This window comes from Acanthochromis polyacanthus, chromosome 20, assembly GCF_021347895.1.
Source record: "Acanthochromis polyacanthus isolate Apoly-LR-REF ecotype Palm Island chromosome 20, KAUST_Apoly_ChrSc, whole genome shotgun sequence".
Classification (NCBI taxonomy): Eukaryota; Metazoa; Chordata; class Actinopteri; family Pomacentridae; genus Acanthochromis; species Acanthochromis polyacanthus.
Window position 1 is genome coordinate 27,857,150 of NC_067132.1, and position 288,358 is coordinate 28,145,507.

General features: G+C 39.9%; 1 protein-coding gene across 1 annotated transcript; it reads left to right on the forward strand.

Moving 5' to 3' along the window:
* The first annotated feature begins 95,696 nt into the window (after nt 1-95,696).
* On the forward strand, nt 95,697-216,010 carry LOC110952682 (cadherin-12-like). The gene is made up of 12 exons (XM_022196341.2): nt 95,697-96,172; nt 139,752-140,184; nt 166,305-166,599; nt 171,820-171,939; nt 175,265-175,432; nt 177,798-177,985; nt 193,226-193,479; nt 198,870-199,006; nt 202,414-202,535; nt 209,235-209,352; nt 211,576-211,827; nt 214,700-216,010. The coding sequence occupies exons 2-12, from the start codon at nt 139,939-139,941 to the stop codon at nt 215,209-215,211; spliced, it is 2,412 nt and encodes an 803-aa protein (XP_022052033.2). The 5' UTR covers nt 95,697-96,172; nt 139,752-139,938; the 3' UTR covers nt 215,212-216,010.
* The last annotated feature ends 72,348 nt before the right edge of the window (nt 216,011-288,358 follow it).

Genomic DNA, 288,358 nt, shown 5'->3' on the forward strand with positions numbered 1-288,358 from the left:
TGTAAATGTTGTTTTTATTCTTCTGTTTTAGCACATGAATAAAAGTGGAATCTTCATGGAGAACATGAAATTGCCTGGGTGACGCCAAACTTTAACAATAGTGTATAAAACCACCGTGTGTCAGTTTTTTGTGATCCTTGTGCCTTACTTGACCTTAGTTATTTTGAGTTTGAACCCTTTGTAGTTACTTCTTAAAGTTTCCTGTTATACTTGGATTCATTTGAAACTTTTCATTATTCACATTTTTTTTTTATTCAATTAAAATCAGAATTTTCCTTTTTACACTTCTTCGCCCTTGGAGCTTTTTCTTGGCTCCCTGACACTCATCATCAAGGCTGCCTTTGGGTAATGAGTCACCTGCATGAGGTCCAAGCAGAGAACTGAACATATCGTCAGCGCAGACATGATTAGATGTCAGTTCTTTCTCGTGGATTTTTAGAATTCTGTGTTTCCCATGGGTTTCTGGCGTAGCAGTGTGCTTTTCCTCTGTAGCGGCATGCTCTTCTGGACTGGCCTCCGCTGTTTGACCTTCTTCTCTCAGCCATTCTTCGGTCTTGGTCAATGCAGCTTCAGAGGAGAATCGATGATTTATAGAAGGAGGATGTTTCTTCAAGTTTTTACTAATGTTTGATCAGGCCCTCCCTCATGATTTGTCTCCTGACCTTGCGTTGAGGACCCGTCATCTTGAAGCAGCATCTTTAGCGCCGTCAGACAGGGAATAATGCTTTCACTGATGAATTATAATGGCTCGCTTCTACTGTTTCTCTCACTGTCGGGATGAGAGTTTCGATTGCACACAATCATAGCCGCTGGGAAAAGTTGTTCTTCACCTGAATAGATGCTTCTGCTCCAACATCCTTTGCAAAATGTGTAGCATTGATTTCCACCTCACGGAACAACCTGGATTAGCTTGTGTTCTGGCAGTGCAAGCACCTTCCGAATGTCCATCTGTGTGGCCGGATCAGACATGTGGAAGTGGGTAGAACACTTCGTTAGCATTGCTATGATGTCCATGACTGCTCTTTGATTTGACAGACCACAGCTCACCGCCAGACACGAGCGAGCCGTGCAGCCGAGGGTTGGCATTTCAGAGCGCTTCACTCCTTTCAGCATATTTACTCCACGGTCTTGATGCACAAGTTGATCTGACAGTCCTCAAGAATGAAAGGTTCTTCAGCATATTACCCATTGTGGGATCCATAGACAACCCATTTAAAACCACCTGCTTTCTGATCAATTCACTGTCAAGAACGTAGCATCTTAGGATCATAATCAACTCTATTGTGCCAAAACAGATCCCTGATTGGATCGAGACTTTCATCTCATCCACGACACTATTTAGAAAAATTTTCAGCATTTCTGTGTGGTAGTTTATTCACTTTCAGGAAGCGTCTTGGGTAGGCTGCTTTAGAAACCACTGTGAAAGGTTGGCTGTCAGCAACCATCATCTCTGTGATTAATCTGTCAAAAGGTTTTGATTTTTCACTTGGATTTGGCCACTTTCCACGTCTCTGTAATACTTCTTATACTTGTTCTGTGGGCTGCATTTTCATTATTCATTCTCATTATGCAGCATGATTGCTTCAATAATCCTTGACATTATCAAAACCTCATTGGATTAATGACTAATCAACTATTGCTTGGTAATGGGGCTATTTAAAGTTCGCATGCCTACTTGAAAAATGTCAATAATTAGTACCAAACAATATACAATTAAGACCAAAGTCATTCAAATCCATGCTAAATTTTGATGTACAGTGAATTATCATTTGACCAATAGGTTTCTTATACATGAAAAAATATATATATTTTTAATGGCATAAAAGACATTGGATTGAAGATATTTATGATAGATTTGATCAAATTGTGTGTCTTGTTTTTCACTTCCTTCCAAAATGCACCATGTCTAGAATTATCCATATCCCCAGAAAGTGTAGTTTCTTTCTACCATTAGTCCTGGCAATTTTTATCATGTTGTACAGCATTTAAATACACTATACACTAGGAACAGCAGGTGTTGAGGTTAAAGCCAAATAATTTAGTGAGCTTGCTATGAAGATCCATCACTGACACAAAGTTGCACGTTGGGGCTCCTCGCAAGACAAGAGAAAGCAACACAGCCACATCCAAGTGTTTTCAAGTGTCAGTGGCCACAGTGCAAAGAATATTAAAAAGTCCATGGAGTTCATGCTGTGAAAAGTCGAAAAAAGGGAAGCAAAATACCCCCCAAAAAAGACCCCTTTACTGTTGAGAATGTTATTGCAGGAGGCAATGAAGAATCCAAGGATCACCACCAAGGCCCTCCTCATGATTCGGAGCAATTCAGGTACCAACATCTCACTTCAGTAAACACTGAAAAAAGCCGGTCTTCATGGATGCCAACCAAGAGAGTGATTGGTCATTACTTGTGTGGTTGAATGAGATCAAAATGGAGATGTCTGGACACAGGGATGTGGCTTTTGTTTGGAAAAGAAAGGAGAAGCGTTCATCCTCAAGAACACTGATTAAAAAGTAACAATCCAGGGGTATTTTTTTCAGCCAATTAGCCATGCTGCTTTATTGAAGTGAATGGCATATTGATAAGAGAGGACTACTTTAAGATTCTGGAGGAAAAGTTCAAGAAGTCTGCGGAAAAACTTAGACTTTCCAACAAGACATTGATCTGAAACATACAGCCAAAGTAGTGGAGAAATTGATAACACAAAACTAAATCAAGACTTTGGAGGCTAGACCTGAATACTGTTGACAATCTGTGGAGGGAACTGAAGACTGGAGTGATTAATGTGAGGACATTTCCAGTCCCAGAGACCTGGAGATCATCCTTAAAGAGTCCAAAATTACAGTGGAGACATGCAAAAAGCTTGGTAGCAAGTATAAAAAACAACTGATTGTAATGGTGGCCAAAGAAGGTGATGTCAGTTATTATAGACTAATTATGGACATGGCAAGAAATCATCATAGCATCTCAATGTCTTTCCACCTTTTGTTAGATGTCTGTGTCATCTCTAGCCAGAATAAATCTCATTTCAATACTAGAAATCTAAATTTTGTCACAGTAATGAATCATTTTTGGGCATATACGAATGTTTTTTTTGAGAAGCCACTTGCAGCTTCGTTGACAGCACACTTTCCACTCTCCAATGAAGTCCTTTTCCACGAAAACACAGCAGACTGTTTAACACATTGATTTATCACACTGGAGCTCCAGTCGACGGTGCACTTTTCAAAGACAACCACATTACGGTGGGTCAGTTCATCCCATCCGTATAATCATTCACGCCATAGCATTCCAGCAGACAGCGAGTATTCCTGGAAGCACTGAGACGCCTCCCCTCCACATTGTAGGTTAAGTTACCGAGCCGGGGGTGGAGGGGGGGATAATTGCATCAAGAATGAAGGTGTTTCACAGAGCTACGATGTCACCTGTCTCGAATACAGGCAGCTCAGCAGCTGGAGGAACAGAAGGCCTTGATATGAAGAGAAAGTAGATGCTCTTCGGTTGGCTGACCCCAAAGCTTGAGCCAAATTATTTACAATAAAAGCTCCATGTCATATCTGTTTAACATTCAAGGTAGGAGTTATAGGCCGCAATGGTGCTGAATGTCAATTGGAAAGACATTCTGCTCCGAGCGTGAGAGCAACGGGGAAAAAGCTGGCAAAACTCGTGACAAATATGAAACCTAATAGAAGGCAGCAGATGTAGTACTTTCACAGGGCATTAAGGTGCCAAAATGAAACGTCTTGACTTTTGTTGTCAAGATGCACCAAATGTTATTCCATCGAATCATCTGGCAATGATATTTCACGAGAGCCGGTCAACCTTGAGGAGGCGTCTTTATCGATCATACATTTCAGCGCATAATCAAGCACACGAGGAGGAAACATGGTGGAGAAAACATCCTTTGGCAGCATGTTATTTGCTTCATTCACTAAACCATCACATCCATGATTCATGCATATATTCATATGTGCTTAATATACTGTGGAAAGGGGGAAACTAGCCAAAGGAAGAGGGAAAAGAAGGAATGAAAGATGGAAAAAGAGATTACGCTCCCCTAAACCGAGCGAGTCATGGAGGCGAGTCTAATGATAACACCGAGAGGGCTTTAAGTGACTGGTCCATGCTCCCAAATGTGGGAATAAATGTCTAAATAATTTAATTTTATAACAACTATTTTACATTTTGAACTAAGATATGGATTTCTGTAACTAATGAGGTCTGAGCTATTACTCGAATGATCAGTAATTTGATTCTAAAAACTGCTTAACTGGTCATTTGGTGGCACTTAAGGGAACATTTGTATACATGAGTGCACGCTTTAAACGTTTTCATGAAAGTACTTAATACTTGCTGACAGTGGAAATGTTGGAAACGCTCTTCTTTGTGGCTGCTGAAACTCTCCTAGATTAATATTTATTCCTGGTCTACCTCTTCCAGACTGTTACAACGGTGAAACATGCTTTCGGGATAATTACAAAAGGTGTTGCCGAACAGGTACTCAGATCGTCGTTTTTCTCGCCACCACCCACACTCTTATCTAATGTCATTTTCTTTAAAACATCTCCCTCCTGCTGTTATCAAAGACACGTCTGATCTGGAACCAAAGCGCCCTCGTTTCACTCTCGCATGCCACAAGCATGCAATGTGAATTTCCACCACCTCCAAACCTTTGAATTCTTCTCTTGCACCCATAAGACTTCTGACATGAGATTAGCAGCCTCTGTTGTCGCTGCACTTGTTAAGCTCCAGACAGCACCGTCTAATGAAGCGCACACACCGCCGACATCACAAAATAGATTCCATTCATGAGGTACGGAATCATTTGGAAGTATCGATGCAGACGTGAGGCCGGTGGATGGTGGGTTGAAGAGATGAAGACAAGAAATGTGCAAATGTAGACAGACGGGGAGCAGAAAGGTGGAAAGAGAAGCACGATAGCAAAAACACTGGATCGAAAAGATAACCACAGAGGAGGATCAAACCAATGAAGCCACTGAAACATACAAAGATGCATGTTCTAAAATGTTCAGAAATGGCTTTGCAGATGTTTGCTTGAGTAGGAATTCCACTCACTTTCGACCTGTATGAGAAACTCGATATCAGGGCAAAAAACAAGCAGTTTCATTGCCCTCTTTTGCTGCAAGTTTCCACTCCCTTTTATCTCTCAAGTGATGGTTTATTGACCACACGCTGGAGTACGCTTACACATCTCTGCAGCAAACTGACAAGTTAAACCAGCGATGGGAGACACAAACGAGATTGGAGTTACGTTACTATTTAATGACACATGTAATGCATTTATGGGAGAAATAGGTAAAACCCCAAATCTAAGCAGAATCCCACTGCGCGGTGGTCCACAGGGACAAAGCACGAATGGGTAAAATTCTGACTGGGGAAAATGGATTTTGTTGGTTTGCTGCCTTTATCTTTTAGAAAATCATTATTTATTTCCAGAACATCTGATTGATTCGAGGACCACTTCAATTGATTAGCAGAACAAGGGGTCAGAATCAACAAAACCTAACCCCAATTGCTATGAGGTGGTGCCATTATATTTACATAAATACTGTCAATTTTGAAAATGATTACCTATGATAAAATGGTAATGAGTGCATTGAAGCATTAAATAAATTGTCAAGAGGCTTGCAGTTTCCAAGAAAATAAACCCTTGCATCAGCATTTATAAACCCTTGTGATGAACTTCGAGGCTGATCCATCGTGTTGGTTTGCTGCAGTGGGATAACACTTCTGGAGTTCTCCATTAGCCTATGCAAAATTTAGCCATTAGCACTAACCACAATTCATTCTGCGGAACATATGAAAGGGGCTGTTGCAGTTCATTAGCATAATATGGACACTCATCATGCATCAGTCTGCACCCATTAAACCCTCGCCACCACCGCCTCCCCTCAGCTACTCACCCCTCCCACCTCGCAGCAGTAAAGTGACCAATGGCGAGGACAAATACGACCGCTCTGCTCATCCAGTTCAAAACTGGGATGTGATGGCAGATGGCGGAGAAGGGGAGAAGGTGCATGACCCGGCATACTGATTAAAAATAAACAGGATAAAAGCGGCAGAGAGCGAGATGTTGGCAGAGGAACAGAGTTAAAGGTGAGAACAACATTGAAATCGGGGCTCTGGCCAGCAGCAATCTGCATCAAGGCATATAGCTTAACAGCGCGGGCTTTATTTTACATTATTCGATTATCTAGATTAAATTTGTTAATCTCTGTCTGCAGTCTCACATCGTATCAGTTACACTTCTATCACATCTGGCCGTTCACTGGCATCAGGGCCTTGTGAGAAACATCATTGCACAGATGAAATTCAATAATGCAGTTTTAGGGCTTGAGTAGGATCTAATTTCATGCTAGGCCACTCATACAATTGTTGTATAAGCTATTGTAATTTCAAAAGTACCATTATCCTTTTTTTTTACATAGCTTGCAGAAACGTTCTCTGTGAATGGCCTGTAAAATGTTCGACAACTCTAGTGCAGTCTTTACTGTCAAAAAAACAAATAAAATGAATATACTGAACATGTTTTTTTTTCTTGCATTCATGAATGTATCATTGTTTTTTTTTTCTCCAAAATTCTTCTTTAAAAAATGTGTTATGTTAACCATAGTTCTACAAGCAGAGATGGAACATAAAACAACAGCAGCTGAATGTGTCAACTATATGTCTGAATGGGCAGCAAGTCTCAACAACAATCGTACTATATGGGCTACAGACCCGTCTTATTGTGTTGAAATTGATATGATAGAGTGGTTGTCAAGCAGCAAACATGTTTGCTAATATTGATTTTCAGTTATCCATGCATATTATCACCGTTTATCTTGTCAAGTCAATCTTGAACCTTCATGCACTGTCCAATTATACTTGCACTGCATCTCTATCCATCACTGTCCTGGGTACTGGGGTGCTTCAAAAAGTTCTCGTCCTCACCTAGGAACAAGGGGAAAAAGTCCAATTATGGGGTTGTAAATGTATACTATAAAGCCTTACATCACTGTCCACAAAAACTCAAGTCCCAGAAACCAAAAAATGGACTGGAAGGAAACCAGATCTGGACACTGACGTCCTGAGAAACCATTTCTTAAATGGGTGAATTCCAAGGGGAGTATTCATCAAGTGTGTTGACAAAGTCTGGGTGGATTTCCTTGGGGTAGCTCTGGCTTCCTTCTTAGACGAATCCAGAAAAGCATACTTTGTGATGACTCCTCTTGCTATTTAACCATAAAGCGATGGGTACATGATTTCAAGTGGAAAAAATGGACATCAGTCTCCAATTCAGTTTTCTTTCTTGCCTATTTTGTGTTTTCCCTCTCACATATTGATTTTTAAAGGGTGTCATCAGCAAAGAAGTGACAATAAACATTTGGGTTTTTGTGGACAGTGAGATAAGGCTTTATACTTTACGGTTATGTTCTAAAATGGGAGTTACATTTCTTGTTTCCAGGTGAGGCTAAGAACTTTTTGAAGCTCCCATGACAGTGATGAAAAGAGATGAGCATGATTCAAGGTGGACTAATAAGCAGACGGCTTATCAAACTGTCAAAATATCTGTGGAAAACTTCAAATCAAAATTAGCAAATCAGTTTACTGCTTGACAAATACGCTATGTCGTCAATTTTAATGCAATCACTCTGCCACAAAGACAAAGGAACAATGAGTTTGTGCCAAACCTAGTATGATTCACCTTTTTATGCAGACACACGATCACAGTTCTGACTTCTTCCCTGTCCATTTTTTGGTTTCCTTCTCCCCTAGTGACTAACAAAGGGCATCATTATCATCGACAAATTGTTGGGTTTTTGTGTACAGCAACATAAGTTTTTATAGTATACATCTATGCCTCTAAATAAGACTTACACCCCAGTGAGTTACATTCCAAAAAATGAGCCAGTACCATCGTGTTAACAGACTGATGAAGCCAGCAATGCTATGTACTTCTTGTTTGAAAAGGGATTAGTTTTTTTTTTCTTTTTTGTGAGTCCTTGTTGATGTGCTGCTGATGTGAAAGCAGCAGCCTGCCGGCGGCACAAAGAGCATCAGCAGCCGTCTGTCAGTGTCCACGCCGGATCAATCACACTGGATGAGCTCGGCCACTGTTCTGATGCGCACTCAGAAGTGTTCTGACAGGGCTTACAGCCCACCACACAATCGTGTAGTGAATTTCTTTTAATTTAAAGAACCTGGTCCTTGTCCGTTATATCAAAAGAGACCTCACTATCCTCGGGCCCCGCTTTCACCGAGACAGAAATTCTGAGTCAAATCATTATTTTTTACTATATCTCTGTCTGGTCTGGCAAAAAAATGTAAGCGCTGCGTTTCAGATCTTCACCTTGTGTGGGAAGAAGACGACCTTGGAAGGCTGTAACACTTTCCTAATTTGACAGGCACAAAAGATGACAACCCATTGTTCTGCATTAAATATCTGAGACGGATTAAAGCATAAATTATACATATGTAAGCCCATGCACTCACTGGATGTCTACTTGCTGAATATGCTGTTAAGTACAGAGTATGATGACTTCTTTTTAGCAGGAATCCTCTCTGAAACACTTTAGAACATTAACAAACTAATTGAATTGTCTCGTCGGTATTAAAGAGATCAGCTTGCAGGTTTGCTGAAGCATATTCCAAACATGTTGGGCATGCTAACAAAAAGCAAATCTACCAAACTCTGTACAAATTCCTGGCACATGCAATGCTAGTCCTGTCTGTGAGGGAGTACAATGGCTCACACCATTCCAAGTGAACAGAGCTGAGAGATAAGGGAAGGGAAGGGGGGGGCTTTTGTAAAATAGCTTTATAAATAAAACCCCAAGAAAGCACATTCGGGAAGGTTGTTGCACTGATTAAAGCTGAAACGTAGCCATTCAATCAGATACTGCAGCAGATACTTTCTTGTAATCAACCTGTGGGTGACCAGAATAGCTTAGCACTTTGGTATTTCTGCTGCCTCCTCACAGTTCTAACTTTGCTCTCACTGCATTTCTAAAAGGGCACTGGCACTTAGTGTAGCAGTATGCTCACACACGTTTAATTGCTGTTAATAATTTAACTGCTATCATCTTTTTATCCATTAAGGAAGACGATAAGGGTCATGCATGGAAGAAAATATATTGTATATTTGCTGTAGTACCTGGTTGTACCACCAGGAGGAGCCTATTACGGTTTAATGAGATGGAGTTACAGGTGTGTTTGCTGACCGCCTGCAAGAATAGCATAAAATATGCGGATATCTGCTGTCTAAAACCTAACTGTGGCAGTTGTGTTTGCTACTCTGCCAAGGAATGCAGCGAGTTATGTGGCGATCGGTTGTCTGTCTGTCCGTCTGTCTGTGTGCAACATTACTCAAAAATGAACAAACAGATTTGGATGAAATTTTCAGGGAAGGTCACAAATGACACAAGGACCAACTGACTACATTTTGGCAGTGCTGCGGCTTATAGTCTGGATCCATGGATTTGTTAAAGATTTCTATACCATTGCTAGACAGTGGCATCGCGTCACTGTAACTATGACAACAAGTGAGCACTACGGCAGCTGCCTGCTGACCATCACGATTGTGATCCTACTACAAATCAAGCGCTGAGGACGTATCAGGACTTATCCATCAGAAATAATACAAGGAACTGTTGTTTAAATTGCGGGGGTGTTTCCGAGTCCCATCAATTCCCGCTACATATTGAGATCAGATGTTTCGGTATTCGTACATAAAGAATACATGCATAACATGCCTGTACTCAGCGCAAGCAAATTTTTTATTAAAGATTTCATCCGTTGGAATGATACAATGACTGAGCAACCTTGGTGGAGTACTGAACTCTGAGTACTTTTCTTTTTAACTCTGCAGGAGAAAGTTGCCAAAAATAAACTCTTGCAATAATTACCTGAGGCTCATGCTAATGCAAAGCTAAGTTTATTAAAAGCTAACACAGGCTGGGAGTTAACCATCTGTCAGCAGAAACTAGCTGTAGCTGCTAACTTTGGCAACTTTCAGGAGCAGTAGGACTCTGATTACATGCAACAGCATTAAAACTAACATGATGGAGTGTGTCGGCAACACTCTGAGAATAAATCCATTTTATAGGTGGCAATAAATACTGACGGATTTCCTGTCCTTGTAAAGTTGCCGCGACAGTATTTGCGGACATCTGGTTCAGCTCAGCAGCTGTTTCCAGCAGCTGGATTAACCACAGCGAACAAGTCATTCCACCATTTAGATCAGTTTTGAGGATTATTTTGACACCAAACCGCGGCAAACAGATTAATAACGTTGCAGTTTATTTAGTGACTGCAGCTGGTCTGCCGTGTTTAAAAATTATAAATATTGTCGGATCAGCTGTTGCACAGAAAAGTAACAGTAATTTGTTATTTCTTGCTGTTTAATCAATACTTCAGTAAGTTGGTGTTTACTTTAGTGAGTTGATTTTGTTACAATTAAATCAACATTTCATTCATTTCAGTGATTAATCGATTACTGTTTATAAATAGGACTGACTGTTTTTTTCATTTGCAACCCTATTTAAGACGAAAACATCCAGCTTCTTGTTCTTTCTGTTAAAAATATGTTTCATGTGTATAACAACCTACCAACACACTCTGCAGAGGCTTTTTTCCCTTAAATATTAAAGCAAAGAATAAAACAGTGCTTACATCACATTAAAATGACCTTGTGTGTGTGTAAACAGCAACCTGACCTCAGAGACAGGAAGTGGCGCACATTACCGCGCCCTATGGTTTTTGAGTTGTGAGCAATGTGACAACTTAGCGTGTGACAACATGCCCCGCTGTCCCCGCTGCCACTTCAACTCTTCCAACAGCAGAAAGCCTAATATCCAAGCTAACAGCTCTAATTAAGCAAACAGCTTTATCCATTTAGAAAGGGGGGAAAATGGGAAACGATTTAATTGACGCTCGCATAAACAACACGGGAAACTGCAGAGTTCTTTGGAGTTTTTTTTTTCCCCTCTTTCTTTTTGGGGACGGCTGCATTCTGATCAAAGCTGTTTAGAAAACATTTCGAGACAGCACTTTGTCATGAATCACTGCAATGAGCAAAGCGTCCGTCTACATCAGTGAGTCATGATGAAGCATCCTTAAGCAAGAAAGCGAGCCGGTTTTCTGCTCACTCATCTTCGACACCCTGGATGAGGACGTCAACTTAATGCCAGGAAATGAAAATGTGTCCGACGTAGAAACGTACAATTGCGGAATTAGGACAAGTAAGACAACTCGATACCCTTAATTTAAACACAAAGCTTGGATATTGAACACATTTTGAAAGGTTATTAAGAGATACAAAACAAGATATTTATTCAAAGAGCTAGTTTTCTCTGTAAACCATATTTCTGCATATGTTTATGCACTCAACACTTGGAATTAAGACGGGCTCAAATCTACATTAATTACGAAAGTGCAGCCAATCAAGCAACACTCCAACTCTGCTGGAGTAAGCAGTTCCTCCGTTTCACAATCAGAATGTATTTAAGCCTCAGCAAAAGAGAAAAAAAAAAGAAAAAAGTATGAAAGCATACTCCACATAACATTACTATGCTGTATTTATTGATTTCCTATTTTTTATATTAAGTACTTGAACAGGTGTTATCTACTTCTCAAAACCCTGCCACAAGGCAAAACATCACTGGAGGCCACAAGACGCTGCTTACTCAATAGAATCCAACACCGCCCACCAGATTAAAGCCTGGCTGTGGAATACTAATGGTAACCATAATTAGGAAATTGGAACTCATGATAAGTTGGCTGTTAAGTGAAGGGACTGGCTATCGGTGAGTCACTTATTGGTTCGTTAGCGCGACCTTGGGTTGGCAGAATAATGAGGTGCCCCTAAAAATAACTGGCGAGATAAATCCTGGAAGATTAATTATCAAAACAACAAAAAAAAACACCTAGTGTTTTACACACATTAGACAGATCGCGCCTCCGCGGTCCATCCGTCCAATTAATTTACTGTAAGATGCTGTATCATCTCTGAGGACAGCAATCTGCACACAGAAATGCAATAACAGTGTTTTGTATGGAAACATAATTGCTCTATAGATAGCCCAGAACAGAGGAGAATGTAATTAAACCCTAAAGAGCTGCGTCCACGTTGCCGCCGACATATGCCCGCTGAATGAGGAGGTCTGGCACATCTGGGCAGCAGCGTTTTCAGTGGGAGAGATTATTCCACCCATGATGCCTTTGCAAGGCCAGCGTTTACGAGGTGGCCGGGGTGAGGCCTTTTCCGAGCCGCTGTTGAGTATCAGCCTCTGAGGCGTGCAGCTGGAGGATATCTGTCTCAGATCTGTCCTATCAGCACATTGCAAACAGCCAGTAACACCAGCGTGTGACAATCACAGCTGGAAAATGAAAAGTGCTGTGAGGCAAACAAACTCCATTAATACATAGAGGAGGCATGAAGTACTCGATGGACACAGATGTCAGAAAACATTGATTCAGATAGCCATTTAAAAAAAAACAAAAAAAAAAAACGCCATGGCTCGAGGACTTGAATTCCTTTAATAGAAGAAAAAAAATGTCTGTCCCTGGGCTAACACGGTATGAAATATAATGGCTTTACTAAATTGAATCATTTTGTTGATTATTGACTACTGACCACAGTAATGAAACTTTCTCCACGCTGTCTCAAAGAAGATCAAGAGAAAACCTAACTAACTTCACTTCTTAGCTGTGTCCGTCGTGATGCTACTTAAATTAAATCATCACCCAGATTATTGCTTGCTTCATTTGGCAAACAGTTCCGCTTCAAGGCTATGCTAATTTTTCATGCTTTATCCGAAACCCAGCACTAAACATACTGCGCAACGTAAGTAAGTCACTGTACAAACAAAACCAAGAACAGGGTCACATGTTGAATTAACATCTCTTTGACGAATTTTAATTACTTTCCCCCATTTATTTTCGCATTAATTTACTTACTGCCTTATTTGTTGTTTTGTTTTTTTTGTTTTAAAACTGCAGCGAATTGGAAGATGAAATGATGTGTTGTCTTTAATTAGCGAAAAGTTTTATCCCAAAAATAATGTCGCCGAGTTCCTGTCAGACTTTGTAAATGCGTACCAAAGGACACATCTGAAAATCAAGTCACAATAAACTCAAGAGATAAAATTAACACATTTTGCATGGGAGGGGTAGTTTTCTCAGTTACTGCCGTGGTTTTTGTTGCCAGGGAATAAATATGACATACAGTGTCCTTCTGCTCCAGCTGGCTGGCTGCCCAGAGGGCCACTGTGTCTTCTGTAATTAGTCAAAAGTGAGAAATGCAATTAAAATGGCAGGTAGCTGCTTCTTCTTGTTACGACGACTGAAAAGAGATGTGCGGTGTCACCGGCTCAGGAGCATCCAGCGCTGCAGAGCTTCAGTCTCCCAGGAGGACGAGCAGTACTTCTGGAGGACTTAACTGTGTTTATCCCCAATTGGGGTTGTGGTTTCCTTGTCATTTGATCTGCAAGTCAACTGGAAAGTTTAAACTTAGAAACGCTGAGGTTTTCTAAAGTTCACAGAATGTAAATGCAAGATGGCACAGTTAAGAGCCTGGAGAAGTTGCTTGGCATTGGGAATGTCTTCGCCGGCAGTTTTATCCCAGTTTCTCAACTCAAGTGGCATTTGGGAAGAACATTAGCATCTTACAATGATCACATCAGTATTATGGACTTTTTGTGACAAAAGGATTAAATTCTTTAAATTAATCCTGGTTTCAGACTTTTAAAAAGGCCACATTTCAAGTAAATATGTCATTTAAAGGAAAATTGTCCAAATTTTGATGAGTATTGCTCTCAAATCTGTAACTAGAGTTCAACAGATATCCTTATCGCCATATAGATTTTTTTCTTTCTACCACAATGCAGACAAAGATGCTCATGGTAATTACTTAGTTTGTACAGCAGAGTGCGCTCTAATACAGCATTGCACTGGTCTGCAGCACATGTAGCAGAGCCACAGCTGAGCATACAGCGGTGTTGAGTCTAAGGGTGTCTTCACAGGAAAATACTAAGAAGTTTGTGAAATACAATGCTATTTTGTTTTTATCCAGAAATGAGGAGGCAGGATACATGTATGTCAGAAAATGTATCACAGATTTGGTGTAGTACTTGGTTGCTCCACCTGGTGAAGCCACTTAATATGGAATAATATGGAGCTACAGGTGAGTTTGAATCCAATAAGGATTGAAAACTCTTTCTTACTGCTAACTACACAGCAGAAACTTTTATGAAAGGTGTCTGGTAATTGCAGGGCAGCTACCTGTGGCTCATGCTAATGCTAAGCTTGGCGATATGTGCTAATTCTGCTAACTTTCAGATTACTGACTGCATCAGCCAGTTCTAATAATTCTTCTATTTATTAATGGAAGGTTAATAGGCAGTGACCCCGTCAATTGTTATCACACATTTTAACTCAAAGATATATAGAGAGAATATTGACCATCTAAAAATCACATTGGCACCAAATATCCAGTATCAGTCGGTAATATGTTGCCAGCTAGCTTAAAACCCTTACAGACATGGGATATCTAACATTGTTGGCTTTATCAGTCCACTACAAACCCCCCCCCCCCCCAAAAAAACAAAAAAAACAAACAAAACAAACAAAACTAAAAAAAAATAATAATAAAACAGTATATTAGTCATTTAGAGATGGGCCACTTTTCCATTAAGGGTCCTCATGACTATCCAGGCCTTCCACTCTGTATGATCCGTCTACGTTCATTTCTAACAATTTAATTAAGTTAGCGGCACTGTGTCTCTTTGGAGATGCACATAGGGATCCTACTGCTGTCTGCTGCTGCAGGTATTAAACACTCAGAGGGAAGAATTCTAAACAAGAAACATCAGCTCCCATCAACATCTCGTGGGGAAGAAAAAACTGCATTTATCCATGAGTATTGTTTATGTTTAAGCTTTTAATATCTCTTATCTCAGTGAATGATTAATATTATGGACATTTACTTTTGTTGCCTAATAGATTTGAAATTGTAGGAGTACGTGAGAGAAAAAACATTGTAATTTTGGCACTCAGACTTTGTATTAGGCCTCCCTGTGGTGTTTTTGTATAGATATTGGTGCTGAAATGTGGAAAAAAACTCCCATAAATCACTTCACACAGGTCACAGCACTGCGACTTGTGCATGTCTATTCATTAATGCGATGGTTCTGTTCAGACTTCCGCCGGGTTGAAAGTGATATGGTTATGCTACTAGATCTACACTAACAAGATTGCCAACAACACCATTACAGAAACGTGACTAAGGTGGGCATGGTCAAGATACATGCAAAACTGCCGTAAAATTAACGGAATAAAGTATATGTCTGAAAAGGGCTTTGATTACCATTGACACCCGAGGTGAACACCAAATCTGGCTTTGTTAAGAAGGAACAAAATCTAACTTTTCAGCACATTTTTAGCTAATTGAGCACTGATTTCCATTTTATGTCCCACAGTTCCCCTTAAAATGCCATTTTTCTCATGTCCCACCCACTGATGACCCAACTGAATCTCAGATAAAACAGTTAAAATTAAACCTAAACCTCCTTTTTTGGTGTTATTTTTTCATTGATGTCTCTTGTGACTGTGGGAACATTTTTTTAATCAACATAATATTTTAAGTATTATACATGGAACGAGTGCACCACAACAACCCTGCTAGCATGGTAGAAGAAGAAGAAAACAGCGAATCACGTGATACACTGGAATTAAGTTAAATTTGTCCTCTTGGTCAGCAGTAACAGCTAGCTAAATATCTAGCTTCTACTCCTGAGAAAAAGCTAACATTAGCATGGATTAGCAACCCTGTTACTGTGATTAGAGTATGGATTATCAAACAACAAATAAAACATGGAATAAAAATTGTACCATTGATGTGTCAGTTGAGCCAATCAAGCCTTTGATGATTAATTATCTATTATTGATGAATATGTAGCAGGAAAACTGTAAAAGAGAAGGTTTATTTCAAATGTCCTCCAATTCTGGAATGACCTAAAGCTATATCCCCAAATCGCTAACTGATTCCTTTACAGTTTAATGTTTGCACAACCTTTAGAATCCATTAGGAGCCGCTAGAACCACTACCAACATGAACCCATCAACATCTCATCCATGCCATGCTAATTTGACAAGACGGCAGCATCAGTCATCCTAACTTCCCATCAAATCTCCATTGACAAGGCGGTGAAGCTGGCCCGTGTTGTTTGAATGCATTGCCAATGGCGAGCGGAATCGATGCAGGCGCTCTTCAGGCAGGGAAAATGACGTTCTGGTTGACAGAGCTGCACTCGGGGGTCTAATATTTATAAGCAGGTGAGACTGTCATATCTTATCGGGATGCTATTGTCATCTATTAAATCTCTCAACCTTTTTCCCCCCCTCAGTGTGTGCTTTCAGAGCAATTCTGCGAAAAACATCTCTGTAGCTTGTTGTCTCTGCTTTGATCATCTGGTCATGCTGAAAGTCTTGTGCATCCTCCTGCCTTAATAAAGGATGTAGACATTGTGATTTTATTGTAAACATAACGGACGGACAATTGTTAGAGACAGAAAACGTTCATCATTTTACATTAACCTTTATTACTTTTCCATTTCCGTTCATTTTTGCTCTTTTTATGTGTTCTCAGATGCAATCCACTATTCTTGGCTGCTGCGATGACCTATTTTTTTCCTCAAAGATCAATACTTCATCTTATCTGTCCTTATCTAAAGTAGTTAAACCACTGCAAACAACAATAGGCTCACCATGTCATCCGTTAACTACAATACATTTCCAAGACGCTTTTTATTTTCTGAGCAAAATGCCAAACAGTAAAGGACAGAAATTGCTTCGGAGCTCATTGCTTTTTGTAACCTTTCAACAATTGGTCTCATACTGTGATTTTGGAATGCAACATTAATTGTAATTTGACAGAATCACAAAAGAAACAGTGTTTTTCTTAATCGGAAAATAAAACCAAGAAAATGAAACACAAACAAGAACGTTCTGATCGTATTTGTGCCACTAAATGCTGATTATGTCCTTTAGACGAGGAAGTTTAAAGTACACAGTGTACATCATATTGTATACACGGCCCCATATAAAAGACTTCCTTGCAACCCTAAATTCCTCCAAAACTGAAAGAACAGAAAAACCTCATCTTCTTCTGCTACTTCCAGAATTCAAGGATTTTCTTTACTTTTTTTTGCCACCAATGAAATTTAAAATATCAAGAAACTCGACTGTAGACAGGTGGTTTAGAATATATTTTCTTGGGGCTTGTGAGCAATATTTGGCGGTCCCCAAAGAGGTTGGAGTAAGCACCATTGGAAAATCACCAACTGTAATGATAATAATTAAGAACAAGACGACATGGTCATCAATATCCCCCGCCACATGTGATGTCTATGAGTCTATAGCCAAAATAGTGATCAAGGGCCATAACTCTGTTAAATATTGTCGCACAGGTGTCATTTTTAACTTGATCAAGGTGTCCATGGTGTGAAGCTACACACTAAATTTCGTAATCCTAGCTGTAATAGTTTCCGAGAAAAGCTGTCCCCTTCATCTCGGACAGACGGACGGACGGACGGACGGACGCCAAACCTATATCCCCCTTTTCCACTTCATAGACGCGGGGGATAATAAAAGCAATTCAGATCCTCTCCTGACTTCTCTAATGGCACTTTATGAAATAATTGCTGAACAAGCAGAACAAAGACTTGAAAAACCAAGTTTACCTTTCCATTTATATCAGTCAACTCCTGATTCACTCAAAGCCACCATATTTCGTACACCATATAATCCGTAAACTCTACTCTAACAAGCTGTCCAGTACGACGCTAAAATTCGACTGATCGCATTTACACATTGTTTTACATGTTTTGCCACAACTTATTTACAGCTTCTAGTGCATGGTAAAGAAACAACCCACGCAGCATTGTTCTATTGATAAACTGACACTAAAATTAACTGTCGACAGAGGCAACGTATGCCCACATCAGCAAAAGCGGCTCCACAGGACGGGACATGTGTCTGTTGCAACGCCGTAAAGGATTCAGTTCTGGAGGAATAAATGGGACTGCTGTGATCTCTTTAGTGTTTATCTCGATGCAATATGAATAACTTATTCTTTATCCACCCACCAACCACCCAATTTAAACCTAAGATCTCTTTCAAAGGAGCTTATGTGACACTTTTTTTGAACTTTGTTCCTGTTTTTTTTTAATCGTTCAGAAACACATATTAGCAAAAAATAAAAAAATAAAAAACTGTGTTCAATTTGTTGTTCTTCTTTAATTCAGCCCATCTCCTGTGGCTGGATTTATATTGGTGGAGTCTTCACTGTACTATCTTGGTATTGTCATGTGACCCAACTGTAATTTCACTTCGAAATTTAATTAGCATTTCAAACGCATAACAATCCCCTCTGCCAATCCATGTCTCATTAGTGGTCTCCGCTGAAAAAACTCTGAAGTTGCTTCATTAACATAGGTACGTTCCCTGCGAGTTCTGATGGCTCTTGTTGATGCTGCTTCTCTTCTGCTGTTAAACAGAATTAGAATAACATTAGTTGCAGGATAAGGCTGGGAGAGGAAATGCTGTGGATTTCTTTTAATCGTCGTTTCCCAGAGGGACACTACGGCAGTAGGAGCAATTGTTGCCTGTGACTGTTTAAAACACTCTGCCCCGGCCTCAGATATCAACTAAACCTTCAGTCTCTTGACACTTTAGTGTTTCATAGTTATATTTAAGAAATGATGGGATAATTGGAAGCAGACACTTTTCTTTTTAGTCTGCATCAACATTTAATTGACTGAAAAAAAGGGAAAAATCATCATCTAGCTTGCAAACAGGTCCTGAAAGTGCACAGAATGCAACAGAAGCAATCGTCCTTTATTGGGATAATTGCTCAAAACTACCGTTATTTGTTAGGTGGGATTGAAAATTATCCTTCCTGAAAAACACAAACATGTAGACGTGGCAAGGCTCATTTTGTCTACTCCCCAACACAAAATAAACCTCTGAAAAGGTGATGATACATCACTAAAACAGTGACTATAGCAAGGACTAAAAGGAGGCGGATGGCAAAGACTTTAGCAAAAGAGTAAAAAAAAAAAAAACAAGTAGGGATTAAGGGAAACATCTGTTTATAGAAAGAGACAGATGCCCTCAGAAAGTTTAATACTCATGAAAGTATCTCTCATCTGCTGATTTAGTAAGAGATTATATTGTCGCTTTGAGGAGCGATGCTGGATGTTACACACGGATGCGTTTTAAAGCGATGGCGCTGATGCCGCTGATAGAGGGATGCATGTGTGCATGACATCTTCCTTTACGCTTGATTAAAAGGTATTTAAGATCAAAGGATAAATGGTGGTTGTGTACGGAGGACAGATGTTCAGCGAGTGGAAAAAATACTCCTATTATTACAAAAAAAAAAAGCTAAATATCTAAGCACGTATCTGTGGAATCAAACGCGTCAAATCCTTGACAAATCATGAGCCACTCGATGGACTATAAACACGGGTATCTGTATCACATGATGCATCTAATCTGACACATTTTATATACAAATATAGAAACAACTAATAAGATGAGCTAAATTATGCCGTTTTTTGTAGTGAAAAGTTTGCCTTTACACTGAGTGCAATAGCCTTAAATTGGATCCAAAAATATACATTTAAAGCTTCAGTTCAGGAACTGGTGCACATATGTGCATGATCTTTTTCTGTAGATTTGATTAAAACCAAAATTTATAAAGATAAATGGTGATTGTGTATGGAATAAGATGCTCAGTGAGGGGAGAAATACTCCTGTTATTACAAAAAAAATTAATATCTCAGTACAAACTCTGTAAAATCACAAACCTAGCATAAATCCTGCATCATAGTTTGTAAATGTAAGATACTTAATGGACTAAGAATGCTAGTAAAATTAAATTAATTGTGTTTTGACCTTGGTGTCACATTTAATCCCTCTAATGTGACACATTTTTCGTACAAATACTGAAATAACTAAATAAAAAGCAATTTTTTTAAATGAAAAAATTGAAAAGTGAGTGCAATATACTTCAGTTGGTTCCAAAAATATACATTTAAAACTTCAGTTCAGCAACTGTGGATGACATTTTTCTGTCAGGATATTTAACAGCAGAGGTGAAATGGTGATTTTGTCTCAAGGAAAGATGTTAAGTGAGTGGAAACAATACTCCTATTATTGCAAAAAAAAAACTAAATATTTACGTACATAGTCTGTAAAATCAAACATTGGCTTGTTGGTGAAATTTGACTTCAGAATCAAATATGATGCCTCTAATCTGACACACTTTGTCCAGAAAAACTGAAATTATTACTGAAGTAAGTTAAAATATGTTGTTTTTTGGTCAAGTAAAAGTTTGCCTATACATTCAATGCAATATACCAAAGTTGGAGCCAAAGTGAAGCGTTTCAATGGTGTACCACGCTGCACAGTGGAACCGTAATTTTGGATTTAAAATGTCAGTTGGTTTAACAGAAGAGAAGTGTGATAAATTGCTAATGTTCCATTTAAATGTCTTTCTGCTTCCACGCTTGTATCTTCTTCAAGTGTGGGTAAAGTTCTGACATAAAAGAGATGAGGATTTAAGAAGTTGTATCCCTGGAGTTCCTCAGCTTCCTCCAGCACTGTCACTCTAGTACTGTCTGGCTCGTTGCTCTTAAACCTAAGCTCATTATCCCAAAGACTTAAACTGAAATGTAATATTACCACAGGACCTTCTTCTTTCTACAGGCAGATTTATAATTCGCTCATCGCATTTCCTCCAGAGGAACCAGTGCCCATGCTGGACCTGCAGGAGAAGGTAATTCAATTAAAACCAGCGCGCTTAATGGTGTGACTGAACGGTACCCTTAATAAAAGTTGTCCAGCTAATGACATAGAAGTCACTGGATCCAGGGACAGGCAGAAATGAACCGCTACGTGGATGGTGTGTTGAAAAAACAGTGATAAAGAACTAAAATGCATCCTCAGTTATGTTTTCAGAGCAACATATTTTCTCCTAGACAGGTAAAAAGACGATGTAGGAAATGGATCTGCTTCCAAAACGTCGCAAAGTAAAAGGATAGAGAGGTGAAGTTTCTTTTTTATTTGCTGTCTGTTCAGGTTAAGGCATCAGAATTACTTGAATATCTTAGCAAAACTTCACAATTTGGCACACAATAATCACATTAAATAGCTAATACACATCATTCCTATACATACACTCCAGTAGAAACCTCCTCCAGCATCTAGCAGGATCATTGAAGGTAGAGATTGACCGTTTTCATCAAGGCCAATGTTAATTTAGATTATTGGTAAGTAAGAAAGGCTGACTACTGACATTTGGAACAGTTTTGCATTAAATTTGATAGTATAATAGCATATGATGTAACAGGAACCTGTCATTTATAACAAGATTACTTTCACGGGGCTGCCTGCTACCTTACCCACTAGCTGTTAGCATAGCCTTAGCCACGATGAATGTAGCTAATGTCCTAATTTTGGAGATAGTCGAGGGTAATTGTTCAGTTTTTGCAGGTTGTGTTTCTGCTAAAGAGGCATGCCTGTCATTTCGAAATGATTGCTTAAGTTAATTTTACTTTAGAAAGATGCTACAGTACTCCCGATAACATTAGCCACATGTTTAAGAGGCACAGCAAGCCTTAGCCCTGCACTGTCAGCAAAACAAGTTCAGTTCAATTTAACAGGAAAACGAGGCACACTTGTGGAAGGCTGTGGTGTTTATTACAACTTCAGAAGTGTTTGCTAATTTATCTTACAAACACACCTCTGTTCATCCACCGCTCTACTCTCCAAATGTGCTCATCTGTCTCTCTGTGTAAACAATAGCTTTAGGTGATTGGCTGTTACTCCTGACTTACCAATCAGATGGCGCTGTGGGAGGGATGTTGCTTAAGAACACAGAATGACTGCATTGAGAGAGAAAGGTCAGCATCAGAGCCAAAACAGTGCATTTCATTTACAGTATTCAGAGATAATCAGTCAACATTATACCAATAATCAGAAAAAATGACACGTATTATGCTCAATATTCACCCAGGTCAATAATCGGTTGATCCCGAGCAGTACACCAAGAGAAAATGCAAATAGACAATTAAAACAAGACTCAAGTGAAAAGATAAACCTAGAATTATGATTTAAGACGGGATTCGAAGTCAAGTTTACCGGCTAAAATATGCTGACTAACACCACCACCAACCAGTCCAACCTCCAAATGCACACTTTTGATAAATCGTAGTCTACCAGCATTAAATGAGGTGTTAATGGCCTACCGAGGCTACGAGAAGGTGGAGGACGTCCCTACTGGCCCATATGTATGAGAATGAGCCACGGTAACAGCCATTTAATGGGCTGATAACATCTGAAACGGGTGATTAAAACATTTAACAACATGTTCGAAGCTTCTTGTTCATTTTCTGGGTTACGAGTCCCACCTGTCTAATATAGGATTGGCTGAAAAAGGAAAGACATTTGGAAAGCAATACAATGCTCGAAATATATTTATAATAGAGATAAACAAACATAGGCTGTAAGAATATAAGTGTAACTTAAATTGCAGTGTAGTCGTATGGGAACATAACCCTTAAAACTTGAATTTGTCTCCTCATAAAAATGGCCTGCTAAGTTGGTAAATCCAGCAACAGTGTTCAAGGTATCTTCTATAAAATTCGTCCATGAAGTTTTTTTTTCATGCTAAAAATAATCCTAAAACATGATGTTATGAGAAGCAATTCCTTCTGTCATCTAAGAGAGGTAGGGGAAAAATGACAAGACATTTGTCTCTGTTTGACATTTATTAAATAAAGGACAAATCAAGGCAAATGGATGCCCCACTTACTGCAATCAGTAGTCCTTTATTGACTTTTTATCCCAGTTGAATTAGAGACAAAGAAAATAAATAATTCATTATTGATTTTGAGTGCACTGTGTTGTGGCGCTACATAGAGGAAAATCATGGTGGAGCATTTAGCCAACATGAAGCCACACAAATGAGAAGACTGTCACTGTTACCTGCAGGTAAGATTAAACTAACCCTAACCCTAAACTCAGACACAGTGAATATAGAGTATGAAACCATGATTGCATAGATTGGCAGCAATGTTGTCCAAAATGAGAGACTATCAAAATAGCTCCATGGGCGAAAGTGCCTTTTAGTGTCAAGAGCAGACTGCAACATTTGATGGCAGTAAATGCTCATCACAGCAATCTATTCCCCATTTGGCTCGGAAATCACATTAGGTTCATGTTTTTTGGCAAATCAGTATGCCGTCACTGTAAATGAAAGTAATTATTTCCCATGTGTCTTTATCTCAAGACGATTGAGCTGCCTATTTTTTAATATTCTTAGTTCTAGTTTGAGCCCGAATAAAGACGCTCTGATCTGGTAGGGGAAGACTCACATGTTCATGTTTAACTGCAGAAAATGAATAATTCTGCCTCCCAGGCAGAGCAGTGTGCCAGGCCTGTTAGCATTTTGACAGTTTCATGTATTAGACCACATGCTCTTGCCAACATTTCTCTGTGTTCTCGAACAGCGGGGTTGCCTTAGATTGAGAGCAAGTCACAAGCCACAACTAACACCCCCATGTTCCCTGCTGGCTACTAATACATTATGGTGCAAGTAGCCTTGGACACTGGTATGCTGTCAGTGGCAGTTGCAAATGACTTCATATCACACAGTGCAGCGTGTTCGTTACCATTCGGGTCTGTGCTTGTCGTTTTATTGCCCGGATTAAGCTGGTTGAACACGGAAGCATTGCGCAGAGATGATAAAGCCATAAGTCAATGTGTCAACGCATGCAGGTGAGATGATATTAAACACAAGGAGATCTGTATCTGTATTTACTCCAGAGGTAATATACAATCAGCCACATTAAACTCACTGACAGGTGAAGAGTGTAACATTGATCATCATCTTACAATGCAATGCTCTGCTGGGAGAGTCAAGGTCCTAATATTCATGAGGATACGGATGTGCCAGACAGCTGATCAGAACAGAACAGTGCACTCTGCCACCCCAATAACGGCTCATGAATGGCTTAGGAAACACAGCAAAGAGCCAAAGGCTTTGACCCGGCCTGCAAACTCCCCAGACTGCAAGCTGATCAAGCACCCAGGGCACAAAAGTAGGGATGCAATTTCCTCAACCAATAGTCGGCCATGTTGACAATCAAAACGAATGAAATACAGCAGATGCTTTATGTATACTGATAGAAAAAGGTTTTTAGCCACTGACAGGTAATGCTGTGTCCACTGCATTAGGAATTTTAAGAACAAATTAAATAAACTGTAAAACACAGAGCTTTCTTTGAAATTCCAATGAGTCCGCCCTTTTTTCAACCTATTACAGGTGCTTAAGTCCACAGCCCGGAATCACTCATTACATACTAGCATGTGATTATGCGATGTATTAAAATGACAGCCTGAGGTTGTGGTATTACCCACCTTTAGCATGTAATTATTTCTCTTTTTCCGAATGCAACCCACCCATCACAGAAGGGGGTATCCTAATTGGATTCAGAAAAATAATGTAGACCTATAAATGAATATGCAATAGCTTTGGGGGGTTATTGGTACTTTTAGCATTGACTCATTAATAGACCACTGTGAAATCCACTATAATTAATCATGAATGGCTTAAGGTACACAGCAAAGAGCTAAAGGCAATGACCTGGCCTCCAAACTCCCTAGACTGCAAGCTGATCAAGCACCCAGGGCACCAACTTATGGATGCAAATTTAAACAATTTCCCCAACCAATAGTCAACCATGTTGACAATCAAAATGAATGAAATACGCCAGCCGCTTTCCATACGCTGATAGAAAAAGGTAAAGTTGCATCCGTTACATTAGGAATTTTAGGAGCAAATTAAATATATTGTCAAAACTCAGTAACTTTTTTCGAAATTACAACGATTAGCTTGACAGAATCGAAAGCGGCGGTCTCCAACGTCTTTTGCACCATGGACTAGTTTCAAGCAAGAAAATTTTCAACAGATCGATCACTGCGCATTTAACAAAGAATAATGGCTTTTTTATTTCAAAAATGTGTCTTAAATGAATGACAGAAGTTTTTACTGCTGATAATGTATTTACTTTTACTTCTGTTTTAGCATTGAGTTTCTCCAGAGATGTTTGTTTTTTTTATTATTTGTGGCCGGGGTTTGAGGCTTTATTTAATGACGAGGCATGAAAAATGACAGTCTAGTGTGGGGAAACAAGCACAGACGGAGTTGATGGGAAGACGATTCAGTCACTTTTCAAAATAAAACATCCTGCAGACTCTGTCGTGACCAGTCCACGGCCTGATGGTTGAGGATGCTGATCTGAAGTATTAAACACAGGAAACGAACCGCAATCCTCTACAGTAAATAAGCTGTAATGTTATTAATCTCCATGGCAACTTGATAGCAAAATAATCCTCATATCTGATCTATATGATGTAGCGACTTGTTCAGTGTATTAAACAGTCCTGGTGCTCAGCTGGAACAGATGTGCACAAATACTGTTGCAGCAGCTTGAACAATCCATCAGTATTTACGGTCTCCTCTAAAATCTACTTTATCTGAGATCAGAAGACTTTATGATTTTAGTCTGGATATTGTTGGAAGCTTGTAATCAGGCTCCTGCTGTTCCTAAATGTTAGCATCAATAGCTGGTGTTGACTGGTACTCGGCCTGTGTTAGCATTTAGCGTTAGCCTCAGCTAAACCAGAGAGCAGCCAGACACATTTTCTGGCATGCGTGTCTTCTGCACCGTCTAGCGGTTAATTTATTTTGAATTATTAAGGGTAGTGCCAGAGGCCACAGGACACTCCCTGATGGGGGAAGCTACACAATATTAAGATGGTGGTGTTAATGTTGTGCAGATAGAACAGCAAAACCTATTAAGTGGTGCTGCCGTCAGAGTTACCAATAATAATGTGAAAATAAGAAGGACTAGTAACACTCAAAATTCAGATAAGGATGGAAGTCCGTGCTCCATTTATATGTATTAAAATTCAGACTACAGTATGTACTATAATGACAACTCAACCCACTTCAGTTGGAACACAATATTTAATTGGCATGTTTACTGGCACAATCATAAGAATTTGCAATTTGATGACTTTTATTTCAAATAGGGAAGGGAATCCTTTAATGCCGGTTGCTATCTGTACAGTCCCAATTTATTTGCTCAGCTTGTTAACATTTAATCTGTGCGTATCATACATGGCAAGGGGTTTGCTGATTTGTCTCTTGCACAACTTTACACATTAAAATGCACGGGCTTTCCTTGAAATTCCAATGAGTCCGCCCTTTTTTCAACCTATTGCAGGTGCTTAAGTCCATAGCCCGAAATCACTCATTACATACTGGCATGTGATTATGCAAGGTTTTAAAATGACAGCCTGAGGTTGTGGTATTACCCACCTTTGGCATGTAATTATTTCTCTTTTTCCGAATGCAACCCACCCAACACAGAAGGGGGTATCCTAATTGGATTCAGAAAAATAATGTAGACATATAAATGAATATGCAATAGCTTTGGGGGGTTATTGGTACTTTTACCATTGACTCATTAATAGACCACTGTGAAATTAGCTATAATTACGCATTCTATAATACCATGAAAATGACTGGCTGTGATCAGCTTTGCTGCTTTTATTTGGTTTTGGATTTGGTTCTGGTTTGTTTGCGTGACTGTGTGAACAAATATCACCTTTGAGACGTGCACATAGAGAGGAAATAACATGATTATTTGTCATATTTGGTGCAAACCGGAGTAGAAACAAGATCACATTCAACGTCTAATGACAGATGTAACACTTTATTTAGCTCGTTAACCTCAGACTCGTTCATATTTGGATTCAAACTTGCCATTACACCAAATGTGATCTGAACTGGAATGGCCAAAAGCTCTATTTTTGTGTCATTGGATGTTTGAATCAACTTCTACCTTTTTTCAGCAGCTATAAATGTTGTTTTGAAATCCACAGTCCAAATGTCCTTCCTCGGAACAATAAACGCTTCGCCTAAAATGCCCTGTCACACCTTATATCCACACAAATGACACCCCTTCAATCGATGCTATTTCTAAGACATAAGTGGCTGCATTTTACATTTTATATTTCCAAGTGTCCAACTGGGTCAACACAGTTCAGGTCAGAGCTCAAGTAGTTCTGCTAAGACATTTCATTTTCACAATTTTCTACCTGAACAGGCAGAATGCTTTACCATTCACCTCTCATTCACACACACACACATCCAAATCAATGGGGCAGTTTCGAGCAGAAGGCACTAATAACACAGCCATTAAGCCACACGGATTTGCCACAGTGGAAACGGACAGGACACATGACCCCGTGGTGTCCTTCTGGCTGGGATTATTTTATAACATATGTGACAGAAAAATCTGGACTGGAAGCATTTGTGTACAAAAGAGGTTGTCAGCCGTGGCAGGGACGGCAGCACAAGGGGAAAACGGCCATGAGTTCTGTCAAGGCAAAACAAAAAAAAACAAACAAAAAAAAAAGGTCGTTATTTGTCCAAATGTACTGACCACTCAGCGCGCCAAGCCAGGCCGAACCGTTTACCTTCACAGTGGCAAACGGGGAGAAATAACAGAATCACTGCTGACAAATGCCAGGTCTTGAAACCCCCCATTTTTTGGCGCGACGTGTCATTGAATGATGTGCTCCACTCCCCTTAAATATTGCCGGGCACTTCATATTTAAAAAGCCTCTCTCAACAATTCATTTGGTGACAGCTTTAGTGCGCACGCCCTGGGAGCACCATCTGAAAACTGTGACATGTCTGTGGCGAGGCGAAGGCTTTGACTGACAGAATAATTCTCCATTAATAGAGCGGGTCACTCAAAAGATCCTTTATTTCTCCGGGCTTCACATGACAGTCACTGCCGACTGTAGATATTAAACAGCAGCAACTTGCAGCGCGAAGGGAAATAAATGTGGAAAAAGATCGAGAGATGCGAGGGGGGAAAGGGTTGATTTATTTAGGGCCTGTTTTACTACTTAAGAAGGGGGAAAAAGGTGGTGATTCAGCTTTTTTTTAAATTCAAATAAAGAATGCACCGGCTTTTGTGTTTCCACCTTGAGAAGTAGATCAATATTCTTTTTTCTATACATTACTCATGAGGACTAAAGATAGCAAAGACTTTCCATGTGCCATAATAATGGACAAAAATATGCAAACTGCAGGTGTGTAGAACTGTGTTCAATTAAACACCTGTTCAATTTCTTCTTAACACAAATAGATAATCACATGGCAGCAACTCGTGGTCAAGACAACTTGCTGAAGTTCAAACTGAGCATCAGAATGAGGAAGAAATGGGATTTAGGTGACTTTGAACGTGGCATGGTTGTTGGTCTGAGTATTTCAGAAACTGCTGATCGACTGGAATTTTCATGCACAGCCATCTCTAGGGTTTACAGATAATGGTCCAAAAAAAGAGGAAATATCCAGTGAGTTGAGTGGACCAAAACGCTCTGTTGGCATGAGAGGTCAGAAGAGAATGGACAGACTGGGTTGGAGAAGACAGAAAGTCAACATTAACTCAAAAACACCATCTCTGAACGCACAACAGCCTTGAAGAAGATGGACTACAACAGCAGAAAACCACATCGAGTGCCACTCTTGTCAGCTAAGAACAGAAAAATGAGGCTACAATTCACACAGCATCACCAAAAGCGTAAACAACACGAAAGCATGGATCCTTAAATAAGAAAAGTTAGACAGAAAAACAAAAAGTGATTGAAAATGACAAAAAATGAGACAAAAATCAACAAAAAGAGAGTCAACATGACAAAAAAAACCAACAGAGATCAAACATGACAAAAAATGAGACAAAAAACAACAAAAAGAGATTGAAAATGACAAAGAATTCGACAAAAACATCAAAAAGTGATTGAAGTGTCCAAAAAAATTAGAGAAAAACAACATGAAAGCATGGATCCATCCTGCCTCGTACCAACGGTTCAGGCTGCTCGTGGTGGTGTAATGGTGTGGGGGATATTTTCTCGGCACACTTTGGGCCCCTTAGTGCCAACTAAGCATCATTTAAACTCCACAGCCTTCCTGAGTATTGTTGCTAGCCATGCCCATATTCTGATGCTACTTCCAGCAAGATAACGCTCCATGTCACCAAGCTCAGATCATCTCAAACTGGTTTCATGAACATGACAATGACTTCACTGTACTGCAACAGCCTCCACAGGCACCAGATCTCAATCCAATACTTTTGGGATGTGGATGAACAGGAGATTTACATCAACAAATGTGCATCAACTGTGTGATGCTATCATGTCAATATGGACCAAAATTTCTGAGGAATGATTCCAACACCTTGTTGAAAGTATGCCACAAAGAACTACAGGAGTTCTGAGGGAAAAAAAGGGTCCAACCTTTACTTGCAATGTGTACCTAATTAAGTGACCAGTGAGTGTATATGAATACACGCCAAATCAGCACATGTTGTACAGACTTTAGTGATTCTTAACTTGAAAAAAAAGCACTAAAACAAGCTTTAACTACCGTGCTATCAAGAGGGCAAACAACATTAAGAGAAACAAGTTTAATTTCCATGAAATATGATGCATTCTTCTCTGTAATTATAATATTCTAGTGACGCCCTGACCTTTTCCTGTTTCATTTTCACTTGTTGAAAACCTCAATTTGCGAGACATTTCATCAGTTATCTCAGATATCGACTGTATGAAACCATCGGCGTAAACTCAAGCTTCCTCAGGCAATAAAAAAGGAAAGTCTTTTGATTTTAATCATTAAAAAAAAACTCTTGGATTAGTTGTTCAGACTTCTAAAAACATTTGCTTCAGAAACTGTTGTTCAAAAGCCAAAACTAACATCCTAAGTAGGTATGAAGCTTTAGTTTCACTGTCAACAACACGAGGTCTGTTGGTGGACTTTTCCAAACTGTGTCATGCCTCTAGATCCACTCGTTAGGGTGGGCGGGGAAATATGGAAATCTTATGGATGCTAGCTGTCAACCAGTATATGCGGAGACTGCTGCTCAGGAAAAAAAAAAAAAGTAAACAAAGGGAAAATTAAATGGGATTCTGAATTCTAATTGCGAAAGATTTCCTTTTGATGTAACTTGGGAGATCTGAGAAGTGCTTTTTTTGAGCTAATTACGGAGCCGTGGCAGAGATCTAATTAGAGTGATGCTAATGAGCCTTGTTTATCCTTATCTGATGTCAAAATGAAATTGGTTGAAATCCAAATAAAGGTGCCAGCTTTAGCGTCTCGCCAAGTGGGATAAGGAATGTCAGCAATTGTATTGTTTTCAAGTGATGGAATTGTTTTGTCATTGTGTTTCGCTCTATATAATCTTGAATGGATTATTTAAAATCCACGAGAGGTTCTTCAGGGAAATACAGATGTGTGCAGATGGATGATAGGGTGCTTTTTTCTCAGCAGAAACCTATTATTTGTAATTAATATTGTAATCAATGCAGTAAAGACAAAAATCCTGCTGTCAAAATGAAATGCTAAACTCAGTTAAAATCAGTTTATTTGTATTTTACATGAAAAAAAGGGGAATTTTCAGCATTTATCCTTCAGTGCTGATTGGCTATTACTCGTGATGTGAACCAATCACGGAGCACAGCGGGCAGGACATGGCATCACAGCTAAAGTATCACATTTTTTATCCATTTTACTTAGAAATCAGTTTAAAAAAATCAACAAGAAAATATCAGAATATTCGACCCAATAATCGATCAACTCCGACATTTAAGATGTTACTTTCCTCACCTAAACTGTCACCTTGTTCATTTTATAGAGCTAATCTTCCTCAAATAGCACTGCGCTGTATCACATTTGTCCAGAACTGCTTGTAACATACTCTGGTCAAACCACAAAGTAAAGCAGCAAGTCGCTTCTGCTAATCTTCACTCTCTACCCCCACTCTATCCCTGGATATACGGCCGTGTGAGTGTATGTGTGTGTTTCCATGCATGTATGTGATTGCAGTTTAGTTTTGGAGGGGGTTTTGATTAAAATGCCCTCAGCAATCTGGAAGATGACTGCTGCTGGTTCTCAAGGGGTCCGCAGATCAGGCAGAGCACCAAGCGCCTGCTCCGGCCCCAGTCAATTTGAACACGACTTCAAAAGGAAAGTTTATATTCTCGATGACCTTGAGCGAACACGTGCGCACGTCCTGTATAATGAAGGGCCAGAATTTGATTAAGGAAGGGGGGAAAAAAAAAAAAAATCAGAGATTTAATGCATTCAACTTTGAAGAGAGGCTTTGTAGCTGAAGAGAGCGCTTTATTTCACGTTTGATTTAGAGTATTCCGAGTTGAAAGTGAATCAAAGCATCTGTAACATGCACTACCCATGTAAAAAAAAAAAAAAAAAAGGAAAAAGTCACACACTCTAATATTTCATTGGACCGCCTTTAGCTTTGAGAACGACACACGTTCACCGTGGCGTTGTTTTGATAGGCTTCTGCAATGTCACAGCTTTTCTTTCTGTGTCTGTGAAGATGATTTTCTGTATTCTGCTCTTTGGTGAGATCATTCAGAGATAATTCTTGGGAACTGATGCTCCATTTTTCAATCCTTTATGTACACATTGTTTTTCAAATCATGCAGATAACTGTAAAATAATACATTTTGCTGAATTAAATGCAGCAGAAACAGTTTCATTGTACAACCAGACACTGTAAAGGAACAAATGACCGTTTCCAAAAGAAAGATTTTTGATGTGGATGTTATTTACAGGTTTGCATTATTTTTTATGGCAAACCTGGAAATGAATTTTTTTTTTAAAAATGATCGAATAATATATTGAATGTAATTCAACAAAACAGGTCAAATTTGTTAAACTGTAAATTGATTTTCCATATTATCATTGTTCATATACAAGTTGTTTTTCTTCAAATAAACAAAAAAGTATCTGTAAAAAATATATATATTGATGATAGAAATACAGTTAAAATTGTGCAATATTACATTGAGACTTTGTAAAAGAACAAATTACCATTTGTAAAAATACAGATTTTTAATGTGGACATTACTTACAGTCTTTGCTTGTGTTTTCTTTTATGTAAATTAACAGTTTAAAAAAAAAATCTGTAATTTACTAAAACCGGTGAAATCTCTAAAATACAGATAGGTTACAATTTTTTAAAAATTCAATCCTTATATCAAATTTTTCCTTGAACAGTAAAACATTTTTTCCTGAAATAGAGGGAAAATAGTGTAATTTACTTCAAAAAGAGTAAAAGAACAACCATGTTTCCTAAAGCTACAATTTTAATGTGGACATTACAGTTTTGGCCATTTTTTTTAAATTATGGTTAACATGTAAATTTATATTTTTTTTTTCCTTTACCATATTTTTTTTTTATAAATCTACAGTTACTAAAATTGGAAAATGATTGCAAAATAACATCAAATTGTTTAAAATATTCAGTTTAAATATTGTTTAAAAATTATTTTTTTACAGTGTAGTGGGTACATCTATATTAAATGGATGCATTCTTGCATCCATATGTTGATTTCTGCCAAAAAAAATTTTTCAAGATTTTCAAGACAGAGCAGCCTCGGTGGAGTACTGCGCTCCGAGTGCTTTTGTTTTGTTAAACTTACAAAAGAGTATTCCACTGTGCTTTGTCAGAAATGTCAAAAACCTCACGATAAATCAAACACTCCCCGGGTTCAGGCACCACTGAAAACATGACAAATAAATCACTGATTTATCTGGATGGAGGATTAGGAGCAATACGGTGTCATTTAAAGTAGCACAAGCTGCATCATCCCAAACAAATACAGTCGTGCCGCAGGGAAGTGGTGTTTATGAGGTGTTAAATGTTTAAGATCAGTGAGCGGCCCTCACTGTCGCAGCAGAGGATGTTACTCCTGAACACTGTGCTGCAGCTGTTTACGGTGTTGCAGTCACTTCATCATGTACTGATCCAGAAAAAAAAAAGACTTTAGACTGTTTCTGCTCAAGGCAAAGTAAAGTACAATACGAAAAAGGCTTTTTTTTTCTTTACTTTTAGCAGCAGAATAAAAAAAATGAGAGAATACATTCTTCACTGTGAATATTCTGATATAGCTGTCTTAAGAGTTTCTCTGCGAAGATAACAATTCAGCCCGGGCTGTATCGAGAGAGGCACAGTGATTTACGGTTTGCATAGAGCTGAGAAGCTGAAAAATTCTTGCAACTGTATGTTGGAAGTAAGATGTGAACTGCAGTGATTTATACAGCGGTGCTTTGCGGGTCTCAATAAATCAGGACATCTAATTTGTAAAGGGGTGAAAAATGTACAGTACACTCAGCCATTTCCTGTAACAGAGTCATGTGGCTACTATGGCCATAAAGAGATTACAGTGACATCCTTTACTCTTTGATGACAGCTCACCCGGACACAGCCTTGATGCTCCTCTAAGAAGAAGGTGTCAATGTCGACATAAGAAATACTTTATGAAGGTGAAAACATTACTTGACAGCTATTCGAAGGAAGAAAAAAAAAAAAGAGAAAAGAGGACAGCGTGATCTCGGCAGCCTCCTGAACGGTGGTTTGCATACAAGGTTTTCGGGGGAAACCGAGGAAACGGCAGCTCCATATATCACAGTCAGGGATTACTGGCAATAAACATTCATCTTCTTACCTTCTTAAAGCGATATTTTAAAGTCAATGGATTAGGGCAGAGCATGCTTGTAATCACGAGTAGGAGATAAAAAGAGTCACATCTTCAAATGCCTCCAATTAGAGGAGATATACTACCTGTCAGGCATTTAGTTGCACTTATCATATCATTTATATTCAAGACTTAGGAAGTCCAAATGATGGGGTCATTTCATTAAAGTATATGGAGGAACTTTAAGAAAAATAAAACCCCACATCATCCTTGAACAGGTCTAGCTGGAATGAATTTCAAACGGGGTCGGCGCGTAATGTAAGGAATTAATCCAGAATCTTTTTCAGCGATCCATCAGGGCATAATTATCCAAAACATAGTTTATTCAGTGACAAAGAAAAACAAGCAACGTTGCATAATAAATATATGTGGGTTTATCGTGTCTGAGCAGCTGATGATTATCACACTGTTATCCATCTCGCCGTTATCAGGTGAAACCCCTGCTGTGCTGCGCTGCTCACTTAAGGCACAGCATTTCTTCTTACTCCTGCAAATCTTTAAAGATAACCAGCAAGGTCTGCAGCACACATTATTAACGCAGTTTGATGTATAAAACGCATCCTTGATAAAGTGTAAAGCTGTGAATTAGCATTTAATATATATATGGTATGCTAACTTGGAATATAATCCTTTAAAGTCGGCTGCACAAAATATATCATTTAGATTTCAATTTAACTTTTTTAGACTTTCTTGGCTGCATGCAACACATAGGAGATGTTTTATGCAAATGATCTACCTAGTTGTGAGTGAATATGACTGACTACTGCATTAGATTCAGGCCTTTAACCCCAAGAACACCAAAGCTTCCGTCAAGCATGGTGGTGGCAGTATCATACTCTGGGGCTGTTTTGCTGCCAGTGGACCGGATCCTTTACACAAAGTAAATGGAATAATGAAGGAGAATTACCTCTGCATTCTTCAGGAAAACCTAAAATAATCTGCCAGAAGGTTGGGTCTTGGATGGCATTGGGTAGTCCAACAAGACAATGACTCAAAACACACTTTAAAAACAGTGTGAAGAAATTTGTAAATCAAGCTAAAATTAAGGTGTTAGATGGGCCTGCCTGAAGTTCTGACTTAAATCTAATTGACAACCTGTGAAATGTGCTGAAGAAACAGGTCTATGTCAAAAAGCCAACAGATTTACTTGACTTGCACCAGTTCTGTCAAGAGGAACTAGAAGCTTCAAAGATAACCAGCAAGGCCTGTAGCATATATATTCATTATCCTCTGAGATTATTAACAGAGTTTGTTTGTAATAAACAGTTCGTTGCGAAGGGTGTTAAGGATCCTCGAGGATCAAGAAGGATCCTCAATACCCTCACAACAAGCTGTTGGAGTGGCTGCGCTCTGGCCAACGCCTTGGCCTCATCAAGGCAAAAACAGAAGACCCAGGAGGAGCTTTTTCCCTCAAGCTGTCAGGACTGTCAACTCTGGCCTCCAATCAGCCTCACAAACAAGGACAGTAAACACATCACTGTAAATAATGCAACACTGAACATGTACATCACACAGACTGCACATCCTCACTGTTGCACATCTGCAACATTTTGCCCTGTCGATAGTCCATAAATATGTTAATTTTACCTGTTTGTATTTCTTTTTTTTTTTGTATTTTTCTTTTGTATTTCATTCATTTGAACATTTTGTATTTATAAAGTCTGGTGGACAGCCACTGCACTTCACTGCATACTGTATGTGACGAATAAAAAATGGAATCTAATAAAATTCATCCCTGATAAACTGTACGGCTGTGAATTATCATTTTATGGTATGTTCTCTTGGAATACAATCCTAAAAAGTTGGCTGCTCAAAATACTTCCAGCGGAAAAGCTGCTGTGAAATTTAGATTTCAGGTTTTTAGACTTTCTGAGCTGCATGCAACACATGAGAGAAGTGTTCAGCACATTATCTAATGGCTTGTGACTGAATAGGATTGACTACAGCATTAGATTCAGGCCTTTAACCACAAAACCATAAAAGCTTTCATCAAGCATGGTGGCGGCAGTATTACACCCTGGGGCTGTTTTGCTGCCAGTGGAACTGGTGCTTTGCACAAAGTAAATAGAATATTGAAGAGGGAGGATTACCTTCAAATGCCTCGGGAAAACCTAAAATCATCGACCAGAAGGTTGGGACTTGGATGCAGTTGGGTAGTCCAACATGACAACAATCCCGGAAAGTGGGAAAGAAATGATTAAATCAGGCCAGATCTAAGGTTTTAGACTGATCTTCCCAAAGTCCTGACTTAAATCCCATTGACAACCTGTGAACTAACAAGTCTTTGTCAGAAAGATAGCAAATTTAGGGGAATAACACCAAGTCTGTCAAGAGGAGTGGTCAAATATCCAACCAGAAGCTTGTGATGACACTACACTCAGGCCTTAAATCCCCAAAACACCAAACCTTCTGTCAAGCATGGTGGTGGCAGTATTATTCCTGAAAGGCTTTAAAGAACATCAACAAAGTCCGCACTCCACATTTTTAGTTTCCCTTTGAGGTTATTAATGCAGCTTCATGTGTGGAATGCATCTTTGCTAAACTGTAAAGCTGTGAATCATCATTTCATATATATGGTATATGCTCTTGGAAAATAATCCTTCAAAATTGGCTGCACAAAATCCTTACAGTGGAAGTTTGCAAACCAGGGTCAATTTACCTTTTGTTTAATTCTTATTTTTTTGTTAGATTGTTTCATTACAATCGTCATAGTTCTTATTTGCTGCGTGAAAGACTCACTGTAGTGTGTTTGCATTAATTAGACTAACCCTGGGTAGAGCACGGTGGTGTACACGCAAAAATCACATTACAGATAGACTCTGCCACTTTCACTTTGGATCTGTGCTGCGCATACAAAACTCAAACTGCCTCACGATATCTGAAGGGAGACATTTCCCGACGATTCTTTTTCGAAACAGGTGGAGGAGCTAGTCCAGCAATAATGCCTGCATCTGGCATCTGTATGTTCAGCAAACTGCCAGAGTTACCGTACAGATGGAAGCAATGAGGTGTGAGGAGTATTTCTGCTGACAGCACAATTGTTTTCTGAGGGCAATCGTTGTCTCATGCTGCATGCAACACATAAAATAAACACCAACACTGCTGCTGTGCTCTATAAAAGACTAATGATTTTTTTCTATGTCTGTAATTTTGGGGATGCTCGAATTTAAATGTCAACATCAAAACCCACCACGTGGTCATAATACAAATGCCAACATTACAGCAAGAGAAGAGAGTTTATCTCAATGACGGAAAATCAGCATAAAAATAGGACACATTTGGGGCTATAAGTGTGGCAAAAACAGAATCCCAAGTGTTTTCATCATATGAGCAACAAGTTCTCTATTTGCTTATGTTTCCATTAGTATTCATGCATTTTCACATATGCAAAAAAAGAGCCAACTATTTCACTAGACTTTAGCAGACATTTCTTTAAAACTACTGATAGAAAATGTGCCAATTTCAGAATATTATCACCTGAAATTCCAGATGACATTTAGCCTTTTATTACACTGTGGCAGCAAACAGGCAGCAGTTCCAGCTGTACAATCATCTCTGCTGTGTGTCCCACCCACTCACAACTACAAAGCTCGTTTCTAGGTTTGTATACATCCTCGATTCCTTTCCTCAGCTCATCTCCTTGCGTCTTAGTCCCTCCCACAAGAGGTGAAAGCGGCATTGAGGCGGCTGGCGTTTAACAGCATGAGACGCCCTCGCCTCAGAGCTGTTGTTTGAAAGCAATTAGATATGACGAGTGGCACAGCTGCATCACCTGTCCGTTGTTTTGTTCCAGCCCACAGCTGTAATTTATCATCTCAGATGAACATTACTGTGCACATGACAACCTACAGTATCTACAAGTCAGATCACAGCATGGCATAATGTGACAGCACAGTACAGACGTTATGCTTATTTTTCCTTTATTGAACATGCAAGAATGCCGAGGAGTATAAGAGTTGTTTCGCATATACAAGTAATATGCAAAAATAAAGTGACATATGATATGATGGACTGACACATATTACAATCATGAACAAAAGTTCATATAGACTTGTAAAGGCTGTGTATATCATGTCAGTCTCAAGTTTCCAATGACTGTAAGTCTTATTTTTTTTTAAGATGGAATCACTGAAACACATTAAAAACAATTATGGCATTTTGATTATTTCACAGATTTATTATAGTTCTTCTGAAATATTACAATAATATTTCCGGGTTAAAACAAAGCAACCCGTTTTGGTGATGTACAAAGTTGTGTTCAGATTTTCTTAGTGGCATGACCTGCTATCTTCGTTTGAGTATTTGTGTTTGAAAATAGCTGCTGACTCCTCTGAGCCAGTTTAAATAAGGCTCACCAACCTACCGTCAAGCACGGCAGTGGCAGTAGTATGCTCTGGGTCTGTTTTGCTTGCAGTGGAAGTGTGCTTTACATAAAATAATGCATAATGAAAGAGGAAAGATTGCTTCCAAATTCTTCAGGAAAACCTGAAATCATCAGCCCGAAGGTTCGATGTAGCTGGGTGTTCCAACAAGACAACAACCCTCAAAAGCGGTAAAGAATGGTTAAAATCTGGCTGATCTTACCAAAGGAACAAGTCTTTGTCAGAAAGATACCAAATTTAGGGGAATTACACCAATACTTTCAAGAGATACAACCAGAAGCTTGTGGACGGAAACCAAAAGGGGAAATATTAGCTTTGCTGTATGTGTATTCTGACCCAACAGACTTGTCATTTTTCCAAAGACCTACGATAAATCTATGAATGAACGCCATAGCATGATTTTTCCTTTTTCCATCTGTCTTTTGGCCATGTTTCCAAGAATACACCTAGAGAATTAGGAAGCTATAAAGAGTTCATTAGAAAAATCGCCACGACTAAATTATCTTAACAAGCGCGGAACGCGGACGACGTCCGTCTGTGTTCCGCGCTCCGGTCGGAAGGTGATTTCTGTTGCATTGCACACTCACTTCCGCTTTTGATGACGTATCGTGCTCAGCGACTCATCAACGCATCGTTAGTTGCAGCCCTAATCTCCAGTGTTCTCAACTCCTATAAGTGTATTGGAACAAAAGCTTTCATAAACTTGTAAAGATAATTTATATCGTGGCGAGTTTCTAATGACTCTTATAGCTCCTAATTCTCTATGGTGTATTCTTGGAAACATGGCCAAAAGACAGATAGAAAAAGGAAAATCATGTATGGCGTTTCATTTCATAGATTTATCGTAGGTCTTTGGAAAATGACAATCTGTTGGGTCAGAAATACACATACAGCAAAGCTAATATTTTCCCCTTTTTGGTTTCCGTCCACAAGCTCTGGTTGTATCTCTTGGATAGTATTGGTGTAGTTCCCCTAATTTGGTATCTTTCTGACAAAGACTTGTTCCTTTGGTAAGATCAGTCTAAAACCTTAGTTCCAGCCAGATTTAACCATTTCTTTACCGCTTTTGAGGGTTGTTGTCTTGTTGGAATACCCAGCTACATCGTCGTCGTGTCGTTAGGTGCAGCCCTATTTGAGCTTGATTTCCAGGTCACAGCCAAGAGGATGGAGGGCAAAGGAAATGTGGACGCTCAAGATCATGAAAAGAGATGAATCTTCAATCCAGCCAACATTAGCTTGTTGCTAAGATTTAGTGAAAAGCACTAATTTCTGCCCTGATATTTGGTCATTGTCACTGAAATTTTTGCAAGATATATATAACCAAGTGTCCAATAAATGGCTGCTTTCATGATCAATAAATAATCTGTATTGTAACAAAATTTCCCAGGAACAACAGTAACGTCTTCAAGGTTTTCATTTCCTCCACCCAACAAAGCAAAGCTTCAAATTTTAGAACCTGACGCCAGAACGTGCTTGACATTCTTCTTGAATAAAATAATTGAAACGATTTATCAATTGTGAAAACAGTTGCAGCATAATTTTCTGCAAATCAACTCTTTTTTATATCTATAATGAATCGCTGAAGATATTTTTCTTGCACCCATTTTCCTCCATGCCGCCATACCATACATTACGATGATGAATAGCACCCATCGGTTACATTATCCACGCGCGGCAATGCGGCTGAAGTATTAATAGTTTGAGCCACTGTTTAGTGTGGGACGCTCCATCACTGGCTCGAAAGGGCTTGAATTAATCGTGACGCAAGAGATCGGTGCCAAATCGAGCTAGAAAACATCCCAACAAGCTGCTTTTGTTTGCATCGAGTCTGCTAATTGTTCATTGTGATGCTCAAGCGAGTTAGCATTCTCCACGCTGAACGCCGGAGGCTTAAAAGTGCATTTAAACACATACATTAAATACATTAGAGCTCTTAAATATAAGCCGAGATTGATACAGGCCGCAACATCATCATAATCTCCTCAATGTCCAATCATTATCCGGTGTAAGAAAACAAATCCTCGGGCAGTCCACCGTCTTAATGTGCTCTCTTATGAACAAACACATTAGTCCGGCAGTCGACAGCCCATTTATATTTGATGTGCTGTCACCAGCTTGGCCCTTTTTGGAGAACATTTACACACATTTCTGTCTTATTACTGTGGCTGCGCTTCTCCCCTGGGAGAAGGTTTTAAAGGAGGGGTACTGTGATGGCGAGGTGGCCATTAGAGGAGCAGCGAGGGGTCTGGAGGTTGGCCAGAAGCAGCCTTGCTCAACACTCTCAGCTGTTTCTGCAGGCTCCTTCCACAGCGGGGGGCCTCAAGTGGCTCTAATATAATTGTAGTAAACCTCGGAGGCTAATGGACTTCAGATATCATTGTGATTGTGGAAGAAAGCTGTGTGGAGATGAACACTTTAGAGCAGGGGTTTCAAACATGCGGTCCGTGGGCAAAAACCGGCCCGCCAGAGACTCCAGTTCGGCCCACGGGACACTTTGTAAAGTGTAACTGCCAATTGTACATTTGTAAAACTATAAATTAGAAAAAAAATTTCCAGGAAATGACAAGTTGTTTTGATCATAAAGCAAAATACTAGCTTGTCCATTGTTCTTTTGCCAGATGGGTCTCATTTCTGTAATATTTTTGTCTTGCTTTTGCTGTTTTTTGTCTTTTTTGTCTGACTTTTGTCATTTGCCATGTTTTTGTCATTTCGTTTCTCATTTTTGTCATTTTGTGTTTTGCTTTATTTGTTGTTTTTTGTCTCGTTTGTGTTGCTTGTCTGCTTTTTGGTCGATTTGTGTCTCTTTTTAAATGCTTTGTCTTGTTTTTGTTGTTTTGTGTCTTTTTTGTTTGACTTTTATCATTTTGTGGATCACTTTTGTAAGATTTTGCAAGTTGGAATGTGTAAATGATCAACTGAGGCTTAATGTTGAAATTCAATACAGTTTTCTTAAGAAATTTCAGGTTGCTCATAATGTTTTGTAAAAAGATAATTCCTTAAATGTGAACATTTTTGCACTAAAACAAAGGAAAAAGTTGGAGGAGTTATTTATCGTTTTTTATGCTGTGATTTTACTGCTTCGCCCCACTTGAGATCAAATTGGGCTGAATGTGGCCCCTGAACTAAGATGAGTTTCACACCCCTGCTTTAGCGGTTTCCCTGTGTAGGAATCACACTTAGACAAAGAGAAAGTGAACTATCAGGTCAAAAATGAAGCCGTTACAGTAATAGCACTGTTTTATATGACGCTTCACAGTGCATGCTCTGAGTTACGAGAATCTGTTTTGATAACTAAGCATGATACAATGCAGAATTATGACGCATAAACTTTATTAAATCCATGTTTAATTACTGCAATCTGTCAGAATATACAAGAGCAGATATCAGACAATATGAATGCTTCAAATCTAATTGAACTAATCTGAGAATTTTAATGTAAATCACGGCAGGATGTTACCAGCAAGTTCTTTCACCCCAGCCGTGAGCGCTTCAGGATTTTGATGGTGAAGGTTTATTTAGATCCAGGTTAGAGTTGGGTTTGACAAAAAGGCAACACACGAGGAGGCACTCATTCATCACCGAAATGTCCTTCGGCACTTTCCTATTAGAACCTGTCAGGTGGGCTGGGCTCATTATTACATCATCATAATGGTGTCATCCTTGAACTTCATCAGCTGTAATTGCCGCAATTTGTCACATTGAGAAAGATGTGCCTGTGGACAAGTCGCCGAGAAAGTGCAACAAAGCGGCCAAGAAAACACAAAGAAGTCTTACTTTGTTGCACAACGCGACCTCTTTTCAGAATTCATTTGTAAAAAAAACACAAACGTGAATATAAATCTGTGTCAGTTAATTATTAGAGTTTAATTATTTCATTGTTTTTGGCAATTTGTTTGGTCAAAACACAACACTAGAAGCTGTTTCGGTGAACAAATCAACCAATAAACTGCCTTTTTTACAAACTCTGCAGACACACTAACTCAGAGTCTGGGTTTCTGGCTCCCCGGTGAATGCAACTCAGACATAAACTTCTTTTATTTCTGTTTTGCTCACCAACTACTCAGGTATTTTTTGATATTTAGCTGCTAAATGCTCCACAATACTCACCATCTAACTCTGTCTGTCTGCTTGCATTAAGGTGGCATACAAAGCCTTGTTATTTCTACTTTTCTTTACTACAAACAGCTGCCACGTAACACTTTTCCAACTTGGTTTCCTGTTATTTAGCACAGCATTAATGTCCCTTTCGAGAAGCAGTAAGAAATACGGGCACTAATTAGCTTTTTATTGATGCAATTTCTAATTATTTACCTTCAAAGATGCATCAGAAAGATGATTCATGTGCAAATTAAGCTTTTCGGCAAGTCTGGTTGATTAAAAAATGCATTTTTTTACTACACAAAATAACAAAAGTTAAGTTTTTGTGTCATTTATATGTTAATTTCAACACATTCTCTTGAGAAAATGAGGTAATATGTTGAGTACAAATTTGCCAAGTGTTCATGTTGAACCCTGACTACGAGATAGATATGGAAGCATGGAGAAGCAAATTAAAGCACTCTATGTCCATCATTTTAGCAATACTATTTCCTTATGCTGAACAGTTACATGCTTTTGAAGAGATAGATGGAAGCTCTCATTACAGTCACTTGCCGAGGCTGAAATAGCACCGCGGTCCGTAATTCTAACAGAGCAGCAAACACTGACTAGAGGAAGCAATAATTGTCACAAAGGGGACAAACGGGTGCCTCCTTAAACAAATCTGCAGTGACAGGGTGCCGTGAAGTGTGCGAAGGGAAGACGGGGTTCTGCTGCACTCAGAGAAGCCATTTAGATATTGCCCCGAGTCACCAAAACACTTTTGTGCTCTCAAAGAAGAATAAATAATGAATGCGATTGGACGCAGACAGACGCTAACCCCCCGTTTTTCCCCCTAAAAGGCCACGCAGAATTAAATGCACTAATACGGCTAATGCACTTCAGCCCTCCGACTCCAACCATTTGATTTTTAAACAAAAATGGGAAACGTGAAGCAGAGGGTAAAACTAATAACATTATGTTGGGGGAAGGCAACAATTCTAAAGTGCACCGATACACTGCAGACATAAGGGCTGCAGTTGTTTTTTTAAATCTATTTCCCAACATTGTATGTGAAAAATTTACAGTGCAAGACATGTCAAACAAAAAGCAAATCAATGTAGACTGAAAATATTGCTATGGTATTAGTATAGTACATTTAATGCGTAAACGCCATACATTATGGTGTTAAGGTGATTCAGACTAGATGTATAATGTAACTACATGTAATTTGCATTCACAACATCTGAGATTTCAGTCTTTTGTTCCCAGAGTTTTGGTGCAGAGTCAAATGACTCCATCACATCTAGCTACCTTCCTGAGGGTTGAAGAAAGTTTAACAAAACTATTGCATTTCACATTTTACACTCTGCTCTGCAACTGTTTTGCAGATGAACTCCGTCTATTTTCGGCAGCAAATACTTATTACGCAAGATTTCTCCTCCCAGACGGCTGCAGCTTCTCCTCCCGTCTCCTACGTTCACCTTTTTTCTTTGAGGTGCAGCAAAAATTCAAATTAGAAATGACTCAAGGTATTGTTCGCATTTGAAGCAGTTTCACATCCAATCCCGATGAAAAAATGCTCACGAATAAATCAGAAAACACACACAGGCAATTTAGTAATATCCCCGGAGTTTAGTTTTGACAGGTTATGAAACAAACTCCCGCCCACCACAAGTCCCTCTTTGTGTGCCGAGTAAAAAAATGCAGCGGATCCCGAGACGAGACCTTCACAAAGCGGTCTCGAGACCGAAAATCGATCCGGAGCACTACGACGCTATCTCAACCCATAATGGCAGATTAGAAAAATGGGGTCTGAGCTTTAAATGACCTGTTAGGACGGGCTGCTTTGTGGTCTCTGAATTTCAAATGCCGTGTACTTGAAAGCAGAGAGGACACAAACAAATTGTTATTCCTGCAATGGAAGGTGTAGCTTACGCGACGAGGCGCAAATGTTCTCTAGATAGGAAAGTTCTCTCCATGCTTGGACGGGTTGACGTAAGCTAATCTGACAGTGGGGACAAGCCAAACTGGAGGCGTGCGTTTAAAGTCGACGCTGAGGGGAGCGTTTTAAGGGTGTTAGGGTGTCTGTTCTGTAAAGCCAAAGCCCAAAACCGGAGCCAAAATGGCCAAGAGTGGGGGAATTTGGACAATTAAAAAGTCAACTTATCGCAGATCGAGCCACGAAGGAAATGATCGGCGCTTTTATCGCGGGCGTCAAACTCTCTTCCATCAACCCCCAAAGTGAGAGTGAAAAACCGAGCGAGACAAAAGTTTAAATTGCTTCTCACACTAAATCTCGGAGACATGTAGGTGAGGAGACAGGCGGCGAAAAGCAGGCGATTGGCTTGGCTCGCTCAGGCAGCCCATATTGTAAGCACGCCAGCACATTTACAGCATTAGTCACATCACTGCTCTTGTGTCTGCCTGACCGAGAACCTGCAGAGAAGAATGCAGTCGACCCATTTCTTTTCTTCTACCTTCCTGCAGCTCTCTCTTCTCCTCGCTAGGACTCTCACCCTTTATAATAAGGTCAGCTGGGAAGCAATCATACCAGGGAAAAAAACAAAAACAACAGGCAAGTACCTCCAGATTCCTTCGAGCTGCACGTCTTCCACTAAAATCTCTTAGTGAGCATCTAAAGCTGAATTTCCAGGCAATATATGTTAATTACTTCCTGTTTCTGGTTCGCATTACCCCGTGTGCGCTCTGTGCATTCATCTTTCTTGACAAACCTATTACCACTTGGCTGTCAGTCATACATTTTCAGATGTTTGTTGCATGCAGAAATATTCTTAATAATTAATTCCGCTTGTATTGCGTTGGAAGACGTAGGAAGCTGTACCCAAGTCGACGATTTTGCAGCTGAATACCCATAATAGCACGGTGAGCGCCCCTCCAAATGATAGTGGTAAAGGACTTGCGGACACAGTACAAACTGTGATGAATAGCAAATGAAGAACGTCCTCAAAAGGAAGGGTTCACTTTCACACACAAACTTTCAAGCCTCTCAGTGTTCCCAAAAAAACGTAGCAAGACAAGAGTGGAGTTTACTCATGTCACGCACAAAGTCAAACGCACATAATTCTCCGGGATAAAACCCTCATTAAACACTTCCGACACCCAGAGCCAGGAGAGCAGCACACAATAGAGAGACAATGAGTGTTGGAGTTGACTGGAATAAACGGTTCAAACGCAGTGGTTATGTTTGATTGTGCTCCGTCGATGAACAGAAGATTCGGGAAAACAAACCGAGCGCATTTAATTAAATCTTTGCTCTGGGAATTATCTCATGAACGTGCCCGCTTTGAAGCATTTAGACTTTTAACAGTAAAGAAATTGGCAGAAGGAGAGAGGGGAAAAAAAAGGAAGCTGCTGGCTCAGCAAACGCCTCAAGCAGAAGAGCAGGAGAGTCGAGGTAGGAGAGGACCCGAACCAGCAAAGTGGGCGCCTGATTTACTGCAACGTTCACACTGCAGCTCGCAGTTTCACCCCTGGAACATGAACTCAATCTGTTTTCTGGTCGACTGGAACAGAAGACAAAACCCAAGATACGCGAGTCTTATAAAATATTAAATTCCAAATATGAAATAAGACTGTTTCTTTTTTTAAGATGGTATCTTTTACAGCAGCGGGTTCCAGTCAATATTACGTGTGCAGCTCTCAGAGGTTCTGAGCAATGAGTTTGGAGGGAATCCAGCAGATTGCAAAAGTAGAAATAACGATGGTTAGAAATTTATATCCACATTTTTTCGTGGTTTAGTGGTAAAACATGTATAAATGGTTACACAATTGCTATACACACATGGACAAAATTGTTGGTACCCCTCAGTTAAAGAAGGAAAAACCCACAATTCTCACTGAAATCACTTGAAACTCACAAAAGTAACAATAAATAAAAAATTATTGAAAATTAAATAATCAAAATCAGCCATCACTCTTGAATTGTTGATTAACATAATTATTTAAAAAAACAAACTAATGAAATAGGGCTGGACAAAAATGATGGTACCCATAACTTAATATTTTGTTGCACAACCTTTTGAGGCAATCACTGCAATTAAACGATTTCTGTATTTGTCAATGAGCGTTCTGCAGCTGTCAACAGGTATTTTGGCCCACTCCTCATGAGCAAACAGCTCCAGTTGTCTCAGGTTTGATGGGTGTCTTCTCCAAATGGCATGTTTCAGCTCCTTCCACATATGTTCAATGGGATTCAGATCTGGGCTCATAGAAGGCCACTTTAGAATAGTCCAACGCTTTTCTCTCAGCCATTCTTGGGTGTTTTTGGCTGTGTGTTTTGGATCGTTGTCCTGTTGGAAGACCCATGACCTGCGACTGAGACCAAGCTTTCTGACACTAGGCAGCACATTTCTCTCCAGAATGCCTTGATAGTCTTCAGATTTCATCGTACCTTGCACACTTTCAAGACACCCTGTGCCAGATGCAGCAAAGCAGCCCCAAAACATTACTGAGCCTCCTCCATGTTTCACCGTAGGGACAGTGTTCTTTTCTTCGTGTGCTTGGTTTTTGAGTCTATGAACATAGAGTTGATGTGCCTTACCAAAAAGCTCCAGTTTGGTCTCATCTGTCCAAAGGACATTCTCCCAGAAGCTTTGTGGCTTGTCAACATGCATTTTTGCAAATTCCACTCTCGCTTTTTATGAGTTTTTTCAGCAGTGGTGTCCTCCTTGGTCGTCTCCCATGAAGTCCACTTTGGCTCAAACAACGACGAATGGTGCGATCTGACACTGATGTACCTTGGCCTTGGAGTTCACCTTTAATTTCTTTGGAGGTTGCTCTGGGCTCTTTGGATACAATTCCAACGATCCGTCTCTTCAATTTGTCATCAATTTTCCTCTTGCGGCCACGTCCAGGGAGGTTGGCTACTGTCCCGTGGGTCTTGAACTTCTGAATAATATGAGCCACTGTTGTCACAGGAACTTCAAGCTGTTTAGAGATGGTCTTATAGCCTTTACCTTTAAGATGTTTGTCTATCATTTTTTTTCGGATGTCCTGGGACAATTCTCTCCTTCGCTTTCTGTTGTCCATGTTCAGTGTGGTACACACCTTTTCACCAAACAGCAGGGTGACTACTTGTCTCCCTTTAAATAGGCAGACTGACTGATTATGAGTTTGGAAACACCTGTGATGTCAATTAAATGACACACCTGAGTTAATCATGTCACTCTGGTCAAATAGTTTTCAATCTTTTATAGAGGTACCATCATTTTTGTCCAGGCCTGTTTCATAGTTTGTTTTTTTAAATAATTATGTTAATCAACAATTCAAAAGTAATGGCTGTTTTTGATTATTTAATTTTCAATAAATTTTTATTTATTGTTACTTTTGTGAGTTTCAAGTGATTTCAGTGAGAATTGTGGGTTTTTCCTTCTTTAACTGAGGGGTACCAACAATTTTGTCCACGTGTGTAAGTCTCTTATCCAGGCTGTTTTCTCCTGACTAGATCCTTGCCTGTGTTGTATCTACTCTCAGATGTACTTCACTTTAGACAAAAGCATCTGCTAAATGAAATTGGAGAAATTGGAGCAAAGGCCTTCCACCAACCTGTGTCAGATGTAACGCATGCAGAACTCCTTTTTGTTCATATATATTCCCATTGAAAAGCTTGAGGTCACTTAGAAATGTCCATATTTTTGAAAGAAAAACTGGTCTCGTTTTCAATGAAGATAACATTAAATAAATCAGAGACGCAGTCTAGACATTGTTAATGTGGGAAATGACCATTTGCTGTTTGAGTCGTGTAGTAAGCCCGACCATGTAGTAGCCCTTTAAGCTGCAGTCAATTCCAGCCATTTTCAGTACACAAAAAAAAAAAAAAAAAAAATCACTAATATTCTATTTGTAAATAAAAATATGACGAGAAATACAGGAAATATTGGACGCGCATCGCTAGGTGCATTTCCTTGAAAACGACCGATTCGTGGATTTTATACCGACTTCAAGACATGTTTTGGACAAAATATGTTACTGGCTTGTTTTGTCTGGATGTAAAAGGTTGGATTATGGCCGTTTTTTGTGGAATATTTTCATCTGTGTGTAATAATGAACCCAGAAATGTGAGTCGCGCTGTGTACGTTGAAGCCGTGTACAGAGAAAGGATGGATGGATATTCCTTGTTTGTAGGACAAATGTGTTTATATTTCCCGCTGTTGTAATCACATCTGAAAGTGGTTTATACCACCGGATTCATGAGAATCTAAGCTTTCCATCGGCGTATAGTGTTTGTATAATCGCGTTTGCAGTTTCAGACATTTAGCAAATTGCTTATGCAGATCTCAAAGTGTACCGCGGGCGGAACACTGAAGCACAACGGGTTAAAGGCTCTTCATTTGGATCATGGACATGGAGTAAAGACTCAGGTAAGCACAAATACATCAACATTACATGATGTCTTGTCCTTTTTTCCATGTAAAAAAACCTTGAAAATATACATCCTTTTTATCCAATGCAAAACAATTCAATTTATGCAACAATACCGAGTTTAAAATAGACTCAATCTTAAATTCTTAAGCAATTATTAACTTTATGTCAGCTTATCAAAAAAATAGTGATTGCAACATAGAAAGTTGATCTAAATCGGCAAATCTGATTTTTCCTCATGCAACTATGTATCGAGTTAAATGTTGAGAACAGATCCATCGAAATAGCAAAGAAAATCAGCTAAAATAAACAGAAAAGATATCATTTCATACTTGACTCTAATGCCAACTGCATGAACAAAGAAACCATTTCAGATTTTTTTTTTTCTTTCTAAATGGAAAAACACCTTCTCTGCCTGTCCGCCTTCAGTCCCCATGGTGATGTGCAAGAGCACTTAACCTGCCAGCAGGGTGCTCGGCGGGGTTTCCACCCAAACACTGGGCCTGTCACGAGACGGAGGTCCAGAGGGACTCAAAACAAAAGGCCATGTGCACGCAAGGCCAGGCCCAATCTGTCTACGTCTGCACTTACACAAGTAGACAACAGTGACAAGCGAAGAAAGTTCATGCTCTCCAAGAGTGCTGAGCTGCGCAAGAGATACGCCGGTGGCACTCCGAACATCTGACCACCGCTCTGGCTGGTTTCCTCAACATCTCGGCACACAAACACACCCTAGAGATGCGTGGGCGGTGAGTGATGAAAGAAGGGCTAAACGCCAGACAAGAATATTCTGTCCTTCGCAAGTGGGAATATTCAGCGAGGAATTGTGAGCCAAAAACAGAATGTAGAAATTCTTTTTAAAGATATAAAACACAAAGGGGGAAAAGCATGTTCGCCTGAGGTGATGATACCAGCAGTGAGGCTGTCCTAGAAAGACTCTAATCTCAACGTGAATGACTAATTTAATGGAAAGCAGCATCTTTTTATTGCGAGTTTTAGTAAACGCGGTGCGACTCAAACTCAGATTGCGAGCGAATAAAACAACAGAGGTTTCTGTGGAAGTGGAAGATCACATCAGGTGAAACAGCAGGAGCGCAATGTTCTAACAGCCAGCTTGGCCCCAGAAAACCCGACACACAAAAGAAAAGAATCAACTACTGGGAAATGCACAGCAAAACAGCTGAAAGGGCCAGTATTTCCCAGGGCAACGCCAACTGCTTCCCCTCCTGCGAGGCTGCAGCAGAGCAGGAAGGACTCCTGGGGGAGGCTGGATGAGGCCGTTCAATCGCCGAGGCCAACGGCCGACAACGATGATCATGTCCCAGAGGATAGAAATAGAAATTAGAACAAAGGAAATGAAGGCAGAGAGCGCAGCGGGCCGTCTCAGGTCCCCACATAAAGCCGGCACTGTTCTGATGGCACGCTGCCTCGGAAATACAACCTTGTGATTCATTTACAGTCGGGGGTATTGACACCGTGACAACATTAGGCAGACAGACTCTACATGCTGGATATACGCAGGAGCTGCCATTGAAGCTTTGTGTGATTATTATGATTCATATTGACGCATGCATGCTGCAGCCTTGCCATTAGCGCTGGCAAATGAGCTCAAATCATGTAGATTTTGAATTCAGGTTTTCTTTTATTTCAGAGTATGTCGAGGTCAACGGGTCAAGATGTGTTGGAATAACATTAGCAGACCCTCTACGGCTGTGATAGCTTGACATGAAACACATTATTTTTCCATTAAATGAAAGAGCTAATTAGGCATGAAACCCGACAAAAAAGTGTTACAACTGAGTGTGACATGACGCAAAGTGCTGTAACAGTAATTCTGCTTGGTGGAGAGCCTTGAAGGGCTCGAAAACTTTGCTGTATAAGCCTTTTTGTAAACACCAGTTGCGTGCATTTACAAAAAAAAAAAGGCAGAAAAATGCAAAAGCAAGGCAGAAGAAAGGAGAACATACCAACAAAATTAAAAAACTGGATGAATCTGGATCTTATTTTTATACATCCTCTGAATTTATTTGCTACATAGGCACTGGTTTAACCCTCGTGCTGTCCTGTGGGTCAAATTGAGCCGTTTTAAAGTTTGAAAAATGTGAAAAAGAAAACATATTTTCACAGTGAAAACTTCACATTTTCAACATTTTTGGGAGATTTTTGAACATCTTTTTGGTGGAAAAAAAGAAATGTTAAAAATGTTTCTTTAAGAACATTCACAAAAAATCTCCCTAAATCCAGCAAATTTTGCTGCATTTTGGTTGATTTTTTTCTGAATGTTCCTAAAGAAAAAATATTAGAAGTTTTATGATATATATGTAACCCACTTCAGATATTTTCAGAATTTTTTTGGAATATTTTTGCTCATTTTTTGAAATGTTTACAAGAATTTTGTTCCCCAATTTGGCTGATTTTTTTCCTAATACTTTTAAGGAATTTTTGGAAATTCCTTCCTGAAGGTTTTGCAATTTTCAGAAATTTGCGGATTTTTTGGCTGAATTTTTCAGACAATTGAACAATATTTTTTTGGTGCCCATAAATGAAGACAACGGCAGAGTTAAATCCAGTTTCCCACCATGAAGAAGACCAATAACAAGCCATCGGATGGTGAAATCACATCAGATAAAGGATGATCAGTTTTGTTTAAAGAAAAAAAATTGAGTGTTGGCTTTCAAAATAAAAGCTCACTTGCTAGAATAAAATACAGTTAGGCTGACAGGAAAATAAATTCATTGCTGTAGTGCAGTTCTCAGTGCATCTTCTGTCACAATTCCAAGACAAATGATACATATTTGATATTAAATCCAAATAGAACAAATAAAAACATGCTTTCAAACTTGATCAAATTCGAGTTTCAAACTGATTTATGCGGATATACATAACCTCTGTCGAATTCTGCTTGACGTGTGCACCTTTCCATTACCCTGACGGATCCACATTCCATTTGTAAAGTCATTTCAAACAAAGTTTTTTTTTTTTAAAAATAAGAGATTATTTTCTTAGCCATATTGCCCTGGTCCATCACATAAACTGTGCTCTACTGAGCCGGAAAAGAGCCCCGGTCTTAAATATGCACGCAGGCATTGTGTGCCTGGACAGGTTTCTTGATTGCTCTTATACCTTCCAGGAACAGTATAGTCTCCAAGTCCAGAAAGCCTCACAGAATTCCCCGACACCCACAGCCTGCCATTGTTTCTTGTGATGCAAATGCAATCAATGCGATGAATTTGGAGCAGAAATATCTGCTTTTCACATATGACCATGAGATATATTCCAACATTCATTTGCAGCTTTTCTGTGCTCACGATTCGGTGTGCTAAAAATAGATGATATGCTACTAAAACTACTTGTCCAGACTGCGATTGGAGATCATTTTTTAAAGGACAAAGTAATTTGGTTTTATGTCGAGTGTTAGAGCAAGCAGTCGGTGACAGATATAATTGATAGTCGGTGACAGATATAATTGATAATAGCAATAATTGTTAGCAGCAGCCCTCGTTTTTTATCGCGGAACAAAACCAATCCAGTCGACACGGTGGCGTAAGTGCAACAAAGCACCGAGCGTGGCTTTGAGTGCAATCTCCACCAGCTTGCAGAGTCACGTTTCAGCCATTACGAACAAATTGTAGTCGGCTTCAAAGGCGCCGTGGAAACGCGATGTGATTTCCGTCCTTTGTGATCCCTCCATGCACATGTTGAAGGGTAGCATATTGGAGGGCACTGTGCCCTAATAGATGGATGAGGCACACAAATCTTGGCCGAGCAACAGACAAAGGGGAGAGAGGGCTAGAGGGTTCGTAAGTGTGCAGCCAAGTCTGATTCATCAACTTTTACAGTTCAAATAAAAGTGAGTGCGGCTTGCCAGCTTGATTATCAGATGGCTCCTGCTGCATTAGGGAAGATGACATGCTACATTTTCTCTGATGTCTCTGCACTGCCTGGGAACCGCCGGTCTGTTTGAAGATGGGGAGCAACCAGGATTATAGTGCACTCTCTGTCATGGTTTGCAAATATGTATTTATGGCCAACCTGACAGTGAAGTGCAATTTCTCATAGGATCCTGATTAGACGTGAAGTGCTTTGGGTACTTTATTTTAAGACTTTTGTTTGAAACTGTAACATGAATCTTTAATCTAGACCAGGTGTGCTCAATGTGGAGAAAATGGAAGTCTGATTTCCTAGTAATTGTATTATTGTGTCACAGGTAAGGCATCCAATACTCGAAATATCATGTTTGAAAATGTAACTCTGTATTCTATGTGTGATGAACTCTTTATTGAGCAAGCAAGTTTATTTTTAAAGCACTTTATCATCCACAGAAATTATTAAAACTGCTTTACAGGAAAATATGTTTTAATAAAATAAAATTTAAAAAATCTAATCAATCAAAAACGGTACAGAAACATCGTATAAAGTGGTCACAGATTTATAGAATAATTAAAACAGCAAAAAAAGACGAGATGAGAAAAATTAAACCATGTCAGACAAAATACACAATAAAAAGAAAATGAGTTAAAAATAATTGAGTTAACTTAAAAACAGAAAGCGAAAAGAAGTCTTGAGCTTAACCTCAAAAATGTCGATGATTGGGGCAAATCAAAGTTCCAAGTCTATTTCAAATTTCCAAAATCTAACTTTTGGTGTCAAAGGGTAAAGAAAATCACCAATATTCAAAACCGACAGGCTGACACTAGAAATGTTTTGACATTTTGGATGAAAAACGCTTTAAAGGATTGTTCAAACTTCAAAATAATTGCTACTTAATCTTGTGTGGACCGAAATATTGATCTACTGTGAGGCTTTGGCTGCTATGTGACGAGATGAATGCACACACACAAAGAACCAGAGACAGAGATGTTTCTGTTTGACTGTCTACACGCTGATGTGAATCTCTGCAAGCTTTTACCTACTTAGAAATAACATATTCCAACCACAAGGCTCAGATGAATGCAGCTTTCAGGACATGAGGTAAACACAAGGCTTTTTTAGAATCACATCTTCTGACAGCTTTGCTGCAGCAGCGAACCTGCCTTGTTGCAGTGACGGCACTTACCCAGATATAAAAACACTAACCTGACACGAGACCATTACGAGCTTCTTAAGCACATCACTGGGTGTGGATCACTGCCATATACTGGCTATTGTGACTTAACACTAACTGAGCGTATTGACTTGGTAAACGACTGTTTATGCAGGAGTAAAAAGGCCCGAGGGGCATTTAGGGCAATAAACCAGACCAAAGGCATGAAGACAAATAATGCACTCACTCACAAACGCACAAGTCTGTTGTTTTAGTTAAGTGGGTCCACGTCTCTTGTTTCCAACAGATTCCTTTGTTTCACAAGCAGAGAAACTTAAAGATTGTTCAAGTGCCTCTGGAAGGCTGAAGGTTGAATAGAAGAGGATTCTCAGCACCCGCTCAGGATGCCATATTAAAGCTGTGCACTGCGGCTTGTATTAGCGTCTCCACAGGCATCCACACCAAACACAGTGGGGACCTGAAAATCACAGGCCTGAAACCAATGCTTGTCCAGTGAAGGTCATGGAGCGCAGAGTAGATCTGCACCAAAGGCAGGATTACATGAATAGATGAATCACAAGTGGACGGACCAAAGTTGTTGTTCTTTTCCCATCTTTTTGCTTCCAATGTGGAACTTTTGGCATATAAAGCAAACTGTCACAGATGACATTAGAAGTGAGAACAACAACAAAGAAAAGTTCAGCTGAAAACTACTTTTTCAGTCACCTGTACATGTCCTTACTGTAAACAACAAAAAAAGCATCAGTGTGAGAGAAAAGTCCCTTCCTCTGTGTGCAAAGCTGCACCTCTGCCATGCTGCAGGTTCTCTAAATAAATCCCTGGCAGCCCAAGAGCTCCTCCAGGTATTTATTACATTCACCAAAATAACACAGATTGCATAAAATGTGACGTTTGTTTTTTTTTTTTTATGTGTTGCTGTCGTTTTGGTTTTGATTTAACCAAAAAGAATCACTTTAAAGCAAACTGACACATTGGCTGAAAGGTGAAATTGTCAAACACGTGTCAGGAGTCAGACTTTGAGTAGAAACCATTTAAGGGGTGAAACACAACAGCAGCTTTTTGTAGATGCTGTCAGGAGACTTGGTTACCTTTTCGTGTGTTGGACTGCACCACAGATGACAGCATCCATTTATTTGAATGCTCCACTAGATTCAGAAACGCTCGCTGGTTGAGCAAATAATCATTGGAATAGCTATAGTACAGGACTATACAAGACACTTTGCATCTGTTGAAGTGCAGGTTATATCATATTCAAGGCAGATACATTTACATATTTGCGATGGCAGATGTTTTCTTTTAACCCTTCACCATTTCTGCCCTGCCTGAGTTCACATCTATTTGTTAAGACAAGCATCAATTCAAAGAGAAAGCATCTTATAGCAGCTTTTCAGCAAAAATCCGAATGTAAAACGATATCATGAACTCCATTCAAAGCATCCTGCATGCTTTATTGGTTTCACTGGTTAATACTAATTCTACAGCGCCAATGAACTGTTTAATGTTTATTGATTATTTGGTGTTTATTTATGGTATCCATTTACAATACACCACAGTGATGTATTACATGTAAAATCACATCCATTTCATGGTAAGAAAAAGAATAATAAGAAGGAGAGAGATTAACCAAGATGCTGTAGGCTAAAAGGTAGAAGATGAGGAAGTTGAAGATGAAGAAGAAAATAAAGATGGAGGAGAGAAAGTGGAAGATCTGAGCAGAGCCAAGAGGCTCCAGGTCAAGCAGTAGAAGAAGAAAAGGAGGAAGATGAAGAAGAAGGAAGAAAAAGCAGAAGATCTGAGCAGAGCCAAGAGGCTCCAGGTTAAGAAGTAGAAGAAGAAGAACTGGAAGAAGAGTTAGAGGAAGAAGACGACAAACTGAGAAAAGCCAAGAGGCTGCAGGTGAAGAAGAAAAGAAGAACTAGAAGAAGAACCAGGACAAGAAGAGGAAGAACTAAGATGCCAAGATGCTACAGGTTTAAAAGTAGAAGAAGAAGAATAAGAAAGAAGATCAAAGAAAAAACAGAAGATCTGAGCAGGGCTAAGAGGCTCCAGGTCAAGAAGTAGAAGAAGAAAAAGAAGAAGAGGAGGAGGAGCTAGAACAAGAACTGAGAAAAGCCAAGATGCTGCAGGTGAAGAAGAAAAAAGAACCAGAAGAACTAGCACAAGAGGAAGAAGAACTGAGATGCGTCAAGATGCTGCAGGTTAAAAGGTAGAAGAAGAAGAGTGGAGCCAACAGGGAGCAGCTGAAGACAAAGAAATCAGGGAAGTGGTAAGTGTATTTATGCAATGCTGCTCAACATGTTGGTACAGAAAGACAAGGTCTAACAACATGCTATTTCCTGTTTTGCTGATATTCCTGAGAGTTATGCCACTTTTTAATCCAAGAGTTTGCTTTGTAGACCCAAAAAACATATCGCTGAAGCAAACTGACACATGAGCTGAAAGGTCAAACTGACGAACACACATCAGAGTCATACATCCAGCACAAGGCATTTAAGGGGTGAACACAGCAGCAACCTTTCACTGATGCTGCCGGGAAAGTTGGTTACTTTCAGAGGTAAAACTTGAAGAAGTAGCCTTTTCTTTTTGCACGACGGACAACGACATCCATTTAGTTTAATGCTCTCTAAGAGTCAGACATACTGACTGGTTGAATGAAGTAAAAGATGTACACTTTATTCTGAACCTGACCTCTGAGAAAGCGCTCGTCATATCACATTCAAGAACTATGCATTTACATGTGTCAATACCAGATGTTTTCTTTTAGTGTTCCAGTATTTATACTGCCTGATTTAACCCCTAAAAGCATCCGCATTTGCACTTAAAGTGACATTATTGGGTAGGTCAAATGGTCTCCTGATCTCAAAAAAATGCAAGTTTTTTACACCCAAGACTGACTTAAATCTGATTTTGTCATCAACCAATAGTGGCGGTTTGTCTGCTTAGACATTCATAACATGTTAAACAGTCCAGAAATGATTTCACATCATCTTTGCAGCAAAAATATAATGTATTTACATCACTGTGAACTGTGTTTTGTTGAAAGTGGAAGCCGATTTTGTTGGTCAGTACCAATTTACCAATTGGATTTTTAATGTTTGTGAAAAAAAAAAAAAATCACTTTTATGGTCAATGTACCTCATCTGTCTATCTTTTTTTTCCAGTGTTTATTTTCAAGAGGTGTCTGAAAAGGTGTTACAGAGGCAAATGAAACCTCAATTAGCGACAATGCATTGACAATGAATGACTTCCCACATGCTAACTGAAGCTTATATAACAAAAGCTCCCTTTCTGTTTCGTCTGTGTGGGGCCAGATAATCTCGTTACAGTGGTGTTAATCATTAAAGTCATTTGACAACTGGGCAAATAAACATCGCTGTACGGTGGCTCCAAGTCCAAGCAGCTCCATGAGGCATACCAATCATACAAAAAACAACAACAACAGCATGGGCGCGCTCGCTCAGACAGCACAGACGTACACGAGCTGCTGTGTTGTCACCTTAATAATTGCAGGACAAACGCAACTGGAACCAACACGCCAGCGGTCCCCAATCTCAGCAGCACGTTATTAGAAAGGAGCCCAGTGGAGCTCGTTAGAGGACGACGGAAGACGCGGTAAATAAGGTTAATTGGCCGATCTGTCAGACCCAGGAAGATGCTCACGCTGACACGAAACAACCGGAACATGATTTCACCCTTTGCGCCCGCCGCCCGCCCCCCTCCTGTTTGTGTTCATTAGCATTTTGAAGGGTGGGGGGGTGGTGTTGACGCGGTAGGTAGCGCTTGGAGATTGTAGCCAAGGTGTGCTGTGTTGGAACCGCAGGTGATCATCCGGAGAGTTTCAACCTTTCTGGTGAAATAGCAGTCACATCACATAAAACACACCTTGGCTCCAGAATCATTAGCATTAGCGGCGGAGTGGTATTTACTGCACTCACCGACTGTGTTTACTGAACAAACTACATTAGCATCTGGCAGGTTAACGCTAATACTGTTGCATTAAATTGATGATGTTTTTGCTTGCACTCAGCGCGACCCATTACATCAGGGAAAAAGGGGAGTTTTCATGAAGATTTTCGAATATATACGTATTCTACATTCATCTATGTCGATATAAAACCCCATTTACCTGCTTTCGAGCTGTGGCAGAACTCCTGAACAGTCGAGAGGGCAACAGCACTTGAAAGAAGTAGCCTCTGTGTTAATGAGACCGATATGACAATTATTTCCAAGGGTAACTCATTAGTTCTGAGTGGAGGGGGAAGGGAAAAAAAAAAAAAAGGAGAACAAGATAGTGCTCGGCTGAATGGTTCAATATGCATGACATCAGCATGCTCTGCTCTCTTTCTCCTCCGTGTTCTCATTTGTTTTTACATTCACTATTGTATGGGCATGGTATTGTAAAAGCTAATGGAGGCCACAGATTTGGACGCCCTCATCAGCCATCACGATTTTTGGTTGCCCCTGTTAATGACAATAGACAGTTAATTAAAGGTCTTGTCTTGGGGGAAATGTATCCCTCATCACGTTTAGAGAGCCAATCACAGGCCTGCAAGGGGAAAAGGAAATTTCCCAAAAAAAAAAGGAAGCTGCAGCTCATATGTCTTGATTAGCTCAATATTGCTGCAGCATGCTGGTAATTTCGACAGGAAAACTTGAGGAGAAAATCCTCCATCATGGATTGGTGCTACTAGTGAAATGAAACGCAAAAACCACTTGAGATGATCTCCTCTGATACTGAACGTAAAAAAAATTAAAGTATGGCATTTTCTTTTGATACAGTAACAGACAATCTATCGCCCCACAGAAACCTAAAAATCCAGAACTTCAACACTGATTTACAACCGTTTGCTCGATAGAAATTCATCCATGTGCTCTAAAATCCACTGCAGCTACACTTGAAGCTGCTTAGCTTTCATTTGCCGAAGAATAAATAGCAAAAAAGATTAGGTAGGGGGAAAAAAATGTTGGAGAAAAATCGTGAGAATCAAAATCCCCACTGAAGATATTCCGCGTCCTTGTGCGGCACTTTGTGTTCTTGCCAACTCGCACTCAAAGCCAGAAGAAGAAGAAAAGCGTGTGGTTTGGTTTTCCACCAAAACGACTTAAAGGAAACAGCTGCAGGTGCAAGCAGACCAAAACCTGCAAACTGAAAACCTGGATGGGAACAATTTAAAAGGGGAGTTTGGATTTGGATCACAAAAGCATCTTCCCATTTCTACAAAAAGGTAATTTGTTGTTGTTTACTTTGAATTTAAAGCTCATTTGTTGTTTACTCTCCCATTAAAGCTCATTGGTTTACTTGAGATACAATCAGCCACAGAAAGATGAAAAACAACCACAAACAAACACAAAATAACCACAGAGAGATGCAAAACAACCACAGAGACATAAAATGACCACAAAGAGACACAAAACAAATAGAAAAATATGCAAAACAACTTCAAAGACAGACAAAAAACCCACAGGGAGAGAAAAAAATGATAAAAACATATCAAATGACAACAAAGAGAATCAAAATAACCACAAAGACACAAATCAGCCACAGAGATGCAAAACGACTATAGACATAAAACACGTACAGAGACAAAAAAAAAACCACAAATAGATGCAAAAGAACCACAAAGAGTCAGAAAACAATCAGAAAGAGACACAAAATGATCAGAAGAAGAAGCAAAACAACCACAAAGAGACAAAAATGACCACAAAGAGATATACAACAACTACAAAGAGACACAAAGAGACACAAAGAGATCCCAAACAACCACAAAGAGACATACAACAACCACAAAGACACAAAGAGATCCCAAACAACCACAAAGAGATGATAAACAATTACAAAGATTTGTAACATCCATTGTGAGATGTGAAACAACCACGAGACGCCAAACAGCCACAAAGACACAAATTTACAGCAAAATCACACAAAACAAGGACAAGATATACATTTTGTTATATAGCTCATTGCCATAGATTCTCAAATCGGGACAATAAAAACAATAAAAACAGTCAATGCATATTTGAAAACGGTTTACAAACTAAAAGCTACATCTTTTTACATAATATTTACATATAAACCCAAATCCTGAGCTTTGTTTCATGCAGACACGATTAAAAATGCAGTTAAAGCTAAATAATGCAGAAGAACAGACACGTTAGATTTGCTGAACTCCAACATTAGCTTCAAGCCACGCAGTCGATTCTTGTGGAATAATTAAACCAGGTAAGGTTGTGCTGGAGTTTTTACTATCCATTGGTATGGGGCTAGTAGACCTTTCCACATTAGCTGATCTGCCTTTGATGTTAATTTATACTGCAGGATCCCCCTGTCTCCACTGAGCCAAAGTAATGGATTTTGAACCGGCGATCAAAGCACCCTCAAGAATTCCTTCTTTTTTCCCCTTCTCCTTGCCTTCCAGCGTGTAATCCTTCTGCATTTAAGCAGCCCATGTTCAACAAACCACCAGGTCGAATTATAAACTCTGCACTTTAGCTACGACCTCCGGTAAAACTTGAAACAAATATCGCTCTCGGCCGGAGCGTCGGCCCGCTGATAAAACGGACTTCTCTTGATTTACTGTCAAAAAAGATGTGGCGGCCCTCGGAGAAGGATGCATGTCGGAGAAAATGGAAGATGGCGTGTCGATATGGAACACAAAAACGTTCTCTCCACTTCAGCGGACATCTAATATGCATCCAGAAGCAGACTTTGACGTGCCGTGTTCATACAACGGAGGGGAATAAAAGAGCTAATTAACAAAAACACGAGGTTAATCTACGTCACCCCTGCAAGTCCTAACAAATGCTCTCACCTTCTCCAGGACTTTGATGTTTTAATACTTCCCATTATGTTGTATTTCAATAATGAACCACTGCTGAAGGTCCCTCATCTCTAATCTAAATCATTTTTTAATCAAGTGAGTGCGCCCCCTCCAATAAACACTGAAGTGGGACGTGGTGGGCGACCTTGGCCGCTGATGTATCCCACAATGCTTCTTTATTTATGCGCCGATCTTATGATCGCACGCCGATAAATCCCCGGGTTAAATTTTAGAGGCACTTATGTTGGAAAGACTGAGCCATCGCCTGACAAGGAGCGGGACGACTTTACGAGGAACAAAACCGACATTAAAATAGCCGCTTGTAGTGGAACAGAGCTGGGCGCATCGATCGGGATATTATGGCTGCCCTAATGTAGAAGCTGCAAGACTGGAAATAAATCAATGCTTTGATACAAATCAGCTACTGCTTAAGGATGTCAGAACTGGGCACATAATTAGGTCTTAAAAAGAAAGAAAAACAAGTGGATTAGTAGAGCAATACAATGGGTGTATACAAATTGAAGAATTTTTGGAACACAAACTAGAATTTTTGTGCTTTAGGCAACTCTAAAAGCTGAAAATCTCACTGACAAACACACTTAGACATTAGATATTGATGCTAAAGCAACTAACATGTTTGCATTAAAATCTTCCAATGTTAAATGGGTTATAATCCAAAATTTGCTGCTAAAAATCAGAATTTTTGGTGTATTTTGAGCATCAGTTTTTACTACTGATGGAGCTGCAAGACTTAAAATAAATCAACACTTTGATAGAAATCACAAACTCTCTTTATGTGTCAGAACTGTGCACATAATTAGGTGTTTAAAAAACTAAGATAAACAAGCTTATGTGAGCAACGTAGTGAAAGGATACAAATTGTAGCGGAATTTTTGGAACAAAAACTATATTTTCAGGTTTTAAGTCAAGTCCAAGAGCTTAAAAACTCATGAAACAATACAATTAGACATTAGATACGGATGCTAAAACAACTTAAAGATGGTTGCATTAAAACATTCCAGGGTTGAAAGAGTTATAATCCAAAATTTCCTGCTAAAACATGACTTTTTTTTGTATTTTCAGTATCAACTTTTACTATTAATGTAGAAGACTGAAATTAAATCAATGCTTTGATACAAATCAGCTACAGTCTCAGTATGTCAGAATTGCACGCAAAATTAAGTATTAAAAAAGAAAGAAAAACAAGATATGATGGGATTATGAGAGCAAAATAGTGGGTATTTACTTTGAGTTTCTCAGAAGCATGAACTTGTTTTAAGGCGACTCTAAAAGCTTTAAATCTCATCGAAAAGCAACTTTAAGGTGATTGCAATAAAATTATCCAGGGTTGAAGGGGTTAGTATCCATAATTTACTGCTAAAATATGACTTTTTGGTGTATTTTCAGCTCCAACTTCACAAAAAAACTTGAGTTTGGTGTCAGTTTTTTCTTCTTGTGGACACAAAGATTAATGAAATGGGTTCGGCTCCGTTATCGTGGCGGCGATCTCAAAAAGAACACTTGAGTGATAATCCGTCACAATGCTGCCCGACAGTTTTGGCACGGCTTCACGTTTCAAAGGTCACAGTCAAAAGGTGTAAAAGGTCCCGGCTCATTTAAATGACTGGAAGACAGTCAGGGCGAGACGTGGAAGATTCTGGCACTTAATGGATTTCACTCCGGCCTTCTTTTAGCCACGTGAAATCCGACTGACATTCTCGCCTGGAGTAGTTTGATTGCACATTATTGGATTTAGGTGTGAGGGTTCCCATTTGGAAGCAAATTTGTGAAGATATGGTTCAGACCGATGAGTGGCAGGCGAGCAAAGAGAAACTATTGAAGATCCAAATCATGTGAAGACAGAACTTCATACGAATTTCTTTCAAAATACCTAAAATATCTAAAATTAAATCCTAAAAACTAATGGAGTTTTGGGATTTGGGAAATCCACTCAGCATTACAAAATATTGCAAGCATGTAGTATATTTAGGCTTTATACTACGTCTCAAGCTACGACTGGGAAAAATAGCTTCATGTTTTTAAAAATAATTCTTCATTTCAGTTAATATAGATAATTACTATTAACTTTTAAGGACCTCTTTTTTTTCCTTTTTTTTTTTTTTAAGAAAAGGACCAGTAGAATAAAAGGTTTATTTTGAATTTAATCATCTGTCTCTGTAATGTACACAAATAAAGACATTCACACATTTAACACATACAAATACACATTCGACGGAATCCTACTATTACAGACTATATCTATGTCTTTTTGTGACTTACAATCCCTTGATTATTTGGCTTGCAACATTTTTTTTAACCAATACGTCACTTATTCGCTAAAACACCAAGTCAAACTCCTTGTATGTGCAAACCTACTTGGCAACAAAATTATGGTGCTAAAACAGGTACAGTATAGGTTACCATTGGGAAAAGAAAGAATTTATCGCTGAAAACAAAATATGCCACTGGGAAAAAAACATTTGTCATTCAAAATGACATTAAAATAAACAATAATATAATATAAAAGACAGACAGAAAGTTGTATTCGAAAACAGAACTATGAAGCATTGTGAAAAAAACCTTTGCCAACATAACTGCACAAGGGTTTTCTAATCCGCTTTTCAACACCATTAGCTAACACAATGTAGCATTAGAACACAGGAGTGATGGTTGCTGGAAATGTTCCTCTGTACCCCTATGGAGATATTCCATTAAAAATCAGCTGTTTCCAGCTAGAATAGTCATTTACCACATTAACAATGTCTAGACCGGTATTTTGATTAATTTAATTGGGAAAAAATGCTGTTCTTTAAAATATAAGGACATTTCTAAGTGACCCCAAACTTTTGAACAGTAGTGTATGAAAAAGTGATTCAGTAACTATTGTGCACTGCACTGTAAATGTTACAAAGCCATCAAACTCCTTGTCGTGCACTAACTGTTGCACTGAGGACTGAAAGCACCGGCTCACTGCGGATCCTGCACTGTTTTCCAGTCAGCCTAAAATGGAACACCCTCGTGCTATTCATCATGTGCTACTCAATTATGAATGTCTGAAAACTTGAACGTGCTGCAGTAATATATTTGCAGGGGATAGGAGGAGGCCTGTGCTGGGAAAAAGCTGCCATGAGAATGCACAGAAGATTCGACTTTGAAACCATTTCTCATCTATAAACAAACACAAAATCACATCAGCTCATTTACGCAGTATCGCGTTATCGATTGAAGGGCGTTAAAATATATATGCCCTGGAACACAGCTTAGCCTGTGGCTGTGACTAATAATCATTTAAAAGCTCATTAATTTTCACTCTGATGCCCCAGCATATGGCTAAATAATCAGGCCAGTGTTATAATTCCGCTCATTGTCCTCTCTGCGAGCCTAACTAGCAACAGTGAATCAGCCGAACCCATTGGAGCTCGCAGACCTAATTAGCAGATCTCTCTTTGTCTAAAGGAGTCCAACAGAAGATCTGAAGCAGCCTTAGATGTGTTCAATCTGATCTTCAAACTGTGATGGGATTTCACTTCCTTTATGGCTCTAATTACTGAAATTAGATCTCCAGCAGAGACGCCTACTGTATAGACATGCAATATGCAGATGCTTTATCTCTGTGGCCAAGTCGCTCCACTCTTTCCGTTTCTTTGGAACATTTTTCTGAAGCGAGAACGCCTCAGAAGGTTTAGCGTGTTTGTTTCATGCAGATGTTGAAGCTTCAAGGATAATTCAGAGACATTCTCTTGGAAGTCAAAGCTTATAAACACTTTAAAAACTAACAAAAAAAACCTGTTAAAAAAAAAATCCAGATTTTTCTATCCTTGATATAATTGTTCTTTGAAATAACCACGAAAAATGTAAAAAAACAAAAAACAAACAAACTACATTTTCTTTCAGCAGTATTTACATTTTTTTTGTTTTGTTTTGTTTTGTTACTTGAAGTAGAATTTTTTTCTACGGCTTCACTAGACCGGGGTCTAAAACATGCGTCCAAAACCGGCCCTCCAGAGGGTCCAATCTGGCCCACGGGACGACTTTGTACAGTGTAAAAATTACAGAGAAGACATCAACTGCAGTTTGTAAGTTTGTGAAACTATAAATTTAAAAGTATTTCTAGACTATGACAAGTTTTGATCATCAAGTAAAATAATAGCTTGTTCATTGTTCTGTTGTCATGCTGTGCCTTGTTTTTCTGGGGTTTTTTTGTCTTTTTTTGTCTGGCTTTTGTCATTTTTTTTTTTTTTGTCTTACTTGTGTTTCTTATTTTAATAATTTTGCTTTATTGGTTGTTTTATATAGCATTTTTGTCATTTTTTCTCGCTTGTGTTGTCTAAGTTTTTTTGGCACTTTGTAACCTTTCTATTTAATTTAGTCTCTTTTTTTGTTTTGTTTCATGTCGTTTGTTGCATTTTTGATCATTTTGTTTCTCGCATCTTTTGTTTTGTGTCGTTTTTTTGGCTTTTTTTTAATCTGACTTTTGTCATTTTGATCACAAAGTAAAATCCTACATCATTCAGTTCCAGGTGACTAAATGCTGTGTTCCTTTGTAGACACTCTGTGATCTGGAAGCTGTAACGTGTACATGATAAACTGAGGTGTAATATCGCTGAAATTGAACTTATTTTTCTTAACAAATTTCTGTTTGTTCATAACGTTTTTGTAAAAAGATAATTCCTTAAACGCGAACATTTTCAGAATGTACTTTTTTTGCACTAAAACTGTAAAAATTTGGAGTTGTGGTTATATATAGGTTATTAAGTTATGATTCTACTGGTCACTGAATGTGGCCTCTGAACTAAGCTCAGTTTGACACCTCTGCACTCAAAGAAAAAGTTCCAGTTTAGTCTTTAACGTCCATATTTTTCTTTCAAATAATAAGAAGTGTCTGTAAAATAACACATTTTTATAGATTTACATACAATACATATAAAAAATTAATGTTTCATTTACAGGTTTTGTTCTTCCGTTTACCTGAAGATGAAAACTATTTATGGATCATGCTTGAAATTTATTTATAAATGTTTTTTACTGCTTCTCCTCAGCGGTTCTACTTTGTCCTACTTTCCACTGTGAATAATAAAGGGCAAGAAAGACGTTTACAGTCGCACTAGTCCTTGACCCGAGGTGTTTAAACCTTGCCTTTAGCTCAATCTGGTCTCGTTATCTTTTACATGCATGATTAAAACCCTAAAAAAAAAAAAAAAAAACGCCTGCTTCACACCAAGTTTGTCCTGAGAGCTTTGAGATATTAATAAGCTAATCATTTGGCCAATCAGAGGCTTAATCTGAGCAGACCTGCACTCATAAACGTTTGGTTAAAACTACATGTTAATGGTTCAGTTCATCAACCAGCAATTAGTTTGAGGTTTTAGAAGCAAATATTAGACTACAACAGTCACACTGGAAATGCTTCTCAAAGTCTGCGACAAGCAACAGCTGTGTGGGGAAAAAAGTTCTCTACCCAGCTAATTTTTGCTTGAGCTGACTCGAGAGGTGTCTCCAACTGATTAAAATTTCAAATGAAATTTACCGCAGGCGTCTGAGAAAACAGCCACCAGCTTCGCCATCAGCCAGCTCTATAATTTGTCAAACAGCATTTGGCAAAGACAGCAGAGACTTTTCTTTTTTTGGTTTGTTTTCTTTGAGGACAAGTCTCCAATTGCAACAACTCCTGCACTGAAAAAATGGCTCCTGGGCAACACACATCTTCACTCCGAGAGGAATAAATACTGGAGTGTCATGGAAATACAAACTGCAGTTCAATTTTTTCTTCTTAACTGCATTTAGAGCTCATCTCTGAATGGCGAGTCGGCTTCGAAAAGATCGATATTTCTCCAAAACCAGCCCGAAAAACAATTGTATTACTAGATAATTGATTAAATGCGGCTTCCATCAGTCCAAAGGTTCCTTTGGAGCTGCAATAGAGGCTTCATTATCCACAGATACACTCGGATTATCTATGATGGCTCAGATTGAGCCGGTAAAATACACTAAACATAGATTTATCTCATCATATAGCGATATGTTCTGAGAAGTCAATTTAATTCTGGATTCTATACGCTTTTGTCTAGTCACTTTTGGGGAATAAAAATATGGAATTATGGCAGGAAAAAAGTTACCAAGAAGGTCAAATCTTACCGAATTTAATGTTAAATCACTATCGCCTTAATTTTATTCTATAAAATGCACTTTGTAAAGCTTAAAACGAGGCGACTGCGAAAGAAAATATGGTTCAAATTAGGTAAATCAGTCTTACTTTTATGCTCGGAGTTCTATGAAATGAAATTAAAATATCACCACAGGCCTGGAGCCCTAGTTAGGACTGGGTACATGTGTAAACTAAAATTATGGAAATCAGTCAAGCTGCTTTCCAACACCAGCCTCCTGAAGACAATTTATTGTTTTTCTTATTTCCTCTTCCACCCTAGCAAAATATATACATATATATATATATACATATATATATATATATATATATTACCATGCAGGCTAAGCATATTTGCAATAAAAATGTGTCAGTGATGCATGTTTACCACAGCTGACTTAGCATTGCAGATCCCAATAATGTCTTCCACAGTGCTACAATTCAGAAAATTGATGGTATCAATATTAGAAGACCTTTTTTTTCCCCCTCTTCTTCCCTCTGGGGTCGAGTCAATACCTCTCTGTGCCGAGCAAACAGCATGAATGAAATGAAACGTGTCCCTGTTGAAGAGGTATCAGAGGGAATAACTCTTAAGTCTGTAGGTTCTGCCTGAGCGCTGAGTCTTACTTGAGCTCTCCTCGACGGCCGGACCAAACGGCCGTGAACCCTGTGACACCATCGCGTCCCAGATCTTCTGGTGAAAGCCGCTGGTGGACTTTGGACAGAGATTACATTACGCTGTTTGGGTTTTGCCGTTGACATGTTCAAAGGATTAAAGCCTTTAGCAGTCAACAGGCCCTTAAAGACGGGCCAGGCAAGACTCCGCTGTAGGATTACAGCCCTCACACTCACGAGCGGGGAAAGAAAAGAAGTCAGGACACGTCCGTCATGTGGAAAGATATTGATTTTAGGTAACATACGTGGAATCCAGAGTGACTGTTTCGGACCAGCAACGGGAACCAGCCAGCAGAGCTACTGGAATAAACAAACCAGGCTCTAAATCCTAAGGTTGACATCTATGAGAAGGAAAAAGGAAATTTCAACAAGCCACTGATTGTAATTTGTATGAAATGAGTCCTCAGAGAACACGAGTACGCAAGAGAAAACAAGCTATGATGCATAAATCTCCAAAACAACACCAGGAAGTCCAACACTGAAGGCTGAGCAATGACTTCAAAGACGAATATTACCAAAAAAAAAAACTGTTGCTTTGCCAAAAAGTAAATTATTCAAGATTTCACACAAGATATACTTTACACATGTGATAATAATGGACTTATTTAAAGAAAACTTGTTCCAAACAGGCCAGTGTTTCTGCAAACGTCACTAGCAGAAGAGTAGTTCTTTTGAAGCAAGTAAGACCAATCCAGAAACACAGAAAAATCCATTTACGCAACATTTTATTCAAGATTTAGTTCACATATTTGGAGATAATGACCTTTTTCACAAAAAAAAATCAAAATCAAATCAAATGCCTTTGTCGTCATTGGACGAAATTTTGGAAAAACTGTCCTAAATAGACCAGTGTTTCTTCAAGTGTCACTAGTAGAAGAATTTTTCCTAATTTTATGCAAGTAAGACATGTTAAAATGTTAAACATAAAAAATCAATTTATTCAAGATTTAACTTAAGATTTAGTTCATACATTTGACAATAATGAACTGATTTTGAGAATAATGGCTTCAAACAGACCAGTGTTTCTCCACATGTCACTAGTAGAAAACTTTTTGTTCATTTTATGCAAGTACAACATATCCAGCTGTTAAATAAAAGCAAAGAAAAATAAATCTAAACTGGGCTGTAAGTCACTATGTGGTTGTAGTGACAGATTGAGACAGCAATCATGTAATTATGTTTCCAAAACTTGTGGTCATTTTGCAATTTTTGCACACTTTGTTTGGTTTGACTGTTACACACAAACAAGGCCTTGCATGTGAAATAGCAACTGCTCCTGCTGAACTGCTGAATCAAGTTAAGTATTCCTCATGCAACAAAAGACTTAAAAAGAAAACAAGAAAAATTTAGAAAATTTGAATAATGGAACACATTCTGCCAAAGGTTGCTGCCCCGCTTCTAAAAGCAATTAAAACGTACACGCTCTGAGAATTAATTGAGAAGACGGTGCTCTCCCCCATCATCGGGTTCTTTTGTCCTCAGCTTCCAAAAGCATCTGGAACAAGTTGGTTTCTTTTCTGTTTTTTTTTTTTGTTTTTTTGTTTTTTTCTAATTAGAAATCAACAATCCAGTCAAGAATGTGGATTCTATATCAATTTGTCATTAAGAACTTGCACAGCTCAAATTGCATCTACTGGAGAGTCACTGAAAGGCTTTAAATCAGAAGATGGAAAACAGAAATACAACATTGCTAAGTTTAACATTCATGTTAAAATTATGTGTTTTATTTATAGCTATGTCATTTTTTTTTCACGTATGTATTTCCATAGGGTTTTGCAATTTCCTTTTGAAGCTTTTATTTTGTGATATGATTTTGGTCACTTCCTGTTGCTGAGGTCATGCACTTGTTCCTCTCATGGCAATGTTAAAATGTGGTTCAAAGTTGATTTTGTCACATTCAACTTGTTAAAATTTTATATTTTCTGTCAAAGTGTATAAAAAAATGCAAATGAGTCAGCTCGAGGCTAGGTGTGCAGGAAGAAGCTGATATTTCACACTGTAGGTTGACTTTGTAATACTCCTTTTCTTGTCAACGCCAATGATTTTGCACCTTCCTTGTAAATTCCATAGATTTTGCAACTTTTTTGTGAATGTGCAATTTTGAGCAAAAAAGGACTAGTGAGGAAAAAGGCACAAAATAAAACCAAGAGACAAAAACAATGAAAAAAGTGAAACAAAATGACAAAAAATTAGCCAAAAACACAAGCGAGACAAGAAGGAAACAAAAAATGACAAAACAAGAAACAAAATGACAAAAACATGAGACAAACAACAAAGACATGAGATAAATAAGAGAAGTCAGACAAAAAACATGACAAAATATAACAAAAAGGAAGCACACAACGACAAAAGACCAACGAACAATCTGATATTTTACTTTATTATCAAAACAACTTCGAGAAATTATTTTAAATTTACATTATTACAAATTTACAATTTGCAGTTAACGTCTTCTGTGTAATTTTTACCCTTCACAAAGTCGCCCCACAGGTCAGATTGGACCCTCTTACGGGCTGCTTTCGGCCCACAGGCCGCATGTTTGACACCCCTAACTTAAGTCAAGCTCTAGAAGGTAAATCCAGATGCATTAAATGACACTCCTGACCCGTGTTGCATGCTGCTTATTTACCTTTCAGCTTCTTTATGTGCAAATTCTTCACATCTGCCACTTAAATGAACCAATCTTTGCCGGCAACTAAAATTTTTTTTTCCATTCGGCAACAAAACGACGAATATTTCCAACAGCAAATGTGCAGCTTTCATGGAAACATCCCAGATTTTTTTACAGGGCGCTTCACTAACCACTCGGCCATACAGTAACATCGCTCCATTGTGATCGCGCTGCTTTCATGGGGCTCAAACTTTCATGGAAGCACTCGGTGACTTCTGAGTGGCGGAAGCACGACAGGGCTGCAGATAATGCCCCATCTTCTCAAAACGCCCTCCTTCCAATAGAACTTCACTTTGAAGTCCAGTCAAGGGATCAAGCAGAACATTTTAAGTAGTTAATCCCTCATTTCTAGTCAAATGCGCACTATCCGCTTAATATTTACCGCAGAGAGGTTTCTAATTGTCCTGCTTACCAGTTCAAACTTAAAGTGCCATACTGATATTTCATGCGGCCACTGGAGACATGAGCGCTGTATGTTGAAGGAGAAATATGAGGAAAAAGCGGAAAATGTTTTGAGGAATGATATAATTAGCATACCTTTGTTCGGGAAAATAGCATCTCCCTTTTTTTTCCCTGGCAAGGTCATGGTGTGTAAGTGTGGTAGTTTAATTAAATTTGCTGTCCATAAAGTTTTTGAGGAACATTATGCAACTAAGATTTTAATTATTGCCCATTCCAAGTGTCATCAAAGTGCTTGTTAGAGAGGGAAGAGAGCCAGTCCTGTGTGATTTTTTCCCCCTGCCCGCATTTCCTCCCATAAAATAGGAAAACTAAATGAAAAAAAAGAAGAATTAAAGCAGTTCCAGTTGATCACAACTGCAAAAACTTTTTTCCCCACCCTCTAGATATTACAGTCTTGTCTGCTGACAGTAAATCATTTAAATGCTCACTGGCTCAGCACACTGTAAACACGGCCATCCATTCTGCTTCGTTCATTAGCACTTTGAACGTGCTAAGATGGATACATACATAAAAAGATCCTCATCTGTAAAGTCTTAATAAATGAGCGTTCGGTAAATTCAAACTACACAATGCTGATTAAGCTCATCGGCGGCAGCTAAATCTGTATTTTGCAGGAAGCCAGATTACATCATTGGTTGCATTTTACATCAACCAGCGATGACTAGTTGGCAAAACAGAGTTGGTTAAGTAAACTGACCACCAATAGAAGAAAACCTGAAGATGGCTGAAATCTTGCTATAATTTGTGGCAGAAATCATGGAACCATAGAATGTGTCCATTTAATATAGATGTACCCACAAACAAAATGAGCTTGCACTGAGCACAGGTGTGTGTTATGCATGTGCATCTTATAAGGATATCTAATCGCATGATCTAAATATGTAGCGGGAATTGATGGGACTCGGAAACACCACCACAATTTAATCAGTCGTTCCTTGTATCATTTCGGACAGAGAGTCCTGATAAGTCCACAGTGGTGGATTGTAATCATGTGATCGTCAGCAGGCAACTGATGTAGCATTAACTTGTAGTCATAGTGACGCTGTGCTGCTATCTCACAATGATACAGAAATCTTTAACAAATCTATGGATCCAGACTATAAGTCGCATCACTGCCAAAATCTAATCATTTGGTCCTTGTGTCATTTCTGACCTTCGCTGAAAATTTCGTCCAAATTCTTTTGTCCATTTTTCAGCAATGTTGCGAACAGACGGACAGATCACCACAAAACTCTGTTGCGTTCCTTGGTGGAGTAATGAATGAATGAATGAAAACAAGCCGTAGAGATCTCTAAGTTGGACATTTAGCTTTAGGTTGAAGTTACAGGCTTTGCATTCATACATAGGGCTGGGTATCAATCTAAAAGTTTCGATACCGGTACCAATTCCGATACCTTCACTTCGATACCGGTTCCTAAACGATACTTTTTTCGATACCAGTTTTACAATATATACTCTAACAGAATAAAAATCGCATTACACATTACTTTTCACATCTTGAGTTTAATTTTCCAGTGATTTCCAGTGCAAAAGAACATTTGCAAGCAATGTACAGTTCAGTACATACTGAGCCACCTTCGCCCCCGGACCCTTCCTGGCCGACCCGGAGCCGGTCGTGGCGCACCGCCGCGGAGGAAATGCGCCCTGCGGGGGATGGCCCGCACCCGGGGAGAGGTCCCGCGAGGGGACCCTCCCGCACTGCGCGGACCCCACCCGTTTACCTCTTAATGGTTTCACGCCCTCTTGAACTCTCTCTTCAAAGTTCTTTTCAACTTTCCCTTAAGGTACTTGTCGACTATCGGTCTCGTGCCGGTATTTAGCCTTAGATGGAGTTTACCACCCGCTTTGGCATATACTGCACCGCGCACTATTGGCGTCCATTTTACAAAAGTAGAGCCACGTTTTAGACCTCAGAGGCATCTTTTCCCACTTCGACGACACGCTACACAACTGCAGTAAATTCAGCGTACCTAGCGTGAAACCTGTCTGTGAATGGGCAGCATGTTTTTTTCTGGCTTGCCGCAATCACGTGTAATGTTACAGCCAATCACAGGTTTGCTTGATCATAATCACGTGATAAGTACCGGAGCATGGAACCGAAAGACGAGGCTTATTTCGATACTCATTACTACGAAACATTTCGGTCGGTGCCATTAAAGAATCGAAGTTCGGTACTCAGCCCTATTCATACATACAAGCTATGATTCTGCTCCAAAATTACCTATAGGCCTAAATGCACCACTTTTTGTGCACGTCATTGAGGTCAGAAAACTGTCCCAAAACACACCGTCATGGAGTGAAACCTTACATTGTACAGATGTAGAAGTGTGTTTACTTCATTGCTGGCCAACTTCTAGAAAACTGCGCATCCCTTTAGCAGTTCTGCACGACGTTAAACACCTACACTATGTTTTCCAGCAGCGCCTCTGATGAGCCTCCTCATTCATACGGCAGATGTGTGGGCACATGCCTTGAATGCAATCGCGGAACCACAATTTTCGGTCAATTCACACTACAAGGAAGCTACTCATGCCTGAAATTATACAGTTCAAAGGGCACCGAGTGCGGTTGCTCACTTAAGAAAATCAAATATTGGCAAAAGCTGCCATCCCAGTTTAAGGGAATTACACATCTGGGCAGGGAATTAAAAGGCAAAATGGAGATGCATAGGCTCAGATGACTGGGACCTTGATCAAATATTGATTGTGTGGCACAGTGGGGAAGGTGAAACTGCTGAGAAATCCCAAATCCATACTGTGGAATTTGTGAGACGTGGGCCTCCATTATTTAATTATCATCTCCTTGAGTGAGATCAGCTCTCCAGTCAAGCCCTGTCAGCTCCTCTTGAAAAGAACCTGCCAGAGGAAGCAAGGACTTTAATTTGCAACTTTTCGCTTTTCTTTCATTTCCGCATTACTGATTCAGCCTGAAAGCGGAGTCGATTCAATCCCTCTACAGTGAAGAACACAGGCCTATTCCAGCATGAGTAATAGGCAGCGGTATTGGGATTTATCACCACAGACAGAGTGTAAAGAGTATGAAAATGCCTACTTCTGAAACTCTGCGGCAACCGTTTAAGGAAATTTGGAATTCGAAAAAGGAACACCTGATTGTTAGCGAAGGTTGATGCCCTCTATATGCTGCTGCAATCCCAAGCAGTGGGTTGTAAATGCAAACTACCCTACAGCAGCATATCAACCCTGCATTGTCTTTGGTTTTTTGTGTGCTTTTTTTTCTGTACATGCACGCACGGAGCAAAAAACACGAGGGATCCACCGACTCAAAGCTGAGTCACATACAGTTTAAACATGGGGGGAAAAAAGGGAACCTCAAAGTCAGATTTCCCACAACAGCCAGCTCCAGTGTGAGATTATGAAACACTTCGGCGTCTTTTCCAGCCACGCAAATTCACGGACTTATTCGCTGTAAACAAATGATTACGCTGCCTGCGTGTTTTCGCTCGAAAAACAGATGGACGAAAAACGCTTCTGTTCACCCTTTGATGACACTCAAAACAAAATGGGATTTATGTCTCCGCTTATCAGATCAGGAAAATTCGCGGAAGAGAAAACCAAAGGCTTAAAGTGAGGAGAAAGCAGGGCATCATCTGTGCCTCCTCTTCAGGGCCCAAAGCTGCAGAAAAGAGCACAATAAATCAACTGTTGCCTTTTCTTTTCTTTTTTTTCCCCCAATCTCCTCCTGTTGGCTTTTTTAATATATTTGAAGAGAAAAGGGACCTTAAAATTAACATTCTCAGACTGTGCATGCATGCCTGTGTACGTCAGAGAAATACATCAATGGATAAGCCTCGAGCCCTGCTCTCACGGGGCTTTCATTATGTTGGGGACCTCAGGTAATTAACGAACTATGAACAACCTCTGTGTTTTGTGAATTACACTATCAGATCATAAAGAAATCACTAAAACCCAACTGTGCCGTGGTTAAAATACTTCCACATTTGTCACTGAATTATTTAGCATAACAAAAAGACACAAATATGCTCTAAGCTTTCTTTCCCTCCTCACTTAGGCCTAAATTTCTGATATCAGATCCACAAACAAGTGGAGCAAAATGTTGGAGCATGCATAGTTATTATTATATGCAACTTTAAAGCCCCTATGTGGAGAATTTATACATTCTGACAGAAGTGGAGGTAGAAAAAATGGCCTACCTTGGACCACAGACATATTTTCACCAAAAAAAGACTGCTATAAAACTGTGATATGCTTTTTAGGGGCTATTATTGTGGCGGGATTCATCACCCCTGCAGCCAAGAAAACAAACCAAAGGACTCTGAATGCCTTTCATTGATGCATTGCAATATCACACAGCCCTAAGTTACACTGCAAAACTGCTTGCTCAAGAGCAGGCATTCAACCGTGTCTGATAGATTTAGAAACAAAATCATGGTTCTGGGTTAAAATATACCTGTGTGAACAGCAGTACTCCACCAAGGCTGTTCATTCTCCTATATGGCATCATCAGAAATGCAGCTTTTTTCTTAGAAATGCAGTGTTTGTTTATTAGTTACTGATGATCAGGAATCACAGCAGCATAGATTGTGGCCATTTAATATAGATGTACCCACAAACATAATAGCCTTGCTCTGAGCACAGGCGTGTGTATGCTATGTGTGGATAGCAATTTGAGTTACCTAAACATGGAGCAGGAAAACCATCGCTGATAGTCACATAACTGTTGCGTTTCCTGGCAGAGTAAAAATACAGGAAATTTCATTTTCATTTCATTTATTCTTTTCCATGGTAATGCGTAAAAAAAAAAAAAAAATCAACAAATAGATATAATTTATAAAGCACATCCCATGTACAAGAACAGGAGTAGGATGAAGAAGAAGTCTTTTTAACTCCTACCCCAGTCTTTTTTCCAAACTCAAACAGAAAACAACCACAACAAAAAAACATCAGATGGCCACAATCAATCTACAGATCAAGCACATCATTGTTATTGCTCCTTTGCATAAATGTTAAATATTTTTTCTTTAAACTTACATTTAAACTGCAAAATGTTTGAACATTGCTTCACATCTTTTTCCAAGGAATTCCATTTTTCCACACCCGCGACAGATACACACATTCCTTTAAGAGTCGTTCTTGCAGAATTATGTTTAAAGTCAAGATTTCTTCTACTTGTTTCACTATTCAAAGTAAAAAGTGTTTGCAAACCACAAGGTAGCAAGAATAACATATTTGAAAAGAATTATACATTCCAGAATGATTGAGTTCATTGGTAAACAAGAAAAGCACTCAGAGAGCGCTGTACTCCTCAAAGGGTGCTCAGTCGTGTCATTTCTGACAGATAAGTCCTGATAAGACCGCATTTGTAGTTGGATAGCAATCATGTGATCATCAGCAGGCAGCTGATGTAGTGTTCGCTTGTTGTCATGGTTACAGTGACACCATGCCGCTATCTCACAATGATACAGAAATCTTCAACAAATCCGTGGATCCAGACTATAAACCGCATCAATGCCAAAATCTAATCATTTGGTCCTTGTATCAATTCTGACTTTCACTGAAACTTTCATCCAAATCCATGAATCCATTTTTGAGTAATGTTGCTAAAAGACAGACAGACAAATGCATGCCGATCGTCACATAAGTCCACCGCATTCTTTGGCGGAGTATAAGCAGAAAAGAATGTTTAAAAATAAGGATGAAAAAAAGCATTCAAAACTCATCAAACAGCAGCTTTTATGTGCTGATTTAAACAATGAAAAATTAAACATGCTACCTCAAGTTGCAGGGACAACTGCAAGGCACTGCAGTGTTTCTGTGTCATATTGCTGTGCACTTGTGGAGCCTTTGTCAACAAACTCAGTGTCATGTGAATAAAGTTTAATAAAGAAGAAACTGTGGAGCTAAGAGTCCTTAAATTGGAGTAAACTCTCTTCCATCAGACAGACTTCTCTTGCAGACGGTGCGTTAACGTGTGAATAACATGAGCTAATTTCTCCTCCTTCACATTCCTCAACGTGACTAATGTGCATCATGTTGACGCTGAAAGGACGTGTTGTGCAGCCCGAGGTAACAAAGACTGAAAATGAAATCATACAGTGACTGCAGGGTGTATTGTAGCTGAAACCATGACCTTTCTCTAACCCTAGCCAAGTGTTGGCGCATCAACGTAACCAAGCAGCCTCGTAGTGTAGCACAAAGTCACACATGGACTGAAAATGCAACAGATTTTCTGGTTGTGCAGTTGATTTTTATTTTTTTTTTTTATGTGCCAAGCGAAACATACTCAAGTCAAATGACGTGGCTAATAGCGAAAAATAGACCGGAAAACTCATATTTATTTCACAATGTTCGAGTTTTAATAGGAAACTAATACACTTCAACTTCACCGTAAGACAGTTTGAATTGAGATTGCATTGCACAAGAACAAAATGTTATCATTTTTAGGCTGCCAATGCACAACTGATACATCCTGTACATAAAGTATAGTTTATATGATGAGTACATGTAATTTTTTAAAATGTAGCACATTTCAAAGCCTTTTGTAACATCTCAGAAGTAGTGTAGTCCACCTCGAAGCATCCTGTTACCTTTATTCAGCTAAATAGGGGCCTTTAATTTAAAGTCATCATAGGTTAACTAAAATGAAAGTCTTGCTGCTTTTAAAAGAAAAAACATGCAGCCGCTTTAGATCCTTCATGTATGTACTGTTTAATGTACAGATTTAGGGGCAGGTTATTGAGATCCTTCCGTTGCTTATTTTCACCGAAATTTTGGATCTCCAATAGAATGGGAGAGTTTTGGTTGGTACACTCTGTGCCTGTGAGATATTTTATGAAAAAAAACATAAGTCCTGTGGTAATGAGAATCACAAGGAGTGAAAGAGGACTAAAATTACAGCATTTTTTTATATTAATCATTCATAGAGAGGGGAAATTGTTAGTAGGAAACAAGCTTATTGCACCTTTTGGCAATCTAAATGAAAAAACTCTGAATTAAAAAAACAAACATAATATGAAACTGTAACTGCATAAAAACCGTAACAGATATCAAAACATGGATTTGCATGAGTCACATTCAAAGCCTTGCGACCCATTCAAACTCTGAATGAAGTTTCTACTGTAAAGTATGCCAAAACGACAAGGTTCCAAAGATGGTTGGGTTTCGGCAGTTGTTCGGCCAACATCCCATTTATTTTGAAGCAGATTGTTAACTCAATTTTTACAAATTTTGTAAAAATAAATGTAAAACTAATCGCTAAGAAAAAACACAGCACCCCATTCCTGTATAAGTGTGCTTCTACTCCTACGCACTGGCATGCTAATAATCAGAAAGATGTTATCACACATAAAATGGAGGGTTTGGAAGCAATTTTGTGAGAATAAACCTTTGCGACCAATATTGTACAGAAGAAGGACAACCAGTACTTTCGTCTTGTTTTCGCCTCTTTGTGCTGGAGTCAACTTGTCAGTCCCAGCAACGCTCAGAAGAATAAAACAATAAGCATGTCTCAGAGCCTTTGGATGTTTGGAACTTTGGAGAAACTCTCAGACTGTAAAAACACATACCAGAAGGTGCATTACCCTGCCGCCATCAGTTATTAACTTCCCCATTGTCGTCTCCGAGCATCGTGGGAAATGTTTCAGAATGTTTGCCGCTTTAGTCATTACTTCTCTCGTAATATAATTTTGAGAAACCAGCTGCCAATCCAATTTCAATAGGATGGGAGGGAAAAAGTAATATGTTAACTCCCAAAGGAGTTTTACGAATTGTCTTCAAAGAGAAAGAAGTTAACCGCTGGCGCACAACGCTTATTGCAGTTTATGAAATATCCTCACCCAAAAGGCTCAGATGTCCATCCTGCACTTCCTGTGAACCGAGTCCTAAAAGGAGTAAATGCATGAAGCAGATAAATAAGTAAACACACACTCAGCTTGATATTCTCTGTATACACCCACCTCCTTTCATATTGTCGGGACCGGCTTCAAACAAGGTGAAAAGATATACCCTTCCCTGACTTCAAAAGTGCATCTGATATCCCAAGCTGGACATTTGGCGCATAAATAATAGATTGTGTGATTTTATGATTGAAAAACGAATGGACGTCTCTTCCACCGAGAACCCGCTTGCTTTTCATCATCTTCATGTGCAAGCGGGCCGAACACCGGGAAGGCAACATGGAGAGCAATAAAGGGGGAGAACTGTCAGAAACGGCACCGACTCAACTTCTTTATTCTTTCAAAGGCCCTCCTTTGCTCTATATGCTGTGAGAGACATAATGCATTTGTTCCCCGGCACTATGGAAGGCAGAGGTTATCAAAGGGTAGTAATGGCCAATGCGTCACGAAGCAGTTCTCCCATTCCACTGCACACTTGTAAGCGGAAACCCCGCAGTTCACCTGGATCACACGCAAGCAGTCGCTGCCATTTAGTACTTGATTTATTATTGTTCTAGCTGTCGGTGTCCATCTGAGACATGCACAGCTCTGACAAGCAAAGCATAAAGAACACATACCCTTTGAAAAGCCAAGCTGACCCTTACAATGTGCAAGTCTTTGTGGGAGACACAATGTTCATACGTTGCAATTCCAGTATATGACGCACATGGACTTATGTATAATTGATTTATAGTTGATTACTTGCTCTGTAAGTCTAAAGCAGGTGTAGACTGTTGGAAGCGTCCGTGTAAAAGGATCACAGACGTATGTAGAGGTGTTCTGATGACGTGACTAACACAATCAATCAAGAAAAAAGTGACTACCAGCTCCCCAAATATCACCAAATCTCATCTTTCTAAACTACAGTTCCCATGAGGTCAAAGAAAAAAGACGTAAGGCGATCAGAAGTTCAGAGAAAAGGGGTTGAAACTAAATAAACTTATTTACTAGCACACAAAGATACAATCACAACTTTAACTTCACCAAGTTGTTTGCTTGAGATCAAAATTAACAAGAAACAAGTGTCATGTAATTTTCCTTTTCCCTATTATTTTTAGCAGCACAGTTAAAATTTGGTGTTACTTTGACCAACTTAACCCTCTGAACCTTCATTTTTCTTGACATGGGCCCTTTTTCTACTGCAATTTAAAATCCTGCACCTCCATGGAAACAGCACAACTGCGGCCAGAAGTCAAAACTTTTTCTGCAGCATAGCAAAAGTTACAAAGCCATAAATCATTAAAAAAAAAAAAAAAAAAAAAAAACCTGAAGTTATTTGATTATTTATTTTACAACTTTTGCAAACTAGGGGTGCTCTGCAAAATGCTTAAAGCCTCAGTGGACGGCAACTGGACTTCTCTGTTTTGGTTCCTGAAGACACGTTTCACCGTACCGAATGTATCTTCCACCTTCAACCAGATTGCTCATCAACAATTCATATGTAATTACACGTCTACAAGAAAATTCACATTGCAATCAGTTCAAGACTTTTTTTTCCTCTTGCTTGTCGACTCCTTGAACGTGTCAAAAGAAATGTATTTCCTCTATTATCATACTTGAGTGGAGGCCTCCAGTGAAACATGGCACACCGCAGAAACTCTAAATCTTACCAAGTATATTTGTCTTATTTTTAGTCAAAATGTCTCCTCCATTGGATTTAAGATAAATTCACCCAACAAGAGACATTTCAGCAAGATGGAGGAACTTGTTTTAATACAATGCATCTTAAATATCTTGGTAAGTCAAACAATCTCGAAATTATCTTTTTTTTTAACCCTCACGTTTAAAAATGTGGGGGGAAAAAAAAATCTGTATTTTCACAGTGAAAACTTCCACATTTTCAAAATTTTTGAGGCAATTTTTGAACATTTTTTTAGTGGGAAAAAAAAAAGAAATGTTAAAAAAATGTTTCTTGAAGAACATTCAGAAAAAAATCATTTGTGATTTTTTTTCTGAATATTCTTAAAGAAAATAGAAGTTTTACTGATATATATGTAATCACTTTGTATATTTCTAGGGTTTTTTGGCAAGGTTTTTATTCATTTTTTGAAAAGATTTAATTTTCTTTTTTTATATTTCTTGAATTTTTATTTCTTGCCAAATTTGGGGATTTTTTTTTTTTAAATAAAACTTGTAAGGAATTTTCTTACTCAAGATTTTGCAGTTTTTTTTGCTGAATTTTTTTTCCACACAATTAAACAATATTTTTTGGTGCCCAAAAATGAGGACAACATGACGGTTAAGACACCTAAGCTTGACAATCCTTGTAAAATAGAGCTTAAAATAAGTTTTCCCAGCTAATTTTAAGATCTCAATATTCTAAATATCACATCTTATTTCAAGAAATCTCACCAAGCCATTTTTCATTTGCTCTATTGGGAGATTTTTTTCACTTATTTCAAGATAAAAGTTCTTTGAAATAAGTTTTTTTTCCTTGTTTTGAGAGGAGCATTTTTTCCAGGAATCGACGTCGCATGAGTTGCTCCTTCAAAACAAACGCGACTGATGAAGAATAACTCGAAGCAGCTCTGGGAAAGACTTTCAGACTTCTCTTGTCTTTACAATTTTAAGCTTGGATTGAATTGTTTCTCCCGGACTGAACCGCATGTCACACACGGCACATTCAATGACTATCAGAAAGATGAAAAACTGACCTTTTTTTGTTTGTTTGTTTTGATTTTTACAGATTCCGACTATAACAATAAAAGTGTCATTTTGGCGCTTTGGTTATGACAGCATTCCTTTCAATCCCATTTGTGTACTTTGGGGTCAAAGGAAACGTTTGTGCTCTTTCGTACCTGGACCCTGATGCTGCCCTCGCTTTCCAAGACATGAATCAACTCCGCTTTTCTAAGTCACACTAAATTAATATTTGTTTGCCAGTAGATTGAAAATGAAACTAATCCTCAGTTGCAGCTGCGTTCATGAACATATTGTGTGTGCAAAGATATTACAAACAACAGCGTTTTCCGTTGGCGGCATCCAAGGATCATTAATATTCCATATTGCATCGCTTCACTCATGACAACAGTTTTTTTTCCTCCTCTCCACATGCAATCCACTTCTTTTCCCTTCTTAAATTTGTTCCATTACCAGAGTTCCTCCCTGAGCTTTGAACACTGTTGAGCTGACACATTCTGGCCTTCCTGACAGAGAGCAATTAGTGAGCGTAAGGTTGAACAGCTTGGGGCCTAAGGCTGCCAAAACTACTCTTTGCCTGCGCCGGGTGGAAGAAACCATTTGATAGTGGAGCCACACACGACATCACCATAAGGCCAGTCCAGTAATGACCAGAGCTCTTACCGGGCAGGTCACACAAATGTTGAAATGCTAAAAAAGAGAAAACCACTTTTTAAAAACCATTCCAACATGACGTGAATGCAACAGAATAAGAGCCCCCCCCATGCAGAGGCTGTAAGTATTCACAGCACACCCAGTTTATCTTGTCTACTTCAGATGCGGTGGCTTCTTTTGGACGTGTCTAAATAGGCAAACACATGCAGATTAAAATCTCCTCCGATTCAAGAAGGAACAGCATTATTTGTCCCGTGCAAGCTTGTATGACATGGCTGAAGAATGCCTTGTGATTTCCCCCTTAAACAGCACATTAAATGCAGAACATCTACCAACTTGCCTCCTTTTTTTTTTTTTTACAAAAAAAAGGGAAAATTGAAAATGTCCTCGCATGTAAGGAGATCAGTCATTGCACTGCCTCAAAAGAGTCTGATTCCAATATCCAAAGCTTGTTTCCTCCTCACTATGATGCACAAACACGCATCAGAAAAAGAAAAGTCCTCTGAACTATGAATTACATTCACAGCCAAGGACCATATCAAATGATATTCCACTATTAGCTTACGCATTCAGAGGCAACAGCAAGTCCCAGTAGCCCCTGGTAGAGATTACAGGCAGAAATGTGGTAGCACATTTAGCAGGCACCCACTCCATTTGGAGCATTCCCCCCCCCTCTCTCTCTTCAGATTTCCCTGCAGAATTTATATTTTTTAAGAAATGAGGAATATCCCTTCATTCAATTTCACACACATGTTGACCACTGACTACACCATGTTCTGGACGCCTAACGGATTGGACGAGTCGTGCATCCAATCTGCTAAACGACACAGTTAAAAGCGACATCCTGCAGTTTTACAGTGACGAGAAGCGGCCCGGCATTAAAACACGACGGCAGCTGGCAGATTCAGACGCTAAAATAACTAGCTGCTTACAATCTGAAGCGTTTATGAGGCGTGCTAATGAAATACAGCTGCTGATGCAAGTTTATGAAGTTTATGTATGTATTCCTACAATTTCAGGCTCCTTTATTATTCACGGTGAAAAAAAACAGCTCCTGAAGGGGAAGGTGAAGGAAGTCATTTGCTTGCATTGGGACCATCATTTTTAAATAATCGGTGTCTCCTGCTCTCTTTATCTGCCTGCTCCCTGTGTGTGCATCCAAACCAAGCTGGCTAAATATTAATTTAAGCCTCGCATGCCAAGGATGGTGGATGCAGCGGCGCTACAGCAGCATCATTCTGGCTTTAACGACACAGTGCCAAACGAATTAGACTGACAGCGATTTATTGACCCAATTTTGAAAAAAAAAATGCTGGACTCATCTTCTTGAGTAATAAATTAGCGTCTGAACGGTAACTGCCTGCACAGCTACCTTGCATGTTCCTCATATCCACGCCACTCAAGAATCACGCGCAGGCCTCATTATTTTCAGCCTTATTTTCTGAAATCAAATAAATAAGCGGCTCGGCAGCCTATTAGTCCAAAAAACGCGAAATGCACACACAGCATCCTCAGTTCAAAACGTCTGGGAAACTTTGCAGCATTCTTTTCTTCCCGCATACTTCAGGCCTCCCTATGTGTGATCCAATTAGAGCTGTCACTGTAGCTAGGTTTCCACAACATGATTATCATGGCCAAAAGAATTCATGGTAATAGAGTTTCTGCAGAAAATTCGAAAAAAAATATGTGAAATACATCTATAATTTTGGCGGTTGTGCGTTTCGTCTTGTTCTGTGGGAAACAAGTTGCACTAAAAATGTGCTAAGGAAATGGAGAAAGGGAACATAATGGTGCTTTTTGCTTTTCCTACATGCCAACCAATCATACGTGCATTATTAACATATCAATGTCATTTTTTTAGACAAACGTCTAATTTATTCCATTTAAAGTGTCACCAGTTGAATCGATCAAGCGACAAACTCCAAAAGACAAAGCCAGAAATGACTACAAAAGGGTCAGTTGTTAATTTAAGCCTTCTTAAATTAACAAATTGCTGATGTGTTACACATGTCAACCAGACTGTTGGAGCCTTGGTTTTAGCTGTGCACAAATAATCTCATTGTACTGTTTGATACAATGACACTAAACTGTTCTGATATTGCTAAAATCCAATCAAATTATTTTTTTTTTTTAAATATCAAGGTTATCAGTCGTAACTTTGAATCATGTAGCACATTGATGAGGAAACAATAGCAGAGACAAAAACCAAGAAACGAGACCAGAAACGATAACAGGGCGTCTTAATGATGCTTCCTATGTACTGCATGCTAATGGAAGGCTTCCCAAAAACACATTTTACATTCCGGGATATATTCCTTCATTTCAGTCCACAAAGCAAGTATGTTTTTGCTAAAACAACACCCCTGTTGCATTTTGAATGTCACACTCCTACAGACTCTGCGACATGCGAGTTTGTTTGCAGCAAAGAATCCGACTTCAAACCGAGCCCTTAACTGATTTTTAATTGTCAGTCTAGCTGCATTAGTTGGAAATTGCACACTACAAACAGTAATTATTTTCCTTTAATTTTAGAACTGATCGGATACCCCTAATTATATTTCTTACAGCCATATTCTATGCAAAATAACAATAATTACATATTATTTACCCATTCAGAGGCCGTCTAGTCTTCTCTGAAACCACAAAGAGCCTAAAATATCTATTTTTTAATAAATCAAACACATTTTATTCTAGTTAGACTGTCTGAAACATTACCGACCTTAGTCTCAGCTACAACCATGAAGACTGTTAAATGCACAGTGCAGGTTATATATGATCATTTGAATATATTCATAATAAAGCTGCATAACATGTCAAGATAGCATTCATGCTTACAATGTGCACAATAGTCACGTCGCAGGAAGTGCAGTGAGGTCAGACTAATTAACTCCAAAACATCATGTTACGACTTTTACCGCTGCTCGATACAGAAAGAAAACTGGAGCATGTTTCTCATTGATAGAACATAATTTACTCCATTTTAAGGGTTCTTGGAGGTGATTACAGTGACGTTCAAAAGTTTGGGGTCACATAGAAATGTCCTTATTGTTGAAAGCAGTTTTTTCACTGAAGATGACATTAAATGAATCAGAAATACAGTCTAGACATTGTTAATGTGGTGAATGGCTATCTTAGCTGGAAACAGCTGATTGCTCTGCTAAGGAATGCGGTGGAGTTATGAGACGATTTGCATGTGTTTGTCTGTCTGTCTGTGTGCAACATTACTCAAAAACGGATCAACGGATTTGGATGAAATTTTCAGGGAAGGTCAGAAATGACACAAGTAACAACTGATTAGATTTTGGAGGTGATGCGGCTTATTGTTTGGATCCACGGATTTGTTAAAGATTTCCCATTGGGAGATGGTGGCCAGCATGGCATCACTGTAACTATAACAAGTAAACTCTGCCTTGTTTGTAGTTTTAATAGCTATATTTTGAGAGAAAAAAAAAGAAGTTTGATGACCGACAGAATCCCCAAGTGCACTGAAAAGGAAACTTTGGTTGCAAAAACAAACACAGCTGCATGGTAACATTTCAAAAGCATGATGCCGACCAAAAGCAGAGACTGCACAAGGAGACAACTTTTTAGTTTGATTGTTTAAATTAGTACCACAAAGCTTTGTAAGATGATTACAAAGCCAGATCTGAATGCCATACACAGAAAAAGCTAGTTTGGATGTCTTTGCCTAGTTAGACCATATAAGAAAGCAAAATTACAGGAAAGAAAAGGTGATCTGGTTATGTGACGAGTGGTATGTAACACCAACATGCAGCTACTCTTCTGAATTTGCCCTCTCAGAGCTGCGTGCAAGTTGAATCCGAGTTGTCACAAGTGGAAAATTATGCAGCCACAGTGGACTTGGACATTGGAGCCCTACTTAAGTCCACCATCCACTTTCTTAATGAGGGCTCCCAACTGAAAAGTCGCTTTTTGCAAACAGCATTTTCCTCCGCATGACCACACAAGTGAGAAAATCACAACAGGGATGGAAAAACAACCCCGAACAAGTGAATCAGGCTGCAGTGCTTTTGGCGACACGTGCTGTATTTTTTTTCCTTAGTTTTCTTCATATATATTACAGAAAATCTACAAATCACACTGTCATTTTTCTTCCAATTTTGTGCAGCATGATTCATAATATAGCTAAATTGCATTATGCACCACACTCACATGCACTTTAAGGCATTGCCATTTATCTTTCTTATAACAACACCAACTCGAGCAAGCCTCGAGTTCAATCCTCTGCTTGGTATTTCAGCTGAAGTACAAAGCATTTAGTCCATGTCAGGTACACAACAAACCCTGGCAAAAATAAAAATAAAAAAATACCCTGGCAATCATTACAAATTCGCCATGTTCTAGCTGGATGATATAATATCAGTGGATAAAGAGGTGGAGGAGGGGAAGCTTGTTGGGAGAGAGAGGACAAATTCTGTTTAAACACATCTGTTGATTGGCCACACCGTGGGAATTCAGAAAATAATAACCCTGTGAAGGCAGTGGGAGAGAGCCGGGATGAGGGGATCTAAATCCACGCTGTGGACAAACAGGAAAGCTGTTTCCCTGGCACCGGGCTTCCCTCGGAGATTACATGTCTCTCGTTTTCATCATAACATCCAAGTTGGCTTGCCACCATTAATAGGACAGACCTCAGTACTTATCCCATTGCGTCGGAGCGGCCAGAAAAAAACACAACTGTGTCATCCAGACACCACTGGGTCTTTGCAAATGTGCCGCACAGCACAGCACAGCGTTTAAGTTTTATTGCTTCTTTCCAAATGAGACATTCTTTTCACAGCTTTTACTGGGCTGGAGTGAAAAAAGAAAAAAAAAAACAGACTCAATAGGCTTGAGAGTGAGTCTGTGGGCTGCATTCAGGTGGACAGCATGAAAACGTAATATACTGTAGCTGCAGAGCACAATTCAGAGCCTGCGGTGAGTCGAGGCAGTTCCTGCACCAACAGCCCTCCCGGCAGCTCGGCCCGTCCTCGCTCACTCTCGCTCAATATACCTCCACCTCTGCAGGCTGGAGCCCCATATACCGGCCGCTTCTTCATCTCTCCACAGTATTTAATGTGTTCCTTCCTTCCCACTCTCGCTTCAAACCTTTGCCAAATGCTTGCCTGACAACACATCCCTCAGCTTTTTTTTTTTTTTTTTGCAGCAGACAAGCAATATAGGCTCATTCTGCAGCAGCAGCAGCCGTCCCTGGCACTGACAGGAGTGGGCTTGTGTCTGCCAGAGCTGATTACTTACCAAGATAGCTGATCAAAATTGCCAAATCATCCGAACTTTGAGACAGTTTTCGACAGTGACCCCATTTTATTCGCCGGGCAACTTCATGGAGGTTTTTGCAGGCTCGGAAATCAAATTGCACGTGGGGGTTTTATGTTTTTTTTTCTCCAGTGATAATTAATTCCACTCTCAGTATCTTAAATCCGGGTCCAGAATAATTTATCTGGTGTTATTACCTTGCTTTTATCTTCATCTGAAGGAAGAAAAACATCATTGGGGAAACACGCGCCGGCCTCTCAAATAAGCGTTTTTAATCTCTTTCATTAAGTTGGCATTACAGCTTTGAGAAACTGATTAGATGTCTCATTCCTGGTTGCCTGTGCTGATTGTTGTTAATAGCAACCTGTATTGCAGGGGCATTGTCGGAGCGAGTGTCTGCTTCGCTCTGTTTGGAGCAAATCACCCAAGCACATGGCTGTTTTAATTACTGCTCCATACAGATCAATGCGGCCTCGCTGGTGGTGGTGGTGGTGGTGCTGCCATCAGCATGCAGGATTTGAGTTTTCCTTAAAAAGAAGAAAGAGAGAAAAAAGTCTCCGTGTTGTGCTTCAGGTCCTGATTGTGAAGAGGCTGTTTGTATGAACGGGCTTAATGAGAGATTATTCTGCTGTGATTTGACACTTCGGATGCAGATGAGTTCTCACAACTAAATAAAGGCACGGAGCTAAAAAGAGATGTAAAATATCTGAAGTCGGTGCTCGGTTTCGTTAGATCTTCTTTGTTTGGGGGATCGTTTTGTTTCGTCTGCAGCAAAAAGGACTCATGTTAAATCATCAGAAGCGCACTTGTAATGTATTAAAGTTGCAAAAGGCCCTGTATTGTAGTGGGAATATACCGATTATCTGCCTGGTCGACTATAGTGGCCGATATTTGGGTCATTCCAGAATCGGAGGACATTTGGGCTGCGAAATGTTTGAAAAACACACCTTCTCTTTTACAGTTTCTACTACACATTCATCAATAATAGGTAATAAACTATCAAACGCTTGATTGGCTCAGTTTACACATCAGTGGTACCATTTTTATTCCATGTTTTATTTGTTGTTTGCTAACTCTACTCTAATCACAGTAACAGGGTTGCTAATCCATGCTAATGTTAGCTTTTTCTCAGCAGAAGCTAGATATTTAGCTAGCTGTTACTGCTGACCAAGAGGAGAAACTGACTGATGGAAAACAGTCAAAATAAATTGTTTTATCCTGATAACATGAAGTTGAGTGATACATTCGATCAAGGCTGACAATGTTATGAAAATATGAAAAATAGAAGAGAGGACATAGCTTTACTCTATCCATTCTTTACGACAACTGATGTTAAATTCAGCGTCTCATGTGAATCACTGTTTCTTCTTCTACCAGCTAAAAAGGTTATGCTAACAGGGTCGCTGTGGACACACGTTCCGTGCGTAATTATTTATAATATTATGTTGATTGAAAATTTTAAAAAATTCCCACAATTACAAGAGACAGCAATGAAAAACATTTTAGGGGGAACTCCAGACCTACTTGGTAGCCTGTTTCTAAAAATATTTTCAAACATTCTTTCCTCTTGGCTTTTAAAATATTTAGTTGAAAGTACATCTACACAACAACCACGTTTTAGTATTTTGTACATGGATTATTTGAAATTTGATGGGTGGGATGTGAAATGTCCTCCAGTTCTGGAGTGGCCCATTTGGTGTTTTTGCGGTTGTCGGTATTGTTATTTTCAGCGATAAATGCCCTACTTTGAGTCTGATGCGGCCACATCCTATGTCTGTTGTCTCAGAAACGCTTCTCAAGCAGAGACACTACCAGCAAAAACTGGACAAGAAAACACAAGCTAGCGCCAAAAAAAAATCAGGAAACCAACTAGTGATAAGCATGGTGGCTATGCTAACAGCTAGCAGCTAAGTTAGAGGACAAAATACCCTACAACACAATCTGGAAGACAATAACTAATAACGCTTTAGGATGTGAACCTTAGAAGGCAATGGAAGTGATATAAGAGAGACAGATTAAGAAAACAGAACTGCTTAGCCTCAATCAATCGACACTTTGATTCAATCACTCCTGTTTCCATTCGGTCACAACAATCCTTAGAAATGAAGAAGCCTAGTTATGAATGAGATTTCCCTGCTATCACATGCTGTTAATATATAAATTTTTACATAAATCAGCCCCAAATATTGTTTATCGGTGTTTCCAAATAATCAGAATCAACTCTGGAAAACCCATATTGATCACTATATGGTAGCAAAAACTGGTTGCTGTTTCTTTGCACGAAAGTGAGGATATAAGAAGCTACAGTGCATATGTAAGACAAAGAGTGGACTATAAAAAATTACAACCCACGGATGTTAAATTAATAAGACATTCAAAGGCAGAAATCTTGATTTGGTGTGTTTTATCCCCGTCTTCCTGCCCACTAATAAATGCAGTGAGTCAGAAAAAGGCGGAGGCAGACCGAGGCTCCAGATGCCCTCTTCTGGGCCCAGACCTCCCTGAGGACAGGCTCGTCTCGTCTTGAGCAGCGTGATCCGTCCGGCGAGAGGCAGGCTGGTGATTCCATTAGCTTAGCCCCTAATAAGAACTCCACCTGGGTCCTTGTTGTCCCGCAACACATCCCCAATCCATCTGCACCCCTTCACGCAGCAAGAAAAATATCGAAAAAATGAACTAAAATGATTAATTTGAATGCAAATTGTGTATTTTTCTTTGAGACAAATTGCTCCAGCCTGAAAAAAGTCCCCCAATTGAATTCAATAATATGTTCCACTCATATTTCAATAACACAATAGGTTCAGATGCTTAACTCGTGCTGGAAAAAAGCACATTTTGACCTTATGGTAGAATAACCAGCTGAACACAATATTCCTACCTTTCCCTTTGTCCACCTGATGTACTTTTAGGTAATTTTGCACCGCATTTGCAGTCTGCCAGATGAAATTTGAAAGAACAGAAAAATGAGCCATTACACTCCACTGGTGGCCAATTAAAGTCAACAGACGAACCAATTAATTCTGAATTATTGCTGTGCATTAGTTTTATAGTGCAAATACTCCCTCGGCTTATTAACAATTCACACACATTATTCACTGCTGTGTCTGTAATATGTTATACCTAAGTAATAATTCAATAAATTCCACATTTCTGACCACCACAGCACCGTTCTTTCGGGGCGTCTCATTTTCGGACCGCTCCAGAAGCTATCGGTTTGCTCAGACTGTGCATCTTTTAATTTTTCTTTTCACATTTCTTTAACTTTATTATAGCTGCTCTCCTCAGCGCTATTATGAGTGCACACAAATCCATCAAAAGCCAAAATAATGAACTATAAAGTTGGCTGTAAAAGTTAGAATCCACAACTTCGGAGCTCGTTTTGTCAATTCTAGGTCCATCTCGTGCCCTCAAGTTCTTGTCCTCCACAGTTGCCATTAGGAAAATTAAAATAGCTCACTTTTGGAAAAAGTTGTGGCCATTAGCTTTTAAAGTTTTGCAAAATTCCTCATAGGTATCTTTTACACGAAGTGACTTTTGAGGATCTTGTGTCAACCTTCATGTTGCGTTTTGAATTACAAGTGAAGATTTTTGCTGCAACAAAAGCCAAAACTATGCCAGTTTTTTGCTGCTTTCTAAGAAAAATGACACTTTTTACTCTGCCAAATGCTTTAAAAATGCCACATTTATGCTGCTCTGACCTCTTAAAGTGAAATTTTTTACAGCATCTTAAAAAATCTGACATTTTATGGAGCGCAAATGAGACATAAATCGTCAAAGACACCTAAAGCACAAAATCATGGAATATAAAGCATGGAGAAAAAGCATATTTCAGTTCCACGTAGCATTTTTATGGCAAACAAACTATGACTTACTCAGCCCTGATAAACACTTGGGATGAACTTTTTAGTGCAGATTTTCACTGGTCAGGGAAGGATTCAATTATTTGGCAGTAGCGGTAGACTTGGTTCCAAAGGACCCCAAAATCCACCAAATATCTCTTCTATGTCAATATTTTCAACTTTTTTCATTTTTTTCTTCTTTTTTGAATCATTTAATTGCCATGTTAGTACTTTGACACTCATTTGAATAAAATGCCAGCAACTGCAATATCTCCAACTATGCTAGCTTTACCTTTAACAAACGTGAGAGATATGATGGGCTTTTTTTGTAATTGTTACTGTTATCATACAACTGTCTTATTAATGTTCCAGTTTTTTATTACTTTCTAATCTATGTATTCCCTTCAATTTAGTTTTATTCATATAGCGCGTATTCACAGCTTCAATCAATTCATCTCAGTCCTTCGCATTGTAAGGTGAAGACCTCATTTAACTTTTTTCTGCTTTCATCACATTTTATCATTAATTCTAATAATTATTTTCTGTTTCTGAGCAGCATAGGCCCATCCGTTTCTCCGTACCTGCACACATACAAAGATAAAACTTGCTTCTTTTGCTAAATCGAATTAAACTGCTGGTTTTTTGTCATTATTTGAACATGTGCAGTGTCCATGAGCGCTGCATTCTATTTCACAATTTCCTTGAACAATAGCCTGCATCCTCTATAACTGCTCCAGAAGGTTGTGTTTTCACTGCTGGAACCTCCAATCACATCAGCAGTGCGCCCACATGACTGGCCGGTAACGACGTATCATGACCTCCCATTAAATGTCAGTCAATCCTTTGTGCGGAGCGACGCCAACACGTTTATTCGCCCCTCTCTCTGCCCTAAATGCATGCTAGTGTGGGCACTTTTGTGTCCCATAAAGCAGTGGGCCAGTCTGAACTGCCCTGATTGACGCCTGACTCCGAGCATCCGTTCCACCTCTTGCTTAGCAAAGCTTGTGCCAAGAGGATTAAATATGGAGTCCTCTAGGGCCATGCCATGCCATCTGGACAGAGTTGATCTGGGAGCAGGGTTGTCAGCCAGGACTGCTGAGTGCATAAAATACTGCATAACTACATTCAAATACAGCTTGACATTTTTTATATTTTATTTTTTGGAAAAAAAGGCCCTATTTCACAGTGATTCAGTCTTCCTTTTCACCACATTGTTGTCTCTTTGTATTGTTTCCTCTAAGGAGAGGAAGAAGATTATTTGTTCTCCTTGGATTTTTATTTCTTTGTACTTTCTGCTGACTATGATTTCCACCATCTGCTGCCACATTAGAAGACAATGATATGAAAACAGAATGATTGACAAAGTAGAGTTAACAGGGGAGACTGGATTTCAAGCGCTCCATTATTTTGCATTTTGAAGGCCATTATTCTGTCTAGTATAAGCCCAGACGACCTAAAAGAGGGCGGTGATAATGTTGTTTTCTGAATCATCTGGATTGTATTGAAATTAAAAGCAGGAGAATTTCACATTTTACCAGACAGTGTAACGTAATGGACGGGAGAGAAAGGGGAATTTAGTTTTGCAGTGAGTCCTGTCCATCTTCAAGACAGTCAAAATGAAATATAGAGAGGACTAAATGCTAATGCCTCAATAACCTTTTCCTCAGAGTGATGTGTGCCACCTTTGATTCCCTCACCATATCAAGGTCTAATTTTAAAGGTTAAAGCGGGTGGTTGCTCCTCAGTGTGCCAGACAGAGGCACGATGACATCAGTATTCCACATGGCCAAGAAAAGGCAAGTAGCAGAGCAATAAAATCATGCACGACATGAAAATAAGACGAATTTAGGTCACCGTCAGCGACAACTGCCAGACTTCAGAGAAACCTGTAAAGTTTTGATGTTTAGATGATGTAATTCTTTTTCCACGGTGATCCCTGTTGGGAATAGACGAGGGGAGGTGTTGGGTTTCTTTATTAGCTCTCTTTGAGAGGGTATGGGTATTAGCAAGAACCAGCTGATGCCTCCTCTACCGACTGGATTCCCCTCAACTCCGAACCACCCCCAGGCCATTCCCCTCACCTTGTACTTTATCATCGTTTTTATTGCTCGAATCCACGTAAAGTCACATTTCACAACCCCAATAGCCTACCAATGCACATATCTGCATTACTGCACTCTAGCATCTTCCATTTGCCAACCAACGGTGACCTACAGCGAATGTCCTGACCTTAACTTAATCCTAATATCCTCTTAAATCCTAAAACTTAAACTAGTCCCAGCATACATATAAAAATCTCTGTTTTTATGGATAAAATCCAATCAGTGAGGCCTAAAATCAACCACAAATTTGTTTTTTACCACCGTTAATTCCAGATTCTATGCAGTGATTTTTTTTTTGAAAAATACCTTTTACACTTCTTTAAACATCTCCTGTAAAGAATTGGAAGCATTCCTGTTCACAAATGCACTCATCTTCCAGCTATCCCACTATCACTGTCGACATGCCATATTTCCTTTTACTTGCAGCTAGAAGATCTAGGAGTTTATCTCCCAGCCTTCCTGGTATCTTTCTGCATGGAGTTTGCATGTTCTCCCTGTGCATGTGTGGGTTTTCTCTGGGTACTTTGGCTTCTTCCCACAGCCCAACAACAACTGAAGTTAATTTGTGACTCTAAATTGTCCGTAGGTGTGAATGTGAGTGTGATTGTTTGTCTGTATATGTAGCCCTGTGACAGAACTGGTGTCCTGCCCAGGATGTCCCCTGCCTTCACCCTAAGTCAACTGGGATAGACCCCTGTGACCCTAATGACAATTAAGCGGCGTACAGATACAACTAGTATCTGAAGCCAAAACTCTACTTTCCTTTTTTGGTAAAGAAAGTCCCACCTGTTTATCTGCCAACAGAGTTGCCAGAGGATGAAAACTCCACAAACGGATGGAAAGCAGAAGTTGCACAAATAGTGGCCAATCAAGAATAGCATTAGCATAAAGCAGTAATTGTCGGTTTCCTACTGCATGGCGATGATAACACTGGCAGGTGACCATTCGGGTAGCATGGCATGGGAATATAATATATGTAGAAAACATTGGCCTTTGTGCTGCAGTGGTTTGCATTCTGGTACAAGCATGGAACATAAATTACCTGGCAACCTGGCCATCAGAGCCTGATAGCAAAATGAATGTCCCCAGGACAGAAAGCAATTGTATATCATTAGGTAGACTACATTGTTAGTAGGTAGTCAGCTGTAGCAACCTAACCATTTATACCCCAGGCTATTTTTTTCAAAAGTTCCCCCTGAAAAACAAATACAAGGAAAAACATCCCCAAATTTAGTCAGCAACAGCTGCACTACAGAGGTCAAAATTAACAATCTTGGGCTTTGTGGATAAAATCATTTTGGGGATTTGAAATGAAACATCTCTTCATCCTTATCTCCAGGCCAGAGAGAGAGACCAGAGCAAATAAAAAGTTTTACTTCTGTCTAATCAGAACTGCAGATGAGAGTAAATAACAGCTGTATAAACAACAATAACCGATGGTATTGACCTTTGTGGCACAACAAATAAATGGTTCTTCCATTTTAGTCATTAGAATACCAGGCAGCCTCTTCAGTGGATGTGTTGTGGTTGATAACCTTAAAAAAAATGGGTTCGCTCTGTTTCTACATCAGCTGTATCCTGGTGTTAGAGAATAAACAGCTTTAAAATTTAACACATTTTTATTACTCCCCCAAGGAATGTATCAGTGTTATGTGACGATTGGCGTACGTTTGTCTGTCTGTCTGCAACATTACTCAAACGCAGAATAACAGATTTGGATTAAATTTTCAGGGAGGGTCAGAAATGACACAAGGACCAACTGATTAGATTTTGGATGTGATGCGACTTCTAGTCTGGATCCATGGATTTGTTAAAGATTTCTGCAACATTACTCAAACGCAGAATAACAGATTTGGATTAAATTTTCAGGGAGGGTCAGAAATGACACAAGGACCAACTGATTAGATTTTGGATGTGATGCGACTTCTAGTCTGGATCCATGGATTTGTTAAAGATTTCTGCATCATTGCGAGACAGTGGCACGGCGTCACTGTAACTATGACACAACGAATAAGAAATTTTACGGAAATTTTACGACTGAGCAGCCTTGGCAGAGTCCTGCGCTATCTGTGTGAGTGCTTTTTCTGGTTGGTTGTTGTTAGAGGTACGGACCCATACCCGTAGCCTGTGGACTACGGATACGGCCCTTGCCATTTGCCAATCAGATACGTGAGATCTGGTCACGTGACTCCCGGCAGATGCTAGCGGTACGGACCCGTAGCATCGGTACTACAGGTACGGACCCTAAACCTAACCCTAACCTTTGCTTACCTTTCAACAGTTTGCAGTGGTTAGCAGCTTCTTGACTCGCGAGACTCACGTACGGGTCCGTATCTGTCTGGCAAATGGAAAGTGCCGTATCCGTAGCCCACAGGCTACGGGTACGGGTCCTTTCTGGTTTGGTGATTTAACCAGACCTGTCACTGAACAAGTTTGTTGGCAGTCAAATGTAACAGGCCCTCTTAACACCACACCCACAGATCATTACTGGATACCTATCCTACAGAGACTTCCTTTCCTTTCCAAGAAAAGCTTAATTAACCGACTTCTGCTTTGCGAAGATGGACGGGGGTTGTCTAATTTGAGTCGGACCTGAAAGGATCAGTAACCACATGAGGTCTGGACAAAAGAAGCGTCTCCAGTCGTTCACTCCGATTAGAATATCCCCGGTGACCAACAGCGGCACACACCACTGGCTCTGTGTGTGTCATGGTGGGTTTTTTTTTTCTTTTTTGTTCAAGGGGTGGGAGGGGAGCTTGCTAGTTGGCTCTAATCTGCTTGATGATGAAGATCCCCAGTGCTCGGGGGACCTGATGGTGGGGGAGGGAGGGAGGCGGGTGCGTTACTGTCTTACGCCAATGCAATCACGACTGTCGCTCACCACCGAGCCGGCAGCGCTCACAAACCCTCTCACATTCCCCCATCTCTCTCTCTCTCTCTCTTTCTCTCCCCCCTTTTCGTACACACTTCCTCCCTCACTCTCCCCGGTCTCTCTGCACATACACAAGCTTCTTTCTCTCACTTCGCCGCTCACTCACTCGCTGGCTGGCTCACTCTCCCTCCCTCCCTCCCTCCTTCTCCCTCAGTCGTCATTCTGTAACCGCACGGACACACTCCACTTTGGCTCCCGTGTTTATTTCGTTTCCAAAGCCGCCGTCGCGGGCTATAACCTGGCGCTCAAGCATCCCCCGCTGCGTTCCGGCGTGAGGCTCAAACTGTACACAAAGAGCGGGATAATGACACAAATGAAAGAGGAAAGAGACTGAATTCAAAAGGAGTAAAAAGAAGATTAAGAAAACAAGGAGAGAGAGCTTGCGCTAAAAAGGTGGGAGGACAGTTTGATTCAGTGCAAATTGGGATTAAACTGGCTCTGCTGGAAAGTTAAAGGTAAGCTATTCTTGCTTTATCCCCCCCCCCCCCCCCCCTGCATGCACCCCTTACTTCTCACCTTCACAACTGATTTCCAGCAACTCAGCTTGTTGATAGAGCCTCACGGAGCAGAAGGGGGCTTCATGTCATTAAGTTACTGGTGCCGTTCCCTCGGAGAACAAACACCGCTGCAACACTTCTTCCTAACAGCTGGTTAAGTGTGATGAAATGTGGATCGTCGGTGCCCTTGACGGCGCTGGAAGTCGGAGGGACCGCAGACACTTAGGCAGTTGTGCGCCACTTGTGCTTTCTGTCATTGCTCGTAGAATGAAGCCCGAGTGTCAATTAAACACGTCAGGGAACACTTCATTCTGAATGTGATGACCCCATTTGTGGGTTATTTGAGCTCATCTGCATATGAAAGGCTGTGTAGCGTTTTCGACTCTGTGCTGGAGAGTGTTCAACGCTGATTATCACACCGTGGCGTGTCAAGTGGTTTTGGCAAGTTGATCTAAGCCACGCTTGTGCCACCAAACTACCACATACTGCACAAAAAAATGACAAACCAACGCTACGACTCATTGACAACACTGTGCATTCACATGGCAGATGTGTTGCATGTGTTTACAGCTCGGAGTAAAAGTGTTGAGAGTGATGGCTCAATCGCAGCCTCCAGATTATTCCTTTTGTTTGCACACAGTGTACAACAGCGATATTATTAGTGGGCACGACCGCTTCCTGTGGTGTGGAGACGGATTAGGGAACAATCTGAGGATATCAAAAGAGGCTTGACGGAATCTGATTTGGTGAGAAACGCGGGATCACAGATGCAACCTTGCCCCCATTCCGCAGCAGCAGATGCTTATTCGGATGAGGCAGGAAAAGGACACAAAATGTAGACATGTTTGATTGTTACATCAGCAGCCCCAGTGCAAGTTGTAATTACATCAAATTTGCATCTCCCACGAGGATGAATCGAGTGCGTTGTGGACAGAATCCACTTTTTTGGGGGGACTTTTTGAGGATTACTGCGCCAGGAACAATGCAATTCCCTCACTTCCCATTTCCCAGAATGTGTAACATCATTTCAGTGGGACTAAACAGAGATGCCCCGCAAATTCAAAGTCAATCCAATCTTCACTTACAGATTAGATTAAAAAAAGAAGAAGAAAGCCTCCGCCTTCCACTACTTCAAGCACATCTAATGTAACTCACTTTAGTGTCAGAAGGCGCTGAGTCTTTTCTTATCAGCATTCAGCTGAAAACACCTGCTTTGGAATAATCAAATTACGCTCCGAGGAGTCCACTTCCAGAGGAAAAAAAGAGGAGCTGGACCCCTTTGAGTACACAGAGGCTACTGTGCAGAAAATGAGCATTCAGGGCATGCAGCCACCAGCCACTCAGGTATTATAACTGCATTAGAGGGGATAAATGAAGAGACATGCAATATACTTGTGGTATATTAAGTGATGACAGTGATACTAACTGGCTCTGGTGCAGATCATGGCAATAATTTCAGCCATCTAGTGACACAATAAAGTGGAAGAAGACGCTTCTTTTGACGAGTTTTATTACAGGAATGTCACGTTTCTGCGATTTAGTTACCGCTGTTGGAAGAAGGTTCCGTTTTTACACTGTATGTAGACTTTGTAAATACCAGCGATTTTGCATGTTTTTTAAAGGAAGTATCAACAATTTGCACCCTTACTGCAATTATCACCAATTTTGGCACCTTAATTATTGAATATGCACATTTATTGCACGTGCTTTTGTACCTTGTTTCATTATCTTTCTTGAATGTGTAAGCTACTGGATCCCCAAGTGGATCAATCTCTATTTTGTCCTTGATAGGTGGAAGATCCCCGCAAGGTATTACACCAAACAGGGTGACATCTGGTCTTGAATCATCTTAAAAGTTCAGTTTATTGGGTTTAGAATGAATCCAATTCAATGACTAAAGGAAGAAAAAAATTCAAATGTGACCCTTTAACATTTGACACCTTTATTGCAATTATCAGCAATTTTCGCACCTTATTTCTTCGAATTGTTCATTTATTGCACATTCTCTTGTAAACTGGATTCATTAGCTTTCTTGAATGTACCGTGTATGAGCTACTGGACACCTTGAATTGCTGATCTTCCTGCAAGGCATTACACCAAACAGGGTTGCATCTAATCTTGATTCCTGTTGAAAAGTTCAGTTTTTTGGGGGTTTATAGTGAATCGAATTCAATGCCTAAAGAAAAAACAAGATAATTTAAAGGGTTTTTTTTTACAGACTTGTCCACTGTAAATCATTATTTTCAATAATTTACTTGCATGTCCTTTAAAAAAAAGGGATATATCTGCAGGAAAACATGCTACTTTCTGCCTTCATGGCCTTATAGACAGACATCTGCTGTTCCTTTGTAAATTTGTTTCATATTCTTTCTTGAATGTGTGAGCTACTGGATACCTTGAATCCCCCCCCCCCCCCCCAAGTGGCTCAATCTCCATTTTGGCCTTGACGGGTGGAAGTTCCCTGCAATGCATTACACCAAACAGCATTATATCCAGTCTTGAATCTTGTTGAAAAGTGACATTTTTTGGGTTTATAGTTAAGTTGGATTTTTATTGAGTTGGATATCTAAAGATTGTTTACAGATTTGACCACTGTGAGTCATGTATTTTCAAGAATCTACTTGCCTGTGCTTTAAAAAAAAAACAGACAAAATCTGGAATACCTGCTACTTTCGGAGTTCTAGATAGACATCTACCGCAACAGGACCTCTTTCCAAGCAAATGTAAAGTCAATCGGCTCTTTATGCCTCTTTCGGCGCTGTGTCCATGTAAATTTAATGGCAAGACTGAGTGCCTTGTGGTAAATTACAGCATACGTCCACTAAGCTGTCATCACAAGCTCCCAGATCCGCTGCTCTGTTTGATTAGGCTAGGCTGTTATTTATGTACAGTCTGCAGTCTTTTACCATAAGCACAAGTCCAGCAATCAGTCATAGGGATATGCCACCTATCACTGCATTCAGAGGCAAGTGTCCATCAGCAGCCTCGGGCTTAAACAGGATCAATACTTGAGATTATTTGGCGTCTCCAGACTCTCTTTACCCTGGGCTCTTCAATCTCCGCCCCCCACTCAATGGACTCATTTTGACATCATTCGGCTCTAAATGAGGTGTGTCCGAGCGTGTGTGTGTGTGTGTGAGCTTGGCGAGTGTGTACGTTTCTGCAGCGCCATAAGATGCAATAAGCTAACTGTCAGAGACTTGCCTGCACAGTTTAAAGCATCTGAATGCTAATCAGACGGCGGGGTTTTTGCTTGTTCTGTCTGCAGTCTCGAGGCCAGTCTCAGATGCAGCTATTGTGCTTGTATAAACGCGCTTTTTGTGTCAGGCGGCAATTTCTCCCACGGCGAGCTGCACTCAGCCAAGACCCCTGCAGACCTCTAAGACCGGGCCCTCCCCGGCTCTCAGACAATCATCAGCAAGAGTCCTAAACATCTGAAATTAAAGTCTCGCAGTGATGGATGACTCTCAATCTGCAGGAGATATTGCACACGCTTGTGCTCTGAATGATGGGCGACTCCTCTTCACTCCACTTAGCAATTATTTATATAGATGTGTCTCCGTTCGTTTGTCAGTTACGGAGACGTGGCGTTTCTTTCTCTCCTGTGGTGGAAAATATACCCCGCAGAGGTAAAAAAAATAAATAAATTTTTTAAAAAAAGCTCCCTTTCCTGCAGCCTCCAAAGATGCTGAGGCTTTTTCTGGAAAGCAAACGCATCTAACCATCCCTGTGGTATACATACGTTGTCTGAAGTAGCTCGGAAATAGAAATAGGAAGAACGCGGTTACCTGGCGGTGCCATTTCATATCGAGGACACAACAGTTTTTGCCCTGTGAAAACACAAAACAGTGAGCTCAGTGTGGTGTTCTGTGCGAGATAAAAGGTGAGGCAGATCCTCGGAGACTCCACTGTGCAGTTATTACTCATATCTGAGAGCTGCTTTGGCTTATCTTAGAATGGCCACAGTTGGAGGAGGCCAAGAAAAATGACAGCAGCCTTTTTTTGCTCAACTTCGTTGACATCATTAACCTGCTTGTCTCGTCTTTTTTGGGGTTTTAACACTTCCGCTATAAAGCACCTCGATTCACTTTGAAGCTAAACTCCAAAGTGTGGTCAGTTCATTGTCTTTGCTTTTGTTCAGCTTCTTTATTTATGAACTTCTTTCATATATGCTTTTTGAAAAACAGCAAAGTCTTAAAATACCCCAGAGGCCCTGGGGTGTTTGTGTCTCTGAATATATTTGTGCCATCTCGGTGAAAAATCTGCCACTGATTCTGAGCCAACAGTATGCAGGAACAGTTGTGGTCATAAGAAAATAAAGAATAAAATAGCAGTGAAGGCCATATACAGGCGCATGTGGATGATGAAAGGTGTTCCTTTGCCAATGCGTTCACTCCACCACTTATAAAGTTACTCTTTGTTCCCTATCCATATCTGGATTGCGGTTTTCATTACTTGCCAGTTGGAGCAGGACAGCCAATTAGCAGGTTATATATGTAATCACCATCCCTTGCATTTGTGATGAAAAGCTTTCGATCCGACACACATTCAATCATCGGGATCCACCCAAACAATAAACAGTCATCTCTGGCTAGACTCGACTCCATAACCTTAAACACAACCTCCCAGGCCCCCAATGGCAACTTGGGAAAGATTTCCTGTCACACAGGTGAATGACTATTAGTTTACTGACCCTAGAGGTAGAGGAGATTGTAATGATTTCTAGAGAGGCTGCTGTGGGGCCTTTCATTATAAGGGGGCCAAACAGCGCTGTAACACTCCTGCAGGGGGAAATGTGAGGTAAAAATACAGATATGGAATACTTCACTCAGGTGATCCGATTAAAATCTTGCAGATAACTGCCAGGCCGATGAAAATATTACAAGTTTATTTCCATTTCAGCTTCAAAAAACACTAAATTGTGGCACGGTGGCGAGTTAATCCTTCAGTAATTAGAAGATGACCACTAAGATACAGAGCTATTTGTAGAAGCTGACATTAAGGCTGCAACCAATGATTATTTTTCATTATCAACCAATCTGTTGGTGCTTTTTCTTCAGTTTTTAATTACTTAGTTGCTGAAATATCTTAAAAGTTTTGACCCACAAACACTTAACTCCAAAGTTGCTAAGAATGCAATTATTGATGTTTTTTTGCACCTCATACCTCACTTTAGCACCTAATCAACACATATTGTGAATTATTAATATTTTGTACTTTTAAAAAACCCCACAACATCGATTTTTCTACATATACTAGAATATGTGGCATATCATTCTATTTAACAGGTATGTGCAATATATAGATAATAATCTGCACAATATTAAAACTTCTCTCAGTAATTCATTTTCTAACAGTATCTGTGCAACACTGTAGTGATATTTGTGGTTTATACTTATGTATATTCTATGTTTTTTCTTTAGTATATCAATATTTTCTTGCGAAAATACCTCAAACATTTTGACCCACAACCACGCAAAAACCCAGTTTGCTCAAAATGCCATTTTTATTTTAATTACACTGAAAAACTGCTATACTTACAGATATTTTGTACTTTCTAAAAACCCAGTGCAACATAATTTTTTCTACATAGAATATGCTGTTATTCTTCTAATTATGGACAAATCTGTGCAACGTATAGAGATAAAAATCTGCACAATATTAAAACTTTGCTCAGTGATTCTAGTTATGACAGTATCTGTGCAACACTAGTAATACTTTTAGTTTATACTTATGTATATTTTATGTTTTTCCTTTAGTAGAATAATACTTAGTTGCTAAAATTAAAAAAAAAAGTTTAGACCGACAAGCACTGCAAAATAAATAAAATATTTAAATAATAAAAAAAAACACTAATTACACTGAAAAACTGTCGTACTTATGGATATTCTGTACGTTTAAAAACACTGCATTTCTATGCTGATGACACAGTTATTTACTGCTGTGGATCAACTCTTGTTCAGGCTGTTCAATCTTTGCAGAAAGACTTTATTGCTGCCCGACACTCTACAGTTACTTCATCTGAAACTTGGTCTCAGTGTGGAAAAGACTAAACTAATGTTTTCCAGTTCTATGAAGTGGCCACAAATGATTCCCTCGGTGTCCACACATGAGGGAAATGAAACAGAGGCGGTTCACGTGTAAAAATACTTGGGTGTCTTGATCGATGACTCTTGTGAAGAAACTTAGGCCAAAACTGTGATTTTATCTTAAAACAAGTTGTGTTTTTCTTTTAATGCCAAAAAGCTGCTTTTTTTCCCCTGAGTTGGATTATGGAGATCTTTTGTATATGAATGCTTCTGCTCAATGTCTTTGAATGGTTGATACTGTTTAACATGCTTCTAAGAACTGCAAAGTGTCGAAACGCCACAGCGAGTTCTACTCACGGGTGGGTTGGCCAGCATTCTTCTAGGATTAGTATTTATATATATATTTTGGTTCATTTTATATATATATTTTTATACTGATATTCCTTAAATCTTTGCACCGTCTCCTTTTTGCTGCTGTAACGCTGCACTTTTCTCCACAAAAATCAATACATTTTCACATGTGAGGGTTTGAATTCTGTAGCCGCCAACAGATTTAATCATCTTATTTTCTAGCGAAGTGTTTAACTCGCTTGTTTGTGCAGCGAGAAGGATTTGTAATCCCGTCTTCTCCCTTTAAACACAGCCGATTACTCCGTAAGGTAAGGGTTTAACCATATGGCGGCAACGTCTCCCTGCTAACAACACACGTGAGGCAATGATCTAATACATCTTCCAGCAGCGGTTGTGCCACTCACTGTTCTACATTCTGTTTTCAACAAGCATCTGCAATTAATTCTGTGCCACATTCCGCCGTGTGCCACATAATATTTCCACTTTTATTCATCTACGTCCGAACTCATCTTCGTTTCATTAAAAGGAAAACGCGGCCCTGAAATGACAATTTCCCCCCAACGCAGCTTTTCCTGCAAAGCACCTACTCAAAAAACAGAACATTTCACATTTCGCTTAACACACTTGAGCAAGCTGCACTCCCCGGCATGTACAGAGCTGCTATAAATGCAACCGGTGCAGCACAAATGTTGCAGTCCCATTTGCTCAGTAATCCTATCACAGTATCTCAAATTCATGTATCCTGGATGTCGTGGTGAATACAGAACAAAGTGCACTACAGGTGCGTCGGAACAAAGAGGACACGTGCACATTTACAGCTCAGTGTGGTCCACAGCATCCCAGATAGAAAGTTGAAGGGCTTGTGTAGGTGACTCAAGTTTAATGGGAAATATTTAGTCATCTTTCTAGTATCTCCTCTTCTTATTATCATGGCAGAGAGCAAAATTACATCATAACGCATTGAAGTAGAACAGAGGCCGAGCTAGCAGCCGTTTGATATGGGAGCTAACCGCAAAAAACTCAGTCGCACTTATCCATGAAACATCATCCGGCTCGTTTATGTTATCATGGCTTCAGCATGTCGTCAGGTTAGACTGCCAGTCATGTGCTGATATGATGGAGGTTTCGCTCTGTAACCACGGCTGCATTTACAAGCCTGGAAGATGCCATTGGACTTTATCATCTTTCTTCTTTTACTCCTGCTTCATGAGTGCAAAGCTGAAGTGTGGAAACTACAATGGAGCACGAACCTGGTCATGGTTACCTAAACTGGCTAGTGCTACACAATAACAGGGGTGGAGATCTGCATGTTTGATGTTCATTATGGACTAATTTTGCAAAATGTCTACTGTTTATAAAGAATAAACAGGAGCGCTAAGGAAGGTCGTTCAGAAAGCTATTCGCTATTAGCTATTCGATGCAAATTCTGTTGTCGTCCTGCACAGCATAGCTTTCAGTTCAATCACAAAAATTGCTTGTTGGAGGAGCACAATCACTCTGAAGTGTGATTTTTGCAGTAAATTTAATTTTAGTCTTTGTTTAGAAAGAAAATGCAGCACAAACCTGACAGTAGTTAGCTTGGTCGGCTAGTTTACATGACAAAATAAATGCTTGTTGGAGCAACACAGTCAGACTTAAAAGTGCAGTAAACTTTAATTTAGTCTTTGTTTAGAAACCAAAATGTAGCACAAACTTGCAAAATATCAAACAAGGGCTCGGAAAAGAGATATTCAATGATTATTAAAATTCTAAACAATAATGTAGTTCAACTTATATCCTGCAAAGCAAAGATTTCAGTCCAACCAAAAATACGATTAGTGGAGCACAATCAGATTCTAAATGGTGGTTTATGCAGTAAATGTTAATTTAGTCCTTGTTTCGAAACCAAAATGCACAACAGATTTTCTGTTGTTGTGATGTTAGCGACAGTTAGCAGAGCAGCTAATTTTAAATGCTAACAGGGGTGACTGGATCTCCACAAAATCTACATTTTGCATGTTTATTAATAATTAATTTAGCAAAATTTCTAATGGGGGCTCAAAAAAGTACATTCAAAAATAACTAGAATGACAGAAAATAATGTAATGCAACTATACTGCAAAGTAGAGGTTTTAGTCCAATCAAAAATGCTCATTGGAGCAACACAATCAGATTTTCAAGTGTGTTTTTTGCAGTAAATTTACATTTAGCTTTAGCTCAGGAACCAATATGCAGCACAAACTTTATGCTATTCTATTGTGAGCGATAGCAAGACCAGCTAGTGGTGGATTATAAAAAGTGTGAGAGGATCAACATAAAATATGCAATTTGCATGTAAATTTATAATGGATTTTGCAAAATTTTGAACAGAAATTAAAAAAAAAAAAAGATGTTCAAAAAGAAATAAAATGTCAGGCAATAACGTGATGCCAATTTTGACATTATCCAGCAAAGTGGAGATTTCAGTCCTATCAGAAAACGCTTGTTGCAGCAACACAATCAGACTCTGAAGTGAGGTCTTAGAAGAGCGTGAAAGGACAAAGAAACAGTTCCCTCTGCATTCATTCACGCTTATCTCCCAACAAATGCCTCAGTGGAAAATGTCATTGAGGAGATAGGAGGGGGACATTGTCATCTGTTTCTTAGTTTACTATTCAGAAGAGTGCCGATCGAACATAAAATTACCCATTCAGCCCCCCCGGCACCTAAATCACTGTGACTCTTAAGGACATCTTTTTTGTGTACAGGTTTTTTTTTTTTTTTGACTTAACGGCTTTCAAACAGGTCTGGCCCTTATGCCTTATATAAACCATGAACCTGGGGAGTGATAAAGCATTGCACTTCTTCCATTAAATAGAATAAGAAATCATCCTGACAGACCCTAGATCTTGGCCTGGGTGAGTCTTCTTATGAGCGAGACTTCCTCAAGGTCAGCGTGATCGTACTTTCTTCAGCGTGTGCAGCTACTCTGATGAATAGGACACAGCGTATGGCGGGGAGGATGTGAGCGATGAAGATTCACAGTGGGGGGGTTAATGTATTGTGTTTACCTGTAAATAGAGGCCACCCAGAGTTGTGCGCCTCTTAGTTGGGACAGAGATTAAAAGGACGGCAACTTCTGAGTCCCTCATTTATAACGGTTCGTGTCGAGAGAGCCGGACGTGGACATAAAACTTCGACAACGAAAAAGTCTGTCCGTGAAAAAAAAAAAAAAAGTCGATCTTGTCACGTTATTTCATGAAAAAACAAGACGACATGGTCAATATCCCCCGCCACATGTGATGTCTATGAGTCTATATCCAAGATAGTGATCAAGGGCCATAACTCTGTTAAATATTATCGCACAGGTCTCATTTTCGAACTTGATCAAGGTGTCCATGGTGTGAAGCTACACACTAAATTTCGTAATCCGAGCTGTAATAGTTTCCGAGAAAAGCTGTCCCCTTCATCTCGGACGGACGGACGGAAGCACGGACGGACAGAGGCCAAACCTATATCCCCCTTTTCCACTTCGTGGAGGCGGGGGATAATTAACCCTGTGCCGCTAAATCTATGAATTTCTAGTGATTTTAAGGTTTAAGATCTGCATGACAACGAAACAACTCACTTTTTAAATAGTCATTATTTAAGATTATGTCAGGTTTGGTTTAAAATTTAAGTTAGACTTCAGCTTAAAGCTAGAATTATATAAGAACAAAACAAAAATCACTTGCAATATAGGTTATGAAAACTGAAGACAGCAAAAGTTTATCACTTCATATAATAGTTAAATATTATCAATTATTTAGGATTAAGTCAGACTTGGTTTAAAATTAAAGCTACGCTTCAGAATTAAGCCAGGATTATACTCTTGTATTGAATAATTCAAAATATGATCGTTATTACATAAAATTAAGTCTGGTTTGGTTCAAATTGAAGTTAAGATTAAGTTTAAAGCCAGGATTATGTTGACACTATTTTTGAGTGGTTCTTCTAAATTATTTTATTTTAATAAATGTGATTTTGTGGTTTAAGTCCAGTCGGAGTACAAAATAAAACGTTAAATTTAAGTCGAGAACTGTAAACAGTAAAAGTGCATAAAATCATATAATTCATTTAAAAAAAAACAATTGTTGAGGATTAGATCAGGCATGGTTTAAAATTGAGGGTAAACTTAAGTTTATACACTTCTTTCTAGTTTGTTTTGATGTTTAAGGACTGTGTGAACACAAACACTCATTTTAAATGTATAAATTCATATAATATTGAAAAATATGATCAGTTATTCAAAATTAAGTCAGTTTTGGTTTCAAATTTGAAGTCAAGCTTAAGTTGTAAGCCAAGATTATGCTTCCTTGTGCACACGGACAGCTGCTGATATGATTGTTGTGCAGTTTTTCTAAAATACCTAATGAAAAATTGACTTTATATAGCTAAACATACTTGTTTTTAAGTATTTTGTATGACATTTTTTAAAAATGCACTTTAAATTTAAGTCAAACTTCAAATAGTTAAAAAAAATGTAATAAATTAAAGAAGATTGCAGTCAGGATCATGCTCCATTGAAGATGTGTGCTATGAATGCATAGTTTTCCTAATTTACACTCCATTTCTTACATTCTTTGTGTCATGCTGTGTCCTACAGGCACACTACTGCCAAGCTTTTGAACCATTTCCACTACAACATCATGCAGATACAGATATTTGGCCTGCACACAGACACTTGATGGAATTTGCATCACTCACGGATGTGAAAAGTTTGGCTCCAGGCTAACAGCGGTGTCACACTGAGGCGACCTAATGTAAAAGTTCACACAGGAACACATGCAAGAAGCCGTTTGCTACATGACAATGTTCAACATCTACAAATAGCTGCTTCAGCGCAGCGAGGTGGGCAGCGAAACGTGACAGGTGGTTTGTGTTTACATGCCTCTGGAGCGTGGGGTTACCGAGAAGAGTCTATTTTTCCCTCACCTGAAAGTGCTGGAAAAACTGTCTCCAGCACAACAGAAATATTGCGCCTTTACGAGAAGCAAGTCAGACTGTGGAGGACAGGCATACGTCTCTAGTGTGCTTCAAAAGAAAATAAGGAGAGAGCAGCATTTGAAAACGAGAGGATTAGAATACCGAGCCTGGATTTGAACTATCACATTCTTTGGTTGGTGCAACAGACGCATGAAAACGTTGGCAATAGCATCAAACGCTTCCCTCCTTCCTTGAACCGGTTGGAGGAACTGGTGCCAGCGCTCAATATGGAGCTGAAAAGAAATGGATGGCACAAATAAAGATGCTACAAATCTGTTTTAGTTGATGAGGAAACAACTTCTAGTCGCATTTGAGCTGTTGGCCGTGATAACATAGTGAATGTTCTATCCACTCTGGTCACTTCATCAGGTACGCCTTGCTAGCAAAAGGTTGGACCTCTTCGTGGAGTACTTTCAACTCGGCGTTGTAAACATTCTTCAGAGATGTTGGTCCATATTGACATGGTAGCATCAAACCGCTGCTGCAGATTTGGATCTAGAGGTGTGACAGTTTGGAAAAGTCCACCAACAGACCTCGTGTTGTTGACAGCTAAACTAAACCTCTATACTTTGTTAGGATGTTAGTTTTGGCTTTAAAACAACAGTTTATGAGTGTTCAGAAGCAAATGCTTTTGGAAGTCTAAACAACTAAACCAAGAGTTTTTTTTTTATGATTAAAATCAAAAGACCTTCCTTTTTGTATTGCCTCAGTAAGCTTGAGTCTACTCAGACGGTTTCATACAGTCGACATCTGAGATAACTGATGAAATGTCTCGCAAACTGAGGTTTTCAACAAGAGAAAATGAAACGGGAAAAGGTCAAGGCATCACTAAAATATAACTACAGAAAAAAATACATCATATTTCATGGAAATTAAACTTATTTTTTTAATGTTTGCTCTCTTGGTAGCACGGTAGTTAAAGCTTGTCTTAGTGCTTTTTTTACAGCTTAAGAATCACTAAAGTCTGTACAACATGTGCTGATTTGACACCTTTGGCGTGTATTCATATACACTCGCTGGCCACTTTATTAGGTACATCTTGCAAGTAAGAGGTTGGACACCAGTTGGTCTTAATTCTCTGTAGCATACTTTCAACAAGGTGTTAGAAACATTCCTCTGAGATTTTGGTCCATATTGACATGATAGCATCACACAGTTGATGCACATTTGTTGATGCAAGTCTCCTGTTCCTCCACATCCCAAAGGTTCTACTGGATTGAGATCTGGTGGCTGTGGAGGCTGTTGCAGTACAGTGAAGTCATTGTCATGTTCAAGAAACCAGTTTGAGATGATCTGAGCTTTGTGACGTGGTTCATTATCCAGCTGGAAGTAGCATCAGAAGATGGACATGGTTAGCAACAATACTCGGGAAGGCTGTGGAGTTTAAATGATGCTTAGTTGGTCCTAAAAGGCCCAAAGTGTGCCATTACACTACCACCAGCAGCCTGAACTGTTGATACAAGGCAGGATGGATCCGAGCCCGTGTAAATTGTAGCCTCAGTTTCCTGTTCGTAGCTGACAGGAGTGGCTCCCAGCGTGGTCTTCTGCTGTTGTAGTCCATCTTCTTCAAGGCTGTTGTGCATTCAGGGAAGGTATTGTTACTTCCTTGGTTGTAACCAGTGGTTATTTGATTTCCTGTTGCCTTTCTATCATCTCCAACCAGTCTGCCCATTCTCCTCTGACCTCTCACAACAACAAGGCATTTCCGTCCATACAAATGCCGCTCACTGGATATTTCCTCTTTTTGGGACCATTCTCTGTAAACCCTAGAGTGTGTGAAAATCCCAGAAGATCAGCAGTTTCTGAAATACTCAGACCAACAACCACATTCAAAGCCAAAGTTTATATCCCCTTTCTTCCTCATTCTGATGCGCAGTTTGAACTTCAGCAAGTTGACCACGTCTACATGACTAAATGCACTGAGCTGTCATGTGATTGGCTGATTAGCTATCTGTGCAGACATATCTGTGAGCATATGTAGCTTGTAGTTTTAAACTGGATTAATGCATACATATGGCTTCAGTGGGGTGTTTACTGCATGTTTTTATTCATGCAGGTGAAACCTATTCATTGCAGTTATTGGGTTTTCATGCAGTGCCAGACTTGGACAATTCTATTTAAGTCACCTGTATGGGCACACACTTTAATATTTCAGGAGATATCAGTACCTTAGCACTTAAGCTTAAAGTATAATAAATAAAAGGAGATATCACTCCTTTAATTGAAATGAAAAGCAGACATTTCTCCACATAATGATTCTGCTGCTTCATTTTTGACACTATTCATGTTGGAAATTATGCTACCTATTATGCTGTTAAGCCAATAAGACGGCATACATTTGTGCCTTCGAGCTGTCTTTTGTAGTTTCTCTCCATTCTGTCTGGTTTTCTCAGTTTTAAGTCCCGCTGAAGTGAAAGTAGCATCGTGCACCATGCTGCTACTAAACTTCTACCGGTTCTGTTTTCACTTTCCTTCATCTGAACAGAACAATGAGTCAGACAAAGCCAAACTCAAAACAAAAGCCCCCGATGGCTCGGGGCTCTGTATTTGACAGCTGTGACCTAGCCTGCTGAGTTTTCCTGATGAGCACGGGTCTGTTGACTTCATTGTGTAGAAGATAAACAACAATGTGCTCAGTCACCCTTGCGCAAGCAAAAGCCCTCCACAAGTCCCATTTCTGATTGTCTACACAAACCACTAGACTGAAAGATCCATCATCTTTCTCATACACAGCCATAAATCACTCTGTTTAGGTTCTTGGTAAACAACTTTACTTAAAATTGGACAAGTTTTTGATGCAATAAGCTGCAGATACAAAAGCTGTATGGTGTTATTAAGATTTAGAAAGGGGTCGTGGCTGCTTTTAAGAGCAGTGAGATCATTCTATTCTGCAATTTTCTCTTTATATTAACAAAACCAGATTGTTTTTAAATGGATTAAACCCTTTGTCAGAGGAACTCGGGCTATATGTGCAGGATCAACAAAATAAAAGCAATTATTTTATCCAATTAAGTCAATGTAATCTGCAGGAAATTCAGAAAGTAACATGGTTTACAGCCATGGAAGACATGAATTCACGACAAATGACAGGACTTAAAAGCGGGTTCGTCCTGCGCTTGACATTGAGCATGTCGCTGAAGTTCGGTCTGTTATTGTCCTCATTAGCTGCTTCTGGTGCCATAATTCAAATGTGTTTTGACTGACACAGCTCACATATGTGGTTATCTCCAAGGAAAAGGCAACAGCTTACATTAGCACAATGACTCCAGAGGAGCCATTTATCACTGCTAGCGAGAAACTGTGCTTCAGAAATGTGGACATTTGCCTCCTAATTGGGAACAAGTTGGCAGTGGGCATAGGTTGGGTAATTTTAAGAAGTTAAAGTGAAGTTTTGTTGATCAAAAACTCGTTTCATATTTGGTGCTTTTCTTCCACACTATTGCATCTTTTGAACCTGAAAAACAGGTTAAAATGCTTCAAAACCATTTCCACATATTTGCATTGTCAACATCCGTGTTTAAATTCTAGTTCCTCTGTCTTCCCTGCTGCATTCCCACCACGTGTAGATCAGTGGAATTAATATTATTAAGCTCTCCAGGCTACTAATGCATTTTGCCATGTGGCATATTTACTTTTAATCCTCAATGCATCACACACCCTAGACTATTCAGGGCTCTGTTGGTGCTCTCATGTTGTGAGATCAAGCACATAAGACAAGGTTTGTGATCTCTGCTTAGAAAACAAAATGTGCCGTAGCGTCGGATTTGCTAAAATAAAAAAGAAAAATGCCGCATTGTAGTGCAATTACAGCCGCTGTTTCAACAGGTTAGCTTCACTCGTGGCAAAAACCTCCAAGAAACAGGATTCAAGCATTCTGCAGATGATAATGAAGACGAAGAAAGATAAATAACCGGTACATGTGGCTCATTCAGGAAACACACGGATGATCGGTTATCTTATCACATGAGCACGAATGACATAATTAACAGTTACTCTGGGGAAATCAGGATTTGATGGTTGGAGCTGCTGGAGACAAAAAAAACTGAAAAAAGGGAGCAGCGTAGAGTTGTCACATGCCTCACAGTAGCTGCTCATCAACCCTTAATCAATTTTTCCCCTCATGTTAAAAAATCCACATGAAGACTCTTTTTTTCCCCACTTAAACTGCAGACTATCAGTGAAATGGGATTGGGGCCGTTATTTTTCTCGCAGGATTTCAAGGATGCGAGCGCTATAGTCGTTAATAACACACCAAAATGTACGCTGTGCATGCCGGTGGGGGGGGGGGATTTTTATTATTCCAATGAAATCAGCTGAGTGGGATTAAAATGATAGATTACGCACAGTTTAAACATTAAAACTGATCTATTAAATTATCATGCGGAGATTGAGGTCGAACATCGAAACAGAAAGCAGAAGTGATTTCCTTCCATTTCATCACAGCACAACTGTGCATTTTTTACAGCCTACAGGAAGACGGCGCATCAGATGGCTTTAAATTCAATTCAGCTCAGTTTGTATTTTTCCTGTAAGATTTCCCCCCCATTTTCACACATTAACCTGCTCCAGTTTAACGGGAACCGCAGCAGCTTTTCAAAGTTTACTACTAACTGGGGCTGAATAATGGAGGGGAGATGAAATGCAGCATGTGAAGTTATTCATAAGCCTTTTAGAGCCATTGTCAGCATTAGACTCCATCTATTCAATATTTCAATACAGCTTGCAAAGAATCAAGTACAAATAGAAAAAAAAAAAAAAAAAAAAAAGGAGAGCGAGCGAGAAAGTTCCCCCCTATGGGACTCTTAGGGCCAGCGCTGTTGCGGCACAGACCAGAGATATTCCACTATCTGAAACGCTGCATAATCCTCTCTAAAACTCCGCTCTCCGAGAGGGTTCCATTTCTTAAAAGTTAATAAATGCATCTCGGCAAATATCGTGCAGTCTTTTCTTATTTCTTTTTTGTGTATTCCGCGGTTAAATACGAGAGTTTCTGTCGGCAATTATTAACTTCTAAACTCGACAATGCCACTCTGAGGGATGACAAATACAGATTTTAAAACCGAGGAAACAAAGTGACACAGGCGGAAAAAACTGGCAAAACATCGACTCTTTTAATCTGGGACAAATGCGCTTCCATTCTCCTCCCCGATGCAGCATCCTGGAATCTTTTGTATGCCATACCATTATGCGCCATTGACCCAGTGAGACAGAGCCATTACAGAAAAGACTAATTCTTAATCTAGGATATTGCTTTCTCATTATTCTCTTCTCCCCCTGGCCTCTTGCGTGATAACTGTTTGATTAAGGCAGTTATGTCACTTGAGAGCCTGAAAGAGCCCACCTTTTAATATTACCTGGCTGACTGATTATGCCTGCCACTGCTCGGGGCTAATAATGTCGAACTGTGATGCTTGATTACGAATGCTGATGGGCCTTCTGTGACGGCGACTAGCCTTCCGAATTCACAAATATTAATGAATAAACAATGCAAATTAATTTCCACAAACGCCACAAACCAGATCTCGGCGGCAATTAATTTTTAATGGCGTCCGCTCAGAGAGACTCTGCCATTTATATCACTGTTTATCTCCAATATGTAGGTGGAAGTTTCTACGTTTTTTTTTAGATATAAAAAGACACATTACTGCTGTGCTTCATCCGTTTCCGCTGAAATGTGGAGTAGCACACTTCAGTGGAATAAAGGCTGTCATACCTTCAAGAATGCTTTGATTAAACACTCTGGGAATAGTGCTCTTGTCACTTTAATTAAGTGCTGAAAAACACTGGGTGCTTAAGTAGCTTTGTGAATCCCTCCGAGGTCAGGCCGCTCTGCTTTAATAGTGAGGCTCTGCTGAGGGTCCATTAGATTATCTGTGATTTGAGACGAGGGGCTCTGACAGCCGGAGTCACACTTGTGGCGAGGAGCAGATTACCAGACCAAAAATGTAGACGCTTGTTAGTTACTTATGAACTCCAGTTTCAGACAGGAGTCGGGATTTACGGGCTGTGCTGTTGTATAAAGTGCACGAAAGGCCTTTTTAATTGAAGCACATCACCCTGGTCTGTCCTAATGCTCCCTGTCAGCTTTGTGCCTCGTATTGTTTCCCCGTAATCGGCACCAGATGATGGCGGTTCGAAGGGAAATGGCAAATAAATGAGTTTCCAAAAAAGATAATCCACCTCAAAGTCACTGACTCTGAAAGCGGGTCTCCTCTCCTATTTGCACAAAAGGTATCACAGGTTAAAGTTTTTTTCTTTATTGGGGGGGGGGGGGGGGGGGGGGGTTTGCTGGCACTTATCTCAGAGTAATATCAGCCGGCAGTGCGCGGTGCAATGCTGCGAACATCAATAGCTCGCCCGGTGCAAATTGCTAAAGGGGAGGAAGATGAGATTCCACGAGGCGTATCGTTTATATCGCGTACGGCGGGTCACTGAGGGCCGCCTCGGGCACGGAATTCCAAACACACTCTGTGCTCATTCAGCTCGCCTTTTTGATCCTCATTAATTAATTAGATAATTATCACACTAAATTTCCAGCGTGTGCGACGAGCAGAACGGCCCATTCGTCTGAGATGATGCGATCCGACCGCTGGGTTTGGAAAAAGTCGGTGGAGGAGAAGTTGGAACCGACAGGGATTCATTCCCAAACTCGCATCGACAGCAACGCGCATCCACACAATGGCGAGTGTGACCATTAGGCTGGCACGTAAACACACGGCAAACACAGACATCCATTAGCATAACCAAAGCGATGATGATAACTATACATCAGTGAGCTCCGGCTCTAATGCTTTTCCAGTTTATCTTCGCCCCGATAATGAGACTCAGCTTAATGTGACTCCGTGTGTCTAATAACCCATAGCCCCGTGAAAAAATATTTGCTTTTGTCTCTCGCTCTGGTTTTATTTTGCAGCACAGTTGAGCGGAAAATGCACAACAATGCGAGAGAGGTGGGGGGGACAGGAAGCCAAGGGTAAAGCTGGGGCGAGTTGTGGAGGAGTTGAGGTTGACTGGAGGCTGCTGGGATGGTAACCTGGCCGCCGGTGGATTCACTCCCACCTCCTCCTCAGACAGAGACAGGAGACCAGAGAGTTCAACTGCATCATTTTAGGTTCACTGACTTGGCAAAACCTACCGTTTAATGAAATTAGGTCCAGAGTGCTTCGTCGGGAGGTTTCATTTCAAGGACATAACTCCAATAAAGGAGAAATCAGCCGGCCTGTATTACTGATAGCGTATTCAGCTTCACGCTGCCATCTCCAGACTTTTTGCATTTATTTTTTCCCCTATTTAAAAAAAAAACAACATCCAGACGTAATGCAACACACAACGCCAAATAGGATAATAAGTAGATAAATCAATGTAAATCTGAGTATCATTGCCAATAAGAGGGCTTTCAAAAGCGCATCCACGCCAAATATGATAACTCTGCTTTCATCAGTCTCAGAAGAGGAAGAGGCTCTTATTTAAATCAGTTAGTCTGTCTGAAATAATTCTGCAAAAGCAGGTCACTCAGCTGCAGCTTGTGAATGTTACTTTAAGCAGCTACATTTCTTGCCACGCTTTGAGTCTTACATGTTTTCTACTCCAAGTGTGAAGCGCGAGTATGAGTCATGCAGTAGAAGTTGCCCAGTTGACCCAAACAAACTAAATATCAACACATTACATGTGTAGAATAGAGTGTTCCAGGACTGCACACAGGCAGACAGCCTTTATTAAAACAGGGCAGCTAGACAAGACAACAGAGGAAACTAGAAAAGCACTCAGAGAGCGCAGTACAAGTCTGTTCATACACCATATGGTATTGTCAGAAAGGCAGTATTTTTTTGTTTATATGCAGAATTGTTTATTAATTATCAATTATCAGAAATCACGGCAACATAGAATGTGCCCATTTAATATAGACAAACAAAATGACCTTGCACTGAGCACAGGTGTGTGTACGGATACCGAATCACGTGATCTAAAAATGTAGTGGGTGGCAGGAAATGATGGGACTCAGAAACACCCCCACAATTTAATCAATTGTTCCTTGTATTATTTCTGATGGATAAGCCCCCATAAGTCCGCATTTTTGTAGTTGGATTGCAATCATGTGATCATCACCAGGCAGCTGATGTAGTGTTCACTTGTTGTCATGGTTACAGTGACACCGTGCCGCTGTCTCGCAACGATACAGAAATCTTTAACAAATCCGTGGATCCAGACTATATGCTGCATCACTGTCAAAATCTGATCACTTGGTCCTTGTGTCATTTCTGATCTTTCCTGAAAATTTCATCTAAATCTGTTAATTTTTGAGTAACGTTGTACACAGACAAACAAACAAACCAATGCTATGCTTAGGAGGGAAAGTAGGACTGATTAGCAAGAACAAACAGTGAGCACTCTGAATCCCAAAACCTGCCAACAAGTTTGAAAAGTGTGTTCTCTTAAATCAGTTTTAAAAAAAACCCATAAATGGCCAAAATTACACCATTTATCAAAGTGTGAAGCTGCAAAAACAGAAACAATCATCGGATTTTTACATTTTCTAGTTTCCTAACATGCCATTCTGTCAGAAAATTAATCAAATCTAAGCTTTGAAAAGATGACATTCCATTTAAATCATTTTATTCACATGTATAATGTAAAAAAAAATTCAAAAATATTTAATTTGCTCCAACTAGATTCTGTAAAAAAAAAAAAAAAATCTGCCTTCGTTTGCAGAACTAGGAAGGCATAAATCAGTGAAGTGGTCGCAACAGCAGCAGGACAAAAATTCAAAGAATATTCACCTAAACTGTACCTGTTGATTTCAGGTCTTTCTATTTTAGTAAGACACATAATTTAAGAACTACTGCTTCGTTTTCCTTTTTTTTTTGAACAATTTAAGTCAATACATCTTTGCCATATTGCATAGAAGGCATTTTCAGTTCTCTCTACTTCTAGCCATGACTGTTTTGTTTCCATAGAGGTGTGGGATGTTATTTTGCTGCTTGGAATTCAGATTAAAAAATACAACAAAGACAATAAACTGCACTACAGCCGACACACAACAAACTCTGTACCTAGAGGGGAAACAACCATTCGTGGAGCCGATATGCGACAGAAATGTGATTCTCGCATGCAACAGGACTCACTATTACACGGAGAAACTGTGCTTAAACAGATGAGCTGCCGTGCAAATACGCAATCTAACCCCAACAAGCGAATATAAACATGAGTACGCCTCAGCCTGCATGTACTGGCAAGAAAAACACAAGCATCTAGCAAACCAACTAATCAGGACCTATGTGATGTGATAAAGAAGCAGCAAACCGTGTTTTAAGATGAAGATGAAGTCAGCAGGGTTTGGGTGCTAACATTTAACTGTCCAATGCCTCATTCTAGTGCATCAGCTGGTGAAACACAGTCTAGTTGTTTAAGTGCACAACAACACTGCCTTTAGATCAGGGGTGTCAAACAAGTGGCCTGAGTGAGCAAAACTGACCCACAACAGGGTCCAATCCGGCCCACGGGCCGACTTTGTAAAGTGTAAAAATTACAGAGAAGACATGGACTGCAAATTGTAAGTTTGCAAAACTGTAAATATAAAAAACATTTCTAGGTCTTGACAAGTTGTTTTGATCATAAAGTAAAATACTAGGTTGATCATTGTTCTTTTGTGCCTCATTTTTGTAATATTTTGTCTTGTTTTTTTTGTCTGACTTTTGTTTGTCGTTTTGTTTTTCCTTTTGTCTCACTTGGATTTTTTGTCTCATTTTTGTCATTTTGTGTTTCACTTTTTGTCATTTTGTGTCTTTTTTGTCTCACTTCTGTCGCTTGTCCATTTTTGTCACTTTGTGTCGCGTTTTTATAATGTTTTCTCTTGCTTTTGTTTGTTTTTCGGAATTTTGCCTGACTTGTTCTCACATTTTTGTCGTTTTGCATTTCCTTTTTGTCTCACTTGTGTTTGTCTTATTTTTGCCATTTTGTGTTTCACTTTATGTATTGTTTTTTGTCGTGCCTTGTCTCGCTTCTGTCGCTTGTCCATTTTTTGTCACTTTGCACTTCATTTTTGTAATACTTTGTCTTGTTTTTGTTGTTTATCTTATGTTTTTGTCGTTTCATTTCTTGCTTGTTTTGCGTTTCCTCTGTCTCGCTTGTGTTTTTTGTCTTATTTATGTCATTTGTGTTTCGATTTGTTTGTTTTGACTCGTTTCTGTTGTTTTGTCCTTTTGTCTTGCTTCTGTCATTTATCCATTTTTTTGTCACTTTGTCTCGTTTTTGTAATATTTTGTCTTGTTTTTGTTGTATTTTTTTCTTTTGTCCAAAATAAAAGTAAAATTCTACATCATTCAGTTCCAGATACCCGTGATTAAACGCTTTGTCTCTTTGTAGACACTCTGATCTGGAAGTTATAATTTGGTAATGGTAAACTGAGGCATAATGTTTTAGAAACTGAACTTAAGAAATTTCAGTTTGTTCATGATGTTTTGGAAAAAAAATAACTACTTAAATGTGAATTTTTTTCGCATTAAAACTAAGGACGAACTTGGAGTTTGGGGTTTCTGATGCGTCCGAAATTGGGCTGAATGTGGCCCCTGAACTAAAATAAGTTTGACACTTCTGCTTTAGATCTTTAAATTTCACTAACACGAGCATGTAAAACCTCATTAATCGGCCGCACAGTTTTTCTTTGTTGTTGCGATAATACTGCTTCCTGCACGGTTTTCCTTTGACTACAAATGTGAGCAAACAGTTTGAAAGTACTACAAAAAGACTTGTAGTCACTCAAACGGCAAAATGAGCTTTGTACACATGCTTTGAGATGATTTCATTTGATTTTCCTCTTTGTTGTGTTGGCATTTTGGCACTTCAAACTGACGGGAATATCGATTTGCAGGTTTAAGTTTGTTTCACGAACAGTGCAATTTCCACATATAATTTCAGATCTATCAACAGAATATATAAAGTGAGTCTATTTTTATCATTAAAGCAATAAAGCAGCATGTTTCTAGCTGACATCTATCATCAACGAGGTAGATTCTGTTGAGATTTTTGCCCCAGTTACTGCAGCTACAATAAAAACAGCCTGTATATTTTAAACATGCCCGTGATGATGATTTTTTTATTAACCGTCTTAAGATTATTCTTCTTCTTGTACTGGTGGATTCCATTCTTGGTTTCAGGCATTTCTTGTAGTAATTAGGGTCATGCGGATACAAATTGAAGAATGAATGTAGGCGGTTATCATGACAGGCCCCAGGCGACGACTCAAAAGGAAGTTGTGCGTGAATATTCGATCCACATTCATCTCAAATGACACAAATCCAGCTCAGCAAACTTTTGCGTGGGGTTACGAGGTCAGGATCGTTTCTCTTTTCCCCAAGCCGGAGCTTGCAGGCGGTCGTGACGGTCCCCAAAATAAAATGTCACATTTGTGATCCATGCAATCAATAGTCTAGTCCTCTGTCACGCAGGATAATTAAACCAAAAGTACACAGAGGCTCTGCATCATAAATCTAAATGTTAATGCGTCGCTCTGTGCCAGGATTAGAGTGGACTCCCTGCAGTTACTCTGCATCTTTGTCATTATTTGTTGCGGCAGATGTAGGCCAACAATACAAATACCTGTGGAGCCGACTGATCTGGAGTCTGTCGAAAATATGGGCCGACTCAGGAATAATGACAACATATCTATGCCGATTTCCCAAATGTACACAAGAGGCATGCTTTAGTGAACAGATTTAAGGGTAATTAAATCATAGCAGAGTACAGTTTAGTCATTATACAATTAAATATGAAAATGTGCATCTTTCTCCACAGATGCCCCCCTGGGTAAAGTCCTCATGAGTCAATTCAACCTTGTTACTTATGCATAAGATTACCTTATTTCTCAGATTTTGAGATTTCTCTGACTTTAACTGCAACATGAATGTTCGAAAGCGTGAAAGAATTTTTCTCTTGAAACAGGTTCCTATTTGCCAATTTATTGGCAATTAAGGCGCCTGTAGGACAAAAGCTATACAGTCATGGCAGCCTTGAGTTTCCAGTGACTCCTACAACTCTTCATTTTCTATGATAGATTCATTGAGAAACATGCATTTCCACAATCAAGTATTTTGCTTCTTTCACAGATTTGTTCAAGGTTTTCTAGAAATATGATCAAATCTGCTCAATGAAAGATAAACACACAGCATTGCTAATATTTGGCTACATGTCTTTTAGTTGTTTTCACATCTACTTGGTGCATTTGTTTTAGATCTACAAGCTTCTGGTCATATCTTTGATCACTTCTCTCAACAAGATTGATGCTAGTTTGTTGACTTTCGGACACAAACTACAAGCGCTCGATGGGGTTTAAGTCAGGACTCTGGGGAGGCCAGTCTTAAATCTTAACTCTAGATTGTAAATATTCACAGGGTTTAAGAATCAGGCTAATTTCTGGACAGGTTTTCTGTGGCGCAGACAAGTAGAATCTTGGTTGCCGATGAAATCACAATGTGAGGGTTGACCTCTTCAAACAGCATTCACTTTTGACAGTTTGGTCAATATTTGTGCAATACGTCCGTCACTGAAAAAGGAAATTCTCTGGATTTTTTTGCTCAAAGTTACTTTAGTAACGCTGAAAATAATTTTTCATTTATTTCTCCCCTTATGGTTGTTACACATGAATAGTATGTATAAACTTGTGGTCATGACCGACTTTGCATCATCATCACTGATTATAGATTGCGATACAAAAATTATGTCCTATCAGCAGATTTCATGTTTTCCATGAAAACTCACACTTTTTTTCATGTGCTAACATAACTGCACAAGGGTTTTCTAATCATCAATTAGCCTTTTAATACCATTAGCTAACACACTGTAGCATTAGAACACAGGAGTGATGGTTGCTGGAAATGTTCCTCTGTACCCCTATGGAGATATTCCATTAAACATCAGCCGTTTCCAGCTAGAACAGTCATTTATTACATTAACAATGTCTACACTGGATTTATGATTCATTTAATGTTATCTTCATTGAACAAAAACTGATTTTCTTTCAAAAATAAGGACATTTCTAAGTGACACCAAACTTTTGAACGTTAATGTATGCATCATTCTGTCAGAATATTACATTATCTCACCTGACAACTGCTTCTTTGATTTGCCTCAGACTAGTTAGTTCCAATCCTATTTAAAGATTAGAAGGTCACCATCATTCAAGACAAGACGTGAAAATAAATCTGACTTTATCCAACGGTCAGGAGGGAGAACATGACTGCCTGCAATATTTTTAGCTCTATTTGCAGCCTAATAGTCATTCTATTTCATGAAATTGTTGTTTGATTTGATAATATATAATATTTTATGTGAAAAGGTGCATGTGATTCAAAAAAAAAAATGTGTCTTTTACTTTACTGAGTTTTATTTAAAGTGGAAGTCTAACTGCTATCTACCCATCCACCTCTTCTTCAATGATTTGTTGTCGAAAATTACGGTACATATCCTTTTAGATTACTAGAATGCATTTTTAAAACTACTGTAATACATGCCCTGTGTGCTTCAATACTCAACATAATGTGATAATTTTCCTGCCATCAGCAGCTACTTGCTCTGGTGTTTGAAAGCAAGAAATAAGCGACAGTCGATGACGGTTTTAAGACGCTCTCAATTGACTTCCAAGCCAGTGTCAGTGTGCAGTGTTTGAGGACAAAGAAAGATGCTTTTTTATGGTTATGTGCACATTCAACAACGCTGAGAACAAAACAAGCTGTGCGGAGACGCTTCTATGCATGATGTCAGCTCTGCTAAAAAAAAGATAAATCAGCGCTGTGGACAGTGGCAGAAAAGGGAAAGCAGACTAGAAAAGATGCTTTCTGTAATTCATTCCTTTCAAAAACTGCATCAGAATACAAGCGACACATTTTTATTTTGGAATCATCGCATTAATGTGCGATTCCCTCTTTTGGTCTCTTTTTTTAATCTCAAAATGCGTAGAAGAACGCAACATGACGGTTAAATGTGAACGAACGTGACAAAAATGGGCCTCTAATTTTGCATGTTTTACTAGAAACTGCCTGTTTTTGAATGCTGGCTTGCATTTTAATTAAGCAGTAGTAGTTGCAGTGACCTACAACCTACAATATAATTCAGTCTGATCCATCTTCTGAGATTCTCCTGAGCTGCGAAGAATTACCAATAAACTCCTGAAATGTTAATTGAAACATTAAATCCACCTTTATGTTCCAACCACAACACACAGACAGCACAATTTGTCAGCAGAGACTGTAAAAATGTATAATTAGCCCGAGCTGAGAGAGCCTTCTGGCACTCATCAGTCTCTTATCAGGTACTTCTGCTGGCGCTGACGGCACCCATGGCGATGGCATTCCTCTGGTCTTTGACTCCCCGTCTTTGTTTTAAAGGAAAACGTCAGGATGTGCAGGAAACTCCTGTTTTTATGACAGCCTTCAAAGTCAAATACATTTATAAAGCGCATTTCAAAACAAGAGTTGAACCAAAGCGATGCAGAAACAAAACAACAGTCCATAAAAGACGGTGAAAGACAAAGACTAATGTGGATAAAAGATGACTGTAGAATAATGAGAAACGGAATAAAAGATGACATCAGGGTGTCGAGCTTTACTGGAATTGAATGCATGAATGAAAAGTTTAGATGTTTCTAGAGTTAGAGCAGTTCGGGTAAACCACAGCCACATCCAAGAGAATCTGCATGATTTGCACAATATTGCAAGATTTCTGCGAAATAAAGTGGCAGCAACCCATTTAAAGCCTTCAAAACTGACAATAAAATGTTAAAATCACTTCTTAAACTAACAAGAAAGACAGTCAAAAGTGGCGAAACAGCCACATTTTAGATTCATTAAAACTACTTTGATGTTAAAAATCAAATGTATACCTCAGGATTTCATTCACCAAAAGAGTGAATGTTGCATTTGTTGCAGGTTGACATGTCTTGATGATTTGGAGTTTCTTTTGGGCAACTTTAAATAAACTGCAGCACCTCTTTTCAAGCACCTTAAATACACTGCCCTACTCAATAATGTGACCCTTCTCGAAACAGACTAACAGCCTTTCCATGACCACAGGATGTGTCTTCCAACATGTTTAAGAAATGAGAAGCTCCTCACTGCATCAGCGAGGGTGAAATAAGTTGTTGCAGCCGAAACATATTCATCACTGCAGTAACTACCCAATGGAAGGCTCTTGACTATTTGCTTAGTTAAATCCAAGTGGTGACTTTTTTTGGACAGGCAATGTATATTGGACATAGCCAAAAAAAAACAAAAAAAAAAACTGGAAAGATTGTGCATTTCTGTGCTGCAGAGATTCAGACTCATGACGAGTTCCGTTCACCACCACAGCACAGTGCAGAAACTAATGTTACGGATCCGGATATCCCACGGGAGGATAGGAGGAGGCAGAAACGAGCGACCACGACGACAGAGTAAAAACTGAGTGGGAACGCCAAAGCAGCAACGTGCACGGGGAGATTATTGGTATCAGACCACCAACACGTGGGTTTAAAGTTACACGAGGACGGGCACGTTGAGGCTGCTGCAGCTGGATGTATTTACAGTGGAGCGGCGGAGAAGAGCGATAGGAGAAAGCAACTCGCCGGGTGTCACTCAGGACTATATCCATGCAGGGGAAAATTGATGACGGGGCAAGAAGGAAGACAGGAATGATGAAGCCTTTCATTGCCACCAATCCATATCAGGGTATCCAGGATGTGTGTGTGTGTGTGTGTGTGTGTGTGTGTGTGTGTGTGTGTGTGTGTGAGTGGGGGGGGGGGGGGGGGGGGGGTGTTTCCTCATGCAATGTGCAATGAAAGAAACACCTTCAGAGAGAAAAAACTTTCCGTCCTCCATGATAAATGCAGCATCATCTTCCGGGGATTACAGTTAAACATTTTATTTAAAAAGGACTTGGAAGTGTAATTTGATTAAATTCTGCATCAACAAAGCGTGTCGAAATGAATACAAAACTCAACGACACTATTTTATTTCATAATCGACGGGGAAATTTCACTCATCACTGCCGACTTCTCCAAGTTTTGCATCCGTCTGTGTCAAAAAGTGTCAAAACTGATCGAATATTATCCTTGATTGCAACTTGGGCTTCTCCCGAACACTGATGGACTGCTGCATTGACGTTTAAAATGTGCTCATGTAAAACTCGACTGCGCGTCAAATCGAGCACTTTGTAAACCAATAACCAGCCACGAGGGAGTGATGAAGATGCTTTGGGGGTTTTTTTGGGGGGGAGCTGTCATGTTTCTACAGAAAGTTTCCTGGATGTTGCAGCTGGAGAAGAGTAGGAAATGAATATACAAGAGAAAATAGATGTGAAAAATGACAATTAGTTGTCTGGAGCAGAAGGTAAAGAGGCTTTTCCTTGAAAAGGGATCACGATTCGATGCTTGGAGGTATTTTGGAGTTAGGGAAACATTACCAACTTGTTCAACTACCTGAAAAAAAACACATCACAAACTGCGGCATGCTGAATAAAGTTTAACCTCACATACTCCCCGTTTCAAAGCAAAAACATCAAGATCCTTTTTGACATCCTTCGAAGTCAAATTTAATTATAAAGCACATTTAGAGAACAACAAGAGTTGAACCAAAGCAGAAATAAAACAACAGGTTATAAAAGACAGCAAAACACAGACAAAGAATAAAAGATGACAATAAAATAATAGGAATGAATAAAGAACACAATAGAAGACGACATCAGGGTGTTTCGCTCTACTGCAATTGAATGGTAAGGTTAAATGTTTCTGAGTTAGAGCAGATCTTACAAGGAAAACAAGAGTGTTCTGCATGTTGCAGCTGCACAACAGAATAGAAGGTTAATATACAAGAGAAAATAGACGAGAAAATGACAATTAGTTGGGTGAGGTGTAAAGGTTTAGGAGCTTTCCCCTTGAAACAGATCATGATGCAATGTTTGGAGATGTTTTGGAGTTCGGGCAACACAACAAGTAAGACCACTTCTTGCATTAAAAAAAGTTTCCTGGATGCTGTAGCTGCATAACAGAGTAAAAAATGAACATACAAGAGAAAATAGGTAAGAAAAATGGCAACTAGTTGGGTAAGGGGTAAAAGTTTAAGAACTTTTCCCTCAAAATGAATCGTGACTCAACATCTGGAGACATCTTGGAGTTAGGGGAACATAACTAACTTGTTCACCAACTAAAAAAAAAAAAAACACAAACTGCTGCATGATTAATACAGATAAACCACAAAAAAGTGGCCATCAGTGTGTTAAACTCGACTGGAATTGAATGAAAAGGTTAAATGTTTCTGGAGTTAGAGCAGATCATACATGCAACAAAAAAAGGTTTCCTGGATGTTGCAGCTGCAGAACAGAGCAGAAGATTAATATACAAGAAAAAATAGACGAGACAAATGGCAATTAGACATCTGGAGCAGAAGGTAAAGGGCTTTTCCCTCAAAATGAATCATGATCCGATGCTTGGAAGTAGTTTGGATTTTGGACAAATGACGGAAAAAGTGCGAGACTTGAGCGTGGGCTGCAAGGCAACACAAAAAACGTGTTCAACTGCCTGAAAAAATGCCACAAACTGTCTCATGAAAACAGAGAAGCATCAACTCATATCTATAAACAGCAACACTGAGCAGAGTGAAACCATATTTCAAAGTCCGGCAAAAGTTCCGGTGCAATTTTAATTGTATTTTGCTTCTACGAGATGCATTGTGAATAAGGAGCAGCCATGTTTTATGGAAAGTTTTGCACATTAGCAGGAGTGCGGCACAGCGTGGAAGTAAAGCAGCGCTCCATTTAAATGTGCAATAAAGAATATTTCACCAGAGAATTATCATAATTAAAAAAAAACATGATCTCGATTCCACTCAAAAGAACCGTCAACACGCCTACAATGTCGCCTGTTCCACCGTAATACATGTCAACATGATGTGCAATTTGCTTCCAATGTTAAACATCCATGTAACAGACATAGAACAGGAGGACGGAGACGAAAAAAAACATCTCAATTCTAGTGCCCATGCTGTGCCAGAAGCATCATCCTGGTAGGAAGAAAAAGGGACGGTTCAAATTTGCATTTAGATTACTGTGGTAATAGAAAAACCACGGTGATGGATCTTGTTCAGAAAAAGAGACTAATGTGGTTGTATTTTGAATAAAACTGAAAAGTTAAACACTGAGGGCGAGTGTGTCTGAAAGGGAATCATCACTATCTGTCATAGTTAAACCCTAAGTGACCAACATATTGTTCAAATAGACACAAATAAACCAAACATATGATTAAAAAAAGGTTCGATCTGCCATCGTTTGAAGACTGTTCATGTATTTCAGACATAAATCCAAAAAATGTGCATGAAACAACCAAGAAAACAGGCGAAATCTATTGTTTTTCAGTCAACGGGAGTATTTTTCACACATCCCATGAAGTGCTGATTTTCATATTCATGAGTTGTTTGTCAATAGTGCATACCAAAAGGGCTTAATTTGTTTTCACTTCTTCCCCATCCTCCAAATCTAAATAAAAAAAAAAAAACAGAAAACTGACGGCTCCTGCAGCATCAGAGCCACTTAATTAAGGATCACCATCCCTTCTGCACTTTCTCGGAGTCGTCGCAAACAATCAAATCATAAAGAGGCGTTCATTGGGCGAGAATTCCCCCGTTGTTACTGCAGGAAACGGGGGGGGGAAATCGAAACAAAGACCGGCAAGAAACAACAAGTTGGGGGAAATTTATGCAGCACAAACTTGAAGCTTCTTTTGCAAGTCGACTGCCAAACAAAAGCTGCATTTTTTTTTGAAATTTCTGACATACTTGTTGCAAAACAGAAGCCTCACTGTTGTGTCGGATGCCATTCAGTCAACTACTCATATTTGTACCTCCAAACGAGCGACAGAGATTCTATTCACTCCATGTTTGCAGCGGGGTCCCCTTTTTCCACATTAACCACAGGAGAGAAATGTTAGTTATCTCCCCGCTGCATCGACACGATAAGTACAACAGAGAGGCTTCATGTGTGAGGGTTGAATTCAGAATTAAATGAACAACATTTAAAAAAAAAAAAACAGAGGTGGAGCTGCTCATGAAACCAGCTCCGTCCGGTATTGTTGATTAGAACAGACACCTTCAAACACGCCACCAAAGTGAGCATGTCTGCCTCGTTCGCCGCCATCATCAAGCAGCAGTTCAGCAAAGTGTTTAGGCCCATTTTCCTCTCTCTTCTCTCGCTCTCATATCTAATTTATTGCCATCTGCTCAGGCGGGGTGTAAATCTGAACGCGGACCGACTTGCTCGCCCGAGCTTTATCTGTTAACATTTAGCAATGTCTAATTAAGCAAAAATGGGAAGTGCTTTGGCTGAAAAATGCCGCGGCCCGGATAATGACAGTCATAACAGTTTGGGATATGTGTCTGTCACAGCAAGCAAATGCACTTATTAGATCAGGGTAATTAGAAGAAGACAACAGCTGTAATGCGCGAAAGCTGCTCGGCTGTGATTAAAGAGTCGCATCGATTGGTTTTTGGTTTTTTATCCACAAAGTTTCAGCGGTGCAAATGACTGATGAAGGTCACAAAAGGCAAAACACCTCAGATTTCGTCCATTTACATCCATTCAGGGATTGATAATGATGCTCTTTTTGGATAATCTGATAAGGCTAATTAGCTGTGCAGGATCAGAGTCGCCACTAAGTTGGGACGCAGCATCCACCCACAACCAGAAACATAAATATATCTTCATCATCTCTGATTTCGAGCTGCGTATTTTGCTTCGAACACATGGGATCCAGTTAGTTTTAGTCTGCGAAACACACAGAATTATCTGATCAGCTGTCACCGTTCCGGTTGCCAGGTTTGCATATTTACATCCTTTAACTATAAGTTGTGCCTTCCTGGCTTTTCCCAAGTCGGAAAGTTGAGCAGATGCGATTTTAATCCAACAATATATTACCAAGTCAACATTTCTTTTTAATCAAAATTATGCTGTGGTCTTGTCATAATACAAACTGTGAACACGGACTAGGAAATGTTCAAAAATGTGTTAGAAAAACAGATTTTATTGGTTATTAGATGTCTCTTGACAGCTGGGGCAATTTAATGCCTGAAAAACTCCTTTCAGCTTATACAGTCGTGGAAGAAATTATTAGACCAGCCTCGTTTACTTCAATTTCTTGTTCATTTTAATGCCTGGAACAACTCAAGGTACATTTTTTTTTGGATGAATATAATGAAAAAAAAGCTCATAACAGTTTAATTTAAGAGCTGATATTTAGCCATTTTCCATGGTTTTCTTAATAACCAAAATCACTTATGTTCTTACATCAATAGTTATGGCATTGTTTGGCTAAAAACAGCTTTTAGGCATTCCATGTTTTCTTTTCTGCCTGTTTTAGTCACATGATCCACACAGGAGTTAGTATTTGATTGGAAAACCATTGTTTTTGATGACTACCGCCATGTGTCTTGGCATGCTCTCCACCAGCTTCCGACATTGTTCTGCTGTCACAGCAGCCCATTCCTGCTGCACTAATTCAAACTAATCTGCTTTGTTTTTGGGCTTGTGGTTTTCTGTTTTGCGTTTGATGACTTTCCACAGGTTTACAGTTGGATTTAGATCTGGTGATTGAGCAGCCAAGGCATGGTTCCAATGTTCTGGTTCTCCATCCAGGCTTTAACTGACCTTGCCGTGTGACAAGGGACATTGTCTTGTTGGAAAATCCAGGCACTGGAGGCTAGAAAGAGTTTTCCAGCTGATGGGAGAAGACTGCTTTCAAGAGTAGCCCTGTACATGGTTCATTTGCCCTGTTCCACCCAGACTGAAACTACCCCAGATGGTCACTGATCCACCCCCATGTTTTACTGTGGGGCAGACAGTCTGGTTTGCAGCTTCTCCATGCTTCCTCCTAACCAGTAAGTTGGTTGGAGTCACATTTCTCCACAGTGTCCACTCACTTTTAAGGTCCGATGACTATTCCTGACAGAGGAACAGATGAGTGCACGATCATCTCGTGTGGGGTAGAAAGACGTTTCCTGACCAGCGAGCAGTATGGTTGAACCATGGCGGGCTTGTTTTTTCTTGGTATAATGAATGGCTGTCTTGGAGATCTTCATTTTTTTGGCTGCCTGTCTCTCCCTCATTCCAATTTCCAGCAGTGCCAAGATGGCTGCCTTTGTGGCTTCACATAATTCTTTTGTTTTTGGCGTTATGCGAGAGCTGACGACTTCTGAGTTTTCCTACGACTTGAATGTAAGCAGAAAAGCACTCTAGGTCTTTGCATGTGCAGTGCTGCTTCTGACATGAAACGGCCTCTTATGTACCCTGGTAATACAACTAAGCTAAAGCATGTCAAATAGGACATAAAATATTACACATTCAGCTGCATGTTCATTGTATTCTTCAGGTAATAGACCTTTAGTGGTACCAGGCATTGAAATGAACAAGAAATTGAAGAAAACAAGGGCGGTCTAATCATTTTTCCATGACTGTACAATGGTGATGGGTAAGTGCTTCAGAAGGATTCAGCAATTCGAGGGAATGAACAGAGCAACGGTAAATTATTCTAAAGGATTTCTCCTTGAAGTAATTAAGGATTTTTTTCCCCTTTAATGTATGATGTTTCAGGGACTTTTGGTGGCTTTCTATAGCATTAGACAATCAATTGTTGAATTTCCCTTACGGATTGATGAAGTTATTGTATTGTAAAAGCATTTCTTTAAGTAATATGTGGTCCCCAATCAACTGCATTGTCTCCTAAACTTTGAGAGTCACGACTTTTAGAACAAGATTTAGCATTTAGCTGACTGTATAGTTAATGTTCCCACAAGAATCATGTCTATAATGGGACTGTGGGACATCAGCGCACATCTGCTGCACTTGTGGCAGCAGAAATTATTACATTATTGGACATGCATCACAGCTCGGCAGTGCGCTTAAAGCATTGTTTTTTGTGGCACAAAGAGAAACACCTTCCAACATTTGTGCGAGGGTGTTTCGGATGTTGTTTTCCATCCTCAAAAAGCCCTCACTGCTCACACCAACCATTTAAAATCCAACATCCTGCAGTGCCGTTAGCAGAATTTCACAAAACGAAAGCAGTTGTGTGGTTCAACATTTAGCAAAAGTCACAATTAACAGAAGCGATTTTTTTATTTTGCTTTGCAGATGTGGTGTTTTGATTGCACATGGCTTCAAACCCTTAATTTTTCTTTTCCATCTCCAAGAGAACAGGTGCTTGACCGCTGGCGTGATGCTATCTGTCTTGTTATAATCTGACTCGCCTTCTGCAACCTTGTCTGTCAATAGTTGGCGTCGCCTACAGCAGAATTTAATGGCACGCTCTGTAGCACAACAACAGGGTTCAAAAATTCCTCTCGGAGTCCTTCGTTCTCAACTTCAAACCGAAGCTGTGGGGGCCGAGCGCTATCTGAGCTTGCACCGCGTACCTTGTAGTCGCAGGTAAAAAGCAAGATTCACACCCCGTCTGTCAATTTGGCTGGTGGGTTTGCAGTCAAGCTGAGTGCCGACAGGTCTCCGCAGTCACACATTTTATTTTTGATGCACATTCATTCAGCGTGGATCAGAGAACAGCAGCAGCTCTGACTCAAACAACAGGAACCAGGCATCGGTTTTGAGCCGTCCAACCTTTAGGGGTGCTTTTCTTTATTCCGTGCATATGTGTGCAATATGTCACAGATGATATGACAATTTAAGAAGCAAATTCAGATCCTGAGTGCCTACGTGCAGTTTTATATATATATATATATATTTCCCGTCTAATCATAATCTTTCATTCGAGCGATATCTGTTGCATCATAGATTTTGTTGGCAGGGGATCCAGACGTGCTCACGCTGGGGAGAGCTGAGTCAGTGTGGTGCTTCTTTATTGCCTCAGGCCAGTTTTGTCTCTACAGCTAAGCCTTCCATTTCTTCGGAGGGGGAAAAGTTCAGTTCGGAACAGAGGCAACCTTCGTTCAGTAGGACACGCAGCTAATTTATTCTTCATCACCGCAGATTATATTCAAGGTGATAGACCATCTCGGGGAGTATTCAACGATACGAGTTCCTAAACTGACAAAATTGAACCGATTGCACCTCTTCGTCTACAATCAGGTTTTGTTTTTTTTTCTTCTTCCTGAATGGCAGTACAATTGAAAATACAGTGTGAAGAGGTAATCAAGGGGTTGCAGCAACAACTCAGGAAAATAGCAGGTATTTGGAAGTTTTGGCTGAAAAGAGAAAGGAATTCAAAGTAACAAGCTCAATAAATCTGTCAGTCTGCGGCACTGGATGCATTTCAACCAGTTTTTTGGTTCTTTAAGTGCTATGAACCTGATACTTTAATTTTTAACTGGTATTCTCTATATCAGGGGTGTCAAACTTATTTTAGCTCAGGGGCCACATTCAGCCCAATTTGATCTCAAGTGGGCCACACCAGTAAAAAAAATAAATTTTGAAAATGCTCACATTTAAGGAATTATTGTTTTTACAAAACATCATGAACAACCTGAAATTTCTGAAGAAAAATAAGTTCAATTTCAACAATATTATGCCTCAGTTTATTTACACATCACAGCGTGTCTACAAAAGGCACAAAGCATTCAGTCACAGGTATGTGGAACTGAATGATGTAGTATTTTACTTCAGGATCAAAACAACAACAGACAAAAAATAGACAAAATACAACAAAAGAAGACTAAATATTAACAAAATGAGACACAAAGTGACAAAAAAATGGACAACATAAGCGAAACAAAAAACAACTAATAAAGCGAAACAAAAAATGACCAAAATAAGACAAAAAGAAAAACCCACAATCAAGACAAAAAGGTAATACAAAGCCACAAAAACGAGAAGTAAAGGACAAAAACATCACAAAAGAGAAAAGTCAGACAAAAAAAACCCAAAAATGACTAAATTTTACAAAAATGAGGCACAAAACTACAAAGGAACAACGAGCAATATCGAATTTTACTTCAAACAGTCTGGCAAAGTCTAGAAATTATCTTAAATTTACAGTTTTACAAATTGCAATTAATGTCTTCTCTGTAATTTTTACACTTTACAAAGTCATCCCACAAGCTGCATTGGACCAGTTTTTGGCCCGCAGGCAACATCACTGCTGAATTCATTCATACTTCCATTGACATGCAAGTAGCACAAATTCTGCTTTCTACAAACAGATGCACACACGTATAGATGCAGACTGGTTAATCTAACCAGAGTCTTTAACACTACTACATGTGTCCAAGGCCGATTTTTATTCCCTCTCCTGAGAGATAAACACTGAACTGTGATGCACTTAATGTATTTATTATCTCAGCGATCATAGCCTTTCAAGTCTCAATGCAATCCAAGTAAGGAAGGACGTAAATAGCTCCATCTACAGATTTGAAGGTCATTCCAAGCTATTCCTCTATTGCCGTGTACGGTGGAAACACAACAGCACTGCTGCTGAATAATCACCAATCATTGGGTCTGGATGTATTTTTGGAAGTCTATTTGCTCCTCACGTACACACATAACCACAATAATTATGTATTGGGCTATGAGCACCTCTAAAACACAGAGGACCAGCCATGGTAATTATTTTTCAGGCTGTGAGTGCTTCGAAAGCACGGAGGACCGAGCATCAGCGCTGATCTAAACAAGGCACAAGAAATGAACAATAAAGTCATTTTTTGATGAGTTTTGTTAGCAAGAAAACACAAAGACGAGGCTAAAGGATATAAATTGTCAGAGGATGCAACTGACAGTTCTTCATTAAGAGAACAGTTTTGATAAAATTTCGCTGTAGCCCTGCGTGTTTGAGATCCGTCTGCCTGGATGACAGCAGTTGCCTGTGCTCCAGTGGTGCTCCACAGCTGCCTTGGGGCAACAGGGCTGTTTCATTTCATCTCAGTAGCTGCCTGTCTTTCACTGCTCCCGAATAAGATCAGGCACGTCTCCTGACTGAATATTTGTATCTGTCAAAACTTCACATGTCAAAGAAATGATAAAAGATTGCTGAGCACTGGTTTATCAGGATGTAAAGAAGTTCAGTGAGGGGGAAAATATTTGTCTTGTGTCTTTACTGTATACAGGTGAACAACAAAACAATAGTGTAATCTGGTACGACAGCAAATCTTCATGCAATTTCATACATTTTGTCCAATTTTCTGCTATTTGGAGTTGAACATTACCTCAGAATTACTTCCAATAACACACTAGTGTATATAAGTGAATGTTTCTCTGCTTCTTTGCCGTTTTCGTCGAATCGGTTTGAGTCTAACATGCTTGTCACTGGCAGCAAGAGTGTCAAAACGAAAAATGTAGGAGTGATGGAATGATAGACATTTCATATAAACGGGGAAAAAAAAGTTGACATCTGTTGTATTTCTTGCTGCGACAAACCCCAACCTTGTCTTGTTCGCTTTTATTGCCAGACCTGCTGTCTGGCAGTCACACGTCAAAGAGTTTCTATATGAACACAGTGCAGACTGATGAAACTATGAGCCAGGTTTGATTCTTTGGAGATTTTTTCATCTAGGGACCTGCTGATTTCTGATCCTATCAGCTTCAATTCCAAATGCCTAATTGAAGCTGCAAGCAGCGTTGATTGAGTCAATACATGTCCACCATGTGGCGCTGTGACCAAGGGTCTATTTTGGCTTATGGATGTGATTGGGGCAGGCCTTTGATTGAACATGTAAAGTCTGAGGCAGATTGGTGCATGTACAGGCCAGTTAGACAGCACTTGATGTTTCATGGCGAAATGTCGAAATTCCACCGGCAGCCATTTCCACTAAGTCAGACTTTTGTGGAGCATTTTGGTTACTTGTAATCACCGATGCCTAGTTTACATCCTGGCCAAATTTGAGCTCTCTCGGGATTACCTTGTTTGAGTCTGTAGCTTTTGAAAATGTTCAAAAATGACCGAAAATCGTCGAAAATATGACAATTCAAAATGGCTGACTTCCTGTTGTGTTTTGGGTGTCGGTGTCAATTACAGTTTTGTGTATCTTGACGAGTTACACATGTGCACCAAATTTAATAAGCCAGACACGTATGCCATTCCCCTAAAACATCACATTTTTTGCCAGTCTTAATCTGTGTGCAAATGTTCATGCGTTTGAGTATTTTTAGAGCCTCAAAAATTTGTTTCTTTCACCGGACGGGGAAAGTATAATAATACAAAACTCATTAGTATCAATAGGGTCTTCACACCCTTGGTTCTCGGACCCTAATTATCAAGCAACTGAAGAAAATCTATGACATATTGTAGAATTTGGATCATATGTTTTGCAAGAAACTTCCACCAAATCCGAGAGATCTCAGTTTGCCATTTAGCTTATCAGCCTAAATTACTGATATGAATGAAAAATTAATTGAGACAATACACCTCTGCTAGAGAAAAGGCATTTCATTCTGCTGGACCTAGAAACTCTACAGTGAAGAGTGGACTCTTATCTGGCACAAAGAGATCTTTGCCTGAGTACACACAGCAGCTTGCAGAGCGTATTTGACCAGATTGAGTTAAATTCTGACCCGGCATCAAGTTACTCACACAATGCGAGTTAATTACCGACAGCTTCTATGAGCTGTCAGCTCTGATGACTAACATTATTTTGCCTATCCGGGTGCCACCACTTGGAGACTTATTGGAAGGGGTGCATGCAAATCCACACTCACGCTCTCATCTTCACTGGCATACAAATGAAACGCTGCACTGTAGTGGAGTAGACTGTGGCTGAAGGAGAGCAGAGCTGTAATACTAGCAGGCTGAGGTGGACGGGACTCAGAAAAAGACACTCAACAACTTATGAGCTGCTTTATTCTAGCTGGCAGGAATCCCTAAACAAAAAAGAAGCAGAAACAGAGTCGGCCTCCCTCTCTTTGCCACCATGATTACACTGAAAACAATGGAAGCAGCAGTTGCAAGTGTCTCTCTTTTTTTTAAGCGTCTACACTTTCGAAAGCAGCTTTCCTCCCAAAACCCCCAGCAAAGTCTCTTTCCACTGATGACTTCTTGGTTTTTGCCGACGTAGTACTTTAGTAAGCATCAAAGCACATTTATCACTGAAATAGTCTTGGCAACAAGAGTAGTTGCTATTTGTCACTATTAAAAGACTGTGTTTTGCCCTACTGTCCTGGTGTTCTAATGAACTCAATGAAAGATAGAGGGATTCTTCAACGGTCTAATCCATAGAACGGCACTCAATAGGGGCATCATCTCTTTTAAATCACCGCTGCAATTTATGGATAAATCTGTTTTTTGTCAAGGTAGCTAATTTAAAGTGTTGGATTGGTGGTACAAAGATGCTTACAGCGCTAGCCTGCAAGTGCTGAGATAATGTTTCACCAATGACGCTTGATTTGAATCCAAATATTTGCAAATCTTTGTCTTTAAGATGTGAATCTTTATATGTAGGAACACTGCGATTGTATTTTAGATGCAGCAGCACAGCTGACACACGAAAGGGCAACTTTTGCAAAGCACAATTCATCATATTCCTGCTCTGAGTGCCCACAACATTTCACATCCACCAGAAAATTCAACAACTGCTCAGACGTAATTTGAGTTGAAGGCATCCTGAAGGCTCCCCTAAAACACAACATGCACGGGATGTAAGAAAAAAAAACCTACGGTAGAGGACTTATCACATCATATTAATGTTTCTGCTGTTCAGGGAACCACATTTTGTGCTCCATGTACCTTTGTGCACAGACGTTGCATATTAGAGTCCTTTCTCCAACTCCACATCCACCGCAGTGCTTTCAAAGAAACGGCACATGTTTCAGACATGAATAAAGCGCTTGGTTTTTCTGACAGAGCCAAGCGTCGCTGTATGCTAGCAAATGGATCCATGTAAATAACAGTCATTTTGTTCTCTATTCATTACTTTGTTTGTGCTTTAGCTTGACTGGCCAGCTGTGTTGTTACTCCCTTTTTCATTACATTGCTTCCACCTACACTTCTCTCCTCCCACTCTTTCCCTGAAGGGTTTTGACGATATTACTCCCTTCTTTTGCCTTAGCCGTGCAAAAACAAAGTCTTCACAGAGATTTCCCTGATTAACACTCTTCTCTTCCCCCCCCCCCAAGCTTTAGTGCACATATTTTCTCATCAGTCAGGACCACAGTTCAGCTCAGGTCGCTGTCTTGATCATTGCGGTGACAGTGTTGATGAGGGAGAAAAGCCTCTTTCACTGCTACTGCAATTACACGTTCAAAACAGACCCAGTGCTACCTGCGCTAATATGCTACAGGCCCCTTTGATTTGTGTGCAATGACACAAACGCGGTGACCTTAAGTGTTTTACCAGTCTGTTGTGGTTCCTCACAGCGACAGATAACTGTTGATTGTTAGTCTTGCACACACAGTGATTGGTGGGAGATTTGAGGTCTTATCTGGATTCATATTTAGATAGGCGCTCCATTCAATTGTTTGAGACCAACAATAATGGAGAGGTGAAGGACTCGGCACTGTGGGGAAACACTTAAAATGTGTGTTTGAAGACAAGTAATTCTTCACACAACACCATCTTATAAAGGCTAGACAGGGTAGGCTGAAGAGAATATGAAAGGACTACCGACTGCAAAGGAGGTTTGCAAAAGTACTCAGACTATACAAATACAATTCAATCCTTTTGAAACTAACTGGCAGCATATTACTTTAATTTAAACTGAGTTCTTCTGAGTTGACAAAGTCCAACAAATTACAAAAGGAAGACTTGGATTTTGAGTGACAAGAAGCCATTAAAGCGTTTTACCCCCCAGAAAGGCGGCTAGTCCGGATGGGTTCAGACCGGAGTTTTATCGGCTTATCCGAGACACCGTTGCACTTCTGTTGCTGGGAATGATTCATGACACCTCTGCACATAATTTAATTTGTAAAGTAGAAATTGCATCACTGCATAATTTCCCAGGTCACTTCTGAACTGGCAACACGCATGCCCATTGCCATGCTCAACACAGCCCATCTTCAAGTCCATAATGTTTAATAGATTTTACACAATCTGAGCCCTAAGACACAGAATTTTCAATATTGTACTCCTGTATATGTCCCTGTATTCCTGCTTCCACCTTGGATTCACTATACTATGCTTTGTTTTGTTGCATAGCTGAAATTATATTTAAAAACAAAACGTCAATCTGATGTAAATCATGCTCAAAATTAACACATGAAACCATTTCACTAGAACTAAACATCGCAATTTCACATTTAGAAAATCCATTCCTATGCTTGTGCTTCACATGAAAATCACACCCGATACTAAATTCCTCACTGAATCTTGAGCAGACAGGTCTCTAACCTCGTTAAAACCACTACAACTTCTTCTATGTCTCTGAATGATAATGTTGGTTCTGATGCAAAACACTGCAGCAGCTGTTAGAGGAATAGAAAAAGAAAAAAAATTCCACCCTTTCATCTATGAGGAAATGAAAGTGCATACAAAACAACAACTTGATCCACATGACTCATTTCTCCCCTCCATTCCAGGAGTCAATGCCTACTTATTTGTTTGTCATGTTTATGGCAGCCTTGACGACTAATAACTTTCTGTGGGAGTTTCTTGTGGGTGGTAATCTGCAGCGGCAGATCGGCTAGCCATATGTTCTTTGATTATTGAAGGTGATGTGTGAGAACACTGTCAACCCACTGCCTTGTGTTATCTGAAGCAGACACACGGGTCAAGGCTCGCAAACCGAAGCTCGACATATGCTAATGAACTCATCTCATAAAATATGCATCCAGCCCTCCCAGGACCGTACAGTGGCAGAAGCGTGATTTTGCAGGAATTATGGGAACAGTCATTTTCCATTATGTCGATGCTAAATGAGGAGTGACCTGCGGGAGAGGCATGTCTGACCCGTGTCAAGGCAGTTCCTGCCAATTTTGCGCGGGGAACTTTTTGCAGATCAGGTTTGACTTTTAAGATACTGCAGTGACAGAGAGAATGAATGGATCCGGGTGCACGGCGTAACCTTGTTGAAGTAATCTCCCTCTGAAGCCGATGTTCCAAGTCTGTATAATTAATCAAAGACAATGATGTCAATGAGGGCTCCAGTTATGAAATTAGAGGCACGCTGTCTTCCATTACTGTACAGCTTATAAGTGCATTAGGAGGGAGAGAGGAACAATAAACCAGGTGTGGAAACCATTAGCTCCATTCTTCATTCCAACCATTTGTGGTTCCCTTCTCTTGTTTCCAGCTCAATTAAGTGTCTCGTAACGAGGCCGGAGCTGAATGCTGGAGTGTTGACATGGTAGTCAAGATCGTAAACAAGGTGCGAATGGCGACGGTGCAAATGTTCCCTCCATAATGAATGAGGTTTAACAAATTAGGTTGCTTCTGTAATATTTCACTCTCTTCTACGCGAGGGTCATTGCGCTTCAGTCGTCTTCATTATAGTGCTACATAACTCACCCGGCGTTGGTAAATAAGGGAAAATAATGTCTTGTTAATCCTGCATTTTTTGGGTTTGATCCAACAAAGATTGACAAATTGTGTTTGGCTACTACTCCAAAGTGACCCACAAATGGTGTTTTTGGAGCCAGAAAATGTGACAAGCTTATTTCAAAGTTGTCTTGATAAATACGCCTTTATTATTCTTATTTTCTTACCCACAATTGGACTCTATATACGCATCCAAGCCACTTTGCATATTTAGTGATGTATGTGGTGACAAAACATGCTGGTAACAAATAAATAAGATATCCAATTACACGTCTGCGAACTAGATTATACATCTGGTTGTCTTTTATATGAGGTGTCACTTTCATAGAATGCATGCCTGTCAGAAGACATGCTACAGCAGCAGGCTCCATCTCCTGTGGCCACTGGTTGTCAAACTGTGCTCCTCAGCAAAGTTGATGTCTGAGAGAAAGCAACGTATCTTAAAAGAAATCGCTCCTCTGCGCTGACGTTTCCAACAGTACACGTGTCAATTTGATATATGAACTGCCAATGCATCGCGCTTCATCTCCACTTGTTTGCAACTGATGTAACAAAAGTGACAGCATTTTTTACCCCCTTTTTTCCGGAAAAGGGGGTTCAATTCTATTTTTAAGTTCTGATGATTAAGTTTTGATCAAAAATGCTCAGGTTTGGGAGGCGGAGCTCATCAGCAACCTCTTATTAAAGCGTCATTAAATAACACACGTCTTTCAACCTCGATGGGCAATCAAGGCTGCAGGAACGCCGACAGGTTCTGTGGCACAGTGTGGGGCGGCCTGTAATTGACGGCAAAAATAAAGTCACAGTTTTTCAACTCCACAGACAAGTAATCTCGCTAATTAGAGCATGCATCCGTGAGAACTGTCTGGCGTGGAGGTAATCTATCACCAAACGAATAATTACAACACTTATTTTTATGCTTGAGGGTGAAAGTACAACCATTTATCATGCAAGCAGTTAGGGAGTTGGCGGAAAAGTCCGCAAAGTGCAACCAAAGCAAGTTACACAACACCTCGTACCTACTGTATATGACCAACATGGGTGTTTTGAGACAGTCTAATCGGAGTAATTATTAATGCAATATGCAATGCAAGTAATGCAAGATTGGCGACACAGATGTGGGCCTGACCAATTATAGAGGCGAATTATATCCATTTTTCCAATTATCTGTATCATAATTCTCATTAACCTATATTAAATGCACTACATCAGGTTTGATACAGCCTCTTCTCTGTCTCTAGTCACTCTGTGGTCTCAGAAGTGTCTCAAGCAGAGAAAAACTGAACAAGGAAATACAAGCTGTCGCCACAAACCCGGAAATTTAGTACTTTCCCGGTGGCTAACGCTAAGCTAACGCTAGCGGTTAAGTTACAGGCAGCTACAGATTATCTTGCAACAGAGTCTGGGAAAAAAATAATCAATAGTGCTTTAAGATATGGACCTTAGTGGGCAATAAAAGTGACAGAACAGTGAAAGATTAAGAAAATGGAGAAGAACAGCAGGCGTAACTGCAGGAGACAAACTGATCAATCTCAGTCGAGCGTCTTAATTCAATCACTCCTATTTTTGTTTTACATATGCAGTTATAGACACTCTTATTAATGAAGAAGCCTAGTTATGAATGACAGGTTTCCTGCTGTCACATTCTTATCGATCTCTTTTGTTTCCCAATAATCGGCATCAATATCGGCCCTAAAAACCCTACGTATACTCAGGATTGAGCAAACCTCTTTAACGAAGTGTTTTTCTTTCCTTTCAGGTGATGACCTCCACAAATCCCTGATCCTGACAGACACAGGGGAAAAAAAACAACTGCTTTTGGGTTGGCCTCACCCAGCACAACGCCCCTCTCATTACCAAACTATCATCCACACAAGTTTCACTGTGGCTCAGTTCTCGTCGCGTGGACTTTAAACTCGGGGGTACCTGAACCTCACAGATCGCCAATGCTAACAAGGAACTGCCTGCTGCTGTTCCTGTGGGGTCTTGTCAACGAGGGCTCTGTCTCGTCTTTACGTCCACCTTCGCCGCCGCTGGGACGGAGCCGGACGGGGCGGGAGCACGCCAGGAGCTCGGCGGGCCCGATGAGGAATGGGGCGGCTGGATTTCAGCGGGTCAAAAGGGGCTGGGTGTGGAACCAGTTCTTCGTGCTGGAGGAGTACATGGGGTCGGACCCGCAGTACGTGGGAAAGGTAAGAAAAAACGAGGAAAAAAGCCTCTTTTTTTTTTTTTCTTCCCTCCGCAGTTATTTATGGTGCAGCAGAAGTCATAAATCACATAGTAAGGAGCTTGGGAGAAATTGAACTGGTGGTAAATGGAGGGAGCAGAAGAATGTGAGGCAGATAAAAGAGCAGAAAGAGAACAGAAAAGGAACAGAGGAAGTTTCAACGGAGAATATCAAGTAAAACATCACATGGCTGTATTGGTATTAATGCAAGTATCTAAACAAGGTGGCAATCTTTCGGTGCAAGGCCGTCCCTTTTAAACACAAATTTACAAACAACACATCTCCAAAGGCAAAGTGCTGCAAATTGCCTATTCTCATTTTGCCCCCCTAGAGCCTCACCACTTTAATCTAATAATGCTCCTGTTGTAAAACTGTCCCTGTGTGTTAGTGTTTTAAGATATAAACAGTGGCAGGCGTGCTGGGAAAAATCCATACATGCTAATGGAGCTGTGCCACGACATTTCTACGTTTGACGGCGGCCGGACACACATGACATTGGAGCAGAATCGATGGCGTGGCAGAGATAAATTTATATTACAGACCTTGTAAAGCTGTCAGAACATCATAGTTATGAGGCAGGGAAGATGCTGACAGCAATAAAAAGACAGCCGGGACCCAACAGGCCGAAGTGAATGCACACGTTCCATCAGAATCCCTGTCCGTCCCTCTTTTTAGTCTTTTTTTTTTTTATTCACTGCTGTGGCTTAAGACATTCGTAAGCAAACTCTGCCGGGGGTTTTAAGGCTAAAGTTGTAATTTGGCACTCCTAGCTTACATAGGATAATAGTAAGACTGACTTATCTGCCCCAGTGCCGCTGCAATCAGCCCTGACAAGCCGTGCTGTTTGTGGAAGTCTCCGAGGCTAAAGCAGGGTGAGGGAGTGCTGCTGTCTGCTGCACTCCTAAGCTTAATCCTGGGCTGCTGCACTGCTTCAAAATAATTGACTGATTCTTCAACATATGGAGGAAAAACTTACGAAAAAAAAAGATCCTCTGACCTTTTTTGTCGGGCCGATCTTTAGGGAGAGGATTTGGCTTCTTAATGATTCCAACAAGATAAAAGTTTAAGCAGGTAATGCCGGCAGAGTGAGAGGACACGGCGTAGGTGACGAGGACTTATCAAGCACCATCACGGAGGCTTCAGGCTACAGTTCTGTTTCCAAGGATGTAATGAATAGCTCCTCTATGATACATCAATGCCTTATTGTGGTAATGCGTTCACTCCAGAGCGTAAACATGATTTCCATCCTGCGACCTGCAGAGCGCCGGGGCTGCGGCGGCTCAAGAGACTGTTGTCGTTCTCCTCGGTGGCAGAAGCGCCCTTCTGGACCAATTGAAGAAGTAATTATCTGACGGCAGCCTCGAAAAGAGAGGCAACAGAAAGCAGAGGGGAAAAAAGTTGAGGGGCGCAGCTGGAGGGCCTTTTTGTGCAAAGTTAGATTGAGAGCAGAAGCGTGCCAGCATCTGAATGATTATGCATGTAGAGAGTATTATCTTCCTCAATCTGACCAGCCGCTCATCCAAATGCCAAATATGCATGAGCAAATTCGGGATGCGCGCATGTTACAGCGGGTTTTTTCAGGTTATTTTGTCAGAAAATTGTTATTTTACCATCATTTTTTTGGTCACCATTACATAGTTGCAGAAGAAGTGCCGAGAAACGCATTCAGAAAAACTCCAGCCAAAATGATTCCTGTATTTTTTAAATGTTTTTTCATTCTCCTTCAAAATACACAGCCCAATGCGGTTTATATTGTGTCAAGAGGTCTACTCAATGGTCATGCATAACATCCATAAAGCAAAGACTGAAATGCTAGTTGTGTGACTGAAATAGAAATGAGACGCGTGTTTGTGTTACAGCATATTTTACAGGTGATGTGTACAGCACTGATACTTGTCATTTTTGTGTGAATACACTCTTTGTATTGGTATTTTTAGATAGTTGCACTAAAGACAGACTGAAAATCTGTGAAAAGAGAGCAGAGGAATGGCATTCAGTCAATCTCTGGCCGAAATATTTTTCTGTATATTTGAAATATTCTCTTATTCCACACATAAATACACTTTTACTCAAAGTTTCCACACCATTTTAGATATTTTAGATATGTATTTTTATAAGTGATACGTCAAATTTGTTGCTATTATTGGACAGTTGCAGTGAAGAAAAACTGAAAAGCTGAGAAAAGAGAGCAGAGGAATGGCATACAGTGAAATATTTGTCTGTATTTTTTAAATATTCTCCCCATAAATCCACTGCCAATTGCCTTTTAATTTTGGCATGAGGTCTCCTCATAGGTCATGCATGACATCCCTAAACCAAAGACTGAAATATGAATTGTGTGGCTGCTTGAATTCTCTCAAAGCTGGCTGAAAACATGAAACAAACTTTTCTATCTAAGCTTCCACAGCACCTTAGATTCATAAAATCCAGCCACCATCAAACTGTTTACAGTATCTGTGATATTTAAATGCATTAATATGCCTTTTACTTATTCTTAGGGCTGTCCCAAAAGCATTAAACCTCCTCAAGCTCATTCTTTTGGGGGCTGTATTGGATGGAGGACACTACAAATATACGTTTTCCACCATTACTACAGTTCACCTTTGCTTTCCTTCGTTTTTAGCATAACCCTTGAAGCTGTTATTTTGAGAAGCACTACTTGTTCTCACTTTAAAAAAGGCACAAGCAAATGGCAACAGAGTCAACACTTTGGCAGTAAATTGCTGTAAATATAAGAAATTGCAAAAGTATATTCAGTTGTACTTTAAGGCCATGCTAGCTGTTAGGTTTGTGGGTTAATATAAAACGCTTCAAGCTTTTAGGCTGATTTCTATTTTGCTTCACATTACTCAGAAAAGAGTAATTCCGTGCTGCTTTCCCCACCTCCCCCTCCTGTCACCAAAATCTGACCCTGTCAGCAATAATAAAAATCTATTCCAAGAGCGCAGCATTAAACGCATCACTGCCAGCTGTAATTTCAACGGCCAGATCACTAGTAATTAGTGCTGGCCATTAGAAACATAATTCACATTACTAATAAGATGTAATTTTTGTCAGCTCTGACAGCATTCAGGATGCAAAACAAGCGCTGGAAGGAAGGAGGACGATGGAGAACACAGTCGGTACAGGTGTTACGGATCAACTAGTTTGCCTATCAAGTAGCGACTTTCGCCTGAACGCACCGCCGCTCGTTTGTCGGGACGGCAGATGTTTGGAAACTACAAGATAACATTTAGTTGTCCTTGTGAGTGACTTGTGTGTCGTCGAATGCATTAAAATGTCAGCAAAATCAACAACGTGGGACGATCATAAGATCCGTCACCACACCACAAACAACTATCTCAGACTTACGTTTCATCACTAAACCTTTGGTGCAGAACGCAGCTTTAAAGCCTGGCATAAAGAAACAAATCATTTGGAGCCTTTAAATATTTTGCCAATGATGGACAGAACTTAGAAAAAAAATAATACCAAACCTAATACATCGTACAACAGTTTGGAATTTATGCACTGTGCTTGATAGTGGACATATACAAAGAAGCTTCTGCAGTGAAGCATGAGCAGCAGAACAGCCTGGACGACTTATTGCTTTAGCTTCAACTTACTTCAGAGAAATTTCAGTGGTTTGCATGTGGCTGAACTGGTGTCTTGTAGTGTAAATATGAAGCACCATGCTAAAAATTAACAGAACACTAAGCTCTAGATCAGGAGTGTCAAACTCAGGTTCACATTCAGCCCATTGTGATCTCAAGTGACCAGTAAAATCATAATAAAAAAACCACAACTCCAGTTTTCTTTCCTTTAAGCGCAAAAAAGCAAACTATCTTCTTACAAAACATTAACAACCTGAAATTTCTTAATCAAAATAAATTAAATTTTAATAACATTATGCCTCAGTTTATCATTTACACATTACCATTTACAGATCACAGATCGTATACAAAGAAACACAGCATTTAGTCCCGGATTTCTAGATAGTATTTTACTTTATGATCAAAACGACAAAAAAAAGACAGAAAAAAACAAAACAAAATATTACAAAAATGAGATACAAAATGACAAAAACGAGACAAACTGACAAAAGCGAAAAACAAAACGACAAAAAAATGAGACTGACAAAACAAAAAAGACACAAAATGACATATGAAGACAAAAAACAAGCGAGACAAAAAGGAAACACAAAACAACAAAAACGAGAAACAAGAGGACAAAAACACGAGACAAAAGTCAGATGAAAAACAACACAAACAATGCAAAACATGATAAAAACAAGACACAAAAGAACAATGAATGATCTTGTATTGTAATTGTTTTAAATTTATTATTTCACAAATTTTCTGTAATTTTTACACTTTACAAAGTGGTCCTGCGGGTCGGACTGGACCCTGTGGAGGGCCGGTTTTGGCCCTTGGGCCGCATGTTTGACAACCCTGCTCTAGATAAAGAGTTGAAATGAAATATATTGTAAACATCAGATCCTAGCTTGAGATTTCTGTGCCAAATGAGACGGATGAAACCATCTGTTTACAAACTGGTGCATGTCTGTGGTAATTTCTGCATTAAATTATTACTGGATCTACATATGGTGGATACATACATCTCAGAGCGCTTCCCTCCTCCATACGTACGCTCAGCCCTTCTCCTCGCGTTGCAACCTTTCCGAAGCATAGGTAAATATTAAGCTTGTGCGAGGGGGGAAATTGTAAAGGGGAAGCGATATTAAAAAAACATTATTCATCTCCACATGCTGTCTGATCTATTTTGGATTAATGAGTGCAAGCAAAGCAACATTTCTTTTTCTTCTGCTACACGAGTACAAAGATATGCCATGTCTGCATTTCCATTCTGTTCTGGCGCTATGTTGTGACTGCAAGATAAACAAAAGGAAAATAATTCATACTGAGCCTCTCACACCGTTTAATGCAAGCGAGCTAATTTGTGAAGCCGTCTGTGAAAGAATACCTGCACTTGTCCACACATTTTGCTACATGGAAGCAGGATTTATACATTCTTGCCGTAACAGCTTCAATGTCCTTTAACGCTGAGGAAATGTTAGATGCCACAGCCACACCTAACCATCTTATTGCAAATAAGGCCATGACAAGATTCAGGGTGGTCTTTAGCACTACTTCTAGCCCTAATGTGGCAGCAAACGCCATGGGCACTCACTCAAGGGCAACCGAACTGTTTGGAGAAGCGGTTATTTCATTTTTCACATGCAGTCACAATGTCTCAAGAGTCTCCAGGCCACTCAGACTCCTTTTGTGGAGTGAATCCAATTTGCCGTCGAAATAGTACAATGGAGGTTGAGCTGCGGTGTAAATAAAGGAGGAGCAGTCTAGCAAAGAATATTTTAAAGGAAGGTTTTAAACCGTATTAACTTTTCATGTCTTCTGTGAGGCTTCTCCTCTGAGTGAAAACCAATGTTGTGAAAACTCCAAAAGTCACTAACAGCTGTCTGAGCCAGCAGTCGAAATAAGATATAAATAAATACCCCGTCACTTCACAATACAATTTACGGATATTTGTACAGAGCCTTATCTTTGTGGGAGCATTCGCTGCCTGTTATCTGCCTTTGATTCATTTGTTTGTTTCGTGTTCGGTTTGCTGCTAAATTAAGTTTTTCAACCAGTGTCTAATCATTTACTAATGGCAATGCAGTCAGTGTTGCGCGACTTTGTTCTGTTTATATTCTCAAGATAAACAGCTAGAGCAAAGGCGAAAGAAGCACCCACAGCTAACAGAAGGTGACATATCGCATGTAAATATATATCTGTCACACGTTCACCCCGTTCTGTGAACAAAGCAGCTTGTTTTTCAGCTGTGCATCCACTTTTGACTCCCAGTTTAAGACCACCACTCAAATAGAGCCGCTATCAAGGGAAACAAACCCACAGCCACCTTCAAATTTTTAGTGCCATTTTATGCAAAACCATGAACATTAACCCTAGAAAGTTACGGCACCAGCTTAAATTTAAACACCGTTAACTGCACTGAAGCGCCCATCATCTCCCTGCTGTCAACAGTCAGAAACTCTCGGCTTTCAAACGCACGTTTCAAACGCTTTCTTACATCTGCTGTTGTGAAAAATCTACCTGTGCACATGTATCGACTCAGTTCTATTTATACACAAGCTGGAGGTTGTTTGTCTGCAGCGATCACACGTAAAACAGACAGCCAGTCCTTTGTAAATAAATCAAAAACAAGCAGAAAACCTTTAATTTCATCTATCTGTGAATGGCAGTCATTTTTATTAAAATAAATCACTAAAAAAAAAAAAAGGGGCACAGAGCACTGGATTGCTCGGTTTTGAGTTTGAATCCCATTGGAATAAAGGAATATTCCTTTTATCGTGCCAGTAAGTGCTGACACTAATAAGCTGCACCGCTATCAATACTGGTATCGACAAAATCCCAACAACTTTCTCTCGAATTTATGTCAAGAAACTCTGACAATCTCCTGCTGACAACATTATTTCAGTTTTGCAAACACAGCCCAGAGGACTTATGGGGGTTAATGTAACATTCCTGTGCACTCACAATTAGATAACACTGAGGTCTTTCCTGTGCCCAGCAGTGATTATCTGCAAAAAAAAAAAAAAATTAAATAATAAAAAAAATCTGCCGTTAATGGCGTGGCTGCATATCAAGCCAAGCCGCTTCCTCTCACTCACTATTAAACTCTCCACTGAGTTCAGCAGCTATTTCCCAGAATTTTTTTTAACATCATGACACTCTCCATTTGAACATAATGGTCATAAATTGCTGCTTGACGTTTTTTTTTTCCTCAGGAATTATAATGATGCAGCAATTCGGAATCCACTTAAAGGATTTCCACTTGTCTTTCCAATGAAGGACAAATATAATCATCATGTAGCAGCGGTGGAGGTGTAGTCGGAATCGCTGCTCTCTTAGACTCTCCAACTGAGCTGATTGTCTGCAAGGATGCTACAATGTGGTATGGACAACATGGGTGACAAATTAAAGGGGAATAAAAGAATCCTTGACCACTGCAGAGAGGATGTTCTGCTAAGATTTTGGAGGCATTGTGCTGGCATGCTTTGGGTCCACTCGTCTAAAAATTTTATTAACATGCACTTCAGTTCATCCTATATTTGAACTTCAGGGACAGCTCTCTCTACCACCAATGCTAAAACACAAAATTAGGGTAAAACTTTGCTTGAATGAGGTTTCATCTCTTCAGTAGAGCTCCAGAAATGTAGGTTATGTACAAAATCAGTCACTACACATTAAACAGTGCACCCAAAGTATCCCACAATGCACCATGAAAAGTAGAGTACAGACAATAGTCACAAACCAAGCAAAACGTACCATCATGCATTGCTCCAAAGGGGAATGGCAGACGGACGAGAGAGCCACTTTAGGTTTGGTGTCAATTCCACAAGTCTTTGTTGGTTATTTAATTGCGTTAAGATGTATTTTAAACGGAATATATCCTGAAGCATGTCTAAACAGGCATGAAAGTATGGTGCGAAAATATAAAAAATTCAAAATAATAGCTAGTAGTAATCTGTTTGAGGGAGACAGAGTGATGTACCACAACAAAAACTAAGAGAAAAGTTATTTTCATTGAGTAATCTTGAAAAAGTTTCATATGAATTTACAAAAAATGCTGGTCGGTTCACTACCATTGCCAGCATCGCAACTGGGGTGGAATGTCTACATACCAAGAACTAGTGGTAGTAGCAAGATAAGATCAACTTTATTAATCCCAACTTCATTAATGTATACATACCAAAAACTAGTGGTGGATTGTATGCATGCCAAGAAGCAGTGGTGGAACGTATGCATACCGAGAACTAGTGGTGGAATGCAAGATAAGAAAAGATCAGATCAACTTTATTAATCCCAACTCTATTAATGTATACAAACCAAAAACTAGTGGTGGATTGTATACATACCAAGAAGCCGTGTGGGAACGTATACATAGCAAGAAGCAGTGACGTAATTAATTGTGATGAGACTCTAGTAATGACTGAAGCCGTTCTTTTTGCTGAGGATCTCACTATATACCAGTACCAAGACAGGGAGGAGGGGATGAGTGGATGATTTTGCCCTAGAGGATCAATATCTTGGTGCACACCTTATTGAGGCGCTTTATGTTGGGTTTGTTCTTTAATTTGCAACCAGTCTGTAGCGTACAGTGCATCGCCGACTGTATCCAGGGATACAAAGAGTTCAATTTATAAGTAAGATGTTCAGTGGATCAGACACAGAGATACACAGAGGTTTCTATAAAAGCAAAGAAGCTGTTTGTATATCCCACCCTTGTGCAACCTCATTGATGGGGAACTGGACCCACATAAAGATAACCCCGTCTCTCGGATTTCATGAATCTAATAAAATACTTTTGCACATCAAAGGGGCTCCACTGCGTTACCTCCCACAGAAAGCAACACCAGACAACTGCATTCCCTTTTTATATAAGTCACAGACGCTCTCAGAAAGCTACTAAACAAATTATACGCTTGGCAAGAAGATGCAGATAGGGCATCGCTTCCAATAAAAAAAATCTCCCTGACGCTGCAGCCGTTAAGTTCTGAAAGCAAATATTTTACCGTATAACAGCACATGCTCTGAAGGTTAAGGAGAAGCCCAATCAATTTAGATAGTCACACTCAGGAACTATAAAAAGAAAGGGGGGGGGGGGGGGGGGGGTGCCTTGGTGCCCTTTATTGCAATATAAGCGTGCAATGGCATCCAGTGGCATGTTTCTCCCACCAGCAGACAAAAGGTCACTTATTTACATGTAAGTCAATAACCCACTTTTGCTAGAAAGGGCAGTCCTGTTCCTCCTCCAACTTGTTTATTCCCTCGCTTCCTGCCTGCCAAGGAGTGACCATCCTTCTTTTTATTGATGGCTCTCCCTCCCAGTCCCCACCCCACACCTGGCTGAGATTTATTACCAATGTGGAGCCTGCAATTTAATCTTTCAATGAGGACCCATAAGAAGGACATAAAAACCTTTTCAACAAGACTTATACACCGGGTCCCCAACAAAGAGTGATTCCATCAGCTGACCACGTGAAATTTACAGGCCTTACCGGCGAAGGGCGTGTTCCGCGCTGTTAAATTCAGTTTAAACGCTCTGGAGTTTCACTATAAAGCCAAAATCCTAAAGAACCCCGCATAAAAGCAGCAAGCCTGTTTACATGCTGATGATGTCAGTCGCTGCTGTAAAATACTTCAGCCAGACCTACTTCCAGGAAAGCCGGCAGCTAATTAACTTCACCTCATACTTGATTGCTTTGCACTTCTGCATATATCCATTCAGTGGCATTCGGCTAAGTAAGGCTGCAGAGTCCGAGCGATGTGCCAAGCAATAATCTTGTTGATTTCTCCATGCAATCCTTAAAGCATGCCCAATGCAGCGGTGACTCATTGTCTGTCAGCACAATATTGTCACCACTGAGGATTATAGCTCACATATAGAAATGAAAGCAATTAAATTACACTAGATTCCAGTGTTACACCAACATTACAGTCATTTGCTAATAGGGATTATACTCAGATATGGAAACATGTTTGAATGTTGCAACAGGAACTGTGTAAAAATACCTTCCCAGAAAATGCAAATACATCAATCCCTAAATTCACCCAGAAATGTGTTGCCCGTGTAATTCGCCGTCTTATGCAAAGTAATTTGAAAGGATTGCTCCCGCGAAGATTATGCATGAAGTGTGTCCGTGATTCAGCTGCTCGTTAGAACATATTAAGAGGTTGAGCGCATTTACAATTGTAACGTACGCCGGTGATGAATGTCGCGGGGAAATTCGGAGAAAGAACGAGCCCAAATAAAAGCTAATGATGCCATTCATCTGTCCTGCCAAAGCAATATATTTCATATATTTTGTCCTCATGGGTAATGGACTTTTCTCCTGAATTGCCTGGATCATATTCCCAAATGGTGCGCTAATGCCCCAATCAGTATCACTTACTACTATGGTCAACATTTTCCCATTTGTACATTGACATTGATGGGCAATACTGTTGCGATTCTCGGTAGAAAATTGCATTGTGTATGTTGTATCAATATCACTATATTGTTTAATCAAGTGTGATATGAGAAAGGGAATCAAGCCTTAACCCTGGTCTCCAGATCAATAATAATCATGTACATTAATGCACTGTCAGGAAATCTACCTTTCGCCATCTTATTTGCTATGCAAAATGTAGCATCATATCATATTTTTGGATATTTTTTTAGCAATGCATTGATCTTTGATACAAGCAACACCAACAACCAGAGTTACAAACTTCTGGTGTATTTAAGCATCATCCCAAGCGACTACAACACCTTCCATCTGTTATATAACTACTGTGTAGTTGTTATTATGTGCAATATTTATTATCTTGTTCTTGCACTTTCGTGACTTTTGCACTCCTGTTTTTTGTTTCCAAGAGCCCTGTAACAGTAAATTTCTCCTTTGTGATATCAATAAAGTCTATCTTATCTTACCCACATATGTTTTATGTGGTGCACCAACCAGTGCAGCCTCCTATGCGTATATATGCGCATTCTCTCCCCTCCATCCTTATTACCTGACTGAGGCGTGACACAACCCAGATGGGGAGCTCGGAGCTGTCAGCAGCAAAAGAAATGGCTCGCAACCCGGTATCGATCAGCTATAATAAGCTCGCAGTATTTGACATAGTGTGTTTCTTGCCATCAGTTACTCCACCAGTACACCGACTACCCGCAGAAACTTGAACCGACAGTCGTGACGCGGCGTGTCATGGCACTTGTCTGACAATACTCGAACTGGAGCTCTACCAAACATGCCAAGCATGCTGCCCCGGTGTCATCACACTACTGAGCTGCGAGGACAGCAGTCGAATGCTTGCTGATCTCAGCGGTGGCTTCTGGGACTAATAATAGCGGCAGAAAAATAAATTGAAGACAGCAGTTGGCGTGGTATGCAGAAAAATGCATGTGGATTACTCTCATTAAACGTATATAGTACGAATTCTGATGGGTGACATATGGAATATACTCTAGTCTTGTTGCAAACATAACTCACTATTAACCCTCTGAATCCCAATGTCCACCAGCAGGTTTGAAAAGTATTCTATATGTTTTTTAAAAAATGCCAAAATTGCACTATTAAATACAACCAAACTGTAAAAGCAGAAAGAATCATCAGTGGTGCACCAGTCTGTTGGAATCTTAAATCAAACCCAAGCTAAAAATTCTGGTATTTTATCAGTTTCATTAAAAAATTCGCCAAAATATTACCGTTTGCGGTAACTAGATTCTGTAAAAAAACAAAATTCTGCACATATTACCACAACTGGGAAGCCATTAGTGGTTCTACTGGGACCAACAGTGATGTGACAAAAAAATCCAAGATGTTTCAGCTACACTCGACCGAACTGCAGGCTGTGCACACACAAACCAGATGGTAAATAAGTACGCAAACAATTTAAAAATGAATTAAAGTAGTAAATTATTTATGGTATGTGGAGTTGTCAAGACATTTTTTCCTCCAGTATTGGTTACACTTGGAAGAAAAAAATTAAAGAAATTCCAGCTTAGTTTTCTTTTTTTTTTTTTTTTCCAGGATTTATGGCATTAAAATTTCCTTCTAGTCATGGTTCTGTCATTTCCACAAAGGTGTAAGACTTTAAACATTAGAAGAAAAAAAGACACAACAGCGAGTAAAATTGTAAGAGGAGCTAAAAATGTCTGGACAGTACTTGGGGTTCAGGGAGTTAAAAACAGATCAGTATCACTACTGTTCATTGTAGTACAAACAGAAATAGAACTGCATCGAATACTGGGAAATATCAAAAACAAACACTTGATTTTGAATAATCCACACAGGGGTGTGTGCATATTTCAGGACAAGAAAAACAACAAACTCTTTTCAGCATTACTGAAAGCTGAACTCGCTGGAGTGGGACTGCTGCACCATTCGGGGAACAATGTTGGCTGGCTATCAGCAAAAGAGTTGCTGCTTTGATACACATTCCTGAGAGGAGCCCCACATAATCCTGGTAGCAGAAATCCAATTACAGCATTTTCTACACAGGCTGCTTACGTTCTCCTCTCGAAATCACTCAGATTAATCAATATGCGGGTTTGCTGCATGGCCAATGAGGGGACCGCGTGCCGCAAATCCCAAAAGTAAGCGGGAGCGCCAACCTCTCTCAGAGACAAGAACTCCTCTTTACAGAACAAGCACTATGCAGTAAGATGAGCTCAGTCGGTGAATACGTTTAGTGAGGATGAGTATTTTGCACTGATGATTAATAGTGGATGAATAATGGGCTTGCCGGTACTTGTTTTGACAACACTCCTGATGCACTGGGCTAATGGTTCGAGGGAGCATCGGAGAGATTATAAGAACCTCCGCTTCGATCCCGACAGTAGGACGTGTCGAAAAATGAGTTCAATCAGGAATCTGAACTGAAAAAAATCTGCTTGATGACATCATCAGCCATCCAAGTGAAATGTTTGACAGACATTCTTGTAAAACTGGCATCTGAGAGAGAGAAAAAAAAAAAAATGAAGCGAACAGACGCACTCAAACAGAAGGTGTGACTTCACAACAGGAATCTCATTTTAGCTTCACACACAAGCCGATACCTTGAGCAGGATCTTACTAATTGCACGTATCAAGGAAAATGGAAAGGAAGGACGTTCTTGCCGTCATATTGGTGCACATTTTCATTCTGTTCCATGCTGATTTACTTATCAGTGACTCCATCATTTCCAGTCCGCACACGCCGGCTGTTTTGTTGGTTATTAATTGGAATCGCTATTACAAAAAAGAAAGGCTATAACTTATTTTCTCCTGGTGTATTTGAAAGACTGTTCTGACTGTGATTCTGCCTGAGTGCAACGGGTGTTTTGTAGTTTCAACAAAGCCCGTGTCTGCCTGCTTATTAATGAATCGCCCTTTTTTTATATATAATTGATTATCATTGTTGGCGTAATGGAATTTTTAATTAATATCAGTCAACTTTCACTTATAATTAATGAGGCAAAGAGCCTGTTCTTTTTCATCTCTAAATGTGTGGTTTGGAATCGCTGTGCAGGTACATCTCCTGGGTGCTTTTATTGAATAAACTGTGAAAAATGTGTGTTTTTTTATGCAAATATGGATTTTTATATCAGTCCGAGTCCAATCACATGGAAAATCCCCATGTATCATAATATAGAGTGATATTTTATTCAGCAGTATACAGAAATATGCCAACAAAGCCTGAGAATGCACAAGTATTCTGTGTACAGTCCATTATAAAGGGCAAGTACACAACAATCTCAATCATTTCATCTCTATTTGCCTTTAAATACCTTTTATTTAGAGTGTAGTGCACATGAGAGAAGCTATCATCAACACCTAGACGGCCTTATGCAATCCAAAAGAACTGCTCTGCAACAAACACCGCCGTGTCGCTGACAATGCTCCGTCTTCGAGAGCTCATGAAAAGATGTTGATTCAGCTTCACAGAGTGCACACTTCAATGAAAAAGTGCTTGTTATTCCGTTCGCCAGGACTGAGCGGCGCCATTGGAAAAAAGGACATCCTGTAATATTTTGCAATCACAATTACACACTACGTCATCGAAATTCTCTTCTAAAAAGCCGATCATTATATTGTCCTGGCGGCGTTTGTTGCAGCCAATTTGCGCTGGGTTACATAAGACCGGACAAAGGTGTTTATGCCGCTGAGTGCTGTATGTTTTTCCCATCAGCAATGCTTGGTTAGGTTTAAACAGCAAAATAATGTGGATCCTATTATGACTACATTGCTGCAACTGTCCATCTGCTGCTGTGATCTTTCTGGTAACAAGAGGGAAAAAAAAAAAAAAAGAAGAAGAAGCATTTTTGCCTAAAAGGAAAATGCTGTTCGCTGTCATGTCATCTGTCTAATAGGAACTCGAAACTCATGAGATAATCTAGTACAATTGTGGCTGCAGATTACGCGGGTGGATTACAAAACATGATGCGATTACAAAACAGGAAACAAGATGGATGATAAAGGAACAACACCAAACAGCCACTGTTCTTGTCGGCTCCCTTGTTGCCGTCTTGACTGAAACACAGCGTACCGGAACACACAGTGTTTTATTAAAGACTAGCAAACCTGGAAAGCTCAGGTTTCTGGGGAGCACCTGAGGGCAACAACACTCTTAAACCACACAGCTGACATTCAAAAAGACCCACAAGAAATAGTTTGCTTTCTTTTGGGCTCAACAAAGTGCAATAACCCACCAACAGTATTGTCTGTATTATTATAATGCCAACAAAAATATCCACCCTGCTTTTGAAGTTTCTCCCTTTTACCGTTTTCGACATGGAATCGTGGTCAATTTGGCTTTTTTGACAAGAATTTACATATTTTTAAAAATCCCTTTCATGTCAAAGTAAAAACAGATTTCTACAAAGTAATGTCAGTTCATCAAAAATCTAAAATGCAGCACGAGTGATGGCATAAGTATTTACCTGCTATGAAGTGGCTCGTCTAATTCAATGCAGGTGCAGCCAGTTGGTACTAGAAGCCACATTGTTGGTGGAAAAGAGATCATCTGAACGCAATGAACGTCTCTCAGATGATTGTAGTATAAAGGCACCTGTATCTGCTAGGTGAATCAGTACTCCTGACTGCAACTATATCATGAATACAATATAACACTGCAAGAAACTCAGTGAATAGGTTTTTGTAAAGCACAAGTCAGGAGGTGTACGCATTTCTGTGTCGTTGAATATTTCTTGGAGTCCGGTTAAATTCATCATTAAGAAGGAACAGGGTACATGTGTAAATCTGTCTAGAGCAAGTCGTCCTCAAAAACTGAGCAAGAAAGAGACAAGTCAACGAGGCCACCAAGACACCTATGACTCCTCTGAAGGATTTACAAGCTTCAGTCGCTGAGAGATGCTACATACAACAACTGTTGACTGTTGGAAGGGAGAGTAGAAAAAAGGAAGCCAGGAAGCAATATTCACAAAAAAAAAAAAACACTCATTAAATCTCTGCAATAAAACACTGCACATCATCACAAACACATTACCCCCACCGTGAAGCACGGTGGAGGCAGCATCATGATGAAGCACGGTGGTGGCAGCATCATGATGAAGCACGGTGGTGGCAGCATCATGACGTGAAGCACGGTGGTGGCAGCATCATGACGTGAAGCACGGTGGTGGCAGCATCATGACGTGAAGCACGGTGGTGGCAGCATCATGACGTGAAGCACGGTGGTGGCAGCATCATGACGTGAAGCACGGTGGTGGCAGCATCATGACGTGAAGCACGGTGGTGGCAGCATCATGACGTGAAGCACGGTGGTGGCAGCATCATGACGTGAAGCACGGTGGTGGCAGCATCATGACGTGAAGCACGGTGGAGGCAGCATCATGACGTGAAGCACGGTGGAGGCAGCATCATGACGTGAAGCACGGTGGAGGCAGCATCATGACGTGAAGCACGGTGGTGGCAGCATCATGACGTGAAGCACGGTGGTGGCAGCATCATGACGTGAAGCACGGTGGTGGCAGCATCATGACGGGAAGCACGGTGGAGCAGAGTCTACAGGTAAGGGGCAGAACAAATGCAGCCAAGTATCGGGAAATCCTTCAGGACAACCTGATGCAGTCTGCAAGAGAGCTCCTGGAGAAGATTTGCTTTTCTGAAGAATACAGCCGAAGCTACACAGAAATAGTTTAAAGATAACAAGGTGAATGTTCTGAAGTGGCTGAGTCAGAGCCCAGACCTAAATCCAATTGAGAATTTGTGGAAGAAAGGAAAAGGTCTGTTCTTTCATGATCCCCATGTAACCTGACAGAGCTTGAGCAGTTTAGTAAAGCAGAAAAAGGTAAAACTGCAGTGTTCAGTTGTGTAAAACTGTGATTGAGACCTATTCGCACAGGCTGTCATCACGGCCAAAGGTGCATCTACTAAATCTGTTTCAGAAATCTGTTTTCACTTTGACAGATGGAAACCCTTCTGAACAATCCTAGCGCTTCAGCTCACTGTTGCTTAAAAGGCTTAAGCATCATAATGTGAAATCTTAGCAGTTTTGTGCTCATGCTTAACATTCTGAAGGCTAAACTACAGCCATTCACAATCATACGATACATACAAATATTTCTGATGGGGTGGTTTAATTAAAGAGAGCTTGATTTTCAGGAGCCGATGTCCAACAAAAGCAGATACGAAAAGTAAGCATCCATTGCCAACAAGCTGCAGCACACTCACATCAACACAGCAAGTGCTTTGGCCAAGATACTGGCACAATGACTTTAACTGAAGCAGCAGAGGAAAAGAATAGGACAGAAAAGACGACAACAGAAAATAAAATAATGGAATTATGCACCCATGTTGAATCTGTGCGGTCAATAAATCCATCCTGGCCCAAAAAATCCCATCATTAAATATTCTCGGCTGGAGTCGAATCCCCGCACGAGCACACCCACATGTTTTACAAGTTAATAATCACAACCCAGGAGAAATCACTGAATCATGTCTTTAGCTAAAATTTAAAATCCATAAAGTTGAAACCGAAGTGGTGAGTTGGTGGGATTGTGCTGAATAAGAGCTACCGAGCCACGCTTACATATTAGAAACATGCCACGTATCACAATGGGAAATTATTACAACCATTAAAGCTACAGATGGAAGCATTTCCTCTCACACATATCTGAAGGCTAATAAATAAAAGTCCATGCCTTATAAGAGAGAAGGTTTATGAAAAAGCATAAATCTACAAAACTCAGCCACTGGTGGAAGACGTGGGACTGAACACATAGCTCAAGCTGATAGGAAAGTCAAGCACAAATATTCAGAATTTCACTTTTTCCACAACAAACAAACAAACAAACATCTTCTGATGCACTGGAGATCAATGGCACAGAGAGAAATAAAACACAATTCAACCCAAACAGGTGCACAAGACTAGACAATACGCATAAAAAATAATTTTATAAGATTTTTGCACCCAATTTCAATCCAATCACACACTTATTATCAGAAGTGATCAGGCCAAACAAAAAAAAAACATCATTCTCTGTGTTTCTAAGTTAATTACAACGTTTGCTGGAACCACTCATTTTGACATGGTGAAATAATGACTTGATTTTTGCTCATATTATCGACACTCACTGAAAGTCAGTCAATTATTATGAATTATCGTCCAGCCAATGCACTCACAGGGGCACACAGGAATGACCATCGAGCAGCAGCCAGCGTCGGAATAATGAATGGCACGGCGGCCTTCCAGCCATCAGTAACACAGGACAGCGAGGCAAAACAGCCAACAACAAGAATAAAACAGAGCCAGGTCCTACCTTTGGTCGTCACAGAAACACCTCAGGAATGTGGTTTGAACTCCAAAGCTGTCCCAAAATCTCCAGCGTTCCACTTTCCAATCAGGGATTTGCGCGTCCAGGACTTTGAAACGCGCTGCCACGTGTTTTACGCACAGCCATTCCAATAACATGGCGGCTAACATTACCGTTATTTATCTAAAATTATCTTCATCTCGTTACAGCGGACTCCTCGACATAGTTAACGAGCTCGTTGTCTACTTCGATGGAAGTTAAGGTGTCATGTACGTGGCCTTTCGCGCAAAAACGTCTCGTTCCACTGGTCAGAGAAACTCAGCCAGCCTTCAAAACCTTCACACCGGCCTTTAATGGTCACTATTTGTGTCCACGTCGTGTTAATTAAGTCAACGTGTCATCCACCTGTCGGGAGCTGGTGGCAGGTCATCTGCTCCTGAGCACCTGTGACGCACTTTGCTTGTGCGCATGTTCGAGTTTATTGACGTTTGCTTATTCACGTCTATAATTGGAGGACGCAGTTCTCAGCAAAAAATTAATAAATAAATAATAATAATAATAACTGCAATAGAAAATGCTAGTCTAAATAGCAGTTATTCTCACTTTTTATTAGTACATTTATGCTTGTTTCATGATAGAACGAGACTCCTTGGCAACATGGATTAACAGTCTCGTATATATACAGTATATTATTACACTACCAGTCAAAAGTTTGGGTTACCCAGACAATTTTCATGTTTTACATGGAAAGTCACATTTTCATTCATGTGCTAACATAATTTCACAAGGGTTTTTTAAAAATCAATTAGTCTTTCAACACCATTAGCTAACACAATGTAGCATTAGAACACAGGAGTGATGGTTGCTGGAAATGTTCCTCTGTACCCCTATGGAGATATTCCATTAAAAATCAGCCGTTTCCAGCGAGAATAGTCATTTATCACATTAACTATGTCTAGACTGTATTTCTGATGAATTTAATGTTATCTTTATTGAAAAAAAAAACTGCTTTTCTTTCAACAATAAGGACATTCCTAAGTGACCCTGAACTTTTGAACAGGAGATGCATTTGTCTTGTAGTTAAGGTAACATGCAGAAATGACTTGATAACAGGGGCGTCACTAGGTTTTAAGGACAGGGGGGCTTATCCCCCAGGAGCTGCACAGGATGTGAATGAACGTTTAATTTCACAAACAGCCACCAAAAACTGAGAAATTGCTTTTCCACTTTTTGGACAGATTTAGATTTATTCAGAGACACTTTACTGTGTAAATGTTTTAGGCCACAGTGGCCATGACTTTTGCTCACAACACAATAATTCAGGGCTGCCAACTTGTGACCAGACCTGAGAGTGAGATGTGGTCTGTGTGTGGTGTTGGCGGGGGGTCTGGGGGTCTTCCCCAGCAAAATTTTTAAAATTATTCATCCTATTTCCTGCATTGTGGTGTATTCTAAGAGCATTTTGCCCGTTTAAAATCTTATTATGGAGATAACATTAAGGGATAATAAAAACAAAAAACTTGAGCTTAAAAAAAAAGCAGAGAAAAACAGAGCAAGGACAGGCAGTATTGAAAATGGTTCTTCATGTAAAATGTGGATGAAAGTTCTGTGGCTGGATGAGCACAAGACATTTCAGTATTTTCCATAAATATCTGCATAATTGAAATAACTCCAGCAACCACTTTGTAACATTTGTCTTGGAGGATTTTAATGCTCTCAGCAGCTTCAAGTTAACCACATGAGCCAACTAAACAATAAAAAGTGCTGAAGCAAAAACAAAACATATCTTCATATCTTAAAATATCCATTCACTGAACAGAATTACAGTCAGACACTAAACTCTCTATTAAATGTCAAAACAATCCATGTGACTCTAAAAACTCAACTGCTTTTCAAACTCTAAGACTAAACTCTCTACAAGGATCCAAAATAAGCTGGACTTCTACATGAGAGCTTTAATTATTTTTCATCTACTTCCTGAAAAGTTTGGTCAATAAATAAGACAACAATTAATATTTTCAGCTGAACTTAAGACAGACTTTGTGATTGTTCTGTTCACATGTTGTGTTGATGTAAATTTATTCTTTCAAATAAATAGCCCCCTAACCCTCTGGAAACCAGTGTTTGTCCTGTTTTTGTGTCGCTCCTCAGTGACCATAGACATCCATCCATCCATCCTCTATACACCGCTTTATCCTCATTAGGGTCGCGGGGGGTGCTGGAGTCTATCCCAGCTGACTCGGGTGAAGGCAGGGGACACCCTGGACAGGTCACCAGTCTGTCACAGGGCTACATATACAGACACACAATCACACTCACATTCACACCTACAGACAATTTAGAGTACGACCCTAGACAGCCAGTCGTAATGTTTTTAGAGTAACACACCATACTCTCAAAAGTCTCCTTCATCTGGCAGCACTTCTTCTGAGGGGAAGCTGAGCTTCAGCAGAACTTTGGAGATGTGTTCCAGTGGTTGGTGGATGTGTGGGGAGATAGAGAGGGAGATTTGAACTGTTCAGAAAGGAAAACAGGGAACCCATTGGTGGTTTTAGTTTAGGGTGCTACTGTGGTGTGTTCTTGGGTTTTAAGAGATGAACAATAAAAGTTTTCTTTTCGTATTGATGATGTTTTACTTTGTTCCTGGTTGGAAGCCCCCCTAAAATAGGCCGAATGACGCCACTGTTTGACAACAACATTTTTCTTCACCTTGACATCTGAATTTCAGATCCTCTGTTCATAATTATGGTATTTAAGTGCATAACACTTAAATATTCTTTTCAAACAACAAGGCAATACTAGTTGAAAGTGCGTATTTCTACTACTTAAAAACTTTCGTTTAAAATTATTGTATTGAAGCGAAATTCATTTTAGGTAACATTAAAAAACTCATTGGAACAACTTTTTATTATGAGTAATCAACTAAAATGCTGCCAGTAATCTCACTTAAAATGAAAAACACCACTGACTGTGTAGAAATTCCCCCAATTCAGCGTAGTTTGTTGGTCGAGCATAATTTCTTTCAGTGTTGCCTTAACTCAAAAAGGTTGATGCCAACTGTTGCGCTAATTCGTTTTATTGAGCACAAACAAACCCCATGTCACTGCACATCAATCTTTTTGAGTAACTTCTCATGAAAGTATGTTCAACCAACAAACCACACTGGCCTGAACTTTTCCTGTTCAATCACAGACATTTTAATGATCACTTATTGAAGGATTGGTAGCATAAACACAAGTCATAAAAACAGCTTAATAGTCGTTTCACATCATTTAAATGTTTGTTTTTCTGTGTTGAATGCTTAAATACCATCATTATAAAAGTATTTAAGTCATCAAACCCTGAAAATTGAACTTGGTTCCATTAAATTCACTTTACTAGTTTTGTTTTTAAAACAAATTGATTAATTCAGCAACAAAATTGTTGGTAATTAACTTTTGAACTTTGGACTGTGTATTTAGAGACACAATATTTCACAAACTGAAATCACAAAAAATAAATAAACCTGAAAAGCTGTCTCTAGCTGCGCTAAAACTTTTCAATTTAGAACCACTCATGTGGTAAATAGATGAGTAGGATGGACAAATTGCACTGGTAAAAATTAATCTAACATATTCCATCAACCGTATGAGCAAATGTTGGCTAAACTCTGTAAACGATCTAACTTTTAGTGATATAAAAACTGAAGGTATTCCCAAAATGTATTGCTTTAGTGGAATAAATTGATTTTATTTTAGAAAAAAGATCACGTTTACAATCTTTTGTATCATATTTATTCAGCCTTCAGGCCTTTAACACACAACCAGAACAATCTGAGGAAATTTACAATCCTGAACTTCAAAATAAGGGAAAAAAGTTTTCAAGCCAATTTCATTTAGTAACTACGACGTGAGTTCAGTTTTAAATCCGTGTTTAAACTACACACGATTTAAAATTGGTGTAATTACCAACCTCAACTTATCAAGCAACTTAAAATGTTTATCTAAATTGGAATTTTTCTCTTCCATTTAGGTAGGAGGTGCGAATAAGTCCCTGATGACTTCATATGGTGTATTTGCTGTGTGGTTCGGCACATTCGGCTTTACAAAAATGAAAAAATAATGACTGTCACTCTTCTTCTTAATAGAAGTCCTTTGTATCGGTCAAAGGTCCAGATGAAGCCTCTTTGAGTTGCTTCTTCCAGGCACTAATAAAGCATTTTTATATTTCAAATCAAAGTGCCTCAGCTACTCTTTGGCCTGCCGACCAATACTAAGAACTTCCATTAACGCGAAGTGGGACAGTCATTATTTTTTCATCTTTACCAGCAACTGGCCTTATCCTTGAAGCGCACATAATTTTGTATTTTCTTCGCTTTAAAACCAGCACCTTTATTGTTCCTGACCCAGTGCAGCGCTCTCTGTTCAACTCCATGTTTAAATTGAAAGTGCAAAGTTAGTTTAAAATCATCTTTTTTCTCCTCAGTGCTGCACTGCAGACAGGTTGTAATAAAAAGAAGGAGGAAAAAAATGGCCCAAAGCATTTTTTATTATTTCAATTTGGGACACATGAAAAAACATAAGCCCTAATTAATTATCATAAAAATGAGGAGACCTTCTGGGGGGAAATGAAACAGCTCAAGCATGATTGGGAAAGACATTTTTCTTTTTTCTGCAGCTTTACTGACTCTGTTGACAGAGTTTTGATCCCTTGTTTCCTTGTGGAAGTCTCGAAGAACCGACTTTCTTTACACTTCTAATCACTGAAAGGCTCAGAAGAGGCGAAAAACTAATTGCCATGTGTCAGATCGAGCCATTTCAGGTTCCATGGACATTATGAACTAAGAAAGTGAAAAGTTTCTTCCAACTGCAGCCAAAATTTCCAGCCATTTTTTGCTTCAACTCACAAAGCAGCAGAGAGTAGTTGTTGTTGTTAAATAGACAATCTGGTACGCCTTTAAAATCCATAATGCCAGGAAATGCATGTGTATTTAGCATATATTTGCATTTAGGACATTACAGGTCATGGTCAAACACCGTCTGTCACATAACTTAGACGCATGCTGAGGCAAATGACCTGGGAGAAACTCCACTCTGGTGTAGACTACTAGTTTTTTGTTGACTTTGATACCGATATTGTTGAGAACTGACATATTGAAAGTGTAAAGAATTTAGTTTTGTATATAGACAATAGTAAAAAAAAAAATCATTTGTATTTGTTTGTGTCTGACGTCTAATGCAGCCACGCCTTTTGAAACACAATAACGATTTTTCCACGAATACTGCATGATAATATTTGTGTCAAATTTTAAGGGTGTTCGAAAACTTTTTTCCACCACTGAATACATTAAGATCATACATTACAATTGTAGAAATAAAACCTAGTTATGCAATAGAAGTACATTAAAAGTAGACACTAAGAAAAATGCATTAAGAATCAAGAAAACAGACTGAGCAGCCAAGAGAAAGTTGTGATAAACAATATGGTTTCCAGGCTTGATTTAAAAGAGCCGACAGTTTGAGCAGGCCTCAGGTGTTCAGGAAGTTTGTTCCACAGGTGAAGACCGTGATAGCTGAAAGCTGCTTCACTATTTTTGGTTCTGGCTCTGGGAACACACAGTAAACCTGTCTCTGATGACCTGAAGGCTCTGGATGCTTCATATGCAGATAATAAGTGACCATTCAGTGTTTTGTAGACCAAGAGTCAGATTTGGACCTCTGTCCTTTGACTATCTAGCCTAGCCATGCTAGACCCATGTTCTGAAGGCACAAGGGTCTAGGCACGCTCGACAGGGAGGGAGGCGGGCTAAAAGGTTGTCTATCAAATCACTCTGCAGCAATTGGGTAGGTATACAACCAATCAGCGCAACAAATAGGCTCCTAGAGTGCCGGAAATCAGAGGATGCGGGAGTTCGGTGAAGCCTTATTTATACAGTCAATGGGTGAAGCTCAAGTATATTACAGACATGTTAACAGAAAGATTATTCAGAGTCGGTGCTAATGGAGCTCAACGACTGTTGTCGTTTTTGTTGTCGACCCTGGCAGAGAATTAAATTTGTTGCTGTGGGTTGTCTAGCGCGGCTAGGCTAGTTGTTTCCGGTTGTTTCTGTCAGAATCGTCGCGCCTCTGTCGTCACTTAGTTACGCCCGCCTTCTGACTCTACACTTCATGGTGAGTCGTCGGCCAGTTTTAGGAGAATCCAGCCTCGAGCCTTATGGAGGGTAACTAGACCCACCCTGGCAGAGAGTTAATTTCGTTGCCGTGGGTTGTCTAGCGCGGCTAGGCTATTGACTATCAGTATCACAGCACTTGTCAATATGTAAGATAGTACCAGTCATGGTTCTCAAAAAAAGAGTTGCAAGGAATACAAATTAAAAAATAGATGGGAGGGTTCACTGTCAGTAAAAAATAAAAAAACTAACACATTCAACAAAATAAGTGTTGATCTGTCCAAATCTAACAGATATTTAGCTTCATCTAGGATGAATATACAGCTCTGTTTGTTTATGGTCAGACTATCTCGATATCTGCTCAGAGGAGGAGGAAAATGTTGTTCACATTATGTATTCAGACAATAAGTAATCTACATTTCAGATTTCTCGCTCATCGCAGGAAATAGTATGTGGTCTAGTTGTCATCCAACGAGGGTCATGTGCTAAAAATAATTCCCATTCATTTGAATTGCAATGAATAATGCACCACGGGTGAGAACATCATAATGCCACACGATGCTTGTGTGAACTTGGCAATTTGCACTGAATCGCCAATTACTCCCAGTGTGTTTGTGCATGTGTCTGTGTGTCTCGGGTTGTTTTTGAACCATAACCTACAGAGAATTTACGGCCTGCATCTCATATTTCCGCTTGTCCCGGCGACTGGCACTGCCATGGACGTTCGGTGGGAAAGCGTCTACGTGCAAATGATAGCTTAATGTTTACCAGTGAGGATGGAGAGGGAATGAAGATGATTACAGGACTGTAATTTCTTCAGACGCAACAAAAAAGGTAGAAGCAGAAAGAGACATAGTGTTTATGAATTGTAAAATCACAGGTAACTCAGTGATTAGGTGTTTTTTGACATGGGGGGATGAAATCCTTGTAGGCCGAAGCCAGAATAGTCAACTGGCCATATTTTACAGTCTTGAAAGGAGTGTTTGGACTCAACAAAACAAATTAACACAACAAATATATTAGGCTAGATGAGTTAGCTTTTCCTCCAAGATGAATGGCATTTTTAATTACTGGTTTAAAAATGTGTCGGCAGGGGGTTTGTCATCCTGACATCCAAGTTATCAAGCCAATTTCTTTATGTTACAACAATTTAAATTTAATTTCACATCGACTTACACACACATTTAAGTTTTAAATTATATGTAAAGATGATGTAATGACCAACATTGCCATGTTACCCCTCTGCTTCAGTGCCTAAAATATCTATTCTTGTGTCCAGGAAGAAGGTTGCTGGTCATCAGTGTCGGTGGAAATCCCATACCATTTATAAACAGGCAAAAAAAAAAACATCTGCACATAGGGTGATAAAAATTGCCCCACTGCCCTTAAATATTTAAGTATTCATAACAATTTCAAATGACATTATGTTCAACTACCAAAGTACATTAGGTTAGAGGAGTTGTTTTTTCTCCTCAGATCGAAGATATTTTTAATTACTTGTTTAAAATTGTATAGGGAGGGAGCTTAGCATCCTGAGCTCAAGGTGAAGAAAAATGAAGTTATCAAGCCAATTTCATGAAGATAGAGCAATTTAAATTTAATTTCACATCAACTAACACAGAAAGTTGAATTTAAAACTACATTTGGTATTAAGTTGATGCAGTTACCAACATTACTGTGTCAACATCTCATCAAAATAATGTCTGAAACTTAATCGTTTTATCCAAATTAGTAAAATTGTATTGTATTTTGCAGCTATGCGTTTAATTAAGTGGTGGGGACAGGTCCCTTACATTACTTTTTACAGTGCTTCAGTGCCTAAAATATCTATTCTTGTGTCCAGGAAGAAGGCGGCTGTACAACAGTGTTGGTGGAAATCCCATACCACAGACAAGCAGGCAAAAAAAAAAATCCATATCCACGTATGGCGTTCAAATTGCACCACAGCCCTTAAATATATAAAAGACTTTGAACTGTATGAATGATCTCTGCTGCATGGTAAACAGAACTCTGTCAATAGGCTTTCCACCAGCAGCCCAGAATTTGTTTGTCTTGTACAAAGAGAGAGCTGCCATGGTCCTGGATCTGTATTAACAAAGATGTTCTCTGGCTGGAGTTGTGATATTTGTGCTGCGAGATCTCTGGTCGCCAGACCTGCACTGCCAGGTTGAAGGTATTAAAGATTCTTCCAGCGGAAAACAACTATTTACCTCAGTTTTCTTCACAGTCTGAGTAAAAAAAAAAAAACTCCCATCGCTCATAAGAGAAGATTTTTTGAGTCATGCTTGAGTAGAAACGAGTCCAGGACGTTGAAGAGTTATCACTGCAGCGTAATTGCACTGAGAGAATACATTATTTATGAGAGATTTAGCCTCATTAATCTGTGAAATGTTCTGAAAGCACAATCATTTTATTTTTTCCTGCTCATGAGTTGGTGTTTTGCAGATCTTTTGCAGAGGAATGAATTTGCTCTTTGATGCGCAAGTCAGTATCCTTGACTGTCTTTGTAAAATAGTCTTCCTTGACAGCTCTTCCCCAGTGCTTTCAATGAATCATTATCTGCACCAATGTTTGCACTCAACCTGTCGTTTCTTTTTTTCACCCCCTCCCCTTCGTCTTTTGTCTTCCAGCTGCACACTGACCTCGATAGGGGGGACAGTGCGGTGAAGTACACTCTCTCTGGGGAAGGGGCTGGCTCCATTTTCACAATTGACCAAACAACGGGGGACATCCATGCCTTAAGGAGTCTTGACAGGGAGGAGAAGCCTTACTACACCCTGCGCGCCCAGGCAGTCGACATCGACACCAATCGGCCCCTGGAGCCAGAATCAGAATTCGTAATCAAGGTCCAAGATATCAATGACAACGAGCCAAAGTTCCTGGAGGGACCGTACACGGCCAGCGTTCCCGAGATGTCACCAGTCGGTAAGTGACCGGGCACATCTACCTCTGTTCACCCGAGATAGAGAAGTCAATACTTCCCTTAATGAACTAAAACTCTTTGCAGTGAAGACTTTTCTTTTCTCCTCTTGAACTTAGGAACACAGAAAAGTTTCAGGTAGCATCAGGGGTACAACCGGAGGGGTAAAAGCTGCTCCCCACCAACAGATTTTGACATTTCAGAGATCCATTTATTCTTGGTATGCCCCGAGTATATTCCGCAGCTTTGTCTTTGCACGATCTCCCCAAGGGAGAACAGATCAAGGTAATTCACCGGGAGAATAGCTCCTCTTGATGTGAATCGCAATGAAGCCCTCAAAACTCCAAAATCAGCAGTCCCTGGAGTATGGGTAGAAAAGCAGGAACAACAGAGTGTAGCCCCAGCGAGCATTCCAAATCACAAGCTGCACTGTGACTGTTTGTTGTAGAACGAGAGGGAGGTTTTCAAGTTTATCAAAAAACAAAAAAAACATCTTGTGTGACCATGGAAGCAGAGCAAAGGAAAGACTTCAAACACCACCCACAGAGGATCAATTACATGACAGACAAATGACTAATTAGTTTGCATTTCGATCATCACGCTTGTCATTTTCAAAGGAATGCACCTAAAATGCTACTCTTCTCTAAATAACACTGGACAGTCTGCAAAAGTTATTTTACTTGATGTTTCAGACATCCGAGTTGCATCTCTTTCGGATTTTTGCCGATGACATGACTCTATTGGATTTGATTCACAGCATGAGTCAAGAGATTTCCATTGAATATGGGTCACTTTTGACTCATGTTGTGCATCAAAGGGTTAAAGTGGCCTGAAAATGGAGCTTTCAGATGGGCGGATGGATCAGTGCAGCATCAGCAGTAATACTGGCTCTATACTACATCGTTGTGGTGAAGGCAAAGCACTCAGTTTTCCAGTCGATCTGTGTTCTAACCCTTCACCTACGGTCATGATCTCTGGGTTGTGACTGAAGCAATGAGGTTGCGGATACGAGTTAGTTTCCTCTGAAGGGTGTTTGGGTGAACGCTCATGGTAGACCTGCTACTCCTTTTTTCAAAAGAAGCCATCTGAGGCGGTTCCAGCACCTGATTAGCCTCCTGGGTGGCTGCTTTTTAAAGTTTGGGCACGTCCGGCTGGGAGAAGATCCCAGGGTGGACCAGCTGGAGGGATAATGTACCTCATCTGGCCTGAGAACGCCATGGGATCCCCCAGGAGGAGCTGGAAAGCTAACTGGGAATAGTGATGTCTGGAATGACCTGCTTGGCTTGCAGCCACCGTGACCTGGCCTGACCTTTGTATAAAGATGTGAAAGAAAGTAGATTAATTGTTTGCCCTTATCTTGAACATTTTATTAACTCACCTAAATAAAGTTGCTGGACTTTTGAGATGCAAATCTTAAAATAATGAAAGGTCAAAATAAATACAACAGATTTGGTGATATCCTGACTTATACTATCAAGTATGCATCGTCTGTCATTTTAAAATGACACAAATAAAATATAGACATAAATAAAAGAAGTCATAATATTAATAAGAATAATTTAGGTTTAACTTGATTACCATTGCTGTCATAGTGCATGAACAATGAAGAGTTTTGACTTACTGAAAACCAGTAAACGCAAAGGGTTGAGAAATAATCTTCACTGCCACACTTTTGGATCCATAAAAACTAACTAAAGATTTTGAATTCAACTAAAGATTTTGGACAGAATGGGACTGAATGGGATTTTACCCATTAAATAAAGAATGGGCAAAAACAAAAAAAATGACTTTTGCTATCAAGGTAGAGCCATGCTTCAATTTTCAATTACATAAATCGTACAAATAACAAGAAGTAATAATAAAACATTGATTACAGAATCCCAAAGAAGTCATTTCAGCATTTAGAGGTATATTACCAAATCTTGGCAATAACATAAAATCACTTTTTAACAGTTTTTTTTTTCCTGTTAGAACTAGGATGCCATTGAACAATGAAGAATATTGACGTATTATTAATAAACAAGACTGTTTAAGCTATGGGTTTATAATTATGACACTTTCAAAACCATTAAAATCTACAATTTTACTGCAAATTGTCACCAGATTTTAAAGAGTGACACTTCAAAAAGGAAGTTTCTTTGCTTAGAACCCAGTTGTTTCAATCATGAGTTGTTTTTACCTCCAGTGTTCACACTGAAATAGAGCCCCGTATTAACATCAAATCAAACTGAAGTCTTTCTCAAGAACTCTACTAACAACATTTTGTGATCAATGTGTTCACATCCCATTTATTGTCTCTGTTGACATAACTAAAAGAACATAAATATGCAGTAACAGCGGTGAAGACAACTAATCTGTGGTCAAACACAGCAAAGTCTCTCACCGCAATAAGCCTTTGTCTCTTAGCAATTAGCTTATCCCCTGAATAGTTTAGAGAAAGTGACACATTCAAAAGAGAGTTTGCTTGAAAAAGATCGTAATTACCGCTCTCAGGCTTTAATGCATTTACTGATTTCATTTCCCGTCTGCAAACTTACATTTCAAGCAATTAATATCACATATCTGCTCAGAAGTCCTTCACCCAATGGGATCAGCGGCTCGATGGCACTTATCTCTTTGTATTTGAATCTAAAAACCTGTGTACATTGTATAATGTGCTGCATTAATCACTTCCCTCTATGCTGTGTGCAGTGTAACATTAATTTGTTGGAATATTTAATGGAGTCGGATAAATAATCTATTTTTCATTCCAAAACTGGTTCACCGGCAGTGACCTTAGAAGACTTTTCTTCTCTTTTTTTGCTCTTACTCATGTATTTGAACAGGATTTATTTGACTTCTTAATAGACTCACACCTACTGTATGTAAAGGCGCTTGGCTGTTGCCTTTGTTGCCTGGAAACACGTGGGCTGTCAGTCACGCTTAAGGGCTTTCAAACTTCCACTACATCTGTGGATTCCCTCTCCCTTGGATAAACAGAAAAAAGAAATAGTGTTATCTCAGCTATTGTATACTTTGTGTTCAACACCGTTCGTCTGCCGGTACGTCTAATCAGGCATGTGTGACTTTGTTAGGGACAACTGAAGTGCTAATCTTCTCTCACCTAGTGTTTTTATTCCATTGTTTCCATCTGCTCAGAATTAAAAGCCTTGTTTAGTATACAGCAAGTTCTTTATGGGCAACTGAAGGCTCAGTGGAATTTAAAATGACCGTGTAAATACCATCCCTCTGGTCAGCGTCTCTTGATCAGCCTCAGCATCCCACACAGTTGTCTACCACACAGTGTGTTTTTAAAGCCATCCAGATGTGGGTGTTCGATTGATTGATACGTGTGCTGTAAAGGAATCCATGTCAGCCTGTCTGCAAGTAGCGTCTCTGTAGAATTCGCCCATCTGCCCAAGAAACACCTCTGTTGTGTTGCTGAGTTGTTAAAAAAGAAAAAAGCAAGAAAAAACTCTCACAGCACTTTTAGTTGGATATTTTTTTGATTGGATCCGTTGAATTTAAGTGCTTGTAGTAAGGAGTGTTGGTAAAATAGCGTTTTCACTGCCAGTTACTTAAAGAGGATGAGCCAAAACCTCCAACAAGTAATTATTCTGCCCCTGTTACTGCAGGAGTTTGGATGACTGCCATTGTAATACTGTTCTTGCCACGCTCCTTTGTTTTCTTAATGGCAGCATTGTTTAATGAATGGTCGCACAAGTGCTTTTTTGGGGGTTTATTTTCTTAAATAATTGTCACTTTGCAATGCTACAACTGTACAAATCAAAACAAAGAAAAAGAAAAAGAAAAGGAGGGAAATTGAACAGTTTCCCAGAACGTTACAGCTCCTCTGCACTCGTCCTCATTGCACTCCGTCAGCGGCTTTGACGGTTCAGTGTTAGCTGTGCAGCTCTTCTGTCGTGATTCAGCGTTCGTTAGTGTCGGGGGCCATCGATTCCGAGACTGATGGACTTCAGAAGAGGGTGGGTTTTTGTCATGGGTGGCTACCTGGACACAACAACAAAAAAAACTTAGATTGGGATCATTTTTGATCTTTTCATGTTAAACCACCAACAGAGAAAACTGAATATAGGCCCATGTATCACATTTCTGTTTAAAATAAAACCAAAATGGTCATTTTATGTTTTACACTAACAACATAAAAAGAAAGAAAGAAGTAGGAGAATGTGACTCATTTTTGGTCACTCCATTTTAAACTAAAAGTGTAAACAAACACAGAAAATTTGCCCATTTTTTACTGTTGTTTTTCTGTATCAGACAAACAGCGACAATCAGAATCAGAATCACAATACAATAACAATACACTGCAATAACAACAACAACAAAAAAGAAAACTGAAATTGGGCCCGATTTTTAGAGCCAACAAAAAAGAAAGTTATTTTCCTGTCTTTAAAAGGGCTTGAACCTACAACGACACACAAAAAAGGAATTTTTTTCCATTTTAAACCAAAAATTTAAAAAGCGATCTGAAAATGGGTCCACTTTTCATCATTCTATCTTAAACCAACAAAGAAAAAAATGAAAGTAGACCCATTTACCACAATTCCATTTAAACCAAAACTAAACGATAAAAAAGCTTTCATATAAACATCATTAAAACATCGAAAAACAGGCCTTTTTTTGTTTTGTTTTACTGCATCACACTAACAGCAAACAAACAAACAAACAAAACTGGGAACTGGAATTGGGCCTTTTTTTCCCTATTTTAAATCAATGACAAAGAAAACAGTTAATGGACTCAGTTTTCACATTTCCATTTTAACCAAAAACCAACAAAAAAAATTAAATGGTACCATTTTTCATCTTTACATTTAAAACCAACAACAGTGAAACAGAAGCAGACCCATTTAAAACCAAAACCAAACAACAGACACACACAAAAAGAAGAAAACTGGCACATTTTTCTTTTTTTTCTTTTTTTTCCTGTTTTAAACCAACAAACTGCTGAGCATGAAACACCCGAGGGAATATCACCGATCACATCTCCAGGTGCATGGAGATGATGTATGCAGAGAAACAAAACCTCATCTTCACGCCTCCTCTCTCCATCAGGGTCTTTGTTCATCAGTAGCTGTGTGGCTCACTCTCGGTTGTGACTCACCATTCATTAGTGTCAGATGAGATCGTTTAGTAAACTGATGAACTTCAAACAGTCTGGATTTCGGTCTCATGAGGAAACCGATTAAGTCGAAGTCAATATGTCTTCCCACTCTTTTCTGCAGGGACGTACGTGACGCAAGTAACAGCCACGGATGCAGACGACCCGACGTATGGAAACAGTGCCAGAGTCGTATACAGCATCCTGCACGGCCAGCCGTACTTCTCCGTGGATCCCAAAACAGGTAAAGCATTAATCCGTCTCTCTGAGGCACAACCCAGAGAGTAAACATCTTTAATTTTTAGCAATTGGAAAACAAGCAGCTCCGTTTTTATGTGTACCTTTCCCAGCAGCAGTGAGGCAATCTTGCAGTGAAATAAAAATTATCTAGGTCAGTACTCTTGAATGAAATGATTGAGTGTCTCCTCATCAGTATGCACAGCGTCATGTGGACCAGTGCGAGCATATATCAGAAGAATAAAATAGACCTCAGAACTGACCCCCAGGGCTCTGCACAAATCAGCGTGCCACAACAGGACACGTGTTCTCCTGTTGGGACTGAATTATTTATTTGACAGGCACAAAATGACGGGGTCAATTGCATGAAACAGTGCACTTAAATCAAATAGTGATGGTATGTAGCATTCTCCATCATCGATAGGCAACATAATATGATGTTAAACATTGGGACTATGTGCTTTAAGGGTTAAAAAAAAAAAGCCAAGTTTGTGCTTGGTGAAATGTCATAATGGAAAAAAAATGACATGTAAACCCTGAAAATGAGAGTTGTCTGGTAAATATTTGTATGCAATTTTAACCCAGTTTCCCACTTTATTTATATCTGCTGTTGTAGGGACCATTGGGAAAATAACATCTAATTGGTAAATCTTTGCTTGGACACCTACAATGGTGTCTTTAATTGAGATCACTAACAGACAAACAACACAATGACATTTTGGTGTTGAAATCTAAATAGTTTCTGTCTTTATTTCTATCTGCTGCAGTCGAGACCGTTAGAAATATCTGTTTTAGAGGTTAAACAAGACAAAAATGAGAGTATTTTGGTAAATCTTTGCTTCGTGGATGCCTACAGTGGTGTCTTCAATTGCGATCACTGAAAGACGAATAACACAAAGACGTTTGTTACCAAAATATTAAGAAAGTTTCCACCTTTGTTTCTATCTGCTGTAGAAGGGCCCATTGGGGATATCTCTTTTTGAGGTTGCAAAAACCAAAAAATAAAAGTTTTTTGGTAAATCTTTGCTTCGTGGATACCAAGGACTCCGAAAATGGCGTTGTCAGTTGAGATCACGGAAGGATGCTTTTTGCCAAAATATTAAGACAGGTTCCATCTTTATTCATATTTGCTAGGGACCATTAGGAATATTTGTTTCAGAGGTTAAAAAAATCTGTAATTCTTTGCTTCATGGATGCCTACAATAGTTCCTTAAATTGAGATCACTAAAAGACAAACAGCATATGGACAATTTAGTGTTGAAATATTAAGAATTTCTATCTTTAACTGAACTTGCTGCAGTAGACACCAATGGGAATATCTGTTTTAGAGGTTAAAAAAAGACAACAATGACAGTTTTTTGGTAAATCTTTGCTTCTTGACCGCCAACAATGGTGCCTTCAGTTGAGACCACCAAAAGCCAAACAGCACAAGGAGATTATAGTGTTGAAATAACAACAGTTTCCATCTTTATTTCTATCTGCTGTAGTAGGGGTCATTGGAAATATCTGTTTTAGAGGTTAAAAAAGACAAAAATGACAGTTATTGGGTAAATCTTTGCTTCATGAATGCCAACAATGGTGCCTTCAGTTCTTAGCATTGACACACAAACAGCACAAGGATATTTTATTTTCAAAATATTACCAGAGCTTCCATCTTTATTTGTATCTACTGTAGTAAGAACCATTGGGGACAATTTTTAATGGTTACAAAAGCCAGAAAAACACAGTTATGTGATAAATCTTTATTTCATGAATACCAAGGAGCCTCGCAATGGTGACATCACTAAAAGACAAATAACACAAGGACACTTGTTGCCAAAATTTTAAGACGGTTTCCATTTTTTATTCATATTTGCTGTAGTAAGGACCATTGGGAATATCCGTTTAAGAGGTTAAAAAAATTCTGTAAATCTTTGCTTTGTGGATGTCCACAATGGTGTCTTCAGTTGAGATCACTAAAAAGCAAAGAGCACAAAGACTTTTTAGTGTTGAAATATTACGAGTTTCTGTCTTTATTTCTATCCGCTGTAGTGGTGACCATTGGGGATATCTGTTTTAGAGGTTAAAAAAAAAAACAGAAAATGACAGTTATTTGGTAAATCTTTCCTTCATGGATACCAACAATGGTGCCTTTAATTGAGATCACTAAAAAGCAAAGAGCACAAAGACATTTTAGTGTTGAAATATTAACAGTTTCTGTCTTTACTTAGCTGCTGCAGTAGGAACCATTGGGAATATCGCTCTTAGTTACAAAGCCAGAAAATAACTGTTATTTGGTAAATCTTTGCTTCATGGATGCCTACAATGGTGTCTTCAGTTGAGATCAGTAAAGGACGAATAACACAGGGAAATCGTCCTGTCAAAATACGACCAGAGTTTCCGTCTTATTGATATTTGCTGTTGTCGGTGGTTGATGGTGTCATAGCAGGAAGAACGACACTAAAAAGGTAGTGGAGTGGCAGCAGGAGGGAGGGGTATGGCAAGTTGACTGCTCTAAATCTGAAATACCTTCACACCGCCAGTGTTTGCCGGTAGTGAGCCGCTGTTGGCTGACTATCTGGGACAGTTCAAAGCATATGAAAATAGGTTCATACATATCACACAGCCAGATACGGTGGAATCTGTTGCTGATTATGCTGCTCATCCCAGAAGCTTTACGGAGCACGTACTGTGACTGTATTTCAAATTGATGCTGGGGAGGAAAAAAAAACGGCTGAAAAAATCAAACTGTTAAAGTAAATGTTTGCCCTGCTGGGTCTGCATCTATCTCCAAACGCACATAAACAAGGGGAACAAACACTGGGAGGGAAAAGGTGAGCGAAGAGGTAAATAAATCAGCAGAGAGAGAAATATTTCAATCTGACAGGAGACGCAAAATTAATCAAAGCGTTTGATTTTGGATTAATACGTCCAAAATGGGACCTCCTCGGCGTATTAAATGAAATAAGAGGGGGGGAAGGTGAAGCATAGGTGGGTCCGCCTGCTTCTTTTTAGCCTGCCAACCTGGCAGTGACCCGGCTATTAATCTGCAGTACAAACGCTCTCTGATCTCAGGGTCTCTGATCCTCAAGTGAATCATTATATGGCTTCACCAGAGCTCCCTATTGAATGTCAAGTGTTTCCAGTTTGTGGGATGACCTCTATTTCAGCCTTGGCCAAGGGAGGACCATGTGCAGTCGAAAATGCGCCGTGCATTTTGGAGTAAATTTGGCATGAAGCACATTTCTTGGCTTTTTTTTTTTTTGGTTTGTTCTCTACCTCTCGCCATCTGCTCTTGTGTTTTTCTGTCGTTCTCTTCTTTCTTATCTGTGTTTCTCATCAATCTCTCCAAGGGGTTATAAAGACAGCGTTGCCCAACATGGACAGAGAGGTGAAGGAACAGTACCAGGTATTAATCCAGGCCAAGGACATGGGGGGCCAGCTGGGAGGCCTGGCCGGGACCACCACCGTCAACATCAGCCTCAGCGACGTCAACGACAACCCGCCCAGGTTCTCCAAAAGTGAGTTGCAGAAAAAACACACTACAATGGCGGGTTAACAGATTTTTTTCCTTCTTCCCGCCGAACAATAACGACGCAGATGACCTTACGCATGTGTTTTTTTGATAATGAAATAAACACCGCGCAATTACAACTGGGGCAGGGGGTATTCATCATATCTACTCTTTGTAATTGCTTTTCATTATTTGTCATTATGCGCCGTCGTAAGCAATGGCCTGTTTATTTAGCGTGATTGCATCTACGGCAGCTACTACTCCTGGCAAATAAAACCGCAGTTGTTGTTGTTATTTGACTCATGGGGGCAACCTTTCTATATTTAGATCAGATTTGTGCATGCTGCTGCCTCACGCTGGGATTGAATCAGTGTGTTTAAACACTGTATTCATCTATAAGCTCGCTAAAGCAGATTAATTCGATTGTGCCGCTCGCCAGGTCACGTAAGACGCCAGTCCGACGCAAAAATCATTGATCTGTGAAAGCTTTTCTGCATATACTAAGCATAAATATTAATCTGCGTTCCAGAATGTATTCTGCTCTGTGTATGACAGGAAAGCAAAAGTGGTGTTTTTGTACCGATGCAGCCCTCTTTGGATATTTTGAGGTGACACCGGGAGGTCTCCCCTGAATGTAAATACACCGAGCCAGACGGTCAAGCTCCTTTGGCTACGAGGAAAAGATGATATTTCCATAATGCTGTCACAGCACAGAGCTTTGGGCCAAGCATGGCGCCTCCTCTGCCCTGTCCTAAATCCTCTTTTTGTCTTCCCCTCTTTTCCATCTACTCGGGGCTTACAGGTTTAAAAGAAAAACGTGCGACAAAAGTCATCAGGTGATTCCATTTACATTATGATACCGCTGCACAAATCCTATCTCTCGAAGCCTTGTTTTCATACATGGTGTGTTGATGATCTGTCAATCCTCCCTGAACCGGTGTGATGGAAAGCCTGCAGATGTCATTGCTAATAGCCTTGTATAGTACCTGCATCTGGCTTGGCTGCATCCTCCAAGAAGCTTGTTAACCCTGCAGGCAGCTCCATACAACAGCTGTCTCTTGGCTTCTAATAACCTGCAGCCCCTCTTGGTTTTTTGGCACTGGAAGCTAACAAAAAGGGGGAAAAGTTCTTTTTCCTACCCTTGAAAGGACTGGAACCTAGAAAGACGTTTAAAATGAATGCCTGCCCTTGAAAGTACTTGATTATTTATTGAAATTATAGCACCCGGATCCATCCATAGGCCTCGGATTTCCTCTCTCAATCCTTGAATCAACACCGAGGGGCAAAGAAAACTGTGATTCACCATAAAATAGAGGAATAGGAAATGAAACGGAGTGCGGTAACATATGCACGCTGCAGCAGGAAAAGCATCTCCTGGTGTAGCTTAAACTGAAATATTGCACTGATCTGTTTAGTAAATTGTCCTTGTAAATAAGCGTACTTCTTTTTTCAAACTCATGCATTCATTTTCTGTACATCGTGCCTTTTTCAATGCACCCAGTCTTCAGCTCAGGTTCAAGTTTGGGTTCATAAATCAAGAAAGCAAGCAAGTCAATCAAATTCTGGCCTGGCCTTGGCTTTGTTTTTTTGTTTCGGTAGCTAACTATGTATGAAATATGTTTAATTAAATGGAGGAATGTGTTGAGATCAAAGCGGTGAATGTTTGGTCCAGTGTGGGCCACTGTGAATAGAAGCACTCAGAGGATTTCATCCATTCAGTCACGTTGAAAAGCCACAAATAAACATTGTGTCGCCTTTTGACGCAGCACCAGCTTCGGAGTCAACGTTCAAAATGAATGTCACGTTGATTTCTCCAACTGACAATGGATGCGGATGGTGTAATTACATTACGCTGCGGCTAAATTGCCCACATCCCCTCTGCAGTGTCATCAGGTGAAGGCGCCAGATTTTTTAAAGTTTTCATTTACCCCGTCACGAGCAGAAACTAATGCTCAACCTGATAATCATCTCAGGGAGCGAAGAGAAGCACACAAAAGGATTAATTTCCATCCACTGTCAGGTGTAAGTGGTGATCAAGCAATCCGCTCGGTGCTTATTTGTTTGTTTGTTTGCAGATTTCTTCTTCTGGGTGGTATCAAAGCCCGAAGCGCTAGTCGGTCTTACAGGTTGAGCCAAGCCAATTACAAGGAGCTGAGCAGCCTTGATGTCCAAACGCATCAGAATTGAATAATGTCATGCCTATAGCTACAGGCCTGACTTCACACACGCAGAATATCAGCTGCTCTGCCTGTGGGCGGATAAGACGTCCTCGAGTGAATACATAAAGGACAGAAGGATGCGAGGAGCTCAGTGTTTCCGTCTGATGATAACAAATGAGCCGCGGTCCGGTCTGATGTTCCGTTTGTTGACAGGTTTCTTCCACCTGAGAGTTCCTGAGTCGTCGGCGGTGGGATCTGCTGTCGGGAGAATCAAAGCGCACGACTTGGACATCGGGAAGAACGCCGAGGTGGAGTACACCATCGTGCCAGGCGACGGAGGCGCCATGTTCGATATCACCACCAACGAGCACAACCAAGAGGGCATCCTCATCCTCAAAAGGGTATGAAGCCTGAGAAATACCACAAACAAACAAAAACTGGTTTCTAATAAAACCTTTGTTTTTCTCTTGATTCACATCAACATTTTCAGCCAGGAACTGACAACATATAGAGAGACACAATATATATGTGTATGTATGAATATATGTGTAAAAATACATGAATAAGTAAAACACAATCATAGGAAAGAAAATACTACTATTACTAGTAGTTATTATAATAAAATAGAAATACTACTGCTACTACTACGACCATTACTATTACTGATAATAATAATGATAACAACAGCAACAACAACAACAACAACAATAATAATAATAAATAAAATATACATAAAATCAATTATAAAAAGGAGGTTTTCTGAAAAATATAACCAATAATAATAATAATTAATTAATTAATTATTATTATTACTATTATTATAAAAGTAATTAGAAAGGGGGAATTCAAGAAAAAATATAAATAAGCATAAAAATAATAATCATTATCATGGTCATCATCATCATCAGAAAAAGGAGAATTTAAGAAAAAGTAGAACTAAGTAGATTAATTTTAAAAAATACATAATAATAATAATAATAATAATAATAATGCAAAAAAAAAGAGTGGGATATCAACCACAAATGTTGATACACTGAAACCTTTGTGAGTTTCTATTAAATCGAAATAGTTTTTAAAAACTCTGCTGGAAGTGTTGCAGCCGTGGTAGCTCAACATCAGTGAATAAAAAGAGGAGAAGACTGGAATTAAGTGTTTGATGAAAACTGAATTTCACTCAGAGAGCAGCAAGCCAGAGCAGCAGACTGGAAAGCAGATTCTCTTGTTATCCTGACGCAATTAGTGCTGTGGAAATGTATATAATGCTGCAAGTCTGTATTTGACTGAAATGGAAATACGTCTGGGAAATATCAGCCTGGTCCCGGTGAAGTCACCGAGAATTGATTCCGTGTTTTTATTTTTGTTATATAACTTCATATTGATGGAACAGCGTGCATGCCAGTAGCCTTTTACACGGGAATGTGTTGGGAGTATTTTAGCGAGGAACAGCAGAGAATCGTGACTCAGGACGGTGCAATGCTTCTAAAGCGCTGTTGTTGGTTGAACGCTGCATTTGATCTCACGTCGCAGGGGCTGTCTAAATCCTGTTCAAAACTCCAGTGTTTGCAAGAGATCAGCAGAACAGCAGAACCCCCGACTGTTGGAACCTGGACTGTTGCTTGCTCTTGCTGGGGATCATTTTCAAAAATAGAAAAGGTATCGCACGTGACGGGGGGAAGAAGCAGGGAGAGGTGGGATGTGACACAACGGAATGGAAACACCTTGCAGCTATGCATACATATTAATATAGAAACCTTACCCCAGCCACTCAGAGGAGGTGGAGGAAGGAGGAGAACATGTGCAACCTTCACTTCCAACCACTCTGCCATTTGGTTGGTTATATTTACATCTAGAAGCTTCGATTTCAGTGGCGCAACTGTGTCTTTGGAGCTTCTGCTGCAAGTTACCTGTGCGGCCTTCCATTTCCATGCACCACATTTGCATTTCAAATGAAAACACTGCAATGAATTTAACATATTGAATTAGCAAAAGGGACAATAAGGGAGCTCCTCTCAAGGTCTGATCTCTCAGTTGTGTGATGTTGCTCCCTCTTTGAGTCCCTTACCGTCCAATGCCTTAAAGCACAGCTCGGAGCAATGACATAACTCTCTCTGAGAGCCCGGGCTATATAAAGCATTCACTCAGCTTGTCAGGGCTCATTTACCATGCCATATGTTCTTTTTTTTTTTCCTAAACGGATTAATACATACAGTGCACAGAGACCCACAGCAAGAGGTCTCGCTCTTTTGGTTGTACTTTCTCTGAACCGGAGAGCAAAAAGCATCTCAATTAATGATACTTTTTGAGCACGTACAGCGTTCGTAGGGAGCCAATGGTGCCAGAGATATTAGAGAAATTTATTACTCCTAGGATAAACCCTTTGAGATCTAACATCTCATTTTCAGAGAGCGGACCCACAAGTGCCAGAGGTGAAGAAGAGAGGAAAAAAAAAAAGGACATTACGGCCACGGACTAAAATTAGAGGCAGAAATGGAGTCATTCAGCCAGTTCAATGAGCACTAATCTGCCAAACAGCTAAGACTTATTACGCAATCAATTATTACGTTTGCCTATATATTAAAAAATTCAAAAGTTCTTCAGCTCATTCATTCTGAGCTTTTGTCCCTGGGACCGTGAGAGTGGGTTACCAAATGACAGACACTTCATTCCATTTTCAAATATGCTACAACAATCCCATTAATAATCATTTTTAAACTAAAAGGACGTTGAGAAAAGTAAGTGAAACCCTTCATCGGTCTTAATGTCTTGCTTCCATGTTGCTTTTTGCTTTATCAAGTCAAAAACTCTCCTCATTAAAAGCCTTCCCTCGCTGTGCTGACCCTCTCCTTAGGGGATGCCCGGCTAAAGACTAGGAGATCCATCATGTCCAAACACACTAAATAGAAATAATATCATCCTTCTACCCACGGGCTTTAGACTGCAGAAAGCAGGAGTGTGATATTATTATTATTTCTCTTTGGACGGCATTAAACTCGATGACAGTGGGTGGGTAATGTGCATTTATGAGTGCTGCATGGGCAGAAAGAGTCTCAGTGTAGTTTGATTAACTCTTAAAAGGTACACCTACTATAAAAATGATGGGAAGCATCAACAAGAAAGGAAAATCATGCAGAAGTGAAATCACAATTTGAGTGACTCTTGGCTTACATTTGCAAAGAGGAATCTGGGCGTTTGGGTTTGTTTGCCGTCTCCAATCTGTCCAGAGCGTGACGGCATGAAGCGTTACAGGGCAGCCAGCCTAGCAAACAAAACGGCTCGGTATGTTGTTGTCAACAGTTTACAAACTGTTACCTCCTGATGCCATTTGGAGCCGCAGCAGAACGGCTTCCACGCCAATGTTCTGTTAAAATACAGCTAAAATTTTACACAATCTCAAATGTTATCATGAAATATTTGTGGAAAAATCTTTGTTGTGTTTCAAAAAGTGTGGCTGCGTTAGACAAACAAATACAAATGATATTTTTTGTGTTCATTGTTTACATGAAAGACTAAAGAATCTAAATTCTTGACAGTTTCAATATGTCAGTTCTCAACATTATCGGTATCAAAGTCAACAAATATCAGAAATGTGTTCAAAATGAAACAAAATAAGAAATAAACCATCACATCAACTTTATATTTAGTAGTCTAGTAGAGCTCTAATCCTGGCTGGCATGTTCCCCACCAGCCTTTCACACTGTTTAGGGATAATCTGGTCCCATTCTTCTTGAATTACTGATTTTAATTCTTCTAAAGTCTTCAGTTTACATTTTGAAACAGACCTTTTGATGATCCGCCACAGATTTTCAATGGGGTTCATGTCCAGGGATTGAGCTGGCCACTCTAAGACCTGGAGACTGAGCTCCGGCAGCAAAGTTCTACCGGACTTCGATGTGTTTAAGGGGCATTGTCTTGTTGAAACATCCAGTTTTGACTTCAACAGAACAGTGCTTGTGCAAAAGGGAACATGTGAGTTTGGAGAATGGCGCAATGACCAACACCAGCAGCATTCCATGATACCGCCTCCACCATGCTTGACAGTAGGTACTGCACATGGAGATGATGCTTCTCCTGGCCTTCTGTGTACCCTCACATGAGCAGGAGGAAGACAAAGCTGGAAACTGGACTCATCTGACCACAGAATCTTCTTCCAGTTCTTGTGTGCTTGGACCCAACGACGCCAGAATAACCTCCGTTTCTCATTGATCAGAGGCTTCTTAACAGCCTTCTAGGACATTAAGCCGTGATCTAAAAGTCGGCCATGAACACTATCACGTCAGTATCACTGCAACAGCTGGCAAACGTTTGGCTCAGCGTCTCTGAATGTGCCACGTAACAGTTAAGAAGCACACAATGCGTTGCAGATGCACACGTTGAATTTCTCGCACACACACAGGCCCCAAATAAAAGCTTTAGAGTTGCCATTGTGTTGCACTCGAGCCCCTTGCACGTTGATACCTTCACATTCTGTTCTGCGCCTCCATTTTGGCAGGATGCAGCAGACCCCCGTGGTGAGTTTAAATACCATTTGTTGTCGGTGGTGTTGAGATTCAAGAGCAAGAAAAAAAAAACTGTACTGCAGAGGAGTGCTAAGTTTGCATGAAGCCACAAAAAATGTGTGTGCAACATGAAAAACGGAGGAAAACGCAAATGTCAGAAAGGTTCTGCAATGCAAGCAGGTTCTGCAATGCAAGCAGGTTCTGCAATGCAAGCAGGTTCTGCAATGAAGTCTGAAGTCTTCTCAAAAATGTGATACTACTTTTATTGAAACTACACATGCAAAGGGAAAGGTAACAGAAAAGCCGCACCAGAATAATACATGTGTAGCCGCATAGCTTTGTATTATCGTTCTTTTTTGCTTAATCACTGTCAAAGCAATACACAAGATGAGAAAAATCTGGCTTTTATGTTGCATGTTCGAACATGAAAGTCTCACTAACCTCAAACCTCCTCCATAAAAACACCTTTTACCTCCGTATTATTGCAGCTTTACATGTAAATTCACCTCTGAAACATCAAAGCAGAGGCGTTCTCATTAAATCCTGCCTTCTTCTTCTCCTCCGAAATACTTTTTAAGGAGTTGTGTCTGTTTTTGTCACACATATATTTCATCTGATTGCAAAAGTAATAAAATAGAATAAAAAAAACAACCCCGTGTAGCCAAATTCTATCTGTTTTCGTGCCTTTCGGGGGAATTTTCTGATGTAAGTGTCTAAAATGCTTCTTTGGGGGAATGCAAATCCAGCATTTGTTTTTCCTGATGCTTCAGACTGAGGTATTCGTTAACTGGTACATTTTTAGTACATGCCCCGGCGCACGAGTACACAAAGGTGTGTGATCCTTTGATCCCCCCCAAAATATGCAGCTGAGTGAGTAATTGATTCCCTGCTTAGTGTAAGAGCTCCCTCAGCCTGCTGCGTGCACGAACGCCGGCGCATAAATCGTACATGTACATACACGTCGATCGCAGCCATGCATCATTGTATAGTGACCTTCTCATTGGCAGTAATGGAATAACAGAAGGAGACAGCAAGCAATTCTGATGTAAATGAAGACAGTTATTTGTTTACATCATGTATACCCTTGATGGATGGCGAGGATGCATCTTTCTCCAATTGTTTTAGCTCCTACGTTTGATATGCTGCCACAACAATGAGGCATTGTGCTGTATTCCCATCAGCGAGCAGGCTACCGCACACAGCCATTGTTGGTTTGGGGAAGGCAGAGGGGGAGGATATTCTGAGCTGAATTTAACTGACCCCCACCGTCTTGGTGGTGTAATTTACCAAACGACATGTGCTTCTGCCCATGTGGGGTTGCGATATTAGCAGCGAGAGAAAGGTGGAGAGGAGAAAGAATGAGCCGTGTCTTGGAAAGGTGTGGGGAGGGGAAAAAAAGGTAGCCAGCCGATGAAGCCTTTATGAGTTGTTCGCTGTGTTCCCAGAATACTGACCCACCCACAGACTTGTCTTATTTCAGATTGGTAGAATATCCCCCAGAGACAGGTGTGCAAATGTGCACAGACAACCCCTCTCCCTCTCTGTCGCATCCTTTCTCTTTTGACTTCCCTCCCTCGCATCGGGAAAGGGGAAAAAAAAATAACACGGCAGGACAGAGACGAAAGCTACATTGTGCACCGAGCAGAGTTTTGGCAGACCCCAAATTAGAGACTCGGGAAGGTAGGTTATGATAAGAGGATCAGGCTGAGTAATGGGTTCAAAGGATGATCATCTGTTCCCCAGTCTGAGCGAAAGGAGGGAAAAAAGGAGGCACAGAGGCATGGAGGGGGTTTGCAACATCCCATCTGCAAAACATAAGATTATGGGAGACAATAGGTAAATCCACCAGTGAATTCCCAGGGAAACGTGCAGACACGTGTGCATACAGAGCATGTGGAAGGAGACAGCTGCTTTCAAGTACCGCTATGTACATATGTATTTGGAGAGCACACAGATCCTGCGTGATAACCTTGGGTTGTGGTGGCAAAACAGTTCCCAGTCCGATGAAATGTTGTTTGTCCATTTGCATGTTTATTTACCCATCTCCTGGGAGAAGAAAAGATGGCAGATAATTCAAGCGTGCTGCTGTAGGCCTGAAGGAACCGCCGTTTTTCTTTTTTTTCCCTACTTTTTATTTTTAATGACAGCTTGTGCGGCATAATATTTGCTGGCTCACAGTCAGGGCATCCATTTTAATACAAGACTATCTCCTCACTGTACAAACCGAATGCCCCCGGCGGCCACGGTGCATTGAATAAAGAGCGTTTTGCTGCAGACCTCTGGCACCGCTTCCCAATCCATCGCCCCGGAGTGTCAGGGAGGTTCAGAAAAGCACTGTAGAGGAGTACAGGTGACTCGAGAGCTGCAAATTGCTGTGTGTTTACCTCCACTGCGAGCATTTAGTGAGAAAATATTGGATGAAGCTTTAAAATGACAGCAGAAAACAGCCAGAGAAGTTGTGTTCTCGACTCCTTGGTCGTATAGCTGAGGCGTTTTCTGGCTACGATGCCCTGGCTTGTTGTTGATCTGGGTGGCTGCTATGCTTTTCCATAGTTGATGTAGACAGGTTTTGCTCTGACTCAGAAAGAAAAGGAGGTTCATTAAGTGCAGGATTGACAGTGCAGGACTCACTTGCTCCCGGTGGCCTGGTCGACACTTTACACTGGAGCTGGGCCAAGTTGAGGGAGGGAATGGGTAAGTGAAAGCCATGTTGTGTAGCAGTTTGTGCTACTAAGCTCAAGTCCACTTAAAAAGGGCACTCAGAGCTGTCATTTGGGATTGTTGAGGCATTTTTACCAGACCGTTACTACCAAAAAGATACAGAGGAACAAACACCTCCACAGAGAAAGTGAGGCTGTGTGTGAAATCACTGCCTATTTAGTTCACTCTAATTACTGTTTGTCTTTTTCCTCTGCCTCGGCTCTCGCCTTGGCGGAGATGTGCGATCAGCGCCATTTGTTTGTCTGTCTGCCCGACCGTCTGTCTGTTTGTCAGCAAGATTATCCCCCCAAAAAAGTACCACCGAGCTGAATTTCAGGAAATGCATCAGGGACGGGTAGCCATTAAACTCTGGTGTCGATCCAGGCCACTTTTGTTAAAACTGTGAGAAGGGGGCGTCGGTCCTCGCTGTAGGATCTCTGTGTATTTATTTCCAAAATCTGAGTTTTAGAGTTCCCACATGTGAAAAAAAAAAAAGTGTGGCGTCCATGCAGATTCAGTGATCCGCTGTGTCCCATTTATAGATGCAAAAATATCCATTCACAGAATCTCAGTTTAATTCAGTTTTATTCTCACCACCGTTCAGAAGTTTGGGGTCACTTAGAAATGTCCTTGTTTTTGAAAGAAAACCTTTTTTTTTTTTTTTTACCAATGAAGATGACAATAAATGAATCCAAAATCCAGTGTAGACATTGTTAATGTGGTAAATGATTATTCTAGCTGGAAATGGCTGGTTTTTAATGGAATATCTCCATAGGGGTACAGAGGAACATTTCCAGCAACCATCACTCCTGTGTTCTAATGCTACATTGTGTTAGCTAATGGTGTTGAAAGGCTCATTGATGGTTAGAAAACCCTTGTGCAGTTATGTTAGCACATGGATAAAAGTGGGAGTTTTCATGGAAAACATGAAATTGTCCTGGTGACCGCAAACTTTTGAACAGTAGTGTATACAGTGCAGATTCACAGCATATGCCATCTCAAAGCGCTTAGCATAGTAAGGTACAGACCTTACAGAAAACCCAACAATCCAAAGCAGCTTTTGGATTCCCTATGAGTGAGAAGGAACAGAAAAACCTATAGGATAGGGAGGTGGGGAAAGAAAAAAGGTGGCCATCTGCCTTGAATGGCTGAATGAGAATGGGGATAGCAGGAGGTGTTGGGGTGGGAATGGCAGAATAGCAGGTACTATTAATATACTGCTCACTATATAATAAAGTCTGTAATTGGAGAGCGAATAGTGAATCTATGAAGGACTCAAATGTGACACGATTAGAAACAAGAAAAGCACTCAGAAAGCACCACACTCCACCAAGGCTGCTCAGTTGTATCATTTCTGACAGATGAAATCTTGAAAGAATTTGTGGCAGAAATCACGGCAACATAGAACGTGGTCATTTAATATAAATGTACTCACAAACAAAATGACCTCACACTGAGCACAGGCATGTGTTATGCATGTGTACGTTATTTACGGATACCAAAACACGTGACCTCAATATGTAATGGGCGGCGGGAATTGATGGGACTCAGAAACACTTCCACAATTTAATCAATCGCTCCTTGTATCATTTCCAACAGATAAGTCCACAGCGGTCAATTTGTAGTAGGATCACAGTCATGTTATCGTCAGCAGGCAACTGAGGTAGCATTCACCTGTAGTCATGGTTACAGTGCTGCCGTGCCGCTATCTTGAATTGATACAGCAATCCTTAACGAATCCGTGGATCCAGACTAGAAGCTGCATCACTGCCAAGATCTAATTGTTGGTCCTTGTGTCATTTCTGACCTTCCCTGAAAATTTCCTTCAAATCCGTTAGTCTGTTTTTGAGTAATGTTGCGAACAGACAGACAGCTCATCACATAACTCTGCCGTTCTTTGGTGGAGTATCAGTCTTCAACACTTCAGCACAAACAGACCAAGACTCAAAATGATCTGATGTATTACAAAGGCATATAAATGGATTTCTTTTTGATTCAGGTAACACTCAAAAGGTGCCAATGACTCATCCAGCTCGCACAAAGAGACACTTCCCTGCACCTGAAGACCTTATAAAACTATATAAAACATATACGCCGTGGCTCAGATACGTCTATATTTAGTCTCCTCCGACGCCAGTTGACAGCAATGAGACAAGAACCCTTTCTCATCCTTGCTGCCATCAATTAGGGACTTAATTTTACTAAAGCCATAAAGTGACTGCGGTCTAATTTCTCTATCAGACATGTCATTACTGGGCTGTTTGAACAGTAATCACTTCAGAGAATGAATGCAGTTACTGCCTTTCAATCTTACTGAGATACTACCAGGCAGTAAAAAAAAAAATGGCAGAATGACAAAAGTAATGAACATAGTGCTAACTTGACTGAAGGCCAAGAAAGAGTGAGGAATGCTGGTTGACTGCTAAAGAACACGGTGGCCTGTGGTTTTATAATACGAGGACACGCTTCACATGCTGTGAAAAAACAACACGTCCTTATCTTGTGAAGTCTTGGAAGCACATATATAATCTCCGTATTGTCACGGGGTAATTGCAGTATCTTATGGCTGAAAACTCAAAAAAATATCTCCAAGAGAACACCGGTGGCTCGAAACCAGCTGCTCAAAGACAGGAGTTGAAACTAATCTATTGATTATAGTACTGAATGTTCCAGTGGGAGGTGAAATGAGTTATTTTAGGTCCCGGTGTGAGAGGGGAGGGAAAAAGGAAGCGATACCTCGGAAACAGCGGGAGGTTTCAGGTGAATAGCGCATCGCCGGGCAACCGATGCATGTCTTTGTGAACGTCTGCATGTTCTGTTTGTACGGGGAATGAGAGCAAAGGAAAGGAAATAGAGGCAAGAGAGAGAGAGAGTGACAAAGAGGCGGCCGAGGTTGGCGCTAAGATTCGATGAAGTGCCTTCTCTCCGGTGGCCTGGGGAGGCGTGGGTGTAATAGATTAAACCAGTGTCTCGGGGCTCATCCCATGGCTAACCCTGTCCTATTAAGAGTGGCAGCGCGAGTCTTTCACAGTCACTCGACTCGACTGCAGTGTGGACAGAGCTGCTGGCGAGGCTCTCAGATGGCACTCCACTGTTGTGAGCACTCGGAGGGTGGGGGGTGGAGATGCTCGGAGGCAGCCAAGGACACAAACCGATGTGACTGATGGCAGCACAATAAAGTGAGCATCCCTTCTCCACAGTGTTAGGACCCCCTGGTACTGAGAGGACATGAAATGGTTCTCTGGGGCATGTAAGCTTTTCTCTACCGATGATAAGCTCTTTGTGCTCCGTGGTCAGTTGTCTGCTGATGGCGCAATAGCAGCTAGAGGTCTTTAGTATTCTTCTGCATGGCGTGATTCCACTAAACTGTCAGTCGGTGACCTCATAAAGAAGAAGTCCCTCATTCAAAACAGAGATATTAGCCCAGGCTGGGTCATAATTACCTATCTCAGGACCTCAGCGGAGTTTGAAAGTGGCTTTGCGTCCTAGAAATAATGTGCTTATTCGTGTTTTTGATTTTTCTGCAAACTAACACTCAAAGCTTCTTTTTTTTTAAATTTTCTGCGATGGGTGCCGTCATGTGGGATCAGAAAGTTCTGGTCTTGCAGGAATTAAACAAACCGACATTGCATAATGTTTCCGTACGGAGGAATATTGGCTCACACAAGCTGAAATTAGAAATGTTTGATATTCTGCTTTGGCTTAGCTTTGATTTGCTCTCAGAGGATAAATCATGGGAGGGGGTGTTAATGATTCATAAGTGGTATTGTAAATATATAATACTGCAGTTAAATGGATTTAAAGCCTCTCTGCATATCACAGATTAAACAACACTGCAGGTTTTTCTCTTCTTTTTTTTTTTTTTTTACCTGTTTAGCATGTGTACAGCGCACGTCAGAAAAACTATCCCCCAATATTAGCAAATGAGCGTATCTCGAGAACACTATTGAACTCTGCTATTGTAATACTGAACTGAACACAAAAAACAAACCGGGAGCCTATTAAATATGCATATCATCCTGCTTCACCCGTCCCTAAAATAGCCGCCAAGCTGCAAAAAAAGAAAAGAAAAGGAAAAGAAAACAGCTGCAACCAACACTTTACACTGTAAAGAGAGAAAGCTGGGCGAGTAGATGGAGACCAGAAATAGACACAAGTGCCAAGAAAGAAAGAGATCTCAGGTTGTTTTTGTTTTTTTTGGGACTTGCCCTTATAATATCTCAGTATAAACTGTCAACAGGCTCAGCCATTGTTCTGCATTCACATCTGATCTGAAGACGTGCGGACGTTTAAAAAAAAGGCGTGTGAAGTATAATACTGTACCGGTGAGGGCTGTGATGACTTGATTAGTCCCCTGTTCTGAATTAACAAATTCCCTTGAAACATAACAGGTTCAATTGGCAAAGGAAAAAAAAAAAAAGTTCCTTCATTCAGTATCACTGCCAGTGCAATGAAGGTGCACATTTACATATCAAAGGGCGCTGCACCATGTCTAGAATTTCAAGTGTGTTCTGTTGTGATGTTGAAGAGCAGCAGCACTGACATGAGAGGAACTCAGTCTGTCCTCCTTACAAATTCCACTGTTGATACACTTCCTTGTTGTGTCCGCAGCAAACCCATAAAAAAAAAGAAGCTGCATAACAACTGAGGTTATAATGAGACACTTCAAACGTGTAATTGAACATGCATAGGTGTCCGGGGCGTATTTAAGGATAATGTATGTGTGGATAGTTCTTAGTCATACAGCGCTGGCTTCATAAGTAGGTCATCTTCGAGGAAGGTGGGGGAAAAAAAACTGGAAAATGATACATGCAGTTTGAAAATGAATGGCCTTTTTTTTTTCTTTTCCTCCTCTTCTTGGGAAATTTCCCCTATGGCCTTCAGATCTGATTTGACTCTCCCTAAGTCAAGCGTTGACACATTAGCACGTCTTCTCATTAACTCAGAGTTTCTCATTACCCCCTTCTGGTCCCATTTTATTCCAATTTAACAACGGATATTCCAGACATACTCGGACCGTCATGTGTCTCATTTAAAAGGCACCGAAGCTCTTAAGATTACTGTTGTGCACCCAAACCTGGAATATGTAAATCAATCAGTGGCGTATGCTTGACAGTTAATCATATAGCTGCCCGTTCTTAGCTCCATCTCTTTCATCTGTTGAGGAAATGAACTGCACTCGGTGACGTCATTTCTTCTCAACGCTTCGATTTAGTGAAAGCTTTACTATCAAAACCTTTCATTCCTGATGAAATGCTACACTAGTGCTTACTACGATGCATAAAAATGTCAAATAAACAAAGTTTTATAACAGGTGGACTGTTTTTCAGGTTATGTAACCCACCCTCTGGTTGCCATTTCTGCCAGAGTTGAGTGGCTCCAAATAGAGCAAAAATATTCTGACAGGTTTTCTAAAATTATGTCAGTTAACATCTGGTTAGCTAACTTTCAAACAAAGCTGTTGTGAAAGTGGAGGGGATTTGAATCGCACCATAGCGACGACATCGCATAGGATTTCCATTGAATGCAAAAGTCAGTTAAAAAAATCACGAGAATATGCATAATACATGAATAATAATTCAAAATATTAAAATTTTTGTCTTGTTTAAGCTTCAGGTTAGGGGTGCCAAACAAAATCGATCAATTCGGCCCGCGGGACGACTTTGCAAAGCAAAAAATTACAGAAAAGTGCAACTTAATTTGTAAAACCATAAATTTTAAATAATTTCTCAACCTTGACAAGTTGTTCTGATCATAAAGTAAAATACTACAGAGTTCAGTTCCAGATGCCTGTCACTGAATGTTTTGTGCCTTTGTAGATCCACTGTGATCTCCAAGTTGTAATGCACGTGTGTAAATAATAAACTAAGGCAAAATATTGTTGAAATTGAACTTTTTTTCTTAAGAAATTTCACATTGTTCATAATGTTTTGTCAAAAGATAGTTCATTGAATGTGTCTCAGTGGTTAACACTGTCGCCTTGCAGGTACAAGATCCCCGGTTGTCATTGTTGTTGGAGTTGTCATTATTTATAGGTTATTATGCTCAGAATTTACTAGTCCGGCCCACTTCAGATCAAACTGGACTACAATGAGCTCGACACCTCTGCTTTAGGTTGCCCATCTATGACAGGTGTAAATGTGATGCTCATTTTGAGAGCTAAGAGCAAACCGAATCAATTTTAATTCACGTCTGACCAAATATGTTGCAGCATTTTGTCTTTGTAACTGAGAATTACTCTGCCTGCAAGTTTGCTCCAGAGCAAGTTAACAATTTGAGACTTAAATGCTAAATACAAGTGAGTTCGACGTCTTCCTTCAGTGTTAGAACGTCTTATTCAACCGGTCACTTTCCTGATTCCACCTGCGCTTTCACAGTATTTCCCGTGCAACAACTGTTTCCCAGGCTTTACTCATTTGTCAGCTGGAAACTCCACGATGCCAGCTGTGCTCATGAGGAGATTTGTGTCAAAACTGTAACAACGTCTGCGTCTGGATGAAGAGCATTTCCTCCCATCACACTTCACACAAGACTGTCTTCGGCTAGCGGAGGATTACATGAAAATTAGACAGTTATAAAGGGTGAGCTTTTCGGGTCCTGTATCCTAATTGTGGTAATGCGGCATGTTGAGATGGAAAGCAGAGCTTCTCGTCGTCCCCGGTGGGATTCTGGCTAATGAGGCCTGGTGTACACCTCCTGCTGTCCACCTCCCCAGCATCACCTTCCCTTCTCCTCCTCTGCTGGTATTTCAGCTGAGCTATGCATGGCTGTCCAGATACGCCATCACATACAGTACAAGAGGGCCTATTATCAGGTATTTATGTATTTGTGCATTACGTGTTTCGCTTCATTCATGCTGGTTTTGAGTCCGTTAAGCCCCACATAATGAGAGGTGTCTGATTATCGATGCAGGTATTGCAGGAAAAGTTCCTTTTGATGCTGTTTCTCAGGAATTCACAGAAGCCCAATAAGCTGAAATAAGGACCGTAGGTGTAACCAGGACGTCTTTTAGTTTGACTGCAGGCGTCAACATTTGAATGGCACCCGGGATGAATTCAGCGTTTTCTACCGGACTGTTGGTTCGGGGATCTTGGTTCTTTTCTTGGTGTTGTCACCTCTTGAAAGTGATTGAAGGGGACAGAGTGTATTTCCTCTTAAAGGATCTTATAGCTGTGCCTTGCCAGTTGCATCTGGTGCACTGTAATCAAACCAATCATGCCGGTTGATGGTCAATGATTGCTTTCAGATTGGCTTGCCTTCACAGAGCGCTCTCTCTCTTTCTTATTTTTCCCTTTCTTTTTATGGACACCTGCTGTAGCTGCAAGACTGCGAAACCATGGAGATGGAGGAGAGGCAGAGGGCTCCAGCAGCATCTGCTATCGCTGTGAAATCACGACTGCACAGCCTCAGATCGTTTCCAGTGGTCCGACTCTAATTAGATCGCTAATTCATGTGCATTTAATTTGGACAGATGATTGGTCATATTTATCTTGCCTCCCTGGCATCTTCCAAGTTGCACCCCCCCATCTCGCTGCCGACCGCACACTTTCCGCGGCGCTATTACCAGCTGTTTGCACTCGGTGTCTCCTGAAAACAACGTGCCGGAGAAGCCCAAAGAAGTCCTGAGGCCGGGAGATAGCGGTAGCTGCCATAGCGGCTACATGTTAGTCAATTTGAAATACACAGAAAGGAATGTCTCTCATGTGACTCCGGGCCAGTAGAGCGTGACCGGCTGCGAGCTCGCCAAGTATGGTCGGTCACACATGAGAGGGCAGGAGACAGGCAGAAGCACGAGCACGGGTGTCATTGCTGTCGGATGCGTACACCTCGGCTGCAGACATGCCCAGGATGCTGATTCCTCCCCCTCGCTTTTGACTAATTGACCCTGAGCTGGTATGTCAGAGGCTTGAGGAGTGTAAGAGCGTATGAAGGCCTGCGAAGCTTGTTGTTTTGGAGAACTCTTGTAAACGGAGGGGTGAAGTTCTGCTGAACCAAGTAAGTGCCGCTTGACTTTTCCACTCTGACGGGGCAGCGCACATTGACCTGGTTTCTCATGAAACATAAGCCAGTCTCCCATTGGCTGAATATAAACACACAACCTGTAATATCATATCATATCATAACAGAGGGCGTTTACCAGCTTATTTCCAGTCAGGTGAGAACAATGCAATTTCAATGTATTTTTGACTGACAATATAAACACTGGAAATCATCCAAATGCAGGAATTTATCGGAGTGGATGTTGACATCTGATAGCATCCTTGAAAATGGCAGAATAGCAGAAATAAACTGAGGGCGAGATGCCGTCAACACCGATGCTCATATTGGGTTTCCTCAAGAGCTCTTACCGACACTACAGAGCCGAAACGTAATTCTGATTTTTTCTTTAAAAAAGCTACAGGTAATAGTGACTTCAACTGTGTGTTTTTTCTCTTCTTTTTACAGCCCCTGGACTATGAAACCAAGAAGGCGTACACCTTTAAGGTTGATGCCTCCAATGCTCATCTGGATCCTCGGTTTCAAAGCTTTGGGGCTTTCAAAGACACAGCAACAGTGAAGATTAACGTTTTGGATGTGGATGAGCCCCCGGTGTTCAATAAGCCCTCCTATGTGATGGATGTGTATGAGGACACACCTGCGGGTACCATCATTGGAGCGGTGACGGCACAGGATTTAGACGCCAGCAGCAGTCCTGTCAGGTGAAGTTAAACTTTAAAACACTGGACGATTTACACCGAAACTCCTCCACATGGTGTTATATCAAATACATGCATGGTTTTGTGACATCTCTGCCACTTTATGTAAAAAAAAAAAAGCCCTGTTTGTTTCAAATTCAAGACATTTTTTTCCTTTATGCACAGTGGAGAACAATATCTACCTTTAAAGTTTGAGTTTTAATGACTCCAGCAAACTGCTAATTCTTAATTTTACAGGCTCCAGAATACCTAACCCCAAAAACCACGGATATGAAAGGCATGTTTTCCTTTTTTAAAAAGCAATTACATCATTTATCATTGCCCAATTCTTTAAATAACAAAGTGAAGTGTCAGATTCTCATTCATCTGTCAGCCTTTGAATGAGTCCTGAGTCTAATTTAAGCTGAAAATTGTGACATTTCATCAAAGTCACTTATTTCTACTTACCTAATTAAAATAAAAATAGGCAACAAAAAAAATAAGCTAATGGCCCAAATCACATCCTGGAAAACATGAAAAATTCTGCAATTTTCAGCACAATTGAGAAGCCAAGAGCAACCAACAGTCACATGATGAAAAATCTGAGACTTTCAGGTTGACCTGAAGGCTATGTTTAAGATAATGAGAGGAAAATGTAACCGAAATGATTCATAAAATAAATGCAGCATGGCTCAAAAATGGAAAACAGAAGAAGTTGTTGGAAGATACATTCAGCATGGTGAAACATGCTTCTAGAGTTGATGTGAAGAGCGTGTAACGGGTGTAAAAATGCAAGAAGGCATAATTTTTCCATTACTGATAACATCTGTGAGCTTTTGGAAAAATATTGCACATATTGATTCTTTTTTTCTCCAGTTTTTGCACCAATAAATGCCCGGAAACTGCTTGATTTCAGAGGATTAAAAACAGAAATGGTTTATTAGTGGATTGTAGCTAAGTGTCGTTAAAAAAGTAAATTTTATCCTCACCCATCTGTTCGATGAAGACTTTTTAATTCCATTTTCACTGTGGCATTTCCAACACAAGCTAAAATCAAAGCAATAAATGCTGGAATTATTCACGTAAAACATTTCTACTTTCTAAAAAACACTAGCACTTGTGGTTAGAATGGAATTCTCAGGTAAAGACACTTGTTAAGATGTGCTCACCTGTCTTTGCTGAAAGGCTTTAGATAGTCTGATAAAACAGACAAAAAAAAACTGCTCACAGTTTAGACATTCCTGCCATTTAAAAAAAACTGTTTTCCTCATATGATTCAGAGTCTAATCTCATATAAATACTGGAATGAATCTGGCCTGGATCTGGATGCACATTTCCATCTTGAGGAGCTTTACTGTTGAACCAAATATCCCCATGTCATTCCCTTGAGGATTAAAGAGCTAAATGGAGAACTACTGCGATACTGCAGCCCATGATTGAAGCCTTAAGATCTCTAATACATTCATCAATGTCTCCGGTCTCCATTCATCAACGTCATCAGAGCTTTAATCTGAAGAGTTTTGTCAGTTTTGCTCATCAGTTTGAGGACTAATCATCAGTCCATGTAGAACGTTCGATACCGTCATGTAAAATCCTGTTCTTGTCATCTGTTGGCAGGTTGGCACTTGTTGGTGTCGCTGCACCTCGTGAAGACAAAATCTAACTTTATTATGCAGATGAAAACCTGACAACATAAATACATGATATCTGGATATCTCACCTTTACGACATTATCTGACTTTAGCTTGAAGCTATCTCTGTATCTGGATAAGTTGCTGTACCTCATGTTCAGTCTTGTTTCACGGATTCTGTGTGTTGCATCGGAATAATGCAGTGGGAACAGATTTTATATCAAACAGTTTAGTTGTTCTTGAGTTTCAGAAATAATTATCATGCTGCTACTTCTTGTATGCCATTCTGTTGCATCAAATATGTTGCTTGGACAGTTTTAAACCATCTCTTCTGAAGATCTCGGTTTCTTTCACCTTCGTAGCATGTCCATATGGTGTTCTATGTATATATGTGCTGGAAATGAATGGTTGCCAACGCCATGGCTGAGGATTTCTAACAGCTAGCTGCATCCTACTGACGACTGTCTCAGAAACAGACATTCAGACTTCAGGAGGTTTTAATATCCCACAAACTTAAGGAACCAATCCTGGAAAGCGTATAGAGTGGGCTTTCTGTGCCATTATTCTTCTTTTGAACATGTTTGGCTAAAATATTCCAATTTTACAGCTTGTCATTGTGGAGCAAAAGGTAGTTTCAATTTAAAGCGTCTGAGCGAGGTTGAGGTTTGGTGTGCTTCAGCTGCAGTTGGACGATGTAGCTTGAATACACGGTGATACGTTTTTAAGGGTTAAATCAACGCATATTCAACATATTTCAGAACATTTAGGTCAACCATTTTGTCCACCAAACTGCGAAGTCCCTCCAAAAAACCTCTCAACTGTTTAAGTCAATGTGTATAATGCAATTATTTTCAAAGTACTTTGTTTACTTGGCGGCCATGTAGTTTTTAATAGACCTAAGTTTGCTCTTAAAATGTGTTTTAAGATGAGATTTATTTTATAGATGACTTTCTATTAATTATCTGGATGATTAGCATGATTTAATTAAAGGTAATTGTTACACATTATTGCCGTGTAGTGTTAATCGTTTGGCTCGGTGGAGCGATACACTGATTAAGAGGGCAATGAAGTGGAAGAACTGGTGTCCAGGTTCAATGGCGGTATAGAGGTCATGGCCTTCATTTTAATCCACATCTAGAACTGATGCTAAGAGTAACCACTGCTACCATCACATCTGAAAAAAAGAGTTGGTGTTTGGACGATGCAAAGAAAGTGTTTTGCATAAATAGTGATAAATCTAAATCAAACAGGACCGATGGAACTTATATAAGCAGCAGTGCTTATTAGTTTAACTGCAAAGAAGGAGAAAAAAGACAGAAAATTAATGCAAATTTGTGTCCTCTACTGGTTTAATTCCTACATTAAATTGAATTTTTAAGTAGAACTCACAACAATATCCCAATAAGTCAAAGTGCTGATGTTCCTTATCCCAGTATCTCCAAAATAAAGGGTCCTTAATTCACCGCCGCTGCTGCTGCTCTCTCCTTGGTAATTATCAGGTGGGACAATTTAACATCCCTGCTCAGTTTCCAGATCTGATACGCCTTTCCCCAACTCCTGATTTATACTCAAGGCAAATCATTCCTTTTCCAGCTCAGTCTCTTTGCCTTGATGTTGCTGAACACGTGCAGACACGCACACTCGAACGCACCGTCCTGTTTCCTGTCCATAAAACTTCGCCGGTAGATAACAATAGAGCATCCTGTGCAAAGACAAAAGAAGAAGTGTGGCCTTAAAAATGCATGAGAAACCCTTTTTAAAATCTATTAGCTTACTTTTACTCGGGCGGATTGCTTCATAGTAATGCCTCTTTGAAGATGAATGGCTCGGGTGAAAATAGCAATAACACCTGTTGCCTGGACAGCAGTTGTTTTATTATGAATCTTTCATTACCGGAGAAAACAAAAGAATAGCAAGAAGCGGGGATTTGTACAAAAAACAAAGGAGCTAATGCCCTCTATTCTATGGCTCTCCACTTTGTCTCCAGTATTTTAAATATTCATCAATACCCCGGCTGACATTGTGTGCCTTCTGAGAGCAGCCTCGCACTCCTCGCTTCAAAACAATAGACCCAATGACCCATCATGCATAGGGAATTATGCTTTTAGACTTTAGACTCAACTGATTTCGCTATTTAGCAGCATGCTGTCGAGTTATCTCTAGCTGGGGAAACAAAAGGCCGTCATGAATAGTGCATTATTGGCTGATTCTAAAGAGATTCCCAAGTTTGAATGGGACTGAACTTTTGGCTTCTGTCTAAAAGCACCAATCACAAAGGCGCTCAGGAGCCATATTGTTCATTGGCTTTATAAAAACCTCGAAAACCTCGAAACCCTAAAAACCAGCAACTGTTGATAATAAACTCAAACGTGCCTTCCTTTTTTAATTCTTCTTCTTCTTAAACTACCTTGCGCATTGTGTGTAATGTTCACTGGAGTGAATTAACATCAGCGCAGTTCAAAGCAGGAGATAACAGTGTAATTAATTTTCATATCTACAGCTGCCAGTACTGAGCTGAGCTTAAAGAGACGCTTCAGATCTGTGATTTCGTTCTCGCAGCTGTTGATGCGCTCTATTTTACTTAACGATAACTCCGAGATTGGACCAATTGCAAGCAAAATGTTTGCTTTTTTTGTGTTTTCCGTCTAAAAAATTCCGTTTTTTTAATCTTTCCCAGAGCGAAACATGTGCTTCAGTAGCAGCTGGACTCTAATAATACCCCACACCCCCTAAAAAAAAAAGGGTTTTGCCCAGAGGAAAAATTGTAAACCATTGATCTTTTGAACTCTTGATGGGAGTTTGGCTCTAATATTTATCAAAGAGACTCACGCTAAACTACTTTGACACGATCGTGTTCACTTCGAGGCCGGAGTTAAAGAGACGACGCAGACAAATCGGAGCTGAAACAGAAAATTTGATGGAACCAAAGCTCATGAAATTTTTCATTTTTTTGAAACTGAAGTGGTTTCGTTATCATTCTCATTACGACCAAAACACTCGAGGGCGTGAATGTGTGCTCGGTCTGTTTCTCTTAATGACTGAGTCAAGTCCAGTTTGAGGCTCTGTGGTGGAGAAAACAAGCACGTTAAATATTCATGAGCAGTAGCCTTTTAAGATCAAATAGCAAAAGCATGAGAAAAAAAACGAGTGATGGCACGAAGAGGCTGTCCTTTATGTGGACGCTCAGCCCCATGAGAAATCAACCCTGCAGAAGAGCCCATGAGCAAGGCACCACATTCCCAACCTCTGTCCTCTTTGAGAATAAAAGACGACAACCTATTTGTGGCTAAATTATTGATGAAAAATGGCCTTTTAAGATCAAATGGAATGGAATGATGAATGGAGCTGTCACTGGCTCGCGGTTCTGATTTCAGATCTCGCTTGTATTTCATGGCTTTGCATTCAGAGCAACTTGGTGTAAGAACCAAAGATGCGTTTGAACAGAGACGGACACCACGCAAACATTTTCACACTTTTTGTTGTTCGTCGGCCGCGGTAGAGATTGATACGGCGAAAATTCATTTATGTTCCCGAGAAAACCGTCAGCTCAGCACGGCCAAAGCACGCCGGGCCCCCATTACTAGACTGGAATGTATATGCAATCCTCAGCACATTTTCTGGAAATGACCATTCAGAATGAGTAATGAAGGCCGTGCCAACATCACATTACACCTAACTCATATACATGAGCCCAGAGGGGGGAATCACTGTGGTTTAATTCTCTGGTTTATGTTGGAAATGGGTGCCGTTAAACAAACATTTATTTTGTTTACTTTTCCTTAGGTATTCCATTGACTGGAAGAGCGACTTGGACAGCTACTTCGACATTGATCCGGTGGAGGGAACCATTTCCACGAATGAACTCCTGGACAGGGAGAGCATCGCTCAGCACAATATCTCCATCGTGGCGACCAAACTTAGTAAGTATGACAATGGGATCAATTGTGATTCATGCAGGTGTCGCCGTCCTTCCCCCTCCGCCATAATCTGTGTGAAGGATTTAACACACTTTTACTCTAGTCAATACTCAATCCCATTTTGCTGGAAAGGTTTATAGGTGACCATAAACCATGATAGCTCTCCCAGAGGGATGTATCTCCAGGACATTGTCTCCTCTAGCATACTTGCCTCAACTCTGTTTTCATTTTTAACTGCCTTCTTCTTCTCCATTTGATGACATTGGCATTGGGAAGCTTTTTCTTTCCTCCCCACACCAGAGTCAACTTTTACTTACACCGCAGTAAAATGTGAACCTTTACTGAAACTTTACGGCCGCGGCGTCACAGCGTGCGGCGAGCCGAGCGCCGGGAGAAGATGGAACTAACGCGGGAGCTGCGGCTTTAAGACATGTCATCAAGCTAATTATGTTTTTATGGAGGAAGTGGAGCAAATTTCCGGATAAATAAGCAAATCTATCGTCATCAAGTCATCAAATCTGCTAAGAACCGTCAAAGTCATTATCCCAGAGGCAGGCTGGTGCTCAATCAAAATTACACACGCTGTATATTCATTAGGACAGACTGTGAAATATGGGCTGTTAAAACTTGAGTCATTGTCGCCTTGGAAACTGATATTACTCACTTCCCCTCAAGGTCATGGCAGTGACATGCTAATTCTGTTTTTTTTTTTCCCTACGTGTGTGAGCATGTTTCTTTGAGCGGCTTTTTGTGCCTAAGTGCCAAGAAAATTGGAGGGATGGGGTAGACTGAAAGGATACAGGGTTAATGGAGGAGGAAGAAGAGGAGGAGGAGGATTCTGCAAGGCCGCCGCATGCTCAGTGGATACAGGAAGCCGTGGCGTTTGTGCTCTTTTTGCCCACATGTGTTTCACTCCTTTCTTATCACCTGCCTGCCAGTAGACACTCTGATCTAGACCTCCTGCCCTCTCGGGTTCCCTCTTCCTCAGAGGACTTATGTTTGGACAATTTTACTCACTGACAGAAAAGGAGACGGGAAAAAAAATAAAACCCCAGAGCCAGTGTTTAAAAATAATAGTTGAACTGGTGCAGTAAGAGCAGAGATAAAGCCCAGCACCCCAGAGTTTGTGTCCCAGCTTGAGTTCAATTCTGTTTTTGACCTTGAGTGAGATTTGGCAGAACTTTCTGCTCTGGATATTGGATAGTCTGTTATGGCTCCTCCGCGCTGCTTTCTATTGTCATCGTCGGGGTGTTTTCTGTGTGCTATTCGGGTTTTAAAGCATGAAGAACAACACGAAAATCACTGGAGCAAAGGTACCTTCATCGAGGAGAGGTCACAAAGAGGGAAAAAAAACTCTCATCCGCAGCCTCAATTGGCATCGCACAGCAGTTTTCAATAAACGGCAAATTATTACCTGGGTTTGTCCTACCTCTGCATCCGCCGCGCGTCCTTGCCGCTAATGCTTTTTAACATTTATCCGCCCACGCCTTTAATATTCCCTGTAACAATGACTTGGCTGGAAAATGTCCAACAATATGCGCGGCTGGATGACATTTCCTTTCAATAAAGTAAAAAAAAAAATGTAAAAAGCGCCTCTGCAATGATCAACACCTGCCACAACACCTGAGTTGGAGGCTTTTCCCTTGGCAAACCTTGGAGATCTGCGCGGTCATCTCCAGACACTGCAGTCATGCAGCAAAAATGAGAGCAGTGTGTGCCGCTCTCCCGAGACCCAGTGCACAGCAGAAGGCTTTGGCTAAATAAGAACCAGGGGTAGATTAGCAGTTTTGGCATTTTAAACCCCAGCAGCAATTTTTCGGGGAGACAAAGAGCGGGGGGAAGATCTATTAAATGCAATAATAACCTTGGCAGGAGGCAATTAAGGAGGCACACTTGCCATCTATTTACAGCAAATGAATTTAGTTTCACACTCATCATGAGTTTTGTGTTCGCCGCCTTCTTCTGCCTGCACTTTTAACAGACTGACATCCACCAGGAACCTTTCTGTCTCCGTTCTGTACCTCATTTTATAGATTTGTGGTTGATTGCTTGCGAAGATTGAGGATTTTTTTTCTTCTTCTTGTTTTATTAAAATGAGCTTAATTTAAAAAAAAGTCATGCAGAGCAGAAAAGCAGTAAAAAGCAGACAACTTTATGGCAAACCACTGAGGCAGAATATATATAGACAGGGTATTCAGATTCAGGAAATAAATAAATAGAGCATGTCTTATTGGGGTGAAATGCTGATGCCAGTCAGATTGGAAAATAACTACAATACCATTGCTCCATCTAGTGGGCTGAGGGATGTATCACTTGTAGCAATAATAACAGTTATGGAGATGAGATTTGGACAGAAGATAAGAAGAGAATAGACTCAGTAGTGGTGCTTTTATTGATCTGGAGGATTTTTTTTTTCTTTAACGGGAAACCTGATGATTGAAAAGATTTTTTGCTGGCTGAGCATCACTGTTAGTAGTTCAGTTAGTGCAAAAGCAGCAAATTCCATGCTTGGTGTCATTTTTACCTTGGTGGGAAGATTGCTTTTTCCATCAAGGTCAGAGACAGGTTACTAACTGAGCCGTGGCTGCTCCTCCAATCCCCTTGAGTCCGACTCTTACAGATCCCCCTCCTCCTCCTTCTTCTTCAACCAACAACCCGCCCCTACACACTAAGCCCACGCACCTGTATGTACCCATGCACTGGCACTCGCACAAACAAGAGCTCGCTAAGCCTCCCGCTGCACAGCAAAGAGCCTATTCCCGCATCAAATCCATAAAGTTTGCCTTACTCGGGTTTCCACACAGGAGGGGAAAAAAAGAACAATCCCCCATTGTGCCCTCTGCAAGAGAGAGAACATTGGAACAAACAACCCTGGATTTAAGTCAGTCCCACTCAGGGGGGCTTTCAAACTATAATTAAAATATACATCTTACGGCTTAAACCAAACCTGAGTTAAATCATTTTTTAAAAAAAAGAAGGAAATGCTCTCTCCATAGAGCCTTATCCCATCATGTGAGGCATGTTTTATTTGCAGGCAGCACATGGGAGGAATTAAAATCCACGTGTGTTTATTTAATTCTGCTTTTCATCATCAATCAAAAGCATCATAAAACAGCGGCGTGCAATTTATGCATCGCCATGTTCCGGACACATCACAGATTTTTCTTCTTTTTTCCCTCCAGCATTTAAGAAGGGTGACTTACAGAGCAGCCAGGCGTCGATTCAAGGACGCCGTGGACATTTGGGCATCGGCAGCCTCTTTAACCGCTCAGCCGTTCCACCGCAGCCGTGATAAACCTCTAAAGCTTGTCATGAGATGGTAGTACTTTAGGTATCCACATGATGTCAGTGCTGTGAAAAAGGAGAAATAACACTGTCATGTTGTGTTTCTCTCTCTCTCTCTCCGTCAGACAGTCCAGTCCTGACCAGCCGGGTGGCCGTTACTGTCCATGTGCTGGACATCAACGAGTTCCCGCCTGAACTCGCCAGTCCATACGAGACCTTTGTGTGTGAAAATGCCAAAGTGGGACAGGTATGTTCAGCGGTTAACCTCCTTCCTGCCTCCTCCTGTGTGGACATCTCAGGTTCTCGTGGCGTTAAGCACAGCAGATTCTCTAACTGTTCAGACGTGTTGACTGAGCCTTTAACCTTCAAATTTACAAACATCTTTTATCCTTGGGGTCCAGCAAGTTAAATGTCTGGAAAATTATTAGAAGTAAAATTGTTCCCCAGGTTTATGTGTCTGGTATTTTATGTCTATTTGTTGACTACCTAAGTAGCCCTTTAAAGACCCACCGAGGAAGATTTTTATGCTCGTAACAAAGTCCCATATTAAGGTGGATGAATCTTCATTATTTACACTTATTAATGCCCCCATTTTCGATTCATGAATCATTTTGGTTTTGCAAATATTTGTATTTTATTAATTTTTTTGTCGACTCGTCTAGAATGTCCTGTGAGAGACGGAGCGATTTACAGCAAATACGGTGCGCGTGCGCTGACGGAGCGGAGCAGGGCGGAGCTAGTTGTTTTCAGCAGTAGCAGAGCGGAGAGTTGGTTGCATAAATTTCATGGATAAATGTATGAACTGTGCAAAATTCCAGACAATATAGACTGTCAAAACGTTATTCGTGTATAACCTCTTTGTTAGATGTACGTTACCTCGTCGGTGGCCATTGTTCAACAATGATTTCAACTCCGCCGGCTTTCCTGAGGCTCGCTCGCTCGTTTACGACGGTTTGCGACAGTGCGCGCCGAGGCTCACGGGAAATGTAGCGTTGCTTCGGCAGCGCTACATTTCCGCTAAAATCTTCCTCGGTGGGTCTTTAAATAAAGCAACCACACACCCACTCCCTTTTTACATCCAGAGAATCTACTGCATGACGATGGAGAAATTTGCAGATCACAATAAAACCTACTGACTGACATAAAATTGCAAAGATTTATATTTTTGGTGTTGGCTTTATATTACTTTATAGTACGTATTTTGTCATCTATAACATTTGGAACAAGAAAAGCATTCAGAGAGCACAGGACTCTGCCAAAGCTACTCAGTCATAGGATGACTGCCGATGTTTGAAATCCTGAAAAAATTCATTAATGAGTTACATTGACTCATCTGTCCTCAAGTGTTCTTATTTGGTAAAACATCACAGGAATCTATGGGCTAAATTATTAATAAACTAAACACGAAATGCACTCAGAGAGCGCAGTACTCCGCCAAAGCTGTTCATTCCCCCATATGACATTGTCAGAAACAAAATCCAATCACTTGGTCCTCGTGTCATTTCTGACCTTCCCTGAAAGTTTCATCCAAATCGGCTGGTCCGTTTTTGAGTAATGTTGCACACAGACAGACAGACAGACAGACAGACAGACAGACAGACAGACAGACAGACAGACAGACAGACGCCTATTGTCTCGTATCTCTGTTGTGTTTCTTGGCAGAGTACTAAAAAACTATTTCTGTTATCAAGAATAGTAACATGTATCATATTCGGGGTCAATTTGACCACAGAAAAAAACAAACGCAATTTCAGAAAGTTTGGGGCCCTAGAACTTTCTGAATATTTAAAAATTGCATGTTATAGTGACCTCAGTATCATCCAAAACAGTGAAAACAACATTGCGTAAAATGTTGCTATTTCTTAAAGGACACATAGGTGTTTACCCAGTTGCCCCCATCAAACTAGGAAATGTTATTAAATATGAAGCAAAAAAATGATGTCATCATTGATTTAGAGACATTAAACAGTGACAAGGATCAAAGTGATAATTTAAGGAGGGTTAAGATGGTTGTCAAAGACTATTTAAAGGTACTAAATTGAATCTGAAAGGTGTTGGCACACAGTAACACCAGCAAAGCGCCACTGCTTGCACTTTGACAGAAATAAACGCTGAAATTGTGATACTTTCCTGCTTTTTTACAACACACTTACGTCTTGTGTTTTACCCAAGGTGACTTGAAGAAAAGCCTTCTTTTATTTCAAGGGATTTTTGCAGAGAAACCCTTCAGCAGCGAGCATGAATCAAAAAGAAAAAAGAATCTGATTGTGTCAGAGTTCGATTCGACGGGAGAAGCAATCATAAAGCACAGCAGCGCTTTGCATACCAGGCAACCTGGAGTACATTTCGGATGATATATTTGAGATGCAGCGGAGAAATTTGCCTGTGCGCGTTGTAAACCACCTGTGCCTGTAAATTAGCCCATTAACCAGCATCTATATGCAGTTAGCGTTGTGAGGGAACAGCTTCTTTGGCAGTCTATCAAATCACTGTAGACGCCTCATCACACTGAGGATGTTTTGCCGGTCCTCAGGCCTGTTGCAATCAAAACAACGGCTGTGCCCTCTATTTGACGGCATCACTGTCTTCCTTGGCATGTGAATTTGCCATGTTTTCTAGCTTCACGACGGAGCCCGCGCTTTATATTCTGGCTGTGCTGTTTCTCAGATTTGGTCCAAAATGTAAACACAATCCGAGCAAACCACTCTGCTCCAAACTCCTAATAAATGATACCTACACTATCATTCAAAAGTTTGGGGTCACCCAGAAAATTTCATGTTTTTCAGGAAAAGTCACACTTTAATTCATGTGCTAGCATAACTGCACAACGGTTTTCTAATCATCAATGAGCTTTTCAACAGCATTAGCTAACACAATGTAGCATTAGAACACAGGAGTGATGGTTGCTGGAAATGTTCCTCTGTACCCCTATGGAGATATTCCATTAAAAGTTTCCAGCTTGAATATTCATTTACCACATGAACAATGTCTAGACTGTAAGTGACCCCAAACTGTATGTTCTCGTCTTCAATTTTATTTGATCTTTTGTTTTAAGATCAAAATCGATTCAAAAATGACTAGTTAGACCTTTAACTTGCAGAATAAAGTACAATAAATGCAAGATTGTTTCCACATTTATTTCCACTTGGAAGAAACTTTCTCTGTCTCTCCTGAACAGCTTGTTTGGAAGCAAATTGTGATCGAAAAAATGCAACTTACAGCAGCAGGGCAAAGCGTGATGTGAACACATGGAGCCACCGGTGCACAAACGCTGAGAATTTTCAGTGATTTATGAGACGTCTTGTGTTCAGAAGTTAAACAACAAAGACAGGAACAGTATTTACACAGCGACAGAGTCTGGATTTTAGAAGGAGGGATGCTGAGTTGATGCCGTTTTAAGAATTTAGAAAAAGAAAATGAATCTTAATATGAAGCCATAGAGAAACATTTGGATTTGGTACCCAGTTAGTTCGCTACATTCACTTATATGACTGCTCTGCACCAGATAATCCAAGTTTGTTCCACTGGGGGTAAAACATAATCAAGATTCATGTTTGAAACCGTACAGAAAAGTACAAAAAGTAGATTTAAACTGCCTCATCATCCTTCCTCTTTCGCATTCCCTCCCTGTAATCTTCTTTCCCCTCATCTTCCTCCTGGCTCCTCTTCCAGAATATACACTTTCCTGCAGCGTCGCCACAGCATGATTCCACCAGGTGTTGTGCACAGCTGGGGGATGATAAAGAACCGCAGATCCTCTCTTGTAAAAAATCCATCACACATTTCCCTTGATGATTATCTGCTCGCACACAGCCGAAAAACATACGAGCTGCTTGTTCTGGAGTGTCTCACGCTGCGGCACAACTTTTGATTGAAAATAATCTGTAACCAGGATGAACCCAGCAAGGGGAGCGGTATGATTGTTTCCCTGTGAATGTGTGGGAAGAGGCTCTTACTAAAGCCTAACGCCGAGATTTGCAAATAAAGAAGATCGGGAAGTTATACAGTAGGACAATTCATAATTTACTGTACTCGGAGTCAACTGGTCAAGTGTGAAATGAGAAAAAGTAACCACAAAGGGAACATAAAACAAGTTATTTCCTACTGGGGACTTCTACACATTAGATATATTGGAGGGCAGCCGGTGCTATAATGTGCTCCTGCTGTTTAAAGTATTTGCTTTGCCTTTTGTAATGCGATATTGGAACGCTAACCTCGTGAATCAGTTTGTTACGCGGGGATAATTACATTTACATTTACAGCATTTAGCCGCCACTCTTATCTAGCTTAACTCACAATGCAGCTGAGTGCAAAAGCAGAATGCACTCGAAGCCATTTAACATGTACAATAGCAGCGAGTAATAAGCAGCTACTGCAGCAACAGCTCCACTTGTGATGGAGAGGAGGTGGGAAGCACTTTTGAGTGCAATAAAAGGAGGATTTGTAAATGACAGACTGTATTATATATGTATTTATTCTATATAAATCAAAAATAAAATCTTACGGAGATACAGAGAAAAATTCAGAACTATACAGAAAAGTGCAAGAAGTGGGTTTAAACTGCATCCCTTCTTTCATTTTCCTTTCCTTTCTCTCTCTTATTATTAATCTTCTTTTCCTGCAGTATATTTTGCAGGAAATGATAGAATATACACTACCATTTGGCCCAAATACCTGCAAAAAAAACATGTATTTCAGCACCGTTCTACATTTTCTTGCAGCCAGTACCGAACATGAATGTTTTAGCACTAAGATTTTTCATGCAGAATCAGTTTTATATCAGTATTTCTAATAATTCAAAGAAGAGGGTCAGCATTACATGCAAATTTAATTCTAGACGAGCAATGCAATTCAAGAATATGGCTCAGATATCTGCAAAAACATCCCTGTATTTCACCAACATTTTACACTTTCTTGCAGCCGATACCAAATATGGAGTTTTGTGCCACTATTTCCACTATTTTTAAATCATTTCTTCCCCTTGAAATCCTGCTTAAAAAGAAGGGATAGCATGACATGTAAATCTAATTCTAAAAATGCCATACAATTCAAGAAATTGGCCAAAATATCTGCAAAAAAAACCAAAACTATTTCGCCAACGTTCTACACTTTCTTGCAGCCGTTACCAAACATGGATGTTTTAGCAATGAAACATTTGATGCAGTTTTGCATCAGTATTTCCACTAATTCACAACTGATTCTTGCTTTAGAAAAAGTTTATAAAGAAGAGGGGCAGCATTACATGTAAACTTAATTCTAAAAATACCATGCAATTCAAGAAAATAGCCCAAATATCTGCAAAAAAAAACTGTATTTCAGCAACGTTCTACACTGTCTTGCAGCCAATACTAAACATAGATGACTGAGTACTAAAGTTTTTGATGCAGAATCAATTTTGAATCAGCATTTCCACTGATTCAACTTGATTCTTACATTTAAACAGTTTTAAAAGAGGAGGGACAGCATTGCACAGAAACATAATTCCAAAAAGTACCATGCAATTCAAGAAAATGGCCACAATATCTGCAAAAAAACTTGAATTTCAGCTAGGGTTTCTGCATCTGCAGCTGTAAACACACCTTGTAGCATTGCAAAATCTTATTCTATCATGAAATAGCCATGCATTCTTCTTTTTTTGACATTCTGGTTTATTTTATTTTTGCATTTGTTGTGTGCGCATCAGCATTCTGTGAGATTTAAAATCAGATAAATTGCATGGTTGGAAGTAAACTTGCCAGTATCTGAGGTTTTCTACTCAACTAGCACGGATTTTTATTGAATCTAAAATGATCTATCGATTAATTAGTCAGTTGCCTTTTTCTGGACTTTGCTGGAGGGTTGGAGATGAGGCTAAGGGCTCTTTCCCCCCATAGACATTGTGATTTTATGGGTTGTAGCCTTCCACTGGGCAAACCGTTGCTTTAGGTAACGTTTGATGGACGTGCGCCATTATTTCTGACATAACTGATTTACTGGGCGCCAAAAAAGATCGATAGTTTAAACACTAATGAAAAATAACTGTTGGTTGCAGCTCAGATTTATTCATCACAAAGGTAATTTGCTTGCAGGGAATCAATAGTGTGAACTGTACATCTGCTGCGGGGAACACAACAGAACACTCATCACACCTGGTGTCAGGTTTTACTCCCCTGGAGGGACTTCTATTCAAATACTGAGAGGGGAAAGAGAGAGCAACATAGTCGGGGTGATGTAACGGGGCAGGAGGGTTGATTGTTGGCTGCTGTGTGTTTGTGGTGGGGGGGTGGATTCAGGACCAGTGAGTGAAGAGGAGCAGACTGGTCGCACAGCTGGGTTGGCAGGACAGCCGGTTCCAGACAGAGCTCTGAGACGTTCAGGGAACAGAGGAAAGTAGAAAAGCCGTCAGCAGTCAAGTACAGAGGCGGCTGAATCAGCAATCTGTGCTTAACAGGGTGGAAGTGCACAGAAGAGAGTGGCTGGTTGGTTGGTTTGGTGTTGTTAGTCTCACACTGGTTTCACGTGCAAGTGGTCCAGTTTGTAGAAATGCTCTGGCAGATAAGTGTAGGTGTTGTTCTGCAGATGTAGTGTGATTTACGAGATCAAACAGCTGGTGATCGCTGAACAAGCTCCAGCGGTCCTCAGTGAAGTTAATCCATCACACGATGTGTTCAGGTGAAATTTCAACAAGTTTTCAATCAGGTGCTCGGTGACTGCATCCAAAACGATTGTGGAAACAATTCACCGCCTTGTTTCGTGCCGACAGATCTGACGTGCAGTCATTTCAAGTCTGGCTGACGCTTCTGTTCAGTGTGCAGTAATTTCCACCTTCAAAATGTGAATTCACAGAGAATTTTCCCTGTGATCAAGTTTACAAGTTACACAATCAAAAAGACAATACAAGTGGATGTCGGATTAAAGGCTGTTAAAATGAGACTTTGCTTCTTTTTTTTTCTTTTGTCTTGACCAGGTGATTCAAACCTTCAGTGGAAAAGACCAGGATCTACCACCAGCTGGACAGCAGTTCTCCTTCAGATCACCAAAAGAAGATCTGAAAAACAAGAATTTCACCATCCGGGACTTTGGAAGTGAGTATTTTCATGTCAATCTAATGTTCCAGGAATGTGTTAATGGCACTTCCATTACAATGTTCCTATCAGGTTAAGACATTCAGTATCAACATGCAGAAGGTGCTAAAAAGACATTGCCAGAACGTTGCTTCCTAAAGCAACATTTATAAAATGTTTTCCTGATGTCATCGAGGCCTGACATGATTTTATAAAAATTTATTGTAGTGTGAAATATCATAACATAGTTGACCATTCTTCCTGTAGTATTTTGAGGATGTTTTTGAGGAACACAGAGCAGAACAATTCTCAAAACGTTTCACGATATCAAAGGAAGAACGTTTTCCTGCAACATTCAAAAAATGTTTACAGATGTTACCAAGACTTTAGATGATGGAATTTTTGTTCATGAGAAATGTTACATAGTGGTCCTGACACATTAAAGATCAAACTTTTAGCTTTGTTGTTGAGGGGACGCATCATGTTCTTTGATATAATGTTCACACAATGTTCCATGGTATCAAAGGAAGAACATTTTCCAGAAAAATTATATATATATATATATATATATTGTAAAACTAATCAAGACCCCAGATGACAAAATATCACATTCCTGATACATTTAATTTTCTCAATGTAACATTCTGAAAATGTTTTCAAGATGTTAACAAGGCCTGAGATGACAGAACTTTCTTCATAAGATGTTCCTGTCGTGCGAAATGATACTAGAGGTGGAACTTTTCTCCTACAATGCTTTGAGAATGTTTTGGAGTTATTGTGGAAGGAACACATGAGCCAGTCTATAAAATGTTCCCACAACCTGCATGATAAAGAAGGAACAGTGTATCATGTATGTTGGAGAATAATATTATCACCAAACATTCTGAGAACATCTTTAGTTCTAAGAAGAACATCTGTAGTATTAGTATTTTCCAAAACTGTCCCAGAAGGTTTTTGGAAGTAGAAAAAATCTAGCTGGGATAGTCCTACAATCACATGGTTTGAATTATAATGTAACCCTAACTCTAACCCTTCAGCCTCTGCATTAAAACATATGTTCTCAGTTTGCTGCTCTAGGGTACTAAGAGTGGCATTTCTCAGCGCTGAGAACAACTTAAACACATGCAGTCAGACGTTTTCATACGATAAGGCCACATGTGACACTCTACAGCGCGCACCGGCCGAGCCCCTTTGAAGTTCAACTAGAAAGACGGGTAATGAAAAGTGGGACACGGCAGGATGAGGCCAGGGAAACGAATGCATTCACCATCCCTGACAAGCCCTGGTCCGAACCTCTGATCCAGTTTTTACCTTTTGGACACACTGTCTTGCAGCTTCCTGAGTGCCAGAAGCCTTGGAAGCACACTCTCCAGATACAGAGTGAGATCTGACAGGCAGGGACAGGAAATGCAAACACTACGGGCGCCGAGGACAGGTTCAGCAAGAGAGGGAGCACAAACAAAATCGCGGCGGTGCACAACATGCAAGGTGTGCTAAAATACCTGACCTCCTGTCAACAGAAAGCGCTGGGCTTCGTCAGCGGAACAAACCCGGCTTGACAGGGGTCAGACAGTCTAGCTGTAGCCGACAGAACCGGGCAGGTTCAGCCTGACACGCTCCCTCTCCCTCGTATATGTTGTCGGCCTCTATTCAACTCGCTATCCTTACACCTCCGGCTGTCCTCCCACGTTGTTCCCCTTTTGTGCATTTTTTTTTCTTTTTAAAATCTAATATCTATCATTGCTAATCTGCTATTTCTCTGGAGTGATGCTACCTGCTCAAAGAGATAACACAATAACAACAGAAGCCGACCATTCTGGCAGTGTTTCGGGGAATATTGGCCTGGGTGTGGTTGGGCTCTAACAGCTTTTTAAAGTAAGCGGTGTAAAATGGTGAGAGCTTGGATAAGACAACTCTTTGATATGTTGTGCTTTTAACTCATTCAGAGAGGCACATTTGGAGAGGATTCGATATTAAACATTAAGTGCTGTCAGACGTTGAAAAGTTTCTCATACTTGGACCTCCAGACTTGTAGTGCAGCTCAGAGGATCGTCTGATTGATGTGAGGTTGTAGCGAGAAGAATATTTGCTTTTACCTTCAGCCAGAACACTTTCCAACCAGCATGGATCCGGGAATCATCAGCTACTGTGCTCCTTCAGGCTTCTCCTAGATCCTTTTACCACATGTCACATATAATTAAGGACTGTTGTGAACTGATTGTAAAATTCTCCTTGTTCTTCCAGATAACACAGCTGGAATCGTGACCAAGCGCGGTGGATTCAGGCGGCGTTTGCAGGAGATCTACTTCCTCCCTGTGGTGATCGACGATAATGGATACCCACCCAAGAGCAGCACGGGCACGTTGACCATCCGTGTTTGTGGCTGCGAATCGGATGGTTCGTTGCTGACCTGCAGTGCCGAGGCCATCTTTCTTCCTGTTGGTCTCAGCACAGGAGCTCTGATTGCTATTCTTCTATGTATCGTCATCCTGTTAGGTGAGACCTGTTGTCTTCTGGCTTGGAAAGATTCATCACAGTATCATTGATAATCTCAAATTACCACAAGTACATTAAGTGGCAGCTGCTAGTAATGACATAGTTAGCTTAGCATAAACACTGGATGCAGGGGGAAACTGCTAGCCTAACTCTGGCATAAAAGTTTGCTTCCATTAATACAAGCAAGTGTCATTTATTAAATCTGTATATAAGAAAATAAACTAGACTTTCCAGTTTCATTGGGGTTTATAGGCCCGGTGCAGAGATATCCTGGAGTCTCCACTGGTTGCCTGGCAATCTCATAGCAACAACACAACTTTAGGACAGCGGTATTGATCCTCCTGTCTAACTCCTGTCAAAAAGACAGGAGTTGACATTTCATGAAATGTCAAAGTATTGACATTTCCACTCCGCAACTATTCCTTTACTGTTGCCGTCTCCAAAGTTCAAGAGAAATTTTTGAATTTGAGGTTTTCTGCTAGCCAAATCCTACCCTTAATTTGGCTTAAAGAGAAAATCCATAATGTCTCACAGCAGACCGTATTTTATGATTTAGCTCTGAAACCTTCCCTCATGCAGTTTCTAAATGCAGGCTGGGTTGTGATGCGATGAGTTAGAGCTTACTGAAAGAGACGAGACTCAATACCAAACTCTCCTGATATACATCTAAGATACAGATTTGCTGAAATACGTTTTTTTTCCTGTCCACACTTTTGACAATACCTGCCTGCAAACATGCTGAGCTGACCATCAGAGTTGGGCTGGCGTATCTCCAGGAGTGTGTCCAGTTAATTATAGATCCCTTATGAATTTTGTCATTCAATGAGACGTTAAAGATTGAAGGGAGTGAACGGTTGGCTCTATAAACTAAATCCAATCTCGCTGCCCTGTGGCCGCTTCCCAAGCTACGGCTTTTACATTCCCCACAAGGTCATGGTTGTAAAACTCCTCCTTAATTCTCTGCTATTAATGTCCGACCTCATCTGCATACCTGGGAGGAAATAAATGTAGGTTTATGGCATCGTTTTCTGAATTATTAATGTGGGCTGGACGGTTGTTAAAGAAGTTCTCGTTTTACGTTGGAAGTCAAGGGTAGCCGTGACCTTTGCGTTTAGCTGTATTTACTTTACTCTATCTCCTTCTAATTTATGGCGTAACAAAGAATCCACAGTTAAACTCCGGCTATGCCTCGTCATTAATCCCTTTTCATTATCCTCATGAATGTATTCATGTGAAATATCAGCTCGAGTGTCATTGTTTTATATGAGACTGAACATAAAAGCACACAGTCTATTGTAGCTGTGTGCTGTAGAGCTGTGTCCGTGTGTTCGCCTCATCTCAGAAGAATGTCTTCAAAGCTCCGAGTCGACTCAGCCCCAAGGCTGAAGCCGACGCCAAACTCTCATGCTGTCCCCACGAAGGGAAAGTGGCAGAGAAAATCAGGACTCACACTGAGAACATTTCCATAGAGCCACTTAGTTTCTGTGCAGGATTTGTCAGGATGACCCAGTTGTCCTGTGCAGGGAAATTATGAAGCAAATTAAGCAAACCCAGCACGGAGACTTTCATCTGCACTGCCATTTCTTGCAAACGGAAGCGGATTGGCTGCACCTAATGACAAGCTGAGTTTTCAGCCCGGGTGCCCTATAGTAACCGTCTGCTGTCTGAGTCTGCAAAGGTGCCACTGGGGGGAGCTGGCACACTACACAAAGGCAGATAAAAATCACTTGGGAGTGAAGGAAGGCAGAAAGGAAGTGAGATACAGAGTGGTTGAAAGAAAGAGACCTACTTAAGGCTTCTTCTTTTTTATTTTTTTCAAACTGAATGTATTTATTGGACTCTTTCATTTGAATGACTTCAGCTTTATCCTGGCCATTGCTCTTCCCTTCTAGATACAACTGTATATTAAAAACCCAGAGGAAAAACACACATTTCACTGCATTTTTCACTGAAAAGGCAGGGAAAGGGACACAGGGGGAGATAGACTCTGAGAAACAGATTGCACTGACAGGAGAGAAGGGGGAGTGAGAAATTTACTGCAACATTATGTGTAGGGAAATAACACAATGGTACTGTAGCGTCTAAAGCATGCAGAACCTCATGCAACCTCGCACTGGGGTCGGGTGATAAAACAATAAACTGTTGCTTTGGGTGTATTGTAAGCAGTGCAGTTTTAACCCCTGCAATGTTTACCTCTACAGCTCTATACAGCATAGGCATGAATTGCCAGAAGACACTGATTTGCAGGTTAGAAGATCAGCTAAGTCGTATTTAACTGCTCCCCATGTGAGTGTGAAGCAGCTATGCAATTAAAATAATGAGCCACATATGACCTAAATACAGAATTAAGAATCTACAGTCATGCTAGCAGCTCTATGAGGCTGTATAGTACTTAGGCACAATGGAGCTTAAAGTTAATTGCACGCTAACATGCTCATAATGACTACACTAATGGTCAATGCAAGCAGGTAGCCACTCCAGAAATCTAGAATTGGTTAATTAGCTAATATGCACTGATGGGAATTGTATAGTTTTCCATGTCATTCATCATAAACCGAAGTACTGGACAAATAAGGAATGTGACACTTTGGCAAATTAAAGTGGTGCCATTAGAAAAGTCAAGGGATGTCCATTGTCAGTGGGATTCGTCATGTGGGGAGTATCTATGAAAAGCCATAGCGATTCATCCAGAGCTATTTTGGGTTCTATTAAAGTGACAGATCCCTACAACCATGCTGGTGGTGGGGCCAAAATTGATATCTGCTGTCGAGCAAACGTCAACTAAGCCAGCTTCAATCTAATGTCTCTGTGTTTCCCCACAAGAGAAGCATCTTTAGGTCTAACACGTGTTTGTCTTGATTTGTTCCCTCAGTTATTGTGGTCCTCTATGTGGGCTTGAGACGGCAGAAGAAAAAGGAAACCCTCATGTCATCCAAAGAGGACATCCGGGATAATGTGATCCACTACGACGACGAGGGAGGTGGGGAAGAGGACACGCACGCCTTCGACATGGGGACGCTTCGCAATCCCAAGGTTGTCAAGGAGAACCTGTACCGCAGGGACGTCAAACCTGAGATGAAGCGAGGTCCAAGACCGGCCGTCTCTCAGGACAGCGCCGACATCCGAGACTTCATCAACCAGCGTCTGAAAGAGCACGACACGGACAACTCAGCGCCGCCCTACGACTCCTTGGCGACGTACGCCTACGAGGGCGACGGCTCCGTGGCCGAGTCGCTCAGCTCCATCGAGTCCCTCGCAGTAGACCTCGAGGAGGACTATGATTACCTCAGTGACTGGGGGCCCCGCTTTAAGACACTGGCAGGGATATTCGGGGAACAGTCGGAAACTCAGTCGGACTCTACAACCACGGAAAACACACATTGATGTTATTCACAGACTCAAAAAAAAGCAAATATGTAACAACGTTCTTTCTTTGGTTGGCGACACACAATGTTTTACACTTCTCTTCCCATGTTATCTGTTTTTTTCCAGCACACCGTTTTCTGTTTCATGTGGTACTTTACCATGCTCAGTCCCAAAATTGTAAAAAAAGAAAAAAGAGAAAAACAAGAGAACATACGGTAACATGAGTAGATGAGCAAAGCAGCCGTTCAATTTCCTTTCGATTGAATGTTGTTTCTTGTCTTACATTTTGTTTCCTCTCTGGGAATTCGCATACGAATGGAAATGCTGCCATTTCCTGGAACATCCTTTAAAGTGCCTCAATATAATTGTTCTTTCAATTGCTATTTCACGCCACATGTCCAGTGTTGTTTCTTAGTACCCCATAGGTTCAGCCGATGCAGTCAGCGCTCCGACTGGCCGAGGCATCTACCGAGACCAATGTCAACTCTGTGGGGACAATGAGGTGGCCTGAGTTTGGCCAAAGATGTTATGAATGTTATTTATTGTTCTATTTATTTATTGGCTGATTGAGTTTGATTAGACTTTTTGTGTATTTATCTATTTATCTCTCAGTCATCAATCGGTATTTTTTATTTTTGGAGACACTCGAGGAATTTTGTAATTAAATCAAGGCCCACATGAAAATGTATGTTTCTGTTAGGTGGGTCCTGTGAATAGACTTGTACTAGAGTTGTAAAAAGATAAATTAGGGCTAAATACTACAGTTCAGTCATGTAATAAGCACTGTTTTCTTAAATAAACCACACTTGGACAGAAATGCTCTCGATATTTACTTTTTATCCACCGCTGGTTTATGAACAAATACAGTACACGATGAGGGTATTGAGCAGTATGAGTAGCACTCCAGAGCTGATGAGCACCTGAAATAGAAGTGTAGAGATGTAAAATGATATTTTTCAACAAAATAAGTTATGAGTGCAGAGTAACATTAAATTTGAATTAAGATCAGTTTAAAATGAGCTACTCTGCCACACCACAAATGAAGCCCTAGGTATGGCAATATTGGACGCCTATTGTTTTAATTTACAGTGACTATCTCAAAAAACATGCAGTATATTGCCATGAAATTTTGCTATTCATGTCATCTCATTTATTGCTTCGATAATAATCTACAGATCTTGACTTTTTAATTTATAAGATATTGATAAATTGACCTTGAATTTGATACAAATATGCATGATGTCCATCAACTTTAAGGATCTCTTGAGCTCTGAGGCAAATCTTAATTATTCAGTTTATTGTCTTATCATCTACTAGGCAAGACTAAACTTTGAGTGAGATACCTTCACATTTACTCTGGAACACAAGCTTATATCCCCAGCCACAGTTTTAGAGCATACCGGGGAAAGACTCTCTTATCCTCTGTTATTCCTTGCACAAATCAACAAATAAATCCTTTTAAGACACATTGTTTCTGGATGCGGCTGAACATTACCAAGCAGAAAAGACAATCAAGTTAAGAGAATTACAAGTCACATCGAGGCTTTAGTAAGGTATCGAAATGGACTACTTCTCCAGGCGGTGAATAGAGCACCTCGGGCCTTTCTTGCTATGGTCTGGTGACGGCATAATGGAAGGTCTGGATGAAAGCCAGCGAAGTGACATACAATGCAAAGCTTTTACCAATGGATTTGAAGCTATTCTCCTTTCTGTCCCTCTTTGTCACATCCAACAGGTACACCAATGCAGTGCTTCGGTAAATGTGATGTGTTTCAATGGACATTCATTAATCTGTGATCCTTGGAATCGACAGAAATTGCAATGACGGTGATGTAAGTTACCTCCCACACCTTTTTCATCATTTTGAGTGATGCTGGTCTCTGACTGACATCAACGGGATGACAACAATGCCCCTTTTTTGCTGTGAAATTCAGCCAGTGGCCTGACCTTTCTTCCAAACTTTCTTACACCACTGTGCTTCACTTTTACCATTTTGGTCATTTTATGCTTCTCCCTGCAGAAACATATTACTTCCTGAATGAATGGAACCAACAGGCTACTGTGTTAGCATCTATAACATGCCATTACAAGCAGAATTTCTTTAGATTATTAGCCATGCCAGTTACTTGTAGTGTAGAATATGGCACCAGATTTTGGACAGATTGCCTCGGTTCCTAAACCACCTAAATTACTTTTCAGGTTTTCTGACTTGTCTTGGTCTGGCACCATGAGTTTGACATTAGTGGTTTTAAGTGACATATCTTGACAAATACCAGAGAGATTTCCATGAAATTTGGTACACATGAATTTTAATCACTTTAGTGCTTCTGTGACCTTTCATCTGATGTGTTATGACTCAGCTGTGCTAGAATACAGTGAGGCAACTGGATTATTAAATAACCCAGTTGCACCTACACCGCATGAAACCGCTTGTTTTTGGTTCAACAAAGTTATGCCTAATAATATTGTTCATCAGCAAAGGAGGCACAACTGCAAAGGAAAAACAGACCTGGTTGGGTGTTTTTAATCAATGAAAGAAATAAAGTAAAAGGAGGGCTAACATCACTTCAACTTGCGAAGTAAACTACAAAAGAAAGTATCCATACCTCTTCTAGCATACTTAACAGAAGAACTGGAAAATCTGGTCCAATCTCCAGTCAGTCCTATAATATATGATCAAAAGTTTGGAATTACTAGTAATGACTGGTAAGTGGCTAGAGAACACAAAATCACCACGCATCATCTGTGAGCAGATACAGAAAAACACCAAGCTTGCAGAATTAAATGAAAAATACAAAGACAACAAGAGGCACAACGGCAAGCTGCTCACATAAAAAAACATCCACAAATGCGCCTTTCAATCACAGCATTTTGGTTGAGAGGCTGAGCTTGGGGTGGGTTTACTTCCTGTCAGATAGGTCTTTTTTTTTTTTTTTACAGCGTGCCTTCGTCCCTACATTTTGTCCTGTGGTGTGCCACAAAGCTCTGTTCTAGGCCCAATTTTTTTAGCTTCATATTTGTTCCCATTCAGTCATGTCATAAGCACATTTAACGCTGTCTCCTATCACCACTATGCTAACGACATCAATCTGCATGTTTCCTTTGAACCTGAAGAGAGGGATTAACTGATTATGTTGAACAATTGTCTGATAGCAATTCTGGACATGATGGTGAACAGTTATCTGCAGTTTAATCCGGACAAATCCAAGGTCTTTGTCATTGGTTCAGACTGCATAACCTCTACAGTGTCTTAATGTCTTACTGTAAAGACCAGACTTAAAAACCTTAATGTCACATTTGACCAGTCTATGTATTTTGAAAAACATATCAGTTCATTAACATGTTTCTTTGACATGAGCTACCACACTCAGTTCAGCTATATATCATATATACTTTATAGTGTGTTAGAAAAGATCATTCCTGCTTTTACATTATCTCAGACAACTGCAGTTCTCTCTTCACCTGCCTCAACAGGGAGTCCTTAGACCATCTTAAATTAGTCCAGAATGCTGCTGAAACAGTGCTAACAAGGTCCAGCAGGATGTCACACATCACACCTACTTTGTATTCTCTACAATGGTTCTCAGTTAAGGTCAGGATTTATTCATCCACGAGGTCATTTAGGTCTTCTGATAAGAGCCTGCCAGTTGCACCACGTACTAGACAAAAACAAAAGGTTATTGTATGTTTGAAGTGGTGTCACAACCTTGTTGAATGCTCTTCCTATACACCTTCATCATCCGATCTCAATTCATGCCTTTTAAAGCAACTTATGATTTATTTATTTAAACTGGCCCTCATCCCACCAGCTTCTTATTACTTGTAATTTGACTACTCTTTGTTATGGTCTTACACTGATTTTATTTAAACTACATAATTTTGTGCTTCGAAAGGTGCTATTTAAATAAACTTTAAGAATTAGTACCCCCACCAGAGACATAAGGAGAGGAGCTGAGGCAACAGGCATTTAACAAAACTAGACATCTTCGCCTCGGAGCTGTTATTTCAAAGCGACATCTATTCAATATGACGTGTTGCACAGCTGCCTCATCTGTCCATTGTTGGGTTACAACCTACCACTGTGGTTTAAGATTTTTGTCTGGAGAGCAGAACAATGACATATTAGCTTATAATTCAATTCACGTTATGGCAGAATGTGTCAAGAACGTACGGGTGTCATAAGTTTTTAGTTTGTATTTGACACACTCGAGCGATGGAGCGTAAAAGAGTTATGGCACACAAATGAGTACTTTCCAAATAAAGAGTGACATATTGAGTGATATATATTACATACACACATTTGTCAGTTCTGCTCCCAACACAGTTTGTATATTCCAGCTGTGTGTCAAGCCTTTTTTATGTCACAGGTGCAGAAAAGACTGTGTCAAAGATAGAGCTCTTCCAGCAACACTCCTCGATTCTCTCTCCTTGAGGTGCACTTTTGGAAGTGAGGCGTCCTTTGTGATGCCGCGCCGAGATTGATTTCTGGGTCACGGCCAGGAGGACGGAGGAGACGAGGAGGCTGAAATTAGTGAAATGGAGCTCCAGGCCAGTCAGCCAGAAATGACCGGCAGGATATGAAGCAAGCACGGGAGCCTGCACATAGTGAATTTACATATGTGAAACAGTCAAGAAGAGTTAAATACAAGAAGGACAGAGCAAGGCCAGTCAGGACTGCAGGCCATCGGCATCAACAGGTCAGAATTTCTGTATTTCTAACAGGAAATTATGAATACTACCTGCAAAAGTAACAACATATGCTTCAACCTCATCTACAGTTTGTGTTTCGTGCTAGCTAAAAGAGTAAGCTATGAACATGGTTTACAGTTGGACCATTTATGACAAATAGGAGATATTTTTTTGTTTGTATTATTTTCTACATTTGAGATTAGTAATGAAGATCAACACTTTTCTGTTTACAGCATAATCCCATATGTATTTTTGTATTACTGATAGTAACCTCACCCTAACCAGGCGAGGCAGATGGCCACCCTCACTGAGTCTGGTTCTGCTGGACATTTTGTTGTTCAGAGGTTTTTGGTCCCTTCCCACTGTCACCAAGGGTTTGCTCAAAGGGAATCCAAAGGAAACTCTCTGATTTGTTGGGTTCTCTGTTAAGTCTTCACCTTAATATGTGAAGTGTTTTGAGATGACATGGTGTGAAATGGCGCTATAGAAATCAAAATGAATTGAATTAAATTGAATTCAGCTCAAAGCACCAAGTACAGCTTCAAAGAGTTGCTCGCATAGCAGTAGACTGTTAGTATTGTATTAATTGCTGGAAAGGAAATTGGAATTGTAGTTATTAATTTTGCACTTGCAAACTTGCAACTCCAAAAATGAATAGATTGAAAAAGCATTACAGATAAAGAAAATAGCTGTTATCCTCGAAATTACAGTTAGAACCAGATGGATTCCTCTTTTACATTCTTGGATTTCAGTCTTATTGATATGAATTATCATGACCTGGAAGACTGATGATCTACACTACCGTTCAAGGCTTGGTGTCACCTTGGAAATTTCACATTTTCCGTGAAAACTCACACTGTTATTCTTGTGCTAACATTATTGCACAACCGTTTACTAATCATCAATGAGCCTTTCAACACCATTAGCTAACACAATGTAGCATTAGAACACAGGAGTGATGGTTGCTGGAAATGTTCCTCTGTACCCCTATGGAGATATTCCATTAAAAATCAGCTGTTTCCCGCTAGAATCGTCATTTACCACATTAATAATGTCTAGACTGTATTTCTGATTCATTGGATGTTATCTTCATTAAAAAAAAATTCCTCTCTCTTAAAAAATAAGGACATTTCAAAGTGACCCCATGCTTTTGAACGGTAGTGTACATAGACAACAAAAGCTTAGCTAAGGTAAGAAAAGCTAAGCTCAGCCCGACTCAGAGGAGCTAAGCTAAGCTAAATCTTTGCTAATCCCAAATGAAATTCTTGTGCCAGATATCACTTAGAAACAACACAAAATGACATAACATTAGAAATGCAGATGCCAAATGCCAAAAAGTAGATAAACAATAAAATATAAGCAAAATAAAACAAGTAAGTTAGCATACAATGCTAGAATAGAAGAGAAAAAAAGTAATACTAGCAATCATACTGAGATAGTTAACAATCACACATAATAATAAAATATAGCACCTGAAAATGAGATAAAAATGAATTATTGCACATTGTATTGACAATGTTGCACATAAAGTTTAAATATTGCATGTTGTATAATGCTACACATAATATGGACTCTGAAATTGCACAAGCTTGTGAGAAAAATAAAGTTGCAAATGACGTCTTAGCCGTTGCATAACTGTACCAGCGGTCAGTCTGATGCCAGTGGTCTTTGCTGTGATACAGTATACAGTTGTGACCACTAAACACCCTGAGTACATTGCGTGGCCTTTCCCAAAACACATTTCCACATCACTTATGACTCACGCTGTCTAGTGACATTAGGCAGCGCAGACAGGCCAAACAGAGACATCAGCACGACCGGGGACTGGTGTTGGGTGTAGCAGGGATGGAGGAGGGGTGCTGCCATCCCCTGCATAAACATGAGAGAACTGGCAAAATGTATGCAACAGCTCAGGGGAAAGCCACCATTACCAGCCGCCAAAGCAAAAAGAAGTGATGGCATTGATACCGTTTGTGTTGGACAGGATTCAACCTTCTGTGCCCCAGTGAACAACGCTGCCCAGCCTCATTGTTCCAGCCTTTTTTACTGCCAGTGCTCCCAACTATAAGTCCATAAAATACAAAAAAAACACAAAACAAACAAAACAAAACAAACAAAAACAACCTCTTTCTTGTAAATCACTTTTCAATAATTGAATCAACGGATTGACTTGAGAATGTAGGAAAACATTTCCACAAGCACTGTTTGGTTGCGAATCCAAGGTGTTTACAACATTTTCTGAGTCATGCAAGTCCTGGCTGTCAGGATTAAACAATGACAACTTGTCAAGGCCCCCTTTTAAAAAAAAAACTGCCTTTGTTGCGAATTAAATGAACGCACAGCATCGCCGAGACCGCTCCGTTATTCCTCTCGGTTTGCTATGAAATTATGCTCCGGCTTCTAATGAAACCCTGAATGGCACACAGCTGCAGGTTAGGGATTACAGCGCTGACATACATATGGGGCCTTTAATTAATACCAACCACTCTGAGTCGTTCTGCATCTCGGGTGTGTTTTTCTGAGAGCGCTGCGAGTGTATGGAAATAAAGCTGTCGCCGCAGCCGCTGAGCACTCTCTAAGCTGACAGGTTTTGCTTTTGCAGGAAAGTTGCTGATCTTAGCGCGTGAAGCTGCGCCTCGTTTTCGACCGTTAACCTTCGTTGACCCCGGTAATTACACGGCGAGGACTAACCTTGAGACGGCGGGCGTGTAAGTAAACACAGCAGTCATTATTGCACTCTAAGAACATGTTTACTGACTGATTAGCCATAATTAAGACATTAGCTGATGGAGGGAGTGAAAACAACAGGCTGAATGCGCAATTTTGCTCGCAGAGTTCACAGTAGTGCGAGTATAAATAAAGGTATCCTGTGAGATATTAAAGCCATAAAAGCTTAATATATTGACTTTTTGCTGGCACCGCATCAGAGTAGTGATGATTGATGAGTTTGACACGAAGGGCACGGTTGGTGTTTAATTAAATTCGACTGCAGGGTTTAAAATTTATTTAAAAGAAAGTCAAATTTGCCCTTATTTTTCCAACACAGCCACCATACACTGTAAAGTCTAGGTGCATGTACAGCTCATTTAAATCACTTAAGAAGCCTCGGCTACCAGACATGAACTCTATCTCTGGTATTACACCGCAGAGAGGGTTGAAAAGAGCAGGGTGAAAAAGTCACCCAGGGAAAAACACGCTATTTTTTTCTGCCTTCCTTTGATGGTATTACACAAAAATTAAGCCGCAAAGTTACTCCTCAAATCCAGCTCGAAATTTGAAAACTGTTTGCTGAAAGAATTGAAATTCTTCTCCTGTGTGGAACGTCTTTTATTGTGCAGCTTGTCAGTGTTCTCCAGCTGCAGCGTGATCCCTAACAAGTCAAAAAAAATCTCGCTCTCTCTCTTTTTTATTATTATTCCTCCTCCTGTATTGCATTGCATTTCCACTCAGAATGAAACGGAACCAAAGCCCAGAACACTAAACATGAAGGATTAGTCACGTGTCTAGCTTCATCTTAAAATGTCTGATAATCCAATTTCTAACCTAGACAGACTAAATATGGCTAAATTACATATTTTCATGGAGTTGTATAGCGTTACACTTCCAAAAATAAATGTGTTACCTCTCTGTAATCCCACTGCTGCTTATTTAGCAGATTAAAATGAATATTGATTGAAAATAAATAGACATCACAGAAAAAGAACATAGTACATTTAAGCAATCTATATTTGTATCCAGATTGCGACAAACATTAGCCTAATTTAAGTCAAATTAAATGATACAAAATGACATATTTGCCATTTAAAGACTTTGAAAACACCATTTTTAAAAAATCTTGTCAGCATGTCCATAAGGTGTTTTTTAAATGCCATAAAGTATATCATAAGCAAAACACTTTTGGAAGAGTGTGGGGTCCAATCAATCATCCATCTAAGGGTTAAAATAAAATACAACATACAAAAGGTTGGCTCCAGTGATATTTTGTCATTTCAGACCTGCCAAATTTGTTCTCTGCCTAGTTTTGATCTTCACTCTGTGGCTCAGAAGCTCCTGGATATTATTCCCCTCAGCGGTAAATGGCAAGAGTGGCAACATGCATTAAACATTAAAACGCCTTGATGACTCAGCGCACAGCTAGTACCCCACTCCACCCCTTAGTCGCTCTCTTATGCTTTAATACGGCAAGGACAAAGTGGGAAAACACGATTGCATCCCCTCTGCTGCTGCTTAATATAGCGCATAATGTGAAAAAAAGGTTTCCATTAGCATCTTACCTCACCTTACCAACAATTATTTGCTGCTCGTGCCTGGCCATGTATGAATCGCGAAGGGAAAACCGAACTTCTGCTGCCTGAATCGAGAGATTTCAGACCTGTAATGGTCAGGCATTTTGTTCCTTTTGAGGAATCCCTACAGGTTCCGAGGCAGGAAATGTAATTGCAGCAACCACAGATCTCCGAATTGTTGTTTTCCACTCACAATTGTCTTTGCCAGTTCATTAACTAAGGAGAAGCACCTTCTCATTTCACCGCTGAGTAAGTTAAGGGCCGTGCGCTCCGTTCAGACTTTACAAGTAGAGAACACGCGGCTTGAACTCATTCCTCTTACTCCTTCAGTCGGCTGCTCGTGTGCTTTACTAACACCGACAGACACAGACCATTTCCTATGCGGTATCCGCCCTGAGGGAGAGTGTGGGTGCTATTTTTAAAGCCAATACAAAACAGGTTAAGCTGCCTGGTGAAATACAAATCTTATTGCCGAGACAACTTCTCCAAAGCTGCCACCATGTAATGTGGATTCTTCCGCGATTTCTTCAATCATAAGTACAAAAAAATGCACAAATTTGGACTTTTTTGTTTCACATTGGGTCGAATGCACCAGTTAAAACACAGAATTAACAAATTCTTTGTGATATTTGTACACAAATAATCTGTTTTTCACCTTCTATTTTTTGGATCTGCCAAGAATGAGAGCTGCAGAAGTGTTGAATTTAGCAGAGCGTCCTTGCCTGAAGCTTTCCTTTCTATGCACCGCTGAAACAGTAAATGTGTGGAAGACCCAGACTCCTTGAAAAGATCTGACCAGAGATCTGTGAAATTAAACAGATTACTGATTAACACTAGAAAGCAGTGGATACCTCTGGCCAAGGCTGTGAAATCCTCTGTGTTATTTTAATCAAACTGAGTAGGAAAATTGAGATTTGCGTCAGAGCGATTGTCCACCAGAATGTCACATCTTGACACGTTATTGCTCAGTTGGTGTTTCCTATGAAGTTGGTTTTATTTCACCATGACCATGATCATTTTCTGATGTTGATCAAGCAGGTATTTTAAAGCTACAGTAGGCAGAAATAAGGAAAAGACCAGAAGACAAAAAAAAATACATCCTGAAGCTCTTATATCCGTTTTGAGCCACCCCTAGTAGACCAGAATTACATTTTATACAATTAAACTGCAGATAACTATTGAAAGAAATGTAGTTTTGTTCTAAAATAAAAATATTTTCACACCTGTATATTCTCACCTGATCTGAGTAAAAAGCCCTGTGATTTGTTGAATTCTCTTGTCACTGGATACATTTTCTAAAGCTTGAAAATGGATCAAGAGAAGGTTATGAAGTCTAGTTTCCTCTGAGACCACCTGAAATACGATGTTCTGAAAAGTAAGAATGTTTGTTGTGCAAAGACACTTAAAAATTAAAACTGCTGATCCCACCTTTAACCCCAAACTATCACCTTTCCCCCTGATATGAGCCCCAACAATGTCTGAGCAGAATTTTTGTTGTTTGTTTTGCAATGAAAAGTCGTAAAAAATTCAGAGAACATCCAAAATTAAAGTCAGCCTGTCAAAAGGTGACTTAAGGGTGGCAGAGAAGAAGCAACAAGCAAGATGGCAGAATATCAGAGTAGAGCTCCAAGAGTTATCGTAAAAACAAAAACAACAGAAGAAATAATGAAATAAAGCCGACGGATCCCAGAAGCAGCCGCCGTGACTTCATTAAAGCCTTAAAATGTGTCTTATTGTGCAAAAGTGCTATTTGCTATTCGCTATTCATCATTCATGAAAACACTGACTCCGGTTCACTGCAAATGAACGGGGACTACAAGCGCAAAAGGCAGGAAATCTAAATCCGAACTCTCCGTCTGTGAGCTCCATCAGTGATGAAACAAGTCATCAAGCTTGGTGCAGTCAGCAGAATATCTCTCCGTCTGCAAAAATTGCTTGAAGACCTTCTGTACCTCTTCTCAGGGCACTTCCTCACCTAATATACTCTCTCTCCTTCTGTCTTTTTCTGTGTTTTCCTGCCAAAGAGAAACCGTCATTTGCTATGCACTCCTGTGTTACCTCACGCACCTGCAGTGTTGGAGGCGCTTGTTTTGAAAGGCCTCTCCTTAATATTATACCTCTTTTATGCGTCGCTGAGGAGAAATGTAATCGTGTTGTTCTAATATTGCCATAATTGCATCATGAGAAAGTGTGAAAATGTCTCTTTGACGCTTTCTTCCGAGGTGATGAGCTTTCATGTTGTCTGACGGCTTTTATCTCGTGTCGAGTTAAATCAACAATTACATTCCGACAGACTCAAAAGGAAGAAAGGAAGTTATTTAAACATGCAGCTGACATGTAGGTATAAGAGCATGAAACACGATCGAGACAGAGCCGCTCTGATCTCAGAAAGTCTGTTTAAAGGTTGTGTAAACGCACAGCATGGCGATAACCTTTGCTTTCCATCTGTGCAATCTACTGATTCCATGCTACACCCAGTGGCGTCACTGAAGGAAAATTCAAAAGCAGTGCATTGTACAGGTGAAATAGTATCTCAGCCATATAATACACAGTGGATTATACAACCTGTGATTATTCCTGCTCTGTGAAATGGTACCTTGGCTACGTCTGTTCGACTCCGAGGTGAAACGCTGGTGTTCGGTCCAAAGCTTCGAGCTAATGTATTTTTACAGATCGGTTTGGGAATATAAACAAAGTAGAATAGCCGTGGGTCGTGGGAAGGCGAAGACAGTGGGAAAAAAACACAAACACAGCAACAAAAAGCAATAAATATTTCACTTTCAGGGGTTCTTGCTGTGACTGTCAAATGCTAAAGTGTCCCTTTGAGTCTTTATCTGATCTGAATCGGAAATAAAAAAGTTAATTTCCAAAAGTTCTGTTTTGTGAATGCTGAAAAAGAGAAATGCTGGTGCAACTTAAATGAATTGTTTCCATTAGGTTTATCCAAAGTAGATGGAATATTGCTGTCAGTGGCAACAGGTAAAACATCTGATTCATCTCAAATGAGCAACTTCATTTTAAGGAAAACCAACAAAAAGTTTTACATTTTTCCTCTTCATTTGAAATTATTTTGTTATGTTGCTCCTTTTCTTCACTTTGTAATCCGACTGGAAGAAAATGGAAGTTGAATTTGCTGTTTCTAGTTGGAAAACAAAAGCATTTATTGAAAACCGTACTTTACACCGAATAAAGTCTTCTCTCCATTTTTTTCTTGTCGACGGCCAAATTTTTGTTTATTTTTTCCATTTCTTTCAAGATTTTAAAGCAAACAGCTGGTTTTGTTCATAATTTCTTCCTCTCTGTTTATTTAAGCCATGTGTAATGTTGCGTAGACCGCTAACTTTTGATCTCACTATGCAGCTCAATTTATTCACTGTAAAGCAGGTAATCCAATCAAACCTAAATTAAATTTTCAACATTTTTGGGGACATGCTTCAAATTTGTCCAACAACATGGCTTATAAGTGCTTCAAACTGCTGCTAAAAGTCTCAAAAAAATTCCAAAAATATCTAAAAGTATTTTAAGAACAAAGCTTCAGCTCAGGCATCTTAAACTCAGGGATTATCTCTCTCCTGCTATACGATTCTATTTTGCTTTACAAGAGTGAACCTAAAAACACTTCTCCTCATTGTCCCTCCTGGCACTCCTTTTTTTTCTGAGGCATCTGCAGCTTTATTCTGTCAGCTGTGCACCATAATGGCTTTAATTATTCTGCTTTTCCTTACTTTCCACCTTTATTAGGTGTGTCTTCTTCCTTTTGTTCTATTTATTTCTCTTTCTGATGGGAATCTTCTGAAAGTTGCTCGTTAATTTCTCCAGCGTTGCTGACAAGTCGAATGAAAAAGCGGCGGTGAAAAGAAAACTAAGCGATGTCACTTCACCTTGCCGCGTTACGTTGCTCATGGCAGCCTTCTGCAGCTGCCACACAACGTCTTCTTGCCTGTTTATTAAGGCCATGTGTAATTCTGATCTCACTATGCAGCTCAGTTTATTCACTCCAGAGCAGTTAATGGAATCAAGCCTCAGTTACATTTTCATTTTTGACATTTTTTGAGACATGCTTCAAATTTGTTCAACAATGTGGCTGATAATAGCTTTGAACTGTTGCAAAAAGTCTCAAAAAATGTTTTCCCCTCATTTCCGTCTTCCACTGACTCCCCGTGTTCAATCGAGAACTCTTACATCCTAAAACCCCCATTCACATATCACACAAACCTGAAATCCTGTAACCGGAGACTCTTTTCTGTCCCTGGATCTCAAAATAAGTATTACAAAGACAAAGCAACAAGTATCTTACACTCAGAGATGATCTCCCTTCTGCTATTCGACTCTATTTTACTTTACAGCAGTGATCTTAAAATCCAGTTCTCCTCATTGTTCCTCCTGGCACTCCTTTTTCTTCTGGTAGCTCTTTGCTGTCAGCTGTGCACCACAATGGTTTTATTTATTCCACTTTACCTTCCTTTATACCTTCCTTGGATGTGTCTTCTTCCCTTTGTTCTATATGTTTCCCACTGCGCTGCTAATTGCTTGAATATTGCTCGTTAATTTCTCAAGCGATGCTTACAAGCCGAATGGAAAAGCGACAGTGAAAGGAAACTAAGCGATGTCTCTTCACCTTGTCGCGTTACGTTGCTAATGGCAGTCTTTTGCAGCTGCCACACAAAGACGTGGCACATTTGCTTTTATGCACTGCCTGCTTCAGTTGTCAGTGGAGAAGTGACATGCGCTGTCAGTGTTGTTCAGGCAGCTAATAGTAATAGCAGATAATAGTAATTATGCTTTCAGTGCAATCTAGTACTGTATGTGCAGCGAGCACAATCAGTCCTTGACTGTAATTACCTTCAAGTAAACATCTTTTGATTTACTTTAATTGTTTAATGCAAAAAGTGGGAATTTACACCCATTTATCTGTATGTATGTATATGTTTTTATGTATGGAAGAATGACATAATATGTTGCAGTTCACAGATTCCTGATTTCATCACTTTGAATCCTCTGGTGTATTTGGAAGAAGACTCATATGAATCTCTGTGCATAGATGTGAAGGTAAGTTAAACATTTATTCTGCCTGTAACTCCAGGAATGAGCCGGTGTCGAGGCGAGTGTTGCAGATTTTGATCTGCATGATTCCATCTTAATACTGTCCGCTTGTAATATCTATCTGACCTTCGTAGGCTAAGATGGACGGCGTCGGAGTTCATAGATTTAGAATTTAAGATTCTTGTTGCCTTCAGTCTGAGCAGCAAGATTCAAGCAGACCGTCTTGTTAATCCTGTTAGCGGGTGTCTTTAAGGCGGACCACTTCAGTGGATTCACTCGTTTAATCTCTTTTGCAACTGTGTGCATCTATAATCATTGTCTGTCATTTGTTTACCCCCGCATTAATCTAAGTTGTTACTCCCACTGTCGCACTTATTATCCTTTATCTGCCTTGCAAATCCACTTAGGTGTCATCATCCTTCGGACACCTTTGTTGCTGTGTCGCAAACCGTTTTCTTTAGCCGAAACTAGACCGATAAGACAATAACACAAGCAGAGCAACTACACAGTACACCTTAAAAGTTCAATGAAGATAACATTAAATCAGAAACACAGTCCAGACATTCTTATTGTGGTAAATGACTATTCTAGCTGGATTTTTCATGGAATATCTCCATAGGGGTACAGAGGAACATTTCCAGCAACCATCACTCCTGTGTTCTAATGCTACATTGTGTTAGCTAATGGTGCTGAAAGGCTCATTGATGATTAGAAAACCCTTGTGCAATTATGTTAGCACATGAATAAAAGTGTGAGTTTTCATGTAAATAGGTATATTCAAGCAGACAGTCTTTTTAATCCTGTTAGTGGGTGTCTTTAAGACCAACCACTTCAGTGAATTCACTCTTTTGCAACTGTGTGCATCTATAATCATTGTCTGTCATTTTTTTTTACCCCCTCGTTAGTCTCAGTTTTTACTCCCTCTGCTGCACTTATTATCCTTTATCTGCCTTGCAAATCCACTTGGGTGTCGTCACCCTTCTGACACTTTTGCGGCTGCTGAGATTTGAGATGCCTCTGGTGGTTCTCCTTGCAGCCACCTTTGTGAAAACTCTTTTCTGTGACACTGGCATCACTTCTCTGCTCAAATTCCTGTAATTAACATCTTGCTCAAACTTCAACTGTTGTGAAACTGGATGATAAAATATAGCAACTACAGTTAGAGTTACAGTTACAGTTACAGTGAGATTGGATTTAGTATAAAACCTGCAGTAAAGGTAGAAACAATACATGTATCAGGTTGTATCAGGCATTAGTGTTTAGTATTTAAATAGGAATGATTGAAAAATCGTGTGACTGTGTTGTTGCAGAAAATACCAGCACACAGTGACACGGGTTCAACTCTAATGACTTTGCCAAAAGCACCTTCATTGCTGAAATAGATCCTTGCTAAGAGAAAATGAGGAAACTCATTACCCATGTCAGTTTTGTTCACTGATGAGAAGCTCGCTGCTCTAACTCAGCAACTGCCAGGAGGCGAAGAGGGAACGGAGGCAAGACTCGAGTAAGTCAGGAACTGCCCACTTCATTCAGGTGGAAGTGCAGACGTTTACAGTGTAATTCTCTTCTGCATGATGAAACTCTCATTATCGCTCGGCGAACAGGATGGGAAACAATTCTCGATGCTTCACCGTGACTCTAATCAAACCCAGAAAACAATGTGTCCTCTGCAAAGTACTGCACTCGAGACACTAGACTGGAAAACCAAATGTTTATGCAGGGAGTCATTTGAGAGCTGTTTTAAGTCGCGTTAATCAAGTTCAAGCAGTACTTTAAGAGATATTCCATCCAAAGATGGAGCTTTCCCTTGATGGTACAAGCAAATTACTGTTATTAGGAGTTATTTATTTTTCTGACATCGGCCCCTTGGTGACCTGACAGGGTTCAAGCACGGCAGCATCTAAATATTAGCTTATCTGTAGAGGAATGCTGCGATTTTTCATATTTTCAAGTGACTTGAGGTTGATTGATATGTTTTCCTGAAACAAGTAATATGATTATTGTGTTCTGCACAGCGTCTGATTGATGTTTATCTGTTCCATCTCTCAGTCAGGACAGAGACATTGCACATGAACGCTAATTAGTTGTCCAGGACATCCATGTAATTGTTATTTTAAAAAATAATTTGGCTAATTTTAAACATGGCAGAACACAGTATTATTCTGTGAGTCATCCTCAAGGGTCATAATTGTGTAAATTAGTAATACTCACATTTTGTTTTTTGTTTTAACACTGTGGACAGGTATTTACAGCATCATGAACTTTTACGATATAACTGTAATATTACATCTTAAAATATAAAATATAAAAATTAAAAATATTAAAATACTCTAATATTTAATTTGACACATGGGTACAAATATAGAATCTGTGTGTAGAATCGTATTCTAATGCTTAATTACAATCAGTAAAGACTTGCTAAATGTGAGACAAAACAAGGTTTACAACTGATAGTTTGTTTTGTTAGATGTCATCCATAAAACCCATTGGATTGGATATTTGAACTCTGTTTGGTTGCATTGCTCCAGAAATATTAAATTCTTTACAGAGGACGTTTACCATGTCAGAGCTTTACAAGCCGTCTACAGTTTGTGTCAGTCTTTTTGAGTTATGAGAAGTTCTAATGAAACCGTGTTCAACCAACTCTCTTTTTCTTTGCACCTTCCACATAATTAATTGTTGATAATAAAAATCCAGATCTTTAACGTCAACAAAATTTAGTTGCTCCAACTTGCCAGTTATTACGACTCTGGCTCATTATGTGGGTAAGGGAGGTAACATAAAAAGGCCAGATGTTAATCGGCGTAAAAGATGTTTATTAACAATAAATAAAAAGATACAAAATAAGATACAAAAAGGAGGTAATGACTAATTAAATGCCAAAAATAAAGTACAAACGAGAACACAAAGAGACTCTAACCTAGAGTTATATCAAAAACAAATCCTAAAATGAACCCTAACAACCAAAGTAGCATAGCGTGTGTAAATAAAACAAACAAAAAGACTAGTGCCTCCAAGGTCACAAGGTTTCCAAAGTCTAACAGAGTTTCACTATCCGGAGGCACAGGAGCAAGGCTGGTTACAGCAACGAGCTCCCTGTCTGCAGGCTGGCTGGCGTCTTTATGCTGGTCCACGGCCATAACACCAGTCATCCATTTGTCCATTCATTCATCCATCTTCTTCTGCTTATCCAGGGTTGGGTTGCGGAGGCAGCAGGTGAAGCAGGCTGTTCCAGATGTCTCTCCCCTCGTCTACAGTTTCCAGCTCTTTCTGGGGGATCCCAAGGCCTTCCCAAGCCAGATGAGATACATAATCCCTCCAGTGAGTTCTGGGTCTACCCTGGGGTCTCCTCAAAGGCAGACATGCTCGGAAAACCTCCGAAGGAAGTTTCCCCGGAGGCATCTGAATCAGATGTCCAAACCACCTCAACTGGTTTCTTTTGATGCAGTGGAGCAGCGGCTCTACTCCGAGCTTCTCACGCTATCTCTACGGCTGAGCCCAGCCACCCTATGGAGGACGCTCATTTCGGCCGCTTGTACCCACAATCTCATTCTTTCAGTCACTTTCCAGAGCTCATGACCATAGGTGACTGTTGGAACATTGATGGAGTGGTAAATTGAGAGCTTCGCCTTGCGCCATTTTCCCATCGCTCATAAACGAGATCCTGAGGTACTTGAACTCCTTCGCTTGGGGAAGCAAAGTTGCTCCAACTAGATTTTCCACTTTATATAAATCGATTTTTTTTGTGCATTACATACTTAATCGTCACAATTCTGAGCACAAAATTTTAAGAGTTTGTGGCTCCAATGAGACTGTCTGCAGTAGTTTTTGTCTTTTGTTCAAGTTGTAGCTTTAATAAATGGATTAATTTTACACCAGTTTGATTTGGACTGTAGTAGTACTTGTAGAGGACATGACACTTTCCATTCAATGTCTGCTGTATGACATTTTTCAGGCTCCTGAGCACACAATCTTAATCATCAGGAATATTTACATTGTAAGGAAAGGAATCCTTATAAGGCCAACTTCACTGAGGTACTACAGCTTTGAGTTTGAATTACCCATAATGTGAAATTGATCCAAATGCAACCAATCAAAAATAATGTTTGCAGGTTAAAGGGGTGTCTAAATCCATAAATTAGAATTTTGGTGGAAAGACAGAGGAGCAGGTGACAGCAGTTTTATTCCTCGCTATCTTATTGTTCAGAAAATGATCCTGTTAAGACTAATCTTGCAAATGAGTATGGAGAATTCTATTAAGAGCTGATTCTGAACTTGGAAGCACAAGCCTAGTTTTACTAAGCATCGATGTTTTAATGAAGTTTGAATTCAAAAATGGAAAACATGATTCAGAACATATTCCTTTACAGTTAATTAAGGTGCCAAAGTGGAGAAACTAAGCACTGAACACCGTTCTGAATAGAAGAAGACCAGCAAAAAAGCGAACGTAAAAGCAAAAAATATGCATACATTTGCTGTGGCTAGTGGTTTATTTATTGGTTGACATTAAATTTAAAGTCTAATATGATCGAGGCAGGTCAGAGACAGTCAGGTGAGCTTGGTCATGGCTTTAATATCTCTCAACCTCTGTTTCTAGGCAACATGCAGTGGTTCCCTCGGTTGGTGATGATGAATTTATGGTAGAAAACAGGTCAAAACTCCAATAAATGAACTGATCTAATAGTAAAGATCTCTTTCAGGCACACTGAAACGGGAGAAGATGTGTTTAAACCTTGGGAACACATTTGGTGCAAAATAAACTCTGCATGAAGCATTTTTTGTGAAAAGTTCTGTGAGCTGAGATGTGTCTAATTAACCTCTAAAGTCTGTAACATTTAAACACACATATGCAGTCGAGTTGCAGCTTCTAAACATCATTATGCAAATAAAAGAACAAACACAGAAGTGTTTTGCCTACTGGAGGAACTCTATGAACCAGCTAGAGGAAAAAAAGGGCAGAGTGAAAGTGGATTTTATCAGCACCAGGGAAATGAGATTGACAGACTCCAAAGTCACCAAAGTGCCACACCGGGTAAACACACATGCACATACTGTCTCAGAAGAGTCGGAACATAAAGACGGATTCTCTGTCCTTGAATGCCGAGTGAGCTCTAGTGGAAAAACTGAAAAAGACCTTGAGATGCAGCGTAAAAACAATCTATGCGTAAGGTCAATATCTTATGAACACAGACAACTTGTTGGTTGGATTCTTGTAGATTCTTTTAGACCAGTAGAGACATTTTTTCGACACAGACATCTTCACACACAAGGATGGAAAAATTCCTCCAAATTCTCCTTCGCCAGACTGCATAAACAACAAGAGCAATCCGAGATTTCTGACCTCCGCCAAGGGAAGATGTGGATATTAGCAAAATCTTTATTTGCAACAAGAAAAGTTAATTCTGTCATGATGATTGTCACTAAATTAAATGACATAAAAATCCAGATCCTTATCCGGATCAACACAAAATTTGAATGGAGTCTTCCCTGGGCCAAGATCCACCACTGGTGAAAATTTCATGAAGATCCGACAAGTAGCTTCCGAGAAATCCTGTCCACAGACACGCACACAGATAGACAAATAAATAAACGGACCCGATCGCATGACCTCCTTGGCGGAGGTAATAAATGAAATACCAGAGAGGACTGCTTTTTCATCACATCTGCAGACTTTAAACTTCAGATTCTGCTGGGCAAGTAATATTTGGACACATAGGTTTTTTGCAAGCCATTTTAAGCTGTAAAGTTGTAACTGCTAGTGCTAAACAAATGTTACAATGTTCGAAAGTAGTATATAGATCTGACGTGGACATGGCATTACACGCAGCAATCCCAGGTTTTGGAAGAGCCCACAAATTCTCAGGAGGATTTACAATGAGAGAGAAAGGGGTCACCGCAAAGGGTTTGGTTCTGTACCTGAATGCATGATGTAGCAAAGTGTTGCTGAAACACCATGGCCTTTTTGATTGCTGCATCCTTCCTCCTCTACTATTGCTTGAGGAACGTACCTTTCACCAAACGGCAGTAGGTTTGGGAGTTTTCAATCATCTTAATTCAAAAAGGTCCGACTAGCTCTTTCTACCTAAATCAAAATGATCCCTTGTCATCAATCAATAGTGATCAGCCCCATCCATCAACTCTATCAAGAGTAACACTCAATTGTTTTGTCTTTGAAATTATTGAACTATATCTGTTTGCAAGCTTTTCTTGGAATTACAATGTGTGAATCTTATTCCGTGGTGTTTCCTTCTTAACTTTGGCCACGTCTCTTCGCACTTCTTTACACTTTAAGTTGGCGGCAGTTCTGGAATATGGTGGCACAGAAGGAAATGTTTTTCTCAAGTCTTTTGTTGTGAATTTGCACCTTTCTTATCTATGTTTTTGCAGCGCTGTTGAGGTTTCACACCAAACATTTGATTGTCTGGTGATTGCACCTCAGCAGTTTGGGTAGAATAAGAACGGATAATTCATCTGAAAAATGTAGATTTTTCTTGGCCTTTGTTGCCTAAAATAATAATGTATTCTAATAATTATGCACAACTTAATACAATGGGTCAAAAGCATAACATGTGAAGATGATTCAGCTTTCAGGTTTATGTAGTTTAAAGGTGGAAAAAATGCATAAAGTGAGACTGCTCACTTGCTGAATATTAGTGCACATTGTGGTCATTTAGTGTACATTGTATCATGTTCACAGTGTAATCAGTTTTCCTAAAGAGTTCCACTAAAGGGTCTTGATTGGCAAACATCAGATGACTGTAATTATGGGCTGGATCAATAGGAACACACTGATAGAAGACGGCCACAGTCAATAAGTTGTACTTCTAATAAAAAGTAGCAGATGGGTAAAGTTTGTGGCAGTTTTTTTTCTTAGTTGAGCCTGTGGGCAAGTGTTGAAACACAGAGATGAAAAGTGTCCGGCTGTCTTTGAGCTTTCGTCAGACTGGAACTTCCATAAGAGTGTGTGCATTACATGTGTAGGCTACGGATCCTTCATCTCATGAGTTTGCAAACTCATTAAATGTTTCATACGCCAAGCTAATACTAAGCTCAAGGACTGTTTCTAGAATTAGTTTTTGACGGCATAACTGACTCTTAAGTAAAGAGAATTAACATGGAGACAGTCGAGTGTTCAGATAAAGACGGAAGTACAGACAGAAACAGAGCTGGGAGGTTGCGGCAAAAATAAATTTTAATCAAATAAAGGTTGGTTAGCGAGGTAGGGAGCGAACACAAGATGGTAGGAGAGCAAAAGTCAAAGTAACTAATCCAGAGAAAACCAAAAGTCTAACCACAAAAAACACAAACCTAATGAGAACCCCCACCCCCACCAAAAAAATCCAAAACACAAACCAGAAACAGACGAGGACACAGATCTAAAACAGGACAAACCAGCACAATCCAAGGCCAAAAACACACCATTTATACAGAAACAACTAACTGAGGAAATAAGACATAGTGAAGCCAATCAGTGTCATATAAAAGGAGGGAAACTGAGACAAAGGGAGGAAATAAAGCAACAAGAGATACACAAGGACAGGGAATGTCAAATTAAAACAGAAAATAAACAGAACAAAACCCTAGAGCATGATGGTATCGTTGGCAAAACATTATTAATCATATATTTTACACTATTCAGATAAATAACACATTTGTAACAAAGTCAAATCCCAACAGATGTAAGCGGTAACTCAAAATATTGTAAATGTGTACTGATCTGCATTAAACAAGATCCATCACAGTGTTTACCTCGGCACTTTTCACAGGGTCCTAAGAGAATATTTACACCACATCCTCCCTTGCTAATACTAATGCCATCTGGAGTGGGTGTTTTAGATTAAAAATATGCAATTTTTTAACCATAGATCTAAAAGTTTGGGGGTGTCTGTTCAATCTAAATGTTTTTGCTACCTATATTTTACCATATGCTTTGGTAATATCCCCATAAAAATGTATGTTTGTGAGTGCAACTGCTAATTCGTGAAGATAACTGGAAACAATGAATACAAATGCTAGCACAAGCATCACAATGTAGGCAGTGCTGTTGCTACATTGTGAAATATTGCAGATGACTTTCATTTGTCATTTCATGTTAGTAGTTTTAAACTACTTTTACCATAAGAAAAATATGTCAAAACTGTTGGAGTAAAACTTTATGTGAACATGGAAGAGCTGTTAATCTGCCAAGGAACACTGCAGAGTTATGTGATGATCAGCGTTGGTTTGTCTGTCCGTCTGTCTGTTACCAACATTACTCAAAAACAGAAGAACGGATTTACATGAAATTTTCAGGGAAGGTCAGAAATGACACAAGGACCAAGTAATTACATTTTGGCTGGGGTGTGGCTTATAGTCTGGATCCACGGATTTGTTAAAGATTTCTGTATCATTGCAAGATAGCTTCATGACGTCACAGTAACCATGACAACAAGTGAACACTACATCAACTGCCTGCTGACGATCACATGATCATGATCCTACTACAAATCAATCGCTGGAGAGTTATAAGGACTTGTCCATCAGAAATGACACAAAAAAATGACACATAACACCGGTTTTGGCGCGAGCTATCGCGCGATTTCGGAACGAGATTTGCTTTCTAGCATCCTGAGATTTGGATACAGACCACAACAAAGAGCGATCGCCAGGTAATGTGGAGGTTTTTGTTCACTTCTCATCTCTAGTATGTTGTGGGACACTCGTTGAGACTATCCGAGCCGGTCAGTGTGGGAAAAAAAGCACGTTAGGGTGGACTTTGACGCGGGGGGCAAGTTGCCCCATACTTTTCGCTAGCCGAGCTGCTAGCTGAGCTGCTAAGCTGCCTGCCTGGCTAAATACTGGAGCTTTGTCGAAAATTCATTTCTCCATCACTCACATGTATGAAATGACATATGGAAACAGACCCCAGGTTGAAAAAAACCGAAGTTCCTCTTTAAACACTTCTTTTTTAGCACTGTCGGTTTTCAGATGACATTCTCTACGTAAAGAGCAATAAAAATCCAGCAGCATAACTGTAAGATGTTATGTAACAAGAAAATGCTTTAACATCAAGCTGTGACAAACACTAAATACAAGGCCATGAAATATTACTCCACTACTGCATTTGCCTAAATGCTGATAATGCAAATTATTCTCAGCAAAATGTTTTAATTGCTTGTGTGGCGGAGTCACTTTATTATGTTTTACAGGCTACCTAATCTTCTCCTAAGTATCTGTCGCCAACAATGCTCAAGCTTATTAAGCAATGTTTCATGCCTCTGTGCTTTGTTTACCTGCAAAAACAAGTCGCACTGGCGGCACTCACACTGGTAGGATTTCTCTCAGTTCTCGCTAAACCACTTTGCGAGACAATAAATAAAAATTACACCCAATTATAATTCGAAATGTTCGTTTCTCTCTTCTCCGAGGCTTCATGCAAATCACTTCGCTGTAAGACAACAAGTAATTCCAGCTCTATCGGCGCGCATCCCTCATGTTCGACTTGCCACCTGGGTGTTTTAGGTGTGGATCAACGTAGGAACACAAGCTTTGCTGCCATAACTGTAAGCCTGTAAGCCCTGTGTTTTTAGAGCATGGGAGTAAATGGTGGATTATGCATGAAGCCCCTTGCAACAGAGCAGTCAGACAAGGTGACCCGAGAGAACGAGGCTGTGTTTGGAAGATATGGAGATCAGTGTGGTCATCCATGACTGCCAGTCTCTTACGTTACACACCACGCTTTTCCAATTCCAGCCTAACTGCTAAATTCAAGATAGCTGCTGCACTGCGGTGGCCACAAAGAATTCACACACATTTACCTCCTTTATGTGGCATTGTACTCATACACAGATGGTTGTTTACCTAATGAAGAGCGAGACTAATTCCAGATTACAATCACGGTTTAACTACCGTGGAGAGTGTAGTATTAATCAAGAAGCACATAAGGCATTAGGTCCATTTACACTGGAGTACATTTGCACTGGATTTATAACAAGTTTGTGTTAGTCATATAGCTGTTTTGTGAGTCAGAAATGGCTGATGGCCAAAAATGTGAGTCATAAAACTCTGATGGACAAAAATGTCCAAGACTCTAGAGCTCTGCTGCCTATGTGCTTACTATATTTAAGTATAAAGGTCAGTCCTGTGCATATGGTGCAAAGAAACATTGAGCGTATCCATTCCAGTCATAGACACATATGATGCCGTTATAAAAAATGAAAAGCTGCTTTATGCTTTTCATTTTGCGGGCAAATACAGAAAACTATTAGAAGCTCTCTCTCAGTTCAATTGTCCTCTTCACACATTTTTCCTCCTAAACGTTAGGCCAGTGCTTCAGCTTTTGTCAAAATATCTCCTTATGGTTCAAATAGTGTTCATTACGTGTGAATGCTGTAAAAATACTCAGTGTTTGCACACAGCCCTAGCTCTGGAGATGGGAAACAAACAAAGTGGCTCGGAGGAGCATTCCAGCTTGGACCTTTCTGCAATTACAGCCACAAAATTGTTTGCATAGTTCTCAATCACCCATGCACAAGTGGAAACTGTAATTTTATCCCGTTTTTCTTTACATAACGACTCAAGATGCGTCAGATTCCAGTTTTGCTGGAGAACAAATCTCCTCACAAGTTGCAGTTCTCTTGCAGACTGCATCAGGTTGTCCTCCAATACTTCCCAATACTTTGCTGCATTCATTTTGCCCTCGATTTTTACATTGTCGGTTCTGGAAAGCATCACTATATCATGGTGCTGCTACCACCATGGTTCAACTATGATGCTGCCATCACTGTGATTCACATCATGATGCTGCCACCACCGTGCTTTACATCATGATGCTGCCACCACCGTGCTTTACATCATGATGCTGCCACCACCGTGCTTTACATCATGATGCTGCCACCACCGTGCTTTACATCATGATGCTGCCACCACCGTGCTTTACATCATGATGCTGCCACCACCGTGCTTTACATCATGATGCTGCCACCACCGTGCTACACAGTGGGGGATGGTGTATTGACATGCAGTGTTTGGTGTCACTGTCAAACTTAGTGTCTAGTCTGATGGCCAAAGAATTATGTTTTGGACTCACTTTTCAAATATGTTTAATTTATGGATGATACTTCATATTTTATTTTGACATGAAAGAGTGCTTTTTGTGATTGTTTTTTTTTCTCAAAATAGTCAAATTAAATTGACCATGATTCAGTTTTAAAATGCAATAAAAAGTCAAAATTTCCAAGGGGTGTGAATACTTTTTCTGTGCACTGTAAATATTAATAATCCTTCTCCTGGTACACAGACTCCACCCAACAACACAGCACAAAATCACACACAACAGTCCTTTATTTCAAGGTCATGATACAGTTTCTTGAATTGTTTTTTTTTTTTCTCTTTTTTTTCCCCTGACATATGCAGATTGCTTAGATGGAGATGTTGTGATTCATGCATGGCATCAACCCATAGGCTATAAGCGTATCCTAATGTTATTTTTATTTAGTTTCACTTATTAAAGACTGATTTACAGCAAACCTCCAATGAATCCTCAATGAATGAGTGGAACTGCACACATACACCAAACCAAACAGTTCATAAACAAAGCTCTTACAAGACCTTAATCAAAACGTAAGTGTGAAAATAGCATATATTGTTTTAGTTTCCTTTATTAATGCGACTCAAAAAGACAAATCAGAATAGCACCAAAAATAGAATAACAAATTCCAATAAAACTAATGCTTTTGTTTTTCTTTCTGAATACAGAATTAAATGCAAAAGCAATTAAGAGTGCAAGTATAATTCATTGTAACTTTTTATTAAGCTGTAACCAATTTATTAACCTAAATTTCCACGTGTATTATTGAGTGAAAAGAACTCCAAACACACAGGGGAAAAAAAAGACTTTGAATAAAACTTTTCAGCAAATAAGCATGAAAATCACTGGATCTCTGGACAAAAAAGGGGGCGAAAAGACTTCAAGATGTTGCTACAGAACTTTAAATTTGGAGATATGTCATGAGACTCTGGGAAAGCGCTCAAAAATCTTACACTGACGTTTTCCTCTGAGGAGTTGAGATCCTCTTTCTACCTGTAATGGCCATCATGTTATGTTTATGCTCGCGGGCAGGTCTGTATATCGCAGTTAGCCACCGACAACCGTCAACTGTTGTGCAGCTGAAAATAGTCGAGCTCCAGAGCAACTATTTTTTTTGTGTTTTCGTGCCTTTGTTCCGACACCTCCGAGAGATAATTTCTTATATTTCTGTTTCCCCTAAGATGCCTCCTGAAATCATGTCAGAGTGTTCAAAGCAACTCAGGCTGATGCTGCCCTATTTCAGTGACAAGACAGGCAAGGGAGCAGTATTCTCCTCCAAAAAAAAACAATGATCCGCTCTGGAGATCGTCTCAGTACTGTCTTTTTGTGGGCTGTGAGTGTGCGAGAGTGGATGAACCTCAATAAAGGTGAGACGTCAAGAAGGGATCTCCTCAGTCACCCAGCAATCTGTGAAGATGAGGCTTTTATCCGTCTACTGGTGGCTACTTACTGCCACATCGTTAAAGTCAGACTCCTCCCAAGTTGCAGTTCTCTTGTTGACAGCACCAGGTTGTCCTCCATTAATTACCTGTACTTTACTGCAGTAATTTTAACCTCTATATTTGCAATTTCTGGTTATAAGAAGCATTGGCAAATGCTGATGCTGCCTCTGTCGTGCTTCACATCATGATGCTGCCACCGCCGTGCTTCACATCATGATGCTGCCACCGCCGTGCTTCACATCATGATGCTGCCACCGCCGTGCTTCACATCATGATGCTGCCACCGCCGTGCTTCACATCATGATGCTGCCACCGCCTTGTTTCACTTATGATGCTGCCACCGCCTTGCTTCGCATCATGATGCTGCTACCGCCGTGCTTCGCATCATGATGCTGCCACCGCCGTGCTTCGCATCATGATGCTGCCACCGCCGTGCTTCGCATCATGATGCTGCCACCGCCATGCTTCACATCATGATGCTGCCACCGCCATGCTTCACATCATGATGCTGCCACCGCCATGCTTCACATCATGATGCTGCCACTGCATTGTTTCACTTATGATGCTGCCACCGCCGTGCTTCACATCATGATGCTGCCACCGCATTGTTTCACTTATGATACTGCCACCGCCTTGCTTCGCATCATGATGCTGCTACCGCCGTGCTTCGCATCATGATGCTGCCACCGCCGTGCTTCGCATCATGATGCTGCCACCGCCATGCTTCACATCATGATGCTGCCACCGCATTGTTTCACTTATGATGCTGCCACCGCCATGCTTCACATCATGATGCTGCCACCGCCATGCTTCACATCATGATGCTGCCACTGCATTGTTTCACTTATGATGCTGCCACCGCCGTGCTTCGCATCATGATGCTGCCACCGCCGTGCTTCGCATCATGATGCTGCCACCGCCGTGCTTCGCATCATGATGCTGCCACCGCCGTGCTTCACATCATGATGCTGCCATCACCATGCCTTAGAGTGGGGATATCGTGTATTCGTAATGATGTGCAGTGTTTGGTGTGATTGTCAAGCATAGTGTCTTACTTTGTACTCCATTTTGACAGAAAGTGTTTTTAATGATTTTCTTTTTCAAAATAGTCAAATTAAATTGATCATGATTTAATTTTAAAATGCATTTGACTAGTAAAAACTTTGCTCCTCCAAAAAAACCCTCATAAACAAAATCAAAAACAGCAATCCGCTGTGGAGATAGTCTCATTGCTGTCTTTTTCTCGGCTGTTAGTATGCGAGAGTGGATTCCCTCGCAGCGCTACAAAGCTGAGCCTCAATAGAGTTTAAACGTCAAGAAGAGATCCCCTCACTCAACCAGCAATCTCTGAAAGTGAGGCTCTTATCTGTCTCTGCTGGTGGCTACTTACTGCCATATCATTCAAGTCAGACTTGGTGAAGGATATGGAAAAAAAAAGTTTTGGAAGCTATTTGAAAGCAAACAAAACTGACTTAGCCTACTGTAAAACCATTTTCTGATGTGTCATCACTCTCCTCTCCTAAACCTTCACCCTGCTCAACCCCATATTAGTCTTGTCTGAAAATCACCTCATTGCAGTGAATTTCACCACAGGCTACCCGCTGACACCCTTCTTCATGCAGGAGAAAATTAACAACAGAACACTGCTTTTCCAAAAGCAACTTTTTTTTAAAAGCCAAGTAATTATTGATGGAGGTGAGAGCCAAGGGCAGCAGTCTCTGTGTGAAGGCTGCTGAAGCTACAAAACATGGTGACCTGAATGGGTCCCTCTTATGCAACGCCCGTATCGGAAGAAAAATGGAGGCTGCCGAGGGTTTTTCTGTTTCATGATTTAATGAAACAGCCCGAGCCCCTCAAGACTGCCATGTTTCATTGTGAAATGGTCACAAATATTTCCAGAATACAGTACAGAAAGAGAACACAAAACTATACATGTCTCTCCAGTGTTTGCTTGAATTAAAGTTTAATTTGTAAAACATCATTTTACTCATGTATTTACAGTCTTTGCTTCCAAAGCTTTCTGGGGCGGAGAACTTGCCAACCCTCCATTATCACATCATAAAGTTGTTTTGTTCACTCTGTGAGCGTAGGGCTGCTTAATAACACAGCTGGGACACGCTAGGCAACATTAGCAATCACTATGATTCAGTTTTCCACTTGATGAATGCAAATGTTTGGTTTTGGATTGATGTCCATCAGGTTCTCGAGAGAAATATCGGGGTTTCTTTGCCGTTAAATGTTCCACTTTGTTCACCAGAGAGAGGTTTAATGAGAAACCCACAGATCTGCAGTGTCATAACGGTGCACAAACAGAACAATACAGTGCTGCTCAGGCGACCTGATAGCACATTGGCTAAAAAACAAACAAACAAAAAAAACCCTCAGCAGCTGAGTCCCTGGTTTGACTCCCAGCCAGCCAGACATTTGCTGCCTGTAATTCCCCTGCTGTCTTTCACCACATTTCTTGTCCATCTCCTCTGAATAAAGTTTCTTTTTACAACAAGACAGTGCAACCTATGTTCTTTTTGATGGTGATGACTAAGTGAGGATTAGCAAACTAATTAACCAAAAGGTTTTGTTTTTATCCTTTACTCCCTTCGCTAATACAATAGAAGGCATTTATAGAAGATTTAAAATGAACAGAAACTGGACAGTCAGAGTCACTTTACTGCAATTAGGTGTTGAATTTTGTCATGTAGTCTGTTGCTGCAACACAGCTGCATTCGTAACCATAATCCATAAACGGTTAGTTATTCTTTTACTCTTTACTTACACTTTTCTTCCAATGATATACCAAAAAAAAAGCAGCTAAATTGTTTTCAAAGTCAGAATGATACTTTTTCCTCATGTGTGTCAATAAATATGTAACAGGAAAAAGCATTCGGCTGGCGTAGATGGGAGTAAAAACTGGAAACAGGGGGATGCAGCCAGCCGACTCTGTCCAAAGGAAACAAGTTCCATCCCCCGGCACTTCCAAAGCTCACTAATTAACACAAATCTAATTTGTTTAACACACACAACAAGTAAAGAGTAAAAACTACAATTCACTTTTCAGAAATTCTACCAAGTGTCTAAGAAAATGCCCCCATGCAGACTGTTTGTATTAGTTGTAAAATGTAATATATTTGTTTATACTTGATTTTTTCTGGATGTGAGATTTCAATCTGCACCACAGATCCATCTGCAGAGTGGATTTAAAGCGCACAAACAGTCCAAATTCTTGTGAAAAACAAACATCCTGCCTTAATTTGTGCAAAAATTGGAAAAAAATTAAAGTTTGAGCTTCATTTATTACGCTTATTTCCTTTGGAGATCGTGCTGAAACCTCAAAGAACAAGACCCAGCAACCTTCCAGCTGCTAATTCAGTGAGACACCTGTAGCCGAGTTGTGATTTCAAGCAGCTCACCTTAATGGAGCAGGCCAGAACTAGCCCGGTCTGTAATGGTTTCTAAACTCCACTGTTGCCATGACACAGAGAAAAGAGCTTACCGATGCTTCCAAGGAGACTTCCGTATGTGTAGGCACATAACCATGTTTTGTTCCGATGCAGTTCTTTGAATTTCCCAAACACACAGTATGAACTCAGTGCAGGTGCTGCTCACACCCTGCCTGTTGTTTTATCATCAATGCAAGGTTCAAAAGACGGCGTGCAGAGGATATATGACGTCTAAGTGGAGATGTGCATCCTCCTTTCATTTCAAATGTGAAAGAGAAAGGGATAAATACAGAAGAATAACTGCCAACAGAGCAACTTTGATTCCTTTCAAGTTTCTTTTTTGAAAACTTCTATTTAGCAGATTCTTTTTATCAATGAGGATTCCTTTTGATTTTATTGTGTTTCAGAGCGAACAACACGGTGAATAAAGCAGCCAGAGGGCAACAAGTTAAGGTGTGACCTTTGTCGCTGTCACTCTGCCCTGTTGATATTTTAACTGTAGGCGCTTTATTTGAGAACTTATTTCCAACTAAATTAATGATTAACCGCACTCAAATAAACAATAAAAAGAAGTTAAAACTAAAGTAAATAATCGACTGAATGCCGGCGTAAGCATGTTTAGATTGACAGCGCTTTAGCAAGAATAACTCAAGTCAAATGAGGCCAACTGTTAAGTACATAACCCATTTAATACAAGAGCTGTTGAGCGAAAATGCTTTCCAGTAAATTTACAAGTTTAAATATTAGGGTTACAACTCTACATTATTTTTATTCTGTATGTTTACTCGAGAATTTTTAATATTAAGGTCAGGACCCTACAAAATCACATACAAATTAAAAATTAAGGTCAACACTCTGGAATATTATATAACATTCCACTGAACTAAGTTAAATGTTGAGGTTAAGAATGGACAATATTTAATAGTAAAAATTAAAATGAAAACAATAACAGTGGTACGAAAGCCACCATCAGCAAATGTATAAATAAAACGGAGAGGAAAAACTCCTTCTTAATGGAAAAAGAGATCTCCAGCAGAACCAGGCAAAGGGAGGGCAGCTGTCTGCCTCACCCAGCTGGGATGAGGGTAAAGGATAGCAGAAATAAACTAACAACAAACAAGAGAATGTAAAAAATAAAATCTAGTAGCTGCAAAAAGCAATGCAGAAAAGACAAAGCGGAAGCTACATGAGCCAGACAGAAAGTTAACAGCATGTGATAGTGACTATAAATAATGTAGGAAGTGAGAGGAAACACAGACAACTCCAGTATGGATTACGAGGAGCTATAATTATAAAAGCAAAGAGAAAACTGAGTGAAATCAGGTAGCCGATCAATATGAAACAGCAGGGGTGATAAAGTGTACTGGAGCACTCTTAGGAAGAATTCACAGCGATGGGAATAAAAGGGTTGGTCTTCAGTTTTAATTGGAAATTGCCAATGGTGGAACATGATTTAATGTGGAATGTAGACTGCTTCAGAGCCTGGGTGGGATAACTGAATAAAAGCAGTGTTGCATTTAGTTTGGAGACATGAGTAGGGGGTTAAAATGAATATGCGGATGAAACAAAGCGGCTGAGTGTTTTCCAAATTAATACTAAGATTTGTTAATTAGCACAAAACGAAAGTACACCAGGTCCTCGGTTTATGACATCCTCAAACCTACGGCGTTTCATGGCTACGTCGCCATCTCCCATGAATTTATTAGGAAAGTCTTGTCCTTCATTCCGATGTACGGTGTTTGTGCCATTAAAACAAATTTTGCAAGGGAACTGGCTGGCGGACGAATATGTCGTCATGTGGCCGCTATATGAGGAAGACGGCTTTGTTTACATTCACCCATTGTACGCCACCATTGGATTGTGCTGCTTTGGCTTTCTTTCCTTTGCAACGCCCAGTGTCCAAACCATAGACTGTATATATAGTGGACGTAGCATCTGGCTCCAGAATTGAAGCCCACCCGGAAGTGTCAAAACGTGCAATATCACGCCGTCCGCTAGGGTTGGCTCCAAAAGCTTTTTCTCCACAGACCCCAATTCATTTTTGGAAAAAATAAAATTTGATAGACTGATGTTCTACAGCTCAGGATTTTTTTTCCCGTTAGTTTTCATGCTCAAAATGAGAGATCAGGTGGCCGATCTTAAAATAAATCAATGCTGAATTTTAAATAAATCGTTAAAGTTGGCGGAGCCAGGGGGCGTGGCTATACTTGATAGACAGCAACAGAAAGCCTCTGCAGTAAAAATGTGGGCGGGATAAGAGAGTCCTCAGCGAATCCTGCCCCTAGTTGCTCTCCGGTCCAGTCTGTTTGATGACGCTTTTTACGTCACTGGCTCCAAAAATCCAAAACGGCAACCAGGAAGTAGCAAATCCGGGCTTCATTTTCTTGGCGTTGAAACCAATGGGTGATGTCATGGTTAGTTTACGCCTGGTCCAAACCAACCGCAGGAGTAAAGGTAAGGAATGATTCTCTATTTTTAATTTATTTTTACTGTTCAGTCTTTTATTTCCTAGAATTATGATTTTACCACTGTGTTAGTATAGGTGAGTGACAGAGATACTTATGCACTGTATGAGAGTTCCAACTTATGGCACAATCGCGTACGTCTCTCCATAGGAATGGAATTCTGATGTTAGTCCAAGGACCTCCTGTATGGGGGTTATGAGCTGATTATAGCTGAGTATGAATATTTGATCTGTTGATGGTGTAAGATGAAACATGATTGGATCATAGGATTTATTCTCTGGGCAATGCAGTTTGTTTTACCAAATACATTCAACAGTATCAACTCACAGTGGTCCAACATGAAAGGAGAATCATGGGATCATCTTAGAACCATGACTGGCAGTTTATCCAGTAGGGGCTTACTAATATCTGCAACTAATTACATGCCAAATCGTCCAATAGAAGATAGTAAGCTTTAAATGTCAGATATTGACCATAAAATGTCAAACGTCATGGTGCTGAAGCAGGAAAAGTCACGAGTACGGTCGTCATGGTTTGCCCTCAGGTGACACTGAATGTTTCCACAAATGTTAATCCGTCCAGTGTCTATTGTACGGTGGCCGACAGGTGCAAACGCCCTGCAAACGGCAAAAAGCGCTGCAAACGGCAAAAAGCGCTGCAAACACAGAATTGATCCAAAACCAAAAACTCACAAACACATAAAACACATGCAAGAAAAAATGCTGCAAGAGAAATATGCTGCAATCACTAGAACGGATGCAGAAGCAAAGACTTACAAAATCACAAAACAGATGCAAACGAAAAATGCTGCAAATATCTAAAAACACACACAAACCCCCAGAACAACCCTAAGAGAAAACGCTGGCAAATTCAATCCACAACGGAAGTGCACCAGACGCGAAGAAGGAGAAGAAGGAAAAGAAGGCGTGCAATTTCTTTCAGTGTGAAAAAGTACGTTTCCCTTTATGTTTTACTTGGCTAACTTGGCTGGCATATTTTACAATGTTATCGAAGAAGCAGCACTAATTACGCATCTCCTTCTTCTTTCTTCGTGTCTGGTGCACTTCCGTTGTGGATTGATTTGCAGCGTTTTTCCTTGCAGTTGTTTTGGGGGTTTGTGTGTGTTTTTATATATTTGCAGCATTTTTCGTTTGAATTTGTTTGTGAATTTTGCAAGTCTGCTTCTGCGTCATTTCTGTGATTGCAGCATGTTTCTCTTGCAGCATTTTTTTTCTTGCATGTGTTTTATGTGTTTGTGAAGTTTTTGGTTTTGGATCATTTCTGTGTTTGCAGCGCTTTTGCACCCGTCGGCCACCGTACTATTGAGATACCTCATTCTGGACCAAAAAGGTGGACTGACCAGCTTTATTAACAAGCTTAAACTGTGGTTATTAACCTTGTGTGGCCACAATTAATGTGTCAAATCTGTTGAGGATCAACCATAAACTGAAAGCTTATGAAAGATTTAGACACAGTTCCATTTCTCTGCTGCACACGGCATTTATAGAAAGAAAAAGAAACCTCTAAAGCGCCACACTTTCTTTTCTGGGCCTCATTCTGGGAAGATGCAAGAAAAGAAAAGCTCATTTAAGTTCTCTCATCTCCATCATTGGACATAGTGGAGAGCTTTATTGCAAACACTGAATAATTAAAATGAAACTTTGCGAGCGCGCATTATTATTTTATTGTATTGCCAACATGCGGTGATGTAGCTAATGAGATTTTTGGGTAATGGGTGGAAATCTCCCACAGGTGCTGTAATAGCCATGTCTTCATCGGTTTTGGCGGTGCCAGGAAATTGCCTTGCCGTGAGCCTGTACCCAAATGAGCCTTAAACTCTTAAAAAGGAAATGCCGTACCTTTATAATCCTCTATCTTCTGGGCGATTATCGTGAAGAGTCGTCGTTTGTTTTGTCTGCAAACTGATATTGCTATTTTGGTGTTCGGATGCAAGTGGCAGAAAAGAGTTTTTGGATTTATTTAAACTCAGATTTTCCTTTTAAACCCAATCACTAAGATTCAACAGCTCGCGTGTGTGCATTTGTTGCATCTGTCAGTGCTTATTTACTTCTTGGGATACTTTCAAATAATAAAAGTCCATTTTACGCCCCATCTAAAGTTCCTTTAAAAAGCCCATTTTCTGTCTTTGACATCTAATTAGTCACATGTGGTAGATTAAATTGGAGTTCAGACATGCTTTATTGCATAAGAAATGCATCATCTTTCAGATTTCTTCACACTCCACAATGAATTCCCAGATATGAATCACACGACTGACAAAAACACACTCGAAACATGACAACTCTGACAACAGCTGTCAAACCAGTCATAGTTTTGCAGCAAGAATACAATAAAAATTGTAGAATTAGGCCAGAAGAAATAAGGGGAGTTGATCAGAAACTCAAAAATATTTTATTTACAGGAACGTTGCTCCTATATCCTGCTATAAATTAGACAATAAATCTGAAGTGTTGCTTTTATTATTTGAATCCTTTGTTTCCTGAGCCCTTTTCCGCTTCATTGGGAGGTGTGAAGCATCTAACTGAACAGTGAAAATCTCCCCAGAACTCTTTTGCAAAGCGAACAAAATTAAAATTTTCCTCACTAAGGACAATAATTACTCACAGAGGGGTTTTTACTGGATGCCAGCCGCTGCACATGCGGCTTGAATTCAAGTGTATTCAAATGAAATACCCAAATGAAACCACTACTCATGTTTACATATGAATGTGCCCGAGAATATTTGCGAGATAAATGTGAAATGATTTTATTATAAGCTGAAAAAACAGACTTGGTCTTTTTGTTTTAATATATTCAGCCAGCATTAGAATATGACACAGAGGGTGGATACAACATTTCATTTATATAACCTACTACAATAACCTGGCAAATCACTGATTTTGTGAAGACCATGTCAGAAAATGTGGCATTTTGCAGCCACAGCTTATAGGCTTCCTATTGAGTAGTCTGCAGGTGAGCTGCGGCTCCAAAAAAAAAAAAAAACAACAGACGCTATGTTCCAACAACCTCTTCATGTACGTGTCAAGAAGCTTAATTATCATTCAGACATTACAGACTGTAGTGGAGCATAAGGGCTCTGCAGAATAGTGCAGAAGGTGCCAACACATGAGCCTAATACTATCTCAGAATTTTACACCTAAGATGTTATGACGTACAAGACGTAGCAAAGTGTATGCAATTATTCCGAAGCAAAAAAAGTCACAATTTGCAACCTGTCGCACAACAGTAATTTCAATCAAACGTTTGAGGCTCAGTGTGCACAATCTTCAGAATCCCTGCAAACTTGCACAATAAAAGCTTGAGAAAAACGGATCAGAGGAGCGCTTTACTGTTAAAACAGAGTATAATTTCTCTAATATACACATTTAAAAATTCCTAAACGACAAGCGCACTGCAGATGTAGTAGACATCCTCTTTGAGAAACTGATACTGGACTACTGTGCACACAACTGCTGAGATATTATACCTACACTGCCTCAGGGCCTGCAGCTCCATAATACTCTCTGGGAGTCTGAGTTATGTGTGTTGCACATCCACACTGTTAACGCCACATGTGGATATGCATTCTATCGAACCCATATGTTGGTCATCATAATTAGAATTCTTAATTGGATCTGCAGTATGTTACAGCAGGGCTCCATGAGGCTCTGCAGCAGACTCAATTTAACTGCATAAATCTTTCATTTTCTTGGAAATGCATGTAGAATGCTCATTAGCTAGTGTGGTCATTAGACAGTAACACGGTAAAAACATATAATAATGTCATACTATGGACTGCAGATGAGGATAAAGTAAAGAAATTGAACATATTGTGACTTAATCTCTGAATTTCAGCTCACTCAGAATAAATTGGTGCCTGAAGCTGTGGTTTGTTTGTGGTGGTCTTATGCACCGGCTAGATTTAGAATAAAATATAAAATAAATGGCTAAGATGACCAGTAAAGAGACAACCCGTGCTCATTATTTTGAACTTCCCACACAGCTTCAACAACTTTGGAGACACACTGCTGGTCTTTCTGCCCGCATTCTTCACCATAAACCCAGCGGTAACATATTCCTTTAAACCTGAAGTCTTTCCCATAAGATCTAATAACAGATGTCACTTAAAGTTTTCCACCGGACGTTATCAGCCCGTTAAATGGCCCATTATTAGTCCATATTACATCCTTACATATGGGCGTGTAGAGAGATTTGCCACCTTCTAGTAGACTCGGTAGGCTGACATTACATATTTTAATGGCAGTGTAGTCATTATTTTGCACTTTCAAAGAGTAACAAGTTCATATTAGGAAGCTGGAGGGAAAGGAGAAGGTATAAGTCAGTGGATTTTTACACGAGAGACTTGAGTGTTACTGTTCCTTCAATGTTATTTTCCCTTTTTTAAAGCCTCACTTGTACTTTTTTCTAAAACCCGCTGCTTTTCAGTCACTGTTTGGCACCAAAACTACTTGGTTAAGTTTAGAAAAGGATCATGTTTTGGCTATAATATACCCTACCATTAAATTTATCATGACAACTCCACTGGAGGTTTTACATGCACTTATTAGCATGACCACAAGAGGTCACCTATGTTTTCTAGGTGATGGTGTCCATACGATCAGTCATTTCAATACTCTCCATTCACTGTCTATGTCAAACACCCGCGGTGCATTCTGGTAGTGTTGCGTTGCGTTTCAGAGATGGGATGTCTTGCTTTCCTGCTCCTTATTTGCATAAATGTCAGGTCTTGGCTGCTTTATGTAAACGAGAAGTGCTGAGCATGATCCAAACACCTTACAAACTTTAAAGGACTTTTCAAACTAATCGTTGTTCATCTAAAATGAGGACAAGTTCAGCAGCTTAGGCCTCTGAGTGAAATGTTGTCCAATCAGATGCAGCCATTTATTATGCAGAGATGAATATGTTGCTTCCCGCTGAAGAGCCGTTGAACAACTGTTAGAACACTGCCTGCCTGATTGACCCATCACGTTCTAAAAACGCCCATGTGGATGCGTATCATTAGTTTCCATTCATCAGTGCTTAGAATGGATGATAATAAACCTACTAAAAAGGTGAAGGAGCTCCCTACTGACCAATATGTATGGTAATCATATGCACTGACAACAAACCATGTCAAAGGACTGATAACATTTTGGAATTGGTGGTTAGCAAGTTGAGCAGAGCTTGAACTGAAGCTCCTGCCACCTGCACCCATTTTTAAACCACTTAAATCACATATCGGATCAAGATAGCATGCACTGAAAGCCAATAAACATATTTAAATTGAATGAATTGCTCAGTTTTGTCATACAGCACAAAAATGCATGCATTTATTTAGTCTCTAGAGTTATTTTTGATATATTTTCTTTCTTTTTTTTTTAACAGATCTAATAATAGGTTTGGCTACATTACTATCCCTGTATCAGAAATTAAGTTGAAAACTACTCCTGTGAGCCTTTCCTTATAACACACAAAATGCTTAATCAATATTTAAACAACTATTTTTCCATGTTTGGAATGTTTGGAGTCTTTTCTTTTCATTACTCCGTCAAGGAACCGTGGTGCAGTTATGTGAAGATCGGCGTACGTTTGTCTGTCTGAAAAAAACTCAAAAACAGACAAACAGATTTGGATGAAATTTTCAGGGAAGGTCAGTAAGGACCAAGGACCGCTTTTTTAGATTTTGGTAGTGAAGCGGCTTACAGTCTGGATCCACGGATTTGTTCAAGATTTCTGTATCATTGCATGATAGCAGCACGGCATCACTGTAACCATGACAACGAGCGAACACTACATCAGCTGCCTGCTGACGATCACATGATTGTGATCCTACCACATATCGGTTGCTGCACACTTATTGAGACTTATCGTTCAGAAATTATACAAGGAACAATTATTTAAATTTTGGGGATGCTTCCAAGTCCCATCAATTCCCACCACCTGCTACATATGTAGGTTACGCAATTAGGTCATTTTGTTTATCAGTGCATCTATATTAATTGGCCACATTCTATAGTGCTGTAATTTCTGATCATCAAAAACTATTAAACAAACGCAGCATTTCTAAAAATCAAAATATAAACGCTGCATTTCTGACAATGCCATACGGGGGAATGAACAGTCTTGCAGAGTACTGAGCTCTCTGAGTGCTGTTCTTGTTCAGTTTATCAGTAATTTTGTCCAAAGATTCCTGTGAAGTTTTCCCAAATAGGAACATTTGAGGACAGAAGCGTCAATGTGGCTTATGAAGAGTGTCAGCCATGTGTCTAGGCTTTGCAGTAATCTAAGAATTTGACTTCTAACGGATGGGATAAAGAATATGACCGCGAGGCTATTACAGGCTGTTTTAAACCTCAGTGAGAGTTAATGTCAATCATGTGAGTTGTAATCAATTTTACTCTTGAATGATTGAAGAGAGGATCTGATGAGATGCTGAAATTTAGCGTCCTCACTGGACATAGGGAATAAATCTGAAGAAGTTTTGATTTAAACGCAGTGAGCTAGCATTTGAAACAAATAAAAAGGCTATTTCAGGACACATTTGAATGATATTTCAAATCCATCATGCAGACAGAAAAGCATTTGGGCATTATCCACGTCTTGTTTAGAGCTTGTTTATAATGCCACGACAAAATGTCCCACAACAAATTAGATTTTTGTTTGACCACACCACGACATGACTTCATGTGTTCCACGCTTAGGCTTGGTAATTCTCTCTCTCTCTCTTTTTATATATTCAAAGAGCAAACCCGAGAGATCTTTAATAATGAAGGACCTCTCAGTATTTCAAAGGAGCTTTTCACGGTTAATTTCGCTGAGATACGTCTGTCAAAAAGGCGGCACTGTGTCAAAGACTTACATTTTTTATGAACTTTCATTAATTTGATTGAATAATTCAGCGGATCGCTTTGATGACGGCGACATCATTCCCATTGCTCTCATGGTTGTCACTTTTTTACACTTTGTCTAAACAAGATTACCCGAGTGCATTACGCATGTGACTAACCAGGTTCTTCATCAAGTTTGCTCGTCCTATATTTTTTAATTGTGAACATCATAAATAAATATTAATAGCTGAAAGGGCCAATGTTTGATTTGTCCATCAAATTTGCACTAAACTTCCGCTAATTATAAGGTTTTATGGTGAAGATGGTGGAACATTATTTCTATATAATGTGTGCAGTTGTACCATACAGGAATCCGCTGAGAAATCAACTCTCCAATGGATACCTGTATGGATATTATCAGTGTTTTCACATTTTCAGTGACTGAGCTGGTCATTATAATTATATCAAGCTTCCATATTGGCTCCTACAGACTTGACCTGCATTATTATATCCCAGCTTCCTCTTTAAATATTCATTTACTTCTCCCATGCCTGAAAATCTTACACATTTTGCTCCTTTTTGACAACAAAAGTTGAAGACGTCCTTCATGAACTTGTTAATATTTCTGCACTTATTTGTCTTTTGGTTGATTTAGAATCCCTTCATTATGGTCAACGGTTGCCCGACTTGGTGGACCAATCTTGTGCTCTCTCCTGCAGTATTACACTTTGGCATGAGGGTGAAACCGGCTGCTCTGTATCTGCTGTAACAAGCAAACTACCGGCAAAGCAGAATCCAGACTTGATTCAAAGTTTTCACCTTTTTATTTCTTCCACTTTTCTGGACTCCCATTGACACATTGGCAGGCTGTGTACGGTACAGATTGCATTGTAATAATTGAGAACTTGCCCTGTCCAGTCCAACAAACGAGCCAAAAAGGAGCCTTCTTTGTTGGTTTGTGCGGGAGAAAACTTTTCCTCAAACTTGCGGCCAATCCAATTGCAACCTTGTGCTCCACACAGCCCACCTATTCAGCGGGCTCCAACTTGATTTTCTCCAGGCCTCTTGAAATGAGGCAGTGTTGTGGCTACATCAGTTTACCGCGGGTTTGATAGATGGCAGGGCTGCTGATTGAACTGACTCAAAAGTGCAGTTTTTGAAGGGGACAAATGCTTGTGCTTCGACTACGGGACAAAGTTAAACTATTTTTCAGAATACGTTTTTTTTAAATGCAGCTCTTATGAAATGAACACAGAATACTTTTTACCAAGTGGCTTATTTATGGCACTTTATGATGCCGTACTTATGATGTATTTGTGCAACTGCAAAGTCACTTTTACCTCGGCTGTGCAGGCGGATTGAAAATGAGTTTCGTTAAATAAACATAATTAGGATGTAATTAAAATCGGCAATAGCAAACAATTTAGAATATGTGCAACAAAGCGATTATACATTTCAGAAAGCTATTTCGCTTGCCAGCTTTACATTTTTAATATAAAGTAGTATAACGTCTCCAGTTTTAGCTTAACAGCTTCTCTTTTAGTCTGGCTTAATGAAGGGGGGGGGGGAACGTCTGAGAAATGAAATGCACTTTTAATTATTTAGCAAACTGCTGAATGGAGCTTGTTCTCGACATCAAACAGAGTGATGCATGGCACAGAGCGAGAGGATCGGCTGCAGTCAGTCACGAGTCGACACTCTGCTCTCGGAGCTGTCTGCTTAACGAACCGCTCGTCTGGTCCCTGGAAAGTTGCTGCAAAATGCTTCTATTTTAATGGATCTTTAACTCAGAGTCGCTGCCCTGCCCACAACCTCCCATCCCTGGCACTCGACGCACCTCGGCAGGGTTTGTTTTGTTTAGTAATGTCAGATGTTGCGGAGAAGAAACACAATTTAGCCCAAGTTTAAGAACCTTAAAAAGGAGAGTTAACAAGCGGCCCGCTTATTTACGTTTTTAATGATCAACTGGAGGCAGTGGGGATAATTACTTAGTTGGACCAGTGCATGATTAGAGATCAAAGTTTCTGCAAAGTGGACTTTTATGAGATATAAAATTCACAGTCAGTGAAGGAGGTGACTACAAGTTTATAGACTGATGTAAAACCAAGAAGAATCCAAACTGGTAGTTATCAGTCATTGCCTTCCACAATGATCTCAAATGTTTTCTCAACTGGCCATTGTTTGACTTCAATAAGTCATCTAAATGTCGTAAAAAATTATCTATACCATTGCTCTCTTGCAAAAGTTCCGGTACAATACTGGTTGTTACATGTCCTAGTGTGTGTGTTTTGTGGATGTCCTTGCTCCATCTGATGATTTCTGTTCTCATTTCACAGCAGGTTATTGAGCACAACTGTCTCCACCTGCTCATCACAACTATGAATCTAGACGAGAGGAGGCATCAGTGGTATCAACTGGCCATTTGGGAAATGTTTGGACCACAGATTGTGTCTAAAGATAGACATAGCAACCGTTACATCACTCACTGGTATGTGGAGTACTGTTTTAAAGCCTCATATTTGACAGCCGTATTTGGCTGCATTTGGCTGATTAGGGACTTCTCAATCAAAAGCGAACAAGTCTTAAAACATACCCTGCTTTGTCATCTAATTTACTCTAAATGAGAACATAATTTGCAAAGTGAACACCATGCTAAGCTCAAAAAGTCTTGAAACTAGCTGTTAGGACCATAAACTCATCAGAAAAATGTTCACTGAAGCCACAGATCAAGTGAGAAGAACAAGAATTTTCAGTAAACCAGAGTTAATTTTGCAAAAAGAATCCAAACTTGTAGTTATCAGTCATTGCATTCCACAACGAGCCCAAGTGTTTTCTCAACCGGCCATTGTCCCTGCCTTCAATAACTCGTCTAAATGCTGCAACAATAATCGATACAATGGTTCTTGTCAAGGTTCATGGACAATAATGGTTGTTATGTGTCCTAGTGTGTGTGTTTTGTGGATGTCCTCGCTCTGTCTGATGATTTCTGTTCTCGTTTCACAGCAGGTTATTGAGCACAACTGTCTCCATCTACTCATCACAACTGGGAATCTAGACGAGAGGAGGTATCAGTGGTATTAACTGGCCATTTGGGAAATGTTTGGACCACAGACTGTTTAAAAGATGGACACAGCAACCGTTGCATCACTCACTGGTTTGTCGACATCCATTTTAAAGTCTCATGTTTGACATTTGGCTGCATTTGACAGGCGAGTGACCTTTCATTCAAAAGTGAACAAGTCTTAAAACATACCCTGCTTTGTCGTCAAATTTACTCTAAATGAGAACATCAGTTGCAAAGTGAACACCATGCTAAGCTCAAAAAGTCTTGAAACTAGCTGTTAGGAAGATAAACTCAATAGAAAAATGTTTATTGAAGCTACAGATCAAATGAGAAGAATATTCAGAAAAGCAGATTTAATTTTGCAAACAGAATCCAAACTAGCAGTTATCAGTCATTGCCTTCCACAATGAGCCCAAGTGTTTTCTCAACCGGCCATTGTCCCTGCCTTCAATAACTCATCTAAATGCTGCAACAATAATCGATACAATGGTTCTTGTCAAGGTTCATGGACAATAATGGTTGTTATGTGTCCTAGTGTGTGTGTTTTGTGGATGTCCTCGCTCTGTCCAATGATTTCTGTTCTCATTTCACAGCAGGTAATAGAGCACAACTATCTCCACTTACTCATCACAACTGGGAATCTAGATGAGACTAGGCATCAGTGGTATCAACTGGCCATTTGGGAAATGTTTGGACAACAGGTCGTGTTTAAAAGATGGACATAGCAACCGTTGTTGGACTACCGTTTTAAAGCCTCATGTTTGACATTCGGCTGGCTAGTGCCCTTTCAATCACAAGTGAACAAGTCTTCAAATACACCCATGTCATCTATTTTACTCTAAATGAAAACATAATTTGCAAAGTGAACACCATGTGGTTTTCAAAAGTCTTGAAACTAGCTGTGAGGACCATTAATTCAAGAGAAAAATGTTCACTGAAGCTGCAGATCAAGTGAGAAGAATAAGAATTTTCAGAATACCAGACTTAATTTGCAACCTGAGGAGTCGCCCCCTGCTGTTAGCTGTAGGGTATTTCTGCACTGACCTCACTTATTCAACCTGGAGGTTTATATACAGATTATGGTGGATTCCACTTTATGTAATGGTTAAAAATGATCAATTTAATCATTGTCTTAAAAGTGATAGCATCTCTTTTTAGGTCAAACCATTTACCTTCATGTTCACTGAACAATTCTGCACCATTACAATATCAATCTAATGTGCTTGTGCCTTCATTACTAATATACAACACAAATCTTCAGATGACATAATATCAGTTTTCAGGTAAACATAAATAGAAGGTCAATTTAAATTTGTTTCTATAACTTGCAAGCTCAGCGTTGAATCAGCATTGCTACATTTATGACACTGGCAGTGATGCCTGCTTTAGTGTTTTTATTACAGCATCTTTATTACTCATTTTTCTGAGACTATAAAATGTTTTTTTATTACTTTGGGAGAGAGAAGCAGCTCCCTTACACCAATATTTGGTAAATCTTATCAAATCCTTTGCTAGTCTATTATGTCACAAACCAACCTTCCTGCTTCATGAGTGTTTTTGAGATTCCAACCAAATAAATCTTCATAAAGTACCAGAGGACTGTTGAAACCTACTAAATGTAAAGTACTTAGATCTTTATAAGAGTGTGAACATTAGACTTGAACATCACAAACACGCGTGTATTGCATCTGTGTAAAATGCACGAGGATGTCGTTTCTGCTTTTCAAATGCTCTGATCACTGAAGGCCCCTCAGTGTGCAGACTTTCCAAGAATCACAATGAAAGCAACTTCAAATGCTTTTATATTTCAAAGACAGTAGCCTGAGCCTTTGAAATTTGCAAACCGGTTCAATCATTGATCAGCGAATCACTTGATTCACTCAGAGATGTGTATCAATGATAGCTGAGGCTCAGAAGCAGCAGAAGTTACCAAAAAACATTCATTGGATATTTAAAATCAAGATTCATCATTTTTCATTAAATTTGTATCAATAGAATGAAGAATAAAAGAGGGAAAGGCAACGGCCTTAGGCTGAACTTTTACCTTGCTGTGACATCATGAGCGTTCCCATTGGCCTGGGGATGTTTATATCCTCGAGAAGTTCAAGAAAACGTTGCTGATTCATGAGGGAGTGTTTCCCCAAACACATCCTGTTCTTATTATTACACTGTTTCAATCTCCCCATGCAATGACTCCAAATTGTTCTCAGTTTCAAGTAGAGTCAGATGTAGCAGAACAGCCCTTTTAAACAGAAATGAACTGAGTCCGATGAACATAGTTTGGTCACAGGGTTCTTCTTGCAAATGAGTTAGCGATGGTATTGAACAGGGATGACACAATGGCTCCGGATTTTTGGGATCTTATTTGTTCTTCAGGGACCTTAAGTCGAGGCACATTAACATATTAAGTCAGCAACAACAGATTTATGCTGATATGTCTCTCATAAAGTGATAATCACAGCATAACCATGAAACTGGCAATGGAAAACAACAGTAGGATGCTTTCACTGTTAGCCAGAAGTCTTAATCACCTGATTCTCTCAAAGCATAACACATTAATTGAGTAATTGTCGAGGAACTGGGACTTGGTTCATGGTTCTGGAGACCTTAGACCTTCTTAAACAGCTTAAAATAACACATTCCTACATTATACACAGTTATATCACCTTGAGTAAAATGCTTTTTTTTCTAATTTGATGAAAATTTCATATGATATGAGATTCCAAGACACCAGGAGTGAAACATGTTAAAGTATAATAGATTTTCATTCATATCACTTCATATATAAGACTTCATGTAGCACCAGTGTTAGGACGGTTGTGATACGTATGTGCTAAATTTTTTTAATGTCATTTACTACTAAGCAATCTAAAAGGGAATTAATTCACATCAAACTTAATATTTTTATGTAGAACAACCAAATTGCTTGTTTTTTTTTTTTTGTCCAGGAATGGGGTTTTTTGTTTGTGCACAGCCCATATGATATATAAAACAAGAAATTATTGTTCATTTAGTGTAGTATGATTGCTTTGCTCTGATTTTTGTATTTGCAATTAGTGGTAAAAGCTGGGGTTATCGCCTAAATGATTTTCTACATAAAAAAGCATATTGAACTATGGTATTTGTATCTTTACTTCGACACTGGAGTTGCCTGTATGGTCCGAATGTTGAGGACATGAACCCAGTGTTAATGCCAGCGTTAAAACACATTCTTACACTGTGACATATTCCTTATAAAACACACAGCATAAGAAGAGACATGATAATAATCCAAAATTTAATCAAGTATACTATTTGCATTGGAACATAGCATAGCATTTCAGCTTGGACATACAAAATTTAAATAGATATATATGTTGCCGAAGAAAAAACATATCAATTATTGATTTGTAGAGACAGCAGTCAAAGAAAAATAGTCAAGATTTATCAGTCCTTAGAGAATTCCTCCAGGTCTTCCTCAGGATTCTTCCTGGGGATTCCAAGTCTTTCCCAGATGGAATATTTAATCCCTCAGGTGTAGTCTGGATCAGCCCTGCAGTCTCCTCCCAGTTGAATGTGCATTGAATACCTCTCAAGGGAGACTTCAAGCTGGCACCCTGGTAGGACGCCCGAACCCCCTCAACTCTTTTCAGGATGAAAGAACACCGGCTCCACTTTGAACTCCCTCCTAATGTCTGAGCTCCTCACTGTGTCCCTCTCACTATGAATCCACAGACCCTATGAGGAAAACTCATTTCAGCCATCTGTGTCTGCAGTGTTGTCTCCATTTCAGCTGCTTCACACTTGACTGCTTTGCTGTGGTGGATGCTGAAGGCCACAAACTGATGAAGACAGCAGAAGCACATCATCTGCAGAAACCAAAGATGCAATCCGGAGGTCACCAAAGTGGACAGCTCTGCCTTGAGAGGCTGTCGATGGAGATCAAGAAGAGAATCAGGGACAAGAGTTGCATGCTTGACTAACTGCACAGATGCAGCTGTCTCTTTGGTTTTACAGATAGTGGATAGCACTGAGCAGTGAACCAAGCATTTCCACACCACACGTGTGGACTGGATAGGCAAATCCCATGATCCCTTGAGCAACTTTGACAGAAACTACATTGCTCTTCCAGAAAAGTAGGTTCTACTATTGGCTAGATTCACCTTTTCCGTCAACAAAGACAACCTTTTCCATGGAGGTTGAACATTGTGAACCCCGGATCCTCTCCTGTCCTGTCTTTTTTTAATTATGGATACCACCACCACTGCGGGTCAATCCCCAGACTCTGTTCCTGACCTCTGTTCAACACCGGAAAAGACACCTCAACCAAGACTGTTCTGACACAAGCTTTGAGCATTTCTGGACAAACCTCATCTAGCCCTTGTTGCCATTGCGAAGCATTTAACCACCTTGGGGACCTCCCCAAGGGGAATGGAAAAGGTTTCCTCCAAACCCCCAGACTCTGCCTTCTCCTCAAATGACATGTCAGGTCGGTTCAGGAGATCCTCAGATTGTTTCTTCCACTGCCACACAATATCCTCAGCGGTTCTCCTCTCTTGCAGGCAAAAGCTTGGGCCCAAACCCCATACCACCTTATGGGGTCAGCTGACAATTTGATCCTTAGAGTCTTTTTTCACCAAATTCCTTTGATGTCCAAGTTTCTTTTTTTTTGTTGTTTTATGAGGTGGCTGCTGCCCTATACAGCCGCAATTGCATGAAGAGGACATGCTTTCGACTGTTTAAATAAGCATAATTTGTGTCCTTGACTAGATATTTTCAAATCATAACAGGTGTAGTCAGTGCCGACTTCATCTTTGATATTTTATGATGGGACTGCAGCTATGTCTCTTCAAAAACTTATGCTCATCTTTTCTGTCACTTTACACACAGTTATCAGTGACATTTACACACATCAACCAAGCATGACTATATGTAGGGACATGCTTCCTGCATCTGTGTGCTGTAGATGTTAGTTTTCCTGGGTCTGACTGCGCAATATCGGCTTTGTCCTTGCACACTGAGGCAAGGAAGCGGAGGTCACATACAAATCCCAGATGAGACCATCGGTGGCAGGATGTATTTGTGCAATACAGCGAAGGGGAAGTCTGAAGGAATCGAAGAGGTACCGGAAAGGAGGGAGGAATGGACGAGGGGGGAGGCACTGGGGTGACCTCTCCTGTCCCTGTAAAGCTGCAGTTTACTTTTGTAATCCCCTACAGAACAGCTAAGGGGGATATTCACACTGCGCTTCCCTTGAGGAAATAAAGGTGACAGTTGAAATGATAAATTTTGTGCTCTGGAGGTTAAATATGAGATTGCTGCTCAAGTAGTCACACTCGATCCCTGTAACATCAGAGTGTCCTTCAACATCAAATTTATGTTTCCATTGTTAGAAATGACTAGAAACACCACATCAAAAGTCAACATGAGCCAAAAGCAAAAGATAAAGAAATACAGCACACCTGCTTTGCATTTCTAGCAAAGCATACTTGGTAATTGTGTTTCGATCTGCGCCCTGTGTCTGTTATTATTCTTGTTTAGCAGCACCTGAACACTGAAGTGCAGGCTAATGAAAATCTCCTCAAGCTTGCCTGTAGCTAAAGACGCCCAGCCAGGTCTCTGCTTAACTATACAGTGGGTAAGTTGACCTGTATTTATTCAGCCGCTTTATTATTGGAAGAGATTATCAGCCGAGTAATTGCTGAGAAACACCACTGTGTCAGGTTTTTCAAATCTCCCCGTTCCTAAATTGCACAGTATTGCACCCTAAACAGCCACATGAAATTGGAATTTTTCAAGCACTCGGTCGCCGCTTTAATCGCCGTCATCCTTGAAATGAGCGATGTAGAGGTTTTTGTTCACAATCTTGTCCTACATTTGTAGTCATCTTTTCCCTCACCCTGGTCTCGTTGACCCGGCGTGAGGATGCGGGGCGAGGACGATTTTGCCGACAACTGCAGGGAAGGTTGGTGCAGTTCAGCAACATCAAGGTGTTGCAATGAGATATCAGGAAACTCAGCAAGGTTGATATGCTGTAGTAGGAGAGAAATAAGAGAAAATGTCTGGGAGCAGATCAGATGGGTCTCAAGCTGCATAACCCCCAAGAATCAGCTTAAAGAAAGACAGAATGTCAGAGCCGGCAAGTTGACATCAAAGTAGAATCTCCCCCTTAGATGCTTTTTTTCCCTCCTTTTTTAGCTGAAGTGCCCCAAGATGTTCCCTCCTGTTGCAGCAGAACAGGCTTTCTCAACTGTTGTTTCAAAACACGGACAGTGAAATCAAACTCAAGGACTTTCCATGAGATTAGATATCGATTCGTCTTCCGAACAACTATGAGGAGATCTCCCTTATCATAACTTGTCCTTTTTTTTTGAAGCCACAATTTGTTAGTTAAAAAGTACAAATGTGGTCAGAATAAACCCTAAATCTATAACCCCTTAGTTAGAAAGTACTATTCTGATGCATTACCTATTTAAAAAAAAAAGAAGCACTTGGACCAAAAGTAGAATTTTGGTTGGAATAAATCTTTAAAACCAGAACCCATTTGTTAGGCAGTAGAATTTTGGGAGTAATGAACGTTTAAAATCGTAATCTGTTAGTTAGAAAGCGGAATTTTGGTACAAGGATCCTTTAAAACAATCAGTACTTGTACAGAATGTAGAATTTTGTGTGGTAAAGACTGTTAAAACCAAAATTCTTGCTAGAAAGTAGTATTTTGGGTGGAATAAACCTTTAAATCTCCAACAATGTGTTGTCATTTTGATGCAGAATTGGTTAATATAGTGGTCAAACCTGTTGGTGAAGTAGAATTTTGGGTGGAGTGAACCTTTAAAACCACAATTTGTTCGTTAAAAAGTATAAATGTGGTTGGAATAAACTCAAAATTTACAACCCCTTACTTAGAAACTACTATTCTAATGGATTAACCCTTTAAAACAAGAAACACTTGGACAGAAAATAGAATTTTGGTTGGAATAAATCTTTAAAACCAGAACTCATTTGTTACATAGTAGTGTTGGGTCTAATAAATGTATAAAAGTGTACGTTTTTGTTGCATTGATCATTTAAAACAATCAGTACTTGGACAGAAAGTAGAACTTTGGGTGGAATAAACCTTTCAAACTCCAACAATGTGTTGTCATTTTGATGCAGTTTTGGTTAATGTAGTGGTTGAACCTGCTGGTGAAAGTGGAATTTTGGGTGGAGCGAACCTTTAAAACCACAATTTGTTAGTTAAAAAGTCTAATTTTGGTCCAAAGTTGGCTCAGGCTTTCTTAACTATTGTTTCAAAATAAGGACAGTGAAATTAAACTCGAGCACTTTCCATAAGATTAGATATCGATTCGTCTTCCAAACGATTATGAGGAGATCTCCCTCTAGATGATTAGGTGTTTATGCTTCATGCTGTTATTTCCTTTGCCGACCGTGGACTCAAAAATCTGAAAATGATTGCAGCGGTTCTGGTATGGAAATCTACATTAATAGCAATCAATACAACCTCATCTTTTAGAATCCATTTTCAGATGTGTTCATGCGTCTTTCAGCCCCTGTGTGTAGTTTCATTGAGTTTAACTAGAAGCTGCTTCCCCGTCCTGTCCTCCTCATGTTGGCTCTGCGGTTCCTTAGCCTTTGACTGAGCCCGACCCTGGAGCTGGCTGCTTTTTAAACCTCATTTCTGCACCACAGCAGAGAGGCAGGCTCACTCAGGAGGACTTAGAAATAGCCACAGAAGATGGTGAGTCATACAGCCTGAGTGCTATATGAAGACGCAGCCACTTGCGCTCCCATTTGGATAGAACTACAAGAGGAGCTCAAGAATATGCTGATGAATCATGGATGACAGGAGACTTCATCCAAGACAGAACATCCCGCCACCCATAACTGCACTTATCACAGGTGACTGATTGACTGACTGATTGACTGATATTTGTTTTTTGCGCTTTATTTGAGTTGTATGCAAAGAAGCACCCCCATACTGGATATACCCTTCAGCTGTTTGCATATTATGAGTCATGAAACATTTTGGCAGGTAATTCTAAGAGACCTAAGGTCCGTACATTTTTCACACGATTCATTTTTTCCCGCAGCAAGCACGGTGTCTAAATAAAACAAATTACTCTCCTTCAAAAGGCGTTTTTTTATGCGGCCTCGCTTTGTGAAACCGTAGCTGGCTCCACTCTGGGTCCCTGTTCACACCGAATAAAAGGTGACATCAACAAGTACAAATGAATTTTTATGCACTCGAGAAGCATTTAATTCACCCATGGCATTAAGGTTTTTACTAATTGTGTCGTGCTTCATAGAAGTACATTCAGCTTCTGTTTATAAAGTAACAATCAGTCATGTTTTACTGTGTGAACATGAGTTGAAGTGTAATCCTGTGAGAGAAAAATCATCCAGAGGAATGTTTTAAAGCCTTTAAATTTGGGCGTTTTTGTGCAATTATTATTTTATTACCGAGTAATCAGATCTGTCTGCTCAATCTGGCATTTTAAAATTTCCACTAAATTGTAAATGTTGCTTTTTTTGTTCTTTTTTTTCTCCTCTTTGTTTTTTTTTTAAAGAAATTGGTCAGTTTTTTTAAAAAACCTTTAGATCATATTTTTGATACTTTTATTTCTTAATTTTATTGAATCAAATTTTATTAAATTTTATTTTTTTCCAATCTTTTGATTCTATTTTAATTTAATTAAAAAATATATTTTCTTTTCTTTTATTTAGACTTCAAGGTGAATGCTGGTCAGATGCTGCCCAGTTTTAGACAGCAGGCCTCTCTTTTAAGGATGGAAACATGCTAAGGTGAGGCTTTTTTGGGCATGGTATAGAGCAGGGGTGTCAAACACATGAGTTTGGTTTGCTTGAACCCTATTGTTGATGGACTGCGACAACTTTTATACATTTTTTATGTATACATTTTTTTCCATTTACAAGACAGGGGGATAACTTAAGCTCCGTCTTTAGCTCATGTGGTGTGTCAGGACTACTACACATAATGTGGACATGAATGGGACTTTAAACTCATTTCTAGATCTTGACAAGTTGTAATGTGATTTGTAAGTTGTGAATGATAAACTGAGGCTTGATATTGGTGAAATTTCATTTATTTGGCTTAAGAAATTTCAGGTTGTTCAGTGTTTTGTAAAAAGTTCATTAAATGTGTCAGAATGAACTTTTTTTGCACTAAAACAAAGGGAAAGTTTTGGAGTTGTCGTTATTTATCGGTTATTATAGTATAGTTGTGTTAGTCTGGCCCACTTGAGATCAAATTGGGCTGAATGTGGCCCGTGAACTAAAACAAGTGTGACACCCCTGGTATAGAATCTATACTGTTGTTTATTTTTAGAGGTAGAACTCAGGCTGTGGATAATGCTAGCTCTATTAGTAACTTCCTTGGAGGTTTTACTGTATATGCTGTCAGTAGGAGGACGGAGAACTGCCTGTTGTGGTGATCATTACCCTGAAGAAGCTGCCCCTGTGCTATTATTCCACCAGTTCCCAGAAAATAGGTGTAAGACATACAGTAACTATCTAGTTGTTTACAAAATCTGAACAACTTTGCTGATATTTCAGCATAAGTCACCTGACTTCACGTAAGAGAAAAAGAAAAATGAAAGATAGAAGAGTAAATGTGGATGTGTTCAAACTTTATTTGATTTATTGCAGCTTAAATTTGCATATTACTGCGATTTAGAAAGCGTTCCAGGATTTAGACAGGCCCCATATAACAAGTGCAGTGTGAGTCAGTAAAGCAGCATCACGCATCTGCTGTGAGAGTGGTGGAAACGTCCCGAGATACATGACGAATCTGAACACATCGCTTGAATAAAAAGTATAAGAACGAAGTGTTTTCCGTAACGTGACTTCAGAGGGTTAAACTCCGAACCTTTGTCAAGGTATATTCCATCTGTCACTTTCTGAGCAGGGAAAAGTGGCAACAGAGGCATCGTCCTTCACACGAGTCTGATCTCATTTCACAGTGATTGTCAAACTGACACCGTGTACTTCTCCGGCTGCACAGCGGTGTCAAAAGAGCTACGAGTGCAGATTTTTCAATCGAGAGGGAAAAAATAAATAAATATATATTTTAAGAGTAAATAAGAAGAAGCGTGACACTTTTTTTTCCCCTCAAACCACCCTCACTCAGCGTGGAGAGTGAATCATGAAGGGCTTGTTTCACTGAGGTGCTGCTGGAGTTAAGAGATTTGTAAATACGCACTCCGTGATGAAGTGACTGAATTAACCTGAGACATTAATAGGAGGACTTGATCCCTTCAGTAATTGCAGCTGGTTAGAAAAAACAAAGAAATATATTTTTAAAAAAAGCGAAAATAGAAACGAAGTCTTTGTGCGTCTTTACCGCCTTCATTTATGTCAGGAAACCTCCCTCCTCACTTCACTCACTGACACAGCTTCAGCACACCCACCCTGATGAATATTCTCCAGTTCATTTTGTAATTGTTTTGCTCAGTTATTTATGTGAAAGCAGATGCAGAGATGTAGTGTGTGGGTTTTGAAAGGCAGATGATAAAGAGGAGGGTTTCCCTGGTGGAGCTCTGCCCGGCTAACGAGAGCTTCCTGAAACCCTGAGGTCCATGACGTGGTGGGGCTACTGCAGTCAGCCACCTCTGCTGGGTCCTGTTTACAGCTGGATCACCTCACAGTTCCCCACTACCAACTTTTAAAACTGAACGTGACATCCTAATGTCTTGTTAGACTATTTACCAGTAAAAAGCTTGGGGTCAAAATGTCCTTATTGTTGAAAGAAAAGCAGTTTTTTTTCCAATGAAGATACATTAAATTAATCAGAAATCCACTCTAGACATCATCAATGTGGTAAATGACTGTTCTAGCTGGAAACAGCTGATTTTAATGGAATATCTCCATAGGGGTACAGAGGAACATTTTCAGCAACCATCACTCCTGTGTTTTAATACTACACACAAAATGACTTCAAATAGATGCAATTAAACATAAAATAGATTAAAAAGGGGACTTAAAATAACAATATCTACAATAAAACTACCACAGAGACACAAAATGACTGCAAAGAAACAAAAACTGGTTTATTATTGCCCTAAAATGTTAATAACTGGATGAAAAACTCCCGCAACATCATCGTGTTGTGCAACTTGTTCCTGGACTCCAGTCACAAATTTTTTGACAGTGACTTCTCAGAAACAGTCTTGTATCTGTAATGAGCACGATTCCAGTAAAACACTCGCTACTAATTGCGCCCTGAATGTCCTGACCTCTGCATATTTAGCAGAGCTGCTGTGGCCTTATTGTAGCCGTCGGCTTCTGTGATCATCTGATGAAGGACTTTTATCTGTTACTCATTTTCCTGAGGTCCCTGTGCTTTGGTGCTTATAACACTTCAAAGTTCAACAGCTTTCTTGTTTCCATCAGATCTGCTGAATCTGTGGTTTGTTTTAAAGCGTTGCCTTCAGATTCGTTTATTTTGGTTGTGGGCTTTAAGTTTTATTTATGTATCATGCATGGCTATATCCACTATCTGCGTGTGTACTTGTGCTTGGATGTGTTTATTGTGTCCTCACTCTGTAACTGTGTATTTAAAACTTCTCTATAAATATATTAATTATCATTATTTCCACAGAGAGTGAGCAGATTATTATGTACTTTTTGGAAATGAACCTGCTTAATTTTGTTGATGATTGGAGATTGGAAAATAATTTACTCTCAAAATTGGCCGATTTTAAAGAATCATTCAAGTGTAGAGGAGCGTCATGAAGGCCACATATTTGCTCTAGAGAAATGGTAAAAAGAAAAAAACAAAACCTGCCGAATGTTGCTGCCTGATAAAGTACCGATTTGAATATGAAAACAGTTAAAGGAAAGATTAAAAAAAAAGGTGTTTGCAGAGCTTGAAATTTGATTTAAATCTCCTAATTTTTTCCAGTTATTCATGAAAAATGAGATTTAAGTGAGGCGGGCCCAAGTGCAAAAGAAAAAGCACTAATCCCTGCATGAATTTCAACATTTATTCCAAAGAAAACGAGTGTTGTCACTGTGCATATGGCTGGGAATAAGCTGCTTTCTCTGCAACTCTGCAGGGTATTTAAAAAAAAAAAAAAAAGAAGAAGAAGGAAGGTTGCTCCTGTGGTTTCTGCAGGGTCAGTTACTAAATGAGAGGGCAAGGTCATTGAGGAGGAAGGTAAAAGATCCGTGGCAGGCAGAGGCCCAGCTATGGACTTACCTCCATAACTGACCTCTAACCCCTGCTGGGAGAAGCTCACTGTTAAAACACTCCCCTTCCCTGCTTATAACTTATAATGATACAGTTCTATCCCTATATTCTCATAGATACCTGCAGTTTCTGGAGGAAAAACAGGTTCAGATTTGCTCAAATGAGAAATCCCAGGCTCAGATAACATATGAAACTCTGGATAGAACCATATCAGATACCAATGATGAATAAATATACACCAGGCTCTCCTTGCTATGGCTGCATTATTCACTTTTTGAGACGTTATCTGGTGCAGTGGAGAGCCGGTGCCCAACATGGGTTTGCTTCAGAGGACATCCCAGTCGCACGGCAATCTGAAGGAGGGATCCCAGGGAATATCCTCCAAGCAGAATGGATGGATTTGAAGGGGGATGGAGCTGTGAGAGGTCTCTGTGGTTTTCCCCAATGAATAAATATGGAAACCAGCGAAGGGGTTTTGTTGTGTACAAAGCATGACAGTGACAACTGATAGCACAAAGTATAGAATAAGAGCACCTTCATAGTCCGTGTGTCTAAATGTGACTGCTTTCAGGTTAAATATGTACATAAATAGATCAACGAAAGGTATCGATTCCAAGAAATATTACTCTCGGCAGGGTAAAGAGGGCTTTTAAACATGAATTGGGTCTTCCTATTAATGTAGAGCTTCCAGAAAATAATATTTAATAAACCAAAATGATTCAATTTGATAAACTTGTCAAAGTTCTACACGTCTCAGAAGTGGAGCACTGCAACATCATACTGACCAATGAAAGAGCAATTACCTACTGACATAACTGACATTTTACTCACACTCCCAAACCACTGCGACTCTCGAGATCCAATCTTCACTTTCTATCAGAAGTTTCACAATGAAGCCGTGAGAGCCGAAGACCGTCTCAATTTCAAGAGAACGGGGGAACTGTAAAGCTGCAGCACTGACTCTGTGAATATACAACATTATCGTATGCTACCTGGGGTTCAGTGAAGCTTAAGGAAGTGAACAGAATGCGTCAAACAGGGGTGGCTACGATCACCACAGGCTAAAGACATTCAAGGACAGATGAGACAGTCATTCTGGAAGGGGTTAAAGCCATTTCTGACGCTGTTCCACACAGGGCCAGGTGGCTTTCAATAGCTTTGTCCCCCTTAAGCCATAAAAACATCATTTAAAAACTGCTGTTTGTGTTTACTTGGGTTATCTTTGTCTGATATTTACATTTGTTTGATGATCTTAAACACGAAAGTGGGGAAAATATGCAAAAAACTACTACTATTTTTCTGGCAGAACCATATTTCTGCATTCTAATGGTGCAATAATCACCCCCCATTAAACCACATTCAACCAATGACTCAAATGATTTCACAGCAATTTTTAAGATTTCCACTGAAAAGTGTCTGTTTTTATATGTAAATACAAAGTGTGCCTGACTTCTGTCTAGCTGTTGGGTTTTTTTTGAAGCTCTTGTACAGAATCTTAAACACTGTAGGGATGAAACCTACTTTGAAGAGCTGAACAATGCAAGGCTGACCCAGAACCCGCAGCCAGCAGATAGAAAGAGAAGGCCATAATGTGACGTCTCAGTTGGGTGGGTGTCCTGAGGAGAACTTGCTCTCACGTGGATTCATTATATGTAATTTAAAGTAATTATCTACTGAGCAATTCTGAGGTTTAAAAAGATGATGGTTACATATAATTGCTTATGATACTGCATGTGAGCTCTCATCTACCTGCATAAGAAAATCATAATAACCAATCGGACCCACAGTGATTTCCTGACAGAAAAACGTATCCCCAAGTAAGAGTAATGGCCTCAGTAGAGTACGATCACTGTAAAAATCGTCTGACTCCACCACTAGTGCCTGGGATTTTCACGAAATGTGATCTTTAAGTGGTTGCAATTGCTGCCAAAAAAGTTCAGTAATTCTGGATGACGGGTTTATGTCATCAGTCATGAGTCTGCTTGTCATTTCGCACTGCACCGTGGAGGTGGAGTGCTATTTATCAAGGTGTGGAGTGGACATTTCACAAAATCAGGCCACACTGGACCTTCAGTGAGACATTTCCTGTTGAGGCGCTGCATGCCTCATTTAAGTGTTAAGCTGTTAGCAGCAGGTGCAAAAATCAATGTGTTCACTTGGTGCTTTTCAAAAATGATTGCCTGAGAAAGGAAATGTCTTAGGAGGGACACCATTTGCACCATTTAACAAGCATGATTGTTTTTGTTTTTTTTATAAGGTTTGCCTAAAACAACCGTCACTAGTCATAACCCCAATGGCTGGATGTGCACATTGGCAGAAAGACAAATGTTGAATGTCACTGTTGAGTCAGCTTGGACAGCACTGGTTGACAAATGCTATTCCTGTTAAATATGCACTTCAGAATTTGGTAACTACGGTCCAGACATTTCACTCTGTACCAGAATGTTGCACCGGCCACCCAATGGACCAGTAAAGTGACATTTCCATCCCTTCAGCGACGCCGCAAGCATGGAGACACAGCCATTTACCAATTAATGCATTTCAAGTGGTCACATATAGTCTCATTTGGGATTATGACCTGGAGGATGATAGAAAACAGTTGGACAACCAACATTGCACCCGGATAGTTGAAGTTGCATAATCAACTGCAACCAACGTGTCGCAGTCAGATAGTATGATGTGTTCCATGTCAGTTCTGTAGCACAGACATGTATTCACACATATTCATAAATACAAGGTACATTCGTAGCACAAACAGTTGCTACAAAGCGATCTATGAACTAAATCAAAAAACAATGAGTAACAGCAGGGTTGAGCAGTGATGTATTACATTAAACTGGTGTATGAGATTACAGTAACATCATGATCTGTTTGGTCTGTGTTCAGAGGGTAGACTATTCTGGGATGTATAGTTGAGATGCAGAGAAATGCAAGTTTTGTTTTGTTTTTGGCAAGTAACAGCTACTGATAAATTCAGCGGTCCTTCTTCTGTTCAAGTTTTGGATTATGTAACCTTCTCAGGTCTTGTGGAAACCTGTATTTTCGAATTTACGCCTTGTTTCCACACGGTTCTGTGTTTCCATACGAATACACCAGAACTCTGTTTATTCCTTGTAGAGCCTCTGATCTCCAGAGAGTTTGTGAAACTCCTTGCTTTCATTTTTTTGGGGGGAGTTTTGCCTCAAGTACATCGAAAAACGTGAACTTTTGCAGTGGATGATGAAGAAGTCAGACTATGTAGCTAACAGGCTATTGGGTTGTTTTACTGTGTTAATTGTCAAATTATGTAAATGTTTAACTACAGTTTAGGTAGTTTAGCATATGCTATCTGTGTAACATACAAAGAACATGCATACTGTAGTGGTTCATGAGTCCTGCAGATACAGATTTCAAGGATATGAAGCAAAACTATGTGTAAGCAAGATAATATAGACACAGAATATCCTACTTCTGAAACTGCAGTGTCTATTTCTTTGCTCGGTGCAAAAGACTTTACAACTAAGCATAGACAAATTACAGTAATTAATAATTATAATCTATGTGTACAACGGGTATTACCATGACTAGAAATTACCAAAAAGTATTTCTTGGTAGTATTAAACACTAAAACCATCCTCGGTCTTTTGACTCGTACAGTTTGTTCCATCACACAAGCAGGCTTCCAATCAAATGAAACCCTGTGTGGTTAATCATACTCCAATCATCTTTGCCTTGTCATTCTGAGCAGCCAAACGTCCCTCCTGGGAGAGATGCATCGGAATCTTAACCTGATCTTGAATGACAAAAAACAGCACAACTGTACACCTGCCAGGACCGTGCACGGGAATCTCAAACAGTTAGGTCTCCAACAAACATGCACAATGTTGGAGCCTATCCTGGTTTTTCTGCTTTGACTTGAGATGAAATGCATGTGAGACTGTGAGGATCCTCAGCAGAAAAGATGGTGGTTTAAACCTTTTTATACACAGACATAGTGGATTCTGCTACATCCCTTCTGTATAAGCTAACCCAGAGGCTATTCAAACAACGTGGCCTACTTTCATTAATAAGCACTTGTCGCAAAATGACCTACTGCCACACTCTGTTCTGCCTCTGGAGGCACCAGCCGGTGGTTTGGACCGGGGAAATGGCAGGAACTAGATGAAATTAAAATGCCTTGTGAGGTGCAGTAGAGGAATAATCATTACCAAGGGATTGGTTTGAGGTCATCGATGGCTGGAGGTGCAGATGGATGTTTGCTGGACCCATGGCTACGAGGTGAGCGGCCATTGGACCAGTCAGCCATTGCCTTCCAGGGGGGCTCCTGTGCCACCTGGCTGATGGGCTTCTTGTTGGAAATTCCCAGCTGCAGCCTCCACTAAGAGAAGCTGCTATGCATAATAAATGAAGCGGCCCACCAGCACATAAGCAACGGCATGCATCCAAACAGGAATTTCTCTGGTATCAGACTGAAAAGACCTATAGACAGGTCACCAGTCGATCAGAGAGACGAGCAATCACAATTGCATTCAAATATTGCCACAACTTTTACCAAGAGCATCTAAGCAGTGGCAAGACAATCTACTATACACGTGCACATTTCTTTAAAACTATTTGTGGCTTGTTGTAGGTTTGAGCTTTATTTTAGATGACTATCTTTTTCAAGTATACTACTACAACTGGAGGGCAGAAGTCTGAAAAATGAAGTATTTGTAGAGTATGTCTTGCTTGTTTCACTCTGAAAAATCACTCACCAGATAAAAGAGAAATACACTGAGGTCATTTTTCAGATATGTATCAGTAACTTCAAATAATGCAAAAACTGAAGACAGATTGGAAACTCTTGCACTTATCTGTTCTTAACGGTAGATTTTCTTCTTGAATTGAAGGAATTATTTAACAGGGAAGATGTTTAAGACTAGTTTGGGTTCAATCAAACCATTAAAAATCATTTCTGTTTATCAGAATTAGCAATTTAAAAGAGTTTTCTTGCCTGAAAATGGCTTAGATCTAACTCCTTCAGTATGCATGGAGCTATGAATATGCAGATATGCACACCTCCACTGCTTGCATGCATCTCCAGTATACATGCTTACAATAGTAAGTTATAATTTTAAAGTCATCCATACATATTTAAACAGACTCTGAAGAAGAAGAGTTGTGAATTGTACAGTGTTGCCTACAAGTGTTTCAGGATGCACATATATATTAAGTGCATTGCTCTCTGCTTGTGATACGGTACCAGAAAGTAGTGAAGAAGCTTGTGTCCAATGTGAAAAGATGGAATTTAACCCAAACCATGATTTTACCGTTTTTTTTTTAACCGTGGTTTTATTCTACGTCATTTGCAGTCACTCATGTCATCTCTGCAAACATTCAAATGTCATTTTGGGAGTCACTGGTTTAAATATGAGGATATGTTGTTCAATCTGTTTTTTCTTGGATATATACACATTTACGAACTGTAAATCTCTGAAGTTTCCATTAAACTCTTTTGCAACATAATATTCACGATATCTACACAGTGCAAATGCCTACTTATTTACTCTCGTCCTATGTCCATAAGTTAATAGTAATTCATATCACGTGAGCTGGTTTATTTTTTGTTTTCCACATTTAAAGAGCAATAAAATCCAAAATAGAACAATTGAGGATTGGTGGTGGCATTACCCAAACCTTTAACTGAGAAGACTTTAGTTCAAGTCCCATGTAGGGCCTATTTTTGAGAAAGTATTTTTTTTTTCACTGCAAAACTGCTTCATTAAACTTAGATAGCCAAACTACTTGGTTAAGTATATAAAAAAAATATGGCTCATGGTTGAAATACATCCATGCAAAAGATAAAAACTTTTGCATTTTGAATCTCTCAGTTGGTTGCTAGAGTGACGTATCCCGCCAAAAAAGACGACCAAGGTGATGAATCCCGCCAAAAAAAAAAAGGCGCTAAAAATTGTGGACGTCTCATAATTTTGCCGCATTCTGGTGAAAATAGTCCATTTAGCTTTGGGAAACAACATTTCATTGAGAGACTGGGCCATCTTCTGCATCAGCTGATGGTTTACTCAGTTTCCCAGATTTTCTTTTCTTACCCTGTCTTGCATAGATTATTGCAACTAGCCATTGTTTTGCAGGTAAGGGGAAATAATGGGGGCAAAACTCTTAGCTATGGGCATAAGATGTTCTTATGTGGTACATGGTACACTAAGCATACTTTAAGCTTTCTTCTGTCACAAAATAATTCCATGCTGTGGTTATTCTAAGACACTCAGTGGCTGCTAATATAAATGTAGATACATTGCCTGGATCTGGACTTTAGAAATGAATCTGGCTTATCATATTTCTTCTGCAGATACTCCTCAGTCACACTGTGAATTTATAAAATATATATATATTTGTCCAGAGTGAGCCATCAAATCCAGCCACCCACTGTTGATGTTTCTGACCACAGGGTTTTTCCTGCTATGGGACCCCAGCTGAGCAGAAAATGTCTTACTCTCAGAGCAGAAAAAAACACCACCCGACAACAAAATTGGACCTAAGGAATCCAGCAATGGATTTTCAAGCCTTTTGTCCAGTTTCAGAAGCCCGACACAAAAAAATCTGAAGCTCACCATTAATCTCTCGGTCTTTCTTTGTTATCCACAATTAATCACGGCATGTTTAGCCCAGGAAATGGAGCCGTCATACGCTCCAAACACTGCACAATATGTGTTGCATAATAAAGTGGGAGCACAATGGGAAGAGTCATACAGTATACAGATGTATCTGTTTATGGCAGAGGACACTCAGCTCACGGCCTGTTCTGCAGCGATAAAGGAGATAAAGATGCACAGCAGCTTCACATTTCTGGCTGAGGCGCAAAGATTAACACACAGCTACAGCGGCCTTTCCGAACACTGCGCCCCAAAATCCTCCCGATCCTCACATCTAAACATCATCTGACAGTCCTTTCTGTGCCGGTATGGAGGAAACGCTGAAAATGAATTTCATGAGCCCGTTCAATTATTTATTTATTTGCCCCGCACTGGTGCAGTTGAGCTTTGTCACAGCGAATGTAAGCCTTATTTGGACGCTCATCATGCCTGAATGGTTTTGTCTTTGGTTAAAGCCTCCCCGTGTTTCTGATGCTATTTCAAGAAGGGTGCGATTTAAAATGTTAATGGTGTTTAAATTTGGTTTTCATGGCAGAATAGGGGAGAAAGAAAAAAAAAGGTAGACCAAAAGAAACGCGATGTCCTTTGTTCTCCGGAGATACCTTGACAGGTTTATGTTTATTTGATGAAGTTGAACTGAAATAGAGGAAAAAAGAAGGGGCTCTCCAGCAAAATTTGACATCTCTGATAGGTTTTTATCATCTCCATGACCATATGTTGAACTATTGAGGAGACTATCCTTAAAAACAGCTCTATCCACAGATTCTGCACCATGAACTCTTAACACAGGTGACGAAAACAGTTCACAGATCACATAAACTTTGTGCCTTTCATGGGATTAACAGAACGAAGGCTGAGTTGTGTTAAATGAGGACACATTTGGGAAAAATAAGACATTATCAGGACAACGTTTGAGACCAAAGAAATAATACCCGAGATGCTGCAGACATTTGAAGCCTTTGTGGCAGCAAAAGAGGGAATAAATTAATAATTAGTCACTGTGCTGCGGATGCTGCTTTGCTAAGGCTGGAGCTTAACATCTTCACGTTTGAGCACTCTCAAAGGTTTTCCAATAGTGTTTGGCAGTGTGAACCATTTCTGAAACATTTTTAAAAGGCAGAAATCTATAAAGGCTTTAGGGCAAGTTGCACCAGTTGAAATCTGAATGTCATTAATAAGTTTTGGCCTGGAAATCTACAACAATATGTAAAAAGTTTGGAACTTTTTTTGGTGGAATTTGAATTTTTATTTAGAATTTTTTCCAATGTGGGTATTTTATCAGTAATAAATCCTATTAAATTAATAATAAAACAATCCAGCTTTGTACTTTATCCCTTTTTATCTTGTTTTTTTAAATTAAAATTAAGTAAATTATGCTCTCCCTGTGCATGGCGGGTTTCCTCCCAAAGTCAAAAACATCCTGATGTTAATTGGTAATTCTAAATTGTGAATGTCATTGTTTGTCTCCATATGTAGCCCTGTGATAGACTGGTGACCTACTCAGCTCGACTCTGCTCTGTCTGTGAGGTTTTCCATTAGGACATAGTATCAGGTACTATTTTAGTACCTACTCAGCCGGGGTTCCAAGCAAACTGAGTCAAACTGATCATGTGACGTCTACAGAGTGTAGACCTCTGACTGCACAGGGAATGACGATACATGAGAGTGACTCTTTCCCGAAAACCAAACCCGTGATTTTTTTTTCAAAAACTGGAAACAGTGACAGTGCACATTGCTCTTCACAGAACTTAGCAAAATGTTAATATGGCAACCAGACCTGTGCTGTGGGCAGCAGGTACACCATCGCCTCAGTGTCCTCCATTACTGTGTTGCTTTTGTGTCGCACACAAATGACGTTGAGGTACTTCTGGGCTGCTGTGTTAAGATGACTCCACCCACGCTGAGGTGGTACTCAACTGTAATGGAAAACAACCCAAACCGAGTCGAGTGGAGCAGAGTCGAGCTGAGTAAGTACTACTGGAAAAGCGCCTTAATTCAGCTGGGATAGTTTCCAGCCCCCCTGCAACCCCACTGAGCATTAAGCTGTGTATAGGTAATGGATGGATGGATTATGCTTGTGTATAAGTGTAACTTGTTTTTAAAGAGTCTCTTATTCATCTATATAGTCCTTGGATTTTCCGTTATTTGGAAGCCATTTTAACTGAAAGTAAAGTTTTGTTTTTCCAATTTAAGGCCTTCAGAACTCTTAATGAGCACTTTTGTTGTTTCTAACCAGAGCACACCTCTTATTTGATTCTTTCTGTTCAAACTTTAAAAAGGCATGAGTTCCTTTCAAAGAGAATGTTTTGCACCTCTTTTCAACCCAAATATGTCTTTATTAGGCTGCTCCAAAAACCCAGACGATGTTTTTACACCTTTAGGGAGAGATGAAGAGGGACATCAGTGAGGCTACTAAGAAACACACACAAAAAAAAGACTTGAAATTAGTGCAACCATCCTTCACCCAGATGGCCCAGATTCAAGCACCCATGACAGCGAAGCCGCCTGCTGGACTGTCCTTGAACAAGGCACCAAATCCCCACGAGGGGAGATCAATCAGTTCTGAGGAGAACTCTATTTAAGGTGTGAAAAGAATCGCAGATGAAACATATTTGGGTATTTTCACATGAACCTGTCTTAATGCAGGATAACAGTGCAACAGCTTTGAACTTTCTGATGCATTCTAAGCTAAAACTAAGCATCATGAGCTTGACAAAAGCAAATTTGAATATATGAGATTGGATGTTTTCCTGTTATTTCGTTGACTCCCTGCAGAGTTTCAAGACATCAATCTCTTCTCTCCAGCTGTCGGTGTCGCCACTTTTCTGGGGTTTTTTTTGTGTGTCTTATGGGAGTGAAACTCATTCATGTGTTGTACTGACATGGGAAAATACTACCTGGCTATTACATCGTCATCCTGTCATTCAAATGGAAAAACATGTTTCATGTGTAGGGATGACCCGCTGTCAGCTCTGTCACTCACAGAGTCGCATCCAGCAGCAACCGCAGAGCTCGGATTGTTATTTTCCCAGGAAAACGATGCGCCGTCGCATGTTATGAAAGCGATATCAGTGTCAATATTTAGTGTATTCTCGACATAACAGCCCTCGTTCCTCCTGTACGTTTGCACAGAGCCGGTTACTCAGACACACAGGGGTTATTTACACTTACTCTTATTTTGCATTGCACCGACAGTTGGAAGTCAAACATTCACAGATGGTGGGTCGTATTTACTGTACAGCCTTCTCTGCGTCACAGCGGTCCAATTTGGAAGAATCGGGAGGAAAACATGGATGCCCTTGAGTCCTCCCCTCCCAACACAACACACACTGTTTCCAATGGCAGCGGCAGACATTCATGGAGATGCTCCACCCATCCAAAACTACATCCCCGAGGGAAATACCTCATAAGCATCGTCCGCTGTGCTAATGCGTTTCGTTCCCCATTAATTCCAAGTGCAAACATCGCACATGCACATTTAAATACAAGGTCCCCAAAAATGGATTATTAAAAGGAACAACTAGCTGTTTTGCTCTTGCAAACCATGAGTAGATGAATAAATAAAACAATAGGCTGCTTATAGACCTGTCCGATAATGAGTATGTATTAATAAAATAGAGCAGCTTAATATTATTCATGCTTCTGACAGCTCATTTGCCATTTGTAATATACATTCACTTCTTCACCAGCACAAATATAACAACCACAGAATGCTTTTGTTCACTGTGAAATCAATTTGGAACAAAATGGTCTTATAAATGTTGCTGCAGGGAAAAGTAAAACACACTAATTGCTTAATAAATCAGCTGTGGATAACAGCTTATATCTTGTTCATTTATGTTGAAGAAGACATTAGTCAATGTACAGGACTTTTTGCTATATGTGTGTTTTAGCATTGTAGTAAAGATTATTTAAGCGATGTGAGCGTTCAAAGTTTGGGATCACTTAGAAGGGTCCTTAGTTTTGAATGACTATTCTAGCTGGAAATTTTAATGCAATATGTACAGAGTGGTACAGAGGAACTGACAGGAACAGTTTGGTATCATGTGTTGGATTTATTTATTTTGATGTATTTCTGGCTATTTGATGCTGTTCTGCTTAAATTTAATTCCTGAATTAACCATTATTCACTTTCTATTTGCACATTCTGAACATTTCTGGTTAATATTCACTTAAATGGACCGATTTTTTCAAATAAATTCTTTCATTTTTAAACATTAAACCAATAAATGACCTTACAAGTAAGCAGAAGAAGGATCAGGAGGTTATCAGAATCATTATTAACCTTCTAGCCTTCACTGGTGGGACATTGTTTTTTTGTTTTTTCACTTGAAACTGAGGACTGCTGGTCAAAACTTTAGAGTCACAGAGAAATGTCCTTATTTTTGAAAGAATAGCAGTTTTTTCAATAAAGATAACATTAAATTAATAAGAAACACAGTCTAGACATTATTAATGTGGTAAATGACTATTCTAGCTTGAAACAGTTGATTTTTAATGGAATATCTACATAGAGGTGAGGAGGGGGCTCTAATGCTACATTGTCAGGGGCGAAAATCCCATTTCATTTTTGGGGGGGACAATAAACAGTAAAATTTCAGAGAGTAATTCCAGGGGGGGACATGACTTTTCTCTGCCATTTCAACTGACCTGGTTGGCTGACAATTGGACACACACACACACACACACACACACACACACACACACACACACACACACACACACACACACACACACACACACACACACACACACACACACACACACACACACACACACACACACACACACACACACACACGGGATACTGTCATTAGCATACACCCACTACTAAACTAAAATAAAGCTAATATGCATAATTATCCAAGATTTATTTTCCCCAAAAAAGATGAACAATGTTTTGTGACAAGTTTTTTTTTTTTTAACAATCTTTGACTTTAAAAGAAATTAGATATCTGTCAAACTGAACATCTAAGTCATGCTGATAACTACTAGCATACAATAAATAATTTTTAAAAAATCTGGCATCAAAATATGTTTTTCAAGATCTGGATATCTCTCTAGAAACAAATCTAAAATGTCAGTAAAATAAGAATTGGGCTTCTATCTGACATTAATATCCTGACAGACTTTTTTGAAAATCCTGGCCTCTGTATTTCCTCTCCTCTTTTCCCTTATCTGTCTTCCTCTCTGTCCTCAGTGTCCTCTCTCTTATTCTTTTTCCGCCCCTGTCTCTCTGTGTGCCCTCTGTCGCTATTCCACACAGCCTACTCATTTTAGCCTGTTAGCGATCAGAAACTAGGCTATTAGCTTACCGGCCGGCTGATTTCAAAGCAAAAGAGAGAGAGAGAGAGAGAGAGAGAGACTGATTTCGGACAAAGCAGGAGAAATGTCACTTTCATGTTACAACCGTGAGCTTGTACAACAAGTGGTGTGATAAATGACTTCCTGGTTTTTACACATAAGTGTAATTTCTCATCGTTGACGAGAGGATGGCTTGCGCGCTGACACACACGGAGCTGCCGGTAGCCCCGCCCGTTGGAAACGGCATGTGGACTAAACCACTTTGAGAAATAGGGGGGCACATAATCTATCAACAATTAAAAAAATAAAAGTTTTACGTTTATAATTTGCAGCGCTTGTGTTGTGCTTTTATTGAGCATTAATATATTATTATTTAACTGTTTTTGTGTGCTTACAATGATTTTTTGGGGGGACAACTTTATCGAAGGGGGTGACACGTCCCCTGTGTCCCCCCCGGAATTTCCGCCTATGTACATTGTGTTGGCTAATGGTGTTGAAAGGCTCATTGATGGTTTGAAAATGAAGACTCTTGTGCAGTTATGTTAGCACATGAATAAAAGTGTGAGTTTTCATGAAAAATATGAAGTTGTCTGAGTGATCCCAACTTTTGAAAGGTAGTGTATGTGTAATATAGTTTTAAATCCTGTTTATTGCTGAAAGACATTCTGATCTCTAATTTGACTGCTTGACATGGTTTCTGCATTTATTCTCCATTAATTCTTGAGCTCTTTGTGTCTTAAGTCAATCAGGTAGGAAAAAATACCATAATTACAACCAAAGTCACATATCTGAGACCAATAGTTGCATGGCTTCATGTAAATGGAATCATATCTGTATATTATCCAGTAGTGGCCTATAATAATAAATGGCGTGTCATTGATGACTCCATGAGCAGGGCTTTTAGCTCATTTTCTATCCTACCAGGTAGCTGATTACAGGTAATTACGTTCACCTTGCACCTCTGGTGGAAATCAGTCCCTGATTAGCCGAACATAAACCACCATGCCTTTACCTCCATATGGGCCGGAAATTAGCACTATTCCCTGTTGGGTCATTAACTTACATGTAAAAAAATAATAATTCTGGTACTGATCATGTTTCTTTCATGCTTTATGTTTTTTCATCTTTTATATAACCCTTCTGCCTTTGACAGCTGTAGTAGCTTTGTTCTTTTATAAAACTTCAGCCAACTTACTTGCAGTGTAAGTTTTATTCTGGTTTTCATGCAGAATTAACTCTAAATTGTGGTTGCTATAAACCCAGTTAGTGTTCATAGTGACAGTTAACTGCAGCTTTTGTCATTTAAATACAACACAAAGACTGTGGTGGTATTTCCAATAATGCAGGGCTGGTTTAATTCTGTTTTCTGTCTGCACACCTCCAAGTTAGAACCATATTTGGTTTGATGTGAAGCCCTTAGTCTAACAATGTGGATGCATCCAAAGTCCATCTAAAATCAGTGTTGCCATTTGGCGGCCATCTTGTTCACTTGAGGCTATCAAAACCAAAGTTCAGTCTAAATGAGTGGGAAGAACTGTAATTTCAGTGGTCACAGAAGCATAAAAAAATGCATTTGTAGAATCACCAGTGAAATCTGATAAACCACAGAAAAAGTTCGGTGACTTTGTTCCACAATAAGATTGAAACAGACTGTATATAAAAAAATAGCCAACATGGCATCACTTTTTGGTTTGTGGACTCCAGTTTTGAGGCCTTGAGTTGGACATTTTTTGTTTGTTTTTAAACTGCATGCAAGGAAAAAAGAGAGATCTGATAAATAAGGACACTACACACAGCAATATGATCATAAGTTGTCTAACATAACATACCTTGTTTTACAATATAATTTAATCTAAATGGGACTGTAATTGACAAAATTAGCATCATGCTGTATTTAAAAAATCTTGAGTCTAACAATTAAGACCACAAACTTTTAAAAAAAAAAAATTCACTTCAGTAACAGATCAAACGAGAAATAGAGGTGTTTTTTTTCCTCATAGGCTTCTATACAAGTGAACTTCTTATTGTAGCAAGAGATGTTGCCCCCTGCTGGTCATTAGAAAGAATGCAGGCAAGAATCACCTCTGCATTGGCTTCACTTTTTAGACTTGGAGGTTGCAGCCATATGTTTGAAAAGCCTTTTCTTCCCCATTGGTTGACATTCATATGATGCATGTGCACAAATTTACAACACAGTTGGCAAAAGATGTTTCTCAGTATGACAGTTAAGAGCAGATGACTAAGTTTCTGAGGGTAGCGGTATGTAGTTTTTTGCTGAATTCTCCCATTTACTTCTGTTCAGTCTCTGCCATATCTCTTTAAAAAGCAGGTAAACTAATGTGAAACTGAGTAAAACCATTATACATGCCATTCTTCTTACACATACTTGTTATCTACATCTGCACAACATTCATACCGTAGCTGGCTCATGCAGCTCTTTTAGACTGAAATATCTTTTGCTCGGTTTTCCCTGATCTTCATTTGCAGTAATCCAAGACAAAACTAGAAAAAGTGATAAATCTGCTACCAACTAGTCGACATATAAGCTGATTTGCAGTGTAGAAATCTGGTTCCACCACTTTAGACATGACCTGGTCCTAAAATCAGGACTTCTCTGGTGAATCTGACACCTCAAAACCCTCCAAAATGTTGATTTTTAAAAATAATTATCTACATTTGGAAGTACTGAGCGTTTATTTTTCACTTTTTGACCATTTTCCCCCACATATCGCAGCATATAAATACACAGAAACTCCTCTCCTCCTGTAATAATTTAACTTCTTTGAAAATATTTGCTTTAAACCACAGCTGTGTGTTCGTATAGTTATTAATTAATACTTTATGATGAAATTTCAAGCTGTTGAGGCTCACAGTCATGTATGAGAATAAGAATTAAAGCAAAGCATTTTCAAAGGGAATTTGATGGGTATGGGCATTGTAAATGTTTTAGCACATCATCAAATTTTGACACCAGCAAGGAGCAGTTTAATTTCAAGGAAACCTCTTTTTAAACCAAGTAGATCTATCCTGCACTCGACGAGCACTAATTGTTTTTCCACACCAAAGCAGTGATTTCCAGTCTTTCCTTCCCCCTATTTTTTCTTTCCTTGTCACCCATTACACAGAAAAGAAATACACATGTACAGACGTCTTTTTTTCTCTCTCTTAAAACTGGCACAGCTTAGCAGGGGTGGTCTGCTTTTAACATGAGAGCGCTCCCAGGCACCGTGATATTGAGCAGGAAGAATCGAGTCGACCAGATTTGACGAGGATGACTTTAATTGAAAATGGCATGGAAAATGCCGCGCTAAGCTTGTTGTTCCGCCGAGGCACTGCGAGGCTAAAAGGAGAGATGACACCAAAACTGACTGACAGATGCTGCTGCTTGCTCAACAGACAAATATATCTTAAGAGCGTTTACAAGTTGCCTCCCAAAACGTGGCGTCCAACGTTGGAAAAAGGCAGTGAAACACAAAACAACAAGCATCTGGTGCATGAAGTGGAATCAAATGCCAAAAAAATTGCCAATGAACTCTTCAAATACAAGGTTGCTTTCAAATATAGTGCCAGAATTAGGTTGTATGTATTGACTAACTTTATAGAAATGGCGATAAACAACTATCAAATCCCCATCTGGTGTGACCAGTCTTTGTTCAGAGAATCTCAGAACTTTTTCTGCAGATTTGGGCTGCCTCAGTGTTTCTTGTCCCGTCAAATAATCCCAGACTGACTCCATCATATTGAGATCACGGACCTGTACTGAGAAGCAGGATTCGGGGTTAATGTCAGGCTTAACCCTGGATTTTTTAAGGGCAACGATGTTGGCTCTCCAAGATAGATCGCCACAGTAAATGTGCTGCACATCTAACCTGCTCTGGAGTATGTTTGAGATGATACAACAGAGTGTATGAAGCACTGTGTACCGACTTACCAGCTTTCTTAAAAAAATAAAAAGTGACATCAGCATTCCTAAAACATCCCATTAAGTTCAGTTCACCGAGTTTTTACAGGCAACTTGAACCCTTTTCTTTCCCTGACAAACATGGACAGGGAACTCAATCTACTTTATTTAATTTCTACATTTGTTTTGATTTTTTTTTACATCAAATAAATTCAATACATTTGTTCTGTTGGCCTCACAACAAGATATTATTTTAACAGAGACTGCTTAAAGCATTGTTGATGTCGCTAAGACTTGCAATGAGTCGACTAACCGGTTTATATTTTGTATAGACTTACTTTAATGTCATTCTATTATATTTTATTCTTTATATATATTGTTTCTAAAAATGGTTTTACTTCTTTATTTTCTTTATTTCTTGTACTTATTCGGGTTTTTTTTTTTTTTTTTTCAATTTTGGTATTGGGTGCTTTTATTTCATTTGCACCTGCTGGCATTTGCTGTTGAGATTTGTTTTGAAAAGCTTTTGTCATGCTTCCTTCACCTTTTTCTTCCTGTTTGACCCGTCAACAGTAATCACCTTCTCTTCATTCATCTCAAGCATTTAGTGGAGCTGTTTCTTTTCATTTTTGGTGTCTACTCTACACTACATTGCTTTCCTGTACTAAATCCTCTCACTGATAATCTGGCAATCAGCAGTTTACATAAATACCAGATGACAAGTCTGGATTTAGAAAGCATTTTTATGAGGAATTTAGGTGTTTTGGATTTGTGTATGAGTAACATTAACTGTCAATTTAATGGATAAATGCTTCCTTCAAACACTAATATTGAGGGAAATTAAAGCTGTGATGTGCTTGTTGGTTTTGTCATGGTCACAGAAAACATCTCAGGTGATATTTTATATGATCAAAATGCTCATTTTATGACTTTCATGACCAAAAAACTAAACCAAACAAAACGCTTCAGCAGCTTATCCATTACTAAAGTTTTAAATCACCAAATCGCTTCTGTCGGAGTCACTGACAAACACAGAAATGTGCGTTATTGTGTGTCTGTGAATGATTAAGCGTCCTTCATTAACAGCATTTTCTATTCTACGTCTGATTCCAGTATCTTTAGCTGCTGAAAGTTCACCCCAGCCTTGATCAAAGTCATTTAAATTGCCTTAAACTTTTCAGTCAGTAGCTTCAGCACAAAAACGGTGCATCCAATTAAATGAAATGTCATGATTTTTTCAGAAAAAAGTGTAATCAGGATGACCGGGGGTGAAAGGGAACATCATAACATGGGAAAACAGAAAAATTAACATTAAATGAACACTTTTTTAAATAAGAAATGATCTGAAAGCACATGTACTGTCCCTCACGATGCCAGTAAACGTGTTTTCTCAGTTTTACTCTCCATGTGAGTCTTTATTCGGGAGTCTCGACGAGTAATTACCGACTGGAGTGTGTTTGGCTGCTTTGATGGGTCTCCATTTTCACCTGACGTTCTCTCTAACCTCTCCAGTCAACCCTCAAAACAACAAACTGCCTCCTGCTTTTTCAATTTGCTGCACTTCTCCTATTTTGATATTACATTTACAGACAGAGCAGAGTCTCCCCGAGGGATATAAGGGAAGGTGCTACTTGCATCCCTTGTATAATTCTTTGATGTTTACATTGTAATTTTGGCTCCTTCTCGTTTTATTTCACAGAACCGAGCATTAAAGTGCCAAGACATGAGCCGGCTTTCATTTTAGAGCCAGCTGACATTTTTTTTTTTTTTTACAGCTACAGTGCAACCATATCCACTTTAAAAGCAGTTTTTTCTCTTTTATTTCTGCTTTTTTTGTTCCCACACAGCAGGCAGAATTTCAGAGAGGAAAACTTAGATGGAGGATATAAACTACCGTTTTTAAGTTTGGGGACACTTAGAAATGTCCTTATTTCTTAAAGAAAAGCAGTTTATTCAATGAAGATAACATTAAATTAATCAGACATACAGCATAAGCATTGTTGATGTGTTAAATGACTATTCTGGCTGGAAACAGCTGATTTTTAATGGAATATCTCCATAGGGGTACAGAGGAACATTTCCAGCAACCATCACTCCTGTGTTCTAATGCTACATTGTGTTAGCTAACGGTGTTGAAAGGCTCATTGATGATTAGAAAACCCTTGTGCAGTTATGTTAGCACATGAATAAATGTCTGAGTTTTCATGGAAAACATGAAATTGTGTGCCTCCTCCCTGATAAATCGGTAAATGTGGCTCCACTCCAGTCAGTAGGACGAGGGCGGCGCTAACACTCCTCCTATTGCTGCGCATAAATGGCTGCGTTTAAGTGAATGGAACGTTCTATGGACAACTCAAACTTGGAGATGTCATTAGCTGTTCACTTCAAGGCAGCACTGCCCCTGGATTTATGTTTGACTAGGGAGGTAATTGTTTTGTATTTCTTTAGATAGTTTTGTGAACTCTGTCAGCTTTCATTTGGTTTTATGTTCTTTGATTTAGCAACAACCACCAGCCTTGTTTTTCTTTGAGATAATTTTTTGTTCAATTATCTACTGATCAATAAATATCTTCACCTGAACCAAATAGCATCTGGTATCTTTGTTGTGTCCAGTTGACCCTATGGGTTGGATTGTAACATTCATGCATTCTATTCATTGTCTATGTGAAACGCATCATGTTCCACGCTGGTTCCACTGTGAAGTGTTTCAAGCTGCGATCTGGTTCATCTCCCCAGAGCTCAGTGGCATAAAGTAGATTGACTTCGACTTTACGCAAATTTGGTGTGGCGAACAAAGGTCCGACACCTCGCCAAACTTTCGTC

Bases quoted from the DNA above. Each gene is read 5' to 3' on its own strand.
- LOC110952682 (XM_022196341.2), top strand. From the start codon at position 139,939: ATGCTAACAAGGAACTGCCTGCTGCTGTTCCTGTGGGGTCTTGTCAAC. The intron at 202,536-209,234 runs GTATGTTCAGCG...TGTCTTGACCAG, and splicing joins AAAATGCCAAAGTGGGACAG to GTGATTCAAACCTTCAGTGG. The intron at 211,828-214,699 runs GTGAGACCTGTT...TTGTTCCCTCAG, and splicing joins ATGTATCGTCATCCTGTTAG to TTATTGTGGTCCTCTATGTG.